The following is a 288,358-nucleotide window of genomic DNA, read 5'->3' as shown; positions in this document are numbered from 1 at the left end:
TGACTTATAGATGGGGCAATGGTGGTGGGAAAGTAGGAGAGAAAAAGAGAAGAGGCTGATTCCATTTCCTTCCCCCCGAACAGGTGGTCAGTCTGCCACAGCCCTGAGTTGGGAGAAGAAAAGTCTTAACTTTTAAATTGAAAGCATATCTTACATTATATTGGACATTTTAAATTACTAATTTGAGTCTGGGTTTATGTCTATAGGTTAATACAGGCATTTCTATTACTCGATAATAACCTTAAAAGTCAAGGGACTTGACTGAGTTTTCATCCAATGGCAGAGGAAGGATTACCTTCACTGAGAAGATTTAAAGGGACAGTAGGAGACGGCAGTGTAGTAACTTTCTTGATTACATCCCATGAATCCTGCTTATTTAGCATACTGGTTATAATCTGAGGCTGTAATTGAAATGTCTCCAAGAACTCACAAATAAAACTCTCAAAGCCTACGATTTCTTTCAAGGGGAGATTTTTACTGCTGATTATGCAGGCTTTCTATTTCTTTTTTAGTCAGTTTTGGTAAGTATATTCTTCTAGGAATTTTTCCATTTAAAATGTACATTTTCAAACTTATTGGCATAAGATTTTTCTATCTTATATTTCTAGTATATTTGTGATCTTTTTGTAGTCTTCTTTTTTATTCCTAATATTATGTGTGTTTTCTCTCTATTTTTTCAATTTCCTTATTCAGTCTTTGTAGGAGTTAGTCTCTTCAGAGACCCAAATTTTGGTTTGATGATCATCATTATTGTCTCTGATATGTTTCTTTAAGGTTATTATTTCCTTCTTTTTACTTTCTTTGGGAATATTCTGTTATTTTGTTTCTCCCTTCTTTCATTTGATGCTCATCTTATTATTTTAAACTTTTCTGCCTTTTCCAAAGAAATACTGAAAGCTATAAATTTAATTTTATGTGTACTTTGCACAACTCATCATCATCCTCTGTCAAAGCTTATTTCCCCTTGATCTGAAGGAGTTCACTACATACTGTAAATTTTGAGTGCAGTGTCATGCAGTCTTATTTTTCATACTTTATAATATGATTTCTTTTAGTTGATATTTTTTTATTTTTAAGCTCTTTATTGAAGCATAATATAGAAAATGTAAACATATACACATATAACAAAGAAAAATGCACATAAGAGTATAGCTTGAAAAAGTTTGACAAACTGTATACACCCATGTATCCAGAGACTAGGATTTAAACACAGAGATATAATGAGCACTCTTTTTTATCGAGGTAGAAATTCATATAAAGTTGAAGTGCACAATTCATGTAAAGTTAACCAGATTGAAGTGCACTCACAATGTTGTGCAACTATCACCTTGTCTAGGTCCAGCACATTTTCATTACCTCCAGAGAAAACCCCAGACCCATTAAGTAGTCATTCCCCATTCCTTTCTTCTCCCAGCCCCTGGCAACCACAATCTGCTTTCTGCCTCTGGATTTTAATTGTGCTTTTAAATTTCTAAATGTATAGAGGTTTCAAGGTGTAGGTTTTACTGATTTCTAACTTAATTGTGATGCAATCTTATGATACTGATCTTTAAAATTTGTTGAGATTTGATATTTGCTTTATGTCCTGCTTCATCATTAGTTTTCATAAATGTAATATCTGGTCTGGGAAAGAAAGCATATTCTCCAGTGGTGAGTGCAGTGCTCTATATAAGTCCTTTACATCAAACTTGTTAATTATGTTGTTCAAAATCTTTATACCTTTGCTGAATATTTTTGGCTGTTTGATCTATCAGTTACTAAGAAATATGTGTTAAATCTCTCACTCTAATCAAGGAATTGTCAATTACTCCGTGAAGTACTGTCAGTTCTTGCTTTCATGATAGACTTTTCAGATAACACAGAGAGGCACTAATCAAAGCAGAAACTTCAAATGTGCTACATTTGCAAAAAGACTATCAGCTGCCTCAGTCTTTTCTGCCATATTAACCCAGTTTGGTCAAAGTTTTCCCAGAGCAAGGTGGCCCTGCTGTCACTCTGTCTCCTGCCCCCACTCTTCTCCTTCCTTCCATTCTAGAAATGCATATGTTTAAAATCAAAAGAATGGTCTAAGATGGTGTTGAATAAAAATACTCTAGATCCTTGGGATTTCCTTGTTTCATTTCAGCAATAGAGTTAAAAATATCAGCAAATGATTGTTTCACTAACCACCACACAACCTCAAGGTTTACCATTGTCCACAAGGGTCTCTGTGCACCAGAGGCAGTGTTAGATCAGGGGTGGACTGGGCACTGTTGGCATCTCATGTCTGTGTATTCTCCAGAGTTGTGCTGCCTCTTCATCAGGCAGCAAAGGATGAATAATGAGTCAGGCCACACTGGGGTAGTCTCTGTCATCCCACAGCAGAATTCAGTCTGTTCGTTTGCTACCTTAGAAAGGAAAAAGAAGCATATGTAATGAATCGTTGGGCTGGGTCCAGCATCGGGCTGGGTCCGGCATCGTTATTCCTCATTACCTTCTACATCGAATACGATTGCTAATTGAAATAATTACCGTCTTTACCTGGTAACAACATTCTATTTTCTTTATAAGACAGGCTGACTGATGTGCTTTGAAAAAGCAGCAAAACCTCTTTCACTGAGCTTGGATTCATTTCCCTTAGCAGATGATTTCAATAACTTCACATCATTTTTCATCTGGCAAGTCAAGGGAAGCCAAGTTTTGAGAGAAATAAAGCTTGTTCCTTGGAGTGGAACAATGCCAGGGAAGGTGAAACAACTTCATTTTCCACACAGACATGTGGGCCCTTCTAGTTTTTGCACGGAGAGCTGCCTGGATTTGCTCAAATCAACTTGTGGTGCTCATACTAATTGGTTGTTTGAAATGGGCCGGCCAGCTGGCAGCTGTTTGGGCCGCTCCAATAGCCCTGGGGTTGCTGATTCATTTCTCTCCCTCAGACTGAATGGCCTATTATCTGAAAGGGAGGATGGAGCCAGCCCACTTCGCCCCAGCTTGCAGCGGGTGACCTAGGAAGCAGGCTGCCTCTCGGGTGTTTCTCCTGAACTCTGAAGAAGTCATTTGCACCCTAGTACAATAGACTGCTGCCACATCTGGTGGCCTTGAGCCTGGAGGTCAGAGACGATCAGGAGGTCTGCAGGGACAGTGTGTAGTGTGAGGAAGAGATGGTATGTTGAGGTGTGTGAACCGGTCAACTGGTGTAGTTTACAATATTTTGGATTTGTTTCTCCACCCAGGATTAACCTCCTCCGACTCACTTTCCTGAACTGAGAAGCAGTGGCAAAGAAAAGGACCATGGAGCAGATGATGCCAACTATTTTGGTAATTAACACTTTAATATTCATCTACACACCCTTGTATGCATCGAGCCCATCAATGAATGCATCTAGATACATTTACTGAATGTCTGCTATATGCAAGGAATGGTGCTGAGTGCTGTGAGGGAAATAAACTAGAAAACTAAGATCACTGCCCTCAAAGTCCTTTAAGTCTAATTAGGGGGCCAGACATAAACACAAAACATTAAAGAACAATACAGGTGTTCAGAGAGACCAAAATAATATACATAAGAAAAGGCCAAACTCATTTCTCACAGATCAATTTCTCTCCACCTCTAGAGGTGAAATTTTCAATCTCTACCTTACTCAATGACTTGAGTCTTCAACATAACTATCTCTGGTAATAATAATGAACATAGGTGACCTTACTGAGAGCTTACTGAAGGGAAAGCATTTGTAAGCACTTTACCCGTTATTTTATTTCACTTTTAGAAAAATCATTAAAATGATGCAAAAATCTTAAAGAGTGAAACATGATTCAAGTTTAAAACTAGATGTTACAATAAACACTTTGAACTTAGCCTTGGCCCAATTTGTGTCAAAGCCGGGAACTAAGATTCTTCTTTATCTTATAACATGATGCATTTGCATCTGAGAAGCTGATTCAAGTCCAGGCCACAATTGTGATATAGACCCATAAATGTACACATGGGACTGTGTACTCCAGTGTGCTGGGGCATGTTCCCAATTGTGACAATGCATTGTAGGGGGTTAAGGGCAGGAGGCAGCAACAAACCCTTGTTAATAGGAAGTCTTTGTGGAAGAGAAGGCATTTCAAAGTCAAAAGCTCTATTTACAGATTAGGAACTAAGGTAGAGATTGAAAATTTCACCCTATAAACTTTCAGCCCAGTATCTCAAGATTAGATCTCCATTATCAAATTAGTATTTTTTTAAGATTTTATTTATTTGAGAGAGCACGGGGTGGGAGAGGATAGGGGCAGAGGGAAAGCCAGAAACAGAGTCCCTGCTGAGCAGGGAGCCATATGTGATGCAATGGGAGGACTTGATCCCAGGATCCTGGGACCATGACATGAGCCGAAGGCAGACCTTTAACCGACTGAGCCACCCAAGTACTCCCGTTATCAAATTAATTTAACAAAGGAGCAACTTGGATCCAATATGGCTCGAACATCTCCTTGGAATACCAGACTATAAAACTATGCTCTTTATAGCCTGACTTGTTAGTGTTCTCAAGAGGCTTCCTCTGGAGTAGTACAATAAGGAGCAAGTAAGAGGTAAAACTGAGCACATCACCCGTTTGCTGCAGACTCTTGTCCTTAGTGATCAAGTCAGGCCACTCTCTTCCAGGAAGCCAGGGTTGAGTTACATGCCCTCCTCTGTGCTTCCATAGAGTCTAATCCCCAGACTCTATGTTCCCTAAGGGTAGAGACACGTCTTACTCATCTTGTATCCCTAGCACTTGGCATAGAGCTTGGCACATAGTAGGTGCTCAGTAGATGTTGAACTGAAGAGGAAAGGTTGGTTGGGGTCCCTTTGAGGGTTTTATAGTCAGGGTCCCCTGGGAGAGGTGGGGGTAGGGTACAGTGGGGCTATACATGTGGTAGGGGACTGAATGTTTGCTTTCCTCAGGGAGGAGTGTGATGTGTCACAGATTACTCAGCCAGCTCTGCCTTCTGTGCCCTAACCTCCATGCCCACCGGAGGCATGCCCTTCTCCTGAGGGGGTGTGTAGACCCAGGCACGGCACGCTCCCCTACAGTGGGGGGGGGATAAAATGAGAGTAGTTGTTACTGACCTAAGTGGATCAGACACGGGGATGGGGAAAGAAGACGGATGGAGGCTGAGTCACAGCGCAAGATGCTATGGCTGGCTGTGACCACCTGGTCAGGAAGCCCTGTGGGGAAAACTGGAGGGACAGAACCCCCCGGAACCCTGCCAGCAGGGTTAATAAGAATCACAATGAGAATAATAAACACTTATAGAGGGTTATCAGCGGCGCATTGTTCTAAGCACTTCATTTATTTAGTGGGAATAACTGGGAAGAAGAAGGCAGCCAGGTCCATGAAAGGAGTCCTCTGAAACATGCTCACTTCTTTTTTTTTTTTTTTTTTAAGATTTTTTTATTTATTTATGTGACAGAGAGATGGCCAGCGAGAGAGGGGAACACAGCAAGGGAATGGGAGAGGAAGAAGCAGGCTCCCAGCGAAGGAGCCCGATGTGGGACTCGATCCGACGTTCCGGGATCACGCCCTGAGCCGAAGGCAGACGCTTAACGACTGCGCTACCCAGGCGCCCCAGAAACATGCTCAGTTCTCAGAGCACGAATCGACACTGTTTCGAGCACCACCTCAGGGGAGGTCAAGATTAGAGTGAAGGGGGCACATGTAACCCTGAGGTTGGCCGTGAAGAATTAGAGAAACCACTGGCCTGTGCCCCCGCCTGACCCAGCAGCCAAGCTTCCTGTAGGCAGGGGCTTGGGGACCTTTTTTGCTGCATGTCCCCACGAGCTCAGGGCAGTTCCTTTGCCAGGGCCCTGCCAAGCCCTGGCCCCTGGAATCTGCCTGTCAGGATTAAGCACCCTGCCGGGGAGAGTATCAATATGGATAGAGCATGGCATCTTTAAACATTGTACAAGAGCAGAGGGACAGCCAGGTCCAAATGATAATATTTTGAAAAGCCACAGGGAGCCTCTGCTGCTGTGGAGTTAGAATTGCTCCTCTTTCATGTGATTAAAGAAGCCCTTGTGGGTTTTTTTCTTTTCCTTAGAGACATTAGCAGGGTTTCCCCCCCTCCTACTACAGCGCTGAATGATTTCTAAGGTTTCTAAGTGCACCGCATTTACATTTACTACTCGTTGGTTCTCTAAATGAAAGGCAGCCTGAAACACATTAATGAGCCTCCTGATTACGGCAGCCCTTGAGAAATTAATTAGCGACAATGCAGCGTACGCTAACATCCCTCCTGCTCTCTGTGACTGGAACGGCACGGAGCATCGCTTTCACCAGCACCCAAGCGAGAGTCACCATGCATCTTCAGCCGCAGAGCTGCCTTCCCTGGCACATTTTGGCCTGTTTTTCCTGGAGAATGACATTCCCTGGATAATTAAGTGAAGCATCTTTCTCATGGTCTGGAATTTTCCCCCCTGAACCGGGTCCCTTCCTTATACTAATAGCCAGCAGTGAAATGTTGCTTAATTTGTCAGGGACTCTTTGTGTGTGTATGTGTGTGTGTGTGTGTGTGCGTGTGTATACGCACGCGCGTGTACACATTTGCCTATTAAAATTTCACAGTAATCCTGGGGTAGGGACTATTATCCATTTTACATTTTTCATCTTTCATCTTTACATGTACATCTTTCACAAAGAGTGAATTAAGGTACTGAGATGGCCATTAAGTCACTTAAGGTCACACAGCTGGTAAGCTGCAGAGTCATCATCTGAACTCAAAGGGATTGACTCAAAATCCATACCTTACTACTAATCATAGCTTACAATCCATACCTTACAATCCATACCTTACTACAGCTACCCAGAGGGATATTTGTATTTGGGTTATTTGGGGCTTCTTATAGTACAAATGTGTATATTGAGATGGTTTCCCACTCATCTTGACTCAGGGTGCTCTCTGTCCTACTTCTGCCTGGAGGCATATCCTTCAATGACCTTGATTTGCCTCCCCAAGACAGTAAGAAGAGCCAACACATGGAACTATCATTTGGGCCTGGATAAATTCCAAAACGATTTCATAGCATCCAGGCTTCTCACATCTAGGAGACAGGAATCAAGCTCTGCACCCAGGCTCTTTGTTCGTTAATGTGTTTCCTCTTCTCTTCTGGGGGAGGGATGGAGGAGCTCTTTACAAGAAGCATATTGTCTTGTGGATATTCTCTTGTCAATGCTGAAAAGGCTGGAAAGAAGTTGGCATGATTATCCCGTTTTATAGATGAGGACTCTGAGGCTCCAAGAGGATTACTGACTCACCTGCTCAGGAGCATGCGGATTTTTTAATTTTTGTTTGACTCTGTAAAATTGCAAAGCTACTGATTCCAAATTGCTGTTCTTTTTACCAAACTGCTCCGTGTCCATGTGGTTCTGCTGGATGAACCATTCACTGAGATGGCTATCTTTTTATAATCACTTCTGATCTCAGGGCTGCCATAAGAGTGCAGCAACCTTACACATGTGAGTCCCACACATCAGGTTCTTGAAAGAGCTGTGCAACTTTTTGGCACCCATAGGAAGCCCTGAAATAAAGCTAACCAGAGTGGCATTCATGGGCATCCTGGTAGCAACCACATTTACCTTGTAAAAGAGAAGCAACAAAGACTCAGAAGGCCACCCAAAAAGCAACTTTGGTTGAACCTTAATTTTTTTAAAGATTTTATTTATTTATTTGAGAGAGAGCACAAGCAGGGGGCCAGGGGCAGAGGGAGAGGGAGAAGCAGACTCCCCGCTGAGCAGGGAGCCCAATGCAGGGCATGATCCCAAGACTCCAGCATCATGACCTGAGAAGAAGGCAGACACTTGACCAACTGAACCACCCCGGTGCCCTGAACAATATTTCTAAGTAAGAAAACAATCATACAAGGAAGTGGTTTTCATGATGAGCAAAGCATCTTCTAGGCAACACACAGCTTCAAAAGTATTCTTTCCTCCACACTCAGCCCTGAGGGTCTGGGAGTGCCCTCCAACACAGCAGCACAGAGCAGGAGATCCCAGAGGTTAGGAACGTGAGCATTTGGACTGAGACTAGACCCAAGCTCAAGCCCCGACGCTGCCATGTCCTAAGTATGTGAGCTGAGGCAAACTAGGTCATCCTTCGGCCTCTGTTTCATTATCTGTAAAATGGGAGAATCGTTGTACCTGTGTCATAGGACTGTTGTGACAATTAAATGAGACGGCGCATATAAGAAGCACACAAGGTATGCAAAATGCTTGATTACACACATAGTAAGCATTTCATAACACAGCACCCTTTGCCAGATTCCTCCTTCTACTGAGCACCTGCTGTTCTTTCTGACACGCTCTGCATTCAGGACCCTGTGTTCAAAGGGCAGTCATCGGCAGACCTTCCCCGGCCCCACCCAGAGCAGCTCACATCCTCCCTCCTTGCTTTGTGCTCTCCCTGGCACGGGTCACTATCAGATGCTGTATTCTACAGTAATGTGTTTATCTGTTTCTGGCCTGTCTGCTTCCACAGGAACGCTAGCCCCACGATGACGGCAACTATGCTGGGTTCACTGCTGAAGTCTCCGTGCCTACAGCAGTGTCTGCCATGTGGAGGGGACCAAGCAAATACGTGATGAAGGCAGGTGAGTACAGCGCAGCTCTTCTAAATAGATTGTGATTCTATACAATGGTGCAACCCAAAACCTGAGGTCAGGCACCAGAGCGGCCGAGTGTATCTGGGAGCAGCCTCCAGCCGAGTGCCCGAGAAGACCTGACCCGCGGAGCCTCTGAGCTGTGCTCCAGTGAGCCCTGCAGCCCTGAAGTGTAAAGTCGTCACCAGGCCAGGCTGGAGGGGATCCAAACCGGCTCAGCCATTCTTTGCTCCGAAAGTTATAGCCTGAAGTGACTGCCGGGGAGGGGGGGGGTCCCCCTCCCTGGTGTGCTTCCCATCCTTGTCCTTCTCCCTCCCACCCTCCCTCCAGGAATCATTACTGGGTGGTGCAACTTGCTCACCGACAAAAAAAAAACATGTCTTAAAAGTAACCTGTAGCAATGGATAGTTTACTGCTTTTAAACTCACGAATTATTTTTTAATGGCAGCACATATCCCGTGATTTTCAATAAATAAAAGCACAGTGGGTTTTGCTCCTGGCCCTCGCTGGTTGCCGCTGACGTACAGCTACCTGTGTTCCTGCCGTGAGGGCCCGCAGCTGGCAGCTGGTGGGGAGGAGTAAGGGGCTGTGTGGACAAAGAGCTGCCTCCTCAACTGCGGCCTTCGGGGAAGGCAGAGCAAGTGAGGCCCAGGGAGCATTAAACTCCCTGGCACGGCCTCACCGAGGTTTCACACCTCCCGTTAAGGTCCAGGCAGAGAGCGAACTAGACCTAGTAAGGCACCTCAGAGCCACTAGTGGAGGTTCTGACTTAGAGGCTGCTCCAGAGGGCATGGAGTTTTTCTAAAGTGCAAGGCTTGTAAATTCCAAGCACTTTCAGAGATTCTAATAAGCAGATGTGTGTTTCGCAAAGCCTGCAGAGAGCAGAGACATCAAACGAGAGGGAAGGATAGTTAGATAAAATAACAAATAGCAAAAAGAAGAGCATGCTCGCTGAACTCTACCCTGACCTTACAATTCTGATACTTCATGTTAGAATCGAGTTGTTCTGTATCCACACTGAGCAGTGAGATTGGCAAGGTAAGGATTGTAGAAGTTGCCTTCGGTCCGTAACTGTGAATTATCGTCTGTGCCGTAGACATTGTTTTTCCATGTTAATATATATGCTATATAAATGTAACTGTCTATAGTAACTACTGGATAGGGCGCATGAATGAATGCAGTCATTAAGAACTGTATTACCCCAGGGTGCCTGGGTGGTACAGTTGTTAATGGTTCCACTTGTCATTTCAGCTCAGGTCATGATCTCAGGGTCGTGGGATTGAACCTCGCATTGGGTTCCATGCTCAGCGTGGAGTCTGCTTGAGACTCTCTCTCCCTCTCCCTCTGCCCCTCCCCCCTATTCTCTCTCTCTCTCTCTCTCTCTCTAACATAAAAAAAAAAAAAAGAACCAAATCATGCAGGGAGAACCCAGACTGTCGTGATGATGTGAGGTAGGCCCAGCAGTGTGCAGTGCAATGTTTTTCCCTAATCATTTCATGTCAAATCACAAGTTTGTGGCCCACTGGACAAACCTAGCTGGATTTCCTGGGTGGTGTTCAGTCTCTGGCTGTGGATGGGTTGCTTCTTCTTTTTATTTATTTATTGTAGCCCCAACTTGGAGAGTTTCTTAAACGTAGTTCTTATTGAAGAAAACATCTGTTTGGGATTTCCCGGGCAAGACTGTGCCAGAAGAGTGGCCTTTCTTCAGACAGCTATACTCTTACGGACAAATATAGCAGAAATTAGGATAACTGTGGAAGATTAGGATGCTGGCAATCTGTTGTCTTAACCATTTCCCTGGAGCTTGAAGAATACGATTCACGTGCCGGATGCTGGTCCCCAGCAGACTGGGCAGGCAGACCTCTGTGACTGTGAGGACTGAAGCCTGACAAGCAGGTGTAAGAGCATCTGGAAGAGCTCACGTTGTAACTTTCATTCCCCCAAACAACTGCAGGTGTGGGCGAAGCTTCCCCCCTCCTTCTTCCAGCTCTTCCCCCTTGCTTCTGCTTTGTGCCCCCACTGAATGCAGTACTTACTTTTGACATGTCACCTGTAACATTTTGTACTGATTCCCACTGCCACCCCATCTAAAGTTCTCTTGCGGACCCACACGGTCCCCGGAGCCTGGTGCAGTTCCTGGAGCAGAGTAGAAAGTTGTTCACTTATTTGTCTGAGGACCCTTCCTTCCTCCTGAGAGTGACAGCGAGTATTTATATGCACAGGGATAGGATCTGCCTTGCAGTAAAATGCCAAGAAATGCGTGATAGAAGGCCAGGTGTACAAAGAAATCTGACATGGGAGCGTAGATCAGGAATCCTTACAGAAATTTCCTTATCCAATCCCGAGGGTAAGGATGGCTCAAGTAGCTGGGATTCAGTGTAGCCTTGAACAATGGAGTGTTGGCTGCTCTCCTACAAGGCCCTCCCTGGAATTCTTGGAGACAGAAATTTAGTTCCACATCTCAGCCAATTGATAACAAGTTCACCTCTGATGGTGCTTTAAGGTCCCTCAGGACCCAGATTGTGTTTGGTTGCTAACCCTGTGGCGATGGTCCTTGCAAGTGTTGTAAGCTTCCGGCCTTCTGAGGCTTCGTGATTGAGGAATGTATGCTAATGGTGGCAAAGAAAGGAATGGTCTTACAGAGGAAAGACAAGGTACCTTGGCGAGTAGCAACTGGGTTTCTTTTGTCATTGGATTTCTTGGCCGGTCAGCCTCAGGGCCTGTGAAGGCGGTTAAATCCTTAGATCAGAGGTCCTGCATTTGAACCAAGGAGGATCCTAGGAGGTGAAGGAAAGACCTTGCCCAGAGGCACTGACTGCAAGGCATAATGCTCCCAAAAGCCCAGGCCTTTCCTACACCTGAAGCCAGGATCCAGAGCCCCATCTCTAATGGCTCTGAGACTTGGATTTGGTTATTCCTCACTGTGGAATTGCCTGCCTGCAAAGAGAGGGGTGTGTGTTGGTGGAAACTCCGTCTACACTAGGAGCCAGGCCCAGGCCTTACCTGGAGACAGTTCATGGCCCAAAGAGCTTGAGGAATTCCTCCCTAGCAACATGTCAGTTGCACCCTTTTTACCTGGAATTTTGGCAATATGGATGCTTTTTTAAAGGGTATATTGATATATTGATTTCTTTGCAAACAAAAGGGCATTCAGGCTCCAGGGCCCTGGATAGGCCCCACAATTCTTTTATGCCCAGAGCCAGGCCACCTTCTCCACCTAGGCATCATCCTCCCTCCTGGGCCCCGTGGGGAGGCTCCCTGCAGAGCTCAGGACAGCAGCGCTGCCACCCAGCTGAGAAGGGTGGATAGAGCGCCGCAGGCAAGGCTGCTCTGTGGGAACAGAAAGCCAAGGCATCGGCTCAGGGCAGAAGCTCCGGGGTGCCCCGTGAGGAAGCTGTCAGGGCCCTTGGTGCGCAGTCAGGGGAGGCTGATAGGCTGTGCCCTCGCTGCCAGCCAAGGGACACAGAATGTTCCTTCACGGTACAGCAGGCCCCTCTGGGTGGGGAGCCCTGCACGGCCGGCTTCTCTGGGCCCATGCCTTTGCCATCTGGAAGGCCACAAGCCATCACTGTTCATTCAGATGGCTCTCCGTGAGGCCGAGAAGGCTGGCCCCATTGTCCCGCTGCCCTCAGCTCCCCTCCATCCTCCCACCCGCAGCCTGGGATCCTCTCTGGCTCCTACCTGTCACTTATGAAGGTACATCCTTTAGGAGTCTCTTGGGACTGGCCAGGAGGAAAAAGGCATATTTTACAGAGCAAATGAAGCTTTGGAGCATTTATTAAAGGCATCTGGCCAATGTCCTATCAAGTGTTAAGCCTTCTGTCCTGTGGAAAGGAAGAAACACATCTATGGAGTATACACAACTGCTCAGGCAGAGAGCCTGCTGCCACAGCACCATTAATATCATCATCATCATCGTCGTCGTCATCAAAAAGCATCTTCCAAGCCCCTGATTGCCATGACAACCAATAAGGAAGGAGACTTCGGTGGGAAGTAGTTGAACTTGAAGGGGGGAGGCCTGGATTCCCATCCCAGCTCTGCTTCCAAATGCTTCTGTGCCTGTGAGCACAACATGGTTTCCCTTGCCCCTCTCAAATTCTTCACTACTATCATAGATACAGCCCTTACCCTCCGCATTTTCCCAGCCCGTGCCCAGTGCAGACATGGCTAATCAATCACCATCCCACAGAACCTTAGAACATAGGCTCAGAAACCTTAGCAGAACTCCTGACAGCCATTGCTCACTGATTTGAAAAGCAGTCAAGATGAAACTGATTTGCCATCGCCACCCTGATGAAATTTATAACCTGGGAATGGAATTCTATACCAAGAACAGGCCAAGTCACTCCAAAAACAAAACAAAACACCCAACCTATCAATAAAGCAATAAACCTACCTGAACAATGTAGACTGGCCAGGTGAATGATACTTAGTTACTAGGCAAAGATAACTTCACTGAATTGTTTTATCTGGGTAGACCCAGGGCTAAAGATATCAAAGCACACCCCAAATCAGAAATGTCCCTCTTTATTGCACAGATGAGGAAATGAAAGCCTCAATGGTTGTGACTTCCCCGGACCCCCAGCCTGGCAGTGGCCACGTCAAAAACCCAGCTTTTCTGGTTTCCAGCACAATGCTCTCTACCCACTGACTCCATTGTCTTGGGTGGCAAGGGAAACACACACGCACACATACACACACACGTACACATACACAGCTATTTCAGGTACAGGCAGTTAACGGTTCTCAATAGCGTTTGTGGTGAAAATTAATGAACAAGTGGCCCCTCATTGAGACTATAAAAAACAAATTTCCAAACACTGCATAATTGAACAGTGAATCAGAACTCCTTCATTTTATTGTAACTCCACCACTCCCTGTTTGCATACCTGGAGAGAGTCCCATAATCCATTTTTGTTCTTGGTTTTCTTGCCTGTACAATGGGCACCAATAATGCTGTCTGTACTTGCCTCACCAGGATGGAGAAGCTAAAAGCAAAAGATGTGGCACATCCAGTTAAACAGCAGTTAGCATGAGAGGAGTGATGAGCATCAGGCAGTGGCTGTCACTCTGGGATTGATGGCAACATTTGGCAAATGCCAGATGTGTGGGTTAAATGCACCACAGCCCTAGGATGACTCAGGTGATTCCAGCTGGGGTCAGGCAGGCTTCAGAAATGATCTTTATTTGAATGAGAGTTTCAGGAAAAGAGAAAACCCAGAAAGGTGTACCAAATGACGAAGGATAGTTCCAGGCCAGCAAGAGACCCAAGGGGTCCTTCCCTCCTCTTTCTGCTGCAGGTGTGTGGAGGCGGGCTCTGACAGCAGGGTGAAGGCTCAGATTGCAAGCACTACATGCATGCTTAATGAGTGTTAACTGGGGAGCAGCAGAAAGCATAAGGGCCAGTGTGTAACAGATGAGCACACAGGGAGTAACCCAAGCACACCTCCTCCCGATTGCATTTATCAGGGCACCTCACTGGGTGTTCCTAACATCAGGAGCCTGGCTTTGTAAACGCATGCCCACCACACCAGAGCCTTTGCTATAGGAAGTAGTGTGTTCGCACAAAATATCTTCCTAGGACATGAATTAAACATGTGTGTCTCCCAGGGCTGGCAATTTGACGCACTCCTGCAAGGGGCTGAACTTGCTTTGTTCTTTTGCTTCATTGAGAGCAGAAGGTATTTAGGAGAAAGAGTCCTCAGGAGTGACCACTAGATGGCGCAAGAGTTCTACCAATGAGTCCGCGGATGGCGCAAGGCCTTTTTTGGGAAATTCTGAAAGGAATTTATAGCTTCCAAGAATTTCAAAGCAGGATAGGGCCTTAGAGGTCATCTAGTCTGACCGCATCATTTTAAGGCCGGGTAAGAGGAGCTCAGAGAGATAAAAGATCTTGCTTGGTGTAAACAACCAGTTAGTGCAAATCTGGGATTAGAAATCACATCTCCTGCCTCTGGATCAATCTCATTCAGTCAAACCACCATGTTTTCCTTTTTCTCCTCCTGTTGTCTTGGATTCTTAGCCACTACTGAAGCAGGAAGCTGGTTCAGTATTGAGGATTAAACATGGAGAGCAGGAAGGAAGTGGAGTTGCTGGGTCTCTTCCCAATGGTGTGGACAGGCCTCTCAGATGCCCCAAGGGCCTGGGTCACAAGGTACAGAGAATTCTTCTGTGGTCCTGCCCATGCATGCTCATTGTCTGGGGATGCTGTCGTCCTGCCCTGGTCAGATCATGAGAGTCGAAGGCAGGTGGGAACCAGCCTGGAGACCTCAATTCTCTCTTCATTCTGCTCACCACTTGCCAAACTCAGGTCACTAAGCCTTGGTTTCCTGGCTTACTAAAGCAACATGACAAAGGGAGGGTAAACCCCACCATCAGGTTTCCGTCCCAGACTATGGGGATCCAGAAAGTGAAGCTGCCATTGTATTTCTTTTGATGTTCTTTATTACTTCACATATACCCTACTATGTTCCAGAAAGGAATTAAAGCATAACGAACAATAGGATATTTCACAGAGGCCAAGAAATATTTGATATTAATGATGATTCATTCAACAAAATCAATCCAACAATACTTATTGGATGCCAAGTTTGTTTTTATATATAAAATCTACTTTATATGACACTCCATCCACCAGAAATCACATTTACTTGGCCCAATTGTACTTTTTCTTCTACATAGTAATTCATATTTATACTAAATGCGGCACTTGCACTCTTGGAAAGGCTCAGAATGCAAGCTCTGCCCTGGTTTGAACTTTTCTGCCACTTCTGCTCTGTGTAACATTGTGAATCATGTAACCTCGCTAATCCCTATACTTCTCATCTCTAAAATTGGAATCATATTTTGATTCTAAGTTATCTTATAATCATAGAGACTGCTACCTAGCATCCAGATCTTGTTTTCTAAAAACCATTCTCCAATTAAAGGAACCAGGGCTCCTTTGGAAGAGTGGTTGATTGTAGGACTGAGGTAGGGAAAATCCAGGATGAATCTGGGGCATTTTGGTGTGTCAGAGAGTAAGGAAGAACCCACAAAGGGACAATAGCATGTCAAAAGGGCATAAGAGCTAACATGAGAGAGGTTCCAATAGCCAGAGCTGGGACAATTTGTGCAGCAAAATAAATAATGATAGTACTGGATGAAATTCGTAGAATGAAGTAACTATCCATGAGTCAACACGGATATAAATAAATAGATGAATAAATAAGTAAATGGGGAAGGGACAAATCTTTGCAGAAAAATTACAACTAATAAGTGAGGGAATGAGGGACATAAAGGATCACCTTAAAACACTACAGGCAAGATCCACAGATGGATGCTAACATTCCATGCAGAAGTTTGAAAGGAAACATGTTATTTGAATAGTCTCCAAGTATCTCTGCCAAGACACTTACCCATTACAAAGAGAAAACAGTGACTCTACAGTGGGGAAATCCAGCCGACATCACCTTCACCAAAGGATCATGGTCAGCATCACCAGTGATGACGCACTAGCGTCATGTGTCCCCTGATATGATTGAGGATACATCACTTCTAAGGCATTCTTGATAAAAATGCATAATTTCAAACTAATCATAAGAAAACATCAGACAAACCCAGTGCAAGAGACACCCTGCAAAAGTAACTGACCAGTCCTCTCTGAAGTATCAAGGTCATGGGAGACTAGGGAAGACTGAGGAGCTGTCACAGACAGGAGGAGCGTGAAGAGACAGGCCAACTCAATGCTATGTGGATCTTGGATTAGAGCCTGGGACAGAAGAAGGACATTCATGCTCCTGGCAGAGAGGACAGCATGAGAAAAGGCCTGGGGCCAGACAAGACGTGGACCCCTCAACTTCTGGTCGGAGGGGGCCTGGGTCAGCCTCTGTTGCCCCGTGCTGTACAAATATTATTATTATTTTTTGCATGTGCCACTATGGCAAGGAAGTTTGGCAGCACTGAGGTTGAGGACCAGACAGTAGTGAACCTTTCCCCTGCCCCTCCTGCTTCCATCATGCAGATTGGCCAAGGGCCAAGAGCAGCCTCTGAAATCAGTGACCCCAACCAAGCTGGGCTGGTGTCTTCTGGGGCAGATCCCTCACATCTGTGCATTCTACTTTGGGCCTAGTTTCATTTTGGGGACACAGTACAGAAGTTACTTAAACATATAGCAGGAAAGGCTTTGGGATAAAACACTTTTGTGTTTAAATTCTCACAGTTGTGAGATCTTGCATAACTTACTTAACCTCTTTGATCCTTGATTTCCTCATCTATAAAATGAAGATTAATAATCACACTTGCCTCTCAGGGCTGTTTGTTGGAAGGATTGAATGGGACATGGTAAAGCCCCAATCAATAGGTTGTTTGCCTCTTTCTATATCTGTCTTTGATGGTGTTGACAATAATGGCAGGTTACCCTGGAGGCATTAGGCTTCTGTTTAAACAGAGAGAATACCACCTGGCTGCCTAGAGAAGCTCAGTCTGTTCTGGTTGGAATATATCACTCACAACACCACAAGTGGCCTCTCTATATAGGGAATAGGTAATAAGCATTAAAAGCTAAACACTGATTTAAGGGAGAACCAAAACCCAAAACAGATCAAAGGTCAGAACTCAGATCTTGGGAGTGAAAGAGCACAAGCAGAGTAAAGATGGGGTAAGGCACACACTGTTTCTGTTCTACATATATCCTCCCCTACTTTCCCAGTAATGAGCTCAAGGTGTGTGCATGGTGGCAACATAGCAGCCAAAAGACTACATTTCCCAGCTTCCTTCACAGACAATTACACCCAAATGACTAACTTCTGGCCAATAAAATATAAATGGATGCTATTAGGTGGAACTTCCAGGAAGATTTCTTAAAGAGGAAAAGTCGTTGAAATGTGCTCGTTTTCTCTTCCTCTCTTCTGCTTCTTATCTGGAAGGCAGGCTTAATGGCTGGAGTCATTGTGACCAAACTCGAAACACAAGGCAGCCTCAAAGTGGAAACCACATGCTAAAATAGAAAGGTACCAGAGCTTCAGTTCCTGCTGACACTGGAGAACCATCAAACCGGGCCTAGACCACCTACCTGCAAACGACATATTGATTAAACATTATTGCCAGTCTGTTATCAGCAGCCAAAAGAAATTTCTAACTGATACTGGGGTATGGAAAGACATGAGCTAGAGTAAAATGAGGCGACTGGTGCTGGCCATCACGAGGCAACAGTTAGAGAATGAAATCTCAATGCATAAGAAAGAAAGCTTGGAGGTAAGAATGGACTAAAAGCGCACACATAAACACACACACCTTGACCCATTTGCATAGACGAGGGATTTCGGCCTATACAGGAGAGCACGCGATGTTGTCTGGGCTAATGATCAGAAGCATTGTATGAGTATCTTGCATTGTTCCTCAATCCTTGCTTCAACATCTATTCCCAAATTTAGCAATCTGTTTGGCAAATGAGACAATAACTGCAGCCATAGACATCAGATTCTCTTGGCTTCTAGAAGCCCCAACAGAAGTTGGTTATTGTGAACAGTTTTTTGGGGTGGCAGTCCTGTGAGTGTAATAAAAATCGTTATTTTTTTCTTTGCAGGAAGCAATTTCTTAAAACTCTATGCAAATCATCTCTTTCCTCTTGGGGAAAAAACCCACCATATCATATAAAAGCCTTACAGCATATTTAGATGCTCCATCAAAGCAAAAGACAGGTTGGCTCATGCTGGGCTGGAAGAATATTCATTGTATTCCTAACTCAGGTAGAAACCTCCCTGGTAGACTGTAAAACATCATGGTTAGGGTTTTAAAAGCAAAAATGCCAGATTGCCAGAAGAGTCTGATTCTGATGCTCAGGTTTTGGTGTTATACAGAAAAAAGGCCACCAGGCCTGATGATGGATAAGAAGGTATTCTGCAAAGACTCTGGGTTATCACTTGTCCATCTGTCTATCCATCTATCCATCCGTCCATCCACCCAAGAACATCCGCTTAGGGCACCCTATGTGCCAGGCATGGGGCTTACTGATGACTAAGACACATCCCCTGCCCTTGAGGAGCTCCTATTCTAGGAGCCCAAATAAGGATATAAACCACTCAACAAATGTAGTAGAGCCTTATTTCTCAGCACAAGCATAAATTAGTAAGTTAGTGATATGGAAAAGTAGAAAGCTAAAAAGCAAATAAGTATAGATCGGTATTTTCTGCATGTATTAATTATTATAGGTTACTGTTTATGAAGTGATAGCTTTGTGCCAGGCACTTGACATGCACAATCTCAATTAATCCTTACAATGATCCCCCCTGAGACAGACATTCGTATCAGAATATCTTCAGTCACAAGAATCTGAATACTCAGCTCTCACCGGCCTAAATCTTAGAGTCATTTAGTTATCTCATCAGCAGAGATGAGAGAAGTTCCAAGGGAGTCAAGGAGCTCGATGATGCCAGGCTGACAGGTGAGTATCTCTACATTCTCCTGGTCTTCCCTGGTGACATGCTTATGGCAGCCCTAAACATCACAGTCTCCTATGACAGCTTCCAAAGCAGAAAGAGAGGAAAATAAGAGAAAGAGGAATCTTCTCTCACGTCTTTTATTATAGAGAAATTATTTCCCCAAGAGACTTCCCCTGTCAGCCCATTGGCCAGAACTGTGTCAACTCCAGCTACGAAGAGGGATGAGAAAACACGTATCCGTTATACTCCGCTTCTGGAGAGAGGCAGGCAAGGAAGACAGACGGGGCTGGGCATGTGCTATCGTCATCTCCCTTTTACAGACAAGGAAGCGGAGACACGGGGAGTTTTTACTTATACTTGCCCCAGCCACACAGTTGGAAGTGTCAGAATTGGGATTAAAATTCGGGAAGGTCTGATCTGGAGCCCAGACTCAATCACCACCGGCTACTTCCCTCACCGGCTGTACAAGACTGCATCAAGTTTAACAACTTTGCCCATTAATTGTATTTCCCTGCCCTTCCTGTTCACCTTCCATTGAGGTCTGATGTTGTAAATTCTTTCTAGAAGGCAAGAGGCATGTGCAGTGTCTCACCAGCATGGTGATGGAACAGAAGGGACTGTTGAAATAATAAACACCCCGAGAAGGGAGCAACCGGGCAGAGAGATGGTGGACGCATGCGTGTGGACCAGGCCCTGCAGCGGCTGGAAAACCACCGTGCAGGTGGGGATGGCTGATGAATGTCTGCTGTTCAGCAGAAGTTTTGTCACTGAAATGAAGTTTAGGGTGAAGGGCAGATCTCGGCCCCCCAGCAAACTGCTTTAGCATGTGCTGTACCTTGCGCACAGTACAATTTCAGTCATTTCCCCCCCACCATGATTTTTAATGCTGCTCTCATTGGAAAATGCATTTTAATTTCAGACAAGGTACGCCAGGACTCAAATGCCCCGTAGGTGTCATGGTGATTCAAGGGCTTCTTCTAGCAAGTGGGTGAGGAAAAATAACTTATTAACTCTCCGTCTGCCAAGCCCCAGGTGAGGAGCCAAGATTGAGGCATAAGAGGGAAGAGGCTCAGGAGGTCCGGGCCCAGGGGTGGAGACAGAGGGTCCAAGCTCCTTGTGAATTTTCTACCCATAAGGTGGCAGAAGTGCCAGGCTGTTCCAGAAACTGCAGCTCAGGAGTCAGGGGGACCGTGAGCTAGATGGGACCGGTGGGGAACGTGCTGGAATAAAGAGCTGCTAGCCACACAGTCCAACTGGTAAAGAAGGCCAGTCCTGCCATCCCCCCCGGGTCCCATCTGGCTCAACTTCATCCTGGCACTTCGGCCATCCTGACTACTAAGGTGAGACTGGAGGGGACTATGGTAGACAGAAGGATGGTCCCCCAGACATATCCAGTCCTAACCCCAGGAACCTGTGAATATGTTACCTCACTGGCAAAAGCACTTAGCAGATGTGATTAAGTTAAGGGTCTAAAGATGGGGAGATTAACTCGGATTATTCAGGTGGGTTCAATATAATTGCCAGGGTCGTCCTAAGGAAAAAGGGGGTGGGGGAGGAAGGAGGTTCAGAGAGAGATTTGAAGTTGGAAGAAGGGACCATGAGACAAGGAACAGAGGCAGCTTCTAGGAGCTGAAAGACATGGAAATGGATTCTCCCTTAGACACACAGCCTTGCCGACACCTTGATTTTAGCCATATATGACCTGTTTGGGACTTTTGACCTCCAGAACTGTAAGAGAAATGCGTTTTGTTTTAAGCCACTCGGTTTGTGTAGTTGGTTACAACAGCCTCAGGAAACCAACACAGGGGCAGAGGGGGACACAGGTGCCCAGCTGAATGCCTGTAGACAAGGATGGGGTGGTCAGGGCGCCGTGGATGCAGGCAGGGAGGGGAGGCTGGGCGAGGACACAGCCTCAGCTGCCCTGTGGCCTCTGTGCTCCCCTCCACTGCCGTCCACATTTGTAAACTCTCCTCCCCATCCCAGACCTTTTCCTAAAGCATGTGGGAGCCTCCTGTTTGGAGCCAGGCACCCACCTCTAGTCTCTGAGCTGGGAATACACAAAATAACTTCTTTCAGACCTAAAGGGCTGACGAGTATGCCCTTGATTTGGGGGCTCCTGCCCGTTTCCTGGGTCGCACTGAAGTGCCCCAGCGTGTTTCTCTTCCAAAGTGTTTTCCTTGCTCTAGTTTTAAATGATTCAGCTGATGGGACTGCTCGCTGTCTCTGGCTTCCTGGGAGTCTTGGTTCATTACATCCATTAGCACTTCCCTGTTTCTCCCCAGCAGGAGATTTTCAGAGTATTAGTTCAAATGGCAGCCGCCTCCCCTCCAGCAGTGTGTTGGCATTCTGGCTCTTTTCTGGATCTCTCCCCTGTCCCTCGGCAGTGGAGACCTCCCAGGTGGCCTCTCTGCATTGTGAGACCTGTTTCTGGTTAGAGAAAGCTGTGTGCCCTTGGGCTTTACAAGGATTGCATTCCTTTGCCGTAGTTTCCTGCTTGGGAAGATAATCACTTTCAGAGCCTACAGAGAGAGTGGGGGGAAAAAAACCCAAGGTGCATAAAACCTGCTTTCAGCCTTAATTCTGGAGTTTTCCTTGTTTTACCTGAGTTGACTGTGATCACAGGGCACCGCATGGGCTGCCTGACTCAGGTTAGCCACCTCGTTAGAAAGCGCGTGAACAAAGACGGGGGACTTTTCTCCAGCTTCGGGCACCAATGCCCTGCTGTGGGCACCCAGTCAGGTAAGGCTGCGTAGAGGTATATCTGGTTTATGGCAAGAGCATCTTGCTCTCTGAATTGCTAGATGAAAATCAGACTGTGCTTCGTTGTTAAGCATCCAGAAAACATTATTACTTGAATAGAGAAGACAGCATTAGGCGGAATTAGCTATGCAGATAACCAGCAGCATTTGAGGCTTAGAACATCGAAAACTAAGATTTCAAATAATAATAATGCCTTCGTAAGTCCAATTATCAATGGAAGGTATTTAATCCAGCCGCATTTTGTTTTTAAGATCCTTTTCTCATTATTTAGCCAGAGCTATGGATAATAGGAACTCCTATACATGCTGAATCTACGGGCTGAATGTCGATAAAGTCAGCTGGAAGGGCAACAGCTGAGACACTGGCTCCTAACACCCAAGCACATATTGACCAAAAAATTATAAACACCCGGGATTATGTTATGTTAACAACAACAACAAAAGTTATGTGCCCTTTGGAAGCTTCTAGTGAAATCATTTTTTTTAATGGCATCTATGCTGACACGCTCTTCCCGTGACAGCAGCAGACTTCGGTAATCAGCCACCATCCTGTGCCTGCTAGGTCAAAATGTTGCATCAGAATCCTTCTCTGCACAGTCAGGGGACAAGGTTTGCCAGGCAAGATGAAACTCCAGTCTGCACATTAGTCCCTGATCGGGAACTTCATTCAGAAATCCCTTTAAATTTCAAGGACTTAGCTCCGTAGGATGCCTACATGTGTAGAGCAGTGTGCTAGGCATTGGGACAAAAGGGATGTAAGGGAGGTTTTGTGGAGCTAACTGGAATTTGTAAGATAGGGGAAATCCTCTCAGGAGAGGTAATATTTCAGTTGGCCCTTAAAGGGAAAGAAGGAATCAAGACCAAAGAGAGGGGCAAGAGCATGAGCAGGCAAGACGATGGAAAGCATGCTCCTGGCATGTTCCAGGTCACATAAGGACAGGGTAGGGGGTATGGCTAGGAAAATAGGCTGAAATCCTTATGGGAAGGGCCTTGAATGCCATAGTAGGAGTTTCCTGCAGCAAATGGAGAGCTGATGATGGTTTGTGAAGAGCGACCTTGGGTCACTCTAACCCACTGCCACCTGAACAGAAGGTGTCTTTCCTTCATTTCCCCAAACCCAGTTTACACTCCTCCCTTCTAAGACGTCTGTTCTGAGTCACACGCAGACATCATTCCAGAGCTTGGGCTTTATGAATCCACGGGTGTATACTCCTTTCATGCCCCTGCCTCCAGGAAGGCTGCGCTGCCCCTTTGTTTCCAAAGGCTTTGTTAGCTCAGGCTCTTAAAAGGGTAGAACCAGCAGCAGCCGTCCACGGCCACCTCTGCCATGGTACGGCGGAGGAACGGAAGCCCTGTTTTACCCAGTTTGTGAGTGGCAGAGTCAGGATTAACGTGGTCTCCTGACCTCTCCACCATCTATAAAAACTTGCAGCTGTCTCTCCTATTCACGGAGTACATGATCCATGAACTTTCTGCAAATAGTTGTTAATGGAGGTGACAACCATATATGGATTACTGACTCTGAAAGATTTTTTTTTTTAATAAATTCCATTTGACACCACAGTGGCATGGAACAGGATTTTTAGGGGGTGGTTATGCTTCAAAAGGCACTCCTCAGTCTTGTCTCCCGGCGTTTGCATAAATCCCAGTTGCCGTCACTGTATTGGCAATGGGGTCAATTCACATCAGCCCCGCAGGGGGAGAGTTCGTAGACAGAGCACCGGAAGGAGGGAACCGTGATAAAACACCCACCACAGTCCTGGCCTAGACTTGGGTCTCACACTCATTACCTTGTTGTTATTGTTGGTGTTTGTTCCTGTTCTGAGGTCCTGCAGCTCAGGTCTGAGATGTCCCATTCTCCAGAAGCATCCAGGAGACACCCGGGGTCGGGGGATGGGCCTGATTTTCACTTGTTAAGTCCCAGCTCAGAGCCAGGGACAGTGTTGGCTTCTTTATCTTGTCTATTCTTCTCACCCCCCAGCGAGGCAGGCATGGTCTGTGACTCTGGGGACTTCATTACGTTGCTGGTACCTTCTGGGCCTAGTTGTCAGCTACACACTACTGTCGGGAAAGTGTTATAAATTGTACGTTGTGTTCATTTGTTTTTCTTTGCATTACACATGCTGTTTTAGAACATAAATAATTTGCATTGGTGGGTTTCCTTTCCGTAAAAGGGGTTAATAATAGCTCCTACTTACGAGTGTGCTCAGGAGAATGACATGAGGTGATGCATGTAAGCTAATCAGAACAGTGTCCGGACACATGGCACCCACTCAGAGTTTCTTTTTAAACTGTAGTTCCTATACTGATGACGGTTGATATTGTTTGCGTTTAATGTTACGTGTTTTCTTTTCAACATGAAGCTAATTCTTTTCTAATAACAAAAGTTACACAAGAAAAACATAAAATGGAGACTAGCAATGAATCATATAAAACACTTTTAATACCTTGGCTAGATTATTTTAGATCCTTTCTGTATACATATGCCCAGACACACAAGTACATGTACACATATGTACATATAAAACGTATTTCCAAAGGCACCTGGCTGGCTCAGTTGGAAAAACATGCCATTCTTGATATCAGGTCATGAGTTCAAGACCCACGTTGGGGGTAGAGAGAACTAAAAAAACAAAAACAAATACATATTTCCACAACATTTTAAGCTATCAAGAATTTAACCCAGAAAGCAGTCGTTCATTTAGCCCTTAGTTATGCGATGGCTATTATTGAGAATTGATGTATACAGCACTGCTGGAGGCGTTGAGCAAGGCTGTGCTGCCTTCTCAGGGCTTTCAGATACTTTTCATGGCTTGAAATGAGTGACTTGGAGAAGCATGTAGGATTTCTGTAAGAGGAACAAACCTGGCTGGCTGATAGCAGAACAGACCTGCAGGCTCCTTCATATGACACTCCTCAAGAGCCTTGAGGACATCTGCCCCCACTCCCAGTGTACTCCCATTTTAACCCCCCCCCCCATTCTAGTTACCTCCACACCTCAGCCTTCCCCTCCTCCCCACCCCTTTAAACTCTCAAACCTTCCCTCCTCCCTCCCCGCCCCTTGCCCTCACACCTCACTCTCCGTTTTCCCCAACACACATTGGTCAAGGTGGTGGGGATGGCCATTGTTCCAACTGACTTTGTGAGAAACTTTGTGGCTTGTGTGAAAACAAATATCTTAATTTTTATAGGGAAACATGATTGTCTCAGCAAAAAGCTCATTCACTGATTAAATGTAAGAAAAGCACTAGGAGGACTATTTACTGTTGGCAATTAATCAGACTTAATCCATCTAGTGGTCAAGGCCAGCACTTGCACCCGGCCACGTTCAGGGAGCCAATTAGGGCCTTGGAGCCTCTGCAAGGACTGCCAGTAAGCCCTGCCCAGATTGCCGGGGCAGGAGTAGTGGGTGTGTATTATTTATGTTCCCCTTTCAAAACAAGCCCAACAAAAGAACAAAGCTTCCCTTCTGCTGGCAATGTTGGCAGCTCCAGCATATGGCGCTCCCTGGCTCTTTCTGCTAAGGAGTGGGCGTCCAGGCTGCGGGAAGGTACTGCCTGCAGCCATCTGCTGAGCGCCACCTCTTCACTCGGAGCTGAATGCCAACCGTGAAGCAAGACCTCAGGAGGGAGGGGTGCAGAGGAGAGCTGCTTGGAGAGAAGACACGATTTGGTGACACAGGAAATGTGTTCATCCAGATTGCCACTCATTGCATACGTGGTCCAAGTCCATTCTCCAGGAGACGCGTGAGATGGTGTGTGTGAGAGAAAAGACGTTGAAGGGCAGGGTCGGGAAGAGAAGGGGAAAGCGAGAGCAGGGAACAGGGAAGCTTAGGCATGCCAGGGAAGCTGTTGGTAGGTTCCTGACCACAGTTTATCTCTCCAGGATGTTTTGGTATTTCTAGCCTCTCTCACAGATGCTTATGAAAACAGTCACAATGAAACCACCCACAGGGGGTGAAGACTGTGTTTTCAGGAGTGACTTGGGCCATGAAATTCCTGTGTAATTCAGTGTGGCATTACTTTTGTGTTCAGGGGTTCTGAAATGAAAGACCTGGAAAATCCAGGCAGGGCTTGTGGCATCAGTCTGGCCCTTTTTGTGCAATAAACGTTGCTTCTGTGTCCCTATAATGGGACATACAGCAAAGGAGGAGGCAGTGGTAGAAGTCCCAGAGTACTGAGCTGGGTGGGTGGGTGTGTGTGTCTGTGTGCGCGCGCGCGCCTGAGTGCTTTTGCAGTTGCTTGAGACAATTAAAAATACTTCCCATGTGTGATTTTGAATGTCACAGGCTGCGTGCTGTTGGCCCAGAGTGGCCTGCTGTTGTCCAGGCGCACTGACATAAGGAACATACACAGAAGCGTGCACATTTTAAAAACCAACACGAAATGCTTATTTGTCCCTGGAGATGATAAAAATCCCCTGAAGACTGATGTTTTTTTGGCTCAAACTCTGAGCAGTGGAATTTATTACCTTAAGCTAAGATTAACTGGGCTGTGTCAGGTTTTCTACCCCTTTGTTTCTCCTCCTCCCCCCAGAGACCCAGGGGTCTTACCGACTTCCTGAAATGGCCACCTCACACCTGTGATAGTCAAAGATGAGCCCGTGCCTTCCTTCCCCCAGCATGCCTGAAGAGCAGAGCCTTTCAAGGGTTGCTAATCCCTCAGCAAAGACAGAACAGGTGGTGATGGCATCTCTCTAAGTTAAAAAAAAAAAAAAAAAGGAAAAAATTAGAGGAATTTGAGCACTTTCATTTTCTAAAGGGTATTTCTCTTCTAGAGTAAAAATAACATGTTCCCCGACCTTTGCCCCTCGGCCCTTATAGGTGGGATGCCCTGGGGAATATCCCATTGGTGCTGATGCCAGGGGAAGTCTAGGATCCGACACTGCTGTTTCTGATGTGTCCTGTTCCTGATGTTTGCCTCTTGGAGCTCATTGAGTTGCCTTTCTTCCCAGCCAACAAATAAAATCTGAAAGTATCAAATTTAATTTGCAAGAAAGAGGAGAGGAGGAGGAAACGCAGTACTTGGCGTGTCTTAACACGCATTCCCTAATACCAGCTCCAGGTTTGGTCCTGGCGATGGTCCGTGTCTCCTGCAGGGACCGTCTACTCCACAGTGAGCGAGTTTTGCCATGAGCTACTTGGATTGAAGCCTTGTCAGAAAACGAGGTGTGCTTCGGATCCCAGCCCCTCGGAAGTGGGGAAACTGCAATCCCTTAGGGCAGGGCTCAGCACACTTTTCCTGCAGAGGACCTGCTAGATAGTAAGCGTTTTAGGCTTGCAAGCCAAGAAGCAAAATTTAGCAACAGTTCTCACTGAAAAGCTAACAGACCTTTGGACATTTTACAATTTACATTTTAAAATGTGAAAACTGTTTTTAGCTCTCAGGCTGTATGGAAGGTGCAGCAGGCCGACATGTGCTGTCCCTTGGCAGGCTCCCCGTAGATAGCGGCGCCCACTTTGCTTCAGCCTCCAAACCAGAGGACACTCCTCGCCTCTCAAGGTCCCCAGATCCATTTGAAGGCAGTGAAAATTTTGAGAGAACATGTCTTTATATTGAACTACACATTGCCCTCCTGCATTTTATTACTGAAGATTTACTTTAAGAACTGGTTTTAATCATTTTAAGAACTGATAAAAGTGTCTACAAGTATTTATTTATTTATTTTTTGGTGGAAATCCTCTGTTGCTCATTCCCTTTCTTTGCAGCTGTGTTGTAAGCTTCTCTTAGTGTGTTGGAGTCATTATGGAAAGAAATACTTGTGTTGTGCTGTGAGGCAAAGAAACAGTGAGGAGTTGCTGGGGTTTGTGGGGCTCTTGGCCCTTATATGAAATGTCCCTGCGCTGCACTCTCCATGAATTCGTGTTTCCTGTTCCAGGTTTTCAGCCTGATCCCTTATCATAGGAACGTCACCCATGTCCATTGTCCTCATTGTCCACATGCCCACTGAAGCAGGGAACAGGGAAGCTTAGGCATGCCAGGGAAGCTGTTGGTAGGTTCCTGACCACAACTTCACCCCCCTCTCGTAATTCAATGCTTCTGTCTTCCAGTGGACTAGCAACCTAGCTGCCAAGAGAGAGCACACCCCAGGAGCCCCGGGACCTTTGGTACTTGACTCAAGTACTTTCATCAGTGACGTATTTAAACCACTCAGAGGCAAATTCTCCCTCTTTCTTCCTCTTTCCTTGCCTCCCACTCCCTCTCAAAACCAACTAGGTTTTTGAGTAATCATGAACGTTTGCCAGAAGCGTGGATTACCATTTGTGTCGTTTACCAATTATAAATTCCTCAAGGGCAGTGACTTTCTTAACATCTTAGCCTGAGATCCTGGTCCAGTGCTTTTACTGGTAGTAAGATTAGGACTCATATATCATATGGTTTAGTAACCGCAAGAAATCAACCCTTAGGGACATGACAGAGGGAGCCAACTTCCTGTATGTTATTTCCACAGATCAATCACTCACTGTCACGTAACCTGGATTTCTGTGATTTAAATACGAGCAGGCTGTGTGGCCCTGCTGCTAGACTACGGGTGGGGCTCCAGGCTTGGCTGTGCGGACATGGTCTCTGTTTGTAGCTCCAGATTCTGGGAGGTAACCGTGAGCTTTAACTAATTATACTCTGCCTCACCCCCAGGAGGTAGGTAATGATTATAGATGTGCTTGGCTGAAGTAACTCAGAATGTCTTAATAATCACTTAATAGAATCTTATCATGAGAAGCAAATTGCATTAAATGGGCAAATGAAGTTGACTGTGAGAAGCAGAGTTAGGAAATAAAATGCTGTGGGGGGTTTTATATGGGAAAAATCCAATTAACACCTCTTTAAAAGAGTTGGCCCCATGGCTTTTTCATATCCCTCGCAGTGCCTATCACAGGGTTATGCCCTGAATGAATACTTTCTCAATCAATGTGAAAGAAATTATAGGTAAAAGGGGCTGTGAAGGGTACATGGGGGATGGGGAGGCAGGTGCAAAAGCCATCTGAGATCACAATTCCACTTAGCAGCAAATGGCAAAATGATTTGATTGTGAAGCCACTGGGATAAGCTTTACAACGAAGACACATTTCTTTTTCTCATTTTATTGTTAAGTAAAATGGCTGGTATGCAAAATGCCAACCAGGTAAGTTGTGTGTGTGTGATGGATATATGCTCTATTTATCCAAATCTGGGGAACCATAGTGTTGAAAGAGCCAAGCCTGGATGTTAAGGCAGCAAGATAACAAAGTTGGCAAGAAGAGAGGTCAGGTGGTGTAGAGTCCATATAGATACCCTTGGGAAGATGGCTGGAGTTTTGTGTCGCAACAGAAGATAGGGAGACACTGTGAGACTGTGACTGTGAGACTCTTGTGACTCTGAAGATACAGAAGGCAGGTGATCTTTACTCCGGTGAATGATTCTAGGAAGCATAGTGGTCAGTAATGGAACTGGGCTTTAAAAAAAACAAAAACGTGGGGCGCCTGGGTAGCGCAGTCGTTAAAGCGTCTGCCTTCGGCTCAGGGCGTGATCCCGGCATACCGGGATCGAGTCCCACATCGGGCTCCTCTGCTATGAGCCTGCTTCTTCCTCTCCCACTCCCCCTGCTGTGTTCCCTCTCTCGCTGGCTGTCTCTCTGTCACATAAATAAATAAAATCTTTAAAAAAACAACAACAACAACAACAAAAAAACAAAAACGTGGAAGGTGGCAGAGAGGCACGCACAAAATCCAGACAGCATGTCCAAGATCTTCAGATCCAGCATGATGTGTAGGGAGATCAGCATGAAGTGGCAGGGGGTTGGGGGAGCCAGATTCTGGGGGGCAGACCAAAGCAGCACCCAAAGAAGGACACCTGTGTCTGAGACTCAAACTGGACCCCAGTTAAAGCAAGAAGAAAGATTGCACCCCAGAAATAGCACACGGGATCATGGAGTCCTCAAGCTGAATTGCACAGCCAGAATATACACATATACTTACATACATGTATATATATACATTTGTACATTTGGAAAATTCCCAAACTATCCAAGACGACCCCCTATGGAGAGCTGAGTAGAAAGGAGATAAGGAGAGAGCGCCTTCACTTTTTCCACATACTGTTCTGTGTTATTTGATTTCTTCCTTTTTATAAGGAACATGCGTTCAGGTAAAAGAACCACCACATAGTATGTTAGAAAATAAAATGGGAAGGTAGTGGAAGTGCATACCACTTAACAGAAAGGACACTGGGGCTTTGGTGTTCGCGGAGAGAAACTGCCTCTCTTGTTACTTGAAGGACAAGATGGACCCTGAAGCTGTTTCATAATGTTTAAGAGGATGCTGGGATTTATTTCTCTCACAATGCAAAAAAAAAAAAAAAATTTTTTTTTCTTTTTTACCTTTGCCTTTTTTCTGGAGGCTCTTGTAGCTCCATCAATACTAGGAGCCTTTTTGTGACCATTGTTTGCCTGCATTTCCTTTACTTAGCACTTCACTCGCCTACGGACACGATGCCGTGCTGCGTGGCCTCCCGAAATCAGCCTCATTTCCTCTGTTCCTGAGACTGAGGCGCCGCTCTGGCCATTACCGCCTAATGGCATGTTCTGTTGCTTATGTTTCTCATATCTGTGATGGACAGACCTCGGGGATGCATTTTCGCGTCATTCTAATTGAGCACGGAACATTCTGTTTTCCTGCCTTGTCGGGGTGCCTAACGACAGAAAACAAGCAGGTGCAATGAGCAATCAGGGTCACTTTCCTCCCACGGAGGACCAGCAGCCGCAGAGGACAGAGCGGCAGAGGCACTGATGGGCATAGGGAATGAAGAGGAGAAGCAGGCTTGTCCAGCATCACCCACAAACTTGAGTTGCCTGCTGCAGCTTCCTGGACAGTGCTGGTTCTGCCCACAACACCTCAGCATTAATAACCTAGTGGATTTTCCAAACCGTGCTCAGATGTGAATCGCTGATGCTTCCAGAATGCAGTTATGTGTTTCAGCAGAGCAGATTTCTGCTGACTCCTTGGGGAATTTTAATAACATGTCATTTAACAAATTAGAAGGTAAAGCAAATTAAATACAGTAAATCAAAGCAAAGCTTGAAAAACAAAGTAGATGCAAGCAGATCCTTTCAAAGCATGCAGATTTGAAAATGTAAGGTTTCCAAAGGATTAGCAAAAAAGGGAAAAGTTACCATAGCAACTCTCAAAGTCCTCCTCACTAGCTAGCTGCCACAAGCCTTCAAATGCCCCGCCCCGTGCAGGGGGAGAAGTGGGACATGTTTTGAGTACAGTTTGGGTTCTTTTTCTTTTTTCAAATAGGGGAAATAAAGAAACAAGCTTGCTTGTAGTGGATTACAAATCACCTTTAAATGCCAGGAGAAGCCATCTAATGCAGGTTTCAGGAAAAGAACAAATCCCTCAGTAATGACGACTGATCGCTAGGTGGCGCTGTTGTTCCACTGCTGGATGCTGCAGGGACCTTTCCCTCGCTAGTGAAAGACCTCCTCCCTTCCCAAGCAGGTGCTCTTCTGTGAGCCGCCCTAACATTCATGTATTCAAAAAAATATCTATAAAGTTATCTACCAGGTGCCAGAAACCATGTGGGTTTCTCAGCTGAATTGGTGAACAGAACAGTCTGTGGAGCTCCTACAGCAAGAGAGACAAGTAATCAAATGAAATAATTACACGTTGTGGTCAGATCAGACTTCTGAAATAGAAAATAATTGTGGGCAACTGCCTTCATACAAACTGGTCAGGAAGACCTTTCTGCTGAGTTTTTAGGCTGCTCTCTACCATCTCCCACATACAAAGGGATGGAGGAAGTGTACCAAGCAGAGGGAGGGTAGGGGTCACCCTGGCTGGAGCACAGCAAGGAAAAGAGGAGTGTAGGGAAGGCTAAGCAGATAGGGCCGGATCGTGCAGAAACTTGTAGTCATGGTAAGGCCTCAGTTCAGGTTTTATTCTTAGGGCAAAGGGAAGCCTTTGAAGAGTCTCAGCAGTAAAGTGAGGTTATTCAACTTAAATAGTTTGCTTTTCACGCTGTGTAGTAATTCCTGTTTTATCACCTTTACTTTAGATCTATGGGAACACTTGGGAAAAAACATTCAGGAGAACAATTTCACATTTTTACACAGCTATGGATTTTTATAATTATAAACTATAGGATATAAAGCTTAAAATCTTTGCTGGTAGGGAAGAGTTTAAGAAGCTGGAGAGAAGCAGACAAAAGATATGGTGAGAGAACACTGGATTTTGGTAAGTCAGGAAACTGAATTTAGCCACCCCTCCTCCTAGCACTTCTCATACTGTGTTGTCATTACTTTCTACCTTGTCTTCTTCCCCACTAGACTCTGGGCTTGGAGGCAATAGACACACTTTAGAGACAGGGACTCTCTTGTTCATCTTAGTAACCAATGATTAGCATAGGAACACAGTAGACTCAAATGTTGGATGGAAGGAGGGAGGAATGGATGGATGGTTGGAGGAATGGATGGAGGGATGGATGGAGGGATGAATAGGGGAATGGAGGGAGGGAGGAATGGAGGGAGGGAGGGATGGATGGAGAAATGGAGAGAGGGAGGGATGGATGGAGGGATGGATAGGGGAATGGATTGAGGGAGGGAGGAATGGATGGAAGGAGGGAGGCAGGGATGGAGGGAAGGAGGGATGGATGGAGGGAGGAATGGATGGGCAGGCAAAAGTAAGAGGTGCCAATGCTAGATAAGTGAGACATCAGAATTTTAGTGACACTTTTTCAAAGATAAATCATTTTCAACTTCCAGGTGTAAGACAAAACATTTCTCTGGCCTGCTTGCATATGTACCAAATATCAGTTGAGCACCCACTATGTACAAGACGCTATGCTAGATCAGGACACAAACATGAGTAAGCCATCGTAATAGCCCTCAAGCTACTTATGGTCAGTAAAGGATATAAGACCAAAGCATAACTGATTCACAGTTTGTTTTTAAGATTTTTTAAATTTATTTGAGACAGAAGGAGAACTAAAGAGAGAGAGCACACACACAGAGGGAGAGAGGAGAGAGAGAGAGAGAGAAGCAGACTCCTCACGGAGCAGGGAGCCCAACATGGGGCTCCATCCCAGGACCCCAGGATCATGATCTGAGCCGAAGGCAGATGCTTCACTGACTGAGCCACCCAAGTGCGACTGACCCACAGTTTAGAAAGTTATGCATACAATGAGGCGTGGGTTAACTGCGATAGGTGTTGAGAAGAGGAAAACTTTCATAAAAGTGACATGTGAGTTTCATCTCAAAGGAGTGGAGCTTTCCTTCTGGGATGACAGGGCTCAGAGGCTCCACTAAGAGCTAGGAGTGGTGGCTTGTTTTTTGTTTTGTTTTGTTTTTTAATTTATTTATCTGACAGAGAGAAAGCCAGCGAGAGAGGGAACACAAGCAGGGGGAGTGGGAGAGGAAGAAGCAGGCTCCCAGCAGAGGAGCCTGATGTGGGGCTCGATCCCAGAACGCTGGGATCACGCCCTGAGCCAAAGGCAGACGCTTAACGATTGCGCCACCCAGGTGCCCCTGGTGGCTTGTTCTTGAACAGGCTGCACCTAAAGGAAAAAGAATGCAAAGCCTTCTCCTACCCTACTCCCCATTTTGTGAGCCCAGGGTGCTGCCATTCCAATGCATCTAGACAGCCCAGCTTCCCAGACCACAAGCTGTAGGCCACCATTGGGTATATTCTGGGAGAATGTTCTAGACCACAAGGTCTAGGCAGTCTTTGTGGCTTTCTGTTAGAGCCTTTGGTTTGAGGACACTTTTATGTTTCTGTTGTAGCATTTTTCCAACTGGAGATCACAGTCCATTAAGGCGTCAGGCACCAATATAGTGGCAATCAATATACAATGTGACCAGCATTTTAAAAAGTGGACTAGAGGGGGTCCTGGCTGGCCCAGTCAGTAGAACATGCAACTCTTCATCTTGGGGTCATGAGTTTGAGCCCCACATTGGGTGTACAGTTAAAAATATTAACTAAAATTTTTAAAAAATGGGATGGAATAAAATGAGAACTATGAAAGTACATTGCATAGTAAGGAAAGTATCATTTTGTGAAATCTTTTTTCAGTTAAATGTAATGAGTGAATGGTGGCAGCCCTGGGAGGTAATCATTTTCTTAGAGATTCCAGGGGGTAAACTTCTTGCCAGAGCACTGGTGCCCACTCACGTGGTGCCTTCAGCCTTCCACAGAATTGAGCAGAGTGCCCCCAGTTTAAATGTAGATCTCCTCTTGGGCCTCTGAATGGGTACCTTCATGCCATAAGTTAGTAGCATCAGAATACCGTTGTGCTAAACATAAACATTTTTTGAAAACAGATGCCTTTTTTGGAGGACCGTGGAAATATTCCCAGTTCTCCATCCTGTGTGTCGTACACGAGCGTGTCCTCCTGTGACAGGCAAAAGACACTTTCTGTCAACACTCTGAGCAACGTCCCTCATCACGTGGGAAAATACAAGTCAAAGTACCACAGAATGTTGGGGCCAGGGAGTCAGCCAGAGCTTCACAAAGCCACGGGGCCTTTTAAAGGACCTCCGTTTTGTTAGAAATGTTTACAAACGTGATTTCCGCCAATACTAGATTTGAGTCAGATTCTGTTTTCTCCCTTAGTAATGGCTCATAGAAGCCTTCAAATGCAGGTTTTTGAAATCATGAAAGTACAGTTCCGTGTGGATGATCCCAGTGGCGTATAGCTTGTCATCTAGCGCTCCAGTCGCACTGAGAACTCAGCAAGACTTTTCCTTTTTAGGATGGGACTGTGGAGAATAACACATTGAGAACAAAGAATGAAACTCCGCCTTTCCTAAGCGAATGAAGACATTTTAATGATTGCATCATAGCATCAGCAGGGCAGGTAACATCATGTGGCCTTTGAAAGCAATTGCTCCTCCTTTACAGAAGATCCGAACCCGCCTCAAGAATGAAGCAAGATACCTTATATGCTGTGTGAAGCACGGTAGAGAATCTGGAATGGATGTGAGCCCCGGCAAGTGTGTGCAGAAATGGCAAGTCATCCCCCTCCCTATGGGTCTGACATTGTTTCCAGAAATTGTGGGCACCTTGCAGCCAGTAAGATTCCAAAGGGCAACAGGGGAGATTTGTCGTCCGCTGTTAGAGCTGGCGGTCAGCGATAGCAACTAACAAGCTGGTGAAGGGATTCAGATGAATGTTTAGTCACTTCTTCTCATGTTCAGATTTCCTAGAAGTTATTAATTCTGGACATACCAACACTTACTTCCAGACGCTGTAGCCCCGGCCAAGCAGCCTGTCCTACAGAAGGGGAAGGGGGTGACATCATGTAGCTGTAGGTACAGTGGCTACAAGGATTATGTTAGAAGCCCTCGCTGTGGGTCAGGTCAGGGCTGGAGGCCTGGAAGAAGCCATAGCTGCTAGGCCATGTCAACCCATCTGGAAGACTCTGTCCTCCAACAGCAGCCAATGCCTTCTCTGTTCCAAGATTCCTGAGACTTTCTGTAAGAGATTCAGGGAATAGTTTAATCTAAACCCTTGGATCTTAGCAAACTCTGGCACCACTTGGCTTCATCATAGAGGACCCCTGACTCGCCTGCTTACGGCTCATCATCCCCAGAGTTCTCAGGAGCACAGCTGTCCTAGAGATGACCCACTCTTGGGCCGTGGCCGCAGGTCTCCACTGGATCTATTCATGGGGGGTTGGAAGCCCATTGGTCTCAGCAGATAAGGCAACCTGACTCATTCTAGGTTATCTTGCATCCAAGAGCCTTGGGAGGGTGAGTGTGAGCAGTGGGGAAGTCATATTCTCTCTTGCGCTTCAATAAGGAAGTGTTTGCTTGTCCTTCATGAGTGGACTGCCTATATAAATATCCTGAAATGAAGCCACAGGTAACTGAGCAGTGCCGACTCGCCTGCCAGCAGCCTCATCCAGGATTGTGACAAACTTACACATTCCCAGTATACTATGTCAGTCACGTCAAAGCGTTTGTTTAAGATTTTATTTTTAAGTAATCTCTCCAACCAACGTGGGGCTTGAATTTACAACCCGGAGATCAAGAGCCCCCACGCTCTTACGGACTGAGCCAGCCAGGCGCCCTGAAGTCAAAACAGTTTTTACAAAATTTAAGCTGAGTGAATAAAACCTGGATGGACTGAAGCTGAATGAGTGGAAAACAACCTGTTGTTTGCAGTGTGGGGTGGGCGTTCAGGTGTGGATTCTCACCTAACTCCTCTTTGAAATCTACCATTGAAATTGACGATGTTAATATGTCATAGCACATGTGTGACTGGGGGCAGGGGGGAGTTCTAAAGGCCTGACTGGCTTTCATCCTGGGGTGGGAAAGGAGGGCCGTGTTCTGTGTATGGTCTCAGCATACAGTCATGCTTTTTTCTCACCCTTTCACACTGTCAGCATGCTACCGACAAATTGGTGCTTGCAGACAGCTGGGGCCTTTGTTAGAGGGGCCCTGGCCAGGAGCCTCTTTCCAGTGTTCCTGCCTGTTAGGACAGTGGTCTGGCTTCAGCAACTGGGCTATGGGTGGGGTCGGATGTTTCCAGATGGCAGCTACCGAGTGTCTGCACTCCCAGAGTGGGTGGCAGGGGCTGCCTCAAACTTGCTGGAGCTGCAGGTTAACCAGGAAGATTCCCAGACTCCCCCTGAGACCTACTGGGCTGGGAATCTGGGACCAGGGCCGTCCGAGGTGGGGCCCTGGGAACCCAGGCTGCGTGCTTCACACGTACCACCTCTAATTCTTATTCCAACTGAAATTTGACAACCATAGCCTACTGGGAACCAAGAGCCTGCCTGTGCCTCAGAATCCTCTAGGGATCTTTGAAAAACACCGGTCCCCAGGTCCTACCACACACCAATCAGTAAGAATTACACAGGAACTGGCTAGTAGCATTCCAGGTGATTCTAATTTGCAGACAGGGTTGAGAACCAAGCAACTCCTGAAAACAAATTATGACAGTTCTCCAGGTACCTTAGGGGAGTACGCGCCTGTCCTGGTTCCTCTCCTGTACCCTGAGGCAAGTGTGGGACTGAGCCCTGAGCTCCTTTTGACACTAAGTGGGGTCAAGTCAGGGATGACAGGACAAAACCCAAGGATTCCTTCTGGAAGCGGCTGGTTTCTTCCCCGGAGTCCGCGCAGGGCTCCCTTAGCTACCATGGGCTTTCTCACATTATGGAGGAGATGTGGCAATGCTCCTAACTTCTGGACGTGCCTGCAGAGCAAGAGGACCAGTGAGAATCAGGTTCGTGGGAATACTCGACTCTTAATTTTTTAATAATGACATTGGGATACAGAATTTGCTTTTAGTCAAGGTAATTTTTTTCTTGTGTGTTTTCTGTCTGGAGTAATATATTAGAAGAGATGCTGCTTTCCATATAAGGAAAATTTAAAAAGCAGATTTCAAAAGAAAGTAATATAATTGGTAAAAACTCCCAATCTTAAAGAGACTCACCTGGGGAATCATTATGACCTTTGACATTTAATACCCTGAAATTCTGTTAAGGATTCACAGACTCCAACAGCAATAGGCTTATGTGAGGTGCTGTTATGATACAATGTCTTCAATATCTCCATAGTTACTACCCAGAAAATATTTTCTGAGCTAATTTTGACTAAATGCCAGGCACTATGCCAGGCAACAAGTACAAAGTCAGCAAGACCGATCTCAGCCCTAAGGAGAATGGGGAATGTAGATAAGTAAACAAATAAAAAGGAGATTTTAGCACTGGTGAAAATATTGGGAGCTATTCATCAAGGCCTGTCTGAATTGGCTAGTTTGAGCTCGGTTTTGAAGGGTTAGTAGGAGTTTTTCAAGTGGACCTGACTGGGGACTCCAAGCAGAGAAATGAGAGGTGTAAGAAGTGTTGGTGAGCAGGTCACCTTTGGAAAACTAGGTGCATTTGTTTCTATTCCTGCTTTTAAAAATTACCATAAACTTAGCATAAAACAACACAGATTTATTACCATATAGTTCTGGAGGTCAGAAGTCCAACATGAGCTAAAATCAAGGTGCTGCGTTCCTTTCTGGAAGCTCTAGGGGAGGGTCTGTTTCTTTGCCTTTTGCAGTTTCTAGCCACTGGCACATTCCTTAGCTCATGGCCCCTTATTCCATCTACAAACCCAACAATGACAGTTCAAGTCCTTCTTATGTCATCTTTTCTCATCATCATGTCTCTCTCTGACCACAGCTAGGAAAGTTTCTTTGGTTTTAATTAGGTTGAGCCCACCTGAATAATCGAGGATAATCTCCCCATCTCCAGGTCCATAACTTCAAACACATTTACTAAGTCCCCTTTGCCATTTAAGGCAACATATTCACAAATTCTGGGGATTAGGGTGTGCACCTCTCTGGGGGGTCTGTGATTCTGCCTCCCATCCCATGCATCAGTTCACCGAGTGACCTTGATGGGCCAGCATACTTAGAAAGAATAAGTTGAAGTCACATCATAAAAGGCCCTTGTGTATCCGTTGAAGGAGTACTCAGTTTATCCTTTGGGGGACCAAGAGCCACTGAAGGTTGTAAGCCGGGGGTTTCCCTCTTAGAGATCTCTTTGGCTGTACTGGCTGATCATAGGAATCAATGGGGGGGGGGGAGTTGCTTGTTAGTAAGACTGATATGCAGGCTTGGAGATTCTCATTGAGTAGGTCCAGGGTGAGCATGCAGGGACTTGTTTATGACCAGGCAGCTTACCAATACATGACTAGAGAAGTTAGTTGAGAATACAGCAAGACTGGAGATGAGAGACCAGTGAGGAGGCTGTACCATCCTTCCCAGTGAGAGCTTACAAACTCGTAAACTAACATAGCAAACAGCTCTGCGAATGGAGAAAAGTAGGTGGATTTTCAGAACATTTAACAGGGAATTTTGGCAGAACTATTGGTGATCTATTGGCTACAGCTCTGGGCAATGGAAAAATGCATGTTTTAGAATCAACAGATGTGAGTTCAAATCCTGGCCCTACCTGCCACCTATAAGCAGGTGGACTTTGCTGAAATAATCTGAATCCCAGGATCTTTGGCTATTAAATGAGGATAAAAATATAAAATTTACAGAAATAATAAGGATTCGCAATAATGTATCTGAGGTGCCTAAAATGTAATGGGCTCTCAGAAAGGGCCGCCACTATCATTATTGTTATGGTGGTGATTGATGTTGTTACAGGGATATAAAATGTGGTGGTGGCTGACAGAGAAGGCTAGAGATAACTCACAGAGTGCTGGGCTTGGACGGCCAGATGAGTGGAAGGGCCATTCACCTGGACAGAAAATAGAGGAGGAGGAACAAGCCCGGGTGCAAGGTGAGGAGTTTCAGTTTTGAACGAATTGAGCTGGAGGTGGGGGGTGGGACTCTGAGTGGAGGGTCCAGAATGTAGGAAGATATACAGGTTTGGAGTCAGAAAAAAAGAAAATCTGGGTAAAAGCTATGGTGGTTTTTCCATGGATCTGAAACTTTTAAAAGATATATTTGAACATAAGCCACAAAACTGTAGGAATCAAAAGAACTACTAATTCATCAAAGCCTTTTTACTGCTTAAATCACTTTGTGTATTGTAATAATGCAAAAGTAATTACAATGTTCCTTTTAAAGTAATAATACCCTGACAATTGAAAGGTGTGCTTAGACAGCCACCAGTCCCTAAACATTCATTCTGAGCCCTCACAGAGCTGTTTGGTTTATGGTTTTACAAGTTTGCTGGAAGCGGGGTCGTGAGGAGGTTAATAGACCGTGCTGGGATTCCTCCGGGAGCACGGCAGCAGCCCAAATGCAGGTCTCTGCGGCGCCGCATTCACTCTCCTGCTTTAACCCAACACTGGACCCCCCTGGTGAAAGGACTGCCTGCATCATTACAACCCACTCTGGGCTTTGCTAATTTGACTTTCCTTCCTGTTAGAGCTATAAGGTGTCCGTTCCTTCTGTCCATGGATTTGGGGAGGGGTCCGATTCCTATTTCTCCCTGGCACCTGCTGACCAGAGGGTGAGGCCCTGCTGCCTCGGGTTCCACTGAGTCTCTAAGACACACTGATACTTGGGACTTGTAGTTCATATCTAAACCCTTCCTTTCATGCTCAAAGCGTTGGTAGTCCACCACTAAAATCCCCTAGCTGATAGCCTCATCTACGCCCTCTTCCAGTCCCTCCGGCCCTCCAGCAGAAGAGCTCAAGACTGGGAGTCAGGATTCCTAGGGAAAAGTCCCAGCCTCCCCACCTTCCAGCTGGGTGACCTGGAACATGACCTCTTTCTATAGCAAGATGTGCTCCTGCCATGTTTTCATTTTTAGATACAAATCCCTTGTTCAAATGAAATCTGAAGTAGAAGCCAAAAAAAGGAAGCAGGGAACAAGGCAAAGTGCCCTAGAGATGTGGGGATGGCAGTCCCAGGGCCCGCCCACTTGCCCCCCAACCCCCAAGGCAGCCCCAGGCATCTTTACAAAATGCACTGCAAAAGGTCCCTTAGTGTTCTCGCAGCCTCTACTTCCGAAATTCTGCTCATTCCCTCTCCTTCCTGGACCCGGTCAGTGGCTTTCCTGTGGCCCGAAGATTGTGTCTAAACTCATGAATCTCTCATTTCAGGCTCCCCACTGCCTGACTCAGACTGACCCTTCTGACTTCAAATTCTGTTATGCCTGCCACAGCAACCCTCTGGTCTCTTGATGATCCCTAAATCTTACTTACATTGTCCTGCCTTTGTTCTCAACTTCTCTCCCTGACTTACACCCTGTATTAGTTTTCTGTTGCTGCTGTCACCAAACACTTAGGGGCTTAAAAGCACACATTTGGTATCTTACAGTTTGAGGCCTGCAGTCAGACACGTCTCTCAGGGCTAAAGTGCAGGTGTTGACGTGGGCTACTTTCCCTTCCGGAGTCCAGTGGAGAACCCGTTTCCTGGCCTTTTCCAGCTCCTGGTGTCAGGCCCTTTCTCCATCTTCAAAGCCAGCAATGTTGGCCTCTTTCTGGCCTTCCTTCTGTAATCACCTCTCCCTCAGCCTCACCTCTTCTGCCTCCCTCTTCCACTTCTGAGGATCTTTGTGATTACAGTGGGCCACCAGATAATCCAGAGTAACCATCCCACTGCAAGATCCTTAATCACATCTATAGAGCTCTCTGACTTAATCACAGGTTCCAGAGCTTTGAACAATTTTGAGGGGCACGGTTCTGCCCACCACACAGCCCAGTAGCCATCCATCCACGTCCAGTGTGTGAAGAGCAGACTTTACTGAGGAGTGAGGAAGATCACAGGGATAAACAAATGGAAGCCACGCAAACTACTTCAAAGGGACTCCCAGCCACAATCCTGTGGGCCATCCCACCCCTGCGGGTGGTTCTCTGGCCATTTCCCGCACAGAGCACCCTCACCTCATTCTGCCCCTGCTGCCCCCTCTGCTTCCTCCTCCTTTTGCTTCTCCACTTTCTTCTTTTCTTCCTCCCCCATGGACTGACACAGAACTCTGGTTCTTCTCACTCTGTTACACAAAACAAACTTTCTCCAGCCCCAGCTTCCAACCTCAGCACCCAACCTCGGCACCCTTGAAAGTGCTCAGCTGAACAAAATGGCCTGTGTCTAATGAGAGTTACCTTCTCAGAATGTGATTAGGGTTGTCAGCCCCAATTTGTCCCCTACAGTGGTCACATGATAACGTGGTGACTTGTCCACAGACACGGTGCCACATCTATACATTTTCTCTGTTTTAGATGAAGATATCTCAAGAAAATGTTTCAGAAATTATTGCCGACTGGGGGAAAGAAGAGAAGCTGGGGTTCATGCTTTCCCTTCTCATAAAAGGGATGAGAATCTAAATAAAAATGTGGAATTTTTAAAGACTGGTTAAAAACTATGATTTGCATCCCTCCATGGTGCTCCACGATGAACCCTCACTAGATTGTTAGAACTTATGGTTGGAAACCATATTTTATTCGGTGTCCTGTCCCCAGCACCCTGGTATAGTACTGCACATAATCTTTTTTTTCCTTTTCTTTTTTTTTTTTTTTAGATTTTATTTATTTATTTGACAGAGAGAGAGCACAAGCAGGCAGAATGCCAGGCAGAGGGAGAGAGAGAAGCAGGCTCTCCGTTGAGCAGAGAGCTCAATGTGGGGCTCGATCCCAAGACCCTGGGACCATGACCTGAGCAGAAATCAGGAGTTGGCCACTTAACCGACTGAGCCACCTAGGCGCCCCTTCATATAACTATCCTGAATGCATTTTGATTGATGTAGTTCATAGATGCAGTGTAGAAACCCTATTATTTATTTACACTGATAATATAAATTTTCCCCTGCACAAATGTAGTTTTTTTTTTTTTTAAGATTTATTTATTTATTTATTAGAGAGAGAGAGACAGAGACAGAGACAGCCAGCGAGAGAGGGAACACAAGCAGGGAGAGTGGGAGAGGAAGAAGCAGGCTTCCAGTGGAGGAGCCTGATGTGGGGCTCGATCCCAGAACGCCAGGATCACGCCCTGAGCCAAAGGCAGACGCCTAACAACTGAGCCACCCAGGCGCCCCTGTAGTTCTGTTTTTTAACTCAGAAGGGAGATTGGCTTCTCTTTATGCTCTGGGATATTGGAGGGTGGGCTGCGTTTCTCACCATCAAGTGACAATTCGTGTAAAGAGAGATGAGTAAAACAATAGATAAACCCTTCGCAGGGGATGCTGGAACAGAGCATTGGCATAATAGATGGAGTGTTTTAAAGCCACACATTAGTATTAACATCTGTGCAAAACAAGCTTTCAAACTGTGAACCAACAGGATTTACAGCAGACTGTTAATGCTCATTCTGCTCCTGAGTTAGAGAGAGGTGTGCTTTCAACAGTGAGTCACTCATAGACACGAGTTCCAAGAAGCAGCAATCGGCAGCACCCCAAGAAACACAGGGGAGACAGCTGAAAATTAATTCTCACTCTTGTAATTAAGTACAGATCTTCCTCCACTTACAACGGGGTTCCCAATAAACCCACCATAAGTTGAAAGTATCATATGTTGAAAATACATTTAATATACTTAACCAACCGAATGTCATAACTCAGCCTAGTCTACTGTACACGTGCTCAGAACACTCCGCTCACAGCTGAGCAGAATCACCTCACGCTAAACCTATTCGATAATGAAGTATTGAATATCTCAGATAATTTATTGTATACTACACTGCAAGTGAAAAACAGAACGGCTGTCTGGGCGTGGAACAGTTAGAAGCGTATCGGTTGTTTAGCCCTGTGATCCGGGGCTGTCGGGGAGCTGCGGCTGCTGCCCCCGCCCAGCATCACAGAAGAATATTATACACATATCATTAGGGAAAAGATCAAAACTCAAAATTTAGAATTCAAAGTACAGTCTACTGGAATACAAATCACTTTCACACCATTACAAAGCTGAAAAATCATAAGCCTAACCATGATAAGTTGGGGACTGTCTGTATAATATGTTTTGTTTCCTATAGTTGGCAAATAGACCCCTTTTCCTATACACAGTTTCTTTTTTTTTTTTTTCTTTTTTTTTTTTTTTTTTATTTAACAGAGATAGAGACAGCCAGCGAGAGAGGGAACACAAGCAGGGGGAGTGGGAGAGGAAGAAGCAGGCTCATAGCAGAGGAGCCTGATGTGGGGCTCGAACCCAGAACGCTGGGATCACGCCCTGAGCCGAAGGCAGACGCTTAACCACTGTGCCACCCAGGCGCCCCCCTATACACAGTTTCTAAACAAAATTCGAAACTTTCCTTTACATAGTGGGGACTACCAGGAGAGGCCTTCCGTGGGCATGTGAGGGCATTGTGTGCCTTTTCCAGTAAGACATGCAGTGATTAGGAGGGCCCTGCTCATAGGGTCAGGAAATAGTGGAGAAACATGCAGAACAACAAAAGCTTTCACTTCTAAAAGAGTACAGCTAACTCATCACTATGCAGACAGAGAGAGGGTTAAGTCTCCCAATTTGGGGTGCCTGGGTGGCTCAGTCTATTAAGTGTCTGACTCTTGATTTCAGCTCAGGTCATGATGTCAGGGTCATGAGATTGAGCCCCGTGACAGGCTCCATGCTCAGTGAGGAGTCTGCCTCTCTCTCTCTCTCTCTCTCTCTTTCCCTCTTCCTCTGCCCCTCCCCCAACCCACTCAACATCACTCACTCTCTGTCTCAAATAAATGAATACATCTCCAAAAAAACTCCCAACTTCATGAAGTAAATTAGTTTCATACCTTTATCACTTATGCCCACCCAAGCAAAATGAATATCACCCGTGCAATTTTGAATATCACATTCATTCCTCAATAATTAGCTATTTATTCATTCATCTGGCAAATACTCATCATGCACCTGCTGGCATTGTGGTTGGTGCAGTGACGGAGAAATGCACTTGGCAATGAGTACATAGTTCAGGCCAGGGGGCAGCAAGGGGGAGGGAGGCATTAGCTCAGGGCAGCGGCTATAGAGCTGGATCTCAGGGGTGAGTGGAGAAGAATTGGAAAATTGGGGGTGATTCCATACAGCAAGAGAAGGAGCCAGCAGAAGGGAAAAGGTTAGAAGGTGCAGGGGAGAAAGAGCAATGACAGATACAGTTAGATCAGGAGAAGGTGGGGAAAGTTTGAGGTCAAGGACATGGGACTATTGATTAACAGGGAATGGAGAAAATATTTTTTCTTAATCCTTCAACTCTAGTAAAGATGCCAAAAAGAATTACAATAAACAAAAGGAGGGAGGGAACTGAGCAGAAGGATAGAAAAACCTCAGGAACTCCTGGGCCCCTGACAGAGGCAGTCTGGGGACGCTTCGCCTACAGCAGGGAATGGCAACAAGAGTTGGAGGGACACTTTGATAGAACCGACCCAACCTCTAAAGAAGGAGATGGGTTAGCTAACAAATTGAAGCACAAAATATAGGTATGGTTCAAGAACCACTGGCCTAATACTGCCCAGCTGGGGATATGGAGCTAGGGAAGCCAGGCACATTATCTGGAGCCTCTGCCAGTCCTAGTGTCTCTAGGTCTTATGTTCCGACAGCTCCTCTCTGCTTAACCCCTTGGGAATTCCAACAACTGTCTCCATCCACCCTTAGCCCAGTGATCTCAAGTGCGAGGACTCCAGCAAGGGGGTCTGGTGACCTCAGTTCTGGTCCCAGCCTCTGACTTGCATATCATGGACTATAAGTCAGATTCTGAAGTTTCTTCTGGCCCCAGACTCTATCAGTCTCCTGTCCATGAGACCTAAGCTCTAAGGTGGAGCTAAATCTCTAGAGGAGAATGTTCTAGCATGAGGATACATCTGAATTTATAGACCAATTCATCCACTGAAGCATCCTGTGTTCCCTTGAGGGAACCATGATGAAGCCCTGTGACAACTGTGTATGTCCGAGAGATTCATCTGTGGTGTCGTGTGAAGCTGTGGATTGTTCTTTTTCATTCCTGCTTAGTGTTCCAAGTGTGTATATACCAGAATTCACCCATTCTTCAGGTGATGGACGTACAATTGAGTTGTTTCTACTTGGGACTGTTACAAATAATGCTGCTCCAAGAATTTTTGCATCTGCCGTTGGACTTACTTGCGTCAGATATCTGTAGCGTGTCTGGGAGTGGAGTTGCTGGCTCATGGGACATATGTGTATTAAGCTTTGGTAGATTCATAGTGTCAGAGATTATTGTAAAGTGATTTCACCAACTTTACACTTTTATGAGGAATATATGAGAGCTTCCATACCTTCAACCAACATTCAGATTTGAGAGACTTAAATTTCTGCCCATCTGATGACCATGTGGTTTTCATTTTCATTTCCCAACTGAATTGATCCCTTTTCATACACTTACTGGCACTCAGGCCTTCCTCTTATGTGAAGTGACCATTCAACTCTTGCCCATTTTTCTAATTAATTTGTATGAATTCTTAATATATTTTAGATACTATCCTTTGTGTATTTTATATGGCAAATATTTCCTCCCATTCTGTGGCTTGTTTTTTCACTCTTTATGATGCCTTTTAATGAATGGAATTTTAAAATTTTAATGTAGTCTATATTTCAGTACTTCTCAAATTATCTGTGGCAGACACATTTTTGGGGATGGGGGGCTTTAATTTCCAATCAGTCACAGACTGATATTTCTATGGAATACCATAAAAATCAACTAATATAAAAATTAAATAGAAAACACATAGAAAACAATATAAATTCCTATTTATAAAAGGAATAAATATTTATACAAAAGAGGGAGAAAGAAAATTAAGGGATGTAAACGTTCCCAAACCAAGTGAGTGGTTTCAGGCTCCTTCGTAATTACCTTTGCACACAAACCCTAAGGCCCACGGGCACACCCTTCCCTGGCCTGGCAGCCACAGAGGTCCGGCCAGATGGCTACCAGTCAGGGCGCGAGCAGCCCGTGAAGGCTCTTGCCGCCTCCTACCTGGTTTAGTTCTACCGCTCAGCTCTCCACACCAACAACTCAGTCTCTTCCTCGTCATCCGTGGCATTGGACCTTGCCATGTAGCGTCGCTCAAACCTCCTCTCTAAGGCTCCCCTTTATTTGAGCCAAAAGAAATTGCCCAACTTTGAATTGCATGCCAGTTCTTTTTCTTTTTTTTTTTTTAATTTAATTTTTAGGGGGAGTGGGTGGAGGAACAGAGGGCGAGGGAGAGAGAGAATCTTAAGCAGCCTCCACGCTGAGCACAGAGCCCGACGCAGGGCTTGATCTCACAACCCTGAGATCACGACCTGAGCCAAAATCAAGAGTTGGACACTTAACCAACTGAGCCACCCACGCACCTGGAATCCCATGCCAGTTCTGAGCAGATTTTGCCTGTGTGATGATCCCAGTCTAAGCAGGATAGTGATTTTAAACATATATCCTCCCAAGAGAGAGAAAGAACAAGGAGGTGCTCCTGCCTCAGAGGAGCACACGTTTATAGCTTTCTCCTCTTCTTCGATGGGCTTCTGGTGAGAGAGTGTATTTGTCAGGCAGTTGTAAAGAGAAAATGGAAGTATAGAGGCAATTATTGTCAAGTTTAAGCCAGTCCTTTCTGCTCTCTCCACTCCCCAAACATGATTTAAGTACTGGCTTGGAGGACTATAAGGTATGCAGTCAATTCCCATAACCATGACAAATAACTACTGTAAGGTCAACGCTATTTGGGTTGTAAAATAAAATTCCAGAGTGAGCATGAAGCTGTATCTTCATAGCCCAGGCAAAGAAGCTAAGGCCCAAGAGGTTTAAATAATGTCATTCAATCAACAGTAATTTTTTATAACTTTTTATTGTGAAATAAAACAAAAATACAGAAAACCACACAAAACAAATATGTAGCTTGGTGACGTACTATCAGCCAAACACCCTTGTAATCACCAGCCAGGTGAAGAAATAGGAATTTGCCAGCACTCCAGAGATCCTTCCATGTGCTCTGACTTTAGTAAAGTTCTGACCTCCTGTATTTCTCCAAAGGTAGCCATGCTGTTGACATTGTACGAATAATGTCCTTATGGTTCTTTATGGTTTTTCACCCAAATGCAGATGCTTAGATACTGTAATTTAATCTCACCCATTTAAAAGGTCTTGATATATGTCTCTTCCACCCCTTTCTTTTCCTCACACTTCTATGAAAGAACCCTGGACATTTGACCTATAGCATTGGTTCTCAAACATAAACCTGCATCAGAATCACCTGGAGAGCTCATTAAAATTCAGATCGCTGGACCTCACTTCAAGAATTTCTGATTCAGTAGGTCAGGATGGGGCTTGAGAATTTGCTTTTCTAGCATATTCCCAGGTGATGTAGCTGTGGCTGGTCCGGGACCACATATTGAGAATCAGTGACCTATGGAATTTTCCACAGTTATGATCTTGCTGATTGCATCCTTATGGTGCATTCAATACGTTCCACTGTCCTCTGTTTCTTGCAGATTAGGAGCTGGATTCAGAGGCTTGGCAAGATTCAAGTTCTCTTCCTTTGGGGGGAATATAGATTGTGTGTTCATTCATCAGGAGGCACAGAATGTCTGGATGGTTCTTTTTTATGATATTAGCAGCCATGGATGTTCATTTCCTAGAAACATTGATTCACTGGTAGTTGCAAGTTAGTGATATTCAAATGATGTCATTTAGTTTTCATTTATTAACTGGAGTAGTTTTATAAAGCAATGCTTTCCTTTTCTACTATTTTGTTACTCAATGGTTAAGTTCATATAGGAAAGGCAGGATATTAAATGTTTGATTCTTTCCATTTATTTACCAGTTTTCTTTCTTTTTTTTTTTAAAGATTTTATTTATTTATTTATTTGACACAGAGAGAGACAGCCAGTGAGAGAGGGAACACAAGCAGGGGGAATGGGAGAGGGAGAAGCAGGCTCCCAACAGAGCACGGAGCCCGATGAGGGCTTGATCCCAGGACCTTGGGATCATGCCCTGGGCCGAAGGCAGACACTTAACAACTGAGCCACCCAGGCGCCCCAATATTTACCAGTTTTCAAGACAGTAATAGTTTCCCTATTATCCTCCAAAGATGACCACTTATTTTTATATTTTAAAAATATCATTATGAACTCATCAATTTAAGAATATTTTATGTGTTGCATTCATGGTAGTTATTATCATTTACTGAACTCAAATTACTCCATCTTTGGCCAATGGAAACCTCTTCAAGTCAGCCCTGAGTCCTTTTTTTTTTTCTTTTTTAAGATTTTATTTACTTTGAGAGAGAGAGAGTGCACATGCGGGGGAAGCTGCAGAGGAAGTGGGAGAAGCAGGCTCCCTGCTGACCCAATGTGGGACTCGATCCAATCCGAGGACCCTGGGATCATGACCTGAGCTGAAGGCAGACACTTAACCAGTGGAGCCACCCAGATGCCCTGGCCCTGAGTCTTTTTGACACAATCTTGTAGTCTTTGATGGATCCCTTACCATCTGGAATAACAGGATGTTCCAGGCTCATTTTGTATATTTCTTGCCCCATACCTGAAATCAGCTGGTTCTCCAAGAATAAGAAGCCTTGGTTTCTTGAAAGAGTGTTTCAAGACGATGGTCTGAACGTTAGGAGTATTCATAGGTACCTGGGTTGGTTCCTGTTTCTAGAGCTTTTCAGTAGATACGTACAGATGTGCACACACACACACACACACACACACACACACACGCACACACATATACTTGTTTTTTAAATTCTTTATGTGTTCATACTGACATTTTCCATTCACATATCAAGACTATAAATTTCAAGACTCCTTTCTTTCATATAAGAGCTCTGATTCTCAGGGCACCTGCATGGCTCAGTCGGTTAAGCATCTGACTTGGCTCAGGTCATGATCCTGGGGTCCTGGGATCGAGCCCTGCTTCCAAGTCCCTGCTCCCTGCTCAGTGGGGAGGCTGCTTCTTCCTCTCCCTCTGCCCCACCCCCCACCCCGCTTGTGCTCTCTCTCCCTCAAATAAATAAAATCTAAAAAAAAAAAAAGAATCTGGTTCTCAAGAACACAGTGGATGATAAGATTAGAATATCTCATCAGTATTCGCTTATGATTACTGAAAATAGTTACACATTTTTTGCAACGTTATCCTTATTCTCCTTCCTGTTTTGTTTTTTTTTTTTTTATAATAGTTGCTTTATATCTACGTTGTCACAGCATACAACCATGACATGGGATGCTTTCTTCATATCAGCCCACAATCAGTCTCAATTCAACAGGGGACAACATCTTCAGTACTTACCGCCAGTCAATACTTCAGAATCCCTGGAATCATTTTGGCTGTCTCAGGAAGGGCTCGGGAGAACAATATTCTCTGCGTTCTTGCATGTTGATAACAGGTTGTACTTTTTATACTTGAAGTCATTTTGCTGGATATAATATTCTTGACTTATTTTCTTTTTCCGAGCGTCTAAAATATGTCGTCATTCAAATTTCTACCGCATGAAGCGTTGCTTTTGGAAAGTCTAAAGATAATCTATTTTCATTCCTTTATAAGGCACTTGCTCTTTTTGCCTAGATGGCCAAAGGCTTTTTTCTTTCCCTTTAAAATCCAGTAATTTTACAGGTCATGTTGGTCATCTTAGGGTTGCTAGTGTCAGGAAATGGTATCTTCTTTCATGATATACTTTCAAATCTTTGTTTTTTCAAGAATTTTTTTCTCAAATTATAGTTTTTAGTATTTTTTCTCTTACATTGTATTTTTTTCCCCTTTGGTGGCTCTTCTTATCTGTACAGATCTTTTTCGCCTGTTTTAAATATTTGTACTTTCTCTCCTTAATATCTTTTTGATTTTTAACATGTTTCTCTTTTTCACCTTCAACTTTTCTTAAGACATTTATTGTGTTTATTTTCTTCTGTGTTCTTCCTAGTTCAGACTTCATATCTAAAATAACCTTTTCTTTCATTCTTCATACCGTTCTTGAGTTCTGTCATCTCATTTCTGTGTTTTACTAAATCTAATTTATGCTGTTTTCTCATGTATCTTCTTTTCTGGGTGCATTTTAGCTTGTTTTGAAATAATAGGCTATCGATTTAATTTATTTTAAAGGCACTTTCTTGTGTGCATTATTGACTTGCGGGGTGTAATTCTGTTCCTTACTCTCATAGTAATTATAACAACTTTCTTTGGGATTTGATCTTGATTCCTTCCTGTAGCTCATTTTTATTTAGTATTCATTCAAGATAGCTTTTCTAACACCACAGACCTCCCTCTTCTGTTTACTTGATTTTGTGTGTGTGGGGGGTGGGGTTTAGAAAGTGCGAAGGTTTGTTTTCTAGGATCTCCTGGCAATTTCCTTCCACCACTTTAATCTGTACCTCTCTCTTTCCTTTATCTCTCTTTTCCGTGTCCTGCTCCACTTTGATTCCACTTCTGAAAGGGTTTCCTCAGTATGAGTCCCTGTCCTAGGAAACCATTGAAGAGTTTGGAGCAAAAAAAGGGACACAATCGAACTTAGGTTTTACAAGGATCCCTCTGGCTGTTCTGTGAACAGAGACAGCAAGGAGAAAGCCGGAGGCAAAGAGGGAGACCCGTTAGGAAACCATAGTACTACCAGTATTGACACATTTTATGCATGAGGAAAGCGAGACACAGATGGTTACAAGGTTTCCTCTGCTCTCCCAGAGTAGAGCTGCTACCTTCCCTAAGCCAAAATGGCACAGAGTGAAGAAGCAATTACCATTCATTTCTATGGAAAAAATTGTTGAGCGTTCCCAGACCCCCAAAATAACCTCTCTTAGGCTTTTCTGATACCTCAGGACACATCTTGCTAACAGATGCACGAAATAAATTGAGATAAAGCACAGATGCTCGCAGACACAGCTCAGAGCGGCGGGCTTGAGGCCGAGCTGCTGAGCCCAGCTCCGGGGGAAGGAGCTTGGCAGGGGCGCGCTGCAGCCCGGACGCTGCCTCTGGGACAGCCCATTGCAACCGTCACGCTGAATGCTGCTGTCGCTTTTCACTCTGTAACGTAAATGCAAAAGTACTCTTCAGCTTTCCTCTGTTCGTAGAAACAGGTGCTAATGTAGGTCTTTCCTAAAAGCGAAGTGGTGTAATGTGAACTTTCCAAATCAGGGGATGCCCGTGTAACTCTCCCTAGCCTCACAGCTGGCAAGCGGCAGACGAGGCATTCAGACCCAAGCATTTCAACTTTAGAATCTGTAGCAGACAGCTGCCACCCGAGGCTGCCCCCACGTCTCAGACCTCCTCTATACATTTTCCTAGTTTTCCACATTATAAGCCCTAAGGCACCATTTCCCAGATTCCCTTGGGTTTGTCTCATCAGATGCACCCAGATTTAGCAGATAATACAGTATGGTGCCTAGTTAAATGTTTCATTTGTTATTTTTTTATTGAGATGTAATTCCCACACCATAAAATTCACCCCGTAAAGTACAGTAATACTTATTACAATGCAGTAGTTTTCAGTATATTCATCATGTATGTGACCACCACCACTATCTAATTTTAGAATATTTTCATCACCCCCAAAAGAAACCCCACGCCCACTAGCAGTCACTTTCCATTCTCCCTTTCCTCCAGCCCCTGGCAGCATTAATCTCCTTTCTGTCTTCATGGATTTGCCAATTTGGACATTTCATGTTAATTATATAATATGTGGCCTTTTGTGTCTGTCTTCTCTCACCTTATCAGAATGTTTTTAAGGTCCATTCATGCTACAGCATGAATCAGCACTTCATTCCTTTTTATGGCTGATAATATTCCATTGTATGGATATACCACATTCATCAGTTTATCCATTCATCAGTTGATAGACATTTGGGTTGTGTTTACTGTTTCATTATTAAGAAAAATGCTACTGTGAACCTTCGTGGACAAGTTTTTGTGTGTTCACATGATTTTAACTCTCAAATTTGAATTTTGGATAAATAATAATATTTTAATATAAATATGGTTCAGATATTGCATGTGACCAACTTATATTTTAAAACTACTTGCTATTTCTCTAAAATTCAAATATAACCTGGAATTCCATATCTTATCTGTCAACCTTACCCAAGGGAGGCTTGGATAAAGAAATGAGAAATATAAGAAAATGGTAATAGTGAATTCTATCAAATAATTAAGAAAGAAATGATTCTAATTCTACACAATATCTTCCAGATAATAAAAAAGGGGGAGCACTTCCCAACTCATTTTCTAAGGCCAGCAGCATTCAAAGACATTATGAGCAAAGAAAACTCTGGGCCAACATCCCTCCTAAGCCCAGATGCAAAAGTCCTCCAAAAAAATATTAGCAAACTGAATCCAAAACTACATGAAAAGAATAGTAGATGATAACAAGCCCTTGGATTCCTCCATCTCAGCCCTGCTCCCCCCACGAGGGCAGCCTTGGAAGCACCTCTCTGGAATTCCAGAATATTCAGGCTGCGTGGTTCAAAAATCACTATTCTAGGGTTCAAATTCTGCCCATAGATCAAACTACAGAGAGTGACATACTGAGATTGAATTATTTTGTTCTTTTGGAGAATTCTTTTTTTCTTTTTTTCAGAATTAGTATTTTAATTCTATCGTAAAAGGTGGTGTGAAAATCATAAATGCACATAGGTTGTACGCATTTCAGTAGGAATATTATCAAGGGTCTTATCCTTGACATTTCATGTTTGTAGGAGATTCAAAATCAAGAAAGACTATATTCTTCTCTGGAATATTAAGTTTTCCTTTTACTTTATCTTATGGAACATTCTAAATCCTGTAATCAATTGCATTTCTCACCATTATTACCACTAGAAATACTAGAGCCAGATTTTTGGCTCATCTCTAGCAAATAAGAAAAAGATATGGTTAACATTTTGTGTGTTAATCTTACCTTTGGCTTTGCTGTCCTCTTAACCTTAAGAGTGTCCTATTAAATTTTTTTTCCAAAATATATAATCTATAACATATGTATGTAAGATGTTCCAAATCCCGTGTAGAACACGATTCTGTTTCTGTGGGTAGACCAGCCAGGGTTTCTTTACAGGGTATGCTGATGACAGCAACTAGCAGGATACTTGACAGTTCAGATGTAGAAAACTATATGATATTTTAAATTACTGTTTTGAAGGGGAAAAAAGATATGTGATGTGATTGAATTCCAGAATTAGAATGTCAGGCTTACAGCACGGAATTAAATCCTGGAGCTCCCTGCTTGATTTCAAAGTAGGTACCCTTTCTTTTGGTTAATTACAAATTAATGGCAGATTCTGGTCCCTCTGGAATTTGCCATTTGAGCAAATTTTGTGGGGTGTGGGTGGGAATTTCAATAAGTACGGTTTTACTGGAAATTTCATGTATCTCTGTTAACTTTTTCTTAAAGCCAGGAATGATTATTGTGAAGAGGTAGCTATGGGGTTTGTATCTTGTTTACATTCTTAAAGAGAAAAAAATAACCCCAGGGATTTGGCAAAGCCACAAATGTACATTCCATTTATCCGAGAGTCAGTCTGCTTTAAAAAATAAAAAAAATATAAACCCTGTAATGGTTAATACTATTGGAGGTGTTTTGAGGTGGGATTCACGTTTAAATTGGTGAACTTTTGAAAGCAGATTTCCGTCTTTTATAGGGTAGGGCCTCATCCAATCAGTTTAAGGGCTGAATAAAACAAAAGACCAACCACCTGACTCAAGAGGGAATTCTCCAGGCTACCAGCCTCTGGGCTGCGATGAGGCATCGGCTCTCCTGGGCCTGCCAGCCCACACTGCAGATTTCGGGCTCTTTGGCCTCCACCATTACATGAGCCAAATCCTCGTAATAAATCTCCTTCTCTACATACACACATATCTTACTTGTTCTCTTTCTCCGGAGAATCTTGAATAAGACAAACCCACAAACAAAACAACCAAAGTAGTGTTCCTACTTCAGAAATATGGAGTTATAAATTCTACTTTATGTCAATAAAACTGGGGGATATAGCACATATCGATCTATTTTTCATTTTGAGAGAAGAGAAAAATAAGTTCTTTCAACATACTTGCAAGACTCCACATGCTTTCAGAATAATCTCACAGAAATATTACTTGAAATACCACTCCAAGGAAAACATGTAAGTTGTGTTTAAATAGCATGTCAGAGATTATGTTTGGTTGTCAGTAATTGAAACCTCTAAAAAAGTGGCTGGGGCCTCTACAAAGGATGTGTAAGGCCACCAGGGACCCAGGCTCCTCTGAGCCTCAGAGCCCAGCCACCTTCAGTATGTGACTGTCATGCTTATGGCCACCTCTTGGAAGACAGTGATTGTTTCACAGCATCATACTAGAGAAGGGGTAAGGTGAACGGCTAAAACTGCCTAAACCACTTCCATTTAAGAGTTTTCTAGGGGCGGTGGCTCAGTCAGTTAAGCGTCCGACAGTTGATTTTGGCTCAGGTCTTGATCTCAGGGTCATGATCTTAGGGTCATGAGACCCAGCCCCACAATGGGCTCCATGCTCACGGGGAGTCTGCTTCAAATTCTCTCTTTCTCCCTCTCTTCCTGTCCCTCTCCCAGTTTATGTGGACACATTCTCAAAGAAAGAAAGGAAGAAAGAAAATCTTTAAAAAAAAAAAAAAAAAAGCTTTCTAGAAGCCCTGCCCAGCAATTCTGCTTACAACTCTAGCGTAAGGCTAAAACCATGTCTCTCCATCACTGTTAGCTACACGGGAAATGCAGTTGGGCTCGTTGTCACCTTGAACAAAATTGAGAATCTCTTGGTCATAAAGAAGGGGAGAACAGATACTAGGTAGGCAGCTAGAAGTATCTGCTACTCATAATTATGCTCCGGAACTATGAAGTAGTTTCTGGCATTTGAATTGTTTGGGTGTCCCTGTGTCCTTTGAGGGCTGGGAGGAAATTAGCTAAGAAAAAGTTCAGCTTTCGTCAATTCCCTGGTTACCTTCCTGTGGACAGATCAGTCCTGAGAGAACTCCTTAGGAGAACTGAAACATCACCCTGAGCCATCAGGGAATCAGCGTTCTGTGCCTTGCTTCCGGGTGCCCCAGAAGGAGATGGCTAGGAGTGAGATGGTGTGGGGTGGGGTGAGGTTTGCTTCCTCAGCACAGATGTGGGATCCAGCTTGGGGGGCCAGTGGATATATTCTGAAAATTTTCTGAACTAATTTTTTTCTATTTTCATCTTAGTGATCCAAGAAGAAATTATTTTGTATATTATATCAAAAAACTTCCATGATAATCTATAATTGAACATTTAAAGAGAATCAGACATGACTTAAGGAAGCATTTCATTTCATTGGAGTTTGCAGGTACATTTTTAGGGGCTGTAGCGCTGTTTTCCTTCAAGAGTCTGGACAGTACTAAAGTTTGAGCAACCTGCTCCAGTGGCTTTGAGCAAAGGCCTTTGAAGAGGGGCCTACCTGGCATCGCTACTGTCTATTGGCAGCTTAGCGCAAGCAGTTTCCTTGGAGGTGATGCTGAGACACTCAGTCCTGGTGCTAAGGATCAGGCCCTTCAGAAAACGCTGAGTCAACAGGCACTTTAAGAGAACTACTGATGGAAGCAGGTCCCGTACCAGGCATTTGGGGAGCTGCTGTCCTTAGCAGGGAGCTGCCTGGGACATCTTCTGCTCCTTGTGTCCGCTGTTGCTGAAGGGAGCCGCCAGGGGGCGCAACCTTGCTAACGGGAGCAAACCCACCAGAGAGCCGCTGGAAAGAAGTCAGGCTGGACGGGAGGGGAACCCACGGTGAGGTTACTGTGGGCATGGACTCTGCTCTGTCTTATTAGTTGCTGAATTCCCAATATTGGGCCACTGATATGGTATACATTATTGACTTAATAGTTTCAAGAATGAAAGCACACAGGATGAATAAATGAATGGTGACCAGACAAAAATGATTAATATTTGGATTCACAATCATTTATCATCCCCTTTCCTGAGGATTCAGTTTCTGCGTGCTTAGCTTCTCCTCCTCCCTTTCCACCCTCTGAGATTTCTGTCTTCGACAAACTTGTTCTTTGGGCTTTTATGATGAAAAATAGGGAGACAGACGGGGGCGGGGGGAATGGAGTTCGGCTGACTGGTGCACTGTCTCAGTGCAATTCTCTCTGTTCTTCATGGATCCTCCCACTTCCCCCACCAGAGCCCACAGGGACGCTCATTCACACAGAGTTCTATGGCTAAACACTGATTTCTTAGGGAGTTGTCCTCTATCCCCCAAATATGTATCTGGAGAGTAATAAATAGGAGCCACTGGATCAAGAGCTAAACTAATCTAAATAGTGTGCTGGCAGGTAGAGGAGTTTTGAGGGTGAGTTGGAGGAGAGAGCTACGAGAGTTGTGGTAGGGTTTGGGAAGTGGCTAGAAAAGGTGGGGAATTGAACAAATTTCAGCATATGTTAGGATCCCACTTAATGTTCTTTCAGAGCTTTTCTTCACCTCCCAGAAAGCCGATAGAATTCCCTTTGGTTATGCTTCTTGAATGTTAAGACTGCTATGATATTAAAGCATATTAATCTCTGGTATTATAAGGACTAAAGAATAAGTAAATGAAGAAACAAAAGGAATGAATGAGGAGTGATAATGTCTCTTGTTCTGTCTCACATTCTAGTGTGAGTCATCCTTGACTTAAGAAGGAAAATAGTGATTGTTAGCTTCTTCCTGCAGAGAGAGGTTAATTTTTTACCAGGTCACTGAGCTCAGGGAAAGCCTGGAGCCCAAAGAAACTCGGAGAGAGATTCAAGCCAGGTGCAGCAAGCTTGAGTTACAACTTGGACCTTTTTTCCCAACAAAGGATGTACCTGGGGAAAGAGATGCATCATGAAGTCAAACTTCAAAAGGAAGGCTCAAACAATAGGATAGCTGTTGTGAAAATGACACAACAGGACATAATATTTGTCTTCACTTCTGTCTTGAAAATTGCTGATTTATATTAGTTATTATCCTCTTCTACTTCCCTTCAGAGAAATTCCTGCCTTCAGAGAAATTCCTGATTAATATTAGTTATTATCTCCTTCCACTTCCCTTCTTCCATCCCTCCCAAAGCTCAGGATAGTAACAATAGAAACAATAATAGCCTTTTGGATGAGGAGACAGCAAACTCACAAAATGGGAGAGCCAGGTGGTCATTGAATGGTGGAAAAGAAAGGGGAAAGGGTAATCAAGTATGAATTTGGGGGACGGGGTTTTTACCAACTCCCAATTCTTGTTAGAGGAAGGTATGACTCTTAAAATTAAGAGTTGGGAAATATAAGTATGGAAGGGCGGGGTTTGTATATTACAATCAAGAAGTGGACTGAAGTCAACATTAGTCGTGTTGCAATCACACAGCCTCTGAACCACTGTTCCTGATTGGAGAATTTCCCTCTTTCTCAAGTTACTCTTATAGCCTTCCTTGCAACCAGGGTGACCTTGACTCAGTTCTATCCATGCAAACCTCTTATTTAGAAGTGAGAAAAATTAAGTTCAGTTACAGTGAAGAATGGAGCCACTGGTGAGGGTGGCATTGGAAACATCCCACATTTAAAGGGCAGCCATGGTAGAGTTCCTGGCAGCTTATCTCCATCCATCCCTATTGGGGTGAGCTATGGTGTCTCCACTAGAGAAGCCACTATGGTATAGTTTCAGTCTTATTTCTGACTGCATAACCTCAAATACTGACCTTCTAATCTACCTTATTTCTTTCAATATCCTTTTTAAAAGACTATTTCTGCTTAAACCAGCCAGAATGTATCCTGTTGCTTTTACTAAGAATGCTATTTAATTCAGGATACATAAATATATACAGATTATCTATGTATCTACAAATACACATTAGGCATCTTTATAGCTAAGTAGGTTAAAAAGGAAACCTTGATAAAACAAACACGATTTACTTATCTGAAAATATGTCCCTTTCAGTTGTCCATTTTCATTTCTTTTGTGAAGAGAAACAACTTCTTGTTCTTAAGATAGCTGACTTCTAAAAATATCAGTGAATGATGTTTGAATAAGAAGATGAAGCACTGAACTTTTAAAAAGTTGGGTTTTCTTTTTTAATTTGTTTTTGCTTGCTTGTTTTTAGTTTAAGTTAGTTCTAGTAGCATCAAGAAGGGGCACGGCCGAGGCAATGGCGTATACCTCCTGCCCCCACCTGGCGCCTTGGCCACGGCCTATCCATCAGGTTTGGGTCGGGGCTACAAGGTCTGCGTCAGACATTCTCATCTAGGCCTTTGCATTGGGGTAGGATGTGAGTGGGAGGGTGAGCACTGAGACGGTTAAAATTGCCCCCTAAAGCTAGTGATTATTCACTGAGAAAGGGTCATCTTGGTCTTGTCAGTCATGAGTTCCACAAGCCTAGCATGGAATAAAGAGGGAGATGGAAAGAAGGAAAGTCATTTCCAAGTCACTGCTGGCCAGGAGGAGGGCCAGAGAGGATTCATTTGTGGCGCTGACACCCACCTTACCCAAGGATCCAGCCAAGCCCATCTTGGCAAGGGCAGCCTGAACAACACAACCAAACACGCCTTTGGCCTTCGTTCAGCTCTCCCAGCATTTACAACTGTGTTAGAGGCGAACGCTCAGTCCCCACTACTCATGTGCCCATAGAGGAAAAAGAACGTCCACTCCAATGTCCAGAAGAAAAGAACACAATCAACTTCCCTCTGCCCCTTCACTACCTTCTCCTCAGGGAAAGAGGAGGACTTACCAAATCCGTGAACTTGGTGATGGAACTGAGCATACCTGGTTTACTCTCTCTCTCTCTTTTCTTCTGAGCTGCCAGCCTCTGAAGGCTATGTCTGTCGGCTCCCCCTCTATGTCATAAGTTATAGGGCTTGTTCCTGTTGCAGAAAGTTTGCATGTCTGAGCCAGTCCCTTGGTGGATAAACTTTTAGAAGAGGGAGAATTTGGGCAAATTCTACAAATCTAAAGCCAAGAATCTAAAGCCATTTCTGTGTCTCCTGTATCTTATTTCTTAATTCATTTGAACTTTGGCAGGACCTAATACAGTGACAGATGTGAGGAAGGGAGGAACAATAATTATACCACCCTCAGCAATGGATTGACTTGGCCGACTTAATATCTCTTAACCCATGCTGTTCAAACTAATAAAGAAGAGACCAGGTGGCATACGGTGGCTTGCCAGTGTTTGTAAAAAATGGGGGTATCTGATTGCTTCCTCACAGATGATGATAAAGGAGTCTAGTGTTAACCTTCAAATGGCCAGAATTTCTAATTCCAGTCACAGAACATGGCTTCCTGTGCATCATCACCTTGAAAGCAGTAGGAGAAAAAAGCCAACCAACCACACCAAGAAGATCTAGGAACCATGGGTGATGAGGACTGCTAGTTAGGGCCATACTCATCGTCAGCTGCAATATAAACATGGATTTTGGTGGTCCATCAGTTTACAACGATTTGGAAAGACAGGGAAAGATGTCCACAGTGCATATGCTGGAAAACCAGGGTGCCAGGTCTTTTCTGGCCCTATAAATAGATTCAGTAGAAAGAAGAAAGGCATAAAGTCTAATCCTTCTCCAGTTATACCTGGGAAGATTAAAAGAGGAATTCCCAGCTATGAATTTAAATGCTGAAAGATCACTTTCATTAGAATTTCATATTTGCTAGTCAAAAATATGAAGAGGATGAAGCTGGAGGCAGATTTGCTGCCTTTTCGGGGAAAGAAGAGCCAACTGCCAAAAATGGAAGAGGGCCATAAATCTGGGCTCTGGCCTAATTGGAAAAGTAGGAAACAAAATAACCTATTGCAACTGAGTCCCTGGATTGAAGGCTCTGAGGGTATCATAGCGTGTATTACCAACACTCTGTAGAGAGTCATGTGAGAGTGACCCAGTCTGACGTGCAGTGAAGCCCTGGACTTGGTGGCAAAGGACCCAATTTGGGGGAGAGAGGAAGACGCTGAGTCAGCAAATCATCTCCCCCATCAGGCATTCTGTGGTTCCACTGGTGCAGGCTGGGACACGCTTCCCCGATGACTCACAAACACCACGGAGAGGCGCTTTATGGGTCTTAGTCAAAGAAGCTGCTTCTTTCCTCAGTTATACTTTTTCCTAGGTGAATGGGCGTGGACACAGTTTTCATCTCAAGTGAGGTTTGAATAGAGTGTGCCTATAAAACAGGGGCAATCCTGATAGTACAGTGTAAGTATTTGACAAGAGGTATTTCTTGCGTTTGTTTTATAAATTGAATTTTCAAAATCACTAATCCCCCAGAAGAAAGCTTACCTGAATACCCACTTTGTTTTAATTTCATGTGGAAAGAGCTTTGAGCCTTAACGATTCAAACGTTAGGCCATAGCAAAACAATCAAACAAACAACCCCCCCCAGTAATTATTATAAGAGGACCTTTCTTTTTAACCAATGACCTGATTCAACTGGCTGTAAACCCCTTAATTGTCATGAATTAATAGAAATTTGACAAAGAAAGTTTCAGCTTCTCATGTTGGTGGAGAATATGGGTGATATGTAAGGGGAAAAAATAACATTATTCTTTACTTTCAGGGAGCTAGAAATGCTGGGAATATGTGAGATTGTGAAATAAGGTAGCTACATGACCTTTTGGTCCCTTAACTGTTAGGATACAATGAGTTCTTTTTCTCTTGGTCTTTAACTTGGGTGAAGAACTATAGGTTCAAAGAGATGTTTGTTTTGAGGAGGGAGTCTCTGCCGGGTCCAAAGTATAATGCAGTCTGAGTGCATGCTTGGTAGTGGCAATGTTTTCAGCTGTGGCAGCAAAATTCCTTTATCTTTGTTGTTCACCGGATTTGCGTTGGAATGATACTTTGAAAATTCATTAGACCAGTAATAACACAGTGGCATTTAACCTGATACTCAGATGGCCCAATGCTCTCACCGCCCTGCTCTGTTCACACAGTTACACACCAATAAAGGGCCTTTTCATTCTATTCTTTGCCTGTTCGCTGAAAGCCACCGTTAAGGGTTTTTTTAGTCTCACGTCTCCTAACAACACATTTTTTAGCCCAAAATAACTAATGTTTCTGGCCAGAACCTTGATTTAGTGGTTTCCCAAGTTCATGTGCATAGATTGGTCAAGTTGGATTAGGAGATAAAGCACAGCACAGACTGTTCACTCTCGCTTGGGCCTGAGCTCCTAGCACGCGGCCTGGCACGCAGATACTCACAGGTATTGACTGCCTGCATGAATGCATAAGCCAGGGAAGCCAGCAGCACGGCAGGACCGCCAAATGTACAGCAGGAGGAGGTGACTCAGAACTAAAAGCACAACATTTACTTCTACTAGCTTCTATTTGGTCTTTCAAAAATACCTTCCTCAAAATTTGCACCTCCACCTAAAACTTCAAAGTGTACCAATTGGTGAATGCTCTCTGCTTACACTTCTCCTGGTCTGCACTTACTTGCTCTCACTAGTTCTGTTGGAGAGGTTTTATGTCTTTGTGGAAATTAACGAGGCAGAAATCTCCTTTGTACCTGTAGGCCCACAATGAAGGGTTCATCATTCTTTTGGGGGTTGAGTTAAAGACAGACACTCAATATGACCGTCGTTCTGGATGTTTTGAAACATGGCCAAGGCTGTCTTAAAACTAATTATGAGAATTTGCAAAGGTTAAGTTGCTCAGCTATGTCGTTTTCCCATCCATGCATTGTTAGAATGGAAGGAAAAATAATTGAAATACTTATGGATATATTCCCCATGATTTCCTTTCCCCCTTTCCATCAGCTACTCTTTCTCTATCTTCTCAGAGAAGGAATATAGGAGGAGGAAGCAGAGAAGAGGGTACTTTTTCTAGTATTTGAGTTGTAAAAGGGCACAGAAAAATAGGGGGAGGGGGCGCCTGGGTGGCACAGCGGTTAATCGTCTGCCTTCGGCTCAGGGCGTGATCCCGGTGTTACCGGATCGAGTCCCACATCAGGCTCTTCCGCTGTGAGCCTGCTTCTTCCTCTCCCACTCCCCCTGCTTGTGTTCCCTCTCTCGCTGGCTGTCTCTCTCTGTCGAATAAATAAATAAAATCTTTAAAAAAAAAAAAATAGGGGGAGGAAATATAGTTGAGGAAGAGCAAGGGCTCCCCAGGTTGCAAGAGAAGGCAGTGTTGACAGTGATAGCTCCATGGGAAGTTGTCTTGCTAGGTCTTGGAGAAAGGAGGCCCTGCACCAGCTCCTGGGCTCAGCCTGGACTGGGGAACGATGGAGGGGGATAAAGCTGGACAGAACCCCAACTATGTTTGTGAGGTGCAGAAGAAGAGATCAATATCAGAAGAATTCAGAAGAAGAGATCACCCAGGGAGAACCTCAGAAAGTAGGAAAATCCCAGGGAAAAAATGTCCTTAGAGACGCTCACAGATGGCCCACTGGGATGGGAGTAGCAGTATGAGTTCCGAGGGCCTGAGACTGACCTAGAAGTGGGTTAGTGACCCACCCAACCTGAAGATGGGGAAAAGAGAGAACACAAAGGTGAGTGGGTCAAATGGGATGATGGATGTCTTAGCAGATGGCAAGTGTGAACAGAAGACTTGAGGATCAGATAGACCGCCCCCACCCCAGACCCCCAGCTCCAGCACTTGGATCTCTAGACACCTCTGCAATTTAGATTCGACTACAGGGAAAAGTTTGAGACTATCTTAGAACTGACAGGTTTTTCTATTATCTTGCTAGAAAGTGGTATTAAAAGAGACATTAAAGAGGGCACATGATGTAATGAGCACTGGGTATTATATAAGACTGATGAATCACTGAGCTCTACCTCTGAAACTAATAATACACTATATGCTAATTAATTGAATTTAAATTTTTAAAAAGTATTTAAAAAAGACATTATGTTCAGTTGTAGAAAAACAAAGCTCTGTTTCTTAAACACTTGTATTTGTAGGCCAAGATTTAGAGCCACTACATTTAAGAAAATAAGAATTGACTAACATTTATTAAACACTCAGCATGTGGTGTACCTGGCATCGTTTTAAGTGCTTTATGTGTGTTAATTCATTTAGAGGAGAGCTCCTTTGCTTATGAACTTTGACTTGATTTTTACAATGTCCTTATATAAGAACACTTGAAAAAATACTATAGTGTAGGGGCACCCGGGTGCCTCAGTCAGTTAAGCATCCAACTCTTGATCCCAACTCAGGTCTTGATCTCAGGGTTGTGATTTCTAGCCCCACGCTGGGCATGGAGCCTACTTAAAAATATATATATATATTACAGTGTGTTTCCTTTTTTAAAAATTTTATTTATTGATTGATTGATTTTATTATAATTTTTTAAAGTAGGTTCCACACCCAATGGTTGGCTCGAACTCATGACCCTGAGATCAATAGTTGCATGCCCTACTGACTCAGCCAGCCAGGCTCTGGACAATGGTGTATTTCTAACAAGAATTATTTCCATTTTATTATTTACAGCCAGCTCATTTAAAAAGAGGTTTTTATTATGGATGAATTCTAACAAATACAAAAGTAGAGAGGATAATATTACAGAACCCCATGTACCCATCTCCCAAGCTTAATAATTATTAACCGTGAACAATCATGTTTCATATTTTGAACCAAATCTTAGAAATCAGATCATTTTCTCTATATATATTCAGTATTTATCTCTAAAAAACGAGGCTTCACTTCATGAAATGTCCAGTGTTTGAATATTCCCAATTGTCTCAAGACTTTCTTTTAATATCGTTGAAGTCAAGATCCAAACAAAGTCCACCCATGGCACTTGGTTGATAGGTCTCATGTCTCTTATTCCCTCTCTTCTTTTATTTTTTCCCTTGTATCTTATTTTTTGGAAAATCCATGTCACCTGTCTTGCAGATTTTTCCCCATGGTGGGTTTGGCTGCTCTCCGCCTCACCATTGAGCATATTCCCATAACCACTGTTGGTCCTGCAGTTCTTGCTAATCTTTAGTCTCATTTTTCTGACTCTTTACTCCATCCTTCCAGCTCTCCATGTACCTACAATATAATCAAGGCCTGACTAAACACAAAACCAATTTATAACGAAGGTTTGATCGTGGGAGGGAGTCATCTTTATTTTCAACCATCCTGAAGCGTTTACCTGTGATATCTAAATCTCACATGTTTTGCGGAATGAGAAATCCCCACATCCAGCCGACACTGTAGTCTAACCAGACATTTATTTGCAGATGACTCCCCTCTCGTCTCAGAAATCTACATTTAAACAAAGATAAACATGAACACACGTAAAGCATTCATTTGTCTTGGCTTTTGTGTCATACTCCTGTGTTTCTCATTTCATTTTGTTTACCAGACAATGTCTGGTGCCCTGGGATCTGTGATATGCTAATCTGCTCCCCATTCACTGTGGGATTAAGGTCATCCCTCAGGGAACAGGCTTTCATCTGATTAGACATATCGAATGGCTGATTTATTTCCATTCTGGCCTCCGTAAAGAAGACAGACAGTGGGCTCTCCCTTGGGAGAAGGTGGGCCTCATTCTAGACAGCATTTGATACACTCACAGCTGAGAACTCTTGAAAACAAAGGGGTGGGTGTTGTGTTGTATTCAGAGCAGGTAGCTACAGATTGCTGATCAGAGAAGCCATGCTCAGGTGGACATATTGTAGTTCACATATGTGAATGCTGAAAAGGTACTATTATTATTTTAGCTTTGACCTTGTGGGTGATGGTAGCATTGACTTATAGCCACTCATTTGGCCTCCAAGTTCTGTTATCGCTAATGCTCTTTAAAGCCAAACTGAGCTTGTTATGTAAGGCATATAGGTGCTAGGCAGCTAACCACGTCCTTAAATTGACTTTGTTATGAATAATTCCCAGCTGCGTATAGCTTCCAGTCTATTTTATCTTTTGGGAGAGTACAGTTATTTTTATTGCATCTGAGTTCCAGTTTATAACAAATGAATTTGCAAGCAAAAAAAAGCTTAGAGAAATGAAAACCCAGAACCATATTACTGGAGGAAACACATTTTGTGTTTGAATGTTCACTTTTGAAGAAAGATATTGGTGCACTCAGAAGCCGAAACTGGCGAACACTGCTGGACCCACTAGGCTAGGAGGGTATCAGAAACATGTGAGTCCATCTAACACCATTGTGAAAATGCCTTTAAAGATTGGAGGGAATGCAAAGGAGGCTGCTTGGGAGGTGGGGACTAATACTTAACTTGACAGGCTTGGCAGTTTACAAAATGCTCTCTTTTACCTTTTCTGATTAGAACTTCATGACTACCTTAGAGAGTGGGATACCATGCCCATTTTTAAGACAATAAATGAGGTAAAAGGAGAATAAATGACTTGCCCAAGATCACAGAGTCAATAAGTAGGAGCATTTGAAAGTAGGTCTTTGGAAGACCCTCTGCATTGTCCCCACACTACAAGGCCTCTGCCTTTAGGGGCTCAGCCTCCTTCCCCTCCCCCTGCCTTTCTCATTGCTTCCCAGTGGGCTCTGAGCTGCCTTTTCTGATTTCTGTAAGGATGACAGGAAGTGGTTTCTGTCCTCACTTTCTCTCGTAAAACTGCTTAATATCAGTCTGTTGACTTAACAAGGTATGCTCGGGCAGGTTGTTTTTGCTCACTGGGCTTCATTTCCTTAATCGCTAAGATTTCATCTACATGTTAAATGCTCTATGTTTTTAAATGAAAACTTAAAGCTTAAAGCAAATGAAAATAATAGCTGCCATTTCTTGAGCACTATTTGGAACTAGGGACTGCACCGAATCTCTCACAGGCATTGTCGCTAACCCAGTGCAGCCCTGCAATATTGACTGTATTTCAGGGTAAGGCTTCGGAGCCACAGAGAAACTCTGTGGCTGCTCTCCCCAAATCTAGACGCCCCTCCATCATCTCTCTCCTGAACTGTCGCAGTAGCCTCTCAGTTGGTCTTCTTGCTTTCACTTTCCCATCCCTCTTGGCCAACCAAAGCTCAAACTCGCAACCACTTTCCTCCTCCAGACTCTCTGGTAGTCAGAATAATGCCTCTCACCCCCAAACTGCCTATATTCTAATTCCTGGAACCTGTGAAATTGTTAGCTTACATGGCAAAAGGGACTTTACAGACTTGATTAAATTAAGGAACTTGAGGTGGGAATGGCTGATTACCCTGGATTAGCTGAGTGGGCCCAATGTAATCACAAGGTCCCTTTAAGGAAAAGAAGGTGGTGTGGTGAGGGTGGGGTGAGAGACAGGGGGAGGTCATGGAGGGGTATGAAGATGCTAGGCTGCTGGCTTTGGAGGTGGAGGAAGGAGCCACAAGCCAAGAAATGCTGGTAGCCTCTAGAAGCTAGAAAAGGCAAGGAAATAGATTCTCACTAAAGTTTACAGGGGAAGTATGGCCCTGTTGACACCTTGACTTTAGCTCCCTGAACCCATGTTGGATTTCTGACTTCCACAATTATAGCATAATAAATGTTTATTGTTCTGAGTCACTAAGATTCTAGTAATTTGTTACAGCAGCAATAGGAAACTAATACATATAATATGTACATTCACACCAAGCTTTTTCTGGCTTTAGGGCCTTTGCACTTGTTCCCTCTGACTGGAGTGCTTTGCCCTAAGATTGTAGAATGACCATTCCACCTGAAGTATCCTGCTGCCTGTCACTCTCTGTCACATACTTTATTTTTGTCATATAATTAATACCATCTGAAGTTACCTTCTTAACTAATTTGTTTTCTTTTTGTTTCACGCAACAGCAAGTATAAGCTCTGTGAGAGTAATATCTTATCTGGCATTTTTGTTTCTGTATCCCTGATGTTGGGGACATTGTCATACAGTGTCCCTCTGTCTCACTGTAGTCAGTGAGTGATTTTGGAGGAAGGTTAGGAAAAATAGTAGCAGAACATGTACACAGACTCAGGTCAGTAAACTTCTAGATATTTATAAGATGGAACTATTTCTAAGCCACCTCCTCTCACTCTAGATGGTGCCAGATTTGGAAATGAGTGAGAAGTGAAAATATCTCACCATGCCTTTCTCTTCATGGTTGCGATTGTTAGTCACCATGGAAGACTTTCAAGTGGGGAAAAGAATGGATCCATTTTAGAGATCCTTGTTGACTACAGCACTCTAAGACCTTTACAATACCTGGGACATCTTTACTGTATACAGAGTAAATTCAATATTTATATTCTATTTTTGTAATCAGAAAACTTGAATGTCCATTTAGCTCCTTTCCAAGGGGCCAAATCCAAAGAATAATGAAAGTCAAGTGATTCCTTACAAATAGAAACTTCTCTCCCCCCACAACTTGTATGAATATTAACAGAAATAGTAATGCCATGCATTCACATGGGATAAAATGGATGTCCTAGAACATGTCTTCTGGCATTTGTCTGGGAAACATGGCTGTCAGTGTTTCATAGATGTCAATGAATTGTCCTAGGGTATCTTGAAGAGCTAGAGAATGTTAACGGTGGAAGGGTTGCTTGGCTCTGAGGTCCTAGGCAGAAGTCTGCAAAGGCATTGCCCAATCTCAGCATCATAGTGGTTGACCTAAGTGAGAGGTGGGGGAGGTGCAGAAGAGAAGGGGAAATGGCCCCTGGCATACCAGGCATATAGCACTCTTCACTGATAGCTTCCCAGCGAAGTAGTACTGTCTCTTTCTGAGTCCCTCCATCCAAAATCCCATGAATGGATCTCACTGGGTTCTATGCCTGTCCCCTAAACCAATTGCTATGGCCAGAGGGTGCAGTACTCTGCTTAGTCGAGACCGGTCTCATGCTCACCTCCAAATTTAGGGTCAGAATCAATGCCCCTTAACTGCCTCAAGGAAAGCTGGGGAGAAGTGCTTTCTTAAGGGAAAGAGGATGTTTATACCAGAAAAAGAAATAGATGCTGGACAGGCAAAAGCAACATATGTCCTCTACCTTCCCTAATTGCTAAAGGTAGAGTTTCAGGCACCAAGACTTGGATATAGGAGATATTTTTGAAGTGCTTTTTTTGGGTCCTCGGATAACACCATGTTACCACCAACCTACTTAAAAAGCATTAAAGAGCCATCTGGCCTGGGTTTGACTATTCTATCCATATTGCTTGCAGTTCTAGCTTAAATCCCTTGGCTTGTAAATCAGGTAGCAGCATTTAAATATGCCGAAATTCTGAAAATGTTGGAATTATAAATAGTTCATCATATTTTATAAATGCAAACAGCAGTTCTGAGAACTTTAGCATCTCAGTCCCTCCAGCAGGGTTTATGGTGTTCCTAGCTCATTTTGTTTGTTTTGTACAGTTTAAAAGAGAGGACATTTTATTATCAAAAATTATTCTTATGCTAAACAAACCATATAGAAAAACTGTCTGTACAAATAAAAACTTCAAATGCTTATTTTGTTTCTTTCTTGTTTTTTAAGGTAATCCCTACACCCAACGTGGGGCTCCGACCCATGACCCCAACCAGCCAAGCACCCCTGCTTAGTTCTGTTTCTTCAGATTGTGTTCGTTTGAACATTTCAGAATGTATTCATGTTTTTTTACTGCCTATACTAGTTCTGTGGAATGTGCCTTAAATTTAAAGTGAGTTAAATTTAAAGCATTTTTCTTATGCAATTGAAAAGTGAAAGGTATTAATTGCATTGCTCTGATATGAATATTTGTCTCATGTGTTGCCAATTTGCAACATATAAATTAGATTCCTCTTTTTAAAATTTTACCTCACAGGGCCCTTGCTTAATATTATTTTATAATATTTTATTTTTCATTATTTATATTTTATACTTCATAGATGATTGGACGAAGTATTGACATTTATTTCACAGACTCTACTTTGGTGATGGAATAGATCTGTAATCTAAATATGCTACAATCATGTCTTCTATGATTTGTCTGCCACCCGCTCTTCCAGGTTCCTATTCTGCCTTAAGAACTATATTACAGGTATCTGTTGTTTTCACTTATCTTGCGTCCCTTTTTCTTTGGTAACAGCACCAGCCATTTCACTGCTCCTCCTTTACTCTGTGTGGTTCTGGTAGGACTGCTAATTGTGGTAACACTGACTCGGGAGGATTTTAGTAGTGGTCCAGGCTGGTGTGATTGACCACGGTCCTTAGTGACAGTGATTGGTCCAACGTGGGCACATCGCCTAAGTTGAAACAATCAAAATCTCTTCCTAGAATTTTCTGGAATAGATACCATTCTCATCTTTCTTTGGTGACAAGCAATAGATAGTGCCCAAGAGCTACTGGCATCCATGTTCCCTGACTCGTGGAGGAATCTTGTCTGCTGTAGAATAGGCTGTGGTCAGATGTACCAAAGGAGGAAGAGGTGAGAGAAGGAGACACAGAATGCAGGCAAGTATTTTTTCAGGACAATTAATGGAAGCAATAAAGGGCCAAGAGAGGTGAGAGTATATTTATTTTTTTTAAGATTTTATTTATTTATTTGAGAGAAAGAGCGTGAACGGGGAGGAGCAGAGGGAGAGGGACAAACAGACTCTGTACTGAGCATAGAGCCTGATGCGGGGCTCGATTCCATGACCCCTGAGATCATGACCTAAGCCAAAAACAAGAGTTGGATGCTTAACCAACTCAGCCACCCAGGCACCCCAAGAGTATATTTAAACAAGTAATTATAATGCAAGACCATGGACTCTAAGCTAGGTAAGGAGGGAATGAGAGTCTGAGGAATACAGATAAACAGAGTGAAAGGACGGTAGGGTCAAATGAACAATGTGCCTAGTGGAGTAGAAGAATTGTTTGAGCTGAGGTATAAGAAGGCATGCGCTGGAAACTTAGAAGTAATATGCTTGGAACTGAGATAACTGAGGGGTACAGTTGTAAGTGACAGGGTCTAAGGATAACTGTGGTTTGGTGGCTGAAGTGGTGTGACAGAAAAAATGATCACTGCAAATAGGTTGAAGAATGGCAAGGCCATGAGATTGGATGGACCATTCATGTAGGAAAATGGAAGAGAGAAAGGCAGTAAACCTGGTGTTGAAATCTCCAAGAACTGTGTGGGAGTGACCTGGAGGACAGGAGAGGGCCACAGCAAAGGGGGTCTGAGAGAGGTACGGTCTGATGGCATTGGCTTCAAAGCAGCTGAGGGGGAGAGCAAGGAAGGGACCATGGTTTGGTAGTGGCAGGGAGAAGCAAGAAGAGTACCTGTACCAACTTCTGGCCTGGTGGTCCATGATGTGTGAGAGGAAATGACTGCCACACATGAGGGCTGCAGGGAATTCAGTGTCCTAGGGGCAAAACCAGGTTTCCCTCGGAGCCAGAAGGTGAAGGGACTGGTCAGAGAGGAGCGTTGGTGTAGGGGACTTTTCTGATGACAGAGCCATGTGCGGATTGTGATTTGCGTGGTGAATTTGACTTGGGAAACTTGGGCATCTTGAGGTCATCAAGATAAATCGCTAGACAAGATGGGGTACCCTGGTGGCAGCTTAAAGGGATGGGATAATTAATTCTATTTATTCTCAACTTGACTCAGAGGAGGAGAGGAGAACTCTTAGTTGAGGAGAGAACAAGAATTAAATTAATCGGAATCCAGTTGATCCAATAATGCTGTCCATCCTTCTTCCCTAACAGCTGGAGTTGGCCCCCTTCCTATCTTCACTGACTCTGTCCTGACTTAGGTCCTTATCACTCCTTCCCTGGATTATTATGGTTGCCCCCTAATGGGTCTCTCTCACTGATCTTGCCTCTCTCTAATCCATTCTCCACATCTCTGCCAGAGTGCTCGTTTAATCAGGCACCTTCTCTGCTCTAAACCGGCTGAGGGCTGCTCTAAATGCTTCAAGATAAGATCCAAACTTCTTAGCAGGGGAACGACTCTCAAGGAGCTGACCCTTGTTCTGTCTTTCAGCCTTATGGGCCCCAACTCTCCCACAGGCTCGGGCTGTTCCCTTTGTCTGCAATGTTCAGCCCCCCTTTTTCACTTGATTATCTTATATTCATTCTTTTAAAAGAGAATTCATATCTTTGAAAGAGTATACAAGAAAATGGCCATCCTGGTTGTTCTGAGGAGGGAAACTGGGCAGCCTGGTGGGGTGGGCATGGGAGGTAGAAGGGGAACCTTTCGTAGCATGCCCCTTTGTACATTTTGGATTTTATACTATATGAATGCATTGCCTCATCTTTAAAAGTAATGAAATTTAAAAAAAATTTAAAGCACCAAACGGACCAAAAAAAGACACTTGTAAGTGTTTCCTCCTCAGTGAAGTCTTCCCCGACTGGACACTTTCCTCCATTGAGCTATCCCTGTGCTTTCCATGTTCCTCTAGCATCATTCTATATCATAATAATCTCAAACAATTAAGCAGTCTTCATATTATCATAGCCTAGAAGCTCCCGGAGGAAAGGGACTCAGTCTTACTCACTTTTGAATCTCTGGCACTTTGCACAGCTCTGGTACGTAACAGGTGCTTGGTAAAGGTTTGTTAAATTGATGAATGAATAGAACTTCTGTGCAGAAGGGAAGCAAAAGACAGGGAAATAATCCTGGTTATTTTACAAATGATTAAATCAGGCCTAGAGACATTATTTATTAAGGATTGTTAGCAGAATAAAGTAAGAATCCAAGTTCTCTGGAGTCTAATTTTGGCACTAGAATAAATTATAAGACTTTCACTCCAAGATAGCCAACATGGTGTGAATTGTATCTACTTATTTGACCCGAGGCCCTGGATTTTCAGGAAATTTCTGATTTTCAGTAAACTGGTTTAACCTCCAAAGGACACTTTTATGTATCAGGTCATGGGTCCTAAATTTGGCTTCAGAAACTATATAACCTAAGTAGCTCATAAATTTGGCTTCAGAAATCATAAAACCTGGGGCGCCAGTGTGGCTCAGTCATTTGGGGGTCTGACTCTTGGATTGGGTTCAGGTTGTGCTCTGGGGGTTGTGGGATCGAGCCCTGCTTTGCACTCAGTGAGGGGTCTGCTTGTCTCGCTCTCTGCTCCTCCCCCACTCATGCTCGCTCTCTCTCTCAAATAAATAAATAAAATCTTTTTAAAAAATGGAGAAATCATATAACCTAAGTATCTCATAGGCCAAGCTTTATTGATAGAACTCACAGGAAAATCTTGTAGTACAAGTATTTATCTTAAATGTGGTCTTAAAAGCTGTGTCTTACGTTATGTTTTCCTCAAACACACAGTGTGGTGGGCATAGCTGTACACAGTGTCTGTAGAGATGAAAGAATAACATAAAGAAGAGTGCCTGCGTCAGCTCAAAGTGGTCTATTCAGTTCCTGTTTGTTAGTATTTATTTGCTGACTGTCCAGAGCATAAGACCAGTGACCAATTTTGTTTTATTTTACATAGTAGTCGTGTTTTTGTGTGTAAAATGGTAATGTTAGTGATAACCTGGACCAGATTGTAAGTGCCCTAGGGAGATCTTCTGGGACTTCATGATCAGGGGTCTTCAAACTTTGTGCTCACCTACCTTCCTAAAAGCATTTTGAAAAACTTGTATCCCTCCCACATTTTTATGTTGCCACCTATGATTTTTCATCATAAATTTGCAATGGGTGTGATTTCCAGTGTATTGCAATTCGTGAGATTTTAAAATAAAGTTGTTAGGTCTTTTTACATGTATCCCGAAGAATTTAAATCCCACGTAATTTGTTACCCAGCATTATTCATTTAAATATATATAAACTAGCCCTTCTTTGAAACAGAAAATTTACATTTTTCCTTCTTCTTGACCTCATATTTTCACTCTATTTTCTGCACAGAATGGTATCTCATTGTGTATTTTCACACTTAAAAAGTTTTTATTGATCATTCTGTATAGTGGACATTTTAACTACATACTTACAAAATTTTACTTTCTGTGATTCTGGGTTTTAGGTGTTAAAAATGTCTCTGGATGGAGTTATCACTAAGATTATTAGTCATACACAATTGATCAAATGGTGGCTATATTGCAAATCGATAACTACCTTGAAACATTAAAAAATAAGATTTTATTGGAAATGCATGTGTGAGTGAAATGGAAGGGGCTTTTTCTTTTCCAGTGGATATGTGGATGAATATTATTTATATTCTGAGTGTATTACTGAGATCTGCTCCAATTCTATTCATGCATTTGACACTGTTTGTATAGATAGAAATGCTGAGGTACTTTGTTCACGGAAATAAGTAGATGGGAATGGAAGGAATTTGCTGTAGCAGTGTTTCTCAATTCTTTGAATTCTCCATCATGTGCCAAAAGTCATGTGATGATCTATCATTTGAATTATTTTTAATGCTGTCAGACGACAGTTCTGTTCGCCACTCATCATAGTCATCTCTTCCTCAACACTAACGTGGGCTTCTCGTTTTCCATGTTTTGTACACCTGGGTCAATGCACCATAGGAAGGAGTGGGATCTATGAGAATGACTTTCGTTTGTTAAGTAGAAAAATGGCAGTTGTGGGAAGCGGATGGAAAAGAAACCACAAGCCTGTTCTCAGGCAGATACGTTTTAGGGAAGTGTAGAAACTGAGGCCACGGAATCGATTCCCTTCAAACTACCCATGCTCTGTGCCACTTGGAGAGTCCCCACGTACACAGACAGAGGGTGGCTATCCCAATTTAAAAATTACTCTTCACTAATCAGCAGGCATTTGTACAAAAATGGTTGGACAGCACCAGAGATTAAGGCGGTCCGAAGAGGTTGGTAAGACCTGGTGGTTAAGGAAGAGGGCCCTGTGAACCCCCGCTCTGAAATGTCCCTGCTGTGTGATCTTGGGCAAATTATTTAACTTCTCCCTGCTTAATTCCTGATCTGGAAATAAAGGCAAAATGATACCTGCCTTATAGGGTTGTCCTGAGGATTAAATCAATTCATACGCGAGGCACTTAGAAGAATGCTTGACGAGTAGTAACCACTCAGTAAATCATTCGCCTTAGTACTAGGAAATGATTAAATATGACATGAAAATGAGGCCAATAACTCCTGAGCAAGTTAAAATATAATACTTTGCTATTACTGAAGTGAACTGGTTTCATTGGTAAACTAGTGAAAAGTGAAGTTTCCACAGCAAATATGTGGCAGAGCGAATATTCTTGCTCAAGGTCTGCACTCTTAACAATCCGACTATGCTGCCTTTCCAAACCCAAGTGCAACAAAAATAAATGAAAAAGAAGGGGCGCCTGGGTGGCACAGCGGTTAAGCATTTGCCTTCGGCTCGGGACGTGATCCCGGCGTTATGGGATCAAGCCCCACATCAGGCTCCTCTGCTATGAGGCTGCTTCTTCCTCTCCCACTCCCCCTGCTTGTGTTCCCTCTCTCACTGGCTATCTCTATCTCTGTCGAATAAATAAATAAAATCTTTTTAAAAAGTGAAAAAGAAAATGACACGTTGTAACGTTATTCTTCTGAGGTCAAAGAGCAGCCTTATATTAGGCAAAATTTATAATATGCTTATTTGCAACATGGAATGAAAAGTGTTTGATATGTTCTCTCCTCCTCTTCCATAAGCACAGAAAAGTTCCATTATTTCCATCTAGGACACCACCCCTCCCCCCTACACATACACTTATTACTAAATATATCATCCAACTTTTGGTGCTTAGAGGTGTGGGGGTTTTGCCTTGCTACTGGTACTGGGGCCTCAGGCAGATCATGTTCATCAGTTTTATCTTTGTTAAATAAAAATTAGAGGGTTTTTTCAATATTATTTTATTTCTTTGGTATTTCTAATTGTCCCCTCCCCCCACCCCATTCTAAATTTGGGTTTTATGTTTGATAGCATATACCATAAGTTGAAAAACACAACAAAGAGCTTGAAACCCCTCATTTGAATAACATCGACTTCAGGAACAGCTGCTAAGATAAAATAAATCCAAGAGAGCTCAGCAACCAAAATGCAATTGCTTTTCTTTTTAAAGGGACAGGCATATTTGCATATGATTTTCAGTCTTAAGCTGTTACTTTAAATCAATACCGTATTTTAATTGATATCAGAGTTTTTCAAATCTGAAATTTGATGTGGGCAGTTTACCCAGCATATAGAGGATTCTATTCCACTATGTTTCAACTTGAGCAACTATTTGATGACATCATTGATAGAGGTTTAGAAAGCAGGAAATAAAATCCATCAGGAACCAAGCCTCCAGATTTCTTTTTCACTGAGAATGCAGGAAAAGAAACTTTGCCTAGCAAAATATAAATAATGAAATCAAAAGGAAGTTTAAAAGTAAGAAAAAATTGAAATGCTAGCTGCAGAATAAAAAGATATGAACTATTTTGTTGGTTACAACACTCAGCCTTCTGTATTATGATTCTTATTAGAGAAAACTCTTCATTAAATAGTTATACAAAAGTCTGGGTTTTATTTTTTATTTTTTTTTTTATTTATTTGACAGAGAGAGAGAGACAGAGCACACATGAGTCGGGGGTGGGGGGGAAGGGACAGACAGAAGGAGAGGGAGAAGCAGGCTCCCCCCGATGAGCAGGGAGCCTGACAGCGGCTCAGTCCCAGGACCCTGGGAAGGCAGACGCTTAATCGCCTGAGCCACACAGGCACCCCAAGTCTGGGTTTTAAATGATAATAGGGTAAAAGTCTTCTAAGGATATCCAGCATATTAAAATATGATCTTATAGAATGGATAATGATAAAGAAATTATTTGTTCTATAAAGATGTCTTTTGCCATAGAAAAAGATTTATCATATTTTTCTTCGAAACATCTGGTTTCCCTATGACCTTGAGAATATGATTTGATTTCTAAGTGAATTATTTACACATGACTTTTCCTGAAAAATATCTATCTAAATATCTAAAGCAAGTACTAGGAGGAAAACAGTGCTGTGGTCGAAAAAGTTCAGAAGAGCAAATCATTTTGTGAAAAGTTGTATTTCTCAATATGCTTTAATTTTACTGGCCTAGTTAAATTAGTAAAGAAAGAAAATATAATTTAGAAAAATGTTATCCTAGATATATATTTATAATTCAAATTACAGAAACTGCTCCACATTTTTCCTACTTTAATTATTCTACTCAATCAGTCCTTTGTACATAACTCCTATGCTGCATTTTTCACTGACTTTTTTGCTCACTTGACTATTTCCACATGTGAGACTTGAGTATATTTGTACCAGTAAAATGAAGTATCATACCCTCCGGTCACTGTATCCACGTACCATCAGATAGGATGCTTTTGGCTGCAAGTAACAATCTAGTAGCAACATAGACCACAAAGCATTTATTGTTTACTAAACTTAATGTCCAGGGGAAGGAAGCCCCAGGTTGGTTGGGGAGCTCAGTAATGTCAACATGGACCCAGGTGGCTGGGCTAGTCTTTTAGCCCAGGAAGTCTGACTCAAGAACCTTTGGTACACTCTACTTCTTCCCTATAATACTTAGACTGTCATTGCTCTGTCTTCCTGGGAGACTCTGAGTTCCTGCTGTGAGAAGGGACCTTATAACCCTCAATGCTTGGCACATGGTAATCATTCAATACATATTCATTGACCCATTGAGGAAAATTGCAAGTAAGTGGAGAGAGACTAGGACTATGTGAAATAAAAGGGTGCGTTGGTGCAGAATTAAGTCAGAACTATTCAAGTTAATGCTGAATTTTTGTGCTCTGTGGTTTTGAAATAGGTTTCAGTATAACTAAAAAGCATTTGGGGTCATTTATAGTCCCCCACCCCCTGCCTACTTCCTTGGAGGGTCTTTTGTTGGCTGATCAGTGCTCTGGGTTTAAATTTGCAAGGTTAGAAGAATAGAATGGGCCAAATTGCTCTGAGAAATGTTTAGAAGTCACTGTAGTCAGCAAGGTTAGTTTTGTGCATGTGTTTGTATGTGTCCCTGGCCGGGGGCGGGGGTGGGGGGCGGTGCTGGTGGTGAGCAAAAACAAGGTGGCTGAAGGAGACACCCAATGGGAGATATGTATGGTTGGTAATGTTTAATTTTCATATTTTATTATTTTTTTAAATTCCAATATAATTAACATACAGTATTATATTAGTTTCAGGTGTACAATATAGTGATTCAACAATTCCATACATCACTCGGTGCTCATCACAATAGGTGCACTCCTTAATCCCCTTCACCTATTTCACCCATCCCCCCCAGCCCCCTCCCACTGGTAACCATCAGTTTGTCTTCTAGTTAAGAGTCTGTGTTTTGTCTCTTTTTTTCTTTGTTTTGTTTCTTAAATTCTACATGGGAGTGAAATCATATGGTATTTGTCTTCCTCTGACTGACTTATTTCACTTAGCATAATCCTCTCGAGATTCATCCTTGTTGTTGCAAATAGCAAGATTTTTTATGGCTGAGTAATGTTCCAGTATATATATATCTATATATATCTGTGTGTGTGTGTATATGCCACATCTTCTTTATTGATTGGTGAGTTTTTACAAAGTGAAGTGTTATATGCTGTATGATGAGACCCCATAAGTTTTCAGTAAAAATATAAAAATCAGATACTAAGTATGACTGGATACTAAAGAAGATGAGTTTGTGCTAATGACTTGTGTTAACATAGTCTATGTGTTTAACATCAGAATTCAGGACAGTCCCTCTTCATGCTCAAAATGCTCGCCGTGTGTGTGTGTGTGTGTGTGTGTGTGTGTGTTACATGTGTGTTTGCTTCATTTACTAAAGGAGGTATGCTTCTCTCCCGAAAATACAGGGCTTGAGAACTACTCTGGTTGATACCTTACCACCTTTCTATGATAGTATCTTACAATTGTTTGAGTGATTTTTGCATAATTGAGTTTTGCATGGCATATTTTAAAATTAACAAATCAATTTTGGGACAAATGGAGAGTTGGAAACCGAAGTGTTAGAGCTTAATAAAATTCATCTGGCATTCTTGCTCAAAAAGACCCTTTCAAAAAAAAAAAAAAAAAAAACTAGAGCAAATCACTCCGCAGACCAGACAAAAATCTAAAGCACTAAGAATGGGATACCTGGAGGGTGATCAGGCAGTTGTCTACTGCTCTGTGTGTTGGTAGGCGGCAAGGTGGGGTGGGGCAGGCAATGTGGAAGGGTAGTTTTCTTTTCTGGGAATTTTCACCTGGGGAAGGTGAAAGGAAAAGGGAACCACAGTGGTCTGTTTTCCTGCAAAGGCAGCAGTATTTTGTAAGTGGTGCAGGACTGTCATTTCAAGGCGGACGACTATGGGCCCAAATCCAAAGGGACTGGCCAGAAATGAATCCTCTTCGGAAATGCAGCATGATGCAGGGATTCAGTCAGATAGCTCAGGGAGCCATGTCACCAAGTGTAATGCCACCTTTTAGAAGTCAGAAAGCAGAGCTGGGGGTCTCTGCCTTTGGTTAGGCTTGCTGAGTGAAGATTGTCCCAAGGCCTTACTCAAGCTCTTTCTCCTCTGTGGAGCACCCCCACACCTCCCCAGCCCGCAGGGAGGACTCTGAAGTCCCTTGGGCCTTGAAGTCTGTCCTACCCTATTTTGCAGTTTATTACAAACAGCCTTAAATTGATCTTGTAAATAAGAGGAGGCCGTGGATAAGAGAGTTACTAGTACAATATCCAGTAAGACTTTTGTTTATCCATCCTGCCACCCCTGGAAAGGTAGTCCTGGCTAGAACACAGAATTAATAACAAGTGTTGCCATTAAGCAGAAGTGACTCAGCCCATCTTCTCATCTGTTACAGCATACAGGCTCTGACAAGAAATCTTCTCTAGGTCCAGAAATTGTTGTGGTTATTGAAATAATCCAGATGGTATGAACTGCAACAGAAAACCTTTATAAGTTGGTCCGTTACTATCCAGATTTGAATATACACATTAGGCGAAGCTGCGTGACCTAAATGTTTGTTGTGGTATGTGAAACGTTGGTTTCTAAGGCACACATATGCGTAAATAGAGAGTGGATTATTAATTTAGTACATACTAAAGTATGTACTTTAGTAATACTAAAGTCAGAGCCTATTTATTTCAGTGGAATGAAAATATTTTAAAATTACAGTAAGTCATACTTGTAAAACTTCATGTATAACAGAAGCTAATAAAATGTGAAGCAGATGTTCCTTCCCTCCTATCTATGTCCCTCCCAACCTCCCAATTAATAGTTTGGTTAGCAGCCCTCCCGTGCAGGCACTGAGGGGTGGGAGCTGCAGAGACAAGCACAGCCAGAGTCGTGGTCTTCATGGGGCTTGCATTCTTGTGGGAGGAGACACACCATAAGCAAGGAAACAAGTCAACAAATAGAACCAGGCCTGGAAAGCTTACTTTATATATGGACGTGGAGCCTGAATGATGAAAAAGAATCAATTTAAACCTTTGTGGGAAGACCCTTGTAGGCAGACCAAACGGCAGGTTCAAGGGGGCCAGAGAACCAAGAAGGGGACCACTGTGGCTCTGGCACTTTGTGTGTCAACGTGAGATTTCCAAGAGGGGGATGGGGGGCCGATCATGTGTGTACGATTGGGTGTGAAGTTTAATTTCATGCGAAGTACAGTGAAAGGGCATTAAAGGTTCTTTATTGGGGCTGGGGGGCAGAAAGGATCTGATTTTCAATGTAGGGGCAAGAAGTCTATAGACAGTTTGAAAGCGATTCATTCACACATACACACAAACATATAGTTTTAAATGCATACATATGTATATATGTATATTTTTTCTGCAACTTGTTATTGGTGTACATTTTTAGAACTCTTCGTCTTTGCAACTATGTTCAGAGTCAGTTTACTGTCTTAGAAGATCAAACACATCGTGTTTTTGACCTTTCTCTATCTACCCAAGTGTAGTAAACTAGTTGGAATATGCAAGTTTGGCATTTTAACGTGGCTCCAGAATGTGTTCATCAGATTTTGCTCCGAATGACTTTCAGGTTGTTCCAAACCTCAGATTGATTCTTAAAGAAGGAATTATTTTCAACAAATTCAGTGCCTACTCATATGATACCTTTTCAGCAGCATCAATGGACTAGGTCATTTATACAGCCCGCCAAGGTGATTACTTTGAAATGAAAAACATTGAAGTTATGTTTATTTATTCACCAAATAAGTGTTGAGCACCAACCACTAAGTACCAGGCACTGTTTTAGGCACTGGGGATACATCAGTGAACAAGCATGAGAGTAGTCTGGAGATAGGCAGAGCCAGGAGAGGTTAATTCAGCGACTCAGTGATGTCTGGGTTCTGGGTTGCTTTTCCGGTTCTTTTCTTTTCTTTTCTTTTCTTTTCTCTTTTCTTTTCTTTTCTTTTCTTTTCTTTTCTTTTCTTTTCTTTTCTTTTCTTTTCTCTCACTATTGTAGGGTGTACCACAACAGCTTCAAACATGTCTTGCTCACTTGGAGGATGGCCAAGGCAAGAGGTAAGGAAAAGACTTCTTCTGGGTTCTCAGGGATAAAATTCTTCCCCCAAAGCCCCATACCCTCCCACTTCACATTTATGTACTCACCAGAATTAGGTCACACACTCAGCTCCTAAACCGGTGGTCGACAAAAGGGGGACAGAGTATCAAGACAGTTTTAGACCAGTGGGTCTCAAAGTGTAATCTTAGGAACCCCCGGGGTGGGGGCACAGTGGGGGGGGGCATTGCCAACACCCTTTCAGGGAGGGTACAGTCAAATCAATTTTAATGCTAAAATGTTATTTGCCCTTTTTACTGCCATTCTCTTATGATTGTATAGTGGAGGCGACCTAAAATAGTACAACAGATTAAATTCAGCAGATATGAAAAACAAACCGCCTTCCATTAGGCTAGACATTAATCTACAAACTTTTAAAATCATGACACTCTTTACTATATTGGGGGAAAATAGTTATTTTCCGTAAAAATGTGCCATTTATATTAAGATGTAATTTTTATTTTTTAAATAAACATTTTAAATTTGTTTTAATTTCTAGTAGGGTAAATATTAATAGATATAACCCATACAAACAAAAGCTCTTTGAGGTCCTCAATCATTTTTAGGAATGGAAAGGGTTTCCTGGAGCCAAAAAATTGAAAACTGCTGTTTTATTCAGACAGATCAGATTCATCCTTGGGGGTGGGGACGGGTCCGAACTTTCCAGAGCTCACCTCAGCCTCACCCAAACGTTCTTAGAATCCAGCTGTTTAGTGGTTAGGTCACAATAGGGTGTGTCAGATGCTACTTATTGAATTGATTGAGCTCAACACTTCTACCTATCGAAGAGTGAGCACTCCATTTTTGATTGTGGGGGGAAATGGTCAAAATGAAGCCTTGTTATGTCAAGAAAAAACTGTGACATTGAGTTGTTTCCTAAGATGGGAAGGCGTGTGGGATTTTGACGGGTGAACAGTGGAAATTTCAAACCCCTCTTGGGAGCAGGAGTAACTCCCTTCCGCCCCCATCAGTAGCCTAGGTTAGGGTGTTAGGTAATCACTGGTAGTAATTGGTTTCTTCCTCCCCCCTAGCCCTGCGCTTATAGCGTCTTTAGAAAGATGGGCCCTAACAGGCTCTTTGGCTGTCATTCACCTATGCTTACCGGCATCTAGCCAGCCTCCTGATGGCTTAGGCCAAAAGCAAAGAGGAGGATTTCACTGGACTCTGAAGTTGTCACCGTGGCGTGCTCATTTTCTCTTCTCAATCTTTCATCCAGGATTGGGGGTCTGTGCGTGTAAACTGGGGGTGGGGGAGGTGGGATCACTACTCCCTCCCTTGTTCTTCAGCGTTAATCCTTCTTGTATTTGTCTCGTACTATTTAGGTTCCAAAGTGCTCTCAGGAGCCTCCCTAAAATACCAAACCTGTTTCTCCCCTCATGAGTAAATTCATTGGCTTCACTAAAACAAAATCCATCAAAGCACATCTTTGTGTTTATAACACAACTCCTATGCCTGCGACTTCACCATCTGATCCCTTTCCTTTCTCTGGCCCCTTTTCCTCCCTGGAGAATTTTAAGCTGACATGGAATAGGGGAGGAGCGGATCTGACCCCGGCTACGGGTGCAGCACAAGCATTCATTCTCTCTGCACATATTTTGCTGAGTGGGTGTGGGACATTTCCGCATAAACTTGTAGTTCACGACTGCCATTTGTTAGTATTCTCGCTGTCTTCTGCCCAGGTCCGTGTCTTTGCTCTCATTTTACATCTAACTCCCCCGGGGTTGGGTAGTTTGAATCCACAATTCCCAACGCTTGAACCTCCCTTCCCCTGGGCCTGACCTAATTCTGGGTGCCGGCTGTTGTTTGGTTTATTTCTCCACTTTTGCCAGCGCACGTGGGTCTTCTGGGAGCTTCACTTTTGCTTCAAGGGTGGGTGTTGGGGTTCACTGGTGGGGCTCGGAACACGCGCCTTAAAGCAACCACGACCCGATTCCCCCCCGAAGCCCAGGGGCCCCAGCTCTGCGGGCATAAGGAGGGGGCGGGGAGCAGGGCCCGGCCGGGTGAATCACAGGGCGTAACAGGTGCCGCAGCCGCAGCTGCGCCCGCATCCCGCTCCGGCTCTAGGGATAAGGTTTTCTTTTTCTCTAGGTTTTTTTGGAGGGGGGGGGAGGAGACTCCGGGGGCCAATGCAGGCCGCGGTTGTTCATCGCCTAGCAACTGGCGGAGCCAATGGGAGGTGGCTGGGCCTGCGGCCCCGGCGGCGCGGGGGCGGGGTGGGAACCTTGCGAACCTGCCGAGGCAGGGGGTGGCCGCGAGGGGCGGAGCGGAGCCGGGCCCGGGGCGGGGAAGGCGGGAGCCCGAGGCGGAGGCGGGGCCGCGGGCGCGGGGCGCTGCGTGCCGCCGCGCCTGTGCGGGCCCTCGGGGCTGCGCGAGCCGGTCTAGGACTGCGAGCGGTGCTTCCCCGCCGCTCTCGGGGGCCGTGACGGTGAGCGCTCCCCCCGCGACGGGGATTGTGACGTGCCCGCCCGGAGAGGGGCGGGGGCGCCGGCGGGGCCTGGGGCGGGAGCCGGCGAGGAGCCGGCGGGGAGCCGGAAGGCGGGTGCGGAGGTGAGCGCCGGCACCTGGCTCGGCGCCCCGCTTCTCGGCGAGAGGCTCGGCGCGGCCGTTAGGGCCGTTGGAGGAGGCGGGCGAGCCTTGACCCCGGCCGTGCCTGGAGGAGGAGGTGGGAGGTAGGTGCCAGCTCGGGTCCGCTCCCGCCGGCGGTCGCATTGCTGCGCCCACGGGAGGGCTCCGGACCAGGGAGCCCAAAACCTCCTCCGGGATGGAGAGAGGGTGGCGCCTGGCGTGGGATGACGAGCGACGCGGGGACGTGGGGGAGGAGGGGATGGCCAGTTTGGGGCTGCGGTGTGTCGCTAGCGGAGGCTGCGGGGTTTGCGGGCTTCTGGATTTGTTGGGGCGAGCCGCAAGAGGCAGTCCTTAGAATGAGTTACTGAGTGGCCCGTGGCCGCTGCAGGGGGAGAGATCTAGTTAAAAGTCAAGGGGAAGAGCTTACATCATCTAAAAGGCAGGCAAGTGTGAAAATATTTTGGTGTAGAATTTTACAGTCAAGAACGGTAAACCGAATTGTGAGCTCCCTGCCCGCTCTTGAGCCTATGCTGATCTCCCTGTTTTGCAAGTCACTTGGGCCCAGAAAATGGAATCTGCTAAATAATTTGTACTTAGCACATGTAATGTGGGGATCTTTAGATTGTTCCCTCATTTCAAGGTCCAGAGTTGTGATTGCCAAAATGTCATCTTGCAACGCTGATGTAGTTCTTGTCGAATCAGAGAGAATTGAGATTTCTCTTTGCGGGTGGGGAGCATCATGGGGAGAGGATCGGAAGAGGCACTCCTCCAAGAGTGGATCAGAAGTGTAAAAGTAGAAGCTATCTGCAGTTTGAGGTGGTTGGGCTTCCCTAACAACACAGATTAGAGTCTCTTGTGAATGATGGATACCTTGGAACATTGCGTGGCTTGGGAGGGATTGGTCTCCTCTTTAGATAGAAGAAAATTCTGGTAGCCTTGATCCTGAACTGAAAGGTTGGTGTGACTTCACATTTAAGAGACTGAATAAAATTTGAAAAGGATGAGTGATCTGGAGAGAGACAAAAATGCCTTTAGAGTTAAACTTTAAGTCACGCTATCTTGGAATTTAGAAGTTAGAGGTAGATTTAGGAACTTGGATTAATTCAGCAAAAGTTAATCCATCAAAATCTTCTAGAGCTATCATAACACAGAGGCCTAGGAAGCTGAGGTTATTCAGTCACACTAAACAAGTAAAGCTAATGACCAATTTGACCCTTTGTTGTGCTTGCTGTCAGTGAAAGTTCCTCAAACAAAATGGTTCTTTGAAAAGAGGATTAGCAGCTGATGGTTGAAATGAAGGCTCTTTTGGTGACTTGCAGGGCCTCTTCAGCTAAGTCATTTTATCCCTTCCTTCCCTTCTCTTTCCCCATCTGTGCAATGAAGATAAAAAAGCCCCAGGATTAAGTAACATGGGTGAAGCAGCTTGAAGATAACTGCAGAGACTGTTATTGTAGGATGAAATGTGAAGATCTCCTCATAACACATTGTGCCTTGTGACAAGACTTGTTAAAGCACATTCCCTTCCAGACATGCTGAGGCGCTATATGAGAAACTACAATGTTCACTGCTCAGATGATGTGTCAAAACCTGGAGGCCAGCACAAAGATTATATTCTTGGGGTCTCCAAAAACCTGACCTAGCTGCTCTTTGACAAAGCTGGATATGACACGAGTTTTATTAAAGTCAACATTTGAGTGTCTTCTGTGTAGGGGGCACCTACAGATTAAAAGGTGAAAGATATTGCCCCAGAATTGTGTGATTTTAATTCATTTCCCATCCTTAAATTGGAGGCATTCCAAAGCTTTTTAAGGGATTTTTTGGGGGTGTCTTTTATAATAGTTGTGAATAAGTCTTGGTTTGATTATTTGCTCAAGACACAAAGGGTTCTGTTGTCCGAGGGGCTTTTTTTGTGTCTTTGGTGATGGTGATTATGATTAGCTGTAATGAAGGTACATGTTAATCTTGAATTCAAAAGTTAATGAGATGAGATAGAATAGAGAAGTGCACCATTCATTATTGCTAATGGAAAACAACCTGAAATCTTTACTTTTGGTAGTGTGTGAATAGTATACATAGTACCAGCAGATGTACTGAACTTTGCTTTATAAACACTTACGGAGCTGCTCCTTGCCAGGCCTGAAGAGAAAAAAGATGAGTGTTGCCTTGAGGAGTTTGTTTTTAGGAAATTAACAGTGTAGTAAGGGAGAGAGCAAAAGTAGAAAATGAAAATTGCAAATATGAGAAGGCTTTAGGAAGGAGAATTTCAGCTGTGTCTTGACAGAAGAGAAGCAGTTCACCTGGTAAGTGCATGGTGTCATGTTCTGCCCAATATACTGTTGAGGAAGTACTGGTGGATTGGTTGTTGGAGCCAGGTGGGGTGTGTGAGTGATAAGGCTGGAGAACAGGGCCATGACCTTTGACCAGTAGGTGCTAGTGAATCTTTCAATGGTATTATCCAAGGGAATTATATTTGATTTTTAGAAGGGTATTTCCATCAAAATCAGTAATTTGAATAATCTGAAAATGTTCTGAACATAGATAGTCTCAGTAGCATCTGAGAGATATTAGCCTTACTCAGCAATTAAATAGTTGAAAAATACTTTATTGAAGCCCCCAGAAACTTGAGGAAAGCAGAAATGATTATTCATACAACCAACCTTTATTGGGTATGTTTTACTTTTAAGATTGGGGGAATAGGGATACAAAGATAAGTAAGATATAGCTCCATTTTCAGGCAACTTGTGATGCGGTAAGAGAAATAACAAAATTATAATGCAGTACAGAATCTAAGTGTCCTAAGGGCCAGTACAAAAAGTCAGGCTCCAGCATTGTAGGATTCTGAGATGAGAGAAGCCACAAACTATCTTTCAAATTAAAAATAAGTTCTTAAGTAGAAATTAAACTACAACCAGTTAGCCAGTAATATTTACAGTTCTCATCTGTTAACTCTTGCTTCCCACATTGCCTTCCCTTCCTCTAACTCTGCTGAGTCAGATTTTAGTTTTGACTATCATACCACTCTGCCTGAGTCTCATGTGTAAGTTAGGAATAATAATACCTACTTCATAGGGTTGTGATTAAATAAGAAAATATGTTAATATCCAGAATGGTACCTGGAAAAATAACTTACATTTATCGAGTATTTAATATTATTTCTGTTTGATATAAAAATGCTGTAATTGAATAGGAATGAACTTAAGGACAGGTTTTTGTTTTGTTTGAGTTGCTAGTGGATACGTGAGCATCTAATAAAGCCTTTCTACATTTAAAGAAGTCCGTTTTCACATTCTGGGAAACTAAGCTTCGTGAGCACATGATTTATTGTCTCCTTTTCTTATTTGCTGATCACTTTTCTAAAATTCTATTTCATTTTTACTGCTCAGCTTTGTCATAAAGTCACTAATCGCCAGATCCACCGTATTTTTCTACTCAGATCTTGCTCTTTCATGTCATTGGCAGCTATTCATCACCCCCTCCTCTTTAAAAGTTTCTTTTCCCTTGGCTTTCCTAAAGCCCACCCCGGTTTTTAGCTCCTATATCCAGGTTCCCTTCACTCACCTGCTATGTGTTGATATTCTTTGGGGTTCTTTCTGCTGCCGCGTTTTTCTGTATGGATTCAACTACCACATACATGCTGATGACTCCTAATTCTGCCCTGACGTCTTTGGATCTCCAAGCCCTAGAGTTTATCCCCATTTGAATGTCTTATGAAGGCATCTCTAAACCAGTTAAGTTGTACACTGAGCTCATTATCATCACATACTTAACCAAACCCGATTTTATTCACCTTACTCCTCTGTTCCTTTATCTGAGTGACTCTGTTCTCTGTCTAGTACCAAAGACTGCTTTTTACATGAGAGAATAAATGCCTCTGTCTTATATACTTGTCATCGTGTTTGTCAGTCCAACTTCTGAATTATTTATCTGTCCTTCACAATTCTCATCGTCATGTCTAAGTCCATCAGCCAGGCCCTGGCCATTAATTGCCTAGTTAGGTACAATATTTTTGTGCCAGGGCTGCTGAAAATGGAACCTTAATGTTCTGGAAACATCAGTTTGGGAGGAGATTGCTAGAAGAGTATTGCTCTAAAGAAATCATGGCACTATATTTGAATTTAAACTTGTGTATAGAGTTTAACGAGTGGTCAGTAGCTACTTACAATTCAAGATGGGCACTGGCCATTGCATTTTTATCTGAGAGTTAGTCTAGGTTTTTAAGATCCCAGTCTTGAGTTTGTCTTGTTTGTACTTTCCTATCTAAAAGTTGGCTCCTTCAACATTATTCTTTTAGTCTTTATCCAAGTTTTAGAAATATCCTTACACATAGGTCTAGACTATAAACTCAAGAAGACATCCTAGAAAGCATCAATAAATATAACCCATCATCAGCTGTGTTATTTGATAATGAAGAGTTGGGCCCACAGAATTTATATCATTTACTTGGGATACTTGTTGAGATTCAAGTGGAGGCCAGGACCTGTGAGGCACTGGAATCATAAATAGCTAGTTTTTATTCTTACCTTCCATATCGTTAAATAGCTGGATTTTTATTCCTACCCCCCAGGTTTGTAACTGGGCAAGTTACTTCATTTCTCTGAGTCTCAGATTCTTCCTTCAATAAAACAGTGTTGTATCTCCTCCTTTCTGGGGCTGTTGTAAGGATGGGATGGCTGATGACCCACATCAACTGAGAGTTGTTCTCTCCCACCAGTTTCTTGTAATTAACTAGTTCAGGAGTTCCAATTCTTCACCCCTTGTTCATGGATCCTGTGTAGATCTGAATGGTTTCATAGATGTTCTGAAACTATAGCCAAAACTGCTTGTTTTTGTACTTTAAGGGGGTAGAGTCACTGGCTTTGGATTCTGTGACCCAAAACAGTTTAGCCTGCCTTGGCAGCTGTCAGGCTGAGGACCCAGGGCTCTTAGTGTCTCATAGCCAGGACTGGGTAGAATTTAGAAGTGTTTGACATATTTGAGGAATAGTGTATATGTGTGTGTGTGTGTGTGTGTGTGTGTGTGTATTTTTTTAAAGATTTTAAGACATTGTGCACACACGCATGGATGCGTGTGTATACACGATAGGGGGTTGGGGCAGTGGGAGAGGGAAAAGCAGACTCCCTACCAAGCAGGGAGCCCGACGTGGGGCTCAATCCCAGGACCCTGAGATCGTGACCTGAGCTAAAGGCAGCTGCTTAACCAACTGAGCCACCCAGGCTCCCCTTTATTTTTTATTTTGTTTTTTTAATGTAGCCTCCACATGGAGCCCAACACGGGGCTTGAACTCATGACCCTGAGATCAAGACCTGAGTTGAGATCAAGAGTCGGACGCTTAACTAACTGAGCCACCCAGGCACCCCATATTTAAAAAAAAAAATAAAGGACTTCAGGTACAAAGAATTAGTTATATTGCTTGGCTTAGGACACATTCTCATAATTCATCTATTTACTTAGTTCTAATACTAAGTACTACCTAACGTAAGCTAGGACCTTGACAGTAATCTCTATATGACCATATGGGCCTGTCCAGTCCTTTGCCCTACTTGTCTCACCTGAGGCAACTGTTCACTGAATCTTTTTTTTTTTTTTTTTAAGATTTTATTTATTTGGGAGAGAGAGAGAGAGTTGGGGGAGGAACAGAAGGAAGTAGATCCTGTGCTGAGCGCAGAGTCCAATCAGTGTGAGGCTCGATCGCACGATGCTGAGATCAAAACCTGAGCCAAAATCAAGAGTCAGTGGCTCAACTGACTTAGCCACCCAGGCGCCCCGTGGTTACTGAAGCTTACATCCGTCCTTCCCTTGGTATCTTTTAAAACATAGTTTTATTGCCTCTGTGAGTTTTCCAAACGCATACACAGTTAACACCTATGTTACATGCCCTGTCTTCAGAGGCATTTTTCACTTACTATAATGCTGAAATTCATCCACTTAGTATTTGCTGACATTCTTCTAGATTGTGTGTCACTGCAGTTTTCCAACTGCTGCATAATATTCTGTTTTGCATATATTCCAGTTCATTCGTGCTCCTATTGGTGGGTGTTTGGGTTGCTCCCAGGGTTATGCTCTTGTGCTCCTTGGCTCTTGTGAAGAGTGCCACTGTTCATGTTCATGCCTCTTGGCACATAGATGCAAGAGTTTCTCTTAGATTTATACCTCGGCGTGGACTTGCTAGGCTATAGAATGTGTGAATAGATGTATGAATCTCACCTGCCAAATTTGTTTTTCAAAGGTTCTCCCACCCTCCAAGGTTTAATAAGCCTTAGCCAGGCATTCTCTAGTACTGTTATTTTCAACCCTCATTTAGTACTCTGGAACACTTGACATTATTCCTGAAATCCATTCTGTAGCATCCTTAGGTTCTTCCTTTTGGTATTCCATATCCTTTTTTTATATATATAATAATTTTTTGTTATGTTAGTCACCGTACAGTACATCCCTAGTTTTTGATGTAATGTTCCATGATTCATTATTTGCGTATAACACCCAGTGCACCATGCAATACGTGCCCTCCTTACTACCCATCACCAGCGTATCTCAATCCCCCACCCCCCCTCCCCTCTGAAGCCCTCAGTTTGTCTCCCAGAGTTCATAGTCCCTCGTGGTTCGTTCCCCCTTCTGTTTACCCCCCCTTCCTTCTTCCCTTCCTTCTCCTACCAATCTTCCTATTTCTTATGTTCCATAAATGAGTGAAACCATATGATAATTGTCTTTCTCTGCTTGACTTATTTCACTTAGCATAATCTCCTCCAGTGCCGTCCATGTTGCTGCTGGTATTCCATATTCTAAACTGCGTAAGTAGAATACTAACTTCTACTGAAGCACGTTCTGTAGAGTATAGCTATGATCTCAAATTTGATGCATCAGAATCCCGTGGAGGTTCTGTTAAAACACTGATTTGTGGGCCCCACTCCCAGAGTTTCTGAATCTTTTAGACCTGGAGTGGGACTTGAGAATTCACGTTTTTTTTAAGATTTTTTTGAGAGAGACAGATTTTATTTGAGATCATGACCTGAGCTGAAGTCAGAAGCTTAACTGACAGAGCCACCCAGGTGCCCCGAGAATTTGCATTTTTAGCAAGTTCCTAGGCGCTATTGATGCCACTGGCCCTGGGACCACAATTTCAGAACTATAGCCGATGATTGAATTTGGGCTGAATCATTGAAAAAGCTACTACAGATACATGATTACACTATTGCAAACTCATGAGTTATGGTGGGGTTTTGGTTGTTGGTGTTGTTACTGTTGTTCCATGGTCTTTAATACATTTAGGAGTCAAATCCCAGTAAATGGTAACTTTTTTTTACTTGGACTTCTTAGCCGACTTTCAACCTTACAAAGTAAGATAGATGTTAAAACGGTGCTCCTTTTTTTTGTCTTAATGCTCTTGTAAGGATATGAAGCTTTCCTACATGTACACTGGAAGAGTTTGAGATCGGCGTACTGTCTCTAAGTTGTCACGCTCTTGATTCTCATACTAGGCCACCTTGCAGCTTCTCTGAGCTGGCACCAATCAGGACTGAATTGAAAGCTCTAAGATGCCTCATGGCTTATGTGTGGATTCTTGTCTATCATAATGTTAAAGTAGTGTACCTCACACTAATATGTCATTGAACTTAGTTGACATTTATTCAGCGAACGTTTTACTGGATCTTACAATGGGTCATTTATGGTACCTCATGGCAGAACAGAATACAAACAGCATGATGCCCGGCCTGCTGACCAGGAGCTCGGTTTAGGTGGTGGAAGAGAAGTTTCATTACAGCGAGATCTCCCTGGAAGCACAAACAGAAGGAAATGGCAGTTCAGGGAAAGCCACGCAATTTGACGTCTTTATTCACTAGATTTTTCAAAAATAATTTTTTTGAATTGCTATAACATTTAATGTTTTGTCTGCTCTTACACAGTCACTCAGTTGGAATAATTACAATCTGATTGTAATTTCATCTCAAGGTGACTTGGTAGAAAAGTGAGGACCTGTGTGTGTGTTCAGTTTGAAAAGCAGCTCACATACTGTGTTCCCTCCTCCTACAATAAAGACGGTACGGTGTAATAGTTAAATGTGTGGGACTACTTGGGTTTGAATCTTGGCTTTGTCACATTCCAGCTGTGTGACCTCAGGCAAGAAAACTCTCTGGGTCTCAGTTTTGTCATCTGTAATGGGGGCGGATAACGCTCTGAGTTATTGTGAGATTAAATGAGTTAATACATGTAAAATGCTTTAAATTGTTCCTCATAAATGGTTTATGCTTAATAAAGTATCATTGTTAAAATTTGATAGAATCTCATTTGCTAAACATATGGTTGTGAAGACCATGTGTGCACATTGTTATAAAAATGTAAAGAAGACATTTTGATATGAATAGCTCTACTCAGTTCCATATTAAGTCCCATGAGAAAAGTAAAAAACATAGGTAATAGACTAAAAATTCTTTAAAGATCATCTAGTTCAACCTCCTTATTTTACAGATGTGGAAACTGAAAACGAGAGAACTGGTGAGCAGCTCAGGGAGAACTGGAGAACCCTAGCCCCTGACACCTGGGCTCATGCTCTTTCACCGTCCTGTGCACCTTCCCTGAAGTGACAGTGCCCTAGAAACAAACAAAAAAACAACTAACAATTCATTTGGGGAGCCACCACCAAAACAGATGAAAACATTAGCAATAGAAAGTCAGTGTATAATGAAATATCAGATGGTGTGGCATAACTCTAAGTACATACCTTGTAACGTCATCAGCTGTTCTCCTGAAGGAGAGAAATACACCTTATTAGTTGCTTGAGTCATAGAAGGTCGATAGAGTAAGAACGTTCTTTTTTGAAAAGAATGTTAATAGTTATAAATCAAAGTCAATCTCTCCCCTCTTTTCTCCTACCAAGTTTAGATTATAATTAAGCCAGAGGGACAGTCCCCTTTTGCCAGGTCTGCCAGTACTCTTTCTGTCCTGTGTCTTCACAGCACTGGGGTTCGGGGGCGGGTGGGTGAGTCTTCCTTGATGCGCTAGATCCCCACAGATACGCTCCGACAAAGTGGGGCATCAGTGTGAAGACCGCATCACCCTTGCTCACTTGTATGCATGAATATGTGGGAATGGTACTAGAAGTGTAATTCATTGGTGGAAAGAATTTCTCATTTTTCTAAGTTATATTTCCACTAAAGGGTAGGGGTGCTACCATCTGGGATTGAGGTGGGGGTATTTCCACACACATTATCTCATTAATTCTGCATGAATCCACTGCCTCTAAAAATTTTTCGGAATAATCCATGCTCCTCAAACACTCCAGCTATATCAAAATGTAGTATTAGAGAAGTGATTGTAGATAGGTTCCACCCCTCCCTAGACCCAGCCATCTCATTCCACAGAATTGTCCTGTTAGTACCAGTTTCATAACTTTTCTAGACCTTTCTCCTAAATTCAGGTAGTATTTAGATAGTTTGATTTTAATGAAAAATGGTGATCATACTATTCTTATTATCCATAACTTGTTTTTTTTCATGCAATACATGCAGATCTGCTTTAATAATCCCGAAGTAGCCCATCTTTTGGCTCTACTATTTGTACTGGCTTTTAGCTCTTTGTTGATGGACATTTAGATTGTCTCCAGTTCCTTGCCATTATGATATGCTTACTCATTTGTTGATAGAATATGTAGTTATAGGTGCCTACAAGTATAATTGATGAGTGGAAACACTGATTTACGGGTTGCAAATTTTTGTAGACTGCTAGATTGCCATCTGAAACTACAAACTTCTGGGGCGCCTGGGTGGCACAGCGGTTAAGCATCTGCCTTCAGCTCAGGGCGTGATCCCGGCGTTATGAGATCGAGCCCCACGTCAGGCTCCTCCACTGGGAGCCTGCTTCTTTCTCTCCCACTCCCCCTGCTTGTGTTCCCTCTCTCACTGGCTGTCTCTATCTCTGTCAAATAAATAAATAAAATCTTTAAAAAAAAAAAAAAGAAACTACAAACTTCTGACCTCTGCTAAAGTTCCATTGCCCTTCCATAATTGGTTATCTGAGTAGCTATAGGACATTCGTAGAATTTCTAACCAGTTTTTGCCCGACAGAGCTGTTTCCTTTTCTGTGTGAAGATACTGCAGATTAATTGATTAATCTGGAACTCTTCTTTTTTGTTGTTGTTGTTGCTTAGGCCATTCGGCCATTAATTTTGGTGTTTGAGAGTGATGCTGTTCACGCCCATTGCTGCTGCTTATCACTGTAATTGCCTTTTAAAAACATGGTTGTTTTTTTTTCCCCTCTCATTGTAAGAAAAGCACATTCACTTACAGAAGATTTGGGAGACACAAAAAAGTAGGGATTACTGATAATTATCTGTGTGCATGGGTAAATACATAAAGAGATAAAGTCCCTTTTTTCCTCACGGGTTGGTTTTGTTTTCTAGTTTTTTCTGTTCTTATACAAACTTCTATGTTTATAGAGCAGAATTTATGCCTATAGGTATATACTCCTATAGTTTAGGGGTTTTTTTTTTAAGGCCAAATAAGGTCACGTTAGATACTGTTCTGCAACTTTTTTTATTAACAAAATATCATGAGGGGTGCCTGAGTAGCTCAGTTGGTTAAGCATCTGACTTCAGCTCAGGTCATGATCTTGGGGTCCTGAGATCGAGCCCCATGTGAGGCTCCCCACTCAGCGAGGAGTCTGCTTCCCCTCTCCCTCTCTCCTTTTGCCTCTCCCCCTGTTCATCTTCTCTCTCTCACGCTCTGAAATGAATAAATAAAATCTTTAAGAAAAACAAAACAAGCCCCCCAAAATATCATGAAATCTTTCCAAGTTACTAAAATATCTAGTGATAACTAACATTTATTGAGCACTTGCCATGTACCCAAGACCCCGTGTTAAGCCCTGCACATGCATAAACTTAATAAGGTTATTAAATTTTTAAAACTCAGTGTGTTACTTAGCCGTATGATAATCCTTGCATACAGACTAAAGACTGTTTTTACTCTCCTTTTGCAAATATGGAAAATGAAGTCCAGACATATCTGGTCAGGGCCTCTTTGTTTGTGAGTGGTGGACCTGGGGTTCGAAACCAGGAGGTCTGACTTTGGAGCCTGTGCTTTTAACCATTACAGCATACTGTTTCTCACACTGCAGCCACGGTGGGCTCCAGGGTGTGTGTCTGAAGTTTAAAAAACGGCACGTAGTTCCCTGCTCCTGAAGCTACTAAGAGGGGGGCTTTCTAAGGCAGATTCTGGCCTGGAGCTTCACCGGGATTGTATCCCTCAACCCAAAGGGATGCCCGTGCAATATTTCACCCCAACCTGTGTCTTCACGCTGTCTCGTGCAGCCTTGGCCCAGTTGGAGGTACGGTTAATGAGTGGGGCCCTTAAGGATGGGTGGGAGGCGTGCTGCTTCTGAGCCTCTCACCTGCAGAAGCAGCAGCCTGCGTTGGTTAAGAGGATGGGCTCTGGAGTCTGGGGAGGGGGCGGCTTGTCTTTCTGTGCCTTGATTTCCTTACCTGTAGAAGGGAAATAATGTAGGATTGTTGCGAGGCTCGGCTTCCTAATACATGTAAAGCTTGAGAACAGCGTCTGGCACGTGTTTGTGAGATCAGTTCCCTCTCTGCCAGGTGTGCGGTGCCTGGTTTTCACCTGTGACCTCATTACATTCCCACAGCCACCCTCCAAAGAAGATGGTGTCACCCCATTTGCTAGGGGGGAGACCGGTCACGATGTGAGCGCAGCCTGCCTGGCTGAGACCTGTGAGGCTTGTGCGCGCTGGGCCCCCAGCATCCGTCCCATCCCCGCAGACTCAGCCAGAGGGGCAGACGGTGAAGGGAGCGCCGCGTTGAGTTGCACCAGATCGTCATTCAGATTTAAGTTATGAGGAATTTGCTTCTGTGGGAAAGTCCACTATTAAATCCTGCCACTCAGATGAATTCGTTTAGATTTTAAATTTGTAAACGGTAGATTTTCTACGAAGTTGAAGTTAGTGTGTGTCTACACTGATGTGTGCGCCTGAGTGGTTTTGTGTAAGGCAGCAGAAGTATTTAATGCAATTAGAATCTGTAGTCTCCTTTGGAACAAAAATATAGTGGTGGTAGTCATTTTTTAAATAATCATAATATGTTTGCTTTTTGAGAGTCATAACATCTATTTAAAATATGCTGATGACAATGTTTTAATTTTTATGACTGCATTTGTAAGCTAGGAATAATATTTAAAGATTTAGTTTTCATAATTTTATTTTCTTAGCCTGACGATTTGGAAACTCTAACTGTGAGATTTTAGCCAAGACTTTAGTAGTTAGCTGTTTGTGACGAATCCTGTGCAGTATTTAGAAACCTAGACGGTGTAATGTTACTGCTTTCCTGTGTAATGAAAGCTATTATTTTCTGACACTTGATTGAAGCTTTAGAATTCTGATTAGGTAGGCAATTGAGACTTCTCAAGTTGGAATTTCAAGTGAACTTGAAAAGAATACTTAAAATATTGTACCGTGTGAAGGAAATCTTGTAATCAAGATACTACTTATGTTTCTGCTGAGCTCTCTTTCAGCTGGTAGAAGTGTTAGAGATTTGGAAGATGAAGAGAGTAATACTTTAAAGGACTCCCATCTTCTGCCTCCTTTCCATTGCTGTTTTCCTTTATCCGCCTTTGCTTGCTGGAGTGAACATGTTGATATGTCACCACCTACTGAGTCTTGTCCTGTTAAGATTCGCGGAGGGGATGCAGGAGTGTGAAACATGCAGCACGTGGGAGTCTAGCTAGGAACGAGGCCACAAGTGAGTAAGTAGAGCACCGAGAGAACCTTTGTGGATGGGATGGTGTGGTGGTTCTGGGCGTGGAACAAGCGTTAATTTGGGGTTGGTGAAAGAGGAAAGCGCAGGCTGGAAGTGGGTGGGCCGTATGTGGGATGCAGTCCATTTTATAAACATTTACTGAGCACCTGCTTTGTTTCAGGCACTGCTTGATACAACAAAGATCCCTGCCCTGTAGGAAGGCTCCTAACTTCCTGTAGAAGTTCATAAACCAGTGGGGCAGGCATCCACCTGTAATAATATGGAGTGATTAATTGTACTGCTGGGTGGTATTGTCATAAAGCTGATGTTGCTCTTGCAGTGTCTGATGTCACTTGAGCTATGTTTCAGCCAGAGAGATAAATATTACGGAAGGGACTCAGAAATGTATATATATTTTTAAAAACTTGTATTAGTTATCTATTGCTGCATAATAGATTACTCCAGAACTTGGCAGCTTAGAACAGCAAGCATTTATTTCCCAATTTCTGTCCGTCAGGAATCTGGGTGTGGCTTGTCTGGGTGCCTGTGGCTCAGAATCTGTCACTAGGTTGTGATCAAGGTGTTGGCCAATGTGGCAGTCATCGAGGTTTGACCCGGGGAGAATACTTGTAAGCACACTCCTGTGGCTCTGGCCAGGCCCCAGGTCCTCACTGGCTGTTGGTTGGAGACATCAGTTAACCTTCCACACCGCCTCTCATGAGGCTGCTCCGAGAGACAGTGGGTGATAGGTGATCCCAAAAGGAAGCCACGCCTTTTAGCCTTCTAAATTTGGAAGAGAAATCCCGTTACCTCTTGCTATATTCTATTTGTTAGAAGCTAGCCACTAAATCCAGCCCACAGCCAAGGAGTAGAGGCACCCAAAGGCGTGTACAGCAGGTAACAGGGATAATTGGGAGCCATCTTAGAGGTTGCCTGCCCCCAGATTTTACAGGTGATTGTTGTAGTAAATCGAGACCTTGAGACCCGCTGAGTCTTTTGGATAAAAGGAAGAGCAATAACCATCCAAGGAACTTTTCTGATGGAAAAAAACACAACACAACAAAACAAAAAAACCCAAGTATAATTAACCTGAACCACAAATATTTTTACTGAACATCTATAAACTTTGAGTTTTGATGTTGTCTTAAAATGGTAAGACGAGTTATTTCACCCTCATTAAACTTTCTGTAGAACTGATATCATTTCTGAGAATTGTTTTTAAACCTTTGCAAAGCAAAACGTTTCTAAGAGAGAAAAAAGCTGCTGTTTGTGGCATTGCAGAGAAGTTTACAAGTATGCCTCAATTTAAGTACTAGGTAAGTCCCTTTAAGGATTGTATGCTCTGAGTGGAATAATTTCAGGTGCACTATGGGACTCATTCTTTTAAAGAAACTTGATGGAAATCTTTTTTATTCTCCTTTTAACTCTTTCTGTAGAGGTTTACATGTACAGTGTAGAAAGGTTACGTGGTGAGGGAGTGAAAAAAGCATTTTGGAAGGCTTCACGACCAATTAGAAATGTGGCCTCAAGCAATCCTCTTAGCTTCCCTAAGCCTAAGCTTTCTGTCTATAATACAGGTAAATATATATGAAAGAAAGTGTTTTGACATGAAGAATGATAGATTTATGAAACTTATTAAAATCTTCATTTCAGAAAGGGTGCAATTATGTTAAGTTCAGATGTCTCCTTAGTTCCCAATTTTCTGTCAGGATTCTAACCTAGAAAATGCTATTAGATAATTCTTAAGGTCTGCGTAATCATTTTACCCAGGAAAGACCACACGGTACCCTTGCTTATTTACACCGAAAATATGGCAACATATTAAGGAAGCCAAAGTAGTTCCTCAGAAATAGTAAGGTAACATTTTTACTGAAATTACTGCAGCGTTACTGCAATTAGTAAGATTTCCTCTTATGTAGACTAACTTACTGGAATGTACATTGAGAAATACTTGGAATCAAGGAAGTTTATTAGGTGCCTATATACATATTATCCACCAGGAAGGAATAAAACCATGTCTCTCTGACTTAAAGATTAGGAGGAAGAATTCTTAGGTATTACTTTATAGATGTTTTTTCTTTAAAATATTTCAGGGTTATTCCTCAACAATCTTAGATGAATGAAATTTTTACAGGGTGACTAAATTGTTTAATCTTCAAGTCTTGCTCATAAAATTCACTCATGAATTTGACCTGTCTTGGAATCTGGACAGCTTCCCTAACCAGTGGTATGGAGAGAGAAATGGGGGTTATGGATTACTTGAACCAAAATGTGATTTACTGTCAGCTTCTTCCCTTTCTTATTCTATATTGAAACTGTAATAACAATGCTAGTTATAACCAAGTTTGTTCTTGTATGACTTGTCATTGAGGCTCATGGTCCACTATATAATGCTTTGCTATGACTTGACTCATCTGTAATATGGAACTTCATCGTGTGTTCCAGCACTCAGCTTTAATGGAGTCCTTCTTGGCTGCTCTTGAAGCTTTCAAATTGAAGTGTACTTGTGACAGCATTAGGTTTATGCAAAGCAGACATGCTGCTGTTACCTTTTTTCTTTTGCTTTTGAAATTAATATTGATTTATTATAATATCTTTATTAAGTAGTTTGTAACCTTCAACAATGAAATTTGACTAAGGTTGAGCTAGAATAGAATAACTTGCTTAAATTAGTCTCTTGGTTCTGGTTTGTACATTATGGTCTGGTTGGGTGACTTTTATCACAAGCCTCCTAGTGTATAATTTGGTGCATCATTGAACAGAAGAGAGTACGTAGACTGAGATTGTGTGAAATCGTATACTGTGGGTAACTTCTTTGTTTCATAGTGCTGCAAAGTGGAGTTTTGGTTTTCATTGTGAACATTTAGACCTGAATATTTCACAGCTGGTTGTTTTTTGTTGTGTTTGTTATTCTAATTAACAGGGCAGGGAGCAGTTCACTGTCCAAACCAGTAGATGCTGAAGAGCTGAATTCACAGTGGAAGACTGATGGAAGTTGTAACTTTAAAGACCGGATGGATAGTAGACATTCTGGTGTTTGAGCTTTCTGTATGGGAGAAAAGGCACTTAAGACGATGTTGTGTCTTATTTAAAAAAAAAAAAAAACAAAAAAAACACAGGAACAAGAAGGGCTTGAAAAAGTGCCTATTTCTATTTTCTTCTGATCCTGTCCCTCCCCTCAACCTTAACGATTGCAAAGAATTAATCCCACTGCCTAAAGTGTTTTTATGAGGATATCTGTCTCCAAATTTTCTAAGGTGTTCAACCTTTATTAAGAGCAACAGGGCCTTTTGTTACAGGTTTTGGAATCCTCTCATTTATACCAAATAGATCTGTAGCCAGATGATGATGATGATGGCAGTGATGAAGACAACTAGTCATTCCATGTGTCCCGTACGCCAGGCCATGTGCTGAATACTTCTTTATGCGCGTGATCTCACGTAATCCTCTGGGGAAACTGTGAAGTAAGAGTCATTGTGTACGGCAGTTTACCAGTGAGGAAACTAGGGCTTGGAAAGGTTAAGTAACCTACCCAAAGCAGAGCTGCGTTAGAATAGATGGGTTTATTGTCCCTTGGATCCTGTTTTGTTTATGGCTACTATCCGTGGAAGCGAAAAGTAAAATCATTGTCATTTCTTGGTGCAGACTCAACCTTTATCCTGCTGTTGCTGAAGGCACCCGTGTAAGGACAAGCGGAAGCACAGAATAGTTCAAGGTGCTCTTACCAAGGCACATGAGTAGAAAAATAGTAAAAATCTGTGCCAGACTGGGTATCCCCCTGTGTGTGTGTGACACCGTAACACGTAATACAGCACATAGCATCACTTGCATTAGTATATTCTGTAGGCTACTCTCTGACCTAGGAATCATCCTTGATTTCTCTTTTGCCCATATGTCATTCTACTTTCAAGTCCTGAAGGTTCTGTCTCCAGAACCCATCCCTGATTTATGCACCTGTGTTACTTCTGTTCGAGCTATAGTGAAAGACTGATCTTCTTGCCTGAACTATTGCAATGACCTGGTATCTTCCAGCCTCCCGCTGTTGCCCACCTGTGATATACTCAGAGGGTAGAGTAGCTGAAGTGATCTTTTTCAAAGCCTCAAGAAGATCCTGTTGGCTTTCCTGCCTAAACTCCGTTCAATAGCTTTTCATCGCAACTTAGAGAAAATCCAGCTTCTTACCATCTATCCTTGTGTACTGTGCTTCAGAGGTACTGGCCTTCTTTATGGTTTTCATACTTACCAAGTTCATTTCCATCTTGGGTCTTTGTACCTGCCGTTCCCTCTGCCTGGGCTGCTCTGGTCATGGATCATCTTGTGGTTGACTGCGTATCATTTAGGTCTCAGTTCAAATGTCAGCGTCCCGGTGTAGCCTTCCTTGGTGAATCTGGATACCCCCACTCCAGTGCTCTCTTACGTTACTGTGTTTTGTTTTCTTTATAGTTCTCATCACTCTCTGTTATGTTAAGTTACTGCTTAGTTATCTATTTCCACCCCCACTAGAATATGAACTTAAGGGCAGGGCCTCCCCTGGGCCTAGAAGAGAGTGTGCCTGGCTTGTGGTAGCACAATTAAAAACCTACTGAATGAATGAAAATTTTCCTCTCACTTCAGTATTACATTATGAATATTTCTCCACAATCTTTTTTCAAAAAAGATTTATTTATTTAAGAGTGGGAGTGAGTGAGAGAGAGAGCATGAGCGGAGGCCAGGAGGGTGGGTAGGAAGAGGGAGAAGCAGACTCCCCGCCGAGCAGGGAGCCTGATGATGCGATGCGGTCCTGGACCTCTGGGATCATGACCTGAGCCGAAGGCAGACGCTTGACCAGCTGGGCCACCCGGTGCCCCTTTCTCCACAATCTTAAATATTCAAAATAGGGGTTGTGAACTCTGATTCACGGTCCCGATCTGGCCTAAAGACATATTTTATTTGGCTTACTAAAAAATGTTGTTGTTAGAAGTGTAACTTACATCCCGTCAAGTGCCCGGATCTTAAGTGTACAACGTGGTCGCTTGTGTAGCCTTCTCTTTAGATCAAGATGCAAAAGGCTCTCACATCCTCCTTCCAGCCACGCCCCCTTCCCACAGGGTACCTTGCATAATCTTTTTAAGGAGCTTCTAACATTTACGAATTGTGAGATTTCACATAAAAATCCAGAATGCCAGCATCCCTTGAAAGATGGAAAGATAACGACCTGCTTTCTTTTTTGGCCGCAATGTATTGTAGCCGAGAAACCAGTGTTCAAAGTGGTGGCGTGTGTTCTCCAGTTTGCCTGTAGTCTTTACTCCTCTCTCTGTATCCCTGACCTTGAAATCAATTCCCAGTTGTCATTTATAATTTCATTTGAATTTTTTTATGATGGAGAAATATTTATTTCTTACATATTCTCTCTCAAAAAGTGGAAACATGATGGTAGGCTAAAAATGTTACATGAAACGTTTACACGAAAAGTTCTTAACTTGTCCACTTCATTCATCTGTATTTGTTAACCGGCCTAATTCCACATGGTTGTGTTTAAAGGTGTTCTGTCGTATAAATGTGTCATTTATTTACCCGGTCTCCTGTGGAGCATAGTTAGCAGAAACAAAAAATGAGAATGCTGGCCAAGAAGTTTTTCATCCTCATATCTGTATAAATAACTTTGTACTTTATTTTAGAGGATATAATACAGAAATCTTTTTTACTTAGTACAATGCTTAGATTGTACTAAATCGAAGTGTCTTAGATTTACATTGTGAGTCAAATCATGTGCCGTGTACTTTATATATGAAATAATGTGAATACCTTGGTAGAACTTGATAATCTTTACTCCTGATCCTTACACGCGCACGCGCACACACACACTCACACACACACACACACACACACACACGGTTAGTATTGAGCTCTACCGTGTTCTATATGGGAGTGTATGGAAATAAATAATGCAAAATCCTTCTTTTTACACATTGATCTTATATTTGCTTTTGTATTTGGAGTTAACGTTCCTGTTTTACATTTTGCTTTTCAAGGAGATGCCTACATAGAAGAGTGAGAGCAGCTGGACTAAATGTTTCACTGCTGAACTGGTTCCTCAGGTAGTCTGGCTCTGGTGACTGCTATGGGAGAGTGGATGACTGTTACAGACCCAGATCTGTCTTCAGGTAATGGAGTCTAAAATAAGTATAACTAAAGCAGTAATCATAAAGGTGAATTTTTAAATGAAACTATAAAATAATTACCACAAAGATTGAAGATGTGACTAGAGAGAGACATAAATAGTTGTGAAATAACCAATTTTTATCTTCAGAAAATTTATCTGGGAAAGCTAAGAATTGTGCCATAATTTTGGGGTTCAGTGCCTTTAATGGGTTTGATTGTTACTATTTTGGAGAGGAATGTTTATGCATTTGAAATAAATTTATTGGCTACTTCATTATGTTGCTGTGATTTATTCCTTTAATAAGTAACCTTTGACTCAAGTGGTTTTGTCTTATTTTTATAAGTCTGAAATACTATAAAGTAAGATAGTATATTGTAGCTTAACATGCCTACTGAGGGCACTTTATAGTTGTATCTTCTTGGAAAAAAAGTACACCTGACTCTTGAATAACATGGGTTTGAACTGTGTGGGTCCACTTATATACACAGATTTTTTCGATAAATGAAGTACAATACTGTAAATGTGTTTTCTCTTATGATTTTCTTGGTAACTTTTTTCCCTAGCTTGCTTTATTGTAAGAATATAGTATGTAATACATATAACATACAAAATATGTATTAACTGTTTATGTTATTGGTAAGGCTTCTGGTCAACAGTAGGCTATTAGTAGTTCAGTTTTGTGGAAGTCAAAAGTGGTACACAGGTTTTCTGCTGTGTGAGGAGTCGGTGCTCCTGACCCCTCTGTTGCTCAAGGGTCAAATTTATTATGTAGTTTTCATATAAAAAACCCACTTTGTCTTAATTTGAAAATATTAAAAATATTTATATAATTCAGAATGTTTGGTAATGGAGATAGTTTGTATATGTTTTATAAATTAAGTAAATGCCTTTTATTCTTTCAGAAAGCAAAAATATCTGTCAATATACCTCAGAAACAAAGATGTCTCCATCAAGTTTATACTCACAGCAAGTGCTATGTTCTTCAATACCTTTATCAAAAAATGTGCACAGTTTTTTCAGTGCCTTCTGCACAGAAGAGAATATTGAACAAAGTATTTCATATCTTGATCAGGTAAAAATTTTTTGTGTGTGAGAAGCAATATCATAAATCATGTTATATAATAGAACATATCAAAGTTATGAGAAAAACACTTGTCAAGCACAAGTATATTCTTACGTATTGGCCTGGGACTTTCAACATACTTGATAGGCAAAGAACTGCGGTGATCATTTCGTCTGCATACATGGTAAACATGCTTCTCAGGAGCAGGTTGGCCTCCACATCACCCTAAGGACTTCTCCACTGGGAGTCTGTCCCTTATTTTACTGATGTACTAAGTGCCTTGCCCCAGGACCCAGGCACCTGCAGAGCAGAGTATTTACAATTTTCTTAACTTAGGATAGTTTTCATTATTTGTGAGAAAAGATTTTTATCATTTGTTTCTATACTAAGTCATCTGGTAACCAACTTTGAGGAAAACATTTTCTCCTACCAGGAATTGACTACTTTCGGTTTTCCTTCATTATATGAAGAATCCAAAGGTAAAGACACAAAGAGAGAATTAAATATAGTTGCTGTTTTAAATTGTATGAATGAGCTACTTGTACTTCAGCGGAAGAACCTTCTAGCTCAGGAAAATGTAGAAACACAGAATCTGAAACTGGGAAGTGATATGGACCATCTACAGAACTGCTATGCAAAACTTAAGGTAGAAATTGCATGTCGACCTGTATTTCAATAAGCCAAATGTCTCATAAGCTAAGCCAAGTGATAACAGTGTTTTCTCTTTAATATTTTTAGGTTTGTATACATCCTACAATGCCTAAAAGATAGAGTTCATTCCTGATGTGGGAACTGTGGTGGGCTGGAGTGGGTAGTTAGTGGCCTCCAAGGTTATAAAAAGGCTGTGAGTTGTGGATAATACTTTAATCTTAATCAGAGAGACCTATGGAAGTTCTTATGAATTAGACTGATTCAGAGTTGTAAGCCTTTGAAGGCCATAATTCTGCACTGAAACTTTTTATATGTGGGTAACCTTGGCTGAATGTTTTTTAAGTAGCTAGTGAATAATTACACAATGATATTGGTAATCCGGGCCTGTTTATCCTTTCCTCTAAGGAGTGGTTGCTTATTAGGACAGCCCAGAGTATAGAATGGTTTCCAGGAACTCCTCTAATTCACGTTTGACCTAGGCCAAAATCTGGTATTTTTCTCTGGACAGAAATGTGTGTTCAGTGGCAAAAGTTTCCAATCTGTCCTTGAAGAGCTTCTTAATCTAGAATGTGATTCATTTAACTCATTGAGCAAAATTTATTGAGTATTTTTGTGCGAGGCGCACTGGGTTTCGCCGAGGAGTGAATCCCAGTCCCTGCTCTCAAGAGATTGTAGTCTAGTGGAAGGAGATACATTGAACCATAATTATTTGCTTCATTAGTTGTTCTTGGTTGGGAGGTAAGAGGAGGCTTCACAGAGAGTTAACACTTGATCTCAGATTTGAGGAGTAAATAGGAATTTGCTAATGTTTGGAAAAGACATTCTAGGCAGAGGGTATATAACCTGGTTAAAGCATAGGGTATGAGAGAGCATTTGACGTTCAGGGACTGGTCAGTAGCTCTGTAGGGGCTGAAGTACATAGTGATGATGAAGAGCGAGAGAGGTGAGGGTGGGTCCCAGGCGTCCGAGGATGTGAGAGGCACCAAGGAATGTAAGCGAGAGGAAGGCGTCATGGGCGTCATGTCAACCTGGCAGTAAGGTGGAGAAACTATGGGGAAGGTGCAGATTTGTATTTGGAATGGAGGTAGGGAGCCCAGAAGGCATGATGGAAAGGACGGCTGTTAGCAGACTTTAGCAGCAGCTGCCAAAGCCAGAACGGTTTTGGGCTTGAACTAAGGTAGTGCCAGTGGAGATAGTAAAAGTGAAATACGAAGCAAACTAGGGAGGTAAAATGGGTAGAATTTTATGAAAAATTGAATTTGGGGAATAAGAGAATCATGAATTTAAGATGCCGGTCTGGTCTCTGTCTCAAGTTTACAGAGGATGATGGTATGAGATAAGTGATGTAGGAGGGGGTGTACAGATTTGCAGGGCTGATGGGGAGTTCAAGTAAAGCACTGATAATCACTCAAAGTGAATCTGGTTTGACACATGTGGGACGTATCAACTGGCCCAGTGCCTCTAAGTTCACTCATTCCACATGGTCTGGCATGATAGGAAGTAGTAAACACTCCAAAGAAGAGGGTGCCAAAAATTCTGACAACTTGAGAGTTATCCAAGGTATATTCCTAAATTTTCTGAATTCCTAAATCATCTTGAGGTCCATCGTTATAGGGATTGTGCAGGTTTTTATTTGTGGTCACTTAGCTTTGAGTGGCTTTTTATATTTTATAAATATAAGAGGATTTTAAAAATATTCCAATGGCCTCATGCAGAACTTGTCACATTTCCTCAGGAAATGTGTGGAACGAATTCAGAATGAACATCTTATCTCGTACTGATTCCAGCAAAGCTGCCGTTCCTCTCTGGAAAAAAATCCTCAGAGGTTGGCACTTGTTAGGGAGACCCACCCTTTCTGACCTGAAGGGTTGCCGCTTTGCTTGGTCGTACGTCTTCTTTAGACGTAGGTCCATATCACTTTGGTTCTTTCTAAAGGAGTGAACCATAGAAGTGTTAAAAAGTACTAAAAGGAAATTTAAAAACTGTCCAGTGGCAGCATCACTGGAATAAGTGAAGAGCCTTTCAAGGGATCCACTTTGAAACTCTTTTGCATGTACATAAAAAATGTTGGTATTTTAATGAATTAAAATATATTTAAACTTAAACTTATAACTTTATAGTATTATTTTGTAATAATTGTTTTAAGTAAACATTTTGTGTGCCATTAAACTGCAGTTTTAGCTAACAAACCTGAGTATGTGTACATTGTTTTTACTGATCTTTGAAGAATTCATTTGCTCTGAGTTGTATGTTAATTGTAATCACAGTTGCATGTGGATATTTTAGGAACAACTGGAAACCTCCAGGAGAGAAATGATTGGGCTTCAGGAAAGAGACAGACAGTTACAGTGCAAGAACCGGAATTTGCATCAGCTACTGAAAAATGAAAAAGATGAGGTGGGTTGTCAGTTTAAGTGAATTTTTTTTTTTTCTTATTTGACGTGACCATACCCCACTTTAAAACAAGAACATTAATTCATCCTTTGTCAAACTGGTGTGGTGGACCTCTGAGTACAGCATTGCAGCATGTTTAACTGAGGTCAGGAACTCTCCCTGGCACCCCCTGTCCCAAGTGGATTCATGGGGTTTAGTATATCGGTCCATAGCTTGTGACAGTCAGTGTCCTCTCCTGTCCATCCTAGACTCCAGTGCATTGTCCCTTTTTCTCAGGCGCAAGGGTACTTTAAATGCAGATCTTTTATTCTCTGCCATACCTATACTTAATATCTGGCATGCCTCTTCTTTCTATTAAATACTGACATTGTTCATCCAATCAAGCAATTAATTACTTGACTAAATGGACATGAGTTATTGTTTAAAAAAAAAAAGCAATTCACATTTAAAAATCTTATTTCTGATTGTTAAAGACATCATAATTTTAATCTCATTTCTGCTACAGTGGTTACTTAGTATTTGGATCTATAGAGTTAATGCACTTGCAATCACTATTTTTTAATTTATATAAGAAGAGGGGCGCCTGGGTGGCTCAGTCGTTAGGCGTCTGCCTTCGGCTCGGGGCGTGATCCCGGCGTTCTGGGATCGAGCCCCGCATCGGGCTCCTCTGCTGGGAGCCTGCTTCTTCCTCTCCCACTCCCCCTGCTTGTGTTCCCTCTCTCGCTGGCTTTCTCTCTCTGTCTCTCTCAAATAAATAAATAAAATCTTTAAAAAAAATTTGTATAAAAAGAAAGCATTGTGTTCTTACTGCTCTGCAGTTCGATCCCTGACCATGTGATAACTATAAAAATACAATATTTATTTTCAGTATTGTATATGTTTTTTAAACTGTAATTAAGGACTTTTAGGGGAGTGTATTTCTTCTAATGATTTTATAGTGACTTAGACAGATTGTTCTGTCATAGTTTGACTATTTAGTAGTGTAGTTAGTGGATAGTGAAATATCTTAATTAAACTGCAAAGTTGCTTATGCATTTCTTTGAGTTATTTCACAGAAAATTTTGACTTGATCTGCAGATTACACGTAAGTGGTTTGAATATAGTTAATATTTAGTAAGAATTAAGTTAAACATGATGATCTCCAGCAGAGATTAAAAATGTTTGTATAGAATATAACACACTTCTGTCAAGGGCCACCTGAGGAGCCACCGTAGATCTCAACACTGAGCTTTAGGGCCTGACATATGGTAGGTACTTGAGCCAGAGTCTGTCTGCTGTTTGGACTCACTCTGATTTGAGAACTGTTTATGATCAGATAAAAACAAACCTTTTTATGTGCTGTGACGTACTGTGGCTAATTTGTCACAGATTAATAAGGAATAAAGTGATTCAAGTCAGTAGTATAAGGAAGTCACTACAGATAGTCAGATCAATTCTTGCTTCAGATGAGACTTTAATCACTTTAATACTTCTGTAAGAGTTTCTGGTTTCTACATGATCAGATTCTATATGTAGCGTAAAAAGGATAGAAAAATAATTGAAGTTAGCAGCTCTAGAGATTTCAGAATTAAAAAATAAAAACTTTGTGATCCACTTAATGATACTTTAAAAAGTGATTTCCAGTGGTTATTGAGAAGGAAGAATAATCCTAAAGTAAACTATTTTATGAGGAGGTGAATGCTAGGTCTTCTTTTCTTTTTTGAATTTACAAATTTTAACTGGGGTTATCCATCATAAAAGGACACATTTGATGGAAAATGCTTTTTTCAGGTACAAAAATTACAAAATATCATTGCAAGTCGGGCTACTCAATATAATCATGATATGAAGAGAAAAGAACGTGAATATAATAAATTAAAGGAACGTCTGCATCAACTTGTTATGAACAAGAAGGATAAAAAAATAGGTAAGAAACAACTGGTTAAGATAGAGGAAAGTAAATAAGCTAATATGCTAAGAGATAAATGTGAATAGATGGAGCACAATAACTCAGGAAGTATTATTTTTATGCTTTATGCAATTGTAAATGGTATGTGTCCATATAAACTAGAAATCAAGACAACTCATTCATGAAAAATAAAAATTCTGCTTTACGTCCTTTGTTTTTATAAGAATTACCTTTTTTTTTTTTTAAATATGACAGTTGTTCCACAGAGGAAAAACTAAGAGGATATTCTAATGTTCCATAGTAAAGAACTGGTAATATGAAAAATCAAGATGAGTTTCTGAGTATCAAAAATGTGATTTTAGAATTAACTTCATAAAATTATTTATCAGACCAAATCATTTACATCTGTTCCTTTAAATAAATGTAGCTGTGCATTTTTGAAGCGGCTAGTCTGCAGGATGGACTGTGAATGTTATGCTTATGTTTATGTTTATGCTTAAGGTGTACTTTTTTCTAGTGTTATTCTTTTGAAAATCAATTTGCAGCTTCATCCAAGTATGTGCATAATTTCAGGGAAATCGCACCGATGAAAGAGTAGAACCGAGCGCGCACGCGCGCGCACACACACACACACACACACACACACACACACACAAGACCAGAGCTACGCAGATAGTTTGCTGGCCTGGGAAGATGCGGCACAGGGCATCTATGCATGGATTTATCCAACAGTGGTCTCCAGGTGGACCGTAGGTTGTGCTCCACCCCGCATTGCACGGTAATGCCCTAAACTGTGGTTTCCGAAGCTGAGCCGGTCAGACTGGCTGACACAACAGCTGATGAGCAGGTGTCTCAGGCTGTCACGTGCCGGGCCGCGTCCGCTGCCAGCGGGCGCTTAGAGCTGGCTGCGTCACTGCCGATCTGTACAGCAGAGCTCTTGCAGTTAGTCGGCTAATTACTGAAAAATGGAAGTGTAATAAGCAGTTAAGACAAGGTTGGAAAATCTTTAGGTAATCAAACTTAAACTTCATTGGTTAACCTCGTGTTCATTCGTGAATTAAATACAGAGCAGGATGCAGTGCTGGAAGTATAAAATGTAACACCTAATTAGAGAAGTTTACTGAAGATGTAACTGGAAACAGCCCTTATTTTATGGGAGTCTGGCTGTTTCCTAGTCCGAACCTAATTGGAAGTGACAGTTTCATAATGATTTCATCAAGTCTAAAATTACAGCAACTTATTGTCATCTTCCTTCTGATGCCAACTGCTCCCATCCCCCTGGGACAGAAGAGACGTTAATACACAGGGGCCTTGACGCCTTTGATGATGACAACGCAGGGCTGGGCAGACTCTTTCTGTAAAGATTCTAATAGTAAATATGTTCAGGTTTGTGGAGTCTGTAGTCTTTTGTCTCAACTATTCATCCCTGCGCTTGTAGTGTAAAAACTATATAAACAAATGGTGTGGCCGTGTTCTAATAAAACTTTATTTAGAAAATCAGGCAGCTGGCCTGCAGGCCATAGCTTGCCAGCCCCAATGATAAAATTAATGATGATAATAAAATAATACTTACCAAGTACTTTGTTAAGTGTTATAACAACTTCTTTTACTCTTCACAACTCTTGGGTAGATACTTTCATCATTCCCTCCGTATTGATGAAGAAACAGGCTTAGTAGTTAAATAACTTGTTAAGATCTCAGTGCTTATCAGTGATGAAGAACTGGAACTTCAAATCTGGGCTGTTTGAGCCCAAATCCTAATCTGTACCAGGTTGACTTATGTCTCCAGTGTGTATAGAGTGTGTTAGGGTTTTATACACTTAAACATATGTATGGTAAGAATTGGTTTTGATTTGCATGTTCATGTTTGTAGCTATGGAAGTTTTAAATTATGTGGGGAGAGCCGATGGAAAAAGAGGCTCCTGGAGGACGGGTAAAACCGAGGCCAGGTAAGGTCCAATTTAAATTGATACATTTCACCAGAGTTTTCTTTTCTATAACTGTATTTTCATACTGACAGTTTCTTTCTCAGGAACGAAGATGAAATGTATAAAATTCTCTTGAATGATTATGAATATCGTCAGAAACAAATCCTAATGGAAAATGCTGAACTTAAGAAGGTTCTTCAGCAAATGAAAAAGGAAATGATTTCTCTTCTTTCTCCCCAAAAGCAGAAACCTAGAGAAAGAGCAGATGATAGTACAGGAACTGTAAGTGGCTCTTTCCTCTCTACTATGGTTTCGGATTGCTAAATCGACAATTCAGACATTAGCTCGGTATTCCCAGGGGGGACACCCTTGGTAGTTTGGACAGGACGCTCACTGCTGTACTACCCCCCAGTCACTGTGACAACAACAAGAAAGTGTCCCTGTATGCTTCTAGCCGTGGCCTGGGAAATGATGGCGAGGACTTCGTCTCTGCCACACATTGTGACACGCACTTTATGAGCATTGTCTCATTTCATTCTTCTGATGCTTTTCATATCATAATTATTCTCATTCTATAGCTGAGGACACTGAGGCACACTGGTCTCATTAGCCTGGTATCACACGTGACAGAACTAAGATTTAAATCCGAGTCCGTCTCACCCCGGCGTCCATGTTTTTAGCCGCTGTGCTGAGTGTCCTCTCCATAGTTCAGGTGTTGTGCACTCAAACAGGCTTTACCTTCAGAGTGAAACACGTAGTAACTTTGGGAACCAACTAACCATTCAGTCCAGAAGTTTGCTGAATGTACGTTATGTTAAAGGTCCCTGGAAAGAAAAAGCTGAAAGGATTTTGACGTCTTCCCTTGTCTCAGTTGGGCTGTTACAACAAACTACCACAGACTGGGTGGTTAAGAGCAACAGAAATGTATTTTTTACAGTTCCGGCTCTGGGAGGTTCAAACGCTGGGTGCCAGCAGGGTCAGTGTCTGGGGAGCGGATGTCTTCCTGCTTGCACCTTGTACCCTCACCCTCCTGCGCCGGGAAGAGGAGAGCTCACCAGAGGCCCTTTCAGGGGCGCTCATCCCGTTCACGAGGACTCTGCTTTGTATGACCTCCTCACTTCCCAGAGGCCCCACCTCTGAATACTCGCACTTTGGGCATTAGGATTTCACCAGGAATTTGAGGGAACACAAACATTCAGTCCATTGCATCCTTCAGGAAGCTCTTTTGGGGAGATGGGTAGTTGTTACACAAGTAATTGTTACACGTGGCAGGAGCTGTAACAGGGTGGTACGACATGTGGAACGAAGTAAGTAAGTGTGGCAATCAGGGAAGGCCTCACAGAGAAGGGGACATTTGAGTTGGCTCTGAACAATACAGTAGGTGTTTTGGGGGTAGAAGCATGTGACGCAAGGGAAGTAATGCGTGCAGAGGTCTGAAAAAAACAAGTCACATAATGGTGAAAACTTCTTTGAACTTAATTGCTTTACATGTTTAAATTCTGGATTCAGGCAAGTGACTAAAATCTGAAAATAACGATGGGAAGTGCTGATTATCAGCAAGTCATCAGAACTTGTTTTTTAAACCTGTATTAGGGGATTATTTACCTTGTGGTATCACAGATCAGTCTAACTGATCAGCCCATCCCTCCTTCTACCTCTTTTTTCTTTTTTTACAAAAACATAACCTGAGTGTTCTTTTAAACCCCCGCTTCAGGACCTGTTTGACCTCCGCCTTTTCTCTCCAAGTCTGTCACTTTTTGTTGTGAACACGCAGGTACCTCTCCAGAGCGAGCAGTTTCCTCTACTCCCGCAGCCTGGGTTCTTGGCCCCACCGTCCCTAACCTTACCAGCTTGTGTTCAGCACAAGTAGGGAGTAAAGCAGGGAGACCTTTCTCAAGATGTTTAAATTCCCCTCTCCTCGCCACTACAGCCAGTGGGTAGTAGCCTGTATAATTCTTAAAAATTCAGGTGTTTACCTTTGGAGAAACAGTTATCTTTTAAGTATATTTCTTGTTTTTAAAAGATCTGTTTTTCTATAATTTTTTTCTCTTACAATTTAATTCAGTCCTTCCTTTCTTTTAAGGATTTTGGAACATTAAAGCAAGAGGGATGAGATTAACCTTATAATGCATAGGTAGCCTTCAGGTTTCATTAATTTATTATTGTGCTTAAGTATAGCCAAAACATATACCCAAAATTCAAGTTAATTTTTTATTTTCATTTTGTGGTTTCAGAGTTTCATTCAGTCTGGCCAGCATGAAGCAATTATTGTTAATTTTTTAAATAATGGACTTAACAGTATTCTGGCACACTTTAACACGTAGAAGGTGTAGCTCCTTGGAAGAATTACTGGCAAGTAGCTCCAGAGGCTTGATGGGCAAGAATCAGAGTCACAGTGAGCTCCGTGCTGGTCCTGGCCCCAGCCTGCTCCCCCTGGGAGACCTTGACCCCTGGCAGCCATTACCGACCTGGGGCTATTGATACAGCTCTCCCCGCTGAGTAGCTCCCTCATTCCTGCTGCATGATCAGCATTTCTTTCATCTTCAATCTGTTTTCTTTTTACCCCCAGCAGGATATTTTATTGTTCATAATAGGGAAGTATATCTCTGTCCACTTTCCTGGATGTTAACAACAAATTTATGCAGATATTATATACATATATTATAACATTATTATTTCTGTAGCTGCAGATTATTTTGACGTAATATATTTTAGTGGTGTTTCCCTATGTTCTTTATCCTGCTTTGATTCTGTGTGATTCTATGTCACTGGTTTGCTGTATTTTCCTATGATTTAATGTCTTTGTAGAGTAAAAAGAAAATCTCTAGTTTTATTTTTTTTAATTATATAAGAAAAATAGGATTCACGGTTGCTTTTACTTTGTAGATAACCTCACTGGTTTAACTGTTTTAAACAGAGTAGGATTGGAGAAGAGTTGATCTAACTTCAGATCTCAATTCTACCTCTTGGCTGCGTGATAGTGGACAGTGTCTCTACCTCTCTAAGCATCATTTTTCCCACATTGTAACATGATTTGAGGAGTCCTTAGCATGTGAGAGCTCTAACACAACACTGGGCAAGGAGTGAATAATTCTTCCTCACACGGCTCCGTGACTCTTGTCACTAACTGTATTTGGATTCAAATTCCATTTGAAGAGACTTGAATTGGAGAATTTCTATGTTTAATATTAGGTCATATATGTATAAGATACAGCCCAGAAATGATTTTGATAGGTATCTCTGATAATCAGCTTGATTACTGCTGCCTGAGTATCTAGAGCCATTTGAAGATACTAGTCTTTCCTTTTCATCTTTCTTCTTGTAGGTTATCTCTGATGCTGAAGAAGATGCTGGGGAACTGAGTAGGGAGAGTATGTGGGACCTTTCCTGTGAGACTGTGAGAGAGCAGCTTACCAACAGCATCAGAAAACAGTGGAGAATTTTGAAAAGTCATGTAGAAAAACTTGACAACCAAGGTAACTTACTGCCTCACTCTGAGTTGTGACACTCAGCTGTTAATTTTAGTCCCTTGGAAAGTCACGTGAGGGGCTGACCCTGAAGTACTTGAGCTCAGTTTGGTGGTTTGATAGTCAAGCTTCTGTCAAAGGGCACCTGGGTGGCTCAGTTGTTAAGCATCTGCCTTCGGCTCAGGCCCTGATCCCAGGGTCTTGGGATCGAGACCGTCATCAGGCTCTCTGCTCAGCAGAAAGCCTGCTTCTCCCTCTCCCTCTGCCTGCTGGTGTTCCCTCTCTTCGTTGTGTCTTTCTCTGTCCAATAAATAAAAATAAAATCTCAAAAAAAAAAAAACTTCTGTCAACTTCTAGAGGTGAGATTTGAACTTCACTGAGAAATATTTTGCCCCTCAGACTGAATCTTTCTCTAAAAAGAGGACACTACATATCTCCATCTATTCTGAGTGCAAGGTGTACAATTGAATAAAGTGAACTGAGTCTCTTACCGATCTTGGAAATTAAGAATTATTAATCGTGATGTGATATAAATATGAACCTGTTGGTTATTATTCCTAAATACTTGCATACTCCTAGGTTCCTAATAATTTATTTTTAAATTATTTTCAAAGTAATAGATGTTTAATAGAAAATATCAATTAGGAAGTATATGAAGTAGAATATTCAGGTTTCTGTTCCCTGTACATGACATTTAACAGTTTGGTGCTTATCTTTCTAGATTTTTCTGTAGGCATTTACAGAATATATATTTTTTAAAGATTTTATTTATTCATTTGACAGCACAAGCAGGGGGAGTAGCAGGCAGAGGGAGAGGGAGTAGCAGACTCCCCGCCGAGCAGGGAGCTCGATGCAGGACTTGGTCCCAGGACCCTGAGATCCTGACCTGAGCTGAAGGCAGACACTTAACCGACAGGGCCACCCAGGTGCCCACAAAATATTTATTTAAAAATATATAAAAAACTGGGTTGCGTGGGTGACGCAGTTCGTTAAGCGTCTGACTCTTGGTTTCAGCTCAGGTCATGATCTCAGGGTCATGGGATCAAGCCCCATGTGGGCCTCCATGCTCAGTGGGGAGTCTGCTTGAGATTCTCTCTCTCTTCCTCTCCCTCTGCCCCTCCTCTTGCTCGTGCACCTCTGTGTGCACTCTCTCTCAAATCTTTAAAAATATGTATATAAAAAAACAAAAATTGAATATTATGTATTTTTTCTACACTGCTTTTTTCATCTGACGGTGTATTATTTTAGACACCATTCCCTGTCACTGAAGATAGTATAGATCTACGTTGATGAATGTATTCTTAATATTTTATATTTGTTAAAGTTTGCATGCTTTTAAATCAAGAAAATGAAGGTTTCTTCTCAGTGAATGAAGTCTGTTGAAAGAAAATTTATTCTAAATGCCAAAGTCACAAAATCACTGTCAATTGTAATCTTTAGTAGTAAAGAGTAATTCACAAAATTTTGTACCAAAATTGATTTACATGAGATTTTACTGATTTCAGTCGCCATCTGTTAGTAAACAGCAAGTATGTTTGGACTTAACATTTGTTGAATTTAATACCAGAGAGCAAGATTTGTAGCACTGCATTGATCTTTGAAGAAGTGTCGAAAGTAGTTTATGCATTTGTTAATTATTTTTCTCTTTTGTGAATATAGGTTGTCCATTTTTTTAAAGATTTTATTTATTTGAGAGAGAGAGCACAAGCAGGGTGAGGGGCAGAGGGAGAAGCAGACTCCTTGCAGAGCAGGGAGCCCGATGTGGATTCGATCCCCGGACTCCGATGCTTATAGGTTGTCCGTTTTTAATTAGGACAGAGTCTTGAATAAACATGGATTACAAATTAAATGTTCATAATAGAACTAATAGTAAAGATATCATTTTACTCCAAAAATATTACGAATTTGTAGTTGTCATGAATTCCTATACTATATAAACTTAGTTGTTGTATTATTATAGCTTATGAAATTTTTAAAGGGCAAAGGGAATAAGTACCTTTTAGAAAATCTATGAAATTCTAGAAAGAAATTCTGAGAGCCTTGATTTTTAAATATAACAAAAAAACACCATAAACTGAGTGGTGTGAAACCTATGTCACATGACTGGTTTTATGTTAGTTTCAAAGGTACATCTAGAAGGTTTTAATGATGAAGACGTAATCTCACGACAAGACCACGAACAAGAAACTGAAAAACTCGAGTTAGAAATTCAGCAGTGTAAAGAAATGATTAAAACTCAGCAGCAGCTCTTACAGGTAAATGTGAGTTGCCTTTTCAAGCTGTTTTCCCATGAGAATGGCCAGGATTTTACTGAGCCTTACCAGATTTTTATTCCTGTATTTTAGAAGATCTGTGTTTGTCCCTTTTTTGCTCTCAGCTCAGGTTTTCGCTTGCTCACAGGTGCAACGTGTGCCATTCCTTCGGCGGTGCTCTGCCAGTTGGAAAATGAGAATCCTCCGTTGACTTTCTGATTTTTCACTTCTTTTCTTCCCCTAAAGTTTGACCCTGCTTCCCTTGCTTTAATTTTAACTGGGAGTGTTGCAGGGACCCTCTGGAACTTACTATGTTTTAAAATTTAATAGCAGCAGCTCGCTACTGCGTGTGATGATGACACCACCTCACTGCTACGAGACTGTTATTTGCTGGAAGAAAAGGAGCGCCTCAAGGAAGAGTGGTCCCTGTTTAAAGAGCAAAAAAAGAATTTTGAGAAGGAAAGACGAAGCTTTACAGAAGCGGCTATTCGCCTAGGATTGGAGGTATTTTCAACAAGTAGCTTTCCTTGTAGAGCTCTTCAAAGTTCTGGGAGGCCCAGCAGAATGCATCCAAGTCCTGCCTTTCATTGTTTCTTTGCTATCCAGCTTTTTCTCAAGTATTTTACCGGTCATCTGAAAAGTAACGTGAACTGGAAGGGATTGTAAGCGCATGAACCACTTTAGAAGGGTGTCGTTTTGCCCTTACCAGATTTGGGAATTGAAACTTTTTTTTTTTTTAGAAAACCATAAGCACCCATTATCCCCTTCGGGTTGGCTTTCTACTGGTAAGTGTTTAGCTTCCCCCAGGCGACCTCTCTTGGACATTTGTGATCTGTCCACTGTCAGTAGGGGTAGCATCAAAAGACAGTGCAACTGAGAGCATGTTTGTTGTTTTAAAAGGGGGGGTGGTGGGGAGTACAGAACGGAAGTTCCCCCTCCCCCGCCCACGGATGTGTGCAGACACCTCCTACAGCTCGCTTTTTAATTTAATGGTGTATTAACCTGCATATTTCCCTTGAAAATATTGTAGAGGTAATGTGTGAATGTGGTTTCAAAAATAAAAACCCTTACAGAAAGCCACAAAGTGAAAAAATATCACCCATTCTTCTTCCCAGTTTTATTCCTCAGAGGGAACCACTAAGTTTGTAATTCTTCTGGGAAGTACTATTTTAACTTTAATGCACTTCAGCCTTTTATCCTTGATAAGTCTGTTGCTTCCCCTGCTATGAAAGATAAAGAATTTGTATCCTTCTCACACCTCCCGTCTACACTGTTCCTCATCAATATACATGACTTCTTCATTATATTGTTACTCTTTTAAACTTTTTAAAAATGGTTTCTTCTGGTTGACTTTTTTTCTTTGAATAGTATATGTAATGCTTCTATTTCATGTTTGCTCACCTTGAAACAGTGTCAGTTTATTCCCACAATGAAAGATGAAGACATTCTTGGACTCACCCTTATTCCCCTTCTCTTGTCCCTCTACTTCCCAGTTTTTGTTTGTGCTTTTCTTTTTCATTGTCGAGTATTAGCCTGTAAAGTAATCCAAGCGTAAGGACTTTGAGCAAGATTGAGACTTAACAATTGAAGGAACACTGACAACATCATGATTCTGTAAATGTGATTCATTCTCTAACCTAGTAATACATTTGGCCCCTTAGGAAATACTCTGTTGTTAAGACTCTGCCACCTGGAAGAGACTTTCATATATCCCTGTGTGGTGAGTCCTTTGGCTTTCTTATAGCTTCCTTTAGGATTTCTTGAATCACATTCAGCTTATATCTCGTGTTATCTTCTGTCTTGGGTTCCTTTTTCAATTTGCTGTATTACCTTCTTGAGTAATTTTTTTCGTTAAGTATTGTGTGAGTGAAAAATATTCTGAATTCTAGAATACCCAAAAAGACATTCATGAGATTAGTTCGGCTGGATATAGAATTTAGTTTCTGACTTTTTCCCACAAAACTTTGAGTTATTCCATTTCTTTTGCTGTTTGGTTTTGCTAATAAGAAGCTGATTATTATATAACCTACATATACAGTACTTTGTGGATATCCTGCTTTGTTTTTTCCTTCTCTCCTTCTTCTCTCCTTTTTATATTCTTAAAGTTTCAAAATTTTGCTGGGATATATCTGGGTGTAGCTCCTTTTTGGCCTCAAGACACTGTATTTCTTCAATGTAGTGATATTTTCTTTGATTCTGTATTTTTTCCTTCTTTCACATGTCTTGCATTCTGGAACACTTTTATTAGACAAATGATTGGCCTTCTGACTACATCTATAGATTGACTTTATGTTCTGAATTTGGGGATATTCTCTCACTTTTAATTCTTCACTTCATCCACTGAGTTTTTGTTTCAGGCTTATCTTTTAAGTTCTCTCATGTCCTTGTTTCTTGCTTGCTCTTTTCTGAATAGCACTATATTATTTTACAGATGTTCGTAAATCTGATCATTTGTGTTAGAATTTTTTTTAAAGGGTCTTCTTGAACTATCTGTTATCTGTGGTCAGGTCTTTTTATTTTGGCTATTTTTCTTTCATGGTCTTAGTTTTCTTCAAATGTCTGGTGCTGCATGACTTTGTATTAGTATTTAGGAATGAAAGACCATGTTCTGTTTAAGTAGCTAGCATGGATATTCTCCACAGCTGTGAAAATCTGTCTTATCGATAGCTAACTTGAGAAGAAAACGAAAACAATCTGCACCAGTATTTTCTCCATTTTCTCCTCACTTCTGGGAACCTGTTTCTGGGTCCCTGTCTCCCAGCCTTTCCCAGGAGATAACTCTGGCTCCTTTGTCTGCCGCTCCCAGCTCTCTGCAGGAGAATCTGTCTATGGGGGCACTGGGGCCAGTGGGGCCAGGGAAGGATGGGAAGGAAGTGTGAGAGACCTGAGTGCTGAGGGAGAGTTTAGGATGGTCAGCTGTTGGGAAGGGGAACGTCTGACATGTGCCCTCTTGTGGTTTCGTGGTGGTGGCTGCTACCGCTGGTATGAGAGGCTGAGACCGATGCCTGAAGTCACAGCTCCTTTTTCTCAAGTGATTCACTTGCAGTGGGTATTTTTCTGTTGCAGTAATTCTCTATTTACAATAATCTGTATGTTCAGGAGTTATGCTAATATGCTGTTTTTTTGCACTGTCCATTTGCGTTTACTCAAAACGGATGTGAAAGTTGTGATGAGTTGGTTTATTAGGTGAAGTGGGTGATTTTTTTATTTCTTAAATATAATTTTCTTAAATGAAATTTTTCTTAGTTTTCTAGGTTAATTCATTTGACTTACAAAATCTATATGATAGCCAGAAAACAAACACCAACAACTACAGAAGTCATGGGAAATGCCACCAATGTGAATGTTGAAATATTGATCAGTATTTCTTTGGTTTGCTTGTTATGATAGAGAAAGGCATTTGAAGAAGAAAGAGCCAGTTGGTTAAAGCAACAGTTTTTAAATATGACTACCTTTGACCACCAGAACTCAGAAAATATGAAACTTTTCAGTGCCTTCTCAGGAAGTGAGTACTTCATTAACCCTTTAATCTGAAAATGCATGTAAATAAAATAGTGTCAATTATTAATATAAAACTTTGGAGATCACCAAATATTTTTAAAACTAGATCCGTAGATGTTTATGGAATATGCATAGGAGATGGCGAGGTTAGCTAGACTGGAGTCGGGCTGGAGTGGACACCCACATTACCTTGTTCGATCTCAGACCTCACTCCCCTGCAGGTGATCATCATAGTTAATAACCTTCACCTTGTTTGATACCATACGGACTGCCTTTTTTCTTTTTTCTTTTCACAGGTTCTGATCGGGACAGTCTTACAGTGCACTCAAGGCCACGGCAAAAGAAGCCTCACGGTGTGTCTAACGGGTCTCCAGTTTGCACATCCAAACTTACTAAGTCTCTTCCTGCTTCTCCTTCTACTTCGGACTTTTGCCAGACACGTTCCTGTGCGTCTGAACATAGGTATTGGTCTGTAGGTGGTCTTTGCACGTGTCTGTTCCACTGCTGGAGGTGCACTGCCGAGGGCGAGTTGGCATGTCTGTCGTGTCAGCGACGCTGGTGGCTTTGGAGAGGAATTTAGTAGATTGATCATTCATTCTGCAAATATTTATTGGGTGGCCATTATGTCCTTACATATGTAAGGACACCTGTTAGGTACTGGGAATATAGTAGCGAACAAGGTAGTTCTGGTCCCTGTCTGCTGGAAGCTAAATCATATGATGTTATTCCTTTCATGTCACATCCAAAATACAATTTAAAATACAATCTTATTTACAGGTATCACTTAGTATTTTGAATTCTTTAATTTTGTTAAATAGAAGGATATTTTCACAGTCTTTGTGGAGTATATATTTCAAAATTTCTTTTGCTGTGCCCATTTTATTGGTGTTGAAGGGCAGAGAACTGAGAAAAATGTCCTCATCGTGACTGGTGAAGATCTGTGCCCAAGGATGACAGGATCAAGAAAAGTTGCTCCCCAGGAAACCCATATATTTCTTTTTTTTTTTTTTAAACCCATATATTTCTGTTAACTGATGCATTTTGGTATTTTTCTCTATCTCAAGTTGTTAAATCATTTTCTAAGGTATAATACCGATATTTTACCTCAGAGCCTATTCCAAGATTAATTAGCTAAGCACATAGAACATTCCTAGTGAGAGAGGAATAGAAAAGAGCAAAGGTCTTTCCTCTTAACCAAAGTAGGAGATGGCGGCATGGGGTCCTGCGTGTTTGGCACGTGTCCTAGAGAGCAGGGGTCAGGGCTCCGGCACACTTGACCTGTGGTAGTGAGAGGATGGTGTGGACCTAAGTGTTGAAGAAGCCCACTGGCCCTTGGACCAAGAATTGTTAAATAAATGAATTTCAAAACAAAAATATGAAGCTTAAAAAGGACAAGACACTATATATATTGATCTGTAAAAGGATTGGGACTCTAAACACCGAGGGGCAAAAAAGAGCGTGGGGAAGAGTCCTCCAGACAAGTGTAGGGATCCCTGAGGTAGGACGCTGGTGTGTTTGTGGAGGGTGAGTGGTGTTAGTGAGCAAGCCCAAGGGGTGGGAGGGGATGGTGGAAGGTGATCAGGGGTCACATCCTATAAGGCCCTGGGTGAGTAGATGAGGATACAAACTTTATTATGTAAAAGTTCAAATATACGCAAATGTAGAGAGAATAAGGTCATGATACCCTATGTACCCATCAGCCAGCTTCAGCAATTACCAGCTCATGCCGTGTTGTTCATCCATAACCCCACGCTTCTGCCCCCACACACATACATGTACTTGACATTTCATTTGTGAAGTATTTTAGTCTGTATTTGTAGGTCAGATACTGTTCTGAGGGCGACAGGAGAAGCATCGGAGACGTGTAAACAGGAGAGTGAAAAAACAAAATCTGTTTTGAAAAGACGACTATTTTCTTATGTGGGAAACAGACTGTAGGAGCCTGTGCTATAAGCCAGGAGACGAGGTTAGGAGGCTTCCGGAGAGTCTCGGTGAGATGGTCACAGTTTAGACAAGGGTCGTACCGTGAAGGTAGACATGACTGGATTTGGAATATATTTTGCAGTTTGAGCCAAAAGATTGACTAACGGGTTGAGTTTGGGAAGTGCAAGGTTGATTTACGGTCAAAAGATACTGTAAGCTATGGGGCGCCTGGGTAGTGCAGTCGTTAAAGCATCTGCCTTCGGCTCAGGGCGTGATCCTGGCGTTGCGGGATCGAGTCCCACATCGGGCTCCTCCGCTGGGAGCCTGCTTCTTCCTCTCCCACTCCCCCTGCTGTGTTCCCTCTCTCGCTGGCTGTCTCTGTCAAATAAATAAATAAAATCTTTAAAAAAAAAAAAAAAAGATACTGTAAGCTCAGAGTATTTTCTTATGCAGAATGTTATTAAACTCCCAGATTTGACCAGTCAGAACAATCTATATAAATAACACAAATTCTAGTCACCATTTTCAAATAATGCATTCTGTATCCAAGAGAGAACACAGAAGTTGCCTCGATTATTTTTATGTCTCTACAATTCTTACTTTTTAATCTACTTATTTTTAGTTAAGAAATATTTGACACAATAATTCATTAGGACATTATTTTGTGCTTAATAGAGTCCAGTATTTAGTACCTACAGCACAGGGTGTTCTGAGATTTCAGCAATCGTATGTATACAGCACTTAAAACAGTGCTCGGTCCATTATCGGCCTTCAGTAGCAGGCTGTAAGAATAAAAATGCATGTAAACATTATATGGATTATAAAAGTGCTTTTTCTCTTGCATGTATTCCGAGGGCTAAACAACACCAGTGGCATAGAAACAGAATTTTAAGCGTAAAGAAACTCCATTGAGCTATTCGTGTTCATGGTCCTTGGCCTCTGAGGATAAAACATAGAGAAGAGTTGTATTACTGGTTATCAGGAGAGAAGCTGTGGAGCTTGACATAGTTCTCAAAACTTTAAGTTATTTGGTAAATTTGGACTCCTCATTCTTGAAGCACCTTGGGTCTGGGTTTGTGATAAGATCATAGGAAAATGAATAGGAATATTTATAGCTAATTTCTACAGCAACAACCTCATTGCTTCTTCACCGTAGAATGGAATTTTACACAAAGTAGTTCAGGTACAAAATTACGGAAAGAATTTAGTTGCTCGTTGGTCTCAACTCGTCTGAGATGGCAGGATTTCTGAGGGCTGAATTATAAGCAAGTTCCTTTTTTAAGTATTGGCAAATAAGTGTAAGTAAAATTTTTAATTGTTTTGGGTTTCGATTTTTAGAATTAAAGCAACTTAATTTTTTTTTTTTAGGATTGCTACATTGAGGTTGAGTTAGTAGAACAAAGTCACAAAAAATGCACATTTAGGGGAAAAATGTACATTTGTGGAAAAAATTATATAAGGTATTCAGTTGATAAAAATGTATCATTTGTCGACTTAACTCCTTAGATTTGAAAGTAATCATTTAGGCAGATTTTTTTAAAAGATTTTGTTTCTTTATTTGAGAGAGAGCGAGCATGAGTGAGGGGGAACAGCAGGCAGAAGGAGAAGCAGACTGCCGCTGAGCAGGGAGCCTGACTTGGGGCTCCATCCCAGGACTCGGGATCATGACCTGAGACGCTTAACTGACTGAGCCACTCAGTCGTCCCAGATTTTTTTGTTTGGATGCTGGTCGCAGAGCATACCTCTCAGATTGTGCCATTGAAGGGTAGCAGCTGTGCCTGTGTTCAGACACTAAGATTGTTAAAGCGAGCATTGGTTTAAGCGCTTAATGTGTGTTAACTCAGTTCCACCCAGCCCTGTGAGATAGATACTATTATTATTTCCATTTTACAGCTGAGGAAGTTGAAGAACACTGACACAGTGAGCTGAACGGTCCAGCTGGGGTGAGCCTAAGCCATCTGACTTCAGAGTCTGGACCCCTTAACTGCTTTTGTAGGCGCTCATTAAATAGCTGTGTGGGTGAACGGCTGGCTAGAGGAAGGCATACATGAGCAAGTGGATGTGTAAAGAAGAAAACAATAAAGAGATTATAAAATAGTGGCAGGAAGATGGGGACATCAGGGGGCTCGAGCTTTCAAAGCCCATGTGTTCTGTCTGGCTTAAGCTTCAGTTGCCTAGAGAGCTTCAGAGTAGACCAAAGAAATAAGTAAGATAAATAGATGGGTAAACAGATAAATAGGTGGAGAGATAGGTTCCTAATCTGTGTGTCCTCAAAATGTACTTAGCATAGGACAAGGGGGCCATTTGAATTGAGACCTTCAGGCAGAGCTTAAGTATAAAGGAAGGAGGAAACGATTATTAAGATCTTTCTTTTCCCAACAGTTCCATCAATGTACTGAATATAACTCCTGAAGAAACGAAACCAAATCCGGTTGGAAGAGAAGGTACAAATCAGAAGTGGAGCATGGCCTCCAGACCTGGGTCACAGGAAGGTTGCCACAGTGGACGCTCCTCGACCTGCACAAACTCCCACGTAGAGAAAGATGACTTGCCGTAGACGTGTGGACCGGAACCGTTCTCATTAACACGTTCATCACGTGTCACATCTGAGTTGAAACAGGGTGTGTCATAAAGTCAATCGTCTCTAATAATTTAAGATGGTCTGAGGTGTTTGTGTGGACTTTCCTGTTCCTCCCCCAAAGAGCTAAAATGTTAAGTCTATTTAAAAGGATATAAAAGCTTTGGATATGTATTTTTAGTAACAGAAGCATCTGGTTCTGTGAATAAAGGAATGTATATGTTTGGATGGAAACAGAAGCACTAGAATGAGTTTCCTCTTATAGGTATTAAAAATAGCACTTTTAGGAAACTGATTATTGTAAATGTTTAATTTTGTCTCCTATATAGTTGGCATTGGAAGTTTAGCCTTTACTTGAATGTATACTGTAGATTTTTAACAAAGCAAGTTCTATATTTATTATGTTTAGTGTGATTTGAAATTTCCTCTTTCATATGTTTTAAATAAAGTGAAATTTATGTATGTTTTGTACATAGATATACATGATTATGTTAAGAGGCTTTAAGATTTAAAAATTTTACACATCCATAATTATAGTATTTCATGCCAATAAAAATTTTTTAGTGGTATTCTGTTTACAGATGTATTAGAGCCATTGCCACATTATGTTTAAGAATTTTTTGAATGCATCTGAGCAATAAATCCTCAAAAGCTATTCCATGAAGCTGACTTCTTTAGATAATTATCATTGCTAACATTACATTTTTGAGATTTCTACAGCAGTAGACTTTTATATATGTCGGATATTATAATTTTTCAAAGGACTTTTGTTGATAGGGTAGTAGAGGCAAGATAACAAAAGTACCTTTGAATAAAACAATTTAAGAATATTGGTTTAAGATCTTGGGATGATAGAAGATCTTTAAAGTATCTGAATGGTGATATTTTCTTTACTAGATGGGGACCAGTGGTGCAACATCTCTACCGGCTTGGGCTTGGTATAGTTGCCAGTAATTTGGGGTGTTCGCTGCTAGTGATAAATCTGACAATGCATCTGACAATGTAAATAGCATCCGATTTTATCTAAATATTATCCTACTACTCTGGAGAGACTTGTGTCATCTCGCTCTCAGAACTGATTGCATGTTTCTTCGTGTTGTTCTTGACGATGATAAACGTAGGCCCAGGCTCTTTCCCAGAACTTTTACAGGAAGCCTCCGCGCCTAACCCCGTGTGTGCATAGAAGCCTGCACAGATCAGCCTGGCTAGATCCTGCAAAGTTCGTCTGCCTTCCCGTTCGCTAGTAAGTAGTTCAGCCGCAGACATACACTCACCCTGTATGGCTGTTCCATTTAAATTCATCATAGTAAAAATAGTCTTATTTTTGTCATTCATTCACTATATGTAAGTTTGTAGCAGCAACCGTTTTTTCAGGGCTGATAGACTATCACTGAGTATCTTACAAGACGTTAGTGAAAACTACCTGTAACAACCACATTTATAGTCTCGAGAAGCTGGCTCTTAAAAGCAAAGCATTCACTCACGGCCTTCAGTTTGATGCATGGTCACTTCTTCACAGTTTAAAATATTAGAAATGATATAAAATTTCCAAGATTGTACCATATTCCAAAGGAAGAAACAGCTGAGCTTTAATTTTTTTTTCGATTGAGCAGTCACATGATCGAAGAAAGGCAATCGAGGGGCGCCTGGGTAGCGCAGTCGTTGGGCGTCTGCCTTTGGCTCAGGGCGTGATCCCAGCGTTCCGGGATCGAGCCCCACATCAGGCTCCTCCACTGAGAGCCTGCTTCTTCCTCTCCCACTCCCCCTGCTTGTGTTCCCTCTCTCGCTGGCTGTCTATCTCTGTCAAATAAATAAAAAATCTTTAAAAAAAAAAAAAAGGCAATTGAATTTTAAAAATAGTCCATGATAAATTTTCAGGAATTTTTGTCACGTTTCCATGATATACTTTGCCAGAAAAGAACGTTTTAATGTTTAAAGTAAATCTTAGTCCAGGGATTAATGCATTCCGTGACAGTGGATTTCTACAAAGGAGCATCTGTTTTTTTGTTGCATTTCCATTTTAAGTTGGTTGAATCCTCATATTGGAAGGAAAAATTCCTTGAAACCTACTTCGAAGTCTAAGGTGTGGGGGAAAAAAAAGTGAAATGAAAGCCAGGTTCCTTGTACTTTGGATAAAAAGTCTGCGTAGATCTGCTAGAAGTTGTATGTTTGACCTGGCAGCATCCATTTTGCTTTACTATAAATTCCAATTCCAAAGGGATTCCCAGACGTGCTAAACTTCCCAGATTAATAGAATGGTTTCTGTGTTGGAAAACTCCTGACATCACACCTACAACTCCTAGGATTTTGCTTTCCTTCCCTTTCTTTGGGTATTTGCGGTGTACTTACAATCTAGCTACGCTGAGGTCTTAACGTTCAGCCATGATTAGACGGTGGTACCACAGGGAACCTGAGCTTTCAAGTCCTCGTCATCTCAAATGTTTTCTTGTTCATCAATATGTAAATCTGGAATCTTGTACCTCGTTTGTTTTTCCATGTCATCCATTTTTCCTTTTTTCATTTTTAATTTTCAAACAAAAGTGGCAAAGAAAATTTAAGAGAAAAATTTTATTTCCTACTCTTAAAACTTTTGTATCTTGAATTTATGATGATGAGAACTTAGAAGAATCATCATACCAGAAAATTAAGATTAAAATTTAACTTAATAAGTAGGTTGTTTTTTTTAATAGAGGCAATGTATGAAATGTTTAGATTTGCAGAATAGTCCACAGCAAATTGTCTTCCTTATGGTATAATTAAAACACTTGTTACTTAAAAAGAGTTCCATGTTTCCTACCTTAGCTTACCAGACTTGTGTGTAGGTTTGTGGTAACATGGCTTTTGTAGGAACACACGTTCGCAGTGCGTGACAGGAGGCCAGGAGGTCTTGCGTGTGTATGACCGGAACAGTGTAAGCCAGCAAGCCCATCGTGTGATTGCCCTGTTGTAAGGATCTTCAAAGTATGTTTCGAGGTTGGGTTTAAGGTAAGTATGGATCACGAAGGCTAGTCAGTGCACTTCTCCCTGTATTTGTCATTAATTTGTGTCAATCTTTTCATAAGCATTTACGAAGTACCCGTTGTATGTCAGGGCTCATCACTACATTCTCAGACGCTGGGGGCAGGAAGACAGCTAAGTGCACATACTCCGCCACCAAGAGCCTCGGAGGCGAGTGGAAGACTGGCTATGTAAACCTGAATGAGAACAAAGAATGGTAAATGGTGTTCAAGCATTCGGTCTCTGCATAGAGCTTGGACTGAGTTTTCTGTGCGTGACAGTGACATGGCTGGGCTTCCAGTTCAAGAGTCTTTACATTTTTTCCTATGGGAAGTACTGTGTAATTTAACATTGTTTTGCTGGGTTTTCATTTTGTTTTCTACAATCAGAATACTGTCCTGCAGGGACGCCTGGGTGGCTCAGTTGGTGAAGCGTCTGCCTTTGGCTCAGGTCATGATCCCGGAGTCCTGGGATTGAACCCCGAGTCGGGCTCCCTGCTTGGCAGGGAGCCTGCTTCTCCCTCTCCCTCTGCCTGCTGCTCCCCCTGGTTGTGCTGTCTCTCTGTCAAATAAATAAATAAAATCTTAAAAAAAAAAAGCAATATTAGATTTTCTCCCCACAAGAACATGTGTTACTATGTAATAGAAAATGCATTTGTAAAGATTTGGGACATGTTGATAAGGATACTATAATAGGTTATTCTAGTCATTTTCTAAATATATTTTTCAGGATGGATATAAAAATGGAGTGTACTGTTGATAAATTATTTGATCAATATAAAAACTATTTCACTTGACTGGTTAAGATTTTAAATTCTTAACATTTACACATAACTGAATTCAGAGGGCTCAGAAGGTACTGTAATGCCAGTGATTAAGTCCCTGGTAAAGGTCCGCCTAGTATTATATTTAAGATTCAGAAATATCTGTACCTAGTATGATGCTTGACGCATGGTAAGAAGATAATTTGTTAATGAGAAATAAAAAATAAATTTAGCACATTGCCTCATTGGCATGAATACACTATCAAATTCTCAAGCGTGTAAAAACCTTGTTTTATGATTTGGGTGGGGGTTGGAGCCCTACTTCTAACCCCATCTAGCTTAGTTCTTTGTGCAAACTATTAGGATAGAATGGGCCATGTTACAGATAAAAAGCACGAAGTCAGTGTGGCTCAATACAACAATTTAACTCCTGCTCGTGGAATTCTTGCTGACGTGGATTGGGCAGTGCTCGTGTCTAGGTGTGCCATCTGGAGCCTGTGGCCTCCGACGTCAAATCAGGAAGACTGTGGATTAGCAGGTGGTGCTGGCTATTTTTACAGACCAGACCTGAAAGAGACCCGCCTTCCACCTACATTGCTTTGTCCAGAACCTAGACATATGGAACCAGCCTAACTACCAGCAAGACTGGGAGCCGTGGACCACGCAGCCGTGTGCTGGGCGCTGACCGTCTGCTACCTGACGCAGGTGCGTTTGATAGCCCATCCCTTCGGTCATTTACTTAAATAACCGGCGAAACCTATTACCTGGTGTGAGGGATTTATCACTGATTATGAAAGAGATATTCTTAATTTTGGAAAGGAACGTATTTTAAGGCTGCTTTTACCTTCCTTAACCTTTTCCTTATCATGAAAAGTTTTGAAGTGTCCAGATGGTAGGTTTACACAGTTACTAAAATGCTCTATGTTGCACAGAACATTCACGTTCTCTTTTGGTTACTTGAATAACAGAATATTAACCTTCCTATTTTTAAAGAGTTAGTAACAGACTCAGAACCCAAGACACATAGCTAATAATTGGTAAAATTGGAACTTAAAACCCAGATCTTTTGATCCCTAAATATCCAGCTTATTCCCGATGGCTACGGTGCTTTTCGGTATCCCTTTTTAAGTGAAATTGTTCAATTCTCAATCCATAATCTGCCACTCTGTAATTTTCTGCACCAAAGGTGTTGATCATTCAATTTAGGTGCAAGGCTCGCTCTTGTTTTTGGGAATGGTTATGGCAATCCCATTCAGAATTGGACATTTACCTTTTCAAGGCTGGGGAGTTAAGGATCTAATTGAAACAGCTCACAGCACATAAAGGCCACTGAGGAATCCCAAGATCTGCCTAGACAGCCTGCTTTGTCTGCGCTGTCTTTGCTCACTCTTGCTGTGTTCGTGTCTGTGTGCCATTTCCCTCTGTGACTACAGTCACAGTAACCAGAAGCACTTTTATTGTGCACAGGTAATCAAGAGAATTTTTAAATGTCACTGTGGTGAAACGGGCATTCGTGGCGCAGTTCTAACCAGCAGTGGTGCAAAGCAGCGGGAACGTCACGGGTCCGGTTGCACCCCCTCTGCTCTGCCATCTTAGCAGGAGAGCCGTCATAGTAGGCAAATCCATGAAAATGATTGTATTAGCATAAAGCTTTCGTTATGGCCCCTGAAATTGAATTTCATGCAATTTTTACATGCCTCGAAATAATCTTTTGGAGGTGACAGGAATGGGCTTGACCAGGCATGGGGTCACCATCCCAGCTGCTAGACTGGTCCCAGCATGTCCAATCCCATCATAGCAAACTTATGCCTGACCCTGTGTATAAATGACAGAAACCCAATCGGAAGTAACTTAGGCAAAAGGAGAATTTGGCAGCTTTTCTTACAAACCACGGGAAAAACACTGGTGACGTGCTCCAACAGAACAGGGTGCCTAATCTGTAGTTGGAAATACAGGGCAAAGGGTCCCTCCCATCAAGGAGTCGGCAAGGCCGATGGAGGCTGCCAGGACCCCAGGGCCATGTGAGCACGTGAGCAGAAACCCAGTCCTAGAGACCAGGCCAGTGGTTCTCATCCACAGCTATGTGGCAAGAAATGAGTGACAGTAAGGTATTAATGCTTGCAAATGAATTCCTTTTCTCAATGTTGCTTAAGAGCATATTCAAGTGTAACCCTATTGTCATTCCCACACACTTGCGCCTCATGAGGTTTCTGGAGAACAATGGAGGCCTGTTGGAAAAAAACTACTAGCCTGGCAGCAAGACTGCGATCAAGAGAAGCCCCACAGCACTAGTCCTGCAGGAGCGCAGAGCTCCCTACCCGAGAGACAGTGGAGCACGTACAAGTGCCCCCAGGCTGCCAGTGGGCTGCTCATGTTGGGCAGTTCGCTCCAGAATGAGATGGTTCTCAACCTACGGTTGAAGTTCATCACTTCTGCCTCACGTTCACCGAATATTCTTCCCATTGAGGTTTGGAAAGAGTCCTCCAAAGCTTTTCTCCTGGCCTACATTTTCTTCTGGAATTCCTCGGAAAAGTGGTCTGACCCATTGCTGGCTGACCCTGGGCAGGGGAAAGAGATCCGAGGCAAGGTCCCCAAAGCCAGGGTATTGGGATTCTATTATTTACTTTCTGGAAGCTGCCTGTGCATGCTGCCTTCTTAGGAGATGTGAGAGCGAAGTAAAGCCAGAAGAATGGGGGCAGTGGTGTGATGGCAGGTGACAGGAGCAGCCCTGATGATTCTGCCTTTAAAGCCCACTTTTTGTTCTGTCAATACGAAGAGGGGAGAACGGCTATCAAACAATCACCTGGGCAGAAATCCTATCTTCAGCTCCCCAAAGCCGAGTATGTTTTCAGAGGCTGAACTGTTACATAACTGGTTTGATTCCATATCTGGGGAAATGGAGGGAGCACTGGCTCCGTTTGGTGAGGCTTGTTCTGGGAGCCTGGTTTTCTTCTCTCCGCCAGAGCAGGACAGTACTTTATGACATCTCTGTGTTGGCAGAGTTCTCTGTCCCAGCTGCCACCTGCTGCAGCTAGAGAGGAAGCCCAGGAGGGGAGGGTGTCTGAGGAGCCTGCAGTAGAAGGGCTGGGCCCCAGGGGTCCTGCAAGGTGGCTTGAGCTCCAGTTCCAGGGACTGGGCATCTGAGCTGCTCCTCGAACCTGTGGACCCAGGAACGGGAGCTGCAGCCTGTGAGATTCAGCCCTGGACGCAATGGATCGCTTGCCTGGGGAGTAAAAAAAGCTCTTTATCCTCCTCTGCACCTGGGGACTTAACTTTTTCTCTTTCAAAGAGAAGAATCCTAACGTGAAAACTCTTGCTTTAGGTGAGTTACTGAAAGAGGCGAAAACAAAATCCCCAACAGGATTCCAAAAGAATTCTCATTTCTCGTTTATTTTCTCCCAGGGCACTGCATTTTCACCTTGTCCTGTCCCCCAACTGTCATCTCTAAATGTTTCCAGTTCCTGTGTTCAGGTTTGGAGAACCTATCACCCCCTGCCCACAGGCGTCTGGGCACAGGCTTGGGTGCAGGGAGGGGGCAGAGCAGGGTGCCCCGGCAGTCCAGGGGTCAGTCTGCCGTTCTAGGATAATACAATCAAAGGATGCCAACAGGAGGCATGTGATTCTCTTATGTTTGAGTGTGTACTCTACAAACAGCCAATGTCTGCACGGATAAGGAAAGGGCAAGGCAAACTGTGTGATTAATCAAAACATTCTTACTGTTTGCTCAGCCAGGTCAAAATCAGATGACCATCTTCTGTGGGATCAAGTATAAATATCCGAGTCTTACAGATTGCTTCTGTGTCCTAACCCAGCTCAGGGCTCAGTCTCTGGAACTGATCAAGAAAGCAGCAGTGTGCCCATCAGAAAGTGTTCGGTCTTTATAAAGTTCGGGTCAGAGTATCTCTCCAAACAGTGTCTTACAGAGAGATAATCATCCCACCAGTTCTGAGAAATGTAGAAAGAATCTTCATTTCAAGTGACTCATTTAATATAGAAGCAAACTATTAAGTTGTCTGTTTTGAAATCTCAGTGTATAAAATCTTCAAATGGCTTCTAAACGAGTGTTCAGCTCTGTTATGCCATGTGAAGAGCACTATTAAAGGTTCTAAATGCATAAAGAATAATGGGCTCATCCTCCCACTCCTGAACACTTAGAGCAGAGTCTGAGATCCTCTACCCCTTTCTCAGTGTCTCCTGCATAGGGACAGTGTCACCCTGGAACAATTCCAAGAAAATGCTCCTTTCCCATCTCCTGTTGGAGATGGTGCAGGGACAGGTTGGTTATGGACTGTATTCCAGTCCTGGCCCTGTCATGGCCAAGTTGTGTGCCTTTGCGCAAGTTGTTCAACCTCTCTGAGCCTTGTTTTTTTCAACTGCAGACAAGACAATTCCAGCTCAGTCCTTGATGGACAAGATCGAGACCATGTCACTTGAAGAATCATCTAGTTCAATGTCTCCTCCATCGAGCTGCCCATACTCCTAGCTCTGAGGTTTCAACATTGATGCAGGACAGCCAAACATAAGGAGGTACAGTGCTTTCAAGTTGAAAAAATTTGCAAATGTAGCTTCAAGACTCTTGCCCACAGCAATCACAAAACATAAACTCCAGTTAGCATTAATATTCCTTGCTAGAGAAGAACAGACTGAGATGAGGAGAGGTCAGGTAATCTACTCCTGAGCACACGGCTGGTACGTGGCATAAGAAGAACCCAGGCCTCGTGGCTCAGTTGGTTAAGCATCCGACTCTTGATTTTGGCTCAAGATCATGGGATCAAGCCCAAGTTGGGCTCTGCACTGGGGGAAGAGCCTGCTTAAGATTCTCTCTCTTCCTCTGCCCTCCTCACCTCTCTCTCTCTCTAAAAATAAAAAAGAAGAATCCAGGCCTTTAATTCTGGGTATTACAGATTTTCTACCAATTCCCCCCAAAAGACAACCGGGTCAGACCAGCATGGCCCAGCCAGTTTAACCAGTGTCCCCTAGGTGGTGGTGGCCTTTTCTTCTAGAAGCCTTCATTTTCACCCAGGCAGAACATGAAGGGAAATTGGCATTGCTGAGCAATGTGGATCTCACAAGATTTTATTTCAGTTCAAGGGGAGATGAAGGTCAAAGGATTTGACCTTGCACCCCTATGCCCCCACAGCATCCTCACCTCCACAGTTGGGGCTCCTACAGTCCCCTTTCTCTGCCTCAGCCCAGAGCCAAGTAAGCCAGAGGGAGGGAGGGAAGAGCACCTGCGATGTCCCACATAAACTCTGAAGTGGATTCTCTCCTCCCAAACCAATGACTGTAATCTGACAGCCAACCACACCCAGGAGAGAGGGACAACTTCAGATTCCCAAAAAGGAGGCCCCCATCTGGCTGGAAGGGGGTGGGAGTTGCCTTGAAGCTGCATTTGTAAAGCAAGCATGCTGTTTGTATGATGTGACAAACTGTGTGCAGGAAAAAGAAGACAAAGACAGTGACCAGAGAGACTTCAGCATTCTTGCAGGTGCACAAGATGGGCCCTGAGACCTAGTCCTGCTGTAGGGAGCTCACAGCTGGAGGCAGGAGACCACACAGGATGTCAAACAGCTGCAGGGAGAAGCTTGGGAGATGCGGGGCAGGAGCTGGAGCCACACCACGTGGCAAGATACTCTCTTAAAAACCTGCTAGTTATGTAAAGCTAACAGTGAGACCAATTTTCCTTTCCTCCCCACCTCACTGGCCACTGCCGCCTCCTTGCTCCCTGTGAAGGGGCAACTTTAGCTTATGTGCCCCCAGCTGAGATGAAAAAGACAAGCTTCCTTAGGGCTAGATTAACTGGTTTATCAAGCCAAGAGGAAGCCAGGCCTGGTTTTTAAGGGCACTCTCTGCCCTTTAGCCCTTCTGTCTTTTCTTGCCATGGGCCAGTTCAACACCAGGCCTGATTTCTCAGATAGCATTGCTCAGTTTGTTAAATACACACTCACCATTATAATGTTGGATAGAGGAGAACAAACATTAGATGAAAAATACTTTAAACATGTGCTTATCTTCGAATGGTGGGATTAAAGGTCTTTATGATTTTCTGTGCTTTCATTTTTTTTTTTTTTACAATGAATAAGCATTCCTTTGGAGAATAGAAAATAATTGGTGTTGCGAACAAAAAGCCAACATGAGTGGAGGGGAATATGGATGGACAGGCAAGGCTGTGAGAAAATGGAAACCCCAAACCAAACCAAACGCAAACCAAACCTCAGAAAACAAGGGCCGGTCCCCGAAGGGAGCGCGTTCCCTCCGCATCCTGGCTTCGCAAGCCTGCGGCCCCTCCTGCTGCCGCGCTCCGCCCTGCGGGCCCTCACCTGCCCCGCGCCTGCCCCGCGCCTGCCCCGCCAGAGGGCGCCCTGGGGCCGCCGCGCCGCGTGCTCGCCCTGGCCGCTCACAGCCCGAGCCCCGGGCGAACCGGCGCGGAAGCGAGGCACCCGGCACGGCGAGTGGACGGCAGACGCGCCCCACACCTCACCCCGCCGAACACAGGTAACCGCCGTCCGGGCCCAGGGCCGTCTCCGCCCCCAGTGCCGTTCCAGCGGCCGGCGGACCCGGGCTGCCGCGGGCGCCTCTGCCCCGGGCTCCTGCCCCGAGTCTCCCTCCCCGCGCGCTCTCGCCTCGCGCCGAGGCAGCCCGACTCACCTCTGCGCCCCCTCGGCGCACCCAGGGGAGCTCGCGACTGGACCCCGCTGCTCCCAACAGTGACTGCTTTGGGCCTTTGCACTTGAAAAAATTAGGGAAGTAAAACATACACAGTAATATGTAGTTGTGAAAAAGGCAAGTCATGTCTGTGTATGTTAAAAAATGAGCCTCCCTTCACCACCACCTTACCAACTCCCCTCCATAAATAACTAGTAATAGGTTCTTAAATGCACTTCTGTACGTGTAATAAGTCTATCGTTGTGGGTATCCGTGTGTTTGTCCATCCAGCCATCCATCTATTCATCCATGCCGGGAAGAAGATTCATCAAAATGTTAACGGAGGTAATCTGTAGGTGGTAGAATTAGAACGATTCTTCTTTTCTGAATGTTCTACAGTGAAAATGTGTGTGGGAGAAGAGTTGTTACCATATTTGAATCCCATCCACTCTTAAGGCTGCCCTGACCTCTACGTAAAGCGGACTCATTGCCGCTGGCAGCTCTGAGACCTGCGTGGAGAGAGCTGTCATTATCCCGTCCCAGCTTCACCACGCAGCACTCCGGGTGCCCTAGTAACAGAACCCAGGGTTGCGTCTTCGGGATTAATGACTATAATGGACTTGGCTACTGCTTACATAGTTACCAGTTTCAAGAGTCTATTCATCGGAAAATGTTTGCTGCTGGCTTCTGGGAAATAGCAATAGAATCACGATGATGGTTTTATCAAAACTCTCTGGATTAAGAACCTATTCCAAGGGCCCTTTTTTTCCTTTGTGATTCTCGAAAAGTGATTTTGAAAATTGTCTTTGATTCTAGAGGCCAGAGAACCCAAGTTCCGATTTAAACGCTGGTTCTAACCAACCCTGAATCTTTATTGTCTTGGAGAGTTTTTTTAGCAATTACAAGTCTCTTCCTTTCTCCTTCTTGGTTTCTGAAAAGCAGAAAAGGGCTTGGTGATCAGTTCTAAAAACACGGAGCCCAACCAGGTCTTTCGAGGGTGTTTGCGAGGGGCAGGTGTGCAAAGCCTGCAAGGCTCCCTTTTGAGGCTGCTTTGTAAGGGTGGTCTGGTTTGACTTTTGTTTATATAACTGATTTATTAAAAATACATATATTTTAAAAACCACAACTTTAAAAGTAATTAAAATGTTTAACATTTTGGTAATTAGTGGAAGAAATAAAAAGAGCCCTCTTCAAGCTTTCCATTCCCTGGTGATCAACCATTTCCAATAAATTGTTTATTGAGCACCTGTTTCAACACCAGCCAATATGATCGGCACAGGGTGAGAGAGGATAGAGAACCAGACCCCCCACCCGCAATCTCAGTGACTCCACAGAAAACCTCCTTTGCTTCCAAGCTTATGGGAAAGGCCTAATCTAACTCCATGGATTCCCAGACTTTGACATTTCACCAACAAATAAAATTCCAAAAAAATTTAGGGACAGTGATGGTGTGCCAGCTTTTAATTTTGCCAAGTCAGGTCATTCAAAAAGAACGCTGTCATGTTTGTATAAGACAGGACACATTGACATAAAAAGGACATGATCTCAGAAAAAAGGACTGTCTTAAAATATAAACTTCACTTTATAAAACATTTTACCATATTTTCTTTAATTTTTCATATTTCCAAAGTGAAAATGTTAGCAGCTTGAATTTTGCCCATTTTCGTGTCTTAGCTACTAGAGCATGAGGACCATAAACGAGTCTCTATTTGATAGGAGCTTTTCTTACACTATTTTCGGGCCATCGTGTTGAATATTAGTGAACACTGCCAAGTACACTGAGGTGAGAAATAGTAGACATTTGGCTGAATTTATACTAATTCCTAATTTTATACTAATCCTAGGATCCTACACTAATCCTGTACCCAAACTTCCCAACTTAGACAAGTATACCACCATTTATTTTTTATTTTTGAAATTTTATTTTATCTAAATTCAGTTAATTAACATATAGTATATTCTTAGTTTCAGAGGTAGAGGTCAGTGATTCATCAGTTGCATGTAACACCCAGTGCTCATCACATCACATGCCCTCCTTAATGTCCATCACCCAGTTACCCCATCCCCCCACCCACCTCCCCTCTAGAAATCCTCAGTTTGTTTCCTATAGTTAAGAGTTCTCTTATGGTTTGTCTCCCTCTCTGATTTCATCTTATTTTTCCCTCCCTTCCCTATGATCCCGTTTTGCTTCTTAAATTCCACAAATGAGTGAAATCATATGATACTGTCTTTTTCTGGTTGACTTACTTCGCTTAGCATAGTACCCTCTAGTTCTGTCCACTTTGTTGCAAATGGTAAGATTTCATTTTCTGATGGCTGAGTAATAGTCCGTTGTATATAAATACCACATCTTCCTTATCCATTCATCTGTCGATGGACATCTGGGCTCTTTCCATGGTTTGGCTATTGTGGACATTGCTGCTATAAACACCGGGGAGCAGGTGCCCCTTCGGATCACTACATTTGTATCTTTGGGGTAAATACCCAGTAGTGCAATTGCTGGGTCATAGAGTAGCTCTATTTTTAACTTTTTGAGGAGCCTCCATACTGTTTTCCAGAGTGGCTGCACCAGCTTGCATTCCCACCAACAGTGTAAGAGGGTTCCCCTTTCTCCATATCCTCGCCAACATCTGTTGTTTCTTGACTTGTTAATTTTAGCCTTTCTGACTGGTGTGAGGTGGTATCTCATTGTGGTTTTGAACCACCATTTATTTTAATTTTAGATTGCTTTTGTTTTTTCTGTTGGGTTTGGACTTGTAGTGCTTTCTAGATAATTGAAGGCCCTTTTACTTGGATTCTCATCGGTTGAAGGCACTTTGCTAGTGACCACCCAAAGAACTGAGCATTTTGATATCATATTCTTTGGCCTAAAGTGTTTTCTAAATTATAATCATTGCATTTCAAGAAATCAGTGCTTTGAAAGTGGGTTATACTAGCCATCTGCTTAAAATGAGAAGGGGTGGGTCAGCAGCTGTTGGGGGGCGGGGAGGAGAGGGGTCAAGCATTAGAAGCAGTGGAGAAGAGCAAGGACAATAAGAATCAATTAAGGAGCACCTAGGTGACTCAGTCTGTTAAGTGTCTGACTTCGGCTCAGGTCATGATCTCAGGATCGAGCCCCCATGTAGGCTCCAAGGTCAGTGAGGAGTCTGTTTGTCCCTTTCCTTCTCCCTGTGCCCCCCCCATGCTCTCTTTCTCTCAAATACATAAATCTTTTTTAAGAAGTCAATTAAAATGAAAGGGATGCTATACACAATTTTTTTTAGCCTTTTCTAGAATTGAAGACGATAGTAGGACCAACAATCAACGTCTCATTTCTTGAAAGCATTCAAAAAGGGCATTAAATCACCCAGAAGTTGAAAGCTGTTTGTAGGAGAGGGCCCCCCTGATCTGCCATCCCTTACCACATGGATCTCAACCTGCTGGCATTGCCCAGCCCTGAGGCCTGGCAGCATAATGACAAGCTAGCTCGCTGGATGCTGAGGGAGGCAGGAGGCTTCCTGGGCACAGGCTCTGCTGTATTACAGAGTCGTAATGGAAACCTCAACCTTAAATATGACTTTCCCCCCAAACCTAACATTAGCTGGTGTTAATGTATGTAGCCAGGGAAAGCAAAAGCTTTTAGTGGTTTTACCTTGTCCTGAAATGGAGAGTTTGACCCTGGTCCTGGATGTCTGGGAAAAGGATTGCAACCTGAGATTTCTTGAGCTTCAATTTCCGAAGAACCTTCCATCAGAATGGACTTTGCAGAGAATTCACACAACTCTGGCACTCCCCAGTCTTCATCCTCGACTCTGTTCCCTCATTCTTTTTTGGTCAAGCCATCTCAAACTGTGTGGGAGGCTGTGACTTGGACCCACCCACTCCTGAGTTGGTACTTTGACCTCTAACTTCTTTCCGGAGCTCCAGACGTGTCTTTCTGTCAGCTTGCTGAACATCTTCCACCCAATAGGCACCTTAAACTCAGCATGTCCCAAACCAAACTGATCAGTTCACCACGCCACCGCCAGCAGCCTCCTTCTGTAGCCCTTTCTTTATTCTGGCTAGCCACATCGTCATTTATCACATCGCTCAAGCCGAGAACCGCCGCGTCATCCTCAACTCCATCCCTGTCCTTCACCCCCATTTCCTACTTGCCATCAAAATCTGTCCTCTCCCGCCCTCCCATGTCTTGTTCTCCATTCTCTCGTCTCCACTCCCAGGGCTGTTACTGCCCTGCTCCGGGCCCTCATCGCCTCTCACCTGCACTGGGGAACTGCCTTCTAACTGGTCTCGGGGTCACAGCAGCACCCCACCAGAACCTGTCAGCACAGCTGTCAGGGAGATCGCTGGAAGATATCGCTCAGTCTCCATCTGTCTTTTGCTTAAACCTACCGATTCTCATTGCCAGGACAACAACGTCCAAACTATTGGTCATGTCACGTCAAGCTCTTCCCACCTGGTTTCCAGCCGTCCCCGTGTCTTCCTGGGACACCCTCCACCATGCATCCTGAGGGAGAGACTACAGTCTGCCCCCCAATTTATGTTCTCTCCTTCTTCCTGATTAAAATCATGACAATTGCTAATTACAGGTTATAGTCTTTCTTACAGTCCGATATGGCCAGATGACAAAGTTCTGGATGCTGGAATGTAAGCAAAAGAATCATGAGAGAGTTTCCAAGAATTTCTGCAGGAGGGATCTAGAACATGTCCTTTATTCCTTTTCAGTTGCCCCTTTTTCCATCCTACAGCCTGGAACGAAGGTGTGTTGGCTTCCATCTTGGACCATGAAGGTGAGGGGCACACCCCAGGGCAGGAGGAGCAGAAAGCTGGAGGGTGCCATGGAGCAGAATTGCCGCAGCCCTGACTACCTACCTCTGGAATTTTCTGTGGGAAATTGTGGCAGAACAAATGCACCCTGCCTGCTGCGGGATCTCAGCAGCTCTTTGGACATTCCTCAGTAATTGTCCTTTGCTGAGTCATGCTCACTGGTTTACAGATGTCTCTAGAATGGGAGCTCCTCTAAGCAGCCGTGTGCCCCTGCGCTTCTCTGGGTTCCTCTTTGTCTTAGTTTGGCACAGACAGAGCAGGCACCAGGGAAACATGTGCCGAGCTGGTTGAGTATTGACAAGGGCTCCAAAGAAAGCTCCCTCCTCTCTAAGCCCTTAGGGGTGACGGTATAGACTCCTGCCATGTGCCAGCTGAGGGCATGGGGGGCACGTCATGTAACCTCCCTGTGCCTTAGTTTCCATCTGTGGAGTGGCTCAGTAGCACCTCCAGTGTGTTGCCAGGATGAAATGACAGTTTCTGCCAAGCCCTTAGCACAGGACCCCGCAGATGGAACTCGGCAAACAGCAGCTGTTACCATTTCGTGGTTGCCTCTCTCCCGCTTGCGTGTCCCCTTCTTCTCTCCCCTCCCTGTACTTTGCTTTTCATTAACATTTCAACTCAACAAACATCTCCCGGAGCCCCGGGATTGTGGACTGTGCCGGGACAAACACACACGGTGGCCACCCCGGGGCTGCTCGCTGGCTGTGGGGGAGGCGGACACAGAGACCCGGAGCTGCGGCAAAGCTGGATGATGCGCGCACTCCCCGTTTCTGGGGCAGCACAGGGAGGGGAGACAGTCACCGTGGGTAGGGGGAGAGGTGGAGGAGGTGGTCCGAAATGGGGGGAGGTGCCTTCCGGGCCGAGGGCATGTGTGAAGGCATGCAGGTGGCCAGCACAGTGTGGTCTGGGAGCTGCCACTGGTTCCTACCCTGGAGCACCCCGCAGGATCCCCTGGAAGCTTTGATGAAATGCAGATTGCCAGGCCTCTTTACCAGCGTTTCAGATTTATTAAATCCGGGGCAGGCATGAGTTTTTGCATTGTTTGTGTTTGTTTTTTATTTTATTTATTTATTTTTTTATTTTTTAAAGATTTTTTATTTATTTATTTGACAGAGATAGAGACAGCCAGCGAGAGAGGGAACACAAGCAGGGGGAGTGGGAGAGGAAGAAGCAGGCTCCCAGCAGAGGAGCCCGATGTGGGACTCGATCCCGGAACACCGGGATCACGCCCTGAGCCGAAGGCAGACGCTTAACCGCTGTGCCACCCAGGCGCCCCGTTTGTGTGTGTGTGTTTTTTTTTTTTAAGATTATTTATTTCAGAGAGAGAGTGCGCTCAAGCGCCTTTGGGAGTGTGGTGGGGGCAGGGCCGGGGAGTTGGGATCTCAAGCCGACTCGCATTGAGCGCAGAGCCCCACGGGGGTGGACCTCACGACCCTGAGCTCACAACCTGAGCTGAACCAAGAGGCAGGTGTTTAACCGACTGAGTCACTCAGGCGCCTCTCCCCCGCCCCAGCGTTTGCATTTTTAACAAGTTCCCCGGTGGTCCTCCTATTGCTGGCAGGGACCACACTCAGCACCGGCAGGCAGTGGGAGGGGGAAGCGGGGACGGGGGGAGTAGGGTGGACCTCACACGCCAGCTCGGGAGTTTGGATTCTGTGACACCAGTGACAGAAGTACAGAAGTGTTGTAAGGAGAAGGGCGTGCAACGAGATCGGTGTGGCACAAGCAGGTTTTCAAGGCTCACGACTTCAGAAGGGCAGACACGTGAGGAGTTGAACCCAGGTGAGCGTGGGCGGCCTGGGTCGTGCTGGGCGTGGAGCCCCGCCCCGGCCTCTCTCCCCTTGCTGCTCCCTTCTGCTGCCCGCGGGGAAGAGGTGCGTCCTTTTCTCCAGGCTCAGAGCTTCCCTCTGCTCTCCAGGCCTTCACGCTGTCTCCTCTGGACAGACCGGCTTCCAAACACCATCAGCTTCTCTCCCCGCCCCTTCCTGTCGGGCCAGAGTTTGCGCCAAACCTCCCAACACACGCGAGCTCCCAGAATCCCACTACCTATCAGCTGCTTTGGCTGCTCTTACGGATAGTTTTTAAAAATACATTTATTTTGGATTTGAGTACAGTTGACACACAACATTCCATTAGTTTCAGGTGTGCAACGTGGTGATTCTACAAATGTACACAACATGCTACGCTCCGTGTGGCTCCCATCCGTCCCCATAGGACGCTATTGCGATACCATGGACTCTAGTCCCTGTGCTGTGCTTTTCATCCCCGTGACTTGGTTCCCAGTCTGGAAGCCATGCCTCCCACTCGCCTTCACCCATTGTGCCCATCCCCCACCCTCTTCCTTTCTGGCAACCATCAGTTCTGTGTACTTAATGAATGTTTCTGCTTGTTTATTCGTTTGTCTTTTTTTTAGATTTCACATATTGAAATACTGATAACTTTTTTTTTTAACCAAAAACAACTCAGTGAATGGTCATCCCATGCCGCATTTCTTCGCCAAGGGGCCTGACCACCCCCATCTCATCTGCACCTGCCTGAACAATGAAATGGTACCTTGTTTTTCTTGTTTGCTTTAATAGCTTCACCACGCCTCCCACCAACAGGTCTTAAGAGAACCCACATACAGAGCTCTGGTAAAAATAGTTAATAAATGTGGAAAATGCTTCAACAGAATTGAATTTTTAAGCCTCCAGGCCTTTATTAACCTTCCTCCTGCAAAACAGCTTACAGGAAATCTGTATGTGATGGGAATATTTTATGGTCCCTGAGTTAGCCAGCACAATCCAATTTGTCTGAACTGATGAAATTAGAACAAAATGGAGACTTGTGTAAAGTATAATTCCACAGAGACATGATGTCTGCTACTCTCCTGGTCTATGTAGAGCTCAGTTCCTTAGAAACAGGATTTATTCACCTTTGCATTAACTGCTGTAATGAAGTATCCATCATTTCCTACATTTTGAATTTTTTTAAAAGGCTTGAAATAAAAATGAGTCCTGTGGGAGTCTGGGAGCAGAAGCAAAACTGCTCTTAAAGGTTCTTCACTCAAATGTTGTAAACAAAACATGGAACCTTCATCGAATCCAGTTCAACCTCTTGAATGTATAACAGGGATTGGCTTCTTTCCAGAAGAGGCTGTTTTCTGAATGTTGCTTATAGCTGGAAACCTCACATTTCTGTTTTGAACCTTTCCCCTTCTTCTGGACCAGTCAGATATTCTGAGATGTCTCCAAAATAAATTCCTGACTCAGGCAGGGTGCCGTTTGCCTCATAATGTCAATGAATCAGAAAAGCTAGGAAGTTATGGACACCAGAGAGCCCCAGTTCTTATTAGTAAGTTTTCCCCTTTTAAATATTTCTCCCCCACTTTCTTCCTAATGTGGCTTTGAAGAAATCCACAGCTTTCTATGTTCTCCACTGGAAGCAAAAATAATGTTTGTACTTTTCTAGTCAAGGAGAACACCAGCAGTTCTTCCACCGTTATCAGAATCTTCTCAGGTATAGGGCTTCTCTCTCTCTCTCCATTTTTACAGAGAGAGTGAGCGTGCTTGGGGGGAGAGAGAGAGAGAATGTCAAGCAGGCTCTACATTCAGCATGGAGCCCGAAGTGGGGCTCCATCTCATGAGCCTGAGATCAGGACCTGCGCCCAAATCAAGAGTCTGATACTTAACTGACCCAGCCCTCCCCCCCCCCCCCGCCCAACTTCCTCTTTTAAACAAAATTCTGGATTGGTTTACTTTATTTGGAGAGAGGACAAGAGCAGAACGCCTATGATCTTAACTCCCAAGCCCTTCCTCCCCTGGATCCCTCAGAGAGCTCCCACCAGGGGAGACTCACCCCCAACCCTGCAGGTAGAGCAGAGCCATGTTGCATTCTGGGAGGGAGGCCCGGAAGCTCAGTGGGATGGAGCTGGAGGAGAAGCGGAGAGGTGACAGGTGGAGGTGTTTCCCTCCCCTCCAACTCTGGTGATCCTCCCCAAATTAGAAGAGAAAATTGCTCACATTATTTTACACTTGAGGCAATCTGGTGAAATCCCAGTGTTACTCTTTCTGGTTTAGTTGTTCTCTCAAGTGCAAAGGAGTTAGAGGTCAATGAAAAACTGCCAGCATATTGTCTCCTCTCTGGCTCCTGCCACCTTAATTTGAAATTGGCTTTCTCTCTCCTTTTCTCATCTGGGAAGAACCCAGACTAATTTCTGCCTACAGATGATACAAGCCTGCCCTGCCTCCACCCTAGATCGGCTTCTAGTCTGGGTTGGGAATTTGGCTTAAAATGACATTGGTGACCGTTGGGGCCACTGAGGATTGTCCCAAGGGCAATTCAGCTGCTGCCCAGGGCCTGACAGTTTTCCTAAGACTTGCAGTTTTTCAGAAAGGGAGTGGTAGGGAATTGGGGAGAAACGACAATAAATGAAAGCCTAAAATGCCCTGGAATTTCTTCCAGTACGACATCATGGAAATATTACCAACTCTTTGCAAGTTATCCCAACATTTAGCACATTATAGGACCTGGCACCAGGCAGATACTTGATAAATATTTATAGGATGAATGAATAAACAGACTGCTAGAATGAACTAAATAAACATTTGACAAATACTAGTGATATTCTTTATGTTTTCTTTCATTTGTTTTGCTCTGAAGATGTCTTAGCCATTTCCCACAATCTTGTTTTCAGATTTAATCTTGTTTCCAAATTGATGAATACAATGGCCACTGGCCCATTTGCAAAGATGACTGCTTTAATGGCATTCCGTTGCTCTGACGCTGTGAAATTTGAGCATACCAGTGGGAAGGCTGGAAACATTAATGCCCCTGAAAATACGTCAAACACTATCACAAGCCGAGGATTCTACGTGTTGGCACGCGACTATCAGGAAGACAATCAATGTATGAACTGCAGAAGCGGGAGAGAATGCCACTGCCCTGGGCTTGCTGACATCCCTCTCCGCTTCCCGGTGAAGATGATCCCATGAAAGGAGGAGATGGCCAGATGTCATTCCTCTCTGCTGCCAGGTAGGGATGGTCAGATGGCAGAGGTGGTCAGATGACAAATGGAGTTGATTGGGTGACATTCTTCCCAGCTGCAGGAGAAGATGATCAGATTGTTTTTCACAAATTGTTTGTAGTAGGCATTTCTAGAATTTGCCCACCCGATATGTCATCCAGGAAGACCCCAAGCACACCTGAGTGATTATAAGCAAGACCAAGGATGTCAGCCCTTGCCAAGGGAAGGTTATGAAGAGCAGTGGGATGGTGTACATGAATGGTCTCCCGGTCTACGCTCGGGTGGGTCCCAGGACTAGACCTCCCTAGCACCTTCCCAGACCAGTGCCCCAGGGGCCATGGAACCCAATGCCCACTCTCCTGAATCAACACCTGAGTTGCTCAGTGGTTTTCAAACTGTGTCCTACACAGTCTGAGATCGTCTGCCCGGGAGCTCTGGTGGGGGGTGATGTATGAGTAAAACTTCAAGCGCCCCCACTTCTAAATTAAGCAGCCCTAGCTTTTTGTTTTTTAATTGATTTTATATGGTGGGTTTCCACTCTTCTTTTAGAAGGCAATTCTGCATTCTTCAAGCAATAATGATAGTTCTTAAGGCCCAGGATAAGGGTTCTGACAGTTCTAACATGGGACCCTGCCTCCTATAGGGACTTCACACATGCTCATTAGAGGGGAGAGGCACTACTTTCCCTGAGCTTCATTGCCAAATTGCAACACTTGGGACTGGGTTTCCATTCTTGTGACTTTCACTGAAAAGGAAAACTGAAGCCAACCTGAAGTTGGACCATGTTTTTTTGCTGTTGTTTACCCAAACCGACACCTGTTGTTTACCGAACACCCAGCTTATAGTAAGCACTCGATGAATGTTTCTTGAATGGATGAATAATTAAATGAAAGATGTGTAATCCTATGCAAGTTACTTGCCCTCATTTGTAAAATGAGCCTAAATCCACCTCCTTTGCAGTTTGTGGTGAAGAGTAAATGGAGGAAGATGGGTGAATCATTTAGCACATAATAGGATCAAGAAATACCATGTTATTCTCTTTTCTTTCACATACTCAACAGATACCCTGAGTGTCCTTGGTGGAGGTGACCTCAGAAATGAACCAGGCAGTGAGGGACATTAGTGGCCAACAGCAGCATAGTCGGATGAGGGGAGATGGCCACATGCTCCGGGCTGGTGTAGCTCGTCGTGGCCTCCAGTTCCACTTTGCTGGAAAAGAATAATCCACCATTCTGCCGTGAGTTTTTTTCTGCTGCTTTGAACCTTCCTGTTGGGCTTCAGGCAGAGGCTGTGATGGCATCAGGAAGACTGGCCAGAGTGACTGTATAAAAACATAAGCTCTGGATGGGAAAGATGGTGGCCAAGACAAAAGTTGTCTTTGGTGAGTTGTTTTTAAAATCTGTAAATACATTTCTGGGAACGTAAACAAAGTGGAGGATTTACACAGAAAAATAAGTCTGAATCAATATATGAGCAGATAAATAACCTGGTGTATGATCTGCCTCAGACGGTAATGGAACCCATAGAAAGTGAAAGTGATCTCCCTGCTCCAGAAGGGCCTCTTGCTCTGGACACAGCCATTCCGAATGTTCCAAAGGGGCCATGTAATTTCCAGGAGTTCAGAGCTTCCCCTGCATCAAAGCTGGCACGTCTTTGTCATAGTCTAGCTTTCAGCATTGGGGGGATGGATATACATTAGAAACATGGTATTTCTTTGTTACTAAGTGTTGCCATCCTCAGACAGTAAACACGGATGTCCATCAGTGAAACTTTCTGCCTCTCAGGGTTGATATATATATATATATATTATATATAATCTTAATGTTACTTCAAGGTGAAGAGAACTGGGGACAACTTCCTTCTAGTCCTAAAAGATTTCCTAAGAATTTTAAAGATATTGTGCTTTATTCATAGACTTTGCATCTAGCCTGGATATAACAATTGCTTGTATCTATGCACTATGACGGCAGGAGTGGTTTTATAATTCGGGAGGGCTAGGTTGGCTTCACTGCTGAGCTGGAGGATGATCTGTATATTTCAGATAAAATGTAGGGATCTAATGGTTCAGTTTAAATTGGGTCAAAATGTCAGTAAAATGTTAAATTATTTTTTTTAAGTTTTAAAAAGATTTTATTTATTTGCGCGCCCACATGTGAGAGAGAGCGAAAGCACACAAGCAGGGGGAGCGGCAGGCGGAGGGAGAAGCAGGCTCCCCCCTGAGCAGGGAGCCCGATGGGAGACTCGATCGCAGGACCCTGGGATCATGACCTGAGCCGTAGGCAGATGCTTCTGACTGAGCCACCCAGGCATCTCAAAATATTAAATTATTTTTATATGATATCCTAACGTGCCATCTTTTTTGTCCCTTTAAGTTTATGCTGGCACACCACTGTAACGATATCGGTCAGCAAAATGGCCTTGAACTGCATAAAATACACAAGTAACTTCGTCTATGGAAGTGACGCCAAGATAAACATGCAAACAAAGACTTTCAAACAATTGGGCGTGTGCCCAGGTCAACATAAAATGGACTCAAGGTATGAGGTATTTTCTGGTTGTACTCGTGTCTTTAACAAGCCTCATTTGGTTGCTCTCCAAGAGTTAAGTATCCAATGTTAGCGAAAGCCGAAAGCCTTTCCACCTGTCTCGTCGGAGTGGTTAAAGAGCCTGGTGGTCCAGTCATCACTTCCCCCACCCTGGGTAGTGGTGTGCTGATAAACTGCCTCGCAAAAACAAAAACCAAACCAAACCAACAAACAGAAAAAATCAATTCGGATTGATTTGTGGTATTTGCCAACTTCCATAATGTAAGTACCCCTGCTGTGGCCAGTGTTGAGTTACCGACAGTCCCTGGCCTGCAAAATGCCTGAGTGCTTACCAGTGAGATCTGGGGAGCGGCCGAGCTGCCTCAGGTGCAGCTCATGTCTGTTTCTCCTCCCCTTTCCTGCCTCTGGGGCTTTATACCTGCTCTGACTTCTGCCTGGAACGTTCCAGAGACCTTTCTCCTTACATTGCAAACTGGCTCTTCAGCTAGCATTATTGGAATCCTCTGGTGAATTAAACAGTGATATAAATCACTTGGAAGAGTGTCTGGTATACAGTGAACGCTATTTAGGGGATGTTTATGAATATTCTTTTCCTTCACTGACCATCAGGACTGGATTAGGAGCTCATCTTGTGTGTGCCCGGCCTGCCGTGCTTCTCCTCGTATGGTAGCCCCCTCCCCACTGCACTGTACTGGCTTCCTTTCTGGCCCTTGTTGGCTCAGGCGTCATAACGTTGACTGTCGTATCCCCCACTAGCACAGGTCCTGGAAACTGGGAGACACTCAATGTATCCTTATGGAATCATAACCCACAGGTGTTTGAATCTGTTGTTTACTACCAGTGTGAACTAGAAACCAAGAGAGTCAGTGCGCATGTCAAGAAATGATTACGAGGAACAGGTAGAGGGGATGATGCAGTGATAGCTAATTTTCTGAGGCTGTGTAGGCTTTATTTGTGTTCACAGAAAGGGTATTCTTTGATCGGAGTAGCCAAATTGAGTGTGAGTCAGCTTGAGGTCTTCTGGTGCTGCCGTCAACAATTTCGTTATCGTGCAGGGCAGTGACATTCTTGGCATTACAAGAACTCTTGTGATTTCAGGAACTCTCCATTTTTTCAAGATCCTTGTCTTATGTATGTGTCTTTGGCGGGGGAAGGTAGGTGGCGGTTGTCTCTAAAATAGCTCTAATGAAATCTTTCTTGTTTTTTGATTGACTCCAAATGCTTCTTAACCACTTTGGGGGATACAGATTCCTTTAAAAGAGTTTGATAAAAGCTTCTAACCAAAAAAATGATCTGTGCACATACATACACTGATCTTACACCCAGTTCACTTGTGCACTTCCAGAGAACCCCAGTTTAAAGCTCCTGTCTTCATGCATTTTGTCTGATTTATCTTCATGACAGTTCTTCAAAGTTGGTAGGAATGGAAGAGTGATGAGTTCATTTGCTCAGAAAACATAATGGTGGCAATTACATAATTGACCAAGATAACATAAATAGCCTCACCTAGCCATCCAGAGGGACTACTGCACATTGAAGTGCTAGTTTAAGGGAACTTGCTTTTATTATGAGGTAATATCTTCATTCATTCATTCTCCTAAGATTTTATTTAAATTTAGGTTAGTTAACATATAGTGTAGTATTAGTTTCAGGGGTAGAATTTGGTGATTCATCAGTTGCATATAACACCCAGTGCTCATTACATCTCTTGTCCTCCTTAATGCCCATCACCCAGTTACCCCATCCCCCAACCCACCTCCCCTCCAGCAACCCTCAGTTTGTTCTCTGTAGTTAAGAGTCTCCTACGGTTTGCCTCACTCTCTGTTTTTATCTTATTTTTCCTTCCCCTCCCCTGTATTCATCTGTTTTGTTTCTTAAATTCCACATATGCATGAAATTATATGGTATTTGTCTTTCTCTGACTGACTTACTTCACCTCACATAATATACTCGAGCTCCATCTGTGTCATTGCAAATGGCCAGATTTCATTTTTTTTTTTTTGATGGCTGAGTAATATTCATGTGTGTGTGTGTGTGTGTGTGTGTCACATCTTCTTTATCCATTCATCTGTCGATGAACATCTGGGCTCTTTCCATAATTCAGCTATCGTTGATAATGCTGCTATAAACATCGGGATGCAGGTGCCCCTTCAAGTCAGTATTTTTTTTTAATCCTTTGGATAAATACCTAGTAGTGCAATTGCTGGGTCGTAGGGTAGTTCTATTTTTAACTTTTTGAAGAACCTCCTTACTGTTTTCCAGAGCGGCTGCACCAGCTTGCATTCCTTCTAACAGTGTAGGAGGGTCCCCCTTTCTCTGCATCGTCGCCAGCACCTGTTGTTTCCTGTGTTGTTAATTTTAGCCATTCTGACTGGTGTGAGTTGGCATCTCATTGTGGTTTTGATTTGTATTTCCCTGGTGGTGGGTGATGATGAGCATGTTTTCATATGTCTGTTTGCCAGCTGTATGTCTTCCTTGGAGAAATGTCTGTTCATGTGTTCTGTCCATTTCTTAACTGAATTATTTATTTTTGGGGTGTTGAGTTTGATACGTTCTTTATAGATTTTGGCCGCTAGCCCTTTACTAGATATGTCATTTGCAAATACCTTCTCCCATTCCAAAGGTTGCTTTTTAGTTTTGTTGATTGCTTTCTAGGCCGTGCAGAAGCTTTTTATCTTGATGAAGTACCAATAGTTCATTTTGCTTTTGTTTCCCCTCCGGAGACCTATCTAGTAAGAAGTTGTTATGGCCCACATCAAAGAGGTTGCTGCCTGTGTTCTCCTCTAGGATTTTGATGGATTCCTGTCTCACATTTAGGTCTTTAATCCATTTTGAATTTTTGTGGTGTAAGAAAGTGATCCAGTTTCATTCTTCTGCATGTGGCTGTCCAATTTTCCCAACACCATTTGTTGAAAAGACTGTCTTTTTTCCATTGGAGATTCTTTCCTGCTTTGTCAAAGCTTAGTTGACCATTATAGTTGTGGTTCTATTTCTGGGTTCTCTATTCTGTTCTATTGATCTATGTGTCTGTTTTTGTGCCAGTACCATACTGTCTTGATGATCACAGCTTTATAATACAGCTTGAAGTCCGGAATTGTGATGCCTCTAGCTTTGGTTTTCTTTTTCAACATTCCTTTAGCTAGTCAGGATCTTTTCTGGTTCCATACAAATTTTAGGATGGTTTGTTCCAGCTCTGTGAAAAATACTGGTGTTATTTTGATAGGGATTGCATTGAATGTGTAGATTGCTTTGGGTAGTATAGATATTTTAAAAATATTTGTTCTAATCCATGAGCGTGGAATGTTTTTCCATTTCTTTGTGTCTTCCTCAGTTTCTTTCATTAGTGTTCTATAACTTTCAGAGTACAGATCTTTTATCTCTTTGGTTAGGTTTATTCCTAGATATGGTTTTTGGTGTAATTGTTAATGGGATTAGCTCCTTGATTTACCTTTCTGCTGCTTCATTATTAGTGTATCGAAATGTGACAGATTTCTGTACGTTGATTTTATATCCTACGACTTTGCTGAATTCATGTATCAGTTCTTTTTTTTTTTTTAAAGATTTTATTTATTTATTCGACAGAGATAGAGACAGCCAGCGAGAGAGGGAACACAAGCAGGGGGAGTGGGAGAGGAAGAAGCAGGCTCATAGAGGAAGAGCCTGATGTGGGGCTCGATCCCAGATCGCTGGGATCACGCCCCGAGCCGAAGGCAGGTGCTTAAGCGCTGTGCCACCCAGGCGCCCCTCATGTATCAGTTCTAACAAGTTTTTGGTGAAGTCTTTTGGGTTTTCTACATAGAGTATCATTTCATCTGTGAAGAGTGAAAGTTTGATTACTTCCTTGCCAATTTGGATGCCTTTTATTTCTTTTCGTTGTCTGATTACTGAAGCTGGGGCTTCCAGTACTATGTTGAACAACAGTGGTAAGAGTGGACATCCCTGTTCATGTTCCTGACCTTAGGAGAAAAGCTCTCAGTTTTTCCCCATTAAGAATGATATTTGCTGTGGGGTTTTGTATATGGCCTTATGATGTTGACATATGTTCCTTCTATCTCTACTTTCTTGAGTGTTTTTATCAAGAAAGGATGCTGTATCTTGTCAATATTTTTTCTGAATCTATTGAGAGGATCATATGGTTCTTATCCTTTCTTTTATTAATGTGGTGTATCACACTGATTGATTTGCAGATATTGAACCAGCCCTGCAGTCCAGGAATAAATCCCACTTGATCATGGTGAATAATCCTTTTGATGTACTGTTGAATTCTATTAGCTAGTATGTTGTTGAGAATTTTTGCATCCGTGTTCATCAGGGATATTAGTCTGTAATTTTCCTTTTTAGTGGGGTCTTTGGTTTTGGAATAAAGGCAATGCCAGCCTTCTCATAGAATGAGTTTGGAAGTTTTCCTTCCATTTCTATTTTTTTTTTTTTTTTGGAACAGTTTCAGAAGATTAGGTATTAATTCTTTAAATGTTTGGTAGAATTCTGCTGGGAAGCCATCTGGCCCAGGACTCCCAAAACAGGAGATTTTTGATTACTGATTCAGTTTCTTTGCTGGTTATGGGGCTGTTCAAGTTTTCTATTTCTTACTGTTTCAGTTTTGACAGTTTATATGTTTCAAGGAATTTATCCATTTCTTCCAGATTGCCCAAATTGTTGGCTCATAATTGCTCATAATATTCTCTTACAATTGTTTGTGTTGCTGCAGTGTTGGTTGTGATTCCTCCTCTTTCATTCATGTTTGTATTTACTTGGATCCTCTCTCTTCTTTTTGGTAAGTCAGGCTAGGGGGCTTATCAATTTTGTTAATTCTTTCAAAGAATCAGCTCCTAGTTTCATTGATCTGTTCTACTGTATTTTTTTTTATTTCTGTATCATTGATTTCTGCTCTAATCTTTATTATTTCCCCTTTTCTGCTGGTTTTAGGCTTTATTTTCTGTTCTTTTTCCAGCTGCTTAAGGTGTAAGGTTAGGTTGTAAATTTGAGACTTTTCTTGCTTCTTGAGGTAGGCCTATACTGCAATATACTTCCCTCTTAGGACCGCCTTTGCTGCATCCCAAAGGCTTTGGACTGTTGTGTTTTCATTTTCATTTGCTTTCATGTATTTTTTACTTTCTTCTTTAATTTCCTGGTTAACCCATTCATTCTTTAGTAGGGTGTTCTTTTTTTTTTTTTTTTTTTTTAAGATTTTGTTTATTTATTTGAGAAAGAGAGAGAGCACGAGCAGGGGCAGAGAGAAAAGGAGAAGCAAGCTCCTCACTGAGCAGGGAGCCCGATGTGGGGCTCAATCCCAGGACCCTGGGATCATGACCTGAGCTGAAGGCAGACACTTAACCTACTGAGTCACCCAGGTGCCCCCAGTAGGATGTTCTTTAACCTCCATGAGGTCTTTCCAAATTGTTTCTTGTGTTTGACTTTAAGTTTCATAGCATTGTGGTCTGAAAATACGCATGGTATGATCTCAATCTTTTTGTACTAGTTGAGGCCTGATTTGTGACCCAGTGTGTTATCTATTCTGGAGAATTTTCCACGTGCTCTCAAAAAGAATGTGTGAATGAAATTCTCTGAATATATCTGTGAAGTCCATCTGGTCCAGTGCGTTATTCAAAGGCCTTGTTTCCTTGTTGATCTTCTGCTTAGATGATCTCTCCATTGCTGTGAGTGGGGTATTAAAGTCTCCTACTATTATTGTATTATTATCAATGAATTTCTTTAAGTTTGTTAGTAATTGATTTATATATTTGGGTGCTCCTAAGTTGGGGGCATAAATATTTACAGTTGTTAGATCTTCTTGTTGGATAGACCCCTTTATTATGATATAGTGTCCTCTTCATCCCTTATTACAGTCTTTGGTTTAAAATCTAGTTTGTCTGATATAAGGATAGTATTCCAGATGAGGTAATATCTTAAACACTTTATCAAGTCCTAGAACCTTCTGCAGTTTCATTTGGACACGACATGTTGGGAATTGTCATTCTTGGTTCATTGCTCACTCTTGCAAACAGACAATTGGATGAGTTTTAAATTGGCCTGAGACTCAATAATTACATCAAATTCAATCTTTTCAATTTTATAATAAAAACTCCACACCAAATACAGGTGTTATCAATCTCTGAACTTTCTCTGAACTTTCTCATGTTTCTGCTAATGGAGGGTGGGGTATTGCAGGGGAGGGCAACAAAAACCACTTGGTTTATATTTGCAGTCCATTTTGGAAGCTGGATTCTTTTCCTAATTTTTTTCTTGCTCATGCGAATAATTTGATGCATTTCTACTCCCAGGAAATAAATCATGGCAGTGGAAGCAAGCAAGTCATGCTCTTTGTAAAAAGAGGGATTAAGTTTGGAGTTTCTGATGTCTCTTCTGTTTCTAACATCCCATGGTTGTCTGATTCTGTCTTGGAGACTTTGGGGAGGCAGGAAAAGGCCAACCAGGATTAGACATGTTCTTTAGATAATCAACTGTTTGCACTTCAGCAATTAAATATGAAAAACTTCCATTCTCAATGTCTTACCAAGTTTCACAAGAGTAGTGAGAGACTGATCTCTAACAATGTTGTGGACAAGTAGAGGTGTAAGAAATGAAATACTAAGTCTTACGTAATGATGTGCATTTCAGGAAGAAAAATGGAATATTCTGAAACAAAATACACATGTGAATGACTTTCCAAGGGCAAAAATATAAAGAACCTCTTCACCAGACTCAGAATATTTCTTGGGCATCATTATAGCAGACACACTTTGCTGCAATGAATCTATTTGGAGATGACAATGTTATAAGCATCTTGAGAGGTAAGTGTGACTTAAAAAAAAAACAGCAGTATCATCAATGAGTACAGTACCCTCAAACTTCTTTTCTCTAGAAGTTAATTCTACTTATTTAAAAGGATCCTCCCGGATATAATTTTGAATGCTGTCAGGACCAACAGCAGTTGTCTCCTTATGTCCAATTCTTCCAAATTCCTGGAGACAGCATAAACATACACAATATACCGTACACCTGTGTGTTCAGGGGGAAATCTTATTCAATGACATGGTACCAGATACCTGAGTTAATTCTCCATATGTCCTGTGACTCACCGTGTAACAGTAAACAAATCATATTTAAGAGTGGAAAAATCTTAGCAATGCGAGATTGGAATTATCTGGAGCCTTGGCTGAACAGCTTCAAAGATTTTGTTAGAGTCATTTTAGAGATAGCTTACCTCTGGCCTCCTGCCCATACACATATACATAAGATAAGGATCTTGAAAAAACAGGGAGAGAGCCCTGAACAAACCCAGAACAAGGAAAGACAGTCCCAAAGAAGGAGGTAAGTCTAGCAGCACAGGTGGTGATGGCTCTTTATCTCCATACAAGCAAATGTTCCAGGCCCAAGGCACTCCTCAGCAGTTGCACGAGGGTCAACAAACTGCTCACAACTGCCTTTCCCAACACTTGTCTATCTCTTACCAGCTGTGTTGGCCAAGTTATCGAACCTTGCTGAGTTGTTCCCTCATCTGTAAAATAGGAGGTAGTAATAATAATGACAAAAGGAATACCTACTTTGTAGGGTTTGAGTATTAAATAAGATAATGAATTAAAAAAAACCCCACCTGTTAGTATCATGCTAGCACATAAGTGCTCAGTAAACGTTATCAAAAACTGAAGGACCCGAACTTCAGTCAGCCCCCGGTGCTATGTTTTCTGGATGGGAAGGAAGTAGAGACATTCACTTATTCATTTCACAAACATTTATTGAATGTCTTTTATGCTACAGACACTATTCTAAGTAACAGGAACTCAGAGACAAATAAGAAAAATTAAATCTCGGGGCGCCTGGGTGGCTCAGTCGTTAAGCGTCTGCCTTCGGCTCAGGGCGTGACCCCAGGGTCCTGGGATCGAGCCCTGCATCGGGCTCCCTGCTCCCCTGGGAAGCCCGCTTCTTCCTCTCCCACTCCCCCTGCTTGTGTTCCCTCTCTCGCTGGCTGTCTCTCTGTCAAATAAATAAATAAAATCTTAAAATAAAATTAAATCTCTTCTGATTAAGATGCCACTAAACAAATACATGTATGTTGGGGCTGATGAGTACTTTGAGGAAAAGTAAGGTGAAGTAGGGTGATTTCAAGTGAGGAAGAGCCTCTCCGAGAGGCCGCTTGGGAGATCTACGGGGAGGTAACCGATGAGCGAGCCCTGAAACAAGTGACGGGAAGAGCCTTGAGAAGCTTGGCGAAGAGTGGTCAAAGCAGAGGGGGTAGCACCTGCAAAGGGCCTCAGAGAACAAGGTGGGGACGTCAAAGAATGGGAAGAAGCTGCCAGCGAGAGAGACTGAAGGTAAGTGACAGACAGAAGCCAGCACAGTAGAGCGTCAGAGGTCATGGTAAGGACGTCGGGTTTCATTTGGAATGTGTTGGATCAGGATACGCTGAAAATGATACAGTTTTGAAAGAGAATTCTGGCTGCTTTCAAGGGTATAAGAACAAAAGGATTCAACTAGGGGTCAGTTCAGCAGGCAGGGAAAGAGCTGGTGGTTATTCGGACTAAAGTGGTGATGGAGGAGGCGAGAAATGTTTTGGGGGAGAGTTTGAAGATGATGGTGTGTGAGAGGGAAAGAGGGCTTTGCCTGAACAGTCTGGTGCCTGGCTAGGGGATTACTGAGGTGGGGAGCCCTGGAGCGGAAGAAGCAGGTGGGGGATGGAATCAGGGTGAGTTTGAGGTGCCTGTGAAATGCCCAAATGGCAGTGTGAAGCAGGTCATTAAATGTGCAAATCCGGAGCTCGGGTGAGGGACTATGGTGAGGATATAAAGCTGGGGTTCAGAAGCGTTTAGATTGTATTTAAAGTCATGGGACTGGATGAAATCATTCAAAAAGTGAGTATGGGTTAAGAAGAAAAGAGGTCAAAGATGGAGTGCTGGGACACAGGAGCACAGAGGGCAGGCTGTTGAGGGCATCCTGTGGAGAAGGCTGAGAAGGAATAGCCACGTCCCCACGCGACGGTAGCAGAAGCTGAGTCCTAGAATGGGCTCCTTTCCAGCCCGCAAGTCCCATGGCCTCATCCAGTCCTCAGCCCAACGCAGCCTTCGCCGTAGCCAGCAATAAATTTAAAGGATCAGTACAGAATAAGCTTCGGACATTGTAATACTCAACACATGTTCATTAAACAGTATGTATGAATGAATAAATGAATATTGACAGATTTTATTTTATTCCTCTTTAAATATTTACAAGCACTTACTTGCATTTGATTTTTCTCCCTGGAGAGAAGATTGCATCTGCTTCATTTTAAGGTCTGTCAGAGGCAATTTTTGCTAAAGCCAGAAATCTTTTCTATTAGCTTTGATGGCATAAACCTTCTAGAACTTTATAAACCAATAATGAAAATATTTGGTTCTTAAATAAAGGGATGTGCAAATTTTATATCTTACAATTTCATTGAATAAGATATTAGAGGTACCATCTAAAAATATGCATTTATTCATTTCATTATGAAACCAAAACTTATGTAATACTTACATGTGCAAAACACACTCTCAGCTGTGTGTGGGATCTGGTCATTGACACTCCAGTAAGACCAGGAATGAAGATTAGTATGAATACGTGTCAGGTACAAAGGTTTTCACATGCGTTCCTTTTTTTATGATTTTTTTTTTAAGATTTTATTTTATTTATTTGACAGAGATAGAGACAGCCAGCGAGAGAGGGAACACAAGCAGGGGGAGTGGGAGAGGGAGAAGCAGGGTCCCAGCAGAGGAGCCTGATGTGGGGCTCGATCCCATAACGCCGGGATCACGCCCTGAGCCGAAGGCAGACGCTTAACGACTGTGCTACCCAGGCGCCCCTACCTTTTTTTCATGATTCTTATAGCATCTTGTGAGAACCAGACTATTGTTACCTGTTCATATGACATAAAAATTCAAAGAGTTAAATAACATTCTTGTGGTCCAACAATTAGAACTGGGCCGAACTAAGATTTGAACCAGCTCTGTATGATTGTGAAGCTTGAACTCTTGCTCACTCTGCTCTGTGACCCTCTTCCTGAATCATCATCAGCAGCATAAATATCAATTTTACTTATAGCATAAAATTGAAAACATCGTATAAGCTTGGCCAACATAAGCATGCGTCTCCAAACAAAAAGACATCACAGTGACATTCTGGAATTCAGACTGAAGCTGGAGGTAATCCCATTCAAGTGTCTATCAAAAATGGTAACGTTCTCTGTAACATCTGGAAAGCGCGAGCTGGAAACTGGGCCGGGGGTCTCTGGACGAGGCAGGAGGCGCAAGCGGCCCGAGGCAGCAGGGCAGCGCCCCAGGCAGGACCAGAGCCCCAGCTCTCCCCGCGGGAGGGGCGGAGGGGGGCGGAGGGGCGCAGCCCCGAAGTAGCAGGCCCGGCAGCCTCAGCGTCCCAGCCGCCTCCGCAGCCACAGCAACAGCAAACACTCTTGGAAGAAAGCAAAAGCCAGCACAGTGGGTCTTGGGCCAAGTGAGCCGCAGTACCAAGAGCAGGGACGGCCGTGGAGCGGCCTCAGCAGCACTGTGCTCGGAGCCAGACGACCAAACGCCGGCGGGGGGTGGGGGGGGGGCGGTGAGATGGTGGCGAGGGAAGTCCTTGGCATCCTCGCAAAGGCAAGGGACTAAACTTGGGGGTCATCGTGCTCCAGTTCAAGGATGGAGCTTCACATATCTCCGCAGTATGCTAGAGAGGTACTATACCCGAATCTATGCCTAGTCACTGCACGTGTTTTAATGAGATAATATATATATTAAAGTGCATCGTGGACAGCACGGCAGCTAAAAATAATTACTTATACTTTTGCTGTTAATGATACATAGTGATCACAAATATTATTGGTAATTAAATGTGTAATTTAGAAACTTCACACCAAAGAGACTATTGGTTATTTTGCCATTATTCAGTATGTAATTTGAATGGGTCCTATTTCCTATCCTTTTGGATTCTGTGAATAGTCACTATATGGGAAGGATCTTACCTTGTAAGGATGACCAACTGGACTTTATCTAATAAATCTGAGCTCAGATGATGGGACTTCCAGGCATCTGCCGGCCTGAGCCTTGCTCTTCTCAGCTGCGGGATGGAGACTCAATAGCGTATTTAAGATCGTGGCCTTCGGAGCTACGCTAAGTTCAAAGCCCAGCTCCGCACGTCACCATCGGTGTGAACGTGTTATTTAACTTCTGGTGCCCCTTCGTCTGTAAACTAGAGATGACAGTAGTTGAGTCTGTCTCAGGGGTTGTTGTGAGAATTAAGTGAGCAATGGGGTGTTACCTACTTTGAACAGCGCCCCCTGCTCTTTTTATATTGTTTGTAACCCCTCTGCTGGAGGCTGACTCCTGCCCCCTTATTTTCAGACAACCTTCTGCTCACCCCTTGACCCTGAATTCCTGAAGCTCCTCTTGCAGTTCTGGAACATTCTGAGGATTTCTGTGGTTTAAATTGGGTTGTTTCTCAGCTTTCCCTACTGTTGGGGTTCGGGGTACTTAGCTCTTGTGCTTTCCAGCTTCCAAAATTATGTTGCCGTCCTCTCCTCATGCTTGTGGGCCTAAGTTTTTATTGGAGTTGAAGCACGAGAGGAAGCAAAATTAGATGTTCCTAGTCCACAAGGTGGGAGACTGGGATAAAAAGTTAAGAGACCTCAAAGTGCTGTTTTTCAAAGCTAGGAGGGCACAAGATGCCACAGCTAGAGATCAGGGCACTTGTGACAAAGCCTGATTAGGACGCCAAGAGGAGGAATCTCTCAAAAGTAATGAAACATTTTTAAAAAGATTATAGTAAGTGATGATAAGCTCCAGGTCTTCTGACCCTTAATATGAAGGAAAATTTTAAATAGCAATTACCTTGAAACTTTTAGGAGAAAACTTACATTCTTTCTCTGACCCTTGCATTTGTAAATCTTGTTCTGTCTTTAAATGTAAACACCCAGGAGATAACCAAAACATTGTCCACAGGGACTAAAGAAAAAAAGGGTGGGGGGGGGGAAGGCTTTTTAAAATACAGACAGCTTGAAATGGTAAGGAGAACAACTCTGTAGGTAGGGAAAGGAGGAGATGTGTGAGAAAGGTATAAGGAATGAAAACACATTTTTTACTGAGGGGGAAAAGAAAGTAATTTTGTCCTGCGCTGAGATTGGTTGTTTAGAGAGGGAAAATTTAGGACAAAATCTGAATGAAAAAGTTGTAGAAGGTTTGTGAAGGGGAATCCTTGGAAAGGAATTTTACAGGTGGTCAGGACTGATAAAGATTGAATAAATGAGTTTTAAAAGTCCACTGATAGAAGATAAAATGTGGTTTTCTCTCTATTAAAAAGATAATACTTTCTTGCATTGTTGGTCTGCTCTTGATAAGAAATTATAAACAAAGGTTTATAATGAAATTAAATTTTAAAAATTATAAACAAAGGTTTATAATAAATAAAAAAAAAAGTTTCTATGTTTTGTCTTTACCAAGTTTGTAAGAAGCTCTCATGAGGTCTCTAACCGTGACCACTTTTGTCTTCTGTTACTTGCAGAGTTGCTGTTTTACTCTGCTGCTTCGGCCGAATGTGTTCCTGCAAAAGTGCTTCATCTTCCAGGAGATTCGTGGAAAAGACTGACAAGTACAGGTTTCTGGTAACCAGGATCAATTTGCCTTCACGTAGGAGGGATGATAATAAACCTTTTAAGTGCTCGCCCAAGGCTACCTGCATAGCCCCACAGTATGTCATGGGATGGTGGCTGGGGACCTGTCCCTGTTCTCCTTCCTCACATCAGTGAAATGTACATCAATGGCCAAAACATTAACATGTAGAAATTTGCCTCTGCCACAGGACACCTTACAGGCTTTGCTGGAGCCTCTGCAAGGAAAGGATGGGCCGCGAATCCACAGAAAATGCAAGGCCCAGGCACTGCCGTAGGCTTTGGGTGGCATCTGGTCCAGTAAGACTTATGTTGTCCCAAAAGTTAGAATTGATAAGGTACAATCCTATCCAACCCCTAAAAATGTGAAGGAGGCGCAAGCTTCTGTAAGGATTTGGGGGTTGGGGAGGTCTCTTATTCCCTACCTGGCATACTGCCTCCATCTCTTATTCCGCCGGCTAGAGAAAGGGCACACGTGGGACTGGGGATCAGAGCAGCAAGCTGGTTTTAAGAAAGCAAAAATATTGGCAAAGCAGATTAATGTTCTGGGCATCTCCCAAGTAGGGCTAACATTTGAGTTAAATATGTCTGTGACTCCAAAGAGGGGAGAGTGTCCCTAGGGTTTTGGTCCCAGTTCCGGAAGGGGGCAGAAACCCAATAAACCCCAGAGAGCAGCAGCTCCCAGCAATGGGCACAGCGCTCCTCCAGGTAGCGCAGCCGGTGGGTGGAGCTGAGTGGTCTGGCTGGTGATCACGCCCGAGCCCCGACTGTTTACCCTTTACGCTGACAGCTACGCTGTACTGAAGGGATTAGCCCTATGGCTTGGACGATGGGAGGCCAAGGGGTGGATGATTATGAATAAGCCCTTATGGGGTCAAAAGGTGTGGGAAGACATTTGAGTTCATCTGCAAGATCTTGTCTAAGGAGCCCTCACTGTTCTCCAGCCGCAGCTCATAGGCGCTGACACCCCCCGGCACTCAGAAAATTGATGCCCTACCTCAGGTACGAGCTTGAGCTAACGACCCTCCAGTAGGCACAGCAGACTGGGTGGCAGAAAGAATGGCCATCACGGTCCCCAGGTGGGGTGGCATATGGCCAATGAAGCCAAATTGCCCTTGAAGTACAGAGACTTCATTAATGAGAGAACAGGCCATCCTGTGTGTTCTAAACAACACCCCGGGCAACTGCCGGAAGAATCTGGGGCCATTCGCTGCAGTTCCACCCAGTGAAGAGCTGGCGATTGACTATACCGGCCCCTCCAAGTGAAGACCCAGTATATGCCCCGGTTTGTGCGGACGCCGCATCCGGCCTAACGCAAGCGGTCCCCTGCCGCTGTGCACAACAGGCTGCCACCGTTAGGGGCTTAGAGGACTGAGTACTGTGTGTGGGTACCCTCATCGAGTAGATAGCAATTAGGGAGTCACATTTCGAAGGTCAGGGTGTGTAAGACTGGGGGAAAAAAAAGACATCAAATGGAGGTTTCATCTCCCCAGTGATCCACAAGCAGCAGAGTTGGTAGAAAGAAAACAAATATTAAAACAGCAGATTAAATTGTTAGCAGATGAAACCACCATGGCCTGGTGGACTGGAGTACTGTCTAGGCATTCGTACACTTGAATCATCACTGAGTAGGACCAGTTGCCCCATATGCCAGACTGGGGACCCCTGCCAAGGCCCCCAACACCAAAAAGGTGTGGACACGACAGGAAACCGTCATTGCTCCAACTCTCAGCCGTGGGTCAACACGCTGTGCTGCTGGGACCGCCGAGCCCGCCGCGCCCGGGAAAGGAATTAGCTCCTGGAGTTTGCAAGGCCGCACGCTGACGGGCCGGCAAGCGACTTCACACTCATTCTCCACTGGGATCCACTGTCCTGCTGCAAGCCGGACTTGTGGAAATGCACGAGGCCTGAAATGGAGCACACACCTTGAGAGAGAGAAGGTGGGGGTCCTCTTCTGCATATCCTGTCCGCAGTCTGTCTGCTCATGCCTGACAGTGCTACCTCCCCTGGCCAATAGTTCCTAAAGCTGCCGTCCTCCCTCTCTCCTCAAGCCCGGGGGGACACTGTCTCATTGCTGTGATCAGCTGGCTACTGTCTTTGTTCCCTCCATGGGCTTGGAGGGTGTTATAGCCCACATAGAGAGCCTTACTACCTTCAGCCAGCAAGCCCTGAAGGATAGCGGAAACACTGTCCTTACTGAAGGCTGAAATGACTCTAATGAGAGCTGTCCTCTAAAATAGGATGACCTTGGGCAGTATTACTACCTCACAGGGCGGCACCTGTGCCATTATCAAAACAATGTTCTCAGCTCATTCCTGATGAGTCTGCTGATGTATCATCCCTATTAAATCACGTGAGGACACAGGTGAATGCCCTGAGTGATCCAACCCCCAGCCTAGAGGATTTAATAAATGGGTGATTTGGATCCTGGGGCTCCTGACAGAGTTGTCACTAATTCGGGGAATTACTGTCGTCCCCTGTGTTTTCTCTTACGTGCGCCTGTATTTTTGCTATGGCATCTGCCTCCATTGCAGCAGCCGGCCACTAAAAGAGCCACCTCCATGTTAATGAAACCCCTTGCTGACCACTCAGGACTCATTGTGGAAGAGGGGGGCACATGAGATTGTAAGAACTGGTCACCAGGGGTGGAAGGTCGGGAGTGTCATCACAGAGGCATGGCCACCAATTGACCTGTGAATACTCTGAGCCTCCTGACCCCTTCCTCTGTCCTTGGAATGCGGCTTCTGCTCGCCTTTGCTGCTCCCAGAGGCTTCTCCAAAGACACAGCCTTGAGATAGTGACGTAGTATTGAAAACACCTGCACGGTATATGCGACTAAGCCCAGTTAGGGCCCATTTATAAGCTTTTTAAGATTTGGAGGGTTGCTGCAGGGATCCATTCATCTTGCTGCCGCCCAAGACAAAGCCTTGTATGTAAGGTCGTTGCTCTTACTAAAACTGCCACCTGCCACCCTGGAGTGACCCGCCTCTTTCCTCTCTCCCTGCCCTGTGTGCGGGAGCCAGTTTCAGAGCACACCAGGAAAGTTCCTGAACCCTCCCCCCCCATTGCAACCATGCTGCTCAGTCATCCCTATCAAGCTCCCCTACTTCTCCATTTGGGGGGCCCCCTCCACTTTCAAAGTGTACAAGGAGGACAAAGGGCCACGACACGAAGACAGGTGCAGAGTGTTGAGGGGTATAAATGGTACTGATGACATGTGCTTGATTGAATCGGCAGGTCTGCTGGGGCCTGAGGCACTGGCTTGCCAGGGCAGGTCTTCGAGGCAGCCTTTCTCCTTCACCCCACCTTCACGTCCCCATTGGCCGAGACTGCCCCGCCCTCCCCACGTCAGCCCCTCCCAGGTCCGCTCTGCGCGCAGGCAGGGCCCACCTTGCTGAGAGGCTTGACCCGAGCCAGCGGGTGGAGGAGCTCGGTCCCGCCGAGGAGTGAGGAGGGACTGCCGCCATGACGCCACCGCAGCGTGGTCGCCTGTGCCTCCTCGCCCGCCCGCCACACGGCGTCCCCGCGCTGGCTGTGCTGCTGCTGTCACTGCTGCCATTCTGGGCAGGGGCCCGCTGCCCTTGCCAGGATCCAGCGTTGTGCCAACCCATCACCCAGCACCCTGACTTCGAGGTCAGTGCCTCTCCCTTGGCCTTTCGGGTTTGGTCCTTATGGCCTGGTAAGAAGCTAGAGTAAAGCTGAGCCCTGAGAAGAGGTGGTGCGGGTGCAGTCACCAACTTTGACACTCCCTGAGGGCCTCTTCATGGACGGCCTTCGTCATATGATGGGGAAACTCAGGTTGGGCAACTCTTCCCACGGCTCACAGTTAGTGCGGCCGGAAAGAGGCAGGCAGGTATTCAAACCCGGGTCTGGCCCCAAATGTAGGCTCCTTTCATTGGCCCGCAGTGCCTCTCGGTGGCGCACTGGGCAAACCAGCGAGGAGGCAGGGTAAGAAGGCATTTCCTAGGTAGCAAGTTCGATTGCTTTCTAAGAGCATGAATATTTAGCCTGAGAGAATCGCAGCACAACAAACAGGACACTGGAATGCAGAATGTTCTACAGTACCTTTGCTTTTCCCTATCTACCAGCCCTTTCTTTTAGGCACCTCAAAACAATCCAAGAGGGATGGTAAAAATATTTTCCTTCTACCCACCTACCAATTTATAAGGCTTTGGGGAACTTTAATCAAACACCCTTTCACAGGTGATATGAAAATCAGCTGACACCCAGAGTTTGATGACTGCAACAGGCGTTGAAGGAGGAAAGGCTTAATACTGTGAAAAATAATGGACGAAAACCTCCTTTAACTTTTTGAGGAAACTCCATACTGTTCTCCAGACTGGCTGCATCCATTTGCATTCCCACCAGCAGGGCAAGAGGGTTCCCCTTTCTCTGCATCCCCTCCAACGCTGGTTGTTTCTTGGGTATTAAAGAGGGCACTTGTTATGATGAGCACTGGGTGTTGTGTTTAAGTGATGGATCCCTGAATTCTCCTCCAGAAACCCATATTGCACTGTATGCTCACTAACTAAAATTTAAATTAAAAAAAAGAAAAAAGAAGGAAACTTCCTAAAGGAATGGTCAGGAGGCCAGGTAGGGGGAGCTCTCACCTCCTTGTCAAGTGCAGAAACAATAGGGAAAGCAGGGGTACTTTGCAGGTGGGTATTACTTTACTACCCTAACAGGGGGAAGAAAGGCTCTCCTCCTTCCTGGCAACAGCCCAACCAATGCGACATCCTCACAACTTAGCCAATGAAAAGCCCCTATACTTCAAACTCCCAGTTTACTCTAATTGACTTTTTGTTTGTAACAGCCTTCCTAACGTCCCCCTTTCCTCTATAAAAGTGTTTTTCTCCTTCGTTTTGTGGTTTTGCTGTAGCTTGTTTGTCCTGGTTTGCAATTCCCTGCTGTTCCCAAATAAACACTTCTTCGCAGGTAAGATAGCCAACAGTTTTATTTTTAAGGTTAACATTAACATTACTTAGTGATCAGACGCGGGATCCAGAGAAGAACTCCCCCCTCCCCACCCCCAACAGCTCTGAGGCTGGTCAGCAAACAGGTGCTGGTCCCCTTGGCGCCTGGACTCCTTGCTTTCTTGCCCACCCTGGGGTATGAGGGTAAGTTTTGTCCCGGATTTCAAGCACCACACTGTGTGTTTGAGTTTTCCAGACATTATTTGGGATTTGTTTTAAGGTCTTGTTTTTGTTTTCTAAGGGTACTCGGCCCTTGGTAGGACTCCTGTTTGGAACTGGACTGTTGCTACTGGAACTGTGCGGGCCTTTGGCCTGATTCCTTCTGGAACCAGGCTGTTCCTGTCGAAACTGCTGTTCAGGAATTTTTCTCTTTAGAGAAAAACCTCCAGGAAGTGGGATTCCAGTCATCAGAATGCCTCGAGGGTGCCCCCCAGCCAAGCTCTGGCCAGTTTTGTTTTAAAACTATGGTCTCGGTGCCTGGGTGGCTCAGTCGGTTGAGTGGCTGCCTTTGGCTCAGATGGTGATCTCGAGGTCCTGAGATCGAGCCCCACATCAGGCTCTCTGCTCACTGGGGAGTCTGCTTCTCCCTCTGCCCCTCCCCCACTTGCTCTCTCACAGTCTCAAATAAATAAATAAAATCTTTAAAAAAACAAAACTGTGGTCTCTCCCATATGCATTTATAACTGAGTGGATTGACTTAACCAAAATGCAGAACATCAATGGCCGTTATGGGGAATTTTGATCTCCCCAAACTTGCTTTACTCAGTTAGAAAGCTGTGGCTCCAAAACAAACCTGAATGGGATGCTTATGTTAAATGGTACCTGGAGGCTTCCAGATATTCTCAGGATTCTAAGTTCGCCTCTCTGCAAGACACTATTTCTAACCTGAGGCAAAAAATTGAAAGGAGTCAAAATGGCTTCTGAGGCCCCTTTTCCCTCCCTCATCTTTGCAGACATGAATCTGTCTCCTCCTTCCTCTCCCGAGCCTCTTAAAAACCATACTCTTTATTTTTAAACTTTTTTTAATTTTTATTTTTTAGATCTTATTTATCAGAGAGAGAGAGAGAACACATGAACAGGAAGGGCAGAAGGAGTGGGAAAAGCAGACTCCCTGCTGACTGCGGAGCAGAGAACCTGAGGCAGGGCTCCATCCCAGGACCCTACAATCATAACCTGAGCTGAAGGCAGATGCTTAACTGAGTCACCCAGACACCCAGTTTTTTGTTGACCTAAACAAAACCCAAGTTTCTTATGTTCCCTGGACTAAGGCCGAATTGTGAGCCATAAAGTTTCCTAACGTGACTGAGTACCTCCATGAACTTTGCTGAAGAATTCACCATGTTCAGACTGAACAGCCTCGAGTCTCGGCTTTATATCAACTAGCCCACCTGCTTAGCGGTGAGGACCAGGCCAAGCACCGGATGAAACTAACCCTAAGGTAACATCCTGACGGTGATTTAGAGAAAGCCCTAACTTTTGACCCAATACTGGAACGCTTGCTGGGGATCTCTACTGAGCAATTAGAGTAGCTGTTGTTCAGCTTGCTGATTGACACAGGATTCCGGCTTACACACAAAAGCCTGACAAACCTGTTCATGATTATTACCATCAACTGCAAATTGTATTTTAAGACTGTTCTGGTTTTTCTGTAGATGTTGAATCCACCTGGGTGGCATTTCATTCTGTTCATCAGTGGGCTTAACTGGGATCTTTTCTTTTAGTTAAAAGGATCAGGATGAAATAGGAAATTTACCACTCCAGATTTAGTTAATTTGACAAATCTGCTCACTCACATCTTTGATGACCCACCTAAAAGAAAAACTGCTAAAATTCTTAATTTTTTTTTAAAGATTTTATTTATTTATTTGACAGAGACTGCGAGAGAGGGAACACAGCAGGGGGAGTGGGAGAGGAAGAAGCAGGCTCATAGCGGAGGAGCCTGGTGTGGGGCTCGATCCCAGAATGCCGGGATCGCGCCCTGAGCCAAAGGCAGACACTCAACGACTGAGCCACCCAGGCGCCCCTAAAATTCTTAATTTTCAACTCCAGCAAATGAAGGCCTCTAAACAAACCCCAAATCCCCGTAGTTTCTGTTGTTACTGCTCTTAAGAGCCAGGGCGTTGGGGAAAAGAGAGTATTATGAATTTAAGCGTTCCAGGTACCTTCAGCCTTCTAGTTGGCCTTTCCAGTGTCCTCTTAATTCCCGGTAACAGAGTCCAAGAAATTATAGGGGCTCTTCTCAGTCTTCCCTCTTAATTGGCTTCAGAGAAACCACTCTCCAGACTGGAAATGAAAATCTGCTTGTATTGATACCACAGCTACCCTCCCAGTGCTTACCCCCACTGCTACAGAGCAGCCCCTGCCTTAGAGCACTGAAGCGGTTCCAATAGTAGGGCTCTCGAATAAACCTCAACAAGACCCTGCTCTGAACCTTTTCCCTTTTGTCTAGGCCCTTTGAGACCTACCCTTTTTCCTCTTATTCTACCTCCATTTATTGGGCTGAGATTTCTTAGAAAAGTAGGATGCCAAGATTTTTCTCAAAAGGGAGAAATAATTCTAGAATTTGACAATGGTAATAAAAATAGCCAACCAGGAAAATTAAATGACACTTCAATGTTTTTTATTTATTCGTATTGGCTGAGCTACCATCCTTTTTATGGGCAAAAGCCTCAATTGATATTCGCAAAATCCACAGTGCACCTTCCATCAGGATTCAAATCCCTTAAAATCTCTCCCATAATTAATACCCTATAAATAAGCCTCTCAAGGAGACATCAAGTCCATAATAGAATATTACAACGCTCGGGGCTTCATCATCCCCCGCACTAGTGCCTGTAATACCCCTATTTTAGCTGTGAGAGAACCCAATGACCAGGATGGAAATTTGCCTAAGGCCTCCAAGCAATAAATAACATTGTTACTCCTCGGCACCTTGTGGCTCCTATCCCCCCCCCCCCCCCCCGGCCACTAACATCCATTCTCGCTGAAGGCAAATTTTTCACTGAAATTGATCTATGCAACACCTTTTTAGGATTCCAGTTGATGAGGATAGCCAATATCTTTTTGCTTTCACTTGGGAAGAACGGAAATATACCTGAACAATAATGCCCAGGGTTTCACAAAGAGTCCTTTTTACTTTTCATGAACCTTAAAAGTTGATTTGGATGATAAAAAGTTTTCTCCAGGCTCTATCTTGTTGTAAAATACATAGATGATTTGCTTCTCTGCTCCCCTTCTCAAACCCCTTCACAGGAAGAAAGCATCCACCTGTTGAAATTTTTGGCCTTAAAGGGACATAAAGTCTCCAAAGAAAAACTGCAGTTTTCTCAAACTCAGGTTTGATACTTGAGGCATCAGAATAAGGACTACGTTTGAATCAGATGAAACCCCTCACAACTGCTTAGTGCTGACAGATTACCTTTGAATCCCTGTGACAATTTATATGAAACTCCTCTAACCAGTGCAGGTTTTTCATGGTTTACTGATGGTTCTTACCTAAAGGACGAAAATAGTAAATATCATACTGAGTATTCTATTGTAATTCCTCTTGGGGTCACTGAAACAACACCTTTACATTTGGATAATTCAGCCCAACAGGCTGAATGATATGTCCTTACTTGAGTTCATATCTTAGCCAAGGGTAAAATTGCAAACATTTATACTGTTAGTTGGTATGTTTTAGGGGTAGCTCATGATTTTTGAATATTATGGGGACAATGCGCTGTCCTTATCTCCAATGGAAGAATTTATCAGATGCCATATTTTTGTCGATTGCCTTGGCTCTTAAGGTTCCTGGGCATTTCAGACACTCCCTGGAGGACAAAGTAATCCACCGCACTGATATTTCTGCCAAAATTGCTCTTCTCAAGGAAATTGATGGCCAGACCTCTGCCATAGCTCAAAGGGATGTTCTCCCAAATGATAATTTTGGAAAAATTGATAAATATCTAACAATTGGCCCTAGGAAAGGGAAAAAATATTGGAAATCTAATAATTTTGGCTGCATAATAAGACAACTAATTCTGTTTTGGGCCAAATAACACTCTGGCCCTATCAGAATTCTAAAATTTGCTGTACTTAACCACTGTACATGCATTAAACCATTGGTCTGCTGACAAATGATAGCATTTATGAAACAATATTGGTGGGGAAAAGTTAATGAGGCTTTCCAAAGTGCCTACCATCCAGAGAAATCTGTTCCTGCAAATGCATTTTATACAACTTCCCCTCTCATGTATAAATATATTTTAGTCATGGTTTGTGTGTTTTCTCACTGGACCAAAGCTTTCTCTTCTAAGTCAGGCCAATGCTTCTGTCAGAAAAGATTATACCTGGGGAACCCCTCTCAAACTTTACAGTGATCAGGGAACCTATTTTACCGGTCAGGTGCTTTGATAATTGTGCTGTTTGGTTGGTTTTACACCACATTCATTGTGCTACCGTCCTCAGTCCTCAGGGTTAGTCACATGCTCTAATGGCGCTATTAAGACTCACTGGCAAAATTAATAGATATCCTCCAAATACCTTGGTCGGAAGCACTGCTGTTGCTCTTCCAAATGTCAGATTCACCCCCTTGGAACTCCTCACTCTCACCCTTGTAATAGTCCTAGGACATCCAGTGTACTCTGCCCTGCTACCTCAAACCCACAGTTAATAGAAGAAGATATATACGTCAATACTATGAAGGTCTAATTGCTTCTATTAAAAATAACTATACTTTGTTATTTAATTTTTTTTTTGAATTCCAGTATAATTAGCATACAGTGTTGTATTTTCAGGTGTACAATAGTGATTCAACAATTCTGTACATTACTCAGTGTTCATCGCAAGTGTACTCTTAATCTCTTTCACCTATTTTACCCATCCCGCCACCTCTCTCCCCTCTCCCCTCTGGTATCCATCAGTTCTCTATTTAACAGTGATTTTTTTGGTCTTTTTTTTCTTTGTTTCTTAAATTCCACATATGAGTGAAATCGTATGGTATTTGTCTTTCTCTGACTTATTTCACTTAGCATTATACCCTTTAGCTCCATCCATGCCCTGCAAATGGCAAGATATCATTCTTTTTGATGGTAGAGTAATATTCCAGTGTGTATACATACGTATGTGTACACACTACATCTTCTTTATCCATTCATCTACTGATGGACACTTGGGCTTCTTCCATAATTTGGCTGTTGTAGTAGATAATGCTGTAATAAGCATGGGGTTGCATATATCTTTCGGAATTAGTGTTTTTATATTCTTTGGGTAAATACCCAGAAGTGGAACTGCTACATCCTAGGGAAATTCTATTTTTAATTTTTTGAAGAAGCTCCATACGGTTTTCCACAGCGGCTGCACCAGTCTGCATTCCCACTAAGAGCATGAGTGTTCCTTTTCCTCCACAGCCTCACCAACACTTGTTGCTTCTTGTGTTTTTGACTTTCGCCATTCTAACAAGTGTGAGGTGATATCTCACTGTGGTTTTGCTTTGCATTTCCCTGACGATTAGTGATGTTGAGCATCTTTTCATGTATCTGTTGGCCGTCTGAAAGTCTTCTTTGGAGAAATGTCTGTTCCTCTCTTCCCATTTTTAATTGGATTATTTGGGGTTTTGGTGTTGAATTGTATAAATTCTTTTATAATTTGGTTACTAACCCTTTATCAGATATGTCATCTGCAAATATCTTCTCCCATTCAGTAGTTGCCTTTTAGTTTTGTTGATTGTTTCCTTTAATGGGCAGAAGATTTTTATCTTGATGTAGTCCCAATAGTATATTTTTGCTTTTTTTCTCTTCAGGAGATCTATCTAGAAAAGTATTGCTACAGCCAATATCAGAGAAATTACTGCATGTATTCTCCACTAGGATTTTTATGGTTTCAGGTCTCACATTTAGGTCTTTAGTCAATTTTGAGTTTATTTTTCTGTATGATATGAGAAAGTGGTCCAGTTTCATTCTTTTGCATGTAGCTGTCCAATTTTCTCAACACCATTTGTTGAAGAGACTTTTTCCCATTGCATATTCTTGCCTCCTTTGTCAAAGATAAATGTCCATTTAATTGGGGGTTTATTTCTGGGCTATATTCTTTCCATTGATCTGTGTCTATTTTTGTGCCAGTACCATGCTGTTTTGGTTACTACAGCTTTGCAATATATCTTGAAATATAGGATTGTGATACCTCCAGTTTTGTTCTTTTTTTCCAAGATTACTTTGGCTAATTGAGCTCTTTTGTGGTTCTATAGGAATTTTAGTATTCTAGTTCTGTGAAAAATGCTCTTGGTATTTCGATGGGGGATTGCATTAAATCTGTAGATTGCTTTGGGTAGTATGGACATTTTAACAATATTTGTTCTTCCACTCCACGAGCATGGAATATCTTTCTATTTGTGTTGTTTTCAATTTCTTTTATCATTGTTTTATAGTTTCAAAATACAGGTCTTTCACCTCCTTGTATAAGTTTATTCCTAGGTATTTTATTATTTTTGGTGCAATTGTAAATGGGATTGTTTTCTTAATTTCTCTGCTACTTTGTTATTAGTGTATAGAAATGTAACGGATTTCTTTGTACTGATTTTATATCCCAAAATCTTACTGAATTCATTTATCAGTTATAGTAGTTTTTTTTGGTGAAGTGTTTAGGGTTTTCTATATTATGTAATCTGTATTATATTTCTGTATTATGTCATCTACAAATAGTGACAGTTTTAGATCTTCCTTACCAACTTAGATGTCTTTTTATTTCTTGTCTGATTGCTGTGGCTAGGACTTCCTGTACTATGTTGACTAAACGTGGTGAGTGTAAACATCCTTAGTTTTGTTCCTGATCTTAGGGAAAAAGCTCTCAGTTTTCACCATTGAATATGATGTTAGCTGTGGGTTTTTCTTATATAGCCTTTATTATGTTGAGATATTTTCCCTCTAAATTTGTTTACAGTTGAATAGATGTTGTACTTTGCTGAATGCATTTTCTGAAACTATTGAAATGGGGGCGCCTGGATGGCACAGTCGTTAAGTGTCTGCCTTCGGCTCAGGGCATGATCCTGGCGTTCTGGGATCGAACCCCGCATCAGGCTCCTGGCTCCACTGGGAGCCTGCTTCTTCCTCTCCCACTCCCCCTGCTTGTGTTCCCTCTCTCACTGGCTGTCTCTCTCTCTGTCAAATAAAGAAATAAAATCTTTTAAAAGATGAAACTATTGAAATGATCATATGGTTTTTATCCCTTGTTGATGTGATGTATCATGTTGATTGATTTGTGAATATTGAACCACTCTTCTAGCCCAGGAATAAATCCCACTTGATTCTGGGGAATGATGTTTTTAACGTAGTGCTGGATTTGATTTGCTAATAGTTCGTTGAGGACTTTTTGCATCTATGTTCACCAGAGATTTTGGCCTATATTTTGTTTGTTTTTTGTTTTTTTGTAGTCTCTTTGTCTCGTTTGGGTATCTGGGTAATGCTGACCTCATTGAATGAATTTGGAAGCTATCCTTCCTCTTCTATTTTTTTTGTAATAGTTTGAGAAGAATAGATATTAACTCTTCTTTAAACGTAGAATTCACCTGTGAAGCCATCTGATCCTGGATTTTTGTTTGTTGTGCATTTTTTGATTACCGACTCAACTTCATTGCTGGTAATCAGTCTGTTCAAATTTTCTATTTCTTCCTGATTGGAAGAATGTTATATGTTTCTCGGAATTTATCTATTTCTTCTAGGTTGTCCCAGTTTTTGGCATATTGGCATATATATTTCTGTGGTGCTGGTTGTTACTTCTATTTCTGATTTTGAGTCTTCTCTTTTCTTTCTTTCTTTTTTTTTTTTTGATAGTTTTGGCTAAAGTTTATTAATTTTGTTTATCTTTTCAAAGTCATGGCTCCTGATTTCATTGATCTGTTCTAATTTTTATTATGTCCCTCCTACTGGTTTTGGCTTTTGTTTGTTCTTCTTTTTCTAGTTTTAGTTGTAAAGTTAGGTTGTTTATTTGAGATTTTTCTTGCTTCTTGAGACAAGCCTCTATTGCTCTACAATTTCTTCTGAGAACAGCTTTTGCTGCATCCCAAAGATTCTGGATAGTTGTGTTTTCATTTTCATTTGTCTCCATGTATTTTATTTCCTATTTCCTCTTTGATTTCTTGGTTGACCCTCTCATTGTTTAGTAACATATTGTATTACCGCCATGTATTTGTGGTCTTTCCAGATTTTTTCCTGTGGTTGATTTCTAGTTTCATAGCATTGTGATCAGAAAAGATGCATGGTATGACTTTTATCTTTTTGAATTTGTTGACTTATTTTGTGGCCTCACATGTGATTTATCCTGAAGAATGTTCCATGTGCCTTTGAAAAGAATGTGTATTCTGCTGTTTTAAGATGGAATATTCTGAATATATTTATTAGATCCATCTGGTTCAATGTGCCATTCAAAGCCACTGTTTCATTGTTGATCTGTTTAGATAATCTATACATTGATGTAAGTAGGGTGTTAAAGTCCCCTCCTATTATTGCCATTGATTACTTCCTTAGTTATTAGCTGCTTTATGTATCTGGATGCTCTCTTGTTGGGTGCATAAATGTTTACATTTGTTATTATCTTCTTGTGGAATTGTCCCTTTTATTATTACAAAGTGTCTTTGTCTCTTGTTATAGTCTTTGTTTTAAAGTCTTTTGTCTGATATAAGTATTGCTACCTCAGCTTTCTTTTCATTTCTGTTTGAATGAGAAATGCTTTTCCAACCCTTCACTTTCAATCTGCATGTGTCTTTAGGTCTAAAATGAATCCCGTATAGGAAGCATATAGATGGGTCTTGCTTTTTTTTTTTTTTTTAGTAGGCTTTATGCCTAGTGTGGAGCCCAATGTGGGCTGAGATCAAGAGTCATATACTCAACCGACTGAGCCACTCAGGTGCCCTGGGTCTTGCATTTTTATCCATTCTGACACCTTATGTCTTTTGATTGGAGACTTTAGTCCATTTATATTCAAAGTAATTATTGATAGGTATGTACTTATTGCCATTTTGTTACTTGTTTTTCAGTTGTTTTGTAGTTTTTCTCTGTTCCTTTCTTCTCTTGCTCTCTTCTCCCACAGTTCCTTTCTCTTTATTTTTTGTATATCTATTTCTGGTTTTTGATTTGGTTGACTTGGTTACCATTAGGTTTATATATAACATCTTAGGCATATATAGTTTATATTAAGTGGGTAGTCACTTAAGTTTGAATCCATTCTAAACACTAAATTTTTATTCCTCTCCCCTTCATGTTTTCAGTATATGGTATCCTACTTTACAACCTTTTAATTTGTGAATTCTTTGACTGATTTTTATAGATATACTTTACTGCTTTTGTGTTTCCTACTTTTCTTACTCTTTCCTTTCCACTGAGAGAGTCCCCTTTAACATTTCCTATTTCCTATAGCACTGGATTAGTGGTGATGAGTTCCTTTAACTTTAGTTTGGGAAACTATCTTTCCTTCTATTCTGAAGGAAACCCTTGCTGGATAGAGTATTTTTGGTTGCAGGTTTTGTTTGTTTGTTTGTTTAGCACTTTGAATATATCATGCCACTCTTCTCTGGCCTGCAAAGTTTCTGTTGAAAAATCAGCTGATAACCTTATGGGATTTCCCTTGTATGTAACTGTTTGCTCTTGCTGCTTTTAAAATTCTCTGTTGACCATTACCTTTTGCCATTTTAATTACTATGTGTCTTGATGTGGCTTGATTTTGTTGGGGGCTCTCTGTGCCTCCTACATATGGATATCTGTTTTCCAAGATTCGGGAAGTTTTCAGCTATTACTTCTTCAAATACATTTTCTGTCCCCTTTTCTCTCTCTCCTCCTTCTGGGATCCTGATAATTCAAATGTTATAATGCTTGATGGTGTTGTTGAGTTCCCTTTAATCTATTTTCATTTTGGGTTCGTTCATTCATTCATTCATTCATTCATTCATTCATTCTCCTATTCAGCTTGATTGCTTTCCATTACTCTGTCCTCCAGGTCACTGATCCATTCTTCTGTTTCTTCTAGTTTAGTATTTATTCCCTCTAGTGTTTTTTAATTTCAGTTATTGAGTTCTTATTAGAACTTAGATAAAAGAACCTGATTGTTTCTTTTTGATGTTTTCTGTCTCTTCGTTGAGGGTTTGACAGAGGTCTTTCACTCCTTTCTCAAGTCCAGTGAGTATCTTTATGATTGTCACTTTGAATTCTCTATCAGGCATATTACTTATCTCTGTTTCATTTAGCTCTCTTTCTGTATTTTGTCCTGTTCTTTCATTTGGGGCATATTCTTCCCCTCGTTTTCACTCTTTGTGTCTGTTTCAGTGTGTTAGGAAAATCAGCTGTATCTCCTGCTCTTGAAAGTAGTGGCCTTATAAGAGGTTCTTTTGTGCTCTGCAGTGCAATGTCCCCTTTTCACCAGAACCTGGTGCTTCAGGGATGTCTCCTATGTGTGTTGTATGCACCCTGGTATTGTGGCTGAGTTTTTGCCTTCAGTCCAGTCATCTGCAATGGCTCTTTTTGCTTGTTGTTGGCAGAGCTTAATATCTGTGTTGTTAGAGGGTCAGTCTGGAGCTGCCTTTGGCTTGAGTTGAGTTGACCAGGTGTTTTCCAGGGATGCAGTAGCATAGAACTATAGGATACTTTTTCTGTGTGGTTCCCTGAGAAGCTTTGGTGGTAGTTGTGGGGGAGGGTGAGGGCAGGCACCAGATGTCTGCCCCTAGCCTACTGCTGGTGCTACAGTTGGACTGGTCTGTGTAGTTATCTTCCCTTCTCCCAAGGGCAGGAGTCATTTTGGAGTGATGCTGGTCCCTGTTGGGACTGCTTGTAGACTCCAGGTTTGTGACACCTCTTTGGAGGGGCTCAGGCTAAGGCTGTATTGGAGGGGGTAGGTCTGCAGAAGAATGTGGGGGCAGGATGCATGGTGCCAGCATGGGGTGTGCTGGTCCAAAGTGGGAGAGGAGCTACAGCCATCCAGGAAAACTCCTGCCAAGGCCAGCCAGTTTGTGGAGGGGCAGATATGCAGAAGAACATGGCGGTGAGGCATGCTGCTAGCAAGCTAGGTGGGGAGTGTTCCAGCAGCATTGTCTTCTGCAGTTATCTGTGTATCTAGACTAGGGGAGGGAAATGGTACCTACCAGCTCTTTTGTTGTTAAAGTGTCCCAAAGATCCCTGCCCCTTCGACACACACTATTATTAAGTAAATCTCCTTCTTGTGTACCCCTGGTGTTTTTCAAACTGCTGCTCTATGCTGTGTCTCAGAGGGGCTATTTGGTGTGCTGTCTCTTTAAGGGTGAGAACTCAGTTTCCTATTGCCCTCTGGCTCTCGGAGCCAAGCCAGCTGATTTTTTTAAAGCTCTGGGTACTAAGCCCCTTTGATTGTAAGAACTCATGAAATTTGCCCCTCCCATTTTCAAAGCCAAATGTTATGGGGGTTTGTCTTCTCCATGTGGGTTCCCTGTGCCTGGGGTGCCTGGTGCGGAGTCTGCTCCCCACTGCTACCTGTACCTATGGCATCCCTCTCTCCCAGGGATAGTCCTGTGGGTCATTTTGGGTCCTGACTACATCTCCGTCCTTCCTACCCTCTTTGATGTGCTCTCTTCTTTTATATTTAGTTGTGGAGAGTCTTTTCTCTCAGTCTTTGGGTCATCAGGGCTCAAAAATAAGCATACTTAAGTAGAGCAATCTTATCACAATGCACTCTCTGGAGATTTTGTTGGATGAAAAGCACCTCCATAAAAAGTCTTCTGCCTCACTGAAAAGACCCTTATCAGGAACTGCAAACCAATCCTTGTGCCATGAAACTCCAGGAAAGAGACTCTTAGATTCATGTAACACATCTAAAGAAAGCACCAAACCATAACTGGACCTGCACACCATCTGATGACATGAAAGTAAAGATATCCTGGAATTGAAGCAGATGATATCTGATGAGACAGCTTTCCTATGATGTCTGGACCAGGCCTATGTACCTTTTTCTCACCATTGACGCTTCTCTCTTTTTTTGTGGGAAGACGATGCCTCCTCTGCATTTCCCAAGCCCTTGTGGAAGGCAGAAACCTCTTCTTTTGATTATAGATTTTTGGAAACAGCTTCATCATGATCCTGGGACAAATTCACTTGCTTTATTTTTGAAGGGTTAGAAAGTTCAGAATTCACCAAAGTCTTTCATCTGAACTATTAACTGATTTTAGATTCTTATCCAGATTCATGGTTTCTGAGTTTGCAACCACAGACTGTATTTTCAATAACACATTTAATTCCAAACAGTCTTTTGAGATAACAATACTGTTGTAAAACATCTTTGAGGTTGTGCTGTTTTGCAAAAAGTTCATCAGCCATTGCTTCATGTTTCTACCTGCACTGTAACTTCTCAAGATGCCTCAGTTAATTCTTTCAATGTGCTCTTGTAGTATTTATGATTCTGTTTTCATGGTCTCTTTAAGTGGAGCCTGCTGGGAGGCATACATGGTTCTAGGTTTGCCTTCATAGAGTCTTTCTCACTTAAGTTGGAAAAAGTGTCAATAAATATTTCAGTGGCTACTTCCAGACCTACAGTCCTGGTTTAGAACCATTATACAATTTGGAATTGGTATGTTACTTCTGTTTTGTATATTTAATTTTTATTTTGTTGCCAGTCAGACTTTTAAAAAATGTTGTATCCACTAATGTGATGCTGGCTCAACCCTTTGAGATGATTTCCAACACTTAGGACCTTGAGTAGATCCTACTTTAGGTGGGAGTACCTGAGAGGTTCTCCCTCCTAATCCTCTTGTTACTCAAATGTCACCTTTAGTGCTTTCCCTCCAATATAGGATGTGACAACCAGGGGAAGATCCTTCCTGGTACTGAGGGACAAAACCACTAAATGTGGAAAACTTCCCTCTTGATCAGCGATGCTTTCAAAAAAAGATCTCGATCAAAAGTGGGAAATGTGACAATTAACAAAAGGATAGCTCATTTAGAATGGAGTTGGAGGTCTACAGGGGGAGCTGTCATGTCCTGCCACTCATCAACTGCAGACCCAACATAAAAAGCAGGGGTAACTTGCACATGGATTCTACTTTCTTATCTCAGCAAGAAGGAGTTCCTTCTCCCCAAGTAGAGCCCAGGTAGTTAGAGACTGTCAAAACTCAGCCAATGAAAAACCACTATATTTCAAGTTTCTAGTTTATTCCAATTGACTTTTCATTTAGAACAGCCTTCTCAATTTCCCCCTTACCTCTATAAGAGCATTCCCTCTCCTTTGTTCTGCAGATTTACCAATGCTCTTGCCATAGCTTGTTTGTCCTGGATTGTAATTCTCTGCTATTCCCAAATTTAGTTTTTTGCTGGTAAAATAACTGGCAGTTTTATTTTTAAGGCTAACAGTCCAAAGAGTAACTCTTTTTTAAAGACAGGAACAATTTCCAGTTCTTAATCTAACAGATTTTGAAGCAGAGGTATTTAAGTGCCAGTAGAAAAGTATATGTATATTGCTTAGGAGAAGAAGTAGAGGTAGTAAAGTGTTTGTAAAGAACCTACTTAGTGTGGAAACCTAACATCTGAAAGACTTATTTATTTATTTATTTATTTATTTATTTATTTTTTAAAGATTTTATTTATTTATTTGACAGAGAGACAGCTAGCGAGAGAGGGAACACAAGCAGGGGGAGTGGGAGAGGAAGAAGCAGGCTCATAGCGGAGGAGCCTGCTGTGGGGCTCGATCCCATAACGCGGGGATCACGCCCTGAGCCGAAGGCAGACGCTTAACCGCTGTGCCACCCAGGCGCCCCTGAAAGACTTATTTATTGTAGCCCCCAATACCTCTGTGGGCATTTGGAAAATCAATTATTCAAAGAAGCACAATTTTGTTCATTCATATGTTCATGGTAAATGGTCTTTTTAGCTACTGACCTATATTCTTCAAACACAGATTAGACTACAGTGCTCTTTTTCCTTATATTTTCAGTTGATTCATCCAGTTATATTTTTAGGATTTCTATTATATCACAAGCTCTCAGTATTCAAACATAAGCAATCTAAACAAATTCAATCTTAATTATCAGAATTAAAATAGGGGATAAGGTTTGTAATGGAAATGAGTCTAAAAGCTCCAAAAACAATGGATCTTTCCAATTTCACATTCTGTAATTTTTATTTTAGTGGGCAGCAGCCTAGGAGAAAAATGGGTTATGTAGAGTCAATTCTGAAAAGTAAAAAATAAAATAAAAATGTAAGGAAACTGAGAAAATTAAGAAATATCTGATTTAACTCTTACACCTAGTTCTCCCCCACCCTTCACCCATCCATTCTCCTCACAATGACCCAGGGATTACTGATCTCTCCCCCTTTCTCATTTGTTAATGCAAATCTTATGTCCCTCCCCTGCTTAAAACACTCTAATAGCTGGCTGCCCATTCATCTCAGGATAAAATACAAAATCCTCAGTGCTCTACAAAGCCCTACTTGATCTTGTCACTACCTACCTTACTAGTTTTATCTGATTTCGTGTACTTTCAGGATTTCTGTGCTCCAGCCACATTGATATTCTTTTGGTTCCAGAAATTCAGAATTCTTCTGAGGTATTGAGACATTTGCCCTCTTTTGTTTCCTCTGCTGAGAATGCTCTTTTTGTTTATAGGTAACCCTCCATCGTGTCTAGGTCATTGCACAGATTTCAGCTTTCCCCCAAAGTGTGTAGTTCTCAGAAGTTTTCCTGCCCTACCAGGGTAGTAGGCCCCCTTTGATGCTGTCATGGCTTGCCTGCATTCCCATGTAGCCCTTAACACTATTGTAATTGAACCGCTCATGGACCGGGTCTCTTTAAGTTCTGTCACTAATGTCTAGCAATATACATTCCCTAGACCTTACTGGAATTCAATAAGTATTTGCTAAATCAATGAGTTAACACCTTATTTGGAATAAAATGATCAGTGAGACTTCTGTGCTTCTAGAATTATCTGTGGGGTGAAAATACTGGTGAAACATAACATCCACCACCTTAGAACTATTCTAAGAAGTCTGTTTCACCAAAAACCATTCATAGTAAATGCAATATCTGGTACATTTGTATAGATGGAGTGGCTCCACCTGCAGCAGCCAGAAATGAATATTAATCAATCTCCCTTTCTCTTACTTTACTCATTCAGTTAGTTACAAAGTCCTGTTAATTTCGTCCTTAGGATCTTCCATATCTGTTCATTTATCTTATTTATCTCTGCCTTTCTATGAGTTTAATTTGAGGTCATCATCATCTTTTGCATAGATTCTTCTAACAGCTTTCCTATTAGTTATTCTTTGCACACCTAAAATGTATATATTCTCCTTTTAAAAGGCTTTGCCTCAGGATAATGTACTAATTTCTCAAGAGGGCTTACAAGGCCTTTTGTGACTTAACCCTGCCTACCACTCTTTTGTTCGTTACTGCTATCTCCTTCCAAATTCAAGGTGTCAGCTGTACCCAATACTTAGGTAATCACCATGCTTTCTCTGCTTCCAGGTCTTGGCTCTTTCCACTATTTCTTCCTAGCCCTACTTTTGAGGCCTGGCTAATTTGTCCCACCACCAATTATATTAGGACACCTCTGTCTTGTTTGCCATTGTACTCTTAATGCCTGACATATGATCAGTATTAATGTTATTTTGGGTTGTCAGCATTGTATTCTTCTTGTTTTTAGTGATGATGATTATCTTTATTGTTTTGGCAGGTGTTTGTTTTTGATGTTGGAAGTAAAACTTGGAAATTTTATGATTGGTCACAGATCACAACTGTGGTGATTTTTGGAGAATATGATCCAGAACTCATGTGTTATGCTCATTCACATGGGGCCAGAGTAGTGCTAAAAGGTGAGTTACAGTTCTTACCAGATGCGTCCAGCCAATTGGTAAGTTTACCTGCATTGTGTGCCATCCTGACCTTCCAAAAAAATTCCCTTTTCATGTTTATCTGGTATATTTTTTATCATCCTAAAATTAATCTTAGATAGATTCATTTCACAGATAGTTATTTTTAAAGAATTAAATAAGCCACTATGATTTTGAGCAAAAAAAAAAAAAAAAAAAAGCGAATCCTAATTAGCATGATGACTTTCAGCTAGTCATAGTCATCAATTTCTACTTCTAATTTGAGAATTATACTACTGATTATTCATGATGTTATTTTGGAGATTGAGTAATGATTTTCTATTATTTTTGAATATTATTTCTCTTCTTGGAAAACTTAAATTGGGGGCTTAGTATTCCAAAGTAATGAGATGTTTTAAAGGTTTTGTGAAATAAATGTCATTAAACGGCAAAAAGCATATGTGCACAAAAGATGTATATTTCTTCCACAGGAGGTGCACCCTTAAAGAATAGCACTGATCCTATTTTCAGAGCATCCTGGATAGCCCAAAAAGTTAAGTTGGCCAAAACACAATATATGGATGGCATTAATATAGACATAGAGCAAGAAGCTAATTGTTTATCACCTGAATATTATGCATTAACCACTTTAGTCAAAGAAACCACAGACTCTTTCCATCGTGAAATTAAGGGATCACAGGTAAAAGTTCATTTGTTATTTTTTTTTTGGAAACTCCTATTTTTCCTACCAAAATGTATTTATGAAGGTGTGACTAATAGAATCTCAGTTTTACTGAGTAGGAAAGAACTTCACATATATCCGAAAAATATTTTCTGGAAATTTTGAGGTTCTTATTAGAGAAGTTTTACAGAATTTTAATGTGCTCTATTCTCTGTCCATATGAAGACACAGCATTGAGATTGTTCCCCCTACTTGCCTTGCAGCAGGGTTAGAGATATTAAATAGGCAATTAGATCAGCAAGAATCAGGAAGTGCTTAGCTGTCCAGGCCCTGCTTTCACCAGAGCAGGACAGAAATAGCTCTTGCCTAAGAGTAGATATTGTTCTGGGGAAGTGTCTCACTTGCTTCATAGGTTCTGGATTACTTGTAAAGCACCTGATGTCCGAGAAAGCTCAAAGGACTAACTCCATAGAATTTGAGAGAGCTGCGACAAAGGCTTCCCCATTGCCATAGTGAGCATGATTAGAGCAGATGACCACAGCAGGAGGCATCTTGCCAGGCAGTATATGGGTAATAAAAGATAATGTGGCCCTGCATCAGTGATCTCAAACCTGGCCACATATTAAGATAACCAAGTCTGTCTGTCTGTCTGTCTGTCTTTCTTTTTCTTTTTTTGAGAGACAGAGAGCATGCATGTATGCAAGCAGGCAGGGGAGGGTCAAAGGGAGGAGGAGAGAGAATCTTAAGTAGGCTCTGTTCTCAGCACAGAGCCTGGTGCCGGGGCTTGATCTCATGACCCTGAGATCATGATCTGAGCTGAAATCAAGAGCCAGACACTAATCAACTGAGCCACCCAGGCACCCCAAGATAACCAAGTCTTTAAACACACACACACACACACACACACACACACACACACACACACACTGCAATAAAGCAAGTCAAATGAATTTTTTGGCTTTCCAGTGTGTATAAAGTTATGTTTACACTGTACTATAGTCTATCGAGTATGCAATAGTATTACATCTGAAAAATAGATACCTTGATTAAAAACTAATTTATTGCTAAAAATGCTAACTATCATCTGAGCTTTTCAGCAAGTTGTAATCTTTTTGCTCGGAATGGGTCTTGCCTTGATGTTGATGGCTGTGGCTGATCAGGGTGGTGGTTGCTGAAGGTTGGGAAGGCTGTGGCAATCTCTTAAAATAAAACAACAATGAAGTTTGCTGCACTGATGGACTCTTCCTTTAACAAACAGTTTCTCTGTGGCAATGCAATGCTGTTTAGCATTTTACCCAGAGTAGAACTTCTTCCAAAATTGGAGTAAATTTATGCAATACTCTAAATCTTTTGTTAGTTCAACAATCTAAACGGCATCTTCACCAGGAGTAGATTCCATCTCAGGAAATCACTTTCTTCGCTCATTCATAAGAAGCAATTCCTCCTCTGTGAAAGTTTGATCATGAGGCAGCAGCCATTCAGTCATATCTTCAGGTTCCACTTCTAATGCTAGTTCTCCTGCTATGTCTACAACATCTGCAGTGACTTCTTCCATGAAAGTCTGAAACCCCTCAACATCCTTCATGAGGGTGGGTATCAACCTGCCTGTTCCAAACTCCTCTTACTGTTAATATTTTGATTTTTTCCCCATGAATCACGAATGTTCTTAATGGCATCTAGAATGGTGACTCCTTTCCAGAAGGTTTTCAATTTACTTTGCCCAGATCCTTTAGCAGAATCGCTGTCTATGGCAAACATAGTCCTACTTAATTTGTTTCTTAAATAAAAAGATTTGAAATTTGGAATGACTCTTTGATCCATGGGCTGCAGAATGGAAGTTGTGTTAGCAGACATGAAAACGTTCATCTCATTGTCCATCTCCATCAGAGTTCTTCAGTGAGCAGGTATGTTGTCAGTGAACAGTCATATTTTGAAAGGAATCTTTCTACAGTAGTCTCAACGCTGGGCTTAAAACATTCGGTAAACCGTGTTGTAAACAGATGTGCCCTCAGCCAGGCTTTATTGTTCCATTGATAGAGCACAGGCAGAGTAGATTTAACATCATTCTTACGGGCCCTGGGATTTTCTGAGTGGTCAATGAGAATTGGCTTCAACTTAAAGTCACTAGCTACTTTAGCCCCTATCGAGAGACTCAGCCTGTCCTATGAAGCCTTGAAGCGAGGCATTGACTTCTTTCCAGGTATGGAAGTCCTAGATGGCATCTTCTTCCACTAGAAGACTGTTTTGTCTATCTTGAAAATCTGTTGTTTAGTGTAGCCACCTTCATTTATCTTAGCCAGAGTTTCTAGATAACTCACTACAGTGAGTTATCAGCACTTGCTGCTTCACCTTGAACTTTTTTTTTTAAATGGAGAAAACTCCTCCCCTTAAACCTCATGAACCAACCTCTGCTGCTCCAAACTTATTTTTGCAGCTTCCTCACTTCTCCCAACCTTCACAGAATTTAAGGCCTTATTCTCTGGATTAGGCTATGGCTTAAGGGAATGTCGTGGCTGGTTTGATCTTCCATCCAAACCACTGCATCTTTTTCCATATCAGCAATATGGCTGTTTTGCTCTCTTATAATCCATGTGTTCACTGGAGTAGCACTTTTTATTTCCTTCAAAAACTTTTTGCTTTCACAACTTGGCTGTTTGGCATCAGAAGCCTAGCTTTCAACCTATTTCAGCTTTTGACATACTTTCCTCCCTAAGCTTAATCATTTCTAGCTTTTGATTTGAAGTGAGAGATGTGTGACTCTTCCTTTCACTTGAACACTGAGAGGCCATTGTGGAGTTATTAATTTGTTCTAATTCCAGTGTTGTTGTGTCTCAGAGAATAGGGAGGCCCAAGAAGAGGGACAGAGACAGGGAAACAGCCAGTGGGTGGAGCAGTCAGAACACACACATTTATGGGTTGTTTGGCATCTTATATGGGCATGATTTGTGGCACCCTAAAACTGTTACAATAGTAACATTAAAAATCACTGATCACAAATCAGCGGAACAAATAATGAAAAAGTTTGATAAATTGTGAGAATTATCAAAATGCGACACAGAGACATGAAGTGAAAAAAATTCTTTTGCAATAATGGTGCTGATAGACTTGCTTGATGCAGGGTTGCCAAAAACTTTAAATCTGTTAAAAAAAAATGCAGTATCTGTGAAGCACAATAACATGAGGTATACCTTTTCAAGACTGAACAGTGGGATTTTTTTGAAGGTGGGGACCAGCTCCTTTTATCTAACACAATGTTAAAAATTGTTTATTTAGTGAATAAATGATACCCGCCTTTCAAAAATTTTAAATCTAGTTAAGTAGGAAATATATACATATGAAATATATATTCTATTTCATATAAATCGGTTTAGAGTCACTGCTTTATACTGAGAATCACCTAATTATTAAAATATCTTGAAAGAGTAAGTGTGGCATAGAGCCCAGGAACTGTATTTTTACTGTGTGTGTGTGTGTGTGTCTGTGTGTGTCTCTGTGTGTGTTTACTGCGCTAGGTGATTTTGGTACAATTGGACAACATGAATTTGAGATTCATTGGAAAATAATACATGATGTAAGGATTGATTTCTCTGTGGCTTTATGTAGTAAGGAAGTTTTGTCAGTGTAGAATTTGGCTTTTCAGCTGAGTACAATTTATTTATTATTTATTTATCCCACCCGCCCCCACCGGCAACTATCAGTTTGTTCTCTGTGTTTAGAAGTCTGTTTTTTGTTTCTTCCTTTGTTCACTTGCTTTGTTTCTTAAATTCCACATATGACTGAAATCACCTGGTATTTGTCTTTGACTTATTTCACTAGGCATAATACCTTCTAGGTCCATCCATGTCGTTGCAAAGGGCAAGATCTCATTCTTCTTTATGGCTGAGAAATATTCCATCACATATAGAGAGGGAGGGAGGGAAGGAGGGAGGAAGGGAGAGAGAGGGAGAGACAGACACAGAAACACACCCACATCTTCTTTATCCCCTCGTCTATGGATATACACTTGGATAGCTTCCACATCTTGACTATTGTAAATAATGCTGCAATAAGCAGAGGGATGCATATCTTTTTGAATTAGTGTTTTCATTTTCTTTGGGTAAATACCCGGTAGTGGAATTAGTGGATCATATGGCATTTCTATTTTTAATTTTGAGGAAACTCCATACTGTTTTCCATAGTGAATGCATCAATTGACATTCTCACCAACAGTTCACAAACATTCTCCACATCCTTGTCAATACTTATTTCTTGTCTTTTTGATAGTAGCCCTTCTGATAGGTGAAATCTCCTTGTGGTTTTGATTTGCATTTCCCTGATTAGTAATGCTGAGCATCTTTTTATGTGTCTGTTGGCCATTTGTGTGTCTTCTTTGGAAAAATGTCTATTCAGGTCCTCTGCCCATTTTTAGTTGGACTATTTGTGTTTTGGGTGTTCTGTATATTTTTTATATATTTTGGATATTAACCCCATATTGAATATATCATTCGCAAAGATCTCCCATTCAATAGGTTTTTCATTTTGTTGATGGTTTCCTTCACTGTGCAAAAGCTTTTTATTTTGTTGTAGTCCCAATAGTTAATTTTTGCTTTTGTCTCCCTTGCCTGTGAGGCATATCTAAAAAAATGTTGCTAAAGCTGATCTCAAAGAGATTACTAGCCATGTTTTCTTCCAGAAGGCTTTTGGTTTCAGGTCTCACATTTGGGTCTTTAATTCACTTTGAGTTTATTTCTGTGTACGGGTGGAGACAGTGGTCCAACGTCGTTCTTCTGCATGCAGCTGTCTTATTTTCCCAGCACCATTTGTTGAAGAGACTGTCTTTTCCCCATTGTATATTCTTGCCTCCTTTGTTGTACGTTAATTGACCATATAAATGTGGGTTTATCTCTGGGCTTTCTGTTTGGTAACATTGATCTCTGTGTCTCTTTTTGTGCCAGTACCATATTGTTTTGATTATTATAGCTTTGTGTAGAGTATTTTGAAATCTGGAATTGTGATCCTTCCAACTTTGTTCTTTGTACCATAAGGATTTTAGTAGTATTTATTCTAGTTCTGTAAAATAAATAAATAAAAAGTAAAAAATGGTTCTTGTATTTTGATAAGGATTGCATTAAATCTGTAGATTGCTTTGGGTAGTATGGATATTTTAACAGTATTAATTCTTCCAATCCATGAGCGTGGAATATCTTTCCATTTGTTTGCGTCATCTTCAATTTCTTTCATAAATTCAATTCAATTTCTTTCTTTTATAGTTTTTAGAGTATAGGTCTTTCACCTCTTTTTTTTTTCTAACTAGATTTTATATATATATAATTTTATTATCATATGTTAGTCACCATACAGTATATCATTAATTTTTGATGTAGTTTTCCATGATTCATTGTTTGCATATAACACCCACTGCTCCATGAATTCATGCCCTCCTTAATACCCTTCACCGGGCTAGCCCATGCCCCCACCCCCACCCCTCTAAAACCCTCAGTTTGTTTCCTGGAGTCCATAGTCTCTTGTGGTTCATTTCCCCCTCTGTTTACCACCCCCCCTTCATTTTCCCCTTCCTTCTCCTAACTATCTCTCTGCTATTCCTTATGTTCCACAAATGAGTGAAACCATATGATAATTGTCTTTCTCTGCTTGACTTATTTCACTTAGCATAAGCTCCTCCAGTCCCGTCCATGTTGATGCAAATGTTGGGTAATCATTCTTTCTGGTGGCTGAGTAATATTCCATTGTATATATGGACCACATCTTCTTTATCCATTCGTCTGTTGAAGGGCATCTTGGCTCCTTCACAGTTTGGCTATTGTGGACAATGCTGCTATGAACACTGGGGTGCATATGGCCCTTCTTTTTACTACATCTGTATCTGTGGGGTAAATACCCAGTAGTGCAATTGTTGGGTCATAGGGTAGCTCTATTTTTAATTTTTAAGGAACCTCCACACTGTTTTCCAAAGTGGCTGTACCAACCTGCATTCCCATCAACAGTGTAAGACGGTTCCCCTTTCTCCACATCCTCTCCAACATTTGTTGTTTCCTGCATTGTCAATTTTTGCCATTCTAACTGGTGTGAGGTGGTACCTCAATGTGGTTTTGATTTGAATTTCCCTGATGGCTAATGATGTTGAACATTTTTTCATGTGTCTGTTAGCCATTCATATGTCTTCATTGGAAAAGTGTTCACATCTTCTGCCCATTTTTTTAATTTGATTATTTGTTTCTTGGGTACTGAGTTTGAGAAGTTTTCTTATAGATCTTGGATACCAGCCTTTTACCTGTAGTGTCTTGCAAATCTGTTCTCCCATTCCATGGGTTGCCTCTTTGTTATGTTGAATGTTTCCTTTGCTGTGTAGAAGCTTTTTATCTTGATGAAGTCCCAAAAGTTCATTTTTGTTTTTGTTTCCCTTGCCTTTGGAGACGTGTCATGAAAGAAGTTGCTGTGGCCAATGTCAAAAAGATTGCAGCCTGTATTCTCCTCTATGATTTTGATGGATTCCTGTCTCACATTGAGGTCTTTCATCCATTTGGAGTTTATCTTTATGGTGTGAGAGTGGTCAAGTTTCATTCTTCTGTATATAGCTGTCCAATTTTCCCAGCACCATTTATTGAAGAGACTGTCTTTTTTCCACTGGATGTTTTTTACTGCTTTCTCAAAGATTAGTTGACCATAGAGTTGAGGGTCCATTTCTGGAGTCTCTATTCTGTTCCATTGGTCTATATGTCTGTTTTTGTGCCAGTACCATGCTGTCTTGGTGATCACAGCTTTGTAGTGTAGCTTGAAATCAGGCAACGTGATGCTCCCAGCTTTGTTTTTCTTTTTCAACATTTCCTTGGCAATTCAGGGTCTTTTCTGGTTCCACACAAATTTTAGGATTGTTTGTTCTAGCACTTTGAAAAATGTCATTGGTATTTTGATCAGGACGGCATTGAAAGTGTAGATTGCTCTCGCTAGCATAGACATTTTAACTATGTTTATTCTTCCGAACCATGAGCATGGAATGTTTTTTCCATCTTTTTGTGTCTTCTTCAGTGTGTTTCATCAGTGTTCTGTAGTGTCTAGAGTATAGATCCTTTACCTCTCTGGTTAAGTTTATTCCGAGATAGCTTATGGTTTTTGGTGCTATTGTAAGTGGAATCAATTCCCTAATTTCTCTTTCTTCAGTCTCATTGTTAGTATACAGAAATGCAACTGATTGGGGCACCTGGGTGGCTCAGTCGTTAAGCATCTGCCTTCAGCTCAGGGTGTGATCCCGGCGTTATGGGATTGAGCCCCACATCAGGCTCCTCCACTGGGAGCCTGCTTCTTCCTCTCCCACTCCCCCCGCTTGTGTTCCCTCTCTCTCTGGCTGTCTCTCTCTCTCTGTCAAATAAATAAAATCTTAAAAAAATGCAACTGATTTCTGAGCATTGATTTTGTATCCTGCCACGTTACTGAATTGTTGTATGAGTTCTAGTAATTCGAGGGTGGAGTCTTTTGGGTTTTCCACATAAAGTACGGAAGTATGCGAAGAGAGAGTTTGACTTCTTCTTTGCCGATTTCTTTTGTTCCTTTTTGTTGTCTGATTGCTGTTGCTAGGACTTCTAGTACTATGTTGAACAATAATGGCGAGAGTGGGCATCCTTGTTGTGTTCCTGATCTTAAGGGAAAGGCTTTCAGCTTTTCCCTGTTGAGAATGATATTCGCTATAGGCTTTTCATAGATGGTTTTTATGAAATTGAGGAATGTACCCTCTATCCCTGCACTCTGAAGGGTTTTAATCAGGAAAGGATGCTGTATTTTGTCGAATGCTTTTTCTGCATCAATTGAGAGGACCATACGATTCTTGTCTCTTCTCTTATTAATGTGTTCTATCACAGTGATTGATTTGCGAATGTTGAACCACCCTTGCATCCCAGGGATGAATCCCACTTGGTCATGATGGATAATCCTTTTAATGTACTGTTGGATCCTATTAGCTAGGATCTTGTTGAGAATTTGACATCCACATTCATCAGGGATATCGGTCTATAATTCTTTTCGATGGGGTCTTTGCCTGGTTTTGGGATCATGGTAATGCTGGCCTCATAGAACAAGTTTGGTAGTTTTCCTTCTGTTTCTATTTTTTGAAACAGTTTCAGGAGAATAGGTATTATTTCTTCTTTGAACATTTGGTAGAATTCCCCGGGGAATCTGTCAGGCCCTGGACTCTTGTTTTTTGGGGGGAGGTTTTTGATCACTGCTTCGATCTCTTCACTGGTTATTGGTCTATTTAGAGTGTCAGTTTCTTCCTGTTTCAGTCTTGGTAGTTTATAGGTTTCCAGGGAGGCATCCATTTCTTCCAGGTTGCTTAATATATTGGCATATAGTTGTTGATAATAGTTTCTAATGATTGTTTCTATTTCCTTGGTGTTAGGCGTGATCTCTCCCCTTTCATTCATGATTTTATTAATTTGGGTCCTTTCTCTATTCTTTTGAATAAGTCTGGCCAGTGGCTTATCAATCTTATTAATTCTTTCAAAGAACCAGCTTCTAGTTTTGTTGATCTGCTCTACTATATTTCTGGTTTCTAATTCATTGATCTCTGCTCTAATCTTAATCAGTTGTCTTTTCGTGCATGGCTTAGGCCTGTTGTTTTGTTCCATCTCCAGCTGTTTAAGGTGTGAGTATAAGGACTGCATTTTAGATTTTTCTGTTCTTTTGAGTGAGGCTTTGATGGCTATGTATTTCCCCCTTAGGACTGCCTTTGCAGTGTCCCATAGGTTTTGGACTGATGTGTTTTCTTTCTCATTGGTTTCCATAAATTGCTTAAGTTCTTCTTTAATTTCCTGGTTTACCCAAACATTCTTAAGCAGGGTGGTCCTTAGTTTCCAAGTGTTTGAGTTTCTTCCAAATTTTTTCTTGTGATTGAGTTCCGGTTTCAAAGCATTGTGGTCTAAGAATATGCAGGGAATAATCTCAGTCTTTTGGTGTCGGTTGAGACCTGTTTTGTGACCCAGTATATGGTCTGTTCTGGAGAAAGTTCCATGTGCGTTCGAAAAGAATGAGTATTCTGTTGTTTTAGGGTGGAGTGTTCTGTATATATCTATGAGGTCCATCTGGTCCAGTATATCATTCAGAGCTCTTGTTTCTTTGTTGATTTTCTGCTTAGATGATCTGTCTATTGCTGAGAGTGGAGTGTTGAGGTCCCCTACTATTAACGTATTATTATCTATATGTCTCTTTATTCTGGTTAAGAGTTGGCTTATGTAGTTGGCTGCTCCCCTGTTGGGGGCATAGATATTTATAATTGTTAGATCCTCTTGTTGGATACATCCTTTAAGAATAATATAGTGTCCTTCTGTATCTCTAACTACAGTCTTTAGCTTAAAATCTAATTTGTCTGATATAAGAATTGCTACCCCAGCTTTCTTTTGAGGTCCATTGGTATGAAAAATGGTTCTCTATCCCTTCACTTTCAGTCTGGTTGTATCTTTAGGTTAAAATGAGTCTCTTGTAGACAGCAAATGGATGGGTCATGTCTTTTTATCCAATCTGCAACCCTGTGGCGCTTTATGGGAGCATTTAGGCCATTCACATTGAGAGTGATTATTGAGAGAGATGATTTTAATATCATGTTGCCTGTGAAGTCCTTGTTTCTATAGATTGTCTCTGTAAATTTCTGTCCTTTATCACTCTTTAGGTCTTTCTACTTTTATAGAACCTACCCCGCCTTAATATTTCTTGTAGAGCTGGCTTGGTGGTCACATATTCTTCAGTTTCTGCCAATCTTGGAAGCTCCTTGTCTCTCCATCCATTCTGAATGACAGCCCTGCTGGATAAAGAATCCTTGGCTGCATGTTCCTCTCACTTAGTGCTCTGAATATGTCTTGCCAGCTTTTTCTGGCTTGCCAGGTCTCTGTAGACAGGTCTGATGTTATTCTGATGTTCCTCCCTCTGTATGTGAGGAATCTTTTCCCCCTGGCCAATTTCAAGATTGTTTCCTTGGATCTAAGAGTTGCGAATTGTACTATTATATGTCATGGTGTTGGTCTGTTCTCATTGACCTTGGGAGGGGTCCTCTCTGCTTCTTGGACACTAATGCTTGTTTCCTTCACCAGATTAGGGATGTTCTCAGCTACAATTTGTTCAAATATCTCTTCTAGACCTCTTTCTCCACCCCCTTGGGAATCCCAATAATTCTGACATTGGAAAGTTTCATTGCGTCAGTAATCTCCCATAGCTTTTTTTCATGAAAATGGAGGTTTTTTCCCCCATGTTACCTCTCTTGTCTTCGTTTCTATCATCTCATCCTCTAACTCACTAATTCGTTCTTCTGCCTCGTTTACCCTGGCCGTCAGACTGTCCAGTTTAGACTGCATTTCATTCATAGAATTAAGTTCCACCAGATTCGTTCTCATTTCAGCCCTTAGAGATTCTATATTTTCATTAATATTTTTCTCAAGCCTATACATCACCCTGATAATTGTTACTCTGAAACCCATTTCTGACATCTTGGTTATAGTCATATCCATTAGTTCTGTGGCAGAGGCCACAGTCTGTTTCTTTCCTTTATTGGGGGGTTCCTCCTTTTTGTCATTCTGGTGAGGTGTGGTTGCAGGGATGTACAGAGTCCAAATTATTGGCAGGACCCAAGCAAGATGCACCTGCCTGCCTTCTGGGGGAGGGGCCTGCTGCACTGATACTCAGGCAACCCTGTTTGGGTAGGGTTGCCCTGCCCCCTGTTTGGGGGGGGGGGAGATAGGCTCAGTGAGAACTGTTTCTTTGTGGGGCTTTTGTTCTCTGGCAGCTTTCCCTGGCGGCTTTCTGTGTCTCTTGAGAGAGAGCAGCAGTGACTGTATCCAAACCTCTGTCTCAGAACCAGAGATCGCAGTCTGATCTTCATTGAGCTCTCCAGGTCACACTGACTCCGTTTCTGTTGGCGCTGCTAAAAACCCGCAGCATCCTGGTTTGTGTGCCCCACAGCCACTCTCCTAGTCCTTGCTCCCAGGGCCTGCACGTCTCTGCCCTTTGTGCTTCTAAAACCGCCAGCCACCCCTGGTTCGCACGCGCACTCCCGAGCTCCCTGTTTCAGTGTGGTTTCCCCGCCACTGGTCTCCTAGGCTGACCCGCACCCCAGTGCGGGAGGCTTCTGCCTTCCCTGGGCCCGAGTGTGGCGGCTCCCTCCCTCTTCTGTTTATCTTCTGATATCTGCCCGCAGACTCTCGGCTCCCTGCTTCATACCTAGAGACCAAGCACCAGAGATGTTCACTTGTAGAGATCCAGATGTATCTTCTTACGTCTCAGGCTGATTTCGTTGGTGTTCAGGATGGTCTGGTATATATCCAGCTTGATTCAGGGGACCAGTTGAAATAGGATCCCCTACTCCTCTGCCACCTTTCCCCCCTCTCCAGGTCTTTCACCTCCTTGGTTAAGTTTATTCCTACGTATTTTATTTGATTCTTGGTGCAATTGTAAATGGAATTATTTCTTAATTTCTCTTTCTGCTACTTCATTATTAGTGTATTGAAATGCAACAGGTTTCTGTATATTAATTTTGTATCCTGCAACTTTACTGAACTCATTTATCAGTTCAAGTTTTTGGTGCAGCCTTTAGGGGTTTTTTATATATAGTATCATGTCATATGAAAATAGTAACAGTTATTATTTCTTCCTTACCAATCTGGATGCCTTTTATTTCTTGTTTGATTGCTGCAGCTAGGACTTCTAATACTATATTTAATAAAAGTGGGGAGTGTGGACATCCTTGTTTCTGAACTTACAGAGGAAAATCTCTGTTTTTCACCATTGAGAATAATCTTAACTGTGGGTTTTATCATATATGGCCTTTATAATGTTGAGGTATGTTACCTCTAAACCCACTTTGAGAGTTTTTATCATGAATGGATACTGAATTTTATCAAATGCATTTCTGCATCTATAGTTATGATCATATGATTTTTATCTGTCACTGTGTTACTGTGGTGTATCATGTTGGTATGTGGATACTGAACCATCCTTGCATCCCTGGAATAAGTCCTACTTGCTCTTGGTGGATGATTCTTTTAATACGTTGTTGAATTTGCAATAATATATTGTTGAATATTGGTTTGCTAATATTTTATTGGCTTGTTTTCTCTTTTTTGTATTGCTTTTGTCTTGTTTTGGTGTCAGGGTCTCATATAATGTGGAGTCTTCCTCTTTTTTTGGAAGAGTTTGAGAAGAATAGGTGTTACCTCTTTTTTCAATGTTTGATAGAATTCACCTGTGAATACATCTGGTTCTGGACTTCTGTTTTTTTGGGAGATTTTGGATTATAAATTCAATTTTGTTGTTATTAATTGGTCTGTTCAGATTTCTTTTTATTTCTTCCTAATTTCATTTTTGGGAGGTTCCATATTTCTAGGAATTTATCCATTTTTTTTTAGGTTGTCCAGTTTGCATATAGTTTTTTGGTAGTAGTTTATTATAATCCTTTGTATTTCTGTGGAGTTGGTTCTTCTATTTCTGATTTGAGTCCTCTGTCTTCTTGATGAGTTTGGCTAAAGTTTTATTAACTTTATCTTTTCAAAGAAATAGTTGTTTGTTTCACTGATTTTTTTTTAATTCTCTATTTCATTTATTTGTTAATCTGATCTTTATTAATTTCTTTCTTCTAACTTTGAACTTTTTTTCCTAGGTCCTTTAGGTGTAAGGTTGGAGTGTCTATTTGAGATCTGTATTGTTTCTTGAGGTAGTCCTGTATTGCTACAAACTTCCCCCCTACTACTTCTTTTGCTTTGTCCCATGGATTTTGGGCCATTGTATTTTCATATGTCTCCATTTATTATCTATTTCCTCTTTCTTTGTTAACCAATTTGTTGTTTAGTGGCGTGTTGTTTAGCCTCCATGTGTTTGTTTTTTTTCCATTTTTTAACTGGTAATTGACTTCTAGTTTTATTCCTTCAGGGTTGGAAAATATGCTTAATATGATTTCAGTTTTCTTGAATTTATTGAGACTTATTTTGTGGCCTAACATGTGATCTATCTTGGAGGATGTTCCATGTGCATTTCAAAAGAATGTGTATTCTGTGATTTTGGATGGAATGTTTTATCTATCTATCTATCTATCTATCTATCTATCTATCTATCTATATATCTATCTGTTAAATCCATCAATTATGATGTGTCATTGAAAGACACTGTTTCCTTGTTGATTTTACATCTGGATGATCTCTCCATTGATGTATGTGGAGTTTAAAGTCCTCTACCATTATGTATTGCTGTCCATTTTATCCTTTAGGTCTGTTAATATTTGCCTTATGTAGTTAGGTGCTCCAGTGTTGGCTACATAATAGATATTTACAACTGTTGTATTCTCTCATTGGATTGATCCTTTTATCATTATGTATGCTCACCTTAGTCTCTTGTTAGAGACTTGTTTTAAAGTCTATTAGGTCTGATATAAGTATTGATACCCCACCTTTTTCTTTTTTAGATTTTACTTATTAGAGAGAGAGAGAGAGCAGAGGGAGAAGGTGAAGCAGACTCCCCACTGAGCAGGGAGGGAGCCTGATGCAGAACTCGATCCCAGGACCCTGGGATCATGAATCGAGCTGAAGGCAGACACTTAACCAACTGAGCCATCCAGGCGCCCCCCACCTTTTTTTTCCCCCTTCCATTTGTATGGGCTGTTTTTCCATCCTGTTACTTTCAGTCTGTGTCTTTAGGTCTGAAATGAATCTCTTGCAGGAACATATTGATGGGTCTTGTGTTTGTTGTTTTTTTGGTTTTGATGGGTCTTGTTTTCTTTTTTTAACCATTTTGTCTAGGTTTTTTGGAATATTTAGACCATTCACATTTAAAGTAATTATTTTTTTTAAAGATTAATTAGAGAGATAAGAAAGCATGTGCACAGGTGGGAAGGCAGAGGGAAAAGGAGAGAGTCTTAAGCAGACTCTGTGTTGAGCATGGAGCCTGACATGGGGCTTGATCTCCTGACTCTGAGATCACAACCTGAGCCAAAACCAACTGTACCACCCAGGTGCCCCTAAAATAATTATTGGTAGGTATGTACTTATAGCCATTTTGTGTTCTGATTTTCTGGGTAGTTTTTGTCTCTCCCTCTCTTCTTCTCTTGCTCTCTGTAATGGATGACTTTTTTAGTGTTATGTTTTGCTTTTTTTCTCTTCATTTTTTGTGTATCTATTATAGGTTTTTGATTTGTGGTTACCAAGAGAGTCATATATAATATTTTAAGTATATAGCAGTCTAAATAAGTTGATGGTCAGTTATGTGCAAACACATTTTATATGAACTGCATTTTTAGTCTCCCCTGTGTATATGTGGTCATATTTTATTTCTTATTTTGTGAGTCCCATTAGCTACTTTTTTAGATATAATTGATTTTACTCTTTTAACCTTCATACTAGCTTTATAAGTGATGGCTCTACTACCTTTATTGTGTTTCCTTTTACTGATAAAATTTTTCAAAAAATTTTTCTAATATGACCTTTTTCTTTTCCACTTAAGGGAGTGCCTTTAACATTTTTTTTGTAACTGTAGTGATACATTTCTTTAACTTTTGTTTGGGAAACTCTCCTTCTCCAATTCTGGATGATAGCTTTGCCAGGTAGAGAGTATTCTTAGAGGTTTTTTCCTTTCCATGCTTTCAATATATCATGCTAGTCTCTTCTGGCCTACAAAGTTTCTGCTGGAAAATAAGCTGATAGCTTTAACCTTTGTATGTAACTAATTCCTTTTGCAGCTTTTAAAATTCTTTCTTTAATCTTTGATATTTTAATTATTATTGTCTCGTGGCCATCCTTGAGTTCATCTTATTTGGAACTCTGTGATTCTTGAACTGGATGTCTGTTTCCTTCCTAGGTTAGGGACATTTTCAGGTATTGTTTCTTCAAATGAGTTTTCTGCCCTCCTCTCTCTCCTCTTCCTCCTGGGACCCCTAAAATGTGGATGTTTGTTCATTTGATGTCCAAGATAACCCTTAAGCTATCCTTTTTGTTTTGTTTTTTCCTTTTTGCCGTTCAGGTTGGGTGCTTTCCATTACCCTGTCTTCTAGATTGCTGGTCCATTTTTCTGCATCTTCTAATCTACTCTTGATTCCTTCTAGTGTACCTTCCATCTCAGTAAACATATTCAACTCTGATTAAAAATTTTTTTTATCTCTTCTTGATGCTCTGAGTTTATTCACTCTTTCCTCTGGTGGCCATCTGTATGATCATTATTTTGAACTCTTTATCAGGTAGATTGCTTATGTTCACTTCATTTAGTTCTTTTTCTGAGTTCTTTCATTGCAGCATACTCTTTTGTCATTTTGCTTGACTGTGTTTGTTTCTATGAAGAAACAAACTTGAAGAAATGGTCTCGTGTATGATCATCCCCTGTGTAGACTGTAGCACCTGATGATTTTGGCTGGCTGGCTGGCTGGAGTTGTGGCTGTCCTGTAGGTGGGGCAACCCTGGTGGGATGATCGGAGCTGAAGTGGGCATGGGCTGGCACAGTCCAGGGCTCTTTGCACAGAGGATGCCTTGGCAGGACAGCTGAAGCTTAAGTGGGCAGAGGGTCTTGGGGCATCTGTGCAGTGGTACCTGGCAGGGTGGTTGGAGCAGAGGCAGGTGCAGAACAGGGTGTCCCAGGGTGCTTTGCTTAGAGGTACCCCAGCAAATCACCTGGAGCCAAAGCAGTGCAGGCCTGGAGTGTTCTAGGGTGTTTTGCACCTGTGTCACCTTGGTGAGACAGCTGGAACTGTACTAAGTGCTGACCAGGGGTGTCCTGTGTGCATTGTACTCAATTCACATTGGTGGGATGGGTGGGGCTGGTGTGGGCTAGGAGCCTAGGGCTTACTGAGGTGGTAGGCTGGCTTGGGCACTCACGCAGATCTTGGACCTTCCCTCCTCAGATGAATATAATTTAGATCAAGAATAGCAAATACCTGGTATGCAGGCCACCATACTCCTCTCCTGACAAATTTTGTTCTCAGACAACTTTTTCTTCAGTCTCTTGATTGCTGTTACCAATAGGTTAGAATTAGTGTGTGGGAAACAATCTCTTTGCTAGCCCTGATTATCCTACAGTGAAAGGGCAAGGAGGAAGAGACTGAACAAAGACTTTACAGTAGGTATATTTCCATGTTTGAGGGGCAAGTAGAACAATTTGGGCTACTCTGTCAAATTCAATTTCAAAATTAGGAGGAGGTACAATTGCCATGACAGCTCAGATTATGGAATATCCAGAATGTCAGGCTGAAGTACATGCATTTTATTGTTTGTAATGGGTTTACATGGTAGAAAGTGTATGGGGGAAGGTTATTCCATAGTAGTATGTACTAATAGTCTGGAGGAGAAATGGAGACCAGTATGGACAAATCCAAGTCTGATTGATAGAGATTTATAGTTTAGGATGATGGCATAACCTTAACACCAGGAAGTGTTTAATAAATACTAATGAGAGGCAGAACAGCTGTGAGAAGCCACTCAAGGGAAAATGTGAGATTAGTTATGGGGTGTGAGAGAAGTCGAATAATGACCCACAAGTTTTTAAACTGGCCACCAGAAAAAAATGACTAAATAGAGTCTGGAAGGAGAAATGAGTTTTGGGGAAAAAAATGATTAAGATTACAGGATTACGGTCACAGAATTGAAGGGTTCTTTCTACACCATCGTTTTTCACAGGTAGGAAAACGGATTCAGATGTTTTTAGTGACATAGACCTAGTTATAATAGAGCCAAGAGTAGAACCAAAATTGTTTTGATTTATCTAATAAACTAATGCTGCTTTCTCCAAAATAGGAGATGAACTATGACAGAAAATCCAGGTAAAAATACTCTTAATGCTCAGGAGGGCATAAGGACTTATACAATGGATTTGAAATTTACCTGGTTAGAGGTGATCATTTAGTTTCTCTATTACTAGAATATAGGTCCTATTTTATAATAGGCAAGATAGTGATAAAATGGGATCAGATATGTAAAAAAAATTCACTTATAACCTATTTTGCTGTAGTGCTATTGAGAAAAGCTTGTACTTGTAAAGCTGAGTTTCCTTTAGTGCTAATACTTAGACAATTATACAATTTTGACAAGTCCTAAAAAGAGCTATAATAGGATAAATTGGCCAAAGTATAAAAATTTTAACTGAACTATGTCAATTTTTGTGATAATGTGTTTGAGAGAAAGAAACCTTTACCGAAGGTTTAGAACATCTGCACACATATAAGACTAATTACTATTTGGCTAAGGCAATAAATAAATAGACTCATCCTTGTTGAAGACTGACTCACCAAAATTCATCACTCAGGTTTTATTTGAATATTCCCATAAAATACCATTTAAGTGATTTGTTCAACATTTTGAGTTAATTTATCCCTGTAGCCATAAACCACTATTCTTTAACTGTAATGTTGGATTAAACCTATCATGTAACGTAATTGTATATCAGGGTTAAACTCCCAACATAGGACAGTCAACTTGTGTCAAGAGATGACCTATCAAGCCTGCGTGATATTTAAAAAAAAAACCTTTGTATTTGAATTCTTTTAGTGTGCTGTCTTTACTCTCTAGTTGCTTGGAGGCCCCACCACACCCTAACCTATTTCTTTCAATCAGTTGAGTTACCAGTCTAGCCTCTGAAAACATTTAAGTTTAAAACTCCTCTTCTACACAATGCCCTGCTCCTGGTCATTGTATCTGTCCAAATATGTATCTAGGTCAATCCACATGGTCAGAAATATCTTAGAACTGTTTTACAAGTGTCAAACCCTATGTTCATATACGTAAACAGGTCTTTTTTCTTGGATAGTATGAGGCAAGAAAATATATAATCAAAAAAACAATAGACATAATAAGCATATTTGATCATGTTACATAAAATGGCATGTGTTTTTCCACAGGTAACCTTTGATGTAACTTGGTCTCCAAAGTCCAAAGACAGGTGCTATAATTATGCTGGAATCGCAGATGCTTGTGACTTTCTCTTTGTGATGTCTTATGATGAACGAAGTCAGGCCTTGTCAGAATGTATTGCAGCAGCCAATGCTCCCTATAAGGAGACATTAACTGGTAAGAATCCACAAATGATCACTTGAGCAGTAAGATTATTTTAGTATTTCTAAGTCATTTGTACACCTTTTCCATTTACAAAGCTTCCTTGAAACATGACTGTCAATTTGGAGAGCTTTCAAGTTTACACGTTCTAAAGTTTTCACTTAATTCTTCTAAAAATCTTGTGGGGTAGGTATCTCATTAATCCTCTATTATAGATCAGATGATGAGTGTTAAGTTCTCATTGCACTGCTATTAAGGTATTATTTAGTTGGGACCCAAGCAGTGGACTACTAACTTCAAGTCAACACTCTTGTCCCAAAATTACATGAAGGAGTATTTGCTTATCTAGAATTTGACAGGATATTTTTGCTGAAATAACCAACGTTAAATAATTTAATAGCAAAGATAGTTATAATGTACCTACTATGCATGATTGATAGAGGACTGTCTTACTTGGCATTTATTATTAGTGCCCATGCTATATTAAAAACGATATCACTATTAGAATTAAGAGTACTTCTGTCATTCATATGATGTGGGCTTTGCATTAGCCTTTCTGCAGTCCATCAGCCAACTGAATAAAAGATTGCTTGCTATCTTCTGGACTTAAGTGAAATTTTCGGGGATAATTGGTCCTAAGTCTTGATTAATAAATAAAAACCTTTTAATTTAGAGATAAAATCTTAAAAGCTAGCCTCATCACATCCAAATTAACAGTCTGATCATATGCATATGCTACTTAAAAATAAAAAGGGTTATGATTACAAAGCAGTTATTTAATCCAGTGTTCCCAAACTGTGTTCTATCAATAAAAGTCTCATCATCAAGTATGTTTGGGACCTGAGTATTTAACAGTACATAATAACTTTAAAGGGTCTGAAAAACAGCAAGTTTACTTAAACATTCTAGATAATCTTGGAAATTTCTTGGTGGGAAAACATACTTTGCATTGGGCACAAAAGGGAATGACCAGGAATTTGTTCATTTTTCTCTTTGTTTGCTGTAACTACAGACTGAGTACAGAGTAAAAGGGGGACATTTATTGTCCCTGGCTGTAATTATAGTTCTAGAAAGCACAAGTGTTCCATGTTTTAGAAATATACTGTAAGAAATTCTGAGGGGTGCCTGGGAGGCTCAGTCGGTTAAGTGTCTGCCTTTAGCTCAGGTCACAATCTCGGAGTCTTGGGATCAAGCTAAGTGGGGAGCCTGCTTCTCCCTTTCCTGCTCCCCCTCCTTGTGCACTCTCTGTCAAATAAATAAAATCTAAAAAAAAAAAAAAAATTCTGATACCATTCCTGTCAGAAAGTTTAAGAACTTTTCTGAAACTTCAGAATCTAGAATATCAAATATATCTTAGCAGTTAATAGACACAATTAACATGCTTTCCTGAAATGTCATTCTTCCTAGAATTAAATTTTGTGAATTTTTTGCTTCAATTTGATCTTGTGAATGTTTTCTATAATTCAAAAAGAATTTATCAAGTGATACAGAATTTATAGTTCTTAGGGATGATGTTTATAATGCTGTGTTAGGGAAACACTGTATTAGTATTTTGCATAAATGTATCTGTTTTTTCAAACTTCAATTCTGAATGGTTGCATAGCTTGTATAATATAAAAAAATATGCTTTTTCTGTCCCAATTTGATTAGGGTATGATGACTACATCAAGATGGGCATTAACCCTAAGAAACTTGTAATGGGTATTCCCTGGTATGGTTATGATTATACCTGTCTAAATCTATTAGAGGTAAGGATTATTTCTTATATAATTTTTTTCTTTCTATTCTTTAAAGCCTGTTTTGTTTTATATGTATAAGTTTGAGACTAAAAGGTAGAGTTTATTTTTAATTATTTAATCCCATGGAAGTTTCTGAGAGTTATGTTTCCTTTTAATAATGAAATTTAACTTTTGTATAGTCAGTCTATTAATAGTATATGTTTTACTTCTAATATAGTTTTTCTGATTTGGTTCCTACGATTTGCTTAAATCTATAACATGAACTTTTTTGTATTTCTAGGATCGTGTTTGTACCATTCCCAAAGTCCCTTCCTGGAGGGCTTCTTGTGGTATTACTTCAGGACGTCAGGTGCCCTATAAAATAATTATGAAGCAAGTAAATAGTTCTATTTCTGGAAGCCACTGGGATAAAGATCAGCAGGCTCCTTATTATAACTATAAAGTAAGACTTTTCACAAATTTTGAACCTTTATTCTATCCGTTTTCTTTTAGGGTACAATATACAGACTACTGTTTATATGCGTAAACTTGTCTAATCAGGTAATTTACGTTGCTGGTGAGCAGTTCAAGTTATGGTAATAATGGGAAGTGCTCTGCACGGGCCACTTGTCAGTTTAGATGGTGTTATATCACAAACAGGATTTCCTTAATAGTTGATAACTATGTATGATAACTGTGGCTTTGGGCCAATACAGGTTACTAGCTCTGTAAGCCTCCATTTCAAAGTAGCCTAAGGATTCTGATGAGGCTGTTTTTAGGGAGGCACGATGCTGAGAATAAGAAATGCATTAGTGGAAAATGGTATGAACTATGTGATATTAGACAAATTAGACAAATTATATTACAAACAGAAACTTGAATAAAGTAAATGACCAGAGCAATTCTGTCAGGTAGTGTCTGATAAATAGGAATTGCGATACCAAAGAGGCAAAGAAAAGTTACATTTTTCATAATTTACCTTTAGCATAATAAAACTTTTCCACACCCCAAAAACCTAATTACAAACCATCTTTGAATTTACTTTAGATTTTGTCACTGTAAAGGAGCCTGAAAATGTTATGATGTAAGTTGATCTCAGTAAGAATTTATATTCTTTAATATTAAATAAATAAATTTTAATTGGTATACATCACTTACATAGAAAGCTTTGAGGTAAAGCTTTCCAAATTTTGAAAATTATATACCTATTCATTAACTAGGCTTATAATTTATATAACTAATTAAATTAAATTAGGGTATATTATACTCCTGTCTTTGCCAAACAGTGTAATAGTTTGGTGTTTTTTTTTTGCAGTCTGACTTATTTTTTCCTTGATGAATAAAACACCTTCTTTAAAGTTTTAGAAATCAGGAAACATTTTGATAAGCCTTTGAAGGCCATTCATTTAATGGCACCTTAGACAACAATCTAGTTACAAAACTATTTTGTTTCTCTTTTTCATTTATTGTAAAATTCCATAGCAACCAAAATCAAATTTCTTGCTGTGACTGAAGAGTATCATTCTGCTTTCTTATGCTCTTTCATCATGACCTCAATATTCCTGAAAGCATATATATGCCTTAATCATGCATATGTTAATCTTACATTTACTCAGTTTTTCATCCTTCACTATTTTGAGGCATTTGAAATTTCTTAAAAAGGCTCAAAGTACTTGCCACAATGGCAAAATTCAGAGAAATATGACTTTGGGTTTGCCCCTAAATCTGCAAAAATAAGTTCTACAAGTTGCCTTTTAATAGTGAATCACAATTTAAAAATTTTAAGAACATGAGATATACTTGTAGTAAATGAGTCTACTGTACTTAAATACGCCACAGTTTATTCATTTACCAAGTGACTAATGTCCTTTAATCATCTTAGGGGACTACTCTAATTCCAGGGGTGCTACCATAAACAAACATATCACTGGCATCCACTGAGAAGTGCCTTTGAAAGTTTCCCAGATGTTACATAAAAACTAGTAAATTATTTGAAATCACAGGTCATTCTATTTTTTATTTCCTATCTTTTCCCCTCTTGCTGAGTTGTTTCTTTCCTCTTTCTTTTATCCCTTATCCAGTAGCTTACCTACCTTCTAAGAGAGACTGTGTTAGTACTAGATAGAGGCAGTTGATGCTGGGGAGGACTTTACAGTTAGTTTATAGTTCTTAATTCTGTAGGACGTTTTAAAGGAGATATTTTCCCCACCCCTTACTTTTTGATTTGGCTGATTCGTCTTAAACAAATCATCCGCTGAGTTCCTAACTAGGCACATTTCCAGGAACTGTAGGGAATACAAAACAGAAAAAAAAAAATGCATAAGCTGGTTTTAAAGGACCATAGCAATGATCCTTCTTAACTATGTCTGTATATCAGAATTACCTAATGGGATGATAAAACACAAAACAAATACACGTCCTAGGTTCCAGCCCTGGAATATTTTAAGTAGGTTTCATGTGGGTCCCAGGAATTTGTATTTTGAAAAGCTCCACAAGTGACTCGGATGTACATCTTGGTTGATAATCATCAGATCAGACGAAGGAAGGAATCTTAGGGCATGAGAGCATGAGAAGGACTTTAAATACAGTCCAGACTATACTACGAAGCTCATCTGGGTAATCTCTGCTGTTGTGAAAGTACCACAGTCGTATCTAGAAAGTAAAGTATCACAGAACCATGGAAGCATAAAGTACTGTGCCCTAAAAATGTCTATTATTTCATTGTATCCTTTTTGAATCACTGGATTTAATATTGTACTAAATACTTTATTCCTATAGGATTCTTCTGGACATTTTCATCAAGTGTGGTATGATAACCCTCAGAGCATTTCTTTAAAGGCAGCATACATACAAAAGCATGGCTTACGAGGCATTGGCATGTGGCACGCAAACTGTCTTGACTATTCTGGAGATGCGGTAGCCAAACAGCAAACTGAAGAAATGTGGGAAGTCTTAAAACCAAAGCTGTGACAGATATTTCGTCAAACTATTCAGATTTAGAAAAATCAGTTTCTTGGAGAAAAATGTACACATTTTTGTCATATTTTAGTTGTTTTACTTAAAAGCAGATAAAGAAATGCTTTGGTTGTGTAAAAACAAAGGTAAGAAGTCAACTTATTCTATGTTTAATACTATAATTAGGAAAAATTGTTTTCAGAATTTTATTATGCTAATTTTAAAAAATATGTATAATTTGAAGTGGAAATTTGCTCAGAATAGATTTTTAAAAACCTAGACTTTGAGAAGCAGTTTGCTCTATACTGTTTGCTCAATAAATTTAAAACCTGCAATTTAGTATCTTTTCTTTTAGGTTCATCAAGCTGATGCAAATAATTTTTCTGCTTCCTGATTTCATACAGGACTCAAGTTCTCTGATGCACTTCAATTAAACTCAAGCCTGCGGGGCGGGGGGGGGGGGAGGATTAAATTATAAGATAATATTTGTCACCAAAATTTTTGAGGTTATAGCAGAAACTATTTATCCTTCTTAATATTCATTTATGAATATCTATAATTTATTTCTTAGTTTATAGTTACATTTTAATTATCTAAAGACACTGGTTTCTCAATTATTTTCTCTGCATAATTAGAATTTTTCTAAATGTACAGAGGTCTCTGTTCTTATCCTCAGGGCAATTAAGAATATTGTGTTACACTTACAGATTAAAAAATCTGCCTTCCCTGTATATTCTCCCTGCCTTCAAATTGGAATGATGATTCAGTCATCTATTGAGAATATTTCATTTCCTATTTACCCAATTATTTATGGCAGAGAAAACCAACCATTTTCCATAGTATTTGTTGAATTACTTTTGTCTTTGTATTTCTAAAATTTTAAATTCTTAGATACTAATCTGTATCATAGCCTGGATGTAAGTTCAATATCCCTATTTTTAATTTCCAGATTGCCCTTAATTAAAATACAATGAGCAAACTGTCTCTAAGACTATTTAAAAGTGAAAATTATAGTACTTAAAATACTTTAAAAGCTTCAAAAATAGCTACCGTTTTTTTACATCTAATATTTCCTGAAATACTTTGTAAAACCCACATGAAAAGATAGAAAGCTTATGATTTATATAAAATATTGTGCTAAGGAGAACAATGGTTAAATTTTTTGACGTTTCAAATTAACATACCTAATTGAGATTGTAAAGATGTGTTAATTTTCTTCTGTGCCAGTTCAGCTTTCAATGTGCGTAAATCTGAAACTGCTTGTTTTCTCATCTATAAAATAGAATCACCTTTCAAAAATGAGAATTGAGAGAGGCCTAATGCTGCTAGGGAAAAGAATCTAGAACTGCACTATTCAATACAGTAGCTATGTGCCACATGTAGCTACCTATATTAACAAATCATATAAAATTTAATAATCAGTTCCTTAGTTATGCAACAAGCTACATTTCAAGTGCGCAATATCCTTACGTGGCTAGTGTTGCTGTATCAGACAGTGCAGATGCAGAACATTTCCATCATTGTAGAAAGTTCTAATTGGACAGTTCTGATTCTAGAAAGGGGTCATTATTCATGTCATAGAGCTATTTCTGGTAAAGAAGTCAACTTATAGCTTTCATATAATTATATATACATGAAAATAATCAGCATGAGATAATTACCCCCAGAACGGGTAAAAAAAAAAAAAAAATTACATGGATCTCAGGGTTCAGTGGGGTTTGTCAGACTTGAGACTCTATACTGATTCAGAAGGTCCTTTTCCTTTAATTCTTAGTGAAATTCTACTAATTTTACTTTGGCCTTGTTATAACATGCAACTTTATACAGGATTTAATTCTTGCATTTTTCTCACTCATGCTCTTGGTTGTTAAGACAATCCTTACTATCCTTACGCTATTGATACCCAAAATACACTAAAACAATTTATTTCAAGATAAATGCTATCTGATTAGGAGAAATGCAAATTACCTTAACTTCTATTATGAGTTTCATTTTGTCAGTATCCAATTTTCTCTTAAGTTGGTCAATTGCATGCTGTACTTCAGTGATCTGGATTATAAGGTAATTCTGTGTGAAATACATGAAGACATCCTTACTTAGTGTAACATCTATTCTTATTTTTAATTGCCTTGTAAACTACAAAGTGCTAACACCAAAAAAGCAAATCATAAGAATAACCTATTGCATAAAATAAACTCATTGCTTTGGAGTAAATTTCTTATGTCTCAGGGACCACATTCTCTTCTGTTCTACCTTTATTCATGTTTTATAAAAATAAGTAGATATCTGTACAAGTGCCATTAAATTAGCACCACAAAGGCATGAACTATTACTATAAAAGGAATATACTAAGTTTAAGATACTAGGAAGGCTTTTGAAATTGTCATTATACTTTATTAGCTGAATAAGATTAGTATTACTTTAAAATATTTAATACTATATTTTATATAAGAAGACTTTTTGGCTATTTTTATTTGGAAAAGTTTATGAAGTATAGTGGTCAACAAAAACCATTTAAAATTTTAAGCTGCCTTTGTGAAAAAAAGTGGATAAAAAGTATCAGCTAAAATGGACAAACCATTACTTGAGCCTATTTAAGTTTTACATTAGATTTATCTAAAATGGTAAGCTTTTACATACAGAAACAGGACAGATTCCTAGGGGGTGGGTGGGTAGAGAATAGGGGGAAATGGGTGATGTTCTGAGGATATAATGTCCAGCATAAGAACTATAGTTAACAATACTGTCTTGTACATTTGAAAGTTGCTTAGAAAATAGACCTTAAAAGTTCTCATCACAAGAAAAATAGTTTAAACTTATTGTGGTAATCATTTCACAATATATACATATATCAAATCATGTATACTTTATACTAATGTTATATGCCAGTTATATCTCAAGACTGGGGAAAAAGAAAATACAAACTTTTACTATTTCATCATGTCTAAAGTTAAATTCATACTCTTAATCATAATTAACATATAACCTTTTTTGGTCAACCAACAAAAATTGATAAATGGCCTCTGGAATTAGTTTAAATATGTACGGTACAATTACTCAATTAAAAAGTAAACTTCATATCTCTGATCTATCTTAATCAAATTTAATATAATTTAGTAATTTCCTTAGAATATCAATACCTTTAGATTCTGTGGGTGTTATTAACTATTCCCCAGCTAAAGAAATGTAGTGCATACTGTTGATCCCCTGCCATGTTTCATCAGGTGTTCATCTCTTTCCCATAGATTCAAAGAAAATGACCCTATCCCCAGGTACAGAGGTAGATCCTAAGCAGTCTGAGTTAGCACACAGCACTCCCTGATAACTACTATTAATCCAGGTTAGGCCTGGTTGAACCTCCACCAGGCTAAAGGAAAAGTTTTATATATTCTTGTTTGCGAGGCATATAGCCCTACTAGCCATCGGCACCTCTACTGGTACCGTGAGGAAAAGCAGTCTTACAATGAAGCCAACACTCAAAATAAGAGAGAACTACTGGAAGCACCTAGTCCCTTTAAAGACATCATTAGGCTGCTGATTATATCTGCTCAGCACCTATTACATGAGATCATAAATTTTCTTATTGTTGAAGCCTGGTTAAGTCAAGGTTTTGTTACGCATAGCCAAAAGCATCCTACATATGATAATACTAACAATGATAAACCACATATTTTGAGTAGAACTTCTCTGATAGAATGTGAACACATTTAGTAATAAGTACCTTAGAGTCTGTGATGTTTGCCAGATTCTTTGGTCTCATCTTGATCTCCCTGGCTTCAAGTTGCATGAGCAGTTTTTTATAGTAAAGTTCCAAATCTTCTCGAAGTTTTGTTAAAACCTCCTCTAATGATGCTGTGATTTTCTTTGTTTCAAAGTATTTTCTCTTCCAACCATCACAGGCTACCAAAAAAGCAGACTATAGTGTGAGTCTGACTAAAGGATTAACTTTTCAACCTGGAAAGGACCCTAGAGTTAATTTAAACCCCTCTACTCCCCTACCCTTCTTCCCTCATATGTTGAGGAAATTAAAGCAAAGATTGAAATGTTTATTAGATAATAAAAGGATTTGCCTTACAAATATAGTAGTGATAGACCCAGGAACCAAACCAAGTTCTTTAAACTTGTAATTATTTCTGAAAAATCTTGATTAAAAATACTACCTTTAGCAAAATATATATATTTTGATCACTTTTTTCCATAATCTGATTTGAAGTCATTACTTAATTAAAATAAAGAGAAAGGCATATTTTTTTCAGCCCCCAAATGACTTATGTTTTATAAAATAAGCTGATTCTGATTCATCACTTATTAAAATTATTCCAAATATATCCCTAAACTTATATAGGGCAGAATTTCTTAAACCTGAGCCCCTTAGTTGAGAAAATTAGAAATTACTGCCAATTTAGGGAATCACTTTGACACCAAGGAGATTCTAAATACAAACTTAACAGGAACATAAACTGCATTCTATCATATCAGAATATGTTTATGTTTATTTTTATTTTTTATTTTTTAAGATTTTATTTATTTATTTGATAGAGAGAGACAGCCAGAGAGAGAGGGAACACAAGCAGGGGGAGTGGGAGAGGAAGAAGCAGGCTCCTAGTGGAGGAGCCTGATGTGGGGCTCGATCCCGGAACACCAGGATCACGCCCTGAGCCGAAGGCAGATGCTTAACGACTGCGCCACCCAGGCGCCCCAACAACTTATGTTTATTTTTAAAAGATTATCAAAGAAATGAAAACTCCAAATTTATTTCCCTCATGCCTTATATCCAATCCTTCAGCAAGTTCTGTTGGTACTATTGCCAAAATACTTCCAGCATCTGGCACATTCTACCTTCTTCAAAGTTATGTCCCTAGTCAATCCACTACCTTTATCTTGAGAGAGTGTGCACGTGTGTGCACGCACACGCACGCAGAGGGAGAGGGAGAATCTCAAGCAGACTCCTGCTGAGTGCAGAGCCGGACATGCGGCTTGATCTCAGGACCCTGAGATCATGACCTGAGCTGAAATCAAGAGTCAGATGCTTAATCAACTGAGCCATCCAGGCACCCCCACTATCATTTTTTAAAAGTACATTATGTTTCTAACTGGTCTCTCTGCTTCCATTCTTGCCTCTCTAACAGACTATTCCATACAGCAGTCATTCTGATCTTTTAAAAATATTTTTTAAATCATATAAACCTCTAGCTTAAAAATCCTCCAATGGCTTCCCACCTTACTTAGGCCAATTCGAGTTTAGATTTTATTCTATCTGTTCCTCGCTGAGCTTTTGATTTTGTTTTCCTCTACATTACTCTGTATTACAGTCCAGCCATAATGGCCTCATTTCAGGTCCTTACTACTGCAAGCTCATTTCCATCTCCGGCCCTTGACATTTTAGTGTTCCTTCTGTTCAGACTGTTTTTTCCCTCTTTACTTGCCTGCCTCCTTATTAATCACATCTTTTTTTTTTTTTTTAAGATTTTATTTATTTATTTGACAGAGACAGAGATAGCCAGCGAGAGAGGGAACACAAGCAGGGGGAGTGGGAGAGGAAGAAGCAGGCTCACAGCAGAGGAGCCTGATGTGGGGCTCGATCCCATAACGCCGGGATCACGCCCTGAGCCGAAGGCAGACGCTTAACCGCTGTGCCACCCAGGCGCCCCTATTAATCACATCTTAATGATATCTCCTCAGTGATGTTTTTCTTGAAAACCCTAGCTAAAGCATCTCTCTTGCCCCATCACCATTTACTATACTCTTTTAAACAGACTGAAGCAATAATTCTGCTGTAAATTGAGGATCCTAAAACCAGTTAATTCCATATATGCCTTTTATTCATATAATCCTCAAATACAAGCCAAAATGAAGTCCTTTCAAATCCTTTAACATCTCTCAAGCCATTATCCTATACTATCTCCATTCTGGCACATTTTTCCATTTCTACCAGTCCTAATAACACTTGTTTCTAATTCTGGTGCAAGAAAACTAGCTACTTTTCTACCTAATTTCTCTCATTCGTTCATTCACTCATTTAGGTTAGCAAAGCAGATAGACACATACCACAAAATTAAGCATGTAGGGAAGACTAGAATCCAGCGATTGCTTCTAGAGTAAGTGATATCTAAGCTGGAATTGGATGACTAGTAGGAAACAGCCAAGTGAGCTGGGAAGAGGGGAGATAGAAGGAAAAGAAGATGTAGTTGGCAGAGGGAAAAGCATGTCTGAAGGCCCATAGCCAAGAGGAGGCACACTTCAGATTCTAGCATACTTAACACTTTTCCTGGAAGCCTTTCTTGATCTCTTCCATCTAATGTGGGTGTTCTCCCTCTGTACTCCTATGTGTGCAATTCTGTAACTCCTTTATCACAGCATCATCAGGATGCATCACGACTGTTTTCTTATCATGTCCCCACTGGACTATAACCTTGAGGGCAGAGATCAAATTGTGCCTGCCTATTATTATCTCCTCAGCCCCTAGAACAGTGGCTAAATTCAGTAGACAATAATGAATAAATAAATGAATGTCAGTTATAAAAAATATTTGAACTTAAATTTAAAAAACCTTCTGTAAAGCATGCTAATGATAAAAGATGTAATAAAAAAAAGATGTAATAAACTTTACCATGATATCGCTTCAATTTGCTTTGTTCAAATAGCTTTTCAATTTTTTTTATTAGTTCTTCTCTAATTCTTTCCAGAAATCTTCTTTCTTCCTTTACTTGTTTCATTTGTTCAATAATCTTCTCTCCTAAAAGGTAATAACCCATCAATGTCTAAAAGCTAAAACTTGGGAGTGTAAAACTTAAAAGTGCTTAAAATAGCAAGAGTAGACTTTACCCAAAAGTTTTTTTTTTTTCTTTTTTCTGCAGTATAGCATTTGTCACTATGGAAAATATTGAGGAGTCATTTCAGTTTCTAACAGGGACACATAAGGGCATGTTCAGATATGTAAAGTATATAGTATATCTCTTCTACACTTACATACATGTGTAGAAGTCAGGTAAAGTTAAAATAGTTATGTGTCTTGGTTTAAATCTTTTGGTAAATTTATCTTGGACCTAGACTTATTGTCCTTACATGAAAAATGTGTGTGTGTGTGTGTGTGTGTGTGTGTGTGTGTATTTTATTTATTTTCGAGAAAGAGAGAGAGCGCGCGTGCATGTACATGCATGGGCAGAGGGATGGGGAGAAGGAGAGAGAAATCTCAAGCAGACTCTGCACAGAGCCCAACATGGGGCTCGATCTTATAACCCTGAGATCACTACCTAAGCTGAAACCAAGAGTTGGATGCTTAACAGACTGAGTCACCCAGGTGCCCCCAAAAATATATGTTTTTAAAAGCACAAATAATATTAGTGATTAAACATATACAGTAATTAACATATAATTCACATACTTTAAAATAATGTAATATTTTTGTGGTAAAATATGCATAATAAAATTTACAGTTTTAATTATTTTTAAATGTACGGTTCAGTGGCATTATGTACATTCATGTTTTGCAACCATCACCACCATCCATCTCTAGAAGTTTTTTATCTTTCCAAATTAAAACTCTGTACGCTTAGGCAATAACTTCCCATTAATATTTAACTTTACCTCATAGAATCACCTATACTTATAGTATCATCATACTTACTTTCAATCTGTAAAAATGAGAGATCAGTTACTCCTGGAGAAAGAGCAGGTTGACAAGGAAGTGAAGGAAAATCAATAAGATCTGGTAGGGTGATGCATTCTTTTTTACCTATCTGTAAGCAAACATGAAAATCAGTAGGATTTGGTAGGATGACACATTACTTTTCACCTATCTGTAAACATTTGATAATTCACAACAATGCATTTTTTTTTTACTTACATGGCAAACACCTAAATTACAATCTCTCCATATATCTTTCCAATTACTATAAAAGGAAAGCAAATGAAATTACCCATAATTTATGTCTACAGTATAAACAGGACACAGACCCCTTTAATTTACACATACTTTACATATAAGTGAGGAAATAAATACCCTAGAGCAGCAGTGTGCGCTCAGGAGCCCACCTACGAGCAGATGTGGACGGTGCATTAGAGATTGCTATCCAAAGATAACACAATAAACAACCACGATTTAGTCTAGAAGGAGAGGGCGCCACATGCATAGAAGAAATACTGAGAGCAAGATAAGATCTTGTAAATCAGAGCACTTTTGATGAGGAGGCCAAAAGAAAGGGATTATAAAATGTAGGGGGGGCCAGAGGCGGTAATCACGGGAAGACAGCTTCTAGGAGAGATAAAAATACTTTGGAAGAGGTGTTGCCTCAGAGCCAGGGGGTAAGAGAAAAGAAGAAAGCGGCCAAGACAACAGCTCTGCTGAATTAAATTAGAAGAGAATTCAAAGAAAACAGACACAAAAGACCCCGTTTATTTAAAAATAAATAAATAGCTGCATTTCACTATATCAACAGAAGAGGGAGCTCCTGATCTAAGAAGCAAAAGAAACTATGGAACAACTCCATATTCCTCTATAAGAACACGTTATTACTTATATGGAAAATCCAACACAAGTAAACATGAACAATATCTCAAAATAATCTAGCATCCAAACAAATTTACCTTTTAAAACCCTCAAAACAGAGAACTAAGACAAAACAGGCAGCCATGAAGCAGAGAAAGACTTATGAATACTTACAATGTAGATTAAATATAATTAAGCATTTGCAGATACCAACAAACACAATAAATCAGGAATTTAAAAACTCCGAATAAAATAGGAAAAACAACAGGAAGATGTGAAATGAAAGCTGGCTAAACTGAAGAAAGGAAAAACAAAATTGTCTCAGAAATGAATTAGAAGGAATTTAGAAAGAATAAATATGGCCAAAAAAAGGATAGTGGAGAATACAAATAAAAGGAGCACAGAAAATGAAACAGAAAAAAATATATATATTTTACCATTTTTATTTATATCTATTTTATATGTTATTTAGAGAAAGTAACATATATAAAAGGTAAAGAAGAAAAAAGAAAACAATAGAATGGATCTATTATCTGTTACTCCTGAAATAAAGTCCTGATTTGCACACTGCAAGGATCCACTGTGTACCCAGGAAAACCTGACCTAGAATTCCCAATTGAGATGCAGTCTGGTAAAACTAGTACATGTTAAAGGAATCCTTTGGCCTTCCAGACAAATATACACAAGGTAGTTTACAAAGAAAAGAAAACCAGGCACCACACTTATTAGTAACATATAAAACAAGACATCAGTAGAGCAACATTTCAAAGAAACAGAAAGGAAAAAAGATGTAAGCCAAGGATGTGATATCCAATCAAGCTATCCTTCAGGTATCAAAATTCTACAGCAGGGATTAACGAATTTTGTAAAGGGCCAGAGAGTAAATAATTTAGGCTTTGTGGGGCACATATGGTTTCTGTCATGATTCTTCTTTTGTCAATTCCTTAAAAATGTAGAAAACACTCTGAGGTCCAAGGCCTTATAAAACAGTCTGCAGGCCCTAATTTGCTTAACTCTGCTCTAGACAAAGTTTTAAATGTGGAAGAAGAGAATATTATAGTGAGGTGCTTTTTTAAATTGAGATTAATCCAACGAAGAGATCATTGAAAAATCTTTTGCAAAAGAAGTGGCAGTAAGTGTTGAATATATTTAATTACAGACCTGAGACTAAAACAAAAGGTGAGGGGGTAAGACTAGACATATGGTATATAAATGTTATATTCTTTGATACAGTAGAAATAACACAACTAAAAATACTGAGAGAAGAAAGGAGATTTTTTTGATTGCCTTGAATATAAAAGGTAGAAGTCACTGGATAATCTTAGAGGTAACAAATCAAAAGCGGAAGCATACATTTTTAAAAAAGGAAAAAGGAAGACTAAGAATACTAGCATAAGTGTATTAGTGTAAAGGTAAACACTAGAACAAAAATGTAACCTAAAAACAAGGAGGGGGGGAAGTACAAATAAAGTACATAGTAACTCATAGTAACTGTAACATAAAATGACAAATCTCAGGACAAACACATCCGTTCTATCAATAAGTAGACATAACTCACCTACTAAATGAAAAATATTTTCAGACTGTCTCACAAAGCAAAACCCAACTCTATCTAGGCTGTACATATAAAACATATCTAGGGGCGCCTAGGTGGTTCAGTCAGTTAAGCATCTGCCTTCTGTTCAGGTCATGATCTCGGGGTCCTGGGATCAAGCTCTGCATTGAGCTCCCTGCTCACTGGGGAGTCTGCTTGTCCCTCTCTCTCTCTCCCTCTGCCCCTCACCCCAGCTCGTGCTCTCTCTCTCTCACTCTGTTCTCTCTCTCTCAAATAAATTTTAAAAATCTTAAAAAAAAAAAAAAGACATACCTAAAACAAAACAATTCAGAAAGGCTGGAAAAAAAGTGGGAAAGGAAGATGAGGGTATGCCAAATAAACGTATACAAAATTTGCATCTTGATATGCAATAAAGGAGAATTCAGGCCAAAAAAAAAGCATTAAATGAGTCAAAAAAGTGCAAAAGTGATTCCAGTATTCCCATAAGAACTTTGTGCCAAATAACATATAGAAATCTAAATAAATCAGAAACCACAGGAAATGTAAGGATAAACAGTAACACACTAGGAATAGGAGATCCTAATATACCATTCTCAGTCTAAGATATAGCAAGAGAACGTGGAATAAAATAAGGATACGGAATACTTAAGGCATTCAGCAAGGCAGACTACAGACAAGGCACAGGGCAGGGGAAGCTACTTGCAACATACGTGAGCGTCAAAGAAACATCTCTAGAGTATTTAAAAAACTTACACTAATCAGAAACATACAGCAGACAACTCAAAAGAAACATCTGAAAAGGTACTTTCAAAAAGTTACCAAAATGGAGTCCATAAAAATATTAAAACATGATCAATTTATGGATAATCTGGGAAATTAAAATTCAAACCATGGATAGCATTAAGCATCCACTAGACTGACAAAATTTTTAAAGCATGAAGATAGTGTGTCTTATTAATACTCAGCAACGATAGAACAATTATTTGCTGAAGATGGTGTATCTTTGGCTCTAAAACCCAAGGGCTCCGAGCTGTGTTTGGGCTTGTCTCAGGGCTTGTCTCAGACTCCGTTCAGCATTCCAATCTACCACACATCAGACAGCACTGTATGAGCTGGCTGTTAAAACCCAAGTGGCAACACTGCTTGCAATGTCTCTCAGATCACCTTTTGAACCTTCTCTTGCTTTGGGCCCAAAGTTGGCAGTCTTTTAGATTACTTGATTTAAAAAACAAAAACAAAACTGAAGCAGCACATCCAAATGTGGCAAATCGTTCTCCAAATTCCAAAGAGGTCCATCAAATGACTCATTCTCAGTGATGACTAGGGCAAGATATACAAACCTGGCTTTCACTTTGAAAGGCGTAACTCAACATGTCTTACCCACACCTTGGAAACACCCAAAAATTTCACTGAAATGGTAGGCTCCTGAATTTTCTTGAGGCTTATCTCCCATCCTCTAACCTTAAACATTTTAAGCTGCAGTTTTGTCTCAATTTAAATATAAATATTGTTGCCATACTGCATTTAAACAAAAACTTTAAAATCATACCTGATTGTCCTCTGTTCTAATGATACTAACTCCATCATCTTCATTTTTCCAAAGAAACTGACTTAAAGGGAATGACAGATTTGAAAATCATATTAAAAAAATGATTCCATGAATATTAGCTTTTTGCATTTTATATATCTTATTTGATATTCTGTAAACACAAATGTAACATTAAAACCTTAAAAAGCCTGAGACCATTAGCATATTATCTTTCAAACTCATTAATGATCAACATAAACTACATTTAGTATGAATAAGAAAATCATATTTAATTATATTACGGCTAAATTCAAATCACATTGCAATGTCTAAGGCAAAGTAAAATAACTAAAATATTTGGAAACATTTTGTTTATAGTTCTTTTGCGAATGATTGTTTATAAAATCCCTTATCTTGGGGCGCCTGGGTGGCTCAGTCGTTAAGCGTCTGCTTTTGGCTCAGGGCGTGATCCCGGTGTTCTGGGATCGAGCCCCACATCAGGCTCATCCTCTGGGAGCCTGCTTCTTCCTCTCCCACTCCCCCTGCTTGTGTTCCCCCTCTCACTGGCTCTCTGTCAAATAAATAAATAAAACCTTTAAAAAAAAATCCCTTATCTTAATTACAAAAGACTATATGCAAAACTGTTGTCTAAGTACTATAATTCTGAATGAAATGATTCCATATGAAACTCAAACATACTGGTTAGTTTAGCTATAACCAAGAATCTAAGTGAGGCAGAAAAATTAATTCTAAGAAAGGCAAATAAAGACAAATTTTTCTGTCATTACACTGCCCCTGATAAAATAATTACAATGGAAATAAATTTAAGCGATAAGTTATTCATTACATTGGAGAGGAATGTTTGTCTACAACAGCAGAGATTAGAATCAAGGTCATTTTAATTAAAAATATCACTAATTTCACTCATATGTTTGTTCTAATTAGAATCCTTATAACAGTACCCTGGATATCTCACTCTTTCTTATAGTTTAGACACGTGGAATCAACATCTATACTAATCACCTTTTTTTGTTGCTAAAATAATCAGTATTTGATTCTTCCAATGATCCTGGAACTTCAGAATTTCCAATTTGATTTTTTCCAGGCTGGTTTTCTTTTGGAGTGGCTTTTCCCGCAGCTGATGTTGCTGTTCATCCATGGCAAATGAAGTTCATAATATTAAGAAAATAGTAAAATAAAATTTTATACAAATATATGTGTGTCTGTGTGTATATATATACACACACAGACACACATATATACACACATACTGTAATCTTCCATGTTTCAGAATCTCCATGAACTCTACTATACATGATATAAGGCAACAATTTCCAAAGTGAATTTCGTGAAACAGTTTATGAGAAGAATTCTTTGGTCAATTCAGTTTGGGGAAAAAAAATGAATCAAGGAACCCTACCGGGAATATAACCACACACACACGCACACAAACACACCTGAAGGACTTCTCTGTTTTTATGTACGATGTGAACCTGCAAGATGGGGGTGAGTTGGGTTTTACTCAAACTTAATTGTCTTCGGAAAGCTTTTCCCAAAAGCATCTTTTGAAATTGTATTGAGGAAACTTCTCTGGAAAATGCTAGTGTGAATACAGTGCATAAAATCTCATTTGTTATTTCACATATACATTTCTATTTATAAAATCTTCATTTTAACAAAATTTCCCCATATAGGAAAACTATGCAATGTCTTTAAAATGTTAACATTAATGTTCTATATGATCTATATGAACAAAAGATTCATGAACCTGGCAGTGTTACTGCAGATACTTTTCCCTTGGATAAATCCAATTTTTTAATTTAGAAAAAATTAATGAGTCATGTTAATAATTGAAAAATCATTTACAAGGGTTGCCACAAAATTTTGCAACCTGAAGCCCATACTGATTTACTTTTAGTCTAGCTGCTACATTTTACATCTGAAATAGTCCTCTTAGAACAATAAACAGGGATTTTCTAAAGTATATATTCAATGCAAAATGAACAAAAACCAGATATATCAGCTATTTAAAAACTAATAGTAAAATACCACCCCCCTACCCACCCAAAGAAAGAAACAACAATGCAAAATTCAGCAGATTTTGAGTAATTGTGGTAAGGATATGGCACATGTATCTCATTCCTAGTAACAGTTTAGAGCATGATGACTGCACCATTCAGTACCTATGCAATTTAATAACAAAAAGAAAGGCCTATTCACTTTTGAAAAAATCATAATAGTGTTTTGAGAGCTATAGTAATATATGCATAAAATGTTACAGATTCAGAGAAAAGGAAGTGATAACTGTGAAACTATGTTTTGAACTGTGAGATGTTTGTCTGACAAAGAAGAGAGTAAGAAGAATTAAAGCAAAGAAAGTGGCATTTGCAAGACGCGGAGTACTAACATACGCAGCATTTTTGACAACACTGAAAAGATCAGTATGACTCTAGTACAGTGTTATAAATAAAGCATGGGCTTTAGTCAAACACACAGGAGTTTAAGTCCTGGCACTGTCACAGCAGGTGTTATTTCTCTAAGCAGAGTTTCCTTATTTATTCCTAAAATGGCAAAGTACATATAAAGCACGCAGCACAGTACCCAATCCTCAGGAATCTCTCGACTTCAAGTTCTGATTTCTGTTCTACTGCATTTCATAGTTCAGGTCTTTATTACCTCAATCTATTCTCCATAAGGTAACCTAAGTTGTTTTTCCAGAACTGAAATCCAGTCATGTTACTCCCATTAAAACCAAGGAGGAAAGAATATCCAATGGAAAAAAAGGACGGTCTCTTCAACTAATGGTGTTGGGAAAACCAGACAGCCACATGCAAAAGAATGAAACTGGACCACTTTCTTACACCATACACAAAAATAAATTCAAAATGGATGAAAGACCTAAATGTGAGACAGGAAACCATCAAAATCCTAGAGAAGAACACAGGCAACAACCTCCTGGACATCAGCCATAGTGACTTCTTACTAGATATGTCTCTGGAGGCAAGGGAAACAAAAACAAAATGAACTCTTGGGACTTCATCAAGATAAAAAGCTTCTGCACAGTGAAGGAAACAGTCAACAAAATTAAAAGGCAAACTTTGGAACAGAAGAAGATATTTGCAAATGACATATCTGATAAAGGGTTAGTATCCAAAATCTATTAAAAACCTTATCAAACTCCACACCTAAAAAACAAATAATCCAGTTGAGAAATGGGTGGAAGACATGAATAGACACCTTTCCAAAGAAGACATACAGATTCGGCCAACAGACACATGAAAATATGCTCAACATCACTGATCATCTGGGAAATACAAATCAAAACTATAATGAGATATCACCTCACACCTGTCAAAATGGCTAAAATCAACAATACAGGAAACATGTTGGCAAGGATGTGGAGAAAGGGGAACTCTCTTACACTTCTGGGCGTAATGCCAGCTGGTGCAGCCACTCTGGAAGACAGTATAGAGGTTCCTCAAAACATTAAAAATAGAACTACCATATGATCCAGCAATTGTACCACTAGGAATTTACCCGAGGATACAAAAATACTGATTTGAAGGGACACATGCACCCCGATATTTATAGCAGCATTATCAACAATAGCCAAACTATGGAAAGAGCCCAAATGTCCACCGACTTATGAATAAAGAAGTTGTGAGATACATATAATGGAATATTACTCAGCCATCAAAAAGAATGAAATATTGCCATTTGCAACAATGTGGACGGAGCTGAAGTGTATTATGCTAGGTGAAATAAGTCAGAGAAAGAAAAATACCATATGATTTCACTTATATGTAGAATTTAAGAAATGAAACAGATAATAATGGTGGGGGTGGGGGAAGGCAAACAAACCATAAAACAGACTCTTAACTATAGAGAACAATCTGAGGGTTGCTGGAGGGAAGGTGGGTGGGGGGATGGGTTAAGTGGGTGATGGGTATTAAGGCAGGCCCTTGTGATGAGCACTGGGTGTTATACATAAGTGATGAATCACTAAATTCTACTCCTGAGACTACTATTACACTGTATGTTAACTGGAATTTAAATAAAAACTTGAAACAAACACAAGCTCAGATGGTTTCTCATTGCCTAAAAATTCCTTAGTTTTGGAACCAAGGCTTTTGCAGTTCAAGTCCCTACCTACCTCTCTAGTTGTACTTCATGGTACTTCCTCCTCCCCTTCTATCCTTAAACTGTAGTAGTAGTAGTAGTAGTAGTAGTAGTAGTAGTGGTGGTGGTGGTGGTGGTGGTGGTGGTGGTGGTGGTAATGGCTAAAACTTACTGAGCCAACTACAAATCCTGAAAGCTCCATTCATATCATGATCTGTGTGAAGGAAGCCTTCTGGCATTTGGCATTAGGCAGTGAACAATCTGCAAAGCCAAATATTTTGCAACCCTGGGTTTCAAGTCAGAGTGCAAAGTGTTCTCTATGTCATCTTAAAGAACTTGGGCTTTAAGTAGTAATCAATGAATCTTTCAAAGGTTTTCAAACGGAGATAAATAATCCAGCCTGTAGCAAGAAAAATGATGTTGACTATGTTCTGGAGAATAGACTGGAAAGCAGATTATAAGCATGGAGGCTATAAAATGGTTTTTATGTTCCTTTAGTCTAAGAATCTATTATTCTACAGTGAGGAATATTTCAAAGCTTAAAGTCTGAACATCTAAAAGAATGATGAAACCAAAGAAGTCAAGAAAGTATACTTCTTTGGGGGCAACGACAGAGTCAAGTATTAAACACATTGAAGTTGAGGCACAAAAATGTAGAGGTGTGTAGCACAGACCCATGGGAAAGAACAGAAGATAACTAATGGAAGGGAATGCCCATTTCGATATGAAAATGGGTAAAGCATTACTCTTTTCTCCTTCATTAAAGGACTTGTAAAACATACTATGCACATTCTTACCAGCTATATTTGACAATATCATAATGTTAGACCTCAGATAGTTTGCATTCTCATGCACCACAAAAGAGTCATTTGGCACTTTTAAGAAATTGCACAACAATCAACAAATGGGAAGAGTACATATGGAAATAAATTAAGGAACTTTATCTTATGTCACATATAAAAATTAGTTCCTGGTAGATTAATTTAAATTGGAAAAGCAAACCACAAAATGTTTGAAAGGTAATACATCTCAGGGTAGAAAAGGGATTTTTTAAAAGACATAAATAACACTACCCATAAATGAAAATGCCAATAAACTTGATTATACTAAAATTTAAGAACTGTAGTTCCATTTCTGCTTAGGATTACAGAAAGATGAAACAGTGCTTCCACTTGAACGAGAAAAAGTAACATGACCTATAAAATAATAACCTTCCTTGAACTCATTAGAGAATGATAGTTGCAAGGAGTTGAATTCCAATTCCCTCCTAGGAGAAAATTGTTTCATCTTTGGCAGAGCACAGGAGGAAGGGATAACTACTATTAAAAGAAATAAGAAGAAAACAGCTAAAATTTTAAGGAATTCTAAAGGCCAATGTAGGCTACCAGGATAGTATGGAATCTCTGGGATCCTCAGACACAAAGGAAAATCAATATTTAATAGCAAGCTCCTTTCCATGCACCTGTATTACACTTACAGGAAAGACTGGGGGTAGAGCAGGAGACCTGAAAGAGCCATCAATGGCACATAGGTATGAAATCCCATCCTTTTCAACACTATTCTTTCACGCAAAGCAAAAGACTTAAGCCACTGGAGGCTGGAACGGGAAACTCTCCCATCTCAGAACCCACACAAAAATCTTTTGGCTCTCGTGGAGGAATAGAGGCAAAAGCCATCAGCTCTAAAGGGAAGAGCAGGTGCCTCTCCTTCCAAGGCCTAAAGGAAGGGCAGAAGCAAAAGCTGTAAGGATCATCTCGGGCCCAGGATCATGCACTGATACAAAGCATAGGTTTACTACCACTGGGTGGGGGTGGGAGGGAGAAACTCTCTCCTAAATATAAAAAGTCATTTTCCCCCTTACTTTTAATTTCTTTAAAAGATAACTAACAGTGTAAAGTAAAAATGGTAAAAATGTATTGTGGAGTTATACACAGAAGTAAAATGTATGACAACAGCACAAAGGAATTGAGGGAGGAAACAGAAGTAATACTGCTATATGGTTCTTAAATTACAAATGAAGTTGTATATAATTTGAAAGTAGACTTCAAATTAAAAGTGTATAATGTATACCTTAGAGCAAGAGTCAGCAAACCTTTTCTTAAAGGGCCAGATACTAAATATTTCAGGCTCATGGACCATTTGGTCTTTACCACAACTGCTCAAGTCTGTCATTATAGTATAAAAACAGTCATTGAAAATATGTAAACAAATGGGTATGGCTGTGTTCCAATAAAAGTTGATTTATAAAAAACAAGCCTTAGGCATGGATTAAAACTAAACTAAACTAAAATAGGGGTGCCTGGCTGGCTCAGTCAGTGGCGCATGCAACTCTTGATCTTGGGGTTGTGAGTTCGAGCTCCACATTGGGTGTAGAGATTACTTAAAAATTAAAAGAAAAATTTAAAAAAGTATAAATCTAGATATTTTCTGACCTCTACCCTACAGTAACCACTAACAATTTTCTAAAATGAGAAAGAGTGAGCCAATAGTGGAGATAAAAGTGAATCATAAAAAACCTTAATTCAGAAAAAGGCAAAAAAAAAAAAAAAAAGAAAAACTAGGAAGATAGAAGACATGAGACAAATAGAAAACAAATAGCAAGATGGTAGATTTAAAACCAACCACATCACTAATTATACTGAATGTAAATGGTCTAAATACCCCTGGTAAAAGGCATAGATTGTCAAACTGGCTAAAACGTAAGATCTAAATATATGCTGTCTACAAGAAACCCACTTTGGATATTCAGTAATAGATAAAAGAATGGAGAAAGATATACTATGCAAACACTAAACAAAAGAAAGGTCAAGTGACTATATTCATATCAGACTAAGTAAACTTTAAAATAAAGACTATTACCAGAAATAATAAAGAGAAACATTACATAATAACATTGGGGTCAGTTCATCAAGAAGATATAGTAATCCTAAATGTGCATGCTTTTAATAACAGCTTCAAAATACATAAAGCAAAACTGATTAAGAGTTGAAGATGTCAACACAATCCTTGGAATTGTTAGAGCATGTTGACAAAACTTAGGAATTCCTTTCATCAAAAGAATCATAAAGGTAATAGAAAGACAAGCCACAAACTAAAATCTAGAATGAATTAAATATATAGACACACACACACGGTGGAAAAAATACATATGTATATAAAATGAATCAACACTTAAAGAAAATGAGCAAAATATTTGAAGGAGGCAAATACAAATGACCATTAAACCTATAAAAACATGTTCAACCAAAGAAAACCATTAGAAAAGAAAAATTAAATATTTGGAATTAAAAATTCAATGTAAGGACTTAAGAGCAGATAGGACACAACTAAAGAGAATTGGTAAAATAGACTTGGGAGAAAATTTTGCAGAAATTACCCAAAATGTACAGCAGAGAAACAGGAGACAGAAAATATCTAATAGAATGGTAACTTATGGTTCAATAGCACTTTCAGACATTGCTGCTGGGTACAACCACCTTGGAAAACACATGGACATTATTTAGTGAAGCTGAGTACGTACAAACAATGCCAATGCTAGGTATACTCTCTTGACATCCTCATGCACATGTACATTTAAGAGTCCCGTACAAGAATGTACAGAAAAGCATATTTTTAATAACCCCCACTGGCAAAAAACCAAATGTCCATCATCAGAATAAATTATGGTATAGTCATATGATGGAATATTATACAACAATGAAAAATGAAATGGTATTTTACGTGAAACATGACTGAATCTTACAATGTTGAACAAAAGAAGTCAAAAATAAAATACTTTCAATATTATTCCATCTTAATGCAATTCAAAACCTACAAAACTAAACTATTGTTAAGGAATACATATTCCGGTTGCAAAACTATAAAGAAAACCAAGAAAACAATTATCTCAAAAAAATCAAAGTAGTAGTTATCTCTAGGAAGAAAGAGGATGTGACCAGAGGAAGACACACAATGTTGAAAAGTTCTTATAAGAAAAAGAATAATAACAAAAAACACAGCCTTAGAAACAGCCATTAAACTTCTAAAAAAAAATACTAACAGGACAAATGCACAAAGCACTTAGAAAAATGTTGCTTGCAGCAGTATTCATAATAGCAAAAACACTGACACAGGGTTGGGTACATAAATTATACCACAAGGAATTCTATAATGATGTAGATCTATATTGATATGAAATATCTACAATATATTCTAAAATATAAGAAGAGGCTCTAAGAGGGTTAGTATCCTCATTTTTAAAAGTTAAAATATTTATTACATACAAGAACTAAAAAAATAACTGAAAGAAAATATACCAGCATACTAACAGAAGCCATCTCTGGATGGTAGAATTATTTTTAATCTTAATTTTCTAAAGTTATTGGTGTTTCTAGAACTTTTTAAAATGAGCATATGCTGGTCAGCATACTTGTTTTGGATCAAAGCACCAAGAAATTAATACAATTTAAAAACTACACTTTCACAAAATTCAAGGGTTAAATACTCCCACCAAAGATTTTTTGGGGGGTTTTGTGCTAATATCTGGCCAGCAGCCCAGGATATGAAATATGACACTACTCACAGCTTTATGTAGGGCAACTGCCCACTTCATTAGCCACTTGACCTCGTCCTTTTCAGGAATGCTGGGATTCCAGTCTGCATTTTTCCCCCAGGTGTTTTTTCCCTTTAACCTTTAAGTAATACCAATGGTATTACTTAGCACTACAGCAGAGACAAGCCTAGGTCAAGGAGGTAAAGATTCTCACTGAGCATCTAACTGGCATCAAATAAAAAGGAGGATCTCATCCACACGTCTCATCAGAAATAATAAAACACATCAGAAGGCTAAACACTAAAGAAGGTGCTAAGTTTGAACTATCAATGGATATAGCATAAACTTAGAATGTAAGAATGGTTATAACTGAAGATGGAGAAAAATGCAACTGGTTAAGAACATGTATATTTTGCAGCTGTAATGGATGTTGTCATTAGTTGGGAGGGCTTCATTTACAAATGTTTGGTATATTTGCTTTTCCATCATAGTTTATTTCCTCATGCAATATTTTTTCAATAAGTTCTTATAGTTCTGGCTTTATTTATATGTTTAATTTTGTTTAATTATCTACCACTTTGTAAGAACTGAACTATCAGTACACTGATGAATGTAATCGTATAAAACTTTATGACACTTTGAAATACAAATGTCTCCCAGCATTAAAGTTGCTTTGCTTTGGTTTGATACAGTTATTGTGGCTAAGATCCTCCTCACTTATAGTAATAATACCAAGGTTCTATGCAGTGATCACTTCCTTTCTCCTTTAGCCTTAACTTTACATGAAACTGTTATAAAAGAAAGTGGTAGAGTTTATTTAAGTGCGATAAGTATTCTGATTTGGCTTTTAACATAGTAATTGTTTTTTTTCCTCTCACTTGGTGAAACTATTTTTAAAAATCCCCAAATGGAATTGTAGCTTTCCTTTTATACTGCCACATTTGTAAGGCTAGATTTGCCCAGAATTTTCTCACAGACCTGACTACTAAAATATACTATAATAACCTCTTTGTTTTTCCCATTCCAGTTGAAATCACCTTCTTCCTGATTCTTGTTAAGAAGCTCTTTCAAAGTGTTTACTAAAAAACTGGGATCTGGTCCAGGTTCTTCCTTCCACAAAGTTACACTAAGTGGTCTGTGGATTATTCCATCAGCCTCAGCAACACCATTATTAGTCTGCCGCCCATCTAAAGAAACAGTTGATGCTGAATAAATATTTCCTAAATGATCCATTATAGGAAGCAAATATAATTCTGGTTGAAGAGCCTAAAACATATAGGAAATTAAAAAAAAATTAGTTTGTAATTTAAAAAACAGTAAGTCAAAAAATTAACATAAGTTTAAAATGTCATATTACATACGTATGGAGGAGCAAATGATTTGAGTTTCAGTTCTGATTCTTGCTTTACCTTCACCTAGAAATAAATGACAAAAAATAAAGCTTTTGTATGTTTTCAATTATTTTTATTCCTTTTTTTTTTTTTTGAGAAGGCACATAAAAATCAAATCTAAAAGCTGATCACTAAGGTTAGAGTCTAGAAAATGTAGAACATAATTTCTATTCACTGTAAAAAACATAAAAGAAATTCTATGTCATTTAGTAGCAATAATTATGGCTATCACTTGCATGGACTCACTATATGCCAAGCACTATTTTAAGTGCTTTACATATATTAGCTCAGTTAATCTCCACAATTCCACGTGATAGGCACACATATTATATATAGTTACATATAACAGACAATAAGATTGAGGAAAGAGAAGCTAAATAACTTGCCCATGATTTTATAACTAGGAATTTTCCAAATTGGGATGCAAAACCAGATAATCTGGCTTCAGAGTCCAACTTTGTAAACTTTATTTCCTGAATATACAACCCATAGAGTTCATTTGTTATTCATCCATCCAACCATTCACTCATTCAACAAATACTGACGGCATACTACAGGTCAGGCAGACCCATACTACGGGTCAGAACTATGGGTTCCATATGGTGTGAAAGCAAAGTCCTTGCTCTCACGTAGCTTATATTCTACTTAAGAGAACGGATGTTAAATAAACATGATTTGGGATACTGATATGTGATTTATGAAAACAAAAAACGATGTAATAGAGAGTAACTTAAGAGAAAGAATATCTAAAAACTAGGTGATCAGAGAAGGCCGTTTTGAAAAGATAATACTTGAGCCTGAGACCTTAATTATGAAAAGGAAAAGCAAGCTATTTGAAAATCATGAGGAAGTAATTTCCAGGCAAGTGAAAGCACATAAATCAGAAAGGAGTATGTTGTATTTGAGGACCAAAGATTTTTGTGTTTGAAATGGAGAACCAAGAAGAAAAATAGCAGCAGATGAAATCTGAGGAGTCTATTCCTTAGGCCCTCTGTATTTCTGGCCTAACCACTGCAAAAGTCTCTTAAAGTCTCCTAGTTACAATCCCTGCCTCTAGTCTCTGAAGGCTCTCATCACGTCATCTTTTGCTCTAAAACTCCAAAGCTTCAGAAACAAACAAAACGCATTAATCTGGCATTCAAGACCTTCAGCAAATCACTTTATAACTTGTTCTCTACTATTCCGTTTATACCACGTTCCAATAAAAAATGAAACAGTGACTCTTTCTTAGTTGCCTGTTTTTCTACTTCTGTGCTCATTCTATTTTCTCTGCTCAGAAAGCTTTTTCCACCCAACATTTTTGCAAGATCAAATATTTATCTTTCAAGATCCAAACTGAATATCGTTCCTTCCTCAAAGTTTTCTATCTCCCCTCTTCTCCTGCTGGAAGTAATCCCTTTTTCTTCTGAATATACAAAATACGCTATTTTAATTATTTATGTATTTTCTCTTCACCACTACAGTGAATACTCTTTAAGGGCAGAGTCCATATCCAGTTCTCATTTTGTTCATAGAAAAACATCAATAAATATTAGAAGGACTTCAGAAGTAGATTTAAATTATCTTTATTAAGGTCTCTTCCAACCTAGGATTCTGTGATGGATATTTTGTATTTTAGATATCAAGAAAAAGAACAAAAAGTTAGGAGAACTGTTCTTTTTCTTCCTTGTTTGAGAAAAACTTAAAGATGAGTAAATAGATACTTTACCACACTGAATAGAATTCAAATGACAAAAACTTTGTATCTAGCTGCTGATCCTGAGAATTCCACATAGCAAATTCCTTTACAGTACTACTTTGGAAATGCTTTTTTTCTTTTTTCCTATTATCATTCATTATTTAATTTGTCCAATAAACATTTAAATGCCTCTAAGTGCTAAACCCCTTTTTAGGCACTGGTTATAGACACAATAGTGAATAAATAAAGTCCCTGCTCACAGGGAGTTATAGTTTAACGGCAGAGTCAGGTGTTAAATAAACAATCACATAAATACATACTAATGACATAATATGTTAACTAGAGTGGAATAGGAATATACTGCATTTTTGTTTAATATAGAAAGTCTTGGTTAAAGAAATAAACCTTATGTAGTTAAGAGAAACCCGAAACTTTGAGATCTGATGGCTTGCTGGATTAAGAATTTCAGCTAGGGGGGGCGCCTGGGTGGCACAGCGGTTAAGCGTCTGCCTTCGGCTCAGCGCGCGATCCCAGCGTTATGGGACGCCGGGATCGAGCCCCACATCAGGCTCTTCCGCTATGAGCCTGCTTCTTCCTCTCCCACTCCCCCTGCTTGTGTTCCCTCTCTCACTGGCTGTCTCTCTCTCTGTCAAACAAATAAATACAATCTTTAAAAAAAAAAAATTTCAGCTAGGAAAATTCTATTTAGAAAATCCTGCCATTAAATCACAGAAACTATAAACAGAAATATTCAAGTTGAATATTTGAAACAAACAAAAAAATGTTGGCGTCCTATCATTTCACATCAAATGAGGCTAGCTGTGGCCCAAACAATGAGGACCCATTTTTGTTCAGAACACAAGTACTTATTTAAATGTTTTAGGGGGCGCCTGGGTGGCTCACTCAGTTGAGTGGCTGACTCTTGATTTGGGCTCAGAGTTGTGAGATCGAGCCCTATGTCAGGCTCCCATTTAATGTGAAGCCTGCTTAAGATTCTCTCTCTTTGCCTCGTACCCCTGCCCCCTTCCCAGCTCATGCACACATATGCACATGCTCGCTCTCTCAAAAAAAAAAAAAAATTTAAATTTAAAAATACATATTACTTATATAATCACATTCTAACTTTGTCTTCCTTTTCTTCCCAAGGAGATGCACACACAAAAATATCCCTATCATTCTAGTGCCCAATAATATGCCAATAAGACCCATTTTTTTCTCGATGATCTATGTATTCAGTGATATTTCCATTGCGTTATGATTGATACTACTTACCCCGTTTATAGAAGCTGAGTTGATAAGCATTTAAAAAACATAATTTGTAAAGTTATGCTTTTCTTTAATCAAAAGGAAAAAGAATAAGAAAACTTACCACAGCTAGATTATTTCCAATGCATTTCAGAAATAAGAATTTTTCTGCAACAGCATCTTCACCAAGGAACTCACCAAGTCGCTCTCTCAGGGCTTGTAAAGTAAGGTGAGGAGATACTCTGAAATATGACATTGCCTTATAATGTAAAATGAAATAGGTTTCAGCTATACTACAAATTCTATAACATTAGTCAGCTATCTCAAACATAAATACTAATTTAATGTATCATATACGGCTCAATATATTGTGTTTTTACACTGCCTAGCACTTTGTAAAACTTCAGGAAATTTAAAAAAATAAAATGATTATGTTCATAAATATTGGTTATAAAAGTCCTTTCTGTACCGAGAAGGAAAATGCTTATCTACTTTTCTCATCTACCTCCAAACTGTATTATTAAAAAAAAACCAACTTTGCTATGGAATTTATATATATATATGGAATTTATATATTTTATACATATATTAAAGAATGACTTAGCCACAGATATTTATTTTGGAATTGACAGGATTAGCTAGTGCTTAAAAATTTCTTTGATAATCAAATATTGTCACACTCCACATCTTTGCTCATTAGGAATACTTCACTCCTCAACATCTAAAATTTAAAGCCATCATTTATGCCGTTTGAGTTTTTGTTTTTCTAGGATCTTATGGGAAACATTATGTAATTAATTCATTCAACCAAAAAATATTTATTGAGCCTCCACTATGTGTCAGGCATTGTTCTAAGGGATGGAAATATGGCAATCAATAAAAGAGACAAAAATCTCTGCCCTTACAGACTTTATAAATCTAATGGTGGGAAAGAAAAATAGACAAACTAAGAAAACATGTAATTCATAAGACACTATAAAGAAAAATAAAGCAGGGAAGGGAGGGTAGCTACAATTTTAAATATAGTGATCAGAGAAGATCTAAACAAAAAAGTAATATTGAAGTAAAGAGCTAAAGAAGGGATAGGATATGTAAGGGCAGAAAGAGCATTCTAGACTAAGAGAACAGCAAGCACAAGGGTCCTGAGGTAGGTCCATGTCTGATGTGTTCCAGAATAAAAATGAGGCTAGTTTGCTTGAAGTGATAGGAAAGATAAAGAATAATGTCATGTGTGCTTCATATGTGTACACTTACATGTATATGTATAGTCTGCTTCTATTTTGAAACAGTTCAGTGAAAAAGTCATTGTGGATATACTGATTTAACCTCTATTCACAGCTCTTCAACAGGTTTCTAATTTCAGATAATTTCTCTCTCAATTCTCTTTGTGTGTAACGATAGTAATACACCAGTTATACCCTTTGCCCTGGGTGGCAGTGACACCCGGCTAAGTAACATCTGTTTCTACAGTACTTTTTTTTTTTTTTAAAGATTTTATTTATTTATTTGACAGAGACAGCCAGCGAGAGAGGGGACACAAGCAGACAGAGTGGGAGAAGAAGAAGCAGGCTCCTAGCAGAGGAGCCTGATGTGGGGCTCGATCCCAGAACACTGGGATCACGCCCTGAGCCAAAGGCAGACGCTTAACGACTGTGCCACCCAGGCGCCCCTCTACAGTACTTATTAAGTGTTGCATAGCATTCTTTATTGACAGTATTAAGTTAGAAACTAGGTTCATCACATGTACCAGAGTTTTTCACTTACAACTTAAATTTCCAAAAACCATTTTTCTCTGCAGAAAAAAAAATTGCTTTTTCAGGCACATTATAACATGACCACAAAAATACTTGCCTTATAAATCCAGCTGAAATGAATTTGTTAACAACGTCTATTGAAATGGTATTTAGCTTATAGTTCCACGATCCTTCAGGGACATAAAAAACATGAAGTTCCACCAACTGAATAAATTGAAAAGAACATCAGTTAAAATATTTTTAAAGTGAAAAAAATCAACTGATGTCCTCTCGAATGTTAAGTTTAATATACCTAATTGACATAAACATGGAATACATGTATCCTTCTGAACAAACACAGAAAACAAAATGCAGAGCCAAAGTTCTGGTTAGTTGGCTACTTGGCACTTGGAGAGCATCTTCTCCCTAGAAACAATGTCACACATGTAGTCCTAGGGTACCCTAACATCTCTGACATACAGTGCTCTTTCTGTGGCTTGAGTACCAGACCACCAAGATCAGTTTTCTGGTTACTAACCTTTTCCTCTCCCCTGATCCCTACCTACTCAGTTCTGTTGGGGTGATCTTGTGGAATCCTTATACTTTATATATTGTTATTACCATAACATAGTTGTGATAATTGCTAGTTCTCAGCAAGTGCAAAAGTGTGAATACTGTGGTTTGGGAAATATTTTTGCTTCCCAGAATTCTAGGAAGAACCTATTCCTGATGGTGATAGGGAAGGAAATGGTTGTTCTTACATAGGTCATGTCTGTCAGCTTAGCTTGCCTGTGCTTATAATACCACTTTCTTTTCTATTAGTGTTTTGTTAAACCTCAATTAGAATCCTATTTGGAAGAATATTTAGATTACTACAACAGAAACAGAACAATTACAGCAAATATTACTATCTTTAAGTCTAATGAAGTTATTCACTGCATATTCAAATTTAAATGATCATACTCTACAATATTAAGTATCTGAGAAAAACTTTAAAAAGTTGAATATGACCTATCATTTATAGGAGATAAAATTCGTTTTTGAACTGAATGTTTTGCTCAAGTTGTTTTTATAGACTAAGTAAATTATTTCTATACATTTGATATATGTATAGATCTGATGTGAGCTTTGCCATATGCTATCTTTTGAACACCAGAGCATTTAAAAGATAATTCCCTAGCTATATGATACTATTCATAGCTAACACTACACTATACTATTAATACTATAATATTTAATAGCTACATAATTAAATATGTGCAAAACCTTCAGAAGACTTAAGTAAATATGACCTTATCCTTTATATAGATGCATTAATATTTTACAGGAAAAAATATTTATTGAACTAAACATTTTACTCTGTTTTTATAAACCAAGTAAATTCTGTCAATATTTTTTATAATAATTCATGAACTATAATTCAAAGTGTTCCTACAGATTTAATTCCATAATTGAGTAGGCAATACAGAGAAAATATAGTTAATAAAACACTTATGTTAAATGATTTATAGTGAATTTGTGTTTATTCATTCCCTCAGCAAATATTTACTGAATGTCTACCATGTGCCAGCACTGTTCTAGGCATTAGGAATGTGCAGTCAATAAGACAAAGATCCTTGCCTGTGTACAGCTTTACATTCTAACAAGGTATCAGGACAAGAGGAAGGGTGAGGCAAGTGAGGCACTCACCTCAGGTACAAAATTTAAGGCTGTACCAAAACCTCAGTAATCAAGATAAATAACTAAAAAAAAAAAAAACCCAAAAAAACAAAACAAAAAAACCCCACACCACTACTCAATGCAAACAATTTCATAATAAACAAAATATCGAAAATTTAAATATAGACAGAATTTAATACTATTAGAGCCTGAGGGAAAAGGAAAAACATGAACTTCAATATATGTTTCTTAAAAAACAAACAAACAACCAAACACATTTCTTAATGGTCAACTTTTTCCAGAATAACCAAGTAGTTGGAAAAAAAATACTGAAAATTTCAAAAGTATATATTAAAATTCACATTAAGATCCAATATTCTATTTATATCAAAACATTAATTTGTTATAATTTTACTTTCCTGGCTTTCATGGAAGCAAGCTCATCAGTAACATTTTCATCAAAACTATTAATCACTTAAAAATATACTAAAAGGTATATTAATGGGCACATATTTTGCTTTTCGCCTCAGGCTCCAAAATGCCTAGGCATGGCACTATCAGGTTCTGTTTCTATTGAAAATGTTGCTATTATGGATTTTTTGCATCAGTTTTTCATTAAAAAAAATCTTGTATTGATTACTTATGGAGGTTTTTTTGTGTGTGCCCCTTAAATTTTGCACCCAAGGCAAGTGACTCATTTGCCTCAGACTAGTCCCAGGCCTGTGAGGGACACAGACAATAAACAATAAATATAAAACACTGATAAGTTATACAGCACATGAGAAAGAAGTATTGGAGAAAAGGATAAGAAGAGCAGGGTAAGGAAAACTGGAAAGATAAAAAGTAGGTTTCAGTTGTAAATAGTCTGGGTAGAGCTTATGGAAAAGGTGAGATTTAAGTAAAGACTGCAGGGGAAGAAACAATGAGCCAAGTGATGATGCAGAGGGAAAGAGTTCCAAGAAGAGCTAAAGCAAAGGTCTTTTTTTTTTTTTTAAGATTTTATTTATTTGAGAGAGAGAGAGAGAGAGAGAGAGAGAGAGAGAGGAGTCAGTGGGTTGGGGGGGAGCACGAACAGGGGGAGAGTGAGAGGGAGAAGCAGCCTCCCCGCTGAGCAGGGAGCTTGATCCCAGGGTCCTGGGCTGAAGGCAGATGCTTAACTGCCTGAGCCACCCAAGCACAAAGGTCTTAAGGTGAGAGAATGTTAGAATGATTGAAGCAGAGAACAATAAGAGGTAAAGTAAGAAGGAGGACAAGAGATAAAGTAATGAGGAGGACAAGAACAAAATAAATAGGGTTTTCCAGGCCATTGTAAGATCTTCACTTCAGAAAATGGGAAGCCAATACAGGGTTTTAATAGAAGGACAACATCTGACATTCACTTTATAGTTTTGTTATTTTAATATGAAAAATACCAAACATACATACAAATAAAAGGAATATTACTATGAATACCCAAATATGTAGATTCAAAAGTTAACATTTACTTTCTCTCACCGCCCCCCCCCTTTTTTTTAAAGGCAGACTGCCACATGCAGTGCCTTATTTGGATGTGTCTGAAGTCTTGGAAGCTTGACTACTCTACCTTCTCCTACAAATGAACCTTGAGAGCTTGTTTCAAGGTTCTAGCAGGGGAGTGCAGCTGCTTGTATACCCTTGACTGAAGAATGGTTCCCCTTATTGGGGAAGGTCCTCCTCTTCAACCCAGCATGCAGCTTTGGGAGGGATGCACATGGAGCTGTGAGGGAGGAAGAGGACACCCACCTAGGCAACCAGATCAGTCAAATCAACCCTGGCGATCAATGGGCTGACAGATGTCACAGATTGTCCTTACATCCTCTATCCCTTTCTTGATAAACCATTCAAAGTAAATCAGACATTATGAAATTATACTCCTAAATACTTTGGCAGCCATCTCCTAAAAATAAGGATTTCTCCAACATAATCATAGTACCATTTTCACATTTAAGAAAATTAACAATCCCTTAATGTAAAATAACATCCATTCCATATTCAAATTTCCTCAATTGTCCATTTGTCCTCAATGTTTTTTCAATCTAGAATCTAATCAAGGATAACATTTTGCATATGGTTTGTCCCATCCTTAAAGATCTTAATCCACGGGGCGCCTGGGTGGCACAGCGGTTAAGCGTCTGCCTTCGGCTCAGGGCGTGATCCTGGCGTTACGGGATCGAGCCCCACATCAGGCTCCTCCACTATGAGCCTGCTTCTTCCTCTCCCACACCCCCTGCTGTGTTCCCTCTCTCACTGGCTGTCTCTATCTCTGTTGAATTAATAAATAAAATCTTTAAAAAAAAAAAAAAAAAAAAAAAAAAAAAAAAAAAAAAAAAAAAAAAAAAGATCTTAATCCACAAGTTCTTCCAGACCTGTTTTCTTTCCCCCCCCTCTTCATGGCATTAACTTTGAAGAGACTGGGCCAGTTGTTCTAAAGAATGTTTTCCATTCTGTATTTACCTTATCATCTCCTTAAGATGTCATTTAATTCTCCAATCCCTTTTTTTAAACATAGTGTAGTTTCTTTTTTAAAATCATTTTTTAATCATGAAAAGTGTATTCTTTAATCCCCATCCCCCTTTTTCCTCATTCTTCCAACCTCCCCCCCCCCCCCCCCCGCCAATACCCATCAGTTTGTTTTCTACAGTTAAGAGTCTGTTTCTTGGTTTGTCTCTCTCCCCTTCTTTTCTTTGCTCGTTTACTTTGTTTCTTAAATTCCACATATGAGTAGGATCACATACTATTTGTTGTTCTCTGACTTATTTTGGTGAGCATTTACTCTCTGGCTCTAACCATGTTGCTGTAAATGTCAAGATTCCATTCTTTTTTATGGTTGAATAATATTCCATTGTATATAAAGATATATAAAGACTTCTTTTTTATTCGGTCACCTACCAATGGACACTTGAGCTGCTTACGTAGTTTGGCTACTGTAAATAATGCTATAATAAATAGAGGAGGGCATGTACTCCTTTGAATTAGTGTTTTTGTATTCTTTGGGCACATACTCAGTAGTGTGATTCCCGGATTGAAGGGTAATTCTATTTTTAATTTTTTGAGGAACCTCCATACTATTTTCCATGGTGGCTGCACCAGTTTGCAGTCCCACCAACAGTGCGAGAAGATTCCTTTTTCTCCGCATCCTTGCCAACACTTGTTTCTTGTATTTTTGACTTTAGTCATACTGACAGGTATGAAGTGATATCTCACTGTAGTTTTGATTTGTATTTCCTTGATGATTAGTGATATTGAGCATCTTTTCATGTGTCTGTTGGCCATCTGGATGTCTTTGGAGAAATGTCTGTTCATGTCTTCTGCCCATTTTTTTTATTAGATTATTTGTTTTTGGGTATTGAGTTGTATCAGTTTGTTATATATTTTGTACACTGACCCTTCAGTGGATGTTATCTGCAAGTATCTTCTCCCATTCCATAGGTTGCGTTTTAGTTTTGTTTCCTTCACGGTGCAGAAGTCCTTTATTTTTTTGTTTGTTTTTGTTTTTTTAAAGATTTTGTCAGAGAGCGAGAAAGAGAAAGAGCACAAGCAGAGGGTAGGGGCAGAGGGAGAGGGAGAAACAGACTCCCCTCTGAGCAGGGAGCCGGGCATGGGACTCGATCCCAGGACCCTGGGATCATGACCCGAGCTGAAGACAGACACTTAACTAAGCCACCCAGGCGTCCCAGAAGCCCTTTCTTTTGATGTAGTCCCAATAGTTTATCTTTGCTTTTATTTCCCTTGCCTCAGGAGACATATCTACAAAAATGATGCTATGACCAATGTCAGAGAAATTATTCTCTTTTAGGATTTTTATGGTTTCAGGTCTCACATTGAGGTCTTTAATCCATTTTGAGTTTATTTCTTTGTATGGTGAAAGTGGTCTAGTTTCATTCTTTTGTATGTGGCTGTCCAGTTTTCCCAACACCATTTGTTGAAGAAACTTTTTCCCATTGTATATTCATTCCTTCTTTGTCAAAGATTAATGGACCATATAACTTGTGGGTTTATTTCTAGGTTTTCTGTTCTATTCCATTGATCTATGTGTCTATTTTTATGTCAGTACCATACTGTTTTAATTGCTACTGCTTTGTTATATGACTTGAAATCTAGAATTGTGATTCCTCTAGTTTTGTTTTTCAAGACCACTTTGGCTATTCGAGGATTTTTGTGGTTCCACACAAATTTTAGGATTGTTTATTCCAGTTCTGTGAAAAATGCTATTGGTATTTTGATGGGGATTGCATTAAATCTGTAGATTGCTTTGGGTAGTATAAACATTTTAACAATATTCGCTCTTCTAACCCATGAGGCATGGAATGGCTTTGCCTCGTCCTGAATTTCTTTCATCAGTGTTTTACGGTTTTCAGAGTACAGGTCTTTCACCCCTTTGGTTAAGTTTATTCCTAGATATTTTATTGTTTTTGGTGCAATTGTAAATGGGATTATTTTCTTAATTTCACTTTCTACTGCTTCATTATTATTGTATACGAATGCAATAGATTTCTATACATTGATTTTTGTATCCTGTGACTTTACTGAATTCATTTATGAGTTCTAGTTTTTTGGTGGAGTCTTTAGGGTTTTCTATATATAATATGCCATCCGCAAACAGAGAAAATTTTACTTCTTCCTTTCTACCAATTTGGATGCCTTTTATTTCTTTATATTGTCTAATTGCTATGGCTAGGACTTCCAGTACTATGTTGAATAAAAGAGTGGACGTCCTTACTTTATTTCTGACCCTGGGGGAAAAGCTGTCGGGTTTTCACCATTGAGTATAATGTTGGTTGTGTGTTTTTCATATAAGGCCTTTATTATGTTGAGGTACATTCCCTCTAGATTTACTTTGCAGTTTTTTTAATCATGAATGGATGTTGTACTTTGTCGAATGCTTTCTCTGCATCTGTTGAAATGATCATATGGTTTTCATCCTTTCTCTTACTGATATTACATATCACGTTTATGGTTTTGTGAATATTGAATTACCCATGCAACCCAGGAATACATCCCACTTGATTGTGGTATATGACTTTTTTATAAGGTATTGTTGGATTTGGTTTGCTAATATTTTGTTGAGGATTTTTGTATCTATATTCATGAGCGATACTGGCTTGTAGTTCTTTTTTTTTTTTATGGTGTCTTTATCTGGTTTTGGGATCAGGTTGATACTGGCTTCATAAATTGGATTTAGAAATTTTCCTTCCTCTTGTATTTTTTGAAGTAGTTTGAAAAGAATAGATATTAACTCTTTAAATGTTTGATAGAATTTGCTTGTGAAGCCATCTAGTCACCTGGACTTTTGTTTTCTGGGAGTTTTTTGATTACTGATTCAATTTCATTGCTGGTCATTGGTCTGGTCAAATTTTCTATTTCTTCCTGCTTTAGTTTTGGTAGGTTGTATGTTTCTAGGAATTTATCCATATCTTTTAAGTTGTCCAATTTGTTGGCATAGAGGTTTTCATAATATTCTGTTACAATTGTTTGTATTTTTGTGGCGTTATTTCTTTTTGCATTAGTAATTTTGTTTATTTGGGTCCTTTTTTAAAAATGAATCTTGCTAGAGGTTTATCAATTTTGTTATCTTCTCAAAGAAACAGCTCCTGGTTTCAATGATCTGTTCTATTGGTTTTTTTTTTTTTTAAGTTATTTATTTCTATTCTAATCCTTACTATTTCCTTCCTTTTGCTGGGTTTGGGTTTTGTTTTTCTTTATCTAGCTCCTTTAAGTGTAAGATTAGGTTTTCTGATTTTTTTTGCTTCTTGAGATAGGCCCGTATTGCTATAAACTATAAATCTCCCTCTTAGGACCACTTTTGTTGCAGCCCAAAGATTTTGGACCATTGTGGTTTCATTTTCATTTGTTTCCATGTAATTTTTTTATTTCTTCTTTTCTTCTGAGATCCCTATAATGCAAATGTTATTATGCTTGATGGAGTCACTGAGTTCCCTAAGACTATTCTCAATTTGCATAATTTTCCTTCCTCTCCTTTGATCAGCTTGGTTACTTTCCATTACTTGTCTTCCAGGTCATTAATTTGTTCCTCTGCTTCATCTAGCCTGGTATTTATTCCATTAAACGTATTTTTAATTTCATTTACTGTGTTCTTCATTTTTTTTAAAAATCTCTTTGTTAAGAGTCTCACTGATGTCCCCTATTTTAACACGGTATGTGGTCATCTGCTTGTGAAACAAGACCTGCTCCTGCTACTATTGGAAGTCCAGTCCTGCAAAATGCATGGGTCAGCAGATTTGGTGTTGGCAGGGTTTGCACCAGTCTTCTGGGGGAGGAACGTGCAGCACCAGGACTGAGGCAAGTGGGACTGCAAAGGGCTGATCTGCCAAAGCACGAGAGGGCAGGGCTTGGTGCAAGCTAGTAACAAGTTTTGGCACCACACTGGTTCCTATAAGTGGCCACTGTCTATTCTGAGGGTTGGGGGAGGGAAATGGCACCTGCCAGCTCCTTTGTTCCTGGAGGGATCTCCTGGTGATCCCTGTACCTCTGGGCTATGCTCTGAGATGAGCAAATCACTCTCCTTCCCTGACCATAAGGAGCTCACAAAACAGCCCATGCAGTTTTCCAAACTCCACTTCCTACTGCCCTCTGTCCTCTCCGAGAGTAGAGCCTGCTGATTTTTAAAATTCCAGGCTTTAAGTCACACTGATTGTTAGAACTCAAGAAATCCAGCTCTTCTCATTTACAAAGGCAAGTATTACAGGGATTCATCCTCCCTGTTCGTGGGCTCCCTGGTGTGAAGCTCCATTTTCCGTCCATACCACTGGTTCTCTGCCCACTGAAGATGGACATGGTCTGTTTTGCTTTCAGACCATGTCTTTGTCCTTCCTAACTCCTTTGGTGTGGCTTCTTCCCTGCATTTAGTTGAAGAGTTTGTTCTGCCAGTCTTTTTCATGTCATTTTCTGGGTTATTTACACTGACATGAATGTTATTTAGTTGTATCCATGGAATGAGGTGAGCTTGGGGTCCTCCTATTCCACCATCTTCCCAGCCAACCTCATTCTACAAGCATTTCTGAAATGAAGTCCTCTATCTCTTGTAAACAGTTAACTGTATAGCCTTCAACTGATGTAAATTAGTCACCTAGTGGCAAGAATACTTTATAAATGGTGCCCTGTATTTCATATTGCTTCACATTAGGACACATACAATGTCCTACTTGCAAATTTTGCTATATTCAGTAACTATTAAAGGGATAATAGATTAGGTTGTAAGGGACAAGAAAATGGAACCTGTTATGAGGCTATCTGAATAATTAAAGTAAGAGATGATGGTGGCTCACTCCAATGTACTAGCAGTAGAGATGATGGGAAGTGGTCAGATTTTTTATATAATTTGAAGCTAAAGTCAGAGTACATTGGAAATGAAGTTTGAGAAAGAAGTACACCTCCAAGGCATTTGGCCTTAGATACTCAAAGGATGGATTTGCCATCACCTGAAATGGAGAAAATCAAATAGAACATGTATAGGGGAGGTGGAAAAGATCCATAATTCAGTTTAAGACATGCTAATTTTGAGATGTCTACTGGCCATCCAAGTGGGGATGTCAAGTAGGCAGCTAAAAATACATATCTGCAGTCTGGGAAAGAAGACTAGATTGGGGATATAAATTTGGGGATCCTTAGCAGAAAGTTGGTATTTAAAGCTATTATACTGATTGAGGTCATCAAAGAATGAGTGCAGATACAGAAGAAAAAAAAGAGCTGGCCCCTGAAATTCTCCAATATTAGGAGATCAAGAAGAAGAAATACCAGCAAAGAAGACTGAAAATGAACACCAAGGAAAGTAGAAGGAAAACCAAGATATGTGTATTCTAAAAGTCAAGTGAAGGAATTACATCAAAGAAGAGTGATCAACAATGTCAATTGTTTTGCACAGATAGATCAGAATATGTGGGATAAAAATTAAAGAACAGGGGCGCCTGGGTGGCACAGTGGTTAAGCGTCTGCTTTCGGCTCAGGGCGTGATCCCGGCGTTCTGGGATCGAGCCCCACATCAGGCTCTTCCGCTATGAGCCTGCTTCTTCCTCTCGCACTCCCCCTGCTTGTGTTCCCCCTCTCGCTGGTTGTCTCTCACTGTCAAATAAATAAATAAAATCTTTAAAAAAAAAAATTAAAGAACATATTTAGTAATGTAGAAGTGAATTTAACAAGAGCAATTTTGGTGCAGTAGTGGAATGAAAGGATTACAGCTGGTTTAAAGAGAAAATGGAGAAGGTACTGAGATGAATGAAATAGTTGTCTAGAACAATAGAAAAGTAAGTGAGTGAGTGGAAGATAGTCTGATTGCCGCCCAGCAAAAGGTTCTAGTTTGGATTCATGGTCATGACTTTAAAATGAGAACAGTCTTCATGTTGGTATACTTTTTTCCCAACCACGTTCCATTGTAGTTATAGGTATAGCAGAGGTGAAGAATTCAATAAACCAGGGTTTTTGTTTTGCCAAGCAGTATGATGAAATGAGAGAGAGGCAAAGAGTCAAAAGTATGAGCAAGAGAGTAATCAAGACTGTTCTATGGTATTTAAGCTATGAAGGGCATCACAAGGTGAAGAATTAAAAAAAAAGTGATAGGATCAATGCCCTGGGGGTTCCAGTACAACTAGCTAGAGAGGAAAGAACTATAATAAAATAACTATAATCAGACAATGAGATAGATACACAGTGGAGTTAATATCTAAGACTTTATATAATCCATATTTTTTCTTTCTCAGAACTCTTCAAAAGCAATGTTAAGCAAGTCTTTCTTATATTTTAGCTTAAAAGATTTTCTTACCTCTGAGGAGGAAGGTCGGCTTGGACTGAGGGACATATTCACCAGTGTCTGAATGGGGTAATTATCAGTTGGAATTTTGTGGGGTTTTTATCTTTCTTCATTTAAGTAGTATTTATAAAGGTCGAAACAGATTTTTGACTTAGATAGCATTCCACTCATTTCTGGTCTCTGATTCATTCGAAAAGTGAAAAGAAAAACACAAAAGGCTTTAAAATAGACCAAAAATGAAAACTTAGGAATGTATACTCTCTAATTATAGTAATTAAAAAAGACATATTACTAGTAAGTAGAACTGGTAATGCAATGAAATGAACATATATCCTATACAACTAAATAGAGTGCTAAGTTATATTATGATAGACTTGTGATCAGGGCATATTTTACTATTCTAAACAATTCATTTTCTCAAGTTTGAAAATTAAAGTTAAATATATATGGTATTTTACATAGAACTATGTTTCTGGAAGTGGAAAGACTAAATTTATACAAATGGCTACAGAATGATGAAAACCATTTTACCACATGTATTTCTTCCTAGGCTTGGATACCTCAATAATAAATGTGAACGATTATTCCAGATGAAAATGCCAGTCTTTAAGTATTTTAAGCTATGTTTGTGTGTTGTTTCCTTTATTTTTCTCTGAGGATTTAGAACAGGTTACAAAAATACACAGTAGGGGCGCCTGGGTAGCGCAGTTGTTGGGCGTCTGCCTTAGGCTCAGGGCGTGATCCCGGCATTCCGGAATCGAGTCCCACATTGGGCTCCTCTGCTGGGAGCCTGCTTCTTCCTCTCCCACTCCCCCTGCTGTGTTCCCTCTCTCGCTGGCTGTCTCTCTGTCACATAAATAAATAAAATCTTAAAAAAAAAATACACAGTAAAATTTAAATTATATAAATATATAATAAAAAAATAAGGTAGCTGAATTACTATAAAAAAGAATTATCAAAGTTGGACAATCTTTAAGGATGAAAAAAGATACCAATACCAGAAGTCTTCCCAAGATTCCAAAGCATTGCTTCATCTTGATTTATATTAAATTAGTGAGTAAATCAAATAAAAAGTAAAATTTCTGTGATTTGGTACTGATTACAGCTTTATGAAATCATACCAGAGATCACTATTTGTTTTAATGGTATCAAAATTTGAAAATTATATCCTGAGACAAAACATCTTTTATTTTTATTTATTTTTAAATTTTTTTTGAGAGACATAGTATGCACAGATGGGGAAGGACAGGGAGAGAAGGAGAGAGAGAATCTTAAGTAGGCTACACCACTCAGCACGGAGCCTGACATGGGGCTCAACCTCACAACCCTGAAGTCATGATCTGAGCCAAAAGTAAGAGTCAGACACTTAACTGACTGAGCCACCCAGGCACCCCATACATCTCTTAAACAAGTTAGTTTCATATATTGCTTCCTATGTAAATTTCTTACCGTAATTAAAACTTAAAATGTGATTTATCATTTTAACCACCTTAAACACTATTTAAATTACATCAGTATTTTTTTAAAAAAACATTTAGATATTTCCATAACTATCCAAAGGCTCTTTCTGCCATTGTACAACTATTAGCCTATATTATGAACCTAAACAAAACACAACTCAGATACATACATGGTAACATTCTTATTACATAAGAATTAGTTGCAATAACCTTTAAGAACTACAGTATACAGGCATGCAAATTGGTACTGGTGTGAAAATTGGGAGGCTGGGATTGTTAATTTCTGCAGATACATTAAAAATTTGACATTTTCATTTACAACAAATTTTTAACTAAGCAAACTTAAGACATCAACCAAGCCCTGCTTTAATACTGTTCTCAGGTAAACTGCCCCACTACATTATCCCTTCTAAAGGGAAAAAAGCAGCCACGTTTTGATTTACAACTCCCATTGTCATTTATGACTGGATCAATGCTGAAGACCAGGCCCTAGCTGGCCAGAAACAAAATGGCATAGCATCAAAAGATGAGCCCTTAGGAATTAGAACTGGGAGACGAACTCAGGATTCAATATCTCAAAAACAGATTATCATAGTCAATTATGGTTTTGAGAAGGAGTAAGTGCTAGTAGATATATCACTTATCTGCCAACTTTGATCTGATCTATACTTTAGAGAACCACCTATTATGCTTTATCACCATGTTTTCAAAATGATTTTGGCAGTGAGTAGCAGAACTGGAAAACTGAGCTTAAAAATTTCTGATACTCAATGACCTGGTGCTAAGAACCCTGGGAACTGCCAGTCCATGCCTACTTCAGCACTAGCCACCCCACTGGGTGGCCTTGATGCAGAGAGCTACAAAATTCCCAGTTTGTATCTCACTCCAGCTACAGGCAGCCAGCCAAAGCCACTAGGCACATGCAGTCTACACAGGGAAGGTTCCTACACAACACCGTTCCTTTAAGGCTGGGTGAGGTTGCTGTTTCACCTAATTCATAAAAACAAACACAGAAATTGAAATAAAATGAGGAGACAGAAGAATATGGTCTAAATGAAAGGAATATTTGTCTAAATGAAGACAAAACCAGAAAAAGAACTAAATGAAATGAAGATAAGCAATCTATCTATTTGATAAAGAGTTCAAGGTAACGGTCATAAAGATGCTCACCAGACCACAGAGACGAGTGGCTAAACCCAATGAGAGTTTCAAGAAAGAGATAGAGATATAAGGAAAAAACCAACCACAGTTGAAGAATACAATAAATGAAATGAAAAATATACTAGACAGAAACAAAAGCAGATTAAGGGATGCAGAAGAACGGATCAGTAATTGGGAAGACACTGGAGGACCAGAAATGAAACATACCCAAACTGAACAGCAAAATAGAAAAGAATTTTTAAAAATGAGGAAATCTTAAGGGAACTCTGAGACAGTATCAGACATACTAACATTTCCATTGTAGAAGTCCCAGAAGGAGAAGAAAAATAGAAAGGGGCAGAAAACTTATTTGAATAATCAATAGCTGAAAACTTCCTCAACCTGGGTGAGGAAACAGACATCTAGGTGCAGGAAGCACAGAGAGAACCCCAAATAAGATAAACACAAAAAGGTCCACACCAAGCCTCATAATAGCTAAAATGTCAAAAAACTAAAGATTAAGAGAGAATTTCAAAAGTAACCAGAGAAAAACAACTAGTTACACACATGGAAACCCCATAAGGCTATCTAACACCTGATTTTTTAGCAGAAACTTTGCAGGCCAGAAGACAATGGCATGATATAGTCAAAGTACTGAAAGGGAAAAAAACTACAACCAAGAATACTGTACCTAGCAAGGTTATCATTCACAACTGAAGGAAAGATAGAGTCTCCTAGACAAACAAAAGTTAAAGGAGTTCATCACCACCAACCTGGCCTTACAAGAAAAGTGAAAGTGACTTTTTAATATGGAACAGGCCAGAACTAGAAGAAAATTATGAAAGGAAATCATTTCACTGGTAAAAGCAAACATATAGTAAACGTAGTTGATCATTCACTTACAAAGCTAGTATGAAGGTTAAACAACAAAAGTAGTAAAACTAATTATATCTAAAAAAGTAGTTAAGAAATTCACAAAATAAAAAGATCTAAAATATGATATCATATACATAAAATGTGAAAGGGTAAAGAGTAAAAATATAATGCTTTTAGAATTTATTCAAACTTAAGCAGCCATCAATTTGTTATAGATAATCCTATATTTAGGATGATAACCATAAACCAAAAACCTGTAACAGATACCCAGATATAAAGACAAAGGGTAACATTAAAGAAAGTCATCAATCATAAGGGAAGAGAGCAAAAAAGAAGAAAGGAATAGAGAGGAACAATAGAGACAACCAGAAAACAACAAAATTGCAGTAAGTATATACCTATTAATAATTACTTTAAATGTAAATGGGCTAAATGCTCCAAACCAAAGACACAGGGTGACTAAATGGATTTAAAAAAAAATAAAAAAAGAAAGAAAAAGAAAAAGACCTATCTATATGCTGCCTACAGGAAACTCACTTCAGACCTGAAGATATAAACAGATTAAAAAGTAAAGGAATAGAAAAAGTTATTCATGTACATTCTCGATGGGGAAAAATTGAGAGCCTTTCCTTTAAGATCAGGAACACAACAAGAATGCCCACTCTCACCATTATTGTGCAACATAGTACTAGAAGTCCTAGCAACAACAATCAGATAACAAAAAAGAATAAAAGGTATTCAAACTGGCAAAGAAGAAGTCAAACTCTCTCTCTTTGCAGATGACATGATACTTTATGTGGAAAACCCAAAAGACTCCAACCCCAAATTACTAGAACTCATACAACAATTCAGTAACGTGGCAAGATATAAAATCAATGCACAGAAATCAGTTGCATTTCTACACACTAACAATGAGACTGAAGAAAAAGAAATTAGGGAATTGATTCCATTTATAATAGCACCAAAAACCATAAGATATCTCAGAAAAAAATTAACCAGAGAGGTAAAGGATCTATACTCTAGACACTACAGAACACTGATGAAACACATTGAAGAAGACACAAAAAGATGGAAAAACATTCCATGCTCATGAATTGGAAGAATAAACATTGTTAAAATGTCTATGTTACCCAGAGTTATCTACACTTTCAATGCTACCCCGATCAAAATTCCAATGACATTCTTCAAAGTGCTAGAACAAACAATCCTAAAATTTGTATAGAACCAGAAAAGACCCCAAATTGCCAAGGAAATGTTGAAAAAGAAAAACAAAGCTGGGGGCATCACGTTGCCTGATTTCAAGCTATACTACAAAGCTGTGATCACCAAGACAGCATGGTACTGGCACAAAAACAGACATATAGACCAATGGAACAGAATAGAGACTCCAGAAATGGACCCTCAACTCTATGGTCAACTAATCTTTGAGAAAGCAGTAAAAAACATCCAGTGGAAAAAAGACAGTCTCTTCAATAAATGGTGCTGGGAAAATTGGACAGCTATATACAGAAGAATGACTCTTGACCACTCTCTCACACCATACACAAAGATAAATTCCAAATGGATGAAAGACCTCAATGTGAGACAGGAATCCATCAAAATCATAGAGGAGAATACAGGCTGCACTCTCTTTGACATTGGCCACAGCAAATTCTTTCATGACACGTCTCCAAAGGCAAGGGAAACAAAAGCAAAAATGAACTTTTGGGACTTCATCAAGATAAAAAGCTTCTACACAGCAAAGGAAACAGTCAACAAAACAAAGAGGCAACCCACGGAATGGGAGAAGAGATGTGTAAACGACACTGCAGATAAAAGGCTGGTATCCAAGATCTATAAAGAACTTCTCAAACTCAGTACCCAAGAAACAAATAATCAAATTAAAAAAATGGGGAGAAGATGTGAACACTTTTCCAATGAAGACATATGAATGGCTAACAGACACATGAAAAAATGTTCAACACCATTAGTCATCAGGGAAATTCAAATAAAAAACCACACTGAGATACCGTAACCTTACACCGGTCAGAATGGCAAAAATTGACAAGGCAAGAAATAACAAATGTTGGAGAGGATGTGGAGAAAAGGGGACCCTCTTATACTGCTGGTGGGAATGCAGGCTGATACAGCCACTTTGGAAAACAGTGTGGAGGTTCCTTAAAAATTAAAAATAGAGCTACCCTATGACCCAGCAATTGCACTACTGGGTATTTACCCCAAAGATACAGATGTAGTAAAAAGAAGGGCCATATGTACCCTAGTGTTCATAGCAGCATTGTCCACAATAGCCAAACTGTGGAAGGAGCCAAGATGCCCTTCAACAGACGAATGGATAAAGAAGATGTGGTCCATATATACAATGGAATATTACTCAGCCATCAGAAAGAATGATTACCCAACATTTGCATCAACATGGACGGGACTGGAAGAGCTTATGCTAAGTGAAATAAGTCAAGCAGAGAAAGACAACTATCATATGGTTTCACTCATTTGTGGAAAATAAGGAATAGCAGGGAGATCTGTTAGGAGAGGAAGGGGAATATGAAGGGGGGGTAAACAGAGGGGGAAATGAACCACGAGAGACTATGGACTCCAGGAAACAAACTGAGGGTTTTAGAGGGGTGGGGGTGGGGGCATGGGCTAGCCCAGTGAAGGGTATTAAGGAGGGCATGTACTGCATGGAGCACTGGGTGTTATATGCAAACAATGAATCATGGAACTCTACATCAAAAATTAATGATGTACTGTATGGTGACTAACATAATAATAATAAAAAAAGATATTCATGTAAATGGAAATTTAAAAAAAAAAAAGGAACTCGGGTAGCAATACTTATATCAGACAAAATAGACTTTAAACAAAGATTGTAGCAAGAGATAAAGAAGAGCATTATATAATGATAAAGTGATCAATCCAAGAAAAAGATATAACAACTGTAAATATTTGTGTACCTAATATAGGAGCACCTAAATACATAAAACAAATATGAACAGACATGAAGGGAGAAATTGACAGTAAAACGATTAATAGTAGGGGACTTTAACATCACACTTACATCAATGGACAGATCATCCAGACAGAAAATCAACAAGGAAACTGGCTTTGAATGACATTATACCAGATGAACTTAGATATACAGAACACTCCAACCAAAAACAACAGAATATACATTCTTTTCAAGTGCACATGGAACATTCTCTAGGACTGGTCATGTTAGGCCACAAAACAAGTTTCAATAAATTTAAGAAGACTGAAATAAAGTCAAGCATCTTTTCTGATCACAACAGTATGAAACTAGAAATCAATTACAAAAAAAAATTAAAAAACTGGAAAAATACAATCATGTGGAGATTTGAAAATATGTTACTAAACAACCAGTAAGTCAATAAAGAAATCAAATAGGAAATCAAAAAACCAGGAGACAAATGAAAATGGAAACACAATGGCTCAAAATCTTTGGGATTCATCAAAAGCAGTTCTAAGAGGGAAGTTTATAGTGATACAGGACTACCACAAGAAATAAGAAAAATCTCAAATAAACAATTTAATCTTATACCTAAAGGAACTAGGGAAGAAAGGAAATCAAATCAGAGTGGAATTAAGTGAAATAGAGGCAAAAAAAAAAAATCAGTGAAACTAAGAGTGGGTCTTTGAAAAGATAAATAAAATTAATAAACCATTAGCTAGATTCATCAAGAAAAGAAGGATTTAATAATATCAGAAATGAAAGAAAAGTAATAAGCTTTATCACAGAAATACAAAGGATTATAAAAGACTACTATGAGAAATTATATGCCAACAAATTGGACAACCTAGGAGAAATAAATTCATAGGGACATACAATATGCCAAGACTGGATTAAAAAGAAAGAAAAAATCTGAACAGACTGATGACTAGTAACAAAATTCAATCAGTAATCAAAAAGGTCCTAACAAACAAAAGTCAGGACACCAGGTGGATTCACAGGTGAATTTATCAAACATTTAAAAAAGAGTTAATACCCACTCTTCTCAAACTTTTCCAAAAAACAGAAGAGGAAGGAAAACTTCCAAATTCATTCTACCAGGCCAGCATTACCCTGATACTAAAACCAAAGACAATACAAAATAGAGAAAATCACAGTCCTATATCGCTGATACAAATAGATGCAAAAATCTTCTATAAGATGTTAGCGAATGAATTTCCACATTAAAAAAAAATCATTTGCCATGATCAAGTAGGATTTATTCTAGGGACACAAGAGTGGTCCAATATTCACAAATCAATCAACATAATAGTCACATTAATGAGAAAGTATAAAAACCATATGATCATTTTGATAGATGCAGAAAAAGCATTTGAGAAAGTACAACACCCATTCATGATAAAAATTCTCAATGTGATAGGTTTAGAGAGAACAACCTCAACATAATAAGGCCATATATGAAAAAGGCACAGCTAACATCATACTCAATGGTGAAAAACGGAGAGCTTTTCCTCTAAGCTCAGTAACAAGACAAAGATGCCCACTTTCATTGCTTTTATTCAACATAGTACTGGAAGTCCAGTCTGTAGCAATCAGACAAGAAAAAGAAATAAAATGCACCCAAATTGGTAAGGAAGAACTTAAACTGTCACTATATATACAGATGACATGATTATATATATTATACATAAAAAACCTTAAAGACTCCACTAAAAAACTGCTAGAACTGATAAATGAATTCCGTAAAGGTACAGGATACAAAATTAATAAACAGAAATCTGTTGTGTTCCTATACACTAATAATGAAGTAGCAGAAAGAGAATTTAACAGTTCCATTCACAATTGCACCAAAAAGAATAAAATACCTAGAAATAAGGTTAACCAGGAGGTGAAAGACCTATACTCTGTAAACTATATAACAATGATGAAAGACATTGAAGACAACACAAAGGGAAAGATATTGCATGCTCATGGAAGATTAAAATGTCCATACTACCCACCCAAAGTAATCTACAAATTCAGTGCATTCCCTATTAAAACACCAACAGCATTTTTCACAAAACTAGAACAAATAATACTAACATTTGTTTGGAACCACTAAAGACCTGAAATAGCCAAAGCAATCTTGAGAGAAAAGAACAAAGCTGGAGCTATCACAACCCCAGATTTCCAGATACACTGCAAAGCTGTAGTAATCAAAACAGTATGTTACTGACAGAAAAAGAGACTCATAGATCAATGAAACAGAACAGAGAGCACAGAAATAAAGCCATGCTTACATGGTCAATTAATCAACAAAGGAGGCAAGAATATACAATGGGGAAAAAGATAGTTTCTTCAACAAATGGTGCTGGGAAAATGGGGCAGTTACAAGAAAAAAAAAAAAAGAAAAGAAACTGGACCACTGTCTCAACCCATACACAAAAATAAACTCAAAATGGATTAAAGACCTAAATATGAGACCTGAAGAAAACATAGGCAGTAATCTCTCTGACATCAGCCTTAGCAACGTTTTTCTAGATATGTCTCCTCAAGCAAGGAAAATAAAAGAAAAAATAAACTATTAGGACTACATCAAAATAAAAACTTTTGCACACTGTAGGAAACCATCAACAAAATGAAAAGACAACCTACTAATGACAAATGTGGTAAGAGGTTAATATGCAAAATACATGAAGAACTTATACAATCTACACCAAAATCACAAATAATCCACTAAAAAACGGGCAGAGGAGCTGAACAGACATTTTTCCAAAGAAGGCATATAAATGGCAACAGACTCATGAAAAGATGCTCAACATCACTAATCATCAGGGAAATGCAAATCAAAACCACAATGAAATATCACTTTACACATCTAAGAATGATTAGAATCAAAAAGACAAGAAACAACAGCTGCTGGTGAGGTTGTGGAGAAAAAGAATCCCCCACGCGCTGTTGGTGGTAATGCAAGTTGGTGCTGTCACTGTGGAAAACACTATGCAGGTTCTTCAAAAATTAAAAATAGAAACACCGTATGATCCAGTAATTCCACTACTAGGTATTTACCCAAAGAAAGCAAAAACATTGATTCAAAAAACATATGCACCCCTATGTTTACTGCAGTATTTATAATAACCAAGATATGGAAGCAACCCAAGAGTCCACTGATAGATGAATGAAGAAGATGTGGTGCATATACACACAATGGAATATAACTCAGCCATAAAGAATGAGATCTTGCCCTTTGCAACAACATGGATGGAACTAGAGGGTATTATGCTAAGTGAAATAAGTCAGACACAGAAAGACAAACACCATATGATTTCACTTACATGTGGAATCTAAAAAACAAATGAATGAACAAAAAATCAGATGCTTAAATACAAAGAACTGATGGTTGCCAGAGGACCATAAGGAGATGAGTGAAATAAAGGGGATTAAAAAGTACAAACTTGGGGCGCCTGGGGGCACAGTGGTTAAGCGTCTGCCTTCGGCTCAGGGCGTGATCCCGGTGTTATGGGATCGAGCCCCACATCAGGCTACTCTGCTATGAGCCTGCTTCTTCCTCTCCCACTCCCCCTGCTTGTGTTCCCTCTCTCGCTGGCTGTCTCTATCTCTGTCGAATAAATAAATAAAATCTAAAAAAAAAATAATAAAAAGTACAAACTTCCAGTGATAAAATAAGTCATGGAAATAAGAAGTACAGCATGAAAAGTACGGTCAATAATATTGTGGTAACATTGTTTGGTTATAAATGGTGAGTATACTTATTGCGGTGAGCACTGAATAATATAAGAAACTGTTGAATCACTGTTATTCACCTGAAACTAATATTGTATGTTAATTATACTTCAGTAACAAAAAACAATCTGATATAAAAAATGGGAAGAGGAGAGGTGCCTGGGTGGCTCAGTCAGTTAACCGTCTAACTCTTGATTTCAGCTCAGTTCATGATTTCAGGGTCCTGAGATTGAGCCCCGTTGGTCGCTGGACATGAAGTCTGCTTAAGACTCTCTCTCCCTCTGCTTACATTTTCTCTTTCTCAAAATAAATAAATAAAATCTTAAAATGCGCAGAGGACATGAACAGGAATTTTTCCAAAGAAGACACACAGATGGCCAACAGACATATGAAAAGATGCTCAACATCACTACTCATTAGGGAAATCAAAACAAGGAGACACCACTTCACACCTCTCAGAATGGCTAGTCTCAGAAAGACAAGAAATAACAAGTGTTGGCAAGGATGTGGAGAAAAAGGAATTCTCATGCACTGCTGGTGGGAATATAAACTGGTGCAGCCACTGTGGAAAACAGTATGCAGTTTCTTCAAAAATTAAAAATAGAAATACCATAAAAAAATAGAAATACCTACCATCTAGCAATTCTACTACTTGATATTACCCAAACAAAACAAAAACACTAATTTGAAAAGATATATGCACCCCTATGGGTTTTTTTTAAGATTTTATTTATGTGAGAGAGAGCACATGTGAGTGTGTGAGCATGAGGAGGGGGAAGGGCAGAGGAAGGAGGAGAAACGGGCTCCCAGGGAGTCTGATGTAGGGCTCCAACCCAGGACCCTGAGATCCTGACCTGAGCTGAAGGCAGACTGTTAATCAACTGAGCCACCCAGGCGCCCCCTATGTACCCCTATGTTTATTGCAGCATTATTTACAATAGCCAAAGTACGGAAGCCACCCAAATGTCCACCAATAGATAAGTGTATAAAGAATATATAGAATATCAATCATGGAATGGATGGAATCAGATGGAATATTACTCAGTCATGAAAAAGAATGAAGTCTTCCCTTTTCAACATGGATGGACCTAGAGGATGTTATCCTAGGTGAAATAAATCAGAGAATGACAAATGCAATATGATTTCACTTATATGTGAAATCTAAAAAACAAAGGAACAAACAAAACCAGAAATAGACCCATAGTTTTAAAAAACAAACTTTTGGTGGCCAGAGGGAAGCAAGTTGGGAGGATAGGTACAATGGGTGAAGGGGAGTGGGAGGTTCAAGCTTTCATTTACGGACTAAGTCTCCGAGATGAAAGGTACAGCATGGAATATAGTCAATGGTACTGTAATAGCATTGTATGGTGACAGATGATAGCTATACTTGTGAGCACAGCATAATGGATAAAGTTGTCAATTAAAAACAAGATTCTGGGAAGCTTTATTATTTCATTATGAAATGAGGAAACAGGGGCACCTTGATGGCTCAGTTAAGTGTTTGCCTTCAGCTCAGGTCATGATCCCAGGGTTCTGGGATGGAGCCCCACATCCAGCTCCTTGCTCAGCAGGGAGCCTGATTCTCCCTCTTGCTCTGCCTGCTGCTCCCCCTATCTGTGCTCTTTCTCTGTCAAATAAATAAATAAATTGGGGAAAAAATGAGGAAACAGGCTTGGCGAGGTTAAAGGGGCTTGCCTAGGAATACCAAGTGGTAGTGCCAGAATTTACACCTTGGTTTATAACCCTAGTCATTATATCTATCGTATGGCTTAAGTAATATACTAAAGCACATTGTAAAACGATTTTTGTAAAATGATTTAAACTGTTTAGTAAAGAAGTTAGGTTTTATTTGTCAATTAGGGCAAATTATATGTGGATTTTCTCACCATACAAAAAATCTGTAATGTCTTAGTGATGAAATTATTCACGTTTATTGAAAACATCAGTGTATTTGTTCATGTACTTGAATCGTTGAATAGGAAACACTTGTCCTAAGTGTCTGTGGCATAATAAATACTTTTCCATGGGTGAAACACACTTTGGCTGAGCCTGTTTGGCTTAATTAGATCCTACTGTTTCTCTCTCCAGAAACTCCTTTTAAGGTCAATTTCAGGCAGCAGGTAATGAGTTACAACTGAAATGTAGAACTTTCCCGAAACACAAAAATGTTTTATTTTTCAAGGTATAATAAGCGTTAATCCCCCAAATGAAATGGATAACAAGAGGAGATGGGTGTAATTTTCAGCAAGTACCTTGGCTTGTTCACAACCTCTTCGAGAAAACCAAGAGGTAAGAGGCGAAAGAAGCCAAATCTTTAGAAGCGCTTTTCCCTAGCGAACCAGCACCCCTGCTCCGCCCCCCCCCCCCCCCCCCGCCGTCAGTTACAGCAACCTCTGTGCCCTCTTTTGGCCTCAGGGGTCTGATGGCGGGAAGCTGGCTGAGGACTGGCCGCCCGTTGAACAAACTCGAGCCACTTAGACACACGTCTCTAAGGAGACAGGGTAGGGTGTCAGTAACTCGCGCCCGGTACTTCTGGCTCCTACATCCCTCGGCTGCGCCCTTCCGTCAACCTGTGCCACCAATGCCGTCAGGAAAGCTAGAACCTCCTTGTCGCCCCGCCACCACGCCTTTTATAAACTCCCTCAAGCATCTGACTTCCCTCACCGGTCCTCTTCAGGGTTCCCCTCGGGTCTTGGCGGCTAATGACAAATATATATATATATATATATATATATATATATTTTTTTTTTTTTTTTTTTACCTCTTCTAAGTCGGCCTCTCGGGAGAGGAAGAAGATGGGCGTCCAATCGCGCTCGCGTCCCGCAGTTACTCTGCACGCAGACCGCTCCACCCCTTCTCGCTCCCTGCTCCCCCTCCCTCCGCTCCGCTCCCCCCGGGGATGAGGAGCTGGAACTGAGCGCGGAGGAGGAGCGCGCATGCGCGCCGCGGGTGGAGCCGCTGGGCAAAGAACCGGAAACTTAAAGAGACAAAGTTCCGAGCCCCGCCCCCCGCCGCGCTGCCCCACCGTCTGGCCCCGCGGACCCGCGAACCGACGGATCCACGCACGGACGAATCTGCCCCGCTCTTGAGAGCGCCATGTCTGGTTCCTCCAGCGTCGCCGCTATGAAGAAAGTCGTTCAACAACTCCGGCTGGAAGCCGGGCTTAACCGCGTGAAGGTGAGCGGGGGCGGGCGGCCGAGGGGGAGGGGAGGGCGGAGGCGGAGGGTGGGATCCCGCGGCCGGGGTGGCTGGGGCTGGCGGCACTCGCGTCCGGCCCGCTTCCCCTGGGGAGGGCGCGCGCTCGGTGGCGAGGATCCGGGAGCAGCCAACTTTAGAGAAGTAGCGACGCGGGTGGGCGCTGTGGCTTGGGGGGCCGGTTAGTGCGCCCTTCCGCGGCCAGGGCTTTCCAAGGCGGCTGGTCCCGGAGCTGAACAGCGGCTTTCCGCATTCCGGTCGCCCTTCTCTCTCCCTCCCTCCGCAGTGACTCCGTGGCTGGCTTGGGCAACAGCTGCTCCTCCGCGCGCCGTCCGCACCCTTCCAGTCCTTAGCTTACCAGACTCCGCCCTTTCTTTTCACTGGAAAGTTTTATCTGGCTTTTAATTCAGAGCAGAACCACGTCAGAACGTTCCCAAACCCACTCCTTTTAGTACTAGATTGTTACCTCCAGCTCTTCTTATCCATACTTGAAAACGAATTTTTGCAAACGCAAACTTTAGGTTAAAGAATCATGTTTGTTTTCAAAACGTCCCCAGTGTCTACAGTTACTGGTGCCCTGTACAACCTCGTACAAAGGCTGCATTTCATACCTATTTGGCACAGTTTGCTGTGATCTGATCTTGGGAATATCTATCTACTGGTCTGCGTATCTTAGTGATCAGGATGGACAAGTCTTATTTGTTTTGCCGTCTGGTTAACATTGACCTTGGGTATTTACTTTGGGGGAAAAAAACCTTTTGTGTGTGTTGGTAGGATAACCTGACATTCACATGCTATTCCAAGTTTCTCCTGATTTTTAAAATCCTAAATGGATTGCCTTCTTTCTGGCGCAGGTCAGCTTGCAAGTGAAACTCTTCTTGTAATTAAAAAAAGAAACAATATAAATCCTGCACTCCGTTGAAAGAAACAGCCCGTTTCCAAGATGACTTGATTGTGTACCCATCAGGCTAGTCTTTACTTCTCCCTGAAATGTTTTGTGGAGTAAGATAGTCTCCCATTTACCTATTTCCTTAAATAGAAATGTCAGGGACCTAGCTTACTCAGTTGTGGTCACCTCAGGACGGAAGGGAAATTCCCATCACTTTTGGTGTGGGATTCCCCTCTCTTCCTGGCCTTAAGTGCTGTAGACTCCATTGCTGTTTGGAATCCATTTCTCTCATATCCAGATGCTTACCTCATCCCAGTGGTTTATGGTCAGTCTTGGCTGGATTTAACTCTGAAATTTGAAATCATGTTTCTTAACCAACCATCACATTATCATTCAGGTGTGCCTTTACCATAGGTGGAGTGGCTCAGGAAAAAAAGGGGGGGGTGTACGCCCCCCCCCAAAAAAAAGGCTGGTTGAAAGCAGTAAGTCTTCAGTAGGGATACTTAGTCCTCGTCTCAAAACAAAATGAGATGGAAGTCCTCAGACTAAAGTACTCTGAGGGTTTTATCACGAAAACCCCAGCTATTCCAGTAACTCTCCAGAGTGATGCCTGCTCCCGATACTTCAGTTTTTCAGGAGGCTTCTGGTCAGAAGCCTTTAAAGCCACCGTTGGTGATTGGATTTTAGAATTCTCATTTCATCTCCTGCTAGATAGAAGCCATAGCAAGGAAGGGAGAGCATCCCACCTTAGGACTTTAAATGAGCTTTTCTTTAAATCTGTTGTAAAATGTGGTTAGTTTGATTTTATTTTGTGTGCCTGTTTTATCCATGACTCTGCTAGGTGCTTTTTTTGGTGATATTTTATTTTTAAATTAGCACAAGTTTACTGTTAAACATTTGTTTGAGTACAGTCGATAGAAATTTTCACAAATGCTTGACAAACTCTACCATATGTAGGGTGACCATACATTGTATTGCCAACCCAGGACACTTTTGAGAGTGAAAGAGGGCACTAATTATTATGCCAGGATTCTAGGGTTTTAACCTCCTGGATGGTGATTATTACAGTGCTTTAGGGGCTGGCATCTTGTTTGAGTTTTAGAGCCTTTGTCTTAGTTCTCCCCACTGCTTGGAATTCTGATTGGTTTCTCACTGATAGTTTACCTGACTGGTTCTGTCATTGAGATCTCAGTTTAAATGTCACCTCCCCAGAGACACCTTTCCTTAAGGCACAATCTAACCACTCTCTTTTCCAAAGAACTCCTTGTCTGTATTTTCCCCTGAACTGTCACTTCCATAACAAAGACCTGGCTGTTCTTAGGTATTCTCAGTGCCTAGAGTATATTTGGCACATCCCAGTACTTGAGAAGTTTGTGAAAGGGAATTAGTTAAGTTGGAGCCTGCCCCGCTTTCAGCAGAAAGTTAATAGATACTTTATCCTTACTGTTAGTTAATGTGAATGAAACCAAGTTTTAAGATGGTGCAAAATGATACCTTGTGTACCCCCCATTTTAGCTACACCTTCTTTTGGTGGGTAAACAGGGTGGCCATTTTTTGTAGCACTTGGTACCAGGTATTTACATACTACTTTACACAGTTGGTAAATAAACCCATGGAACTCATTATTAACTTTGGACTGTTGTATAAGCCAAACACACAAATAGATTTCAAGACTTGAGATTCATCTCAGGATTATGTATCCTTTTACCAGGTAAATGTCTGGGCTACAGCAGTGATCTGCAGGATTTCTTCTTATTGAGGGTATTTGTGATGCCCTCCCTTTCAAAGGCAAATGCCCAGCTGGACTGGACACCTGCTCTCACTCTCTTTGGGGTAGTTGAAACTGAAAATAAATGATTATTTTTCCCATCTTCCAAGCCTCAAGGCTGAGGATATTGTATTCATTTGGGTCATCTTTTAGTTATTCATGTTCTACATCTGAACCATTCGGTTCTTTATTTTGGTATCCTACATCACCTTATCAGAGTAGATACAAATAGTAGACATTTAAGTGATACTTAATTCCTTAAGTCCTGTTTGAGTGGCATTGCATATATATATATATGAGTATTGTTAAAATCCCATTTAAGCAAATACACTGCTTTTTAAAGGCAGGCTGCTCAGTGAAGTTATTAAAATAATTCGAAGTTTGCTATCAGCCCTTCAGTTGCATGATACTAAGCAGAAAGCTGTCACTGTCCAGTTTCGTATTCTTAAACAGCAGATGGTACATAATACCAAAACAATGAACTGAATGGTTCAGCTTTAGAACATAATGTTCATTCACAGTAGCATTTTTCCAATAATATTGTTTTCAAGACAAAGTAATAGTTGGCTAGAATTTTAACGCCTTTTCTATCAAGTGTACTGCTTTTAATCAAAAAAAATGTTGAGTACCCTGAAGGTGGAATACCTCTGAAGTTTATTTATTAATAAACTAGCAAGATAGGTTTTATTTTGCAGATGTACTGAATCATTTGATGCTTTTAATAAGCAAGCAAAAGAAAACCTACTATAAACAAGTCCTCTGTACATGTGTTTTGAGTATGAGCTCAGTATATATATGACTGTTGACCTTCAGTTGGTGTCTATCTTCCTTTGACTTAGGTTTTTATAGGGGCACCTGGGTGGCTCAAAATCTTTAAAAAAAAAAAGTGTTTATTGCAGGTATTTCAAAGATTTGAGGAAACCTTCATTAAAACATTCTCACCTCTTCCCACTACCCTCTCCTTTTGTCTTATTCAGGTTTCCCAGGCAGCTGCAGATTTGAAACAATTCTGTCTGCAGAATGCCCAACACGACCCCCTGCTAACTGGTGTATCTTCAAGTACGAATCCCTTCAGACCCCAGAAAGTCTGTTCCTTTTTGTAGTAAGATGAATCTTTGGATGGTAAGTTTCCTTAATATTTAGACAGTTTTTTAAAAATCTGCAGTGTTTATGGGGATGACTTTTAAATACTACCAGCTGTTTTTGGATTAAGTCTGTTGTCATTTTTCTAATAGAACCCAGCTGTAGCACAGCATAGCAAAGATTTGGGAGTTGGGAATGCAAGAGAAAATCAAGAGATCGTTGAATTAAATTGACATGGTGTTGACATTTGTAGTGGGGAATAACAGGTTTTATGCTTTATTTCAGTAAAGATAGAACAAGAGAGAAATGAACTGTATGAGTTCATGGTGGCAGGCAGTGGATTTGATTTCAGAAGATTAAGAAACTAAAGAATTTGCTGGTTTAAGGCATGTGTCTGTATATTAATCTGTACCTTCCAGATCAAATGTCAATGTGTGCAAAAATGTATAATGTTAATCCAAGAGAGATGTGACCAGAAAACATGCTGTGGAGAATTTAAAACGTAATCCAAGGGTGCTACCTTTTATAAATACACGGTACTTTAGTCAGAGGGTTTACTCACTAGTACTGACCTATGAGAAGCAACCTTAAACTAATAGTGCTTTAAAAAAAAAAAAAGACTGTGGCACACACCCTTTACAAACATTCTAACTCCTCAAAGTTCAGGAAGCTGCTTCCTAAAATACCATGTTACATAGTTGTGCCCTTCCTCATTAAGCTTTGTAGATTTGGTAGTATCCAGGAAGTCAGCATGTTTCCAGTAAATAAAATGGTTAAATTGGTTAAGATTTTGAAACACCAGAAACCATCTTTGAGTAACAGGTTTTCCATGAGGAAGTAATTCTTTTTAACAGCTTAACATGTTCATTTTGAGTAGTTAATAGTTCTTTGCCTGTAGCAGTATTAATTCTTCATGGCAGTTATTGGAAATTTCATATTTTTATGGCTTATTAGAGATTCTTTTTTAACTTCTGTTCCCGTTGTATAAAGTGGTTTATTTTCCTTTGATATAAAATACTGTTAAGAAGCCTGGCTTCTTATCTGGTTGTTAACAGTTTCATTTCACAAGAGTCTACAGATAGGTGTTTAAATGACTTGCTTAAAGTTATAAATATAGCTAGGATAAGAACCCGGATTTCAAAGTAAAATAATTGCTACTAATCCTGGCAGTATAATAAAACAAGTTTGTAGATATGCTTTGGAACACATTTGTCCAGGAAAAGGACATTTGGATGTAAAAGAATTTCTTCTCAAACTTCAATGTATCTACAAATCACCTTGTTCAGATGCAAATTCTCAATAGATCTGAATTCTAGGGGTGAAGCATTTCTTACAGACTCCCAGGTTATATTGATACTGGTGGTCCTTGGTGGCCCACAGTGAAATCGCCTGGATGCAAAGAATCTACATTTCGGTCTTTATTTTCACATCTTTTAAAAATATAGTTTTTATAATTTAAATTAAGACAGCATAGATAATTTAGCAATAGAGTACAAGAAAAATAGAAATTACCATGATCAGCACACCTAGAAACAATCACTGTTAGATTAGATTTCCTTTTAAGAGGAAGAAATATTTATGGGCTGGCTTACAGAATGAGGATCATAATGTAGTTTTTATTCTGCTTAAAAAAAACAAAACACTTGAATTTTCTTATTTCATTAAATATTCTTTGTAAACGAAATTTTCAATGGTTGTATTATAACTTAAAGTTATCATTAAATATTGAGGTTTCCAAGCCTGAAGCTATACTTCTGTGTATAGTTTACCTGTTTCTTTAAGATAAATTTCTAAAAGTAAAATTAGGGGTGTCTGGGTGGCTCGGTTGGAAGCTTCTGACTCTTGATTTCAGCTCAGGTCACGAGCTCAGGGTTGTGGGAACAAGCCCTGCGTTGGGCAGAGTCTGCTTGTCCCACTCCCTCTACTCTCCTTCCCCCGGCTTAAGCTCTCTCTTGCTCGCTCTCAAATAAAATCTTTAAAAAAATAAATGAAAAGTAAAATTATTCAATAAGGAATGACATTTAAAATTTAATAGCACTTGATAACTAGGAGCAAACTTTCCACCTGGACCTTGAGAATGCTTTTTTTTTTTTAAAGATTCTATTTATTTGACAGAGAGAGAGACAGCAAGAGAGGGAACACAAGCAGGGGGAGTGGGAGAGGAAGAAGCAGGCTCCCAGTGGGGCAGGGAGCCCCATGCGGGGATTGGTCCCCCTACACTGGGACCACGCCCTGAGCTTAAGGCAGATGCTTTTAACACTGAGCCACCCAGGCACCCGAGAATGTTTTTTTTTTTTTTAAGATTTTATTTATTTATTTGACAGAGATAGAGACAGCCAGCGAGAGAGGGAACACAAGCAGGGGGAGTGGGAGAGGAAGAAGCAGGCTCATAGCGGAAGAGCCTGATGTGGGGCTCGATCCCAGAACGCCGGGATCACGCCCTGAGCCGAAGGCAGACGCTTAACCGCTGTACCATGCAGGCGCCCCCTGAGAATGCTTTTTTGTTGAGCTTTTGCTAAACAGCCCTCAACCTATTCCTATTTTCTGCCTTTTCAGTTTTTTAAATTTGCACTGATTCAGATGTTAATTGAGGTTAGACATTTTGTTGTTTCACCACTGATTTTAAGCTTCGTGAACAGTTTTGTTATAAAATACCAGAAATTTTCACAGAGGTATAGAGAACCATGTATCAAAAAGAAATTTTAAAAAGATACACTTTTTCTACCTTTCAGGAATAACTACTGTATTATTTTTGAGATTTGTGTTGATCCATGTAAATTGTTTTAACTGCTGTATAGTATTCAACAATATGTATAAACCCTGGTTTATGTATCTGCTCCTCTATTGAGTTACATTTAGGCTATTTCTAGTTCTTTGCTGTTAAAACAGCACTCCAGTCAATATCCGTGTACATGTTTATGTATAGGTTTATCTCAGTAAATAGAAGTGGGATTGCATCTTCTACCTTAGTAGATACAGCCAAACTGTTCTCATCAATGCTAACTGCCCATTTTCTAGGGGTGTTCAGATTTTTCTGAATTTAAGAGATTTTTATATTAACTTTTTTTTTTAAGATTTTATTTATTTATGTGACAGAGAGACAGCCAGAGAGAGAGGGAACACAGCAGGGGGAGTGGGAGAGGAAGAAGCAGGCTCCCAGCGGAGGAGCCCGATGTGGGACTTGTTCCTGGAATGCCGGGATCACGCCCTGAGCCAAAGGCAGACGCTTAAGGACTGCGCTACCCAGGCGCCCCCTATATTAACTTTTTTTTATTAGGACATAGAGTATCTTTGGGAGTGATCTTGGCAAGTTAATCTTTAAGTCTGTTGTTTATAAACCAGAAGTGATTGTACTTCAGAGTGGTTGTGAAAATTAAGAGGAAGCTACATTTTATATACCACAGAGATCTCCTGTTTCTCAATTTCCCCCCCCCAGAAACCCTGCGATATGTCTGCTTTTTTAAAAAAACAGCCTTAGTTTGGGGCACCTGGGTGGCTCAGTTGTCCTGATCTCATGGGTCCTGAGATCAAGCCCCAAGTCGGTGTCTGCTTGGATATTCTCTCCCATGTTCCACCCCCAACTTGCACACATGCCAGCGCTCACTCTCTCAGATAAATAAATCTTTTAGAAAAATAAAACAGGCTTAGTTTAATTGAAAGCACTTTATAAGCTGACATGCAAATGAATGCCCTTACAGTAATAGAAGATGTATTACTTTGCAGAAAAAACTTTTGTGCTTTGGTACTTTACCCTTCGATTCACTCTTTTATTTTCCATTTCAGGTTTTCTAAACCACTTTTCGTGAACCAGTGAATATTCAAAGGAGAACTAAATTTGAAGCCTGTACAAAAGCTTATCCCTGTAACACGTGCCATACTATATAAACTTCTACTTTTGTCAGTCCTTAACATCTACCTCTCTGAATTTTCATAAATTTCTGTTTCACAAGGGTAATTATTTTATATACACTGGCAGCAGCATATAATAAAATACTTAGTGTATAAGTTTTTTGATTACTGGCATTAAATAGACTATTAATTTATTTTGAATACTTAAGATAAATGACAGTTGCCCATTGTCATTAAGAAGGGGTTAAGTTTTAGTGTTTTTTCCTACCAACTCATCTCACATAATTTTATGCCATACATTTATTTGAAAGACTAGGGAACTAAAGGTAAGTTGCAGACTTTTTTATCCTTCCCAGGTCAGGAGGAAGCTGCTAATACTAGTTCCTACTCATGAGTTATTTGCAGGATTAACTTTGTTTTAATAAATATTTTTAATAAACTTTTGTGTAGGGAATTACCATTACACCTAAAAGTTAATTAGTTCTTAACAGATTGCTCTCCTAATAAGGACAGTAAAGACTGGACATACTAATTCCATTAGATGTTAAGAAAAACCTCAGAGTTTTAAACATTTCTTGAGTGGAATACTATACTACAATGTAATGAGGTACAAAATACCAAGAAAAAAAGGAACCAAAGTTTAGCTTCAGTAATTTGCAACTGTTAAGTCCTTGGTAAACCACTTTGCTTTAAAATTTTTACCATTCTGAAAGGCTTAAATATTAAACATCCCAGAAACCTGGCCTCCCAATATATATTCATGCAGGAAACAGAATTAAAGTTATGTGCCAGATCAAGATTAGTCTGGTAGAAAACCACTGGGTTAGTATCTGCCAAGGACTGTATTTTCTCTCTAGACCACATGTCCCGTGAAAGTACAAATGGGAAAGTTAGTTTGAATCTTGATTCCAACTTACAATTAACTAGAAATAAGAGAATTTTTAGGAAACTTAAACTGCAACTTCTAAATTCACCAAAATGACTTTTATTGGTATTTGCTACATAGACAGTGAATGGTAATTCATGGCGCTTGATATTTTGTCCAGACATGAAAAGGTTTATGAAACCAGTAAATTTGAAAAGGGTCTTCTGTCATAAATCCAAGATAGTCCTGTTTAAGCACAACTGAATAACTACTCCTTCAATATTTTATAAATGGAATTTTCTTCTATTTGTATCCATTTCCCGGGGCTGAAAATTAGAAGAAAAAAAAAAGTAAACAATTTATAGGTAACAATGCTAAAAAAAAACTTCTGGGTCCATTTCAGAGACTGAATAGTCTTGGTCTAATAAAGTTATTAAAAGTTACTGTTCTCATACGTATGTGTATAATATATATATAAAATTTTGAAGTAAAAATCATACCTAAGTGAGCTATTGCTTACTAGAAAAGAGACAGGTTTTAAAATAGTGAAGTTTTTATTTTTGACTTAAAATGATCTCCAAACTTGTACAAAACCTCTATAGCAATAGTTTTCAAACATACAGCAGAATCATAACATTGGCTTATAAACAGAGTGCTGGGCCCCACTTATAAACTAAGTGCTGGGCAACTTAGGGTTGCTGATTTGGTAGGTCTGTGGCCCAACAGCGTTCCTTCCTAACAGGTTCCTAGGTGATGCTGCTGGTCCACTTTGAGGACCACTGATCTTTAGGATAATTCAGATGAACCAGGGTTCATCACCAGTCCAAAATACCCTATCAGAAATTGGTTCTTTCAAGCTTATGGAGGTCAGAAGCCTAAGTTGAGATATAAGTACTCAAAGCACAAAGTACGTGATTTCCTTCTCATTCCATTCTTTTAAAATGATCTAAATGGCTTTTGAAATAAGGCACATACCTTATGGACCCATTCATATTCTCCATATTTAGAATCAAAGGTTCCTTTCTGAAGAGATCTTAATTTTAAGGTAAAACGTGGTCCAAGTTCCTGAATTCCCACTTTCTTTTCACTCCTGAATATGTACCTTCAAAGATAAATGGAAGAATTAAGGGGAAACACAGTCTGAATGAATCAAATGTAATTTCTTTAATGTGATAGAATTCAAAAGATAATTTATTTCTCATCTACAATACTTGTGACAATACATTAGAAAACATGTTTATGTTGAAAATGTATTTCATGATTTAAGTCAAAATCTAAGGGGTTAAAGTACCTTCCTCACCTATGAAATCTGAAGAAGATATAGTCCCGTTGATTATGGAATGTGGCAACTTGCCTCCCAATAAACTGAGGATTATGGGGAAAGAGAGATGCAAACATACGTCCAACAGAATGACCCAGCCTTGTTGTAAAGTTATTCAAGATTATTTCAGGTATGTGTTCTGTAGGGTCCTTGCCTCTTCTCTGGAAAAATGATGAAAAAAATCACAAGGAATTCAATCTATATCCTGATATTGCGAATTCAAGTTTCAGAATTTACGTGACGAAAATTTTAAAGGTATCTTTTTTATGACAAACTACCACAGATGACTTACCAATCCCATGAAATAAAATATATCTAAAATTATTTTAACGTGCAGTGACTGGACCAAAAAGTCGTACTAGAAAAGTATCCTGTTTCACAGTAATGAAGGCTATTGCCTGTCTGCCATAACTCAATTACAATCTTGTAAGAAAACTGCCAGTAGATAGAACTTGCTTTGAGCAGAAGGACAAATGCTATTATAAAAGCAATTTGATCTGTAAGTTACAGAGCTGACTAAGGATATACTGCAAGGAGACCAATGCCAATCAAGGAACAAATAAAACTTACCTTAATTTCTTTACGCAAACGAACACTGCTCATTTTAAAGTGAGCAGTTGGGCCATTTGGCAAGTGACTTAGAATTAATCCATCTGTTCATAAAGCTAAGAACACATTGAACTCTGTAATTTAAATCTTAAATTGTACAAATAACTGGTCCTCTGTATGTCCAGAGGCTCCTAAAATTTGTAGCCAGGTGAACAGGCAGGTGCGTGTGCTTCTGGGTTAGCAAAGTTTCATACCATACTCAAAACTAAAGCCCCATAAGTCAACCCAAATATTTCAAAAAACAGATTAATCTATAGTAGCCCCACTTTTTCTCTTCACAATATGATAAATGACATCACCCTCAAGAGGGTATCCTGGGTATTCAACTAAACTAGGCAAGAAGGCTTAGGTCCACTACCCTAATGGGAATGGTAAGATAGGATTCTAGCATAATTTTAGCATTGCAACAAAAAAGTTTACCTCCCTGTTCAGAGGCCTTATAACCCTAAAAATGCACTTTCATAAACATATACACACATTAGTATGTATATTTTTTATACATTTGTAGGGTTAGTATATGCTGTCAGCTTTGAATACTATCTCAAGACTAGAGACTCCTAAACTCTCTTCTTGAAATCAAAGTTATTATGTCTCTCAAAAGACAACCTCTTATTCTTGGGATTACTGTGCCACAAATTAAAATCAACTAATTAATAACCATTTACTGATTGTCTACCACAGAGACTTCTGCCAGACACACTAAACTATAAATGAAGTATACCTACAATTGGCAGGGTTAGCAGCCCCAGGGCTTTGGAAGTCTGGAATGCAGCTACCTGTACAACATTCAAGTCTTTGTAACACAGCTTGATTCTTCCAAATACTGAAGCTTAAAAGGAGGTCAGAATCAGACTATTCCAAATTATCTGCAGTTTTACGAAACAGATCTTGCCATCTTTTTATAAAGGCATCAACATTCTCCCATTAGCCTGTGGGTAATCTTCAATTTTCTCCTTCCCTTCCTTACCAAATCCTATTTACTGCTTTTACCCTCATAAATTCACTTCCATAGCCTCTTTACCCTTACTGCTATTCTCTTAGTTGAGTCCTTGAAATTTTCCACCTACGTTAAAACAGTATCCTAGTTGGTCTGACCTCTCTCACCATTCCATTCCAAGTACATTTTCTAACAGACTGTAAATCTAGTTTATATATAATAAGGTATGGGACGCAAATGTCATTTTATCTGTACCACGGTTTTTCATGCTAAGTGAAAAACAAAACTAGATACACCTTGAGTCTTGACAGCTGTTCATATTTCAAATACTTGCAATATTTAACTCCTCTATTCAGGCCCACTTCAATGAATTCCTTTATGTTTGTTATTGTTCTATATATTCGGGAGCAACTCGTACAAGTGGATAATGTCTTTAACTTGCATTGAAAATAATAAGGCCCTAAAAGTTATTTAGGTTTTTAAAACACAGCTTTTAATCTATTTTAAAAAAACAACAACAAAAAACAGTGTTCATTGATTAAAACAAAATGTTATTCTGGCAGCAGGAAAGTCCTGTCCCTATTTTTTATGAATCCTTAATAATTTAAATAATTTGACCCATTCACATGATCATCTTCAAAATTAATGAGCTCATAGGGGAGCCTGGGTGACTCAGTCAGTTAACCTGCCAACTCTTAACTTTGGCTCAGGTCATGATCTCAGGATCCTGGGATGGAACCCTGCGGGACGGGGCGGGCTCCGCACTCAGCAGGGCTCTGCTTAAGGATTCACTCTTTCCCTCTGCTCCTCCCCTAGTTTCATGCACGCTCTCTCTAAAAGTAAATAAATCTTAAAAAAATTAAATTACATTAATGAGCTCACAGGCACCATTCAATAAATAAGTAAAACAATAGCACCACAAAAACAAATCTAGGTATCTTTAGGTGCTCTCTCATCTCCAAACGGGAAAAAATACCTTGGGTTCATGTGACACGGTCACCTCAGATCTGAGACTCATAGAAAAAGGATAGCATATTCTTGGCATCTGAAACAATGGCAAACACATAATATGGGCTCAAATATCTACCTCAAAAATGTAACCCTATGATACCACCCCTGGTAACATAAAATCTAGCCACATCAAACTACTTGCAGATCCCCAACTGGGTCAGCTCCATCATGCCTCTGCCTTTACAAACAGTGTATCTGCAGTGGGCACTCTTCCATCTTATTCACCTCATTCACCCATATTCACCTTGACTGAGCTTAAGCATCTTTTTCTTATAGTCCTTCCTCCCTCATATCCCCAGCGCAGATTTTACCAGCGTGTGCACTCTATCTTGTACTTCTTTCATTGTACTATCCACTCTACATTTTTGTTAGTTTACTTATCTATTTTCTCCTACTAGATTATGAACTCCCTGAAGCTCTTGTTTATCTCTGCCTCTTTTACTAAGGATTAAAGTAATGTCTTGCCTGTAGCATTTACTTAATGAATATTTCTTAAATGAAAAGATAAAATTAGTTCATAGAATCTTGGATAGACACATAATTTTCTAGCTTAAAAAATTATCTTCTTAAAGTTATAGAAAACATTTCCTTATTTCAAATATATTTTAAAAGGGGGTGAAGGTGAGACAGGAAAACTTCTTTAATAAAGAAAGGATACTTGGTGTTTTACGATCTTCATTAATAACGATCAAGTCTGTGAAATCTCTTGAAATACACTGTGGAATAATTTTTTTCAGAGCCAGTCCTCTTCTGTAATAAACATGTGAATTTGGTATAACTGTGGAGAGCTGTTCACAGAGTCGTACTGTTCTCTGCAAAACAAATTAACAGAAATCTTTGAAGGTGAAAAGGAATAAAAGTCTTATGTAGTAAACAGAAGGAAAGAAGTAATGATTAATATGTGTTATTACTAAAGGGCAAGGGTAGGGAAAGAATGAAATCTGAACTGTATTTAATCCTTTATCAAAGGATGACCATCCTAAAGCAGTGGTTCCCAACTGGGGGTGATTATGCCCCACTGGAGAACATTTGGCAAAAATGGTTATAACTGGTGGTACTGGTGGGGATGGCTGGTAGTGGTATCTAGTGGATAGAGGCCAGACATGCTGCTAAACACCCTAAAATGAACAGGACCACCCCCATAATAAAAAACTATGCAGCCCAGAATGCTAATAGTACTGAGGCTGATAAACTCTATCCTGAAGAATCATGCTTAGAGAACCTGTATCACATCACAGTATTAATTTTATTTAGCTTATTCGTAGGTATTATCTATGGCAATTACTGATAATTTAACTCAGATCTTCTGAAAGGAGTTCTTTTAAATAGTCTTAAATAATGTAAGAAAATTAAGAATTCAATAACTAGGGGCACCTGGGTGGCTCAGTCGTTAAGCGTCTGCCTTCGGCTCAGGGCGTGATCCTAGCGTTCTGGGACTGAGCCCCACATCAGGCTCCTCTGCTGGAAGCCTGCTTCTTCCTCTCCCACTCCCCCTGCTTGTGTTCCCTCTCTCGCTGGCTGTCCCTCTGTCAAATAAATAAATAAAATCTTAAAAAAAAAAAGAATTCAATAACTATACTGATTGATATGTTTACCCCATGAGGTCTATCTGATGTCGTGATGAGAATCTTGGGAGAAGTTTGTCTGTTGAAGTAAGAAGCAAATTCATCTGTAGCTTCATCATAAGCAACCTGTGAACAGAAAAAAAAATGTAATTTTATATCAAATACTCTACTAGGCTAAAATTTTAAACGTAGCTCCAGCAGGATTCTATGACACTGACTACCTTCCTAGGTAATAGGGGATTTAAAGAAAGCCAAGAAGGACTTACATGGCAACATGAATAGGTTGAGTGATTTTCTATTTCTAGAATACAAGTATAAAACCGGAAAAAATTGTCAGAAAACAATTTCAAGACACAAACTGAGCGGTGTTTATTCTTTTAAAGATTATTTATTTGAGAGAGAGAGCGAGAGAGTGTGTGTGTGCATGTGTGAGAGAGCAGGGGGAGGAGCAGAGGAAGAGGGACACAATCTCAAGCAGACTCTGTGCTGAGTGCAGAACCCAATGCAGGACTCAATCTCACGACCCTGACATCATGACCTGAGCTGAAATCAAGAGTCGGGTGTTTAACCAAATGAACCACTCAGGCACCCTGAGCCATGCCCATTCTTGAAAAATGGCTAGGGCTATGAGCAAGCACATCAGGAATCTTGCTTTGAACTATTTCATTTCTTCCATCAACATGGCTGTGAAAATAGTAGCTTTGTCAACTTTAGGTCTGATGGCAGGCAAGAACCAGCAATCTTGAATCCAAGGGTGGTGGACTGGATTGGGGAGAGGTGGCTTTGAAAACCCTTGATCTGCTAGTCCAAGGATACGGGGCCAGTTCAAGATAGGTGTGGACCAGCCAGAAATGTAAAGAACTAAGGAAGTGAAAGAGCCATAGAGGGGTCAGATCATCTCCACAAATCCCTGGCTGACAGCTGAACTACACATGGGAGAAATCTAAAAAACCAATTCACATGAAAGGCCAGGGAGACTTGAGAACTGGCTTCAACTCTGAATGCATCCTCAACCCACACCCAGCTCAGCTGATAGAAGCTTAGAGGCTCAAGGTATCTCAACACAATCTGCACCCAAATCACTGGCTTACCATTAAGCCACCCAAACACAGGGACGATCTCTAGGGAGGCAGGTTAAAAATAAAAAAAAACAAAAACAAAAACAAAAAAAAAAAAAAACAAGTAGAGACACACAGTGCTAATAAAGGGAATTCAACTTTTAATGTTTGTGGGCCCTGCTCCTGGGCTCCCAAGGAAGCCAAACTTTTACCAAGGTCAGGATGATTTCATCAGGGGCGCCTGGGTGGCATAGCGGTTAAGCGTCTGCCTTCGGCTTAGGGCGTGATCCCAGCGTTACGGGATTGAGCCCCACATCAGGCTCCTCTGCTATGAGCCTGCTTCTTCCTCTCCCACTCCCCCTGCTTGTGTTCCCTCTCTCGCTGGCTGTCTCTATCTCTGTCGAATAAATAAATAAAATCTTAAAAAAAAAAAAAAAGACTTCACCAAACTTCAAAGCATGGGCTCTATTTCTGCCCCAAGCACACACTGTATATCTGCTTTGTTAACAAATAACTTTCTAAAAGAACATTTTAAAACTAAAGATGAGTAAAAAATCTCCCTAAGTTCTGTTCCCTTGCCTCCAAAGCCTGCAACCTTGCACATACTAAAAGCGTAAGATAAAGTTTGTAGTTCTCTGAAATGTCCTTTGTCATGATGATTTATAACTCTCGATGTAACAAAAAACATATATAACCCTGTATTAAATGTTCTCTCTCCGGAGTACTCTCTTCTTTGTCAAGACTGTATATCCTGGGCAGCTGTCCTCAACTGGGCTTTCCTCCTTTTCTTTCCTTCTTCATTCCTTCCTCCCCTCCCTTCCTCCCTTCCCTTCACTCCCTTTCTTTTTTTTTTTAGAATAGGAATTCTACAAGGTTTGTTCATTTTGCGTAGCAAAATGTAGCACTGACAGTGCTACTAATGGGGAGACAGATTCATTACACAGTTTAAATCCAGGCAAGTTACTACCACAAAAAAATCAACTCAAAAAATAAAACAGTCCAGAGTTACTGTAATATGTTGTCTAAAATGTACAGCTTCAGCCAAAAAATTAGGTATTTACTATGACCCATAATCAGTTAAAAAGTAGCCAACAAAAACTGTCTCTCAGTGGGCCTAGATGTTGAATTTAGTGAAAATTTCAAAGTAGCCATAATAAATATTTTCAAGAAATAAAGAGAAAAAAGGAGCTTAATGTGGATCTAAGATGGCAAAGAATCAATGGATATTTATTAATCTAATTTCAAATTCAATCTGAAGAACAGAGAAAACAATCATTAAAAAAGGAGCAAAACTGAAGAAACCTGTAGGACAATGTTAACCATTTCAATAGTGTGTGAAAAGGGAGTCTCTGGAGGCCTGGGTGGCTCAGTCCGTTAAGTGTCTGCCTTAGGCTCAGGTCATGATCCCAGAGTGCTGGGATCCAGACCATGCCAGGCACCCTGCTCAGCAAGAAGTCTGCTTCTCCCCCTCCCCCAGCTCCTTCTCTCTTTCTCTCTCAAATAAATAATAAATAATCTTTAAAAAAAAAAAAAGGAAGTCTTTGAAGGAAAGAGAAGGTAGAAAAAAGTATTTGAAGAAATGATGGGTGAAAAATTCTAACATACAGCTACAAGCTCAATAAACCCCAAATAGGATAAAAAGAACAATAACCTAAACACCTCAAGGTCAAACTGCTAAGAGCCAAAAATAGAACATTTTGAAAGAAATAAGAAAAATCATGTGCAGGGGAACAACTATTAAAATGGCTGATTTCTCATCAGAAATTATGAAGGTCAAAATGTAATGGAATATGTTCCAAATACTAAAAGAAAAAAAAAGTCAACCAAGAATTCTATAATTTGCAAAATTCTTTCAAAACTGAAGGCAAAATAAGCATATTTTCAAATAAACAAAAATGGGATAATTAGCTATTAGATCTGTTATAAAAACAAAAACATAAGGAGATTCTAAAAGTTGAAAGAAAATCCTACCAGATGGTAACTCAGATCCAAGGAAAGGAAAGAAGAGCACTATAACGGTAAATACGAAGGTAACCATAAAAGACTTTTTGTGTTTGTATGTGTACATTCTTAATTTCTTTTTTTTAAAAAAACATGAGATTATTTAAAGCAGAAATTATAACACTGCATTTGTAACATAGGCAAATGTTGTATATATGACAACACCATAAACAAGAGTAGAGGAAACAAAGCTATACTGGTGTAAATCAGCTATACTTTACCAGCATCATGTCTGTATTTACGTGAAGTAGATTGCGATAAATTAAAGAAGTATGCTGTAATTCCTAGAGAAACTGCTAAAAGAACCGTAAATATATAACTCAAAAGATTGAGAGGAATTAAAATAGCATACTTAAAAATATTTTTTAATATAAAAGAAAGCAGTCAAGGAGGAACAGAGTAAAAATAAAGATATAAAATATGTTGAAAAAAAAGCAAAACGGCAGATGTAAATGTAACTACATCAAAAATAAACATTAAATACTAATTGTCAGACTGAATAAAATAGCAATACCCAACCATATGCTGTCTGTGACATTTTTAATTCAAAGATAAACTGGTTAAAAGCAAAAGCATGAAAGAAGATATAACATGGCAACAGTAACCATAAGAGAGTTTAGGTGGCTATGTGTACATGAGACAAAGCAGACCTTAAGAAATGTTGCAATGAACAATTTAAGGGACGGGACAATAAGGGACACTGGATTACAAGTCAATACATTAGGAAGATACAATAATTACAAATGGACACACACCTGGAAAAAAGTAAAAGCAAAAAAAAAATTTAAAAATAGGTACGTACCTAACAGTGAACCCCCAAAAAGACACGAAGCAAAACTGAAAGGAACGGAAGAAATGACTAATTCGAAAATTATAGCTATAGATTTCAATATTCCTCTCTCAGTAACTGATAGAATTAGAAATTCAGCAAGTATATAGAATAATATGAACAACACAATCAACCAACTTAAAACTCTCTTAACAATCTACTTCAAAACAGCAGAATATACATGTTTTCCAAAAGAACACAGAACATTCTCCAGAACAGATCTTGCCCTAGAGCAGAGAACAGTCTCTTTACTTGAAAAGCACCTAAAATCAAACAGAGTACGTTCCAGAACCACAATAAAATTGAATTAGAAATCAACGGCAGAGATGTATCTGGGAAATCCTCAAGTATTTGGTGGAAATTGAACAACACACAGCTTAATAATCAAAACAAAGAAGAAATCACAAAGGAAATTAGAAAATATCTTGAACAGAATGAAAATGAAAACACAACAAATATCAAAATGCATGGGCTGTGGCTAATGCAGTGCTTAGGAGGAAAACCACAGCTTTATGTGATTATATTAAAAAGAAAGAAAAGTATAAAATTAGTGATGTAAGCTTCCATTTTAAGAAACTAGAAAAAGAAGAACAAAGGAAACCTTAGCTGAGTTGAAGAAAAGAAATAATTAGGATCAGGGGAAAAACTAATGAAATAAAATACATCAAGCAAAAACAAAACAAAAGCAAAACCAAAAACTGATGAAATTACAAGAAGAAATCGACAAATCTTTCATAAGAGATACTTAGTTTTGAACAATAAGGAAGGAAACACATCTTAAAACTTGTGGGATATACCAAAAGTGGTACTTAGAGGGAATTTTGTGGCCTTAGTTGCTCACTATAGAAAGGAAGATGAAAAGTAAGTTAATCAAATAAAAAGAATAAACTCAAGAGAGTAATAGGAAATAAACGATAAAGATAAGGTGAGATATAAGTAAATTAGAAAACAAAGTTTCAAACAGAGATGATCAAAAAGTAGTTTGAAAAGAGTTAACAAAATAGATATTATCTCTGGTGAAAAGCCCAAATAAATAATATTAGAAATAGAAAGGAACAATACTGCAGTCTCCCTTATACACACAGATATACATATTCTAAACAAAGTACTGACAAACCAAAACAATGTATAAAAGATAAAACATCTTAATTAAATTGAATTTATCCCAAGAATGCAAAAGAGATTTAACATTAGAAAATCTATTTCCTTTCCTACATTAGTACAAGAAAGGAGAAAAACTGCATACTCATCTCAGTATTTGTAGAAAAAGTACATAATTATCTCGATATTTGCAGAAAAAGCATCTGGTAACATTTTACATTCATTCATGATAAAACAAACAACCCCGCCAGCAAGAAAAGAATAAACGGATTTTCCTTAACTCATAAGGAGAATGTACCATTAAAGACACAAACATTAATGATGGCATGTTAGAAGTATTCTCTTTAAAATGAGGAACATGGCACAGATAACACTATTGCTGTTTCTATTTATTTGACATGCTGGAGGTTCTAGTCAGCGCATAAGAAATAAATTATTAACGGACTGAAAGTTATTTGCAGAAATGATTAGCTAAGCATGAAATGAAAACAATATTTAAACAAATTATTAGAAACTACTCTTTAGAAGATCACAATCCAAAAATCAAGGCACTTTTATAAATCAGCAAATAAAACAATTTTCAGAGATGTGATTTACATTAATAAAAAATACAAGATACCCAGCAATAGCCCTAATAAGATTTATGTATAAAACTTGCATGAAGGAAATTATAAAAGTCATTGAAATGCATTTTCAGTACAAAAGACCTACCTAAAAAAAGCAATATAAATAGAACCCCTAAGTTATCTGCTTTAATACAATTTATAATTTTATATGGCAGACCAAAGGTTCAGAAAGAGAACATCCGTGGAGAGAGAGATTAGAGGATGGGGGTGGAGAGGGGCATTTTCCTCTAATAGATATCAAAACTTAACATGAAGATAAATAATTAAGATATAGCAACAAACTGACCCAGAAAAGGGCCAAGTATATATAGATACTTGATTTATGACACAGCATTGTAATTCACTGTGGGAAAGGTTGTACTACTGGAAAAATGGTGCTGGGGAAACTGGTTACACAGGGTGGGGGCAGGAAAAGAGGCAGGGGAAGAAAGAAAGAAATTGGTTTTCTTTCTCATGCCAAAGAAAGAAATCGATTCCTGATGATTAAGCACATACATGTGAAAATCAACTCTTCAATTTTTTTTAGGAAAAAAAAAACGAGAACATATGATCAGAGGATAAAGATTTCTTAAATATGACCAAAAAAACATTAAATATTAAAAAACTTTTAAACTCAACTATGTTAAGGACTTTTATTCACCAAAAGACAGCACAGAAAAAGTAAAAAGAGCATCTACAAATTGGAAGATAATTATATATAAAAGATTAGCATCCAAAATATAAAAAAAGTTCTACAAATCAGTAAAATATACTATAGGATAAAAAATTGGGCAAAAGACACGAGCTGGCATAACTTTAGCAAAAACACAGAGCATACATGAAAAGACGCCCAACCACATTAGGAATCAGGGAAACGCAAACTCAAACAATGAGATAGTCCTTTATCACTAGCAAAGTATTGGTCAGCATGTAGATGACCAGAAACACTGCCCTTATTCTATGCAAGTGAAAAATGATACAACCACTACTCTGGAAAACATTTTGGCACCACCATGTAAAGTTGAACATTTATATACTTCATCACCCAACAAATTTTCCCCTAGGTAAATATTTTGGAAAATATTACATATATGTAGCCTCTAAATACCTATGATTTCCAATTTATCGCCAGCCAAGATCTCTTCCCTATCTCCTCAATGACAATTCCATCCTTCTATCCTTCCAACTGCTCAGGCTAAAAACCTCAATACCATCTTCAAATCCTCTTTCTCTCACATCCCATTTTCAATCTATCAAGAAATTCTAGTGGCTCTAATTTCAAAATATACCTGGGAAAAAATCCCAAACCTTAGCATTAAATTGATTCTCAACACTCAATATAACCACTGTAGCCCAAGTCACCAACATCATAATCTCTTTCTTGGATTACTTTGATAGCTTCCTAAGTACCTATTTACCTCTCTAACTACATTCTCAGTACAGCAACCAATTACTATTAAAAATTAAGTGTGATCATATCATTCTTCTATTTAAAACGATCCAGTGACTCATTTCACTAAGTATAAAAACCCAAGTCCTCACGATGGTCAACAAAGCCACTGCTCTGGCCTCCGCTCTTCCCAATATTCTCCCTGGCACCTCTTCTATAACCCTCTCTTTTGCTCACTTAATTTCAGCATACTGTCTTCCTTGCTGTTCTTCAAAAACACGCTAAGCATGCTCCTCCTGACTTAGAGCTTTTGCATTAACTGTTTATGCACTAGTTTTTATACTGGCCATTCCTTGGAAACAAGTGGGTAGAACTGCAAGGAAGCCAACTCCTTTACATCCAAAAATGGCTAATATCTTTACATCCTTCAAGTCTTTGCTAAAAGGTCATCTTCTCAAAGAAGCCTACCCTGACCATTGTATAGAACTGCAACCCTAACCAACAGAAAAATGGGCAACAGACATGAACAAACAACTGATTAAAAAGAAAAGCATAAAAAGATATTCAACCTCATTCACAAGTGAACAAAAAATTAAAACTACACTGAGATACAATCTCTGACCCATAAGACTGGAAAAAATTATTTGTAATTGCAAAATCTTGAGTGCAAGTTTGAAGAATAATATACGTTTACATAATCTCAAAGTATATCCCCCGCCAAATACTTATTACAAAGGGAAAAAAAGAAGTATAATGGAAAAATCAACAATATGTGACTCCTAGTAAGAGACACCAAAAAGAACGTAAGATCACATCTGTCGTATACCTGTCAAAAATACATAAACTGAACATAATCATGAGCAAATATCAAACTCATATTAAGTGACATTCTACAAAAATGTCAATGTCATTAAAAGCAAAGAAAGTCTGAGGAACTGTTCTAAATTAAGGGAGGTTAAAGTCATTATAATGGAATAAAATGCATGAGCTGGGATTTTTCTTTTGCTAAAAATGACGCCATCTGGACAACTGTAGACATCTGAATAAGTTGTCTAGACTAGATAATAATCAATGTTAATTCTGTGATTTTGATAACTATACCCTGTGCTTATTAAGAAAATCACACTTGTTTATAAATAAAATCCACTAAACTATATAGGAGTAAACAGGCTTCATGTCTGCCATTTACTCTCAAGCATTTCAAAGAGAATACAGAAGAAAATTGTGTGGTACAATTTAAAAATTTAGGAAATCTAGGTGAAGGGCATACATGAATTCCCACTTTTCTATTAAATCTGAAATTATGTCAAACTAAATAAACATACACACACAAATACTCTTATACATATAAAATTGCAAACTCTCTCCACTCCAGGTAGTCCTGAATCTACTTGACCCAATTTTTTTTTAAGATTTATTTTAGGGAGACAGAGAGAGTACATGTGGGAGGAGAGGGAGAAAGAAAATCTCAAGCAGTCTGAGCACAGACTCTGACTTAGGGCTTGATCTCATAACCCTGAGATCATAACCTGAGCTGAAATCAAGTTTGACGCTTAACTGACTGAGCCACTCAGGAACCCCTCTTTCACCCTATTTTTTAAGTGTAGTAACTTATCACCTGCTAACACATAATTTATTTTATTATGTTCATTGTTTGTCTCTCTCCCTAGAATGTAAGTTCCAGGTGGGCTGATATTTTGTGTGTATATATGGCAGAGTGTTTGGTGCACTGGTGGATCCCAAGTCCCTAAAACAAATCCCAATACACGGCAGACAATCAATGAACATTTATTTGCTAGAACACTGACTGACTGAATGAATGAATGAATGACTATATCAGGAAATGTTAAAGAATGTCACTAACAGTACTATTTGAGAGCAAATATAACCAAAACCAAATCTGCTATCCCCCCCCAACCAAAAGTTTAAAAACCTTGATTCTATCACTGTACTGTCGCCAACTCTTTAAAGGGAAAATATGAAAAGTGACAACTGGATGATTATCTTGAAACCAAGAGTTTTAAGGACACAGAAAATACCACCAGATTGTTATCCTTATATCAAAATGTCTCATACTACAAAAACCTATAGTATGAGGAATGCTTTTCAAATGATATTAAAAACAAACGAAGTACTATACAAGATACTAAATGACAAAAGTTACCTAGGCAGAAAATATCATACATTTCTAGAAAATAAAAAGTAATCACTGCCTTTTTCTATAACATTTGAGAAATTCAATTATGAAATAATCTATAGCAAATAATATGCCAACAGTATAGCTGAATCAGTCCATTATACAACTTCACCAGCCAGTACTTTAAATTAAATGTCAATATATGAACAAATGATTTATCGAATGTGGCCATCCAAATTTATTTAAGACTTATAACATTGGGGCGCCTGGGTGGCACAGCGGTTAAGCGCCTGCCTTCGGCTCAGGGCGTGATCCCAGCGTTATGGGATCGAGTGCCACATCAGGCTCCTCTGCTATGAGCCTGCTTCTTCCTCTCCCACTCCCCCTGCTTGTGTTCCCTCTCTCGCTGGCTGTCTCTATCTCTGTCAAATAAATAAATAAAATCTTTAAAAAAAAAAAAAAGACTTATAACATTACCTCTTCATCATTAGGGTCTACTACAGTTTCATCATATACTCTCTGGTTGTCAATGGTCTTTGGTATAGGCTTTGGTGGAGCCTAAATAAAAGAAACAAAGATTAAGTTCAGAAGCATTAATAATTTTGCATTCTGATTGGGGACGAATAACAGAAATTTACAAATAATCCAAAAACTAAATCTGTCCTCATTTCCATTGCTACATCAATCCTAATAATACTGAGTAAGAGGTTTTTAACTCTGAGCAGAGACATAAACATCCTAGAAAAATTGCTAACTGAATGAAATGACTTAAAACTTTGCAGAAGTAGCTGAAAGAAGGCGGAATTAAAATAATTATCCACTAAGAAGAATATTAAACAGAATGAAAAGAAATTACAATTGACCGTTAAACAGCATGGATTTGAACTGTGCAGGCCCATTTACATGTGAATTATTTACACTACAAGACTATAAATGTATTTTCTCATAATTTTCTGAAAAACATTTTCTTTTCTCTAGCTTATTTTACAGTAAGCATACAGTATATAATACATATAACATATAAAACATGTGTTAATTGATTATTTACGTTATCAGTAAGACGTCAGATCAATAGTAGGGTATTAGTAGTTAAGTTTTTGGGACTTTCAACTGTGCAGAAATGGAGATAGTCTGCAACCCAATTGCCATGTTGTTCAAGGGTCAGCTGTATAAAGATTATCTATATGTAGCTTTGTTCCAATACCTCCAGAAAGCTATTCAGAAATAAGTAACAAAAGCTACAAATCTATCTGCTGAACTGGTAATTCTAGTCTGAGGCATTTATGGTAAGGAATGAAAGGGAGGAGAGATTTATATAAAGAAATATGCATTATCACTATTATTAGTGGAAATGAACAGCAAATAGGGCAAATATCCAACAAAAGGGTAATGACTACGAAACTTTAACATAATGGAATACTGTTAGAATTGGCAACATACATACTTAGTTTAGACCAACAAGTTGTGTAAATGAAATGCTAAGGAGCAGGAACACAGAACTCTAAGCATACACTGATTAAAATTCAAAACATATGTATGCTAGCAGAGATATGAAGAAGTATGAACTGGTAAACTATTTAGGATTTTATTTTTTATTCTATGAAACAAATATTAAGTTTTAAAAGTAATTTTTAAAAGGAGGCAGTTCTAGAAAGTCATCTTTCAGTCCAAGAAACAAGAATGGTGAAATTTCCAAATGGTGATTGGCATATTTACTGTAATTGACTGATTACTGAGCGTTAAGAGACTAACATTGCGTGACAGGATTCTGCAGGTCAAAACAGTCTAACACTGGCAAGTCTGACAAGGCCTAGACTGGGGAGCTTCCCCATTCCCAAACTCAGGAAGATGAGTATCTGTCTCTCAAACACATAAAATTAAGTAAAATAAGTATGTTAAAGCAGGCATACCATTTATTTGAAACTTCGAAAAAAATGCATAACACCACTATTGTGTTCATCATTTAGGACACAAAAAAAAGAAGTGCATGGGAACAAAACATGGCAATTTTAAGTGGTTATCTTTGGAGGGGAAAGCAATCAGGAAGAAGCATACAAAAGACTGAATATTATTTGCTAATGCACTGTTTCTAAGCTGGGTAAAGAATAGAAAAGGGTTTGTTATATTATTTTATTTTCACATCTTTTATACACTGGGAATATTTTATAATAAGTTTAAAAGAAAATGATACAACATAAATATCAGGTAGCATTCTGCAATGTAAGACAGAAAGCAAACGGCTACAAATTTTATTTACCTTATCACCAAGAGCTTCTCTCTCTTTCTTAAGTTTTTTCTTAATTGCCAACTTTTCCTAAAAAGTTTAAAGAAAAAAACAATATTGAGAAACCACCAGTTATATCACAAACACATACTAAAACTATACATTACTAATGCTATGACTACTTTAACTGAGCAATCTTCGTAATGTTTTAAAATATCCTGACACAGATTTTCATACCTAAGTTACTGTAAACCAAGTGAGCTGGCCAATCAAAAAAATAAATAAATAAAGATCTTGCTCCTTCAAAAAAAATCTAAATTGGCAAGTTTGAATATTTAAAGTTTTACTAGCTTTAACTTTTACTATGAAGTCTTAAATTAAGTAAAAATGTAAAATGTATGCTTAAATAAGTTAACAAGTTTTTGTTTTATTTTGCATTCCTAACAAGTCACGTTCTAAAGAAAACCATGGCTATGCTGCTTGCTTCTTTGGGGAAGTACTAAAAATAAATGAGAATGGGAAATACGTTTCCAGATTGTTCCAATAAACCATTAGTTACCCATAAATCTTACGATCAAAATATGCTTTTAAAATTATTAAAAACTTGCAAGGTGAATTACAATTGTACTGTAAATCTGTACCTTCGGGAGATTTCTGAACAGAATGTTTAACACACAATAGAAAGTACTCTCCCCACCCCGTCCCGGCAGTGCCTGTCTACCCTCCACCCATCAAGTCTCAGATTACAGTGTCAAGAAGTCTTCTATGAGACCCTTCCCGCAAACGCGCTCACCTAGAATGAGTTAGATTCTCTATGTACTCCAATAGCACTTTGGCGCTTATAATGAATAAGGCACAATCCACGGCCTCAAAAAATCTAGCATCTAGTAACAGGAGACAGGCAAGTAAAAAGAATATTATGTGTGTGAACTTTTACGACGTACCAAAATAAACAAATGCTTGCTTCCAATTGCAATTTAACCACAAATAAGCACTGTAACCTTGAGTTTTTTTAAATCTCCTCATATTTTATCTCCCAGAACAGTATGAAGACAACGCTATAAATACAATTACTAGAACCTTTACAAAAATAATTTCGGTAAGAGTTGCTGCCCAGGAATCAGAGAAGCATCACTTTGGGTTTCTGTAGTGTCCATTTTACAGATTCTAGGAATCAGCCAAACTTAGGGGGACTGGGCGAAGCAGAGAGAGAGGAGAATTTCGCCTTCCAGGTCAGGAGGGGGATTTTTCACTGCTAGGAGAGCGGGACTTCTTGCTTTCATTCTCAGAGGGGGAACCTAGAGAGGGGCTGGAAAGGAAGAGAATCCTTGACTCTCTGGCAAAAAGCTGAACCTAGAGGAAGTCTCCAAAGCAGTGTGAGGAGAACAGGACACAAGAACGTCAGCCTCACTCCTTTAGATTAATTACCGCCTCCTGGACGCCAGGCACTAGCCGCCACGCAAAAGCTATTCCCCACTACCCCACGCGCGCACGACTGATGCAGCGCATGCGCCCTACCGCCTCCGCCCCGTCCTACCTTACGCTGCTGCTGCTTCCACCTCGTGAACATTAAGTGTCGTCGTTGTTTGTTCTTAATTTCCGAAATGCTGAAGCCTGGGGGAAAGGCAGCCGCTTTCGGGGGCTGGACCCCGCTTTCCGTCGCTCCATCCTCAGCGACTGCAGTCTCCTGAGGTTCTTCAGCGGTCGCTTTCCGTTTCAGGCCTTTCTTTACTCGGCTGCCGCTCTTATCCCCGGCCTTCGCCATGCTGTTTGCTTCTGGGCGTCTGTACGGAAACGGAAATGGCAGCCCCCTCTGACTCCCTCACTATACTTTTACTTCCGGGGTCAGGAAGGTCTTAAAGAAAAACGTGGACCATTTAAGAAGGTGGCGAAATTTAGGGGCGTCTGGGTGGTTCAGTGGGTTAAGCGTCTGTCTTTGGCTCAGGTCATGATCCCAGCGTCCTGGGGTCGAGCCCCACGTGGGGCTCCCTGCTCAGGGAGGATTCTGCTCCCTCTGCTCCTCCCCCTGCTAATTCTCTCACTCTGTCTCTCAAATAAATAAAATCTTAAAAAAAAAAAAAAAAGAAAGAAAGAAAGAGAAAAAAAGAAGGTGATGAAGAATAGACTTGAGGAAAGTTTAGGGGGCTTGCCCAGCTGTATGAATGCTGAAATGATACATTTATAGAATCCTTTATTGAACATCTACTGTGTGCTAAGCCCTCAAAATATTGGAACAGAACAGCAAAGTTTATGTCCTGGAAGAAGACCTGAAATAAGCACATAAATAATGTGGCTAGCTATAAAGTAACACATGGCACGGAGAAAATAGAATAGAATGAAGGAAGATGAGAGGGTAAAGGGGCAGGTTGCAGCTTTTAAATAGGATTGTCAGAGTAGCCTTCATTGAAAAAGTTACATTAAGCAAAGATTTGAAAGAGGTAATGGGTAAATTACGCAGTTATTTGAGGGAAGAGCTGCTCATGTGAGTAAAGTTGGTTATCTAGGAGAAAAGCTGTCCAGGCAACGGAAACATACAATTCCAAGGCTCCTAGTCCATAGCAAGCATCTTATGTTTGGGTAAAACCATGGAAGCCAGGAGTATTATGAGAAAGAAGGAGAGTAGGTGGGGAAAGGGTTTAGAAGTAGCAGATTGTGTAGGATTTTGTAAGAACTTTGGCTTTTATTTTATATGAGATGCACATCTCCTGGAAGATTTTGAGAAAAGAAACAACATGATTTGACTTACATTTTGAAAGCATCATTCAGGCTCTTCTTTGGAGAATAGACTTTATTTAGGGGAAAGAAAGTGAAAGTAGGGGAGAAATGACAGTGGCTTGAACCCGAGTGGTTCTAATGGAGGTGGTGAGAAGTTATCAGATTCTTTTGCAAGGTGGAGTTCCTGTGCATGAATGAAGTGCATGAGAGAAAGAAGTCGAGGATGACCCCAAGACTTTTGAACTAAGCCCCTGGAAGGATGGGGTTGCCAACAGTTGAGATGAGAGAGACTTCAGGTAGAGCAGATTTGAAAGGTAAGATCAAGATTTCAGTTCTGGAAATAATTGAGTTTGAAACACTTAGGAGTCAACTGATTGTTCTTTCAGTTGGAATGTATGATTCTGCAGCAGGAGAGAAAGGTATGGACTAGAGATAAAAATTTAGGAGTCATTGGCATATAGATAGTATTTCAAATCATATAGTGAGTGTGGATTAAGAACTGAAAAAGAGAAGGGGACGAAGGACTGATCACCGGAACAGTCCTACATAAAGAGCTGGAAAGAAAAGGAGGACCCAGTAAAGGAGAATAAGAAGAGAAAATGAAGAAAGTGTCATAGAAGCCAAGTAAAGAAAGTGTTTACCCAATGGTTAAATTTTTCTGTATACCTCATTTTAATTTTATGAAAATGTCATCCAGAGACAAAAGAATTCCTTTTGGTTTACTGTTAGAAACTGCCTTAATTTGAAGTAATATGTTTCAGTATTGACATTGAGTGTTTTGATAATCCAGTAGTTTGGTGTCCATGCTGCATTTTTTACCCATTTAAGTTCTTTTAAACAGGATATTGAAAACATCAAAACTGTATTTTCCGAATGCGAACTCCGTCAAAACCTGCTATGAAGTCACAAGTCCAAAATCGTGATTAGGAAACTAAAACCATCATACTTAGATACAAAACTGACTTACACAATACAATAGAAAGGAAAAAATGTTGAGCTTTAAAATCATTGACATATGGCTCCAATAAGTCATAAAATACTATGTCGCTTATTTTAAGAGGAATAACCAGGTCAAGAACGAGGAGGAGGAGGAGGAAGGGTGAGTAAGAGGAGACAAACCAGGGAGAGTAAGAGGAGACAAACCAGATTAATCTAAAAAATATAGACTGAAAAAATATTTTGGAAGTATCTTCTAGTCTTAATATTAATATTAATATTAATCTAAAAAATATAGACTGAAAAAATATTTTGGAAGTATCTTCTAGTCTTAACATTTTATCTCCCTACATTTAATATATCCTTTCCTCATAAGAACGCAAGAAAATCCTGAAATGGATTTAGATAACTGTCTTAAATTTATTCAGAGGTACCATATGAATGAGACCATAGCTGTTTAACATAGAGACTTCCTGTTTTTCCTTCATGGTTTAGTTGTAGTAACAGTTGTATGAGTTGAATGAAAGGATTTCTGTGATCAGAATAAAATCCTTATTCTGAAGAAGTCACAAAAGCATTGGTCAATTCGGCAAATATATATTTAAACTATTCAATAAATGAACAGCGTGAATGAATATGATGGAAACAATGGGCTCTATGTTCAGGTTTGTATTGAAACCTTTACTCAGTTGCCTAGATGCTATAAAATCTCAATTAAATTACATATTCTCTGTGAGCCTCAATTTCTTGACCTACAAATGGAGCTTATTATATTGCCATATAGAAACACACCTAATAAATGCTAACTAGCTGTTTTTGTAATTCTAGATATAAGAGACTATGCCAAACATTGTGGAGAAGAAAAGACATAACTGCCCTCGAGTAGCATATAGTTTAGAAGCTGAAGCACAATTCTAGTGTATGTATTTCTTTTAAAAGATTTTATTTATTTATTTGACAGAGAGAGAGACAGCAAGAGGGGGAACACAAGCAGAGGGAGTAGGAGAGGGAGAAGCAGCCTTCCTGCTGAGCAGGGAGCCCAATGCGGGGCTCGATCCCAGACACTTAACAACTGAGCCACTCAGGCACCCCTCTAGTGTATGTATTGAATAGTGGTCAGTATAGAATGCTTCTTAACTTGATATCCATTTCAGCCATTTACTTTTTGCCACTATTGCAGCATTGTCTGCTATTTCCAGGGCACGTTCCCTGTAGAGGGTATGTTATTTTAAAATGAAACACTTATTTTAAATATTTAACAAATACTTTTTGCTTATTTGTTTTAGTTCTGATACATGAGATACCCTGAAATACAACTCTCGGACACCAGATGAATTCAACGATCCAAACTAATAAATGACCAAGATTTTGTTCAGAATATTGGATCTATTATTTTATAATATGGCTTAAGCTCTTTATATCACAAAAATTATTCCAAAGGCACAAAATATGAATCCATTGCATAAGAACAAGGGGCACAAGTTTTGGGGTTGGAAGATGTTTTACTTACAATGTGGTATAAACCTCTGATAAACACAAAGTAAATTAATGCTTCCTGAACTTGAATAATGCCATATAATTTGTTGGTAAGAACTGTTAAAGAAAAAGCAACATGAAAGCCACAGTTTGAAAATATGTCTAGACCAGCACTCATAGTCATGTAACCAAGACTTAAAATATCCTGATTTCCCCAAAATACTGACTGACCTAAAACAAAACTTAAAATTTTTTCAGGTCAATGCCACCTTATAGCTTCCTAGCCAGTGAGCAGCATACAAGCTTGTACAGTGCTACCACGCTAAAAAGATTAAGTTTTTAGTAACCAATCACAATTAAAAAATAACAACAACAACAGCAACGTACTCCCTCATTCATGCTTTACAAACTGAGCCGTAGCTGCTAAAAGCTGAGCTCCTAACCCCTTTTAGCTTGAAGTCTCCCTGTCCGTCTGTGAACAGTTTTGTTTCTTGCTCAATAGAACGTTCCTATCAAACAAAGCTCTCGGAATTTTCTTTTGACAAGAACAATAAACCTATTACAGAACTAGCCTCTCATCTGTGGGTGTTTCATGGGTACCCAAGAGCTGTTTTGGTCACTTAAACTACTTATCTCAAGGAATTTTGAGAGTTCTCTTTTCTGTTTGCTCTATACTTTAAGTTATCTAAGTGCTTAATGAGGTTTGTTTCTCAGGCTTTACTGACCCAGGAAGTAGGGTGAAAGTTATTATGGGGATTTCATAGTGTCAACAGGACTCTCACAACAGCCACTCTCCTTTGAAAGAAGTTTAAGTCAAGAAGAATAGAATCAGTACAATTTTGGGAGGAGATGTTAGAATCACACCCCCTCCTACCGGAAAATGAATTAGTGACTCAAACATGAAGACTTTTCCAATATTAAAAACCTGAAGAGTACTCATATGGTGAATACTGTCTTCTCTCTATACTCCACACTATGAAAGAGACATAATGCATGTGCTGGCCTTACTAGAAACCAGAAATATATTAGGAAACCAGAAGTTTTCTTCCAGAAATAAGTCTTCGGATTGTGATTTTGGAATAATTTCTCATCCCCTTGAGGCATTTAACTTTTTCCAGCATATTCTAAACTTGGCCATGAGGCTATAGGATACAAGGGCAGTTTTTGCTATATTTTCCAAGTAGCTTGATCCTTAGCAGGAAGGTGAGCTGTTTGGATAAACAGATTTTTTTTCTGCCTGTTATTATTTCCATAGTGTATGGAGTTCCACATGTGACTTGGCCAGTGATACTATTTTATTTTATTTTATTTTATTTTATTTTATTTTATTTTATTTTATTTTATTTTATTTTATTTTTGAATTAAGTAGGTCCAAGCCCAATGTGGAGCTTGAACACATGACCCTGAGATCAAGAGTTGTATGCCCTCTCAACTGAGCCAGCCCGGTACCCCTGGTGATACATATTCTTGACTCTTACCTGACCAGGGAAAGCAACACCACCATCAAATTTCAGTTTCACTAAAAGATTACCTCTGAAAATGATTTCTGATTGGTGGAGTTCATCAAAGGAGCTTTTATTTATATCGTTGGAATGTATAAGGTGCCTCTGGCTTATGTTTCTGGTAATGGAGTAACCATAAATATAACTTAAATAGCAACCTGAAAGGGCTTTTATGTGTCTAAGAATTTTTTCTGTTGATTGATTCATTCAACACATATTTATTAAGTCATACTTTGTGCCAGATCCTCTGGCTATAGCAGTCAAAAAGAAACTACTCCTTGTCATCAAAGAACTCCAGTGAGGAAAGACAAACCAGTACACAAGCAAATCCAAAAAGTGTAAAATGTTCTAGGACTGCTACCTTATTGTATAAAGAAGACCAAATTTAGAACGACACCTTCTCTTGTCTTCTAAGAGCCAGATTAGTTGTATTTGTAAGTCCCTTGTTGGTAGCTGAGGATATATTTTCCATAAAAATTAACCCATATGTAGTGATTAGATCACGCAGACTAGAGATACAAATAGTTATTTCTTTTGTTTTCAGCCAGTACTGTTTAATTTTTCTTCATATTTATGTTTTAATTTTCCATAACTTTAGAAAGAATTACTATGTGAAATAAAATATCCTCTACTATACATTTTACAAACATAAAATATAACAGACATACTGGGCAATTATCAGAGACACAATATTTAAAACGAAAGTGGGAACCTGGGTGGTGCAGTTGGCTAAGTGTCCAATTTTTGGTTTCAGCTCAGCTCATGAGATTAGGGTTGTGAGATGGAACCCCGTGTTTGGCTCTGTCAGTGCAGAGTCTGCTTAAGACTCTCTCTCTCCCCCTGTGCCTCTCCCCCTGCTCTCTCTCTCAAATGAAGAAAAGAAAATAAAAGAAAGGTACACTGTATGTTAACTAACAAGAATTTAAATAAAATTTTAAAAAATAAAATAAAATAAAAAGTAATGAAGCCTAGTCCTTAGCTTAGAGTAGCAGGTTTCAAACTTTTTGTCTCAGAATCCCTATACCCTTTTAAAAATTACTGAGAACCCCAAAGAGTTTTTGTTTATTTAGGTTATATCAATATATACCATGTAGAAATTAAAACTGAGAACAAATTAAATATGTATTTATTTATCTAAAAATAGTAACAATAAACTCATTTTATGATAATATACAAATTCTATGGAAATGACTGTATTTTCCAAAAAAAAAAAAATTAGTGAGAAGAATGGCATTTGTTACATGCTTTGCAAATTTCTTTTATGTCTGGCTTAATAGGAAATAGCTGGATTTATACCTACTTCTGCGTTTAACCAGTTGTGACATACTGTTTTGGTTGAGGTATATAAAGAAAATGTGGCCTCAAACATGTATGTGGTTGAAAAAGGGAGTATTTAAGAGCTTTTTCAGATGACTATGGATATTCATCTTTGATATTACACCAAAAATTGAGAAGTTTTAAGTTTCCTAAAGGTTAGTCGCCCTGTGTAATCTGAAATCATACCAGAAGGCTATATGTACTCTACCACATTAAAATCTATAGGTCTGTCTTGCATTCTGAATGGATCTTTTACCCATGCATGACTTTGTAACATCATGCATTCATTGGTCATTTGGAAACTATTGGTTCATTGAGTTACGCGTATCTTCCAAAAGTTGACACATTTCATTATACACCATCAAAAAAATCACATTTGTTAAAATCAGTGCTAATTTCATCAGAAGTCTTCAAATACTGGAACTGGTAAGCTGTCAAGCTTACAGTGGTGGAGAAACGTCTCCCAAAATTCTGATTTTCACTGGGTGGGGACTTTCTCCCACCATCTCTACCCCCAACCCCCATCACTGATGGCAATGCAGGGGCTGGAAGCAGGGGTTCAGGGGAGTTGTGGGTGATGAGGGCCTTTTCTTTACCTGTGGCCCCCTGAAAGCTGGCTTACTTTTCCATTGCCACCATTGGTTAGCAAGAGCGACGTTATCAGAAACCCTGAATATATTTGGAGTCTATTTACAGAGGCATTCCAAGGACTGCTTTGTTGGAGTTTTTCCACCCTATTAATTTGTTCAGGATATAAGCTACCAACCCACCATATGATGGATCCTAAGGCAGCATCTTGAGGGATCGAAGGTTTGTTCTATTTGTTCCTTTTGACTGAAGTTTTTTTTCTTTTCTGATCCACTGTGGAAGAGAAAGTGTTCTCATAGGGTCTCTTCTCCTGAGACAATCAACAAACCTTTACAATTTTCCTGAAGTTTCCTTTTTTCTTTTTTTTTTTTTTTTCTGTAGCAACCAGATCAAATAGAAATAAAAGACACCTTGGGGTGCCTGGCTGGCTCAGTTTGTTAAGCATCTGAGTCGTGGTTTCGGCTTAGGTGATGATCTCAGGGTCACGAGATCAAGCCCCAAGTCAGGCTCTGCACTCAGCAGGGAGTCTGCTTAAGACTCTCACTCTCTTTCTCCCTCTTCCTCTGCCCCTCCCCTGCTCACATGTGCACTCTCTCAAATAAATAAACAAATCTTAAAAAAAGAAAGAAAGAAAAGACACCTTATTTATCCCTTTACACTCTAATAGGGATGATAAGATCTTACATAATGTTGGTCTTCACCTTCACAAAAGTTGAAAAATTGCTAGGCTTCATTTAGGGGAAATGACAAATGTCAGTAGCTTCCTTGAAATTTCTATCCCAAGAGCCAGGAGGACCTCTGGGATAGAGAGAGATAAGGAGATGGAAGGTCAGTCTGAGGAACTGAAGATGTGTTTATGAAATCAGCATTAACAATAGTGATATGGGCAGAAATTGCAAAACTGGGTTATACTCTTATCCTATGTATTTTTTCCCTATGTCATTCTTACTAGATTGATACTAGGGTGGAAAAGGGGAGTTTAGGAATAATAGGCCCCTCAGTAAGTGATCAGATTCCAAAAGTTCCACCATGTTCCAGTTACACTCCAGGGAGGTATTATTAATTCAGTTTCCCTGTAATTATCCCTTCTTCATTCTAAAAGAATAAAAGAGTTCAGGATACAGATTGATATATTCCAAGATTTGCCTTAGTTAAAGGCACTCTTTCTATGACAGAGACATGCTAAGAAGTTCCAGTGTTCTCCAGGGATCACTAGATGCTAGAACACCTTGTATTTCCTAAAACTTTGCAAAAGTGGGCCAGCAGTAATGGCATCATCTAGAAGCTTGATAAAAATGCAGAATCACAGGGTCCATCCCCAGAACAACTAAGAGACCCCCTAGATGATTCATAAAGATGTTAAGGTTTAAGAAATGCTGCTGAAGAAGAGGTATGTTACATCCCTCACCCCTATTAATTTCTATTGATCAGCCAGAGGCCTTGTTTCAGGCCACAATTTTAAGGTTCATTTATAACGATATTTTACTATTGTTAAAAACAATATTTTATTATTTTAAAAATGATTGCATTCCTTGAAAGGGAGATGAAATGGTGAAAACCATTATGGAAAACCAATGTATTTGTTTTATTTTCTGACTTAGTTTGGAATGAGATTTGGAATGAGATTTAACAGATTTGGAATGAGATTTAACAGATTCCCTATCCGAC

At 40.4% G+C, this 288,358-nt stretch overlaps 5 protein-coding genes and 1 long non-coding RNA gene across 18 annotated transcripts; 4 read left to right on the top strand and 2 right to left on the bottom strand.

The window, feature by feature from the left end:
- The first annotated feature begins 82,555 nt into the window (after nucleotides 1-82,555).
- SSX2IP (SSX family member 2 interacting protein) lies at nucleotides 82,556-123,821 on the top strand. 7 transcript variants are annotated; one of them, XM_087866062.1, is made up of 14 exons: nucleotides 82,556-82,696; nucleotides 101,584-101,715; nucleotides 102,617-102,786; nucleotides 103,211-103,423; nucleotides 105,715-105,825; nucleotides 107,593-107,728; nucleotides 109,584-109,659; nucleotides 109,743-109,920; nucleotides 112,964-113,114; nucleotides 115,224-115,360; nucleotides 115,691-115,861; nucleotides 118,748-118,862; nucleotides 119,155-119,320; nucleotides 123,164-123,821. In XM_087866062.1, exons 2-14 carry the CDS (start codon nucleotides 101,673-101,675, stop codon nucleotides 123,336-123,338), a joined length of 1,842 nt encoding a protein of 613 aa, XP_087722188.1. In that variant the 5' UTR covers nucleotides 82,556-82,696; nucleotides 101,584-101,672; the 3' UTR covers nucleotides 123,339-123,821. The 7 variants fall into 7 exon arrangements, with proteins under 7 accessions (XP_087722188.1, XP_087722187.1, XP_087722186.1 ...); XM_087866061.1 differs by having other exon boundaries at nucleotides 115,688-115,861; XM_087866060.1 differs by having other exon boundaries at nucleotides 109,731-109,920.
- Nucleotides 123,822-140,182: 16,361 nt separating this feature from the next.
- LOC123794966 (uncharacterized) lies at nucleotides 140,183-161,618 on the top strand. The gene is made up of 6 exons (XR_015726276.1): nucleotides 140,183-141,119; nucleotides 143,246-143,583; nucleotides 144,637-144,956; nucleotides 145,948-146,112; nucleotides 152,740-152,912; nucleotides 158,629-161,618. It is a non-coding gene; the product is annotated as an uncharacterized LOC123794966 (long non-coding RNA).
- Nucleotides 161,619-161,798: 180 nt separating this feature from the next.
- CTBS (chitobiase) lies at nucleotides 161,799-203,297 on the top strand. Its single transcript, XM_045801914.2, has 7 exons — nucleotides 161,799-162,367; nucleotides 179,363-179,501; nucleotides 179,990-180,198; nucleotides 198,020-198,188; nucleotides 199,824-199,921; nucleotides 200,193-200,354; nucleotides 202,670-203,297. Exons 1-7 carry the CDS (start codon nucleotides 162,200-162,202, stop codon nucleotides 202,859-202,861), a joined length of 1,137 nt encoding a protein of 378 aa, XP_045657870.1. The 5' UTR covers nucleotides 161,799-162,199; the 3' UTR covers nucleotides 202,862-203,297.
- SPATA1 (spermatogenesis associated 1) lies at nucleotides 197,392-252,657 on the bottom strand. Of its 7 annotated transcripts, none has more exons than XM_045801906.2 (14): nucleotides 252,481-252,657; nucleotides 229,233-229,339; nucleotides 227,506-227,623; nucleotides 224,429-224,482; nucleotides 224,105-224,333; nucleotides 215,441-215,564; nucleotides 214,439-214,499; nucleotides 210,474-210,585; nucleotides 209,457-209,582; nucleotides 206,568-206,746; nucleotides 204,815-204,913; nucleotides 204,031-204,118; nucleotides 202,108-202,176; nucleotides 197,392-198,168 (listed from the first exon to the last, which is right to left on the bottom strand). In XM_045801906.2, exons 1-13 carry the CDS (start codon nucleotides 252,655-252,657, stop codon nucleotides 202,154-202,156), a joined length of 1,497 nt encoding a protein of 498 aa, XP_045657862.2. In that variant the 3' UTR covers nucleotides 197,392-198,168; nucleotides 202,108-202,153. The 7 variants fall into 7 exon arrangements, with proteins under 7 accessions (XP_045657862.2, XP_045657865.2, XP_087722185.1 ...); XM_045801909.2 differs by lacking the exon at nucleotides 202,108-202,176 and adding an exon at nucleotides 239,568-239,735 and having other exon boundaries at nucleotides 252,481-252,583; XM_087866059.1 differs by lacking the exon at nucleotides 202,108-202,176 and adding an exon at nucleotides 239,568-239,735 and having other exon boundaries at nucleotides 227,506-227,640; nucleotides 229,233-229,305; nucleotides 252,481-252,583.
- A 106-nt stretch (nucleotides 252,658-252,763) lies between these two features.
- On the top strand, nucleotides 252,764-260,668 carry GNG5 (G protein subunit gamma 5). The gene is made up of 3 exons (XM_045801912.2): nucleotides 252,764-252,896; nucleotides 256,549-256,693; nucleotides 260,438-260,668. The coding sequence occupies exons 1-2, from the start codon at nucleotides 252,816-252,818 to the stop codon at nucleotides 256,672-256,674; spliced, it is 207 nt and encodes a 68-aa protein (XP_045657868.1). The 5' UTR covers nucleotides 252,764-252,815; the 3' UTR covers nucleotides 256,675-256,693; nucleotides 260,438-260,668.
- Nucleotides 260,669-261,465: 797 nt separating this feature from the next.
- Nucleotides 261,466-279,962, bottom strand: RPF1 (ribosome production factor 1 homolog). Its single transcript, XM_045801911.2, has 9 exons — nucleotides 279,694-279,962; nucleotides 278,190-278,246; nucleotides 276,410-276,490; nucleotides 266,842-266,937; nucleotides 265,905-266,058; nucleotides 263,260-263,342; nucleotides 262,669-262,850; nucleotides 262,344-262,470; nucleotides 261,466-261,694 (listed from the first exon to the last, which is right to left on the bottom strand). Exons 1-9 carry the CDS (start codon nucleotides 279,919-279,921, stop codon nucleotides 261,653-261,655), a joined length of 1,050 nt encoding a protein of 349 aa, XP_045657867.1. The 5' UTR covers nucleotides 279,922-279,962; the 3' UTR covers nucleotides 261,466-261,652.
- Between the last annotated feature and the right edge of the window lie 8,396 nt (nucleotides 279,963-288,358).

The sequence above is a fragment of the Ursus americanus genome, chromosome 12 (genome assembly GCF_024610735.1).
Source record: "Ursus americanus isolate L20-20 chromosome 12, mUrsAme1.1.p, whole genome shotgun sequence".
Lineage (NCBI taxonomy): Eukaryota > Metazoa > Chordata > Mammalia > Carnivora > Ursidae > Ursus > Ursus americanus.
The sequence above is the reverse complement of the archived record's forward strand: the minus strand, read 5'-3'. Positions and strand labels throughout refer to the sequence as shown.

Bases quoted from the DNA above. Each gene is read 5' to 3' on its own strand.
- SSX2IP (XM_045801897.2), top strand. From the start codon at position 101,673: ATGGGAGAGTGGATGACTGTTACAGACCCAGATCTGTCTTCAG. The intron at 107,729-109,583 runs GTAAGAAACAAC...TCATGTTTGTAG, and splicing joins CAAGAAGGATAAAAAAATAG to CTATGGAAGTTTTAAATTAT. The intron at 115,361-115,687 runs GTAAATGTGAGT...AAAATTTAATAG, and splicing joins CTCAGCAGCAGCTCTTACAG to CAGCAGCTCGCTACTGCGTG.
- CTBS (XM_045801914.2), top strand. From the start codon at position 162,200: ATGACGCCACCGCAGCGTGGTCGCCTGTGCCTCCTCGCCCGCCCGCCA. The intron at 162,368-179,362 runs GTCAGTGCCTCT...TTGTTTTGGCAG, and splicing joins CCCAGCACCCTGACTTCGAG to GTGTTTGTTTTTGATGTTGG. The intron at 179,502-179,989 runs GTGAGTTACAGT...TTTCTTCCACAG, and splicing joins GGCCAGAGTAGTGCTAAAAG to GAGGTGCACCCTTAAAGAAT.
- SPATA1 (XM_045801905.2), bottom strand. From the start codon at position 252,657: ATGCGCGCTCCTCCTCCGCGCTCAGTTCCAGCTCCTCATCCCCGGGGG. The intron at 229,340-252,480 runs GTAAAAAAAAAA...CAATTTATTCAG, and splicing joins GAGAGGCCGACTTAGAAGAG to TTGGTGGAACTTCATGTTTT. The intron at 204,914-206,567 runs GTACTTATTACT...TATTTCACACAG, and splicing joins CAAACATCACAGACTCTAAG to AATTACCTTATAATCCAGAT.
- GNG5 (XM_045801912.2), top strand. From the start codon at position 252,816: ATGTCTGGTTCCTCCAGCGTCGCCGCTATGAAGAAAGTCGTTCAACAA. The intron at 252,897-256,548 runs GTGAGCGGGGGC...TGTCTTATTCAG, and splicing joins CCGGGCTTAACCGCGTGAAG to GTTTCCCAGGCAGCTGCAGA.
- RPF1 (XM_045801911.2), bottom strand. From the start codon at position 279,921: ATGGCGAAGGCCGGGGATAAGAGCGGCAGCCGAGTAAAGAAAGGCCTG. The intron at 276,491-278,189 runs GTAAATAAAATT...TCTTTTATTTAG, and splicing joins GAGAAGCTCTTGGTGATAAG to GCTCCACCAAAGCCTATACC. The intron at 266,059-266,841 runs GTAAACATATCA...TTTGTTTTGCAG, and splicing joins CATCAGATAGACCTCATGGG to AGAACAGTACGACTCTGTGA.